Source organism: Jaculus jaculus, chromosome 16 (assembly GCF_020740685.1).
Source record: "Jaculus jaculus isolate mJacJac1 chromosome 16, mJacJac1.mat.Y.cur, whole genome shotgun sequence".
Lineage (NCBI taxonomy): Eukaryota > Metazoa > Chordata > Mammalia > Rodentia > Dipodidae > Jaculus > Jaculus jaculus.
The window spans coordinates 56,680,140-56,968,497 of NC_059117.1; the positions used below are offsets into that span (position 1 = coordinate 56,680,140).

At 43.0% G+C, this 288,358-nt stretch overlaps 1 protein-coding gene across 1 annotated transcript; it reads right to left on the reverse strand.

The window, feature by feature from the left end:
- Positions 1–620: 620 nt before the first annotated feature.
- Positions 621–219,950, reverse strand: Plcl2 (phospholipase C like 2). The gene is made up of 6 exons (XM_004661324.2): positions 219,517–219,950; positions 89,944–92,430; positions 87,049–87,252; positions 35,282–35,357; positions 13,896–14,005; positions 621–1,450 (listed from the first exon to the last, which is right to left on the reverse strand). The coding sequence occupies exons 1-6, from the start codon at positions 219,913–219,915 to the stop codon at positions 1,271–1,273; spliced, it is 3,456 nt and encodes a 1,151-aa protein (XP_004661381.2). The 5' UTR covers positions 219,916–219,950; the 3' UTR covers positions 621–1,270.
- Positions 219,951–288,358: the final 68,408 nt, after the last annotated feature.

Genomic DNA, 288,358 nt, shown 5'->3' on the forward strand with positions numbered 1-288,358 from the left:
GCTCCCAGGTGACCTGGTTCAAAGACACACTTCACAGGATTAATCCAGATCCTCGTGGGGCACTGGGTGGGTAGGGCTTTAGAGACACACTTCACAGGGTTAATCCAGATCCTCATGGGGTACTACGGGAGTGAGGGTTTACAGACGCACTTCACAGGGTAATCCATTTCCTCGAGGGGCACTGTGAGGATGAGGGTTGAGAGACACACTTCATGGGGTAATCCATTTCCTTGAGGGGCACTGTGGGGGTGAGGGTTTAGAGACACACTTCACGGGGTTAATCCAGGTCCTCGTGGGGCACAGTGCAGGTGAGGGTTTAGAGACACACTTCACGGGGTTAATCCAGATCCTTGAGGAGCCCAGTATGGGTGAGGGTTTAGATACACACTTCACAGGGTTAATCCATTTCCTCGAGGGGCACTGTGGGGTGAGGGTGTGCTTCACATTCTGTAACTTGACCTGCTCCCAGACACACAACTTACTTAAAAGCATGGTCAAATTGGACCACAACTGTCAACAAAGCCATTTACCATGTGATCAGTTACTCTGCAAAGTAGAATATGTGGAATGAGAATTCTTAAATACTGTTTCATAAAAAGTATATACTGCTACTAGAGAGGTATCATAAAACAGCTCTTTAATGTGAACACTACTTCATACAATGAAAAACTATTTACAAGGTGTCACTTCCATCCCAGGCCTGGTGCCGACACAGTATGTCTTCAACCAGGTAGCTGAAGTCCAGTTGCACATTCTCCTGGTCCTTGATGGCTCTCCGTGGCCCTGGGATTCAGGGAAGCTGTCAACTTACATTCTCTTAGTGACTACGGCTCAGCAAGCATGCCACTGAAATCCTCTAGACCAGAGATTCTGGCAACCACATGGAAATAACATGTGCAAGTTAGATTTCACCAATAAATACGAATTTAACAATCCAATCCACATCCACCTTGAGAAGCTGCTCACCTAGGACACGCTTCTCAACAGAACCAGAGTGAATCAACTGTTTTTACACTGGAGCTCAGTTAGGATGTTTTTGTTTACAAATATAGCATATTTTGTCCAGGGATATAATGTCTTCTTAAAGAGTTTATTTGCCTTCACACAGAGGATTGCTACATACATTCACAGTTTTGTTAAGACTGCAGTTAGCTATTCCAGTTGTGCTTGAAAACCCACCTATAGTTCTCATTGTTGAGTGGGAAGCAGATGTTTCGTTTGGTGACAGTTGGTCCTAGAGTTATCAACCCCATGGTGACACTGGGTTCCCTTATTCTCCAGTCTCATCACTTGCTTTCTCGGGGATGACTTCCAGGCTCCGACGAGGCTTCTGGGCCTCGGCATTTTCTGTGCCTGGTTTATTTAGTCCACAGGAAACAGCAGCATAATGGATTTGCTTCAAGTTCTCCAAAGTCTCATTCTTAGCATATTTCAGAAGATCTGCTTGTCCCTAGGACAAAATACAAGTCATAGTATTAGATATGACATACCTGGTATGAAAATTTACAATACTTACTGGTCTTCAAGTATTTTGGTTCTGCAAAAGGTGTGTTAGTAGAGAGTGAGACCCTACCTTGGAAAACCAAAACCAAACAAACAAAAAGGTGTGTTAGTGAATTCCAGGTCACCTAGGGCTAGAGCAAGACCCTACCATAAAACAAACAAACAAGTGTATTTTTCACTAGCACCGTGTCTGCGTGTGTCGGTTTTAATAAGAACCAGTTTGTTTCATTTCAGTGCCACACTCCACAGTACGCTGCATTTTCAGTTCTTTCCACTTACAGATGTGATCAGTTCTTCATGTGGGCCACTCACCTCTAGCCTGTTCAGATCAAAGCTTTCGGTGACCAATCAAGCTTGTTTTTTGCTTTTAAGTGTTTTTTTCCCTCTAACCTTGAGATTAGTACCTGTTGCTTAGCTGTTTATTCTGGAGTGGAACATTCCTTCCTGGAGGGAGGAGGAAGGCCCAGCCCACTATGGATGCTTAGGGAACAGAAGACTCAGAGCCCCTCTCTGGGGTTATATAAGCCGCAACCATCTGCTGGGGAGGAGAGTCTGCGCAGTGGTGTAGTGTCTGCAACTTCTGCGGGCTCTAGGGATGCAGCCTCCAGGAGTCACCCACACTCCTGGAACTCAGCATGCTCCTGCAAGTAGCCCCAGTAGAAGTCAGTGAGTCACCAAACTGCATAGGTTGGAATCCTTTCCTTGGTCAGACATCGCCTCTCCATATGGGGCAAGCAGGCACTTCTGTGCATCTTCCCGGGAGATGCCAAGCAACAGTGCCAAATCACAGAGACATAAGCACAGGAGTGACCCTTGCCCAAACTTCCCTGGTAGCTACAACTCACACAACCACAGTGCAGTATCAGAACCAGGCCTCTGATGCTGGGATCATGTGCCCCTGATTCTGCATTACTTTGTCGTATATAAACAACAGTGCGATTAAGAGCCAAGACTGGCCCATGGTCACGATGATCTCCTATGTACTTTGACTTTACAGCCACCCTTTGCTGCCTCAGAGAGATCTGGCAGTCACAGACACACGGCAGAATGTCACTCAGCAACTGCTGAAAGAAGGGGTATGGAGAGGGTACTCCGTATTGGGTAAGTTTTCTCAGCCCCATTTTCATTTCTTTTTTAAAAAATATTTTATTTATTGGCAAGGGGGGAGAGAGAGAGAGGGAGAGAATGAGAATGGGCACAGCAGGGCCTAGGGCCAGTGCAAACAAACTTCACGCGGCACAGGCCTTGAACTGTTGAACAATCTCCCCAGCCCTAATTTTCATTTCTTTTATGAGGTCTGACCACAGACCTTAGATAGATGCTCCAAACACATGAGTATGTGAAGGAAGGTGGAGGGACAGAAGCTCAGTCAGCCACTGGTTCTGGAGCGTGAGCTTACAAAGACCCACACGGTACAGCTTGTCTGTCCTGTCTCACCACCATGGAGTTCTGGGGCCAGGGAATTCTTTGGTAGGGGCTCAGGTGGTCCTGCAAGTGTCCTTAGCTGTGGCATTGATAAGGTCCGTGTGTGTACTTGCATGTTCATATGTGTGAATACACGTAAGACTGATGCGTGTGCATGTGGAGGCTAGAGCGAAGTATGCCATCCATTTCTTTTTGAGTCAGTCTCTCACTGGCTTGGAGCTCACTGATCAGGCTAGACCGGCTGCCTGTGAGCCCCAGGAACCCTCCCGTCTCTGCCTCCCCAGTACAGGGATTATAAGTGTGCACCACTATGGCCAGCCTTTTTACGTGGATATTGGGGATTGAGCTTGGGTCTTCATGTTTGTGAGGTAAGAACGTTACTAACTGAGCTATTTCCTGGACCCTGGCTGAAATCAGCTGGGCAGAACCATGAGTGGCAGTTCCAAGGTCGCCGGGCAGAAGAGACAATGTGGTCCTCTCTGCTGTGGCCTTCAACATGCCTACTACTTTATTTCTGCATCGATTTTTCCTTTCAAATTTAACCTGCTTTTCATTAACAGTTCTTCCTACTTCCTTTTTTTTTTTTATTTATTTGAGAGTGACAGACACAGAGAGAAAGACAGATAGAGGGAGAGAGAGAGAATGGGCGCGCCAGGGCCTCCAGCCACTGCAAACGAACTCCAGACGCATGTGCCCCCTTGTGCATCTGGCTAACGTGGGACCTGGGGAACCGAGCCTCGAACCGGGGTCCTTAGGCTTCACAGGCAAGCGCTTAACCGCTAAGCCATCTCTCCAGCCCCTACTTCCTTTTTTCTTATGAGGATTGTAGTTAGTTTCACATTGATGGGATGAATCTCCAGACGAGACACAGTTTATAGGAGGAAGGGATTACTTTCAGGCTGACAGATCCAGGGTTCCATAATGGCGGAAGGCACTGGTTCCCTCTCACTGATCTATGCAGAGAGAAAAGCCGCCAGCAGCACCACAAGCAAGCACACTCCGGGAACCCCAGGCCAAGCTCAAGCCCTCTGCAGACCTTAGGCTGGCATCCAGATCTGCCCCCAGTGACACCTTAGAGCTGGACCCCCCACAGTGGATCTGCCCACAGTGACACTTCTTTCAGCCAGGCTGCTGGAAATCCAAATTACAGCCTTAATAAAACACCTGAGTCTATCGGGAGACATAGATTCAAACTACCACACTCTCTTTACTATTTTCTCCTTTTCCCCAGACTTGATTTTCTTAATAATTCTTCAGTGGTTGGAGGCTTTCTTTGTCCTGTGTACACCTCGTCACTCCCTTTGACTGTTTTTCTTAACCGCCCTCAGTGTACATCCCTTTCAATGCGCTTCTGAATGAGCAGAGCTTGGCATCCCACGGCGGAGGGCACTGGTAGGGACACTGCAGAGCAGTGCACCACAGTGGGCTGCTTGCTGCTCTGACCTCTCGCTCCAGAGGCCTGGACCAGTGACCGTGTTCCATTGCTTTTGTTAACAGAGAAGGAAGAGCTTCAGTTTTATTCACTCCTCTTTGCCACTGAACTCAGATGATAATCTACTAGCTCTGAGGACTTTGTATGGCCTTTTGAAACCGGAACATAATTTTCTTATTATAGTTCATTTGTCTTCATGAGCAGAACTACCACACACATTCAGTTTTAGTAAATTGTAACTATATAGTCCATTCATTTAAAAATGCTAATTTTAAAAAATTTTTATATATTTGAGAGAGTGAGAATAAATAGACTCTTAGGGCTTGCCACTGCAAATGAACTCCATGTACCATGTTTGGCTTTATGTGGGTACTGGGGAATAGAACTTGGATTATCAGGCTTTGCAAACAAGTGCCTTAAACTGCTGAGGTCATCTCTAGATATTATTTTTAAATTAATCAACTTTATTACTACAGATGCATGTGCCACTTTGTGCATCTAGCTTCACATGGGCACTGGGGAATTGAACTCAGGTCATTAGGTTCTGCAGGCCTTAACTGCTGAGCCATCTTTCCAGCCCAAGAGCAGCTTTGAAGATAGTGTTGGTGTCTTGAGTATTTTCAAAACATGGCTTTAACACCCTTTAAAGAGCAAAGGCTACTTAAAACTCTGCCTTTGGCAGACAGGGTGAATGCTCTGATGATATCTTTTGCAAGCTGGCTTTGCAGCATTTTCAACTGAAAAATTCAAACCTCAGTTTCACATGTTCTACTTTGAACTGTGTAACAACCTTAGCTCAAAATATTTAAGGTCCCGAAAGTCATCTTTAAAGACGCTGCTATGGGCATGGCTGGGCCTAGAAGCTCTTAAAAAAAGTTTGGCTGAGCTTGTTTCCCACCTGGGCCTGGATCAGAGGGGAATCCTACCTGGAGAGGACTAATGGCATATGCAAACCCCGGAGCCAATGTCCAGGCTGTGGTGACCTGGCTAGGCACCACACTTTCTGGATGATCACAAAATAGGTCTCAGTTTTTAATGTATGGAAAATATTTTAAGGCACATGTGTATTATATCATTTTAAATCCAAAATTACCAATCATCATTCACTGCTTTCACTCAGGTCCAGGGTTATGACAAGGATTCTACCTTCTTATTTTTTGAAGCCCCTTTGTCAAGATATCTACTGGGGATAAAGTCTCCTTACTTCAGAAAGGAGTAGTACAGGGTGGCACAGACAGCCCTGGACCCCTGCTCCATGCACGGCTGCAAGGCTGGCAACTGGTGGGAGCAGAGATAGTCACCCGTCATCCCTGTGGCCAGTAGTAAGGAGAAAAGACACTCCGCCCCTGTGTGCTACTGGGGAGCTCGTCTCTTTACATTTCAGTGCACATGGAAGCAGGAGTCTGGTTTGATCTCTGCATGTCTGGGGTCCACACTCAGGCTCTCTCCTGAGAAGGTCACCTGGGAGAGTCTAGATGGAGCTGCCTCCTGATTGGCTTTCTTATCCACTGGGAACACAGATTTGAGCACAGCTCACTTGTACTGTCCTGTCCCCAGAGATGACACTGGCCATGGCCTGGTCAGAGGCCTAGGATACACCTAAGCCCAGCAAACACATCCAGCCCAGCCTGTGTGCTGAGTGGTGCTTGCTAACAAGATTCGCCAGCATCTAACTTTCCCAACAACACCCCTGGGCTTTATCTTTCCTGCAGCTCTCCAAGAGGCCCCGGAGACCCAGTGCATCGCTCTGAGATGAAGATGCACAGGATTAGCCCTCTGCTGTTTCTCCTGAGTATCTTCTGCAACCCAAAGCAGAGAACTAAATCTTTAAGACACAAGTACAAATCATATGACAGGAATTAACAGCCAGGTTGGCAGGAAGTTCCTATTCTTTAAAAAAATATATTTGTTTATTTATGAGAGAGAGAGAGAGAGAGACAGAAGGAGGGAGGGAGGGAGAGAGAGAGAGGATGAATGCAATGGGTGTGCAACGCCTGTAGACATTGCGAATGAATTCCACCTGTGTGCACCACCTTGTGCATCTGGCTTTTTGTGGGTACTGGGGAATCAAACCTGGGTCTTTAGGCTTTGCAAGAGAGTACCTTAACCACTAAGCACTTTCTCCAGCCCCAGGAGTTACCATTTAGGCATCTAACATATTAACAACAGGCAGTCAAAACCACAGTGCCTTTTTAGTAAATATTTTGTGGCTAGTCACTGTTTTGGGAGATGAGAGATACATTTACAAACCCACTACTTTATAATCATTGAGAAGCATAACCAAGTTCTCAGGCTTCCGCAAGAGCCATGGACAAAACCCCGGTGACAGGACACAGCTGAGTGGATGGCAAGGACCAGGATGAGTAGGAAGAACAGAGGGATTTTAGGGCATTGGTAATAATTTGTATGATACTATAAAGATGGACCCGAGCAAAACGTCATGTTGTACATCTTTAAGTAAGTCTAAACCAAAATAAAAATTTAGGGCTAGAGAGATGTCTTAGCAGTAAGGCACTTGCCTAAGGACCCAAGTTCGATTCCCCAGTACCCATGTAAGCCACATGCACAATGTGACACATGCATCTGGAGTTCATTTGCAGTGGCTGGAGGCCCTGGTGCACCCACTTGCTCTCTTTGTCTTTCTCTCTAATAAATAAAATAAAATTAATAAATAAAGTAAAAATAAAAATTTTTAAGTAGTGCGTAGGGGATGTGGCTCAGCAGTGGTACGCTGGTCTAGCACATGTAAAAGGCCCTGAGTTAGAGCTTCAATACAGTAAAGAAAAAAAAATGAAAAAAATGGGTGCACCTTACTATAGATTTGTTCACACCTACTCAATGTACAGCACTAAGCAAATTCTAACATAAGTTAGAGTCTTTGAGCAATAATGATGCACACAGCTCCGGTGGGAGGCTATTGAACATGGAGGGGCCATGCATGTGTGTGGGCCGGATGAGAAACTGCTGCGAAGCCGAAGTTGCTACAGAAAAACAAAAGGCTTTTGAAAATGCTGTGGAAATTATTTAATGTATTTCTCATAGCCACATTTCAAGCGGGCTCAGAAGGGCTGTAAATGTAATTTTAGTACTAAGTTTCACACCACAGAGCCTACAATATGTCAGAGACAAACTATGAAGAAACGTGTGTCAGCAAAGCCTTCTGAGAACAGTGGCTCTATTACTAGTGACGATTTCATGCCAGGTGCCGTATGGAGCTGCTGACAAGACTGTCTTGCAGCAGTCTCTTGTTCTGTGAGGGAGGTGTTCTTACTACCCCTGCTTCTTATTTTTTATTTATTTATTTTAGATTTTTTTTTTAAATGAGAGAGAGGGGCACTCCAGGACCTCTAGCCACTGCTATCAAACTCCAGATGCATGGGCCATCTTGTGCACATATGCAACCTTGCACGTTTCAGTCACCTTATGTGTCTGACTTATGTGGGATCTGGACTCGAACATGGGTCCTTAGGCTTCGCAGGCAATTGCGTTAACCTCTAAGCCATCTCTCCAACCCCTTTAAATTTTTTTTTAAGTGTTATCTATTTCTTTGAGAGGGAGGAAGGGAGGGAGGGAGGGGGAGAGAGAGAGAGAATGGGCACACAAAGGCCTCTAGCCATTGCAAACAAACTCCAGACACATGCACCATGTAGTGCATCCTGCTTTATGTGGGTACTGGGGAATCAAACCTGGGTCTTTGGTTTTGTAGGCAAGTGCCTTAACTGCTGAGCCATCTCTCCAGCCCTACCCATTTTTTTTGGGGGGGGGGGTTCAAGGTAGGGTCTCACTCTGGCTCCGGCTGACCTGGAACTAAGTATATAGTCTCAGGGTGGCTTCAAACTCATGGAGATCCTCCTACCTCTGCCTCATGAGTGCTGGGATTAAAGGCGTGCACCACCACGCCTGGCTCTTAAAGTGGAAGCTAACTTCAGATGAATGAGGGGCTCTTCCCGAAGCAGGTTAAACAGTAACTCACATGGAAAGTAACACAGCTCTCTCTCTGTATGTCTTTTGTATTCCTTTAGACAACTTGTGAAGCCCCATTTGAGAGTTGACCCTCACAACTTGCAGGTGACATTTCAGGGTACACAGAGAGGGTCGTAATGTACTTAGCAGGTCAACAACTGTGCAGCAAACTCTGACTTCCTGGGATCAAATACCAACACAGAAATATAGATGTCCAACTCCTAGCACTGAATGAGAAGAACGAGGGCTGTGGGAGTCTTGGCTGCATACTGTGACTTGGGCCTCCTTATCCTCCAGTGGCTCTTCCGAAGAAGTCTTTCAGGGCCGGGTGAGGCCTACTACAGTAACTAGGATTAAGGAAGACCTCCCAGCTGAGTCAGGCCCCGTTCCTGTGAAGTTTCAATGAGCCCGACACTAGAAGCAGGGCTCCCCATCAACAGAGATGGCTGCAGCGAGAGCCACGGCGCACCCCTGCCCTGTGGCCTCCCTCAGGAGCACTCACGGCTGACAAGGCTGCGTGGGGGTTGCACTCGAACCCAGGCGCTTTCCCGCAGCCCCACCTTCACCTCAGGGTGAAGAGCTACTGGGGCGGTGGCAGTTGTGGGAAAGAGTGGAAAGAATCCTCTATATTCCAGCCCTGAGTTATTTTCCTCAGTCCAAATGGAGGAGATGGCAATCGTGTGCAGCAGTGTCTTTCTTGATTATGGAAGGGCGGTGTGTCCCTCTGAGGACTGTCCTTGCCACCTGGGACACCCCTCCACTGCCAGCCACATCTGACTTCTCATCAAATCCGGCTATTCCTCAACTTACTGAAGATTTGGACATATGTCAATAATTTTAAATTTCTAATAAAAAAATTCAATTTAATTTAAAGGGATGCCATTCTCCCAGGAAGCAACTTCCGGTTTCCTTCACCTAAGAAGTGGTTGGGGCTCAGGCAGCAGGGCAGAGGGGTGGGGTATGAGCTGGGCACCAACAGAAAAGCAGGAAAGGTCCTGCCAGGTCAAGGGACTGCCGAGGACACTGTCTTCCTCTGAGAGGTGTCTGTGGCTCCAGGAAATAAGCCCTCAGAGTCCAGCCATTGTTGAGTAGCATGGTACCTAGGCCACAAAGCTTCCTGTTTCACAATCATCTGCCACAGACCTGTCCAGGGGCAGGCAAGTCTCCCCCGCTGAGGGAAGGGACCTCACCTGGTGCAGCCTTGTCACTTTGGTGGCAGAGGTGGGCAGTAGACAGCAGAAGTGAACCATAAGGTAGGAGGACAGGGCAGGGCTCCAGGCAGAGAGGTCAGGATCAGACAGGAGGAGGAAGGGGACAGGGACAGTGAATGTGACCACCTCTGAAAGCAATGGGAGGGAGGAGCAAGGCCCGTACGGCCCTTCCTTCCCGCTAGTGATCTCTGACACACCCTGTGCACACGCACACACTAGCTGAGGAGCCACACGGTGCACACTGATGGAGTCTCTAAGGTTGAGGTTTTGCTGTGTTTTGGATGGATCAGAAAGAACAGCCTGCCTGATAACAGGCGCTGCTGTAGTTTGATTTTTCTGAGCCACTCTGTGTTTCACACATGATTCAAAGGCTCCTCGTCAAGTAGAGCTTTTCAGGAAAACTGGCAACATATTACATTACCTATAACAAACCGAGTAACTACAACATATGAGCATCAATAGGTCTTCATGATAACTTCTAGAAAATAAATGAATGTCAGCCTTCAGGTTTTCCAGTTAAGTACCATACCTCATGTAAAATGGAGAGAATGTAGATTAATGTTGAAACAAACATCATTTGCTTTATTGACTTATTTCTGGCAGCTCATGTTCCGAGAGAGAACAAGTCTCTAGTGACTTGTAGGGTTTCCTTTTGGTCTTGTGTCTGGAGCAGAGCAGTACAACTGTGGGGAGCCAGCTAAAGACATCTGGGTTGTAATCAACTTGTTTTATGTGATAAAAGTTGGGGATTTGGCTTAGTGGATGGGCACTTGCCTAGTAAGCATAAGGTCCTGGGCTTGGTCCCCAACACCAAAACACAAACGAACAAATACAAACAAGGTGTGATAGAGCGTGAGAGATAGCTTAGCAATTAAGGCTCTTGTCTGTAAAATCTAAGGCTGAGTTGGATTCCCCAGTACCCATGTTAAACCAGATGCACAAAGTGGCACATGCATCTAGAGTTTGTTTGCAATGGCTAGAGTTCCTGGTGCACCCAATACTCTCTATCTGCCTCTTTCTCTATCTGTCCCTTTCTCTCTCTCACTGTCAAATAAATAATAAAACATTAAAATAAACCAACAAGGTGTGATAAACGTCCAATCGCCCCAGCCCCCAGATGTGATGTCAGTCCTGTGAGTGAAGCCTGCCCCTGTTCCAGGCCAGGCCAGCTTCCCCAGTGGCTTAACAATAAATGAACCACTGTCTTGTAAGACATCTTCAAGCCATCTATATTCATGACAGAACTACAGGAGGAGGAGCTAACCAGCTGAGACAATTTCAAATGTATGGAAAAGATAAATCCACATATCCAATAATCTCAACAAGTCCTAAGCAGAAAAGTAATATCATGTCAAGATCTATCACAATAAAACAAACAAAAGGTGCTCATTCTCCAGTATAACCATGGTACAAAGTCAACACTGAGATTGGAAAGAATGTCCAGTGGTTAAAGCACTTACTTGCAAAGCCTAGAAACTTGGGTTTGATTCCCCAGCACCCATGTAAAGCCAGATTCACAAAGTAGTACGTACATCTAGGGTTCATTTGCAGTGGCACGAGGCCCTAGTATGCACATATGCATTCATTTTCTCTCTTTCTCTCTCTCTCTCTTTCTTTCCTTATGAATAAATAAACAACATTAAAACTATAACTTACAAGCCGGGCATGGCGGCGCACACCTTTAATCCCAGCACTTGGGAGGCAGAGGTAGGAGGATTGCCATGAGTTCAAGACCACCCTGAGAATGCACAGTGAAGTCCAGGTCAGCCTGAGCTAGAGTGAGAACCTACCTTGAAAAACAAAAAAAAAAAAAAAAAAAACAAAAAAAAAGAAAGAAAGAAAGAAATATATATATACACACACATACATGTTACCAAAAAAGTGCTGGGGTAGCAGATCAGGGAGATACTTACACCCATCTGACTAGTTTTGATTTTCTAATGCAAAGATACCTGCAATTTCACCCTAAACCAGGGTGCTGTGCTAGGCATGATGACTTTACAATAAAGGTCCTCAGAAAAGAAGATGCTGGAAGAGGCTTTGCTGTGAGTTCCCAAGTCTGTACCCTGTGGCTTGAGTATGAAACGCCTCTTCTCAAGCTCGTGTAGGCCCATGTGTTGAAATACTTGACCCCAGTTGGTGGCACTGTGAGAGAAGGTTGTAGAACCTTGAGGAGGTAGTTCCTTGGTGCAGGAAGTGGGCCATTGGGAAAGCAGCCTTGAGGTTTTATAGTCCGGTCCCACTTCCTGTTTTCTCTCTGGATGAAATGTGACCAGCTGGCCTGCCATGCCTTCCCCAGCATAATTGACCATGTCCACTGGAAACATAAGCAGAATGAAGCCTTTTCTTTCTTTCAGTTGCTTCCTGTGAGGTATTTTGTTTTGGTGACAAGAAAGTCACTAATACCCTGCCTAAAGACAAACTCTCCAGCAGACAATGCAAATACCTCTGGTCCCTTCCCTATACTTCCATGAACTAAATTCTTTAAAAAAAATTTTTTTTTCTTTATTTATTTGAGAGTGACAGACAGAGAGAGAAAGAGGCAGAGGGAGAGAGAGGGAGAATGGGCACACCAGGGCTTCTACACTGCAAACAAACTTCAGATGTGTGTGCCCCCTTGTGCATCTTGCTAACGTGGGTCCTGGGGAATCAAGCCTTGAACTGGGGTCCTTAGGCTTCATAGGCAGGCACTTAACTGCTGAGCCATCTCTCCAGCTTAGTCATGAACTAAACTCTTATCTTAAGGAAGGAAACACAGAGTGTAAGTATGCTAGACATCTTGGGACAAGCTTTTGTCCATTTCCTAGGTCCATTTAGTTTCCCTGGAGAATCTTTTACTTAATATTACACTGGGCACTCATTCACCCCAAATCATTCACAATGATCACTCTCTCCCCTTCTCCTAAGAGGAAGGGCCCATAAGCCTCTGCACCTCATGGGGTCACTGGGACATCACACTCCCGTGATCATCTCCTGTGCACAAGCGACCTGACAGCTGTCCTCCTGCACTGTCAGGTCATTCCAGACCACCTGCAGGGTGGGGGCAGTTGTTCCCCTGTCCCTGCACTAACAAGCTCCCGGGAGAGCTCCTGATGGCTGGCTTCTGGGCCACACTAGAGAAGCAGGGACGGTTGGCTAGCCAAATTGTGCTTCCTAAGGCTCCAGCAGCCTGTAATCAAATAAAAGCAGAGCGAGCATTTGTTCCCCACATGTGGTATACCCCACCTCTGATAGGGAACAAGTCAGCAAGTTGTAAAGCCAAGTCCCTTTTTGTTAGAAATTCTTATGTCTGCTGTTTACTGAACTACCAGCCATCAGTTACATTCTCAGCGGAAGCTCTAGAGACATATTTTTTGAAAAAGGTACATGTGTAGGAAGAAAAATGCTTTAAAAAGAAAATGATTTTATAAAACCGAGTAGGGGTTTAACACGCGAAATGTAAGTTGGCTATCTTTGGAAAGGGGACCTCTTATTAAGTCAACTCAACAAACTGCTGTGTGTGAGCCGCAAGATGGGTCTTGTACCCCGGCCGTCGTCTTTCGGTCTTTTGTATTCAGCTTCAAATCTGGATGCTGAACACCAGGAGAACAATTTAGATTCAGGCGTCCAAGATCTAGCATGAAATAACTGCTCTATTATGACTCACATTCCCAACACTGAGAACAGAGAGAACTATGGAGAAAACTCTAAATAGTCGGAGGTGCAAATACAGTATTATTTTAAGAACTTTGTCATAGTGCACGCAGCATAAAACAATGGAGGGAGATGCAGCAAGAAGTCAACATGAAGTTTCTATGGATGGAACAATGCACACCTTTGCTCACTGCCTTTCTGATAGTCTCTGTAATAAATATGCATTACTTTCAGAATAGAAATAATACAAGCTAATTTTTGCAGCAGTCATCTAAAATATAAATGCAGGAAGTTTCTCCCTTGAGAAAGTCTTTTAAATGATAGTTCCTTCAGATATTTCCCGTGATTATGCATCACATAATTCCTTTTTATTTTTAGGGGGTGATTCTAGGATTAACAACATTATGACTATGATTAAAAACTTTAAATTCCAAGTCATTTCTCTTATAATAAATTCACATATGCCAGCTGGCATTGGTGAACTTCAGAATGCTTCTAGATAAAATGAGAAGGGCATTTGTCTTTCTACCAGACGCCCACTGTGCCCAGCACGGAGTTCCTCGTGCTGCCCGCAAAGCCCGTTTTCGGTAGCTCCGGCCTCTTCCGATCTCCACGGCTTGACGCAGCTGCAGCGGCTGGAGTGTACACCACAAGAAACGCGACTCTGGGAGGAGACAAGCTGGCGGCGGCTGCAACCCTGGCAGCCACAGAAATAAGTCTGCAAGTACCTTTAAGATGGTGATGTTCCAAGTGAAGCTCTCCACGGCTTTCTGCAGTTTTCGTTCCTTCAGGCCCTCCTTGGTGCCTATGCTGTGCAAATGTTCATGGAATTCCATGGCTGCAAGAAACCAGAGAGACAAAGTAGAGAGATTACTTCCCAGTCTCCTCCACAGTAATGAACAGGCAGTACTTTCCAGACACAGCGAACATGATTCCGCACCATAATGCAATGTCATAATCGTACCCATTTCAGAATGGGATGAGGAAGACCACCTTGGTGAGCAAGGCGGACGGCATCTTCAAGGTCAGTGAGTGTCCCTCACAATCCCAAAGGGCTCAGAGAATACTTTCTTCTTCATTATTTACTTCTCATTGATAACTTTGTTTTTTTTTTTTTTCAAGGAAGAGTCTTACTCTATCTAGCCCAGGCTAACCTGGAACTCTCTTCTGTAGTCCCACACTATCCTCAAACTCACAGCCAATCCCTCTTCCTCTGCCCCCTAAGTGCTGGGATTAAAGGTATATGCCTCCACACCCAGCTTTCATTGATAATTTTAGTACATGTATATAATGTGTTTTTAAAACTCTATTTTTTAATTTATTTATTAGAGAGAGAGAGAAAGAGGCAGAGAGAGGGGGAGAGAGAATTGGTACATCAGGGCCTCCAGCCATTGCAAATGAACTCCAGATGCATGTTCCCCCTTGTGCATCTGGCTTACGTGGGTCCTGGAGAACTGAACTGAAGTCCTTTGACTTTGCAGGCAAATGCCTTAACCGCTTAACCTCTCCAGTCCCTATAATGTGTTTCAATTACAATCCCCTATTGCCTTCTTTTGACTCTCCCATATTCCCCTAACATTGAACGCTTTCTTCTTCCTAACTAGCCCCTCTTTATTTTGCTGTCTTTTCCCTCTTGTGAGGGTGTGATCCACTGTGCTTAATTAGGATAGCCTGCATGCATGTGGGGGGATTACTTGAGAGTATGGATGCCAGCAGTGGCTATACCACAGCAGAAAGCGCCCCCCCCAGCCACTATTCAAGAGTGCTCGATGCTAAATGAGACATTTAAATCAGCCCATCCAAGCTTCAGGGAACAACAATGTGAGACACGGGTGCAAAGACTCTTGCAGTACTGTGGAATGCTGACTCTGAAATGCTGTCTTTCAGGCACAGCATGGTTATTGCATGCATGGCCTTCCAGTGACTGTAACAACCTACTCTTATTGTAGAGGAGACACTTAGCAAGTTCTGGAGACAAAGGCTGCTGATGGGGGGGAGAAGGAGCTGAGCTGGGACTATTACTGAGTGCCTAGAGATATATTCCATCTCCACTGAGGACTTAAAACCAGTGGGGGCAGGTGAATAGAGTGCTACGCCATATACCTCCTGTCATAGTTAAGGTCAGTATGAGGTTATATATCAAACCTATTTACTGCAACGGAAGGACAGAAACTCTAACTTTCCATATTTTCTATGACTCAACCTGACATTTACCTAATCAAATGAATACTCCCCGCTGCCCTTCGGAAGACCCTCTCTAGGATGCTCACAGCAACCTTGTCAGGGTGAGATGATGGGCCTCTTGTTCATGGGCACTATAACTCAGTATATATATATATATATATATATATATATATATACACACACACATATATATACACACACATATATATACACATACAGACACACACACACACACACACACACACACACACACACACACACACATATATATATATATATACGTACGTATAAAATCTTTTAAACATATCCCCTATAGTTCATTATTCCATCTCTGGCCTTTAGGAATCCTTTAAACTGGGACCAAACACTTCAGAACCAACCAACTGGTCTTTGAAGTATAGGATCTTGCCAATTCTTCTAACTCAAATTTAATTTAAGGTTTTAACATAACTTTTGAGATCTTAGGACAAGATCTTAATTCCTAACTAATCCTTGTGACTACTAAGTGTACGGCTGCTGGATCAATGGTAAACTCTCCCAGCACATTTTTTCAGCTTGGAGTATGTCTTACTAATAATATACAGTAAGTCTGTTGTAAGAGCATGTGGAATAGCTCTTTTTAAAAATTGTATTAATTAGGGCTGGAGAGATGGCTTAGCAGTTAAGCGCTTGCCTGTGAAGCCTAAGGACCCCGGTTCAAGGCTCGGTTCCCCAGGTCCCACGTTAGCCAGATGCACAAGGGGGCGCACGCGTCTGGAGTTCGTTTGCAGAGGCTGGAAGCCCTGGCGCGCCCATTCTCTCTCTCTCCCTCTATCTGTCTTTCTCTCTGTGTCTGTCGCTCTCAGATAAATAAATTAAAAAAAATTTTTAAAAATTGTATTAATTAATGTATTTATTTGAGAGAGAGAAAAAGAAAAGAAAAAGAGGCAGCTAGAGAGACAGAGAGCATCCTCCTCCACAAGACAGCTGACACAGCCGTGTCCATGTCTCACAGTCTTCCCTTCCTCACAGGACACCAGCACTTGAGGTACTGTCTTCTATGATGGCACAGTGGAGGTTATTCCATCTGGTACAGAGCTTTGCTCGTGCTTTTCTGCATGGTTACAGAGCCTTCAAGGTGTGGACAACCCAGTATGCTGGTAGCCAGCCTCATACTGATGGATTACATGCTGTTTCAAATCATTACATGTTGTTTACTGTTATGATTAAAGTTTACATTTGTTGCTTATCTTTTTGGCAGTGCTGGATCTTGAACCAGGGCTCAGTGTGGAAGCTAGCAAGCACTCTACCACTGAACTACACTGCTAGCTCATTGTTAAGCTTTTATTTTGATATAGGGGTTCAACTAGTTATGGAGGCTGGTCTGTCCTGGAACCTGAGATGCAACCTCAGTCTCTGAATGGCTGAGATTATAGGTATGTGTATTGAACCCAACTTCCTGTGTTATTTCACTCTTTGGTTGGGCACCACAGTTTCTAATTCCCGTTCTAAGCAATGCTACCTCAACACTGCTATACACAGTGGGTGACAAAATTTTATTCATTAGTGTTAAGCAAAGCTGACACACCTATGGTAACATTTAATCATCTTTCCCACCGAATAGAATCCAAAGTCCAACTTCCTGTTATCTAAGAAGACATGAGAACCTCCTAGTTCCAAGCAAAGCCATTAACTGGTAAAGTGCATCTCACTCTCTAGGGGACTAGCCCAGGGAACACTCTGTCACTCCTGTCTCTCTGTTGCTAATGCTCCTCCTGGTGGGATTAACCCGCAGCGGAGCTGGAGACGTCAGACAGCAAGCCGGGTCTCCTGTGCGTGTTCTCTCCTCACCGCAGCACCAGCGCCTGGTTTAACAGACTAAAGAACAACAATGGCTGCAGACAGGTAGCAAGTGGAGCATCAGAACTCTCTCTCCGCAATCTCTTCACGTGTGCAGTGGGCTACAGTGACTGACTCACAAGCAGGAACCCCAAAGAAAAGATACTGACTGCTTGATTTCCTCTGTAAGAGGTGAACATGAACCCTGCACGCATCATGGGCACGTTTCTGTCAGTCAGAAGCACCAAAGTCTTGCAAGAAGCACCATGATATCGCAGAGAAACTGACATGCATACGGGAGGGGGAGGAGAAGGGAGAGGTGGCAGGTAGCAGCATTCTGTAAATGAGGAACACAGGCTTGGACTGCTTGTGCATCTGAAAGGAAACTGGGAAGGAAAGCAGAAGTGATTTTAGCATGGGACTGTCAGAATGAATGTGGACCACTCGTGAGGCTTTCTTTCTCATTACACAGGTCAAAACTGGCACACAGGTGTAACCCAACAGTGGGGGCTTCTCAACCATCTGGGCATCTGCTTGGAGCCTCACTCAGGTGGCTGCTGTTTATGTTGTGGAATGTCTCATCAGCCATGGGGTGATGACAGGAACTGCTACACTGATGAACTCCAATAACAAGAAGGAACCTCAGAAAATGTAGCCATAGGCTGCACATCGGCCTTAGGTATTAAGATAACAGCTTCTAGAAGGTTCAGGAGGCAGTCACAAACCTAGGGCCAGATGCAGTAAAAACATATGCTGCCTTGACAACAGCAGAACTTGAAGAAGCATGATTAAGATGATGAAGGACAAACTATGGCAACTTAAAAAAAAACTATTTGTTTGCAAGCAGACAGAAAAAGAAAGAAAAGGGGTGGGCATGCCAGGGTCTCTAGCCACTGCAAACAAACTCCAGATGCTTATAACACTTTGCACATCTGCCTTTATGTGGATACTAGGGAATGGAACTGGGGCCAGCTGGCTTTGCAAGCACCTTTAACCACCGAACCATCTCTCCAGCTGGCCATGTGGACTTTTTAGAACACTTTCTGTAAATTAGTGGTCAATATCCATAATATTAGGATGTAAAAGATCTCATCACTTTGAATAATGGGAGGGATTCTTGATTATTGAAGTAAAAATACTAACTGGTCAAGACACTAGCAAGTATTGATCACATACCACATGCAGGTCATTTGATTATATACTGTTAGGGTGCACTAGAAGCCATTACTTCAACATGCTACTGTGCAAAAAGAGCTGTGGATTTCTAAAAGCATGCATAGTAGATTGAGCAGAGGAACTTATTTCATCCACACAGAGCTTTGGAATTCTGCTTTGGAATAGGATTTTTGTAGGAAGCATGCTATGTATGGAAGATTATGTGGTATAATTGGGAAACATTTTAGAGAATCAGCTACAAATCATGGTTCATTTAAAATTAGTTTATTTAATCCAATAACATAAGCTGAAAGTATTAATCAGGTAAATTTAAGTTTCTGAAAACCTGAGGAAGTCCACCCTGTTTTTACTTGCATAATCACATAAGCAGGAGACAATAATAAACTCCTCCTATAGTTGAACTGGCTCCCTAACACCTACTTTTAAGGTTTGTTTTGTTTGTTTGTTTGTTTCGAGGTAGGGTCTTATTCTAGCCCAGGCTGGCCTGGAATTCACTATGTAGCCTCAGACTGGTCTCAAACTCACATTGGTCCTCCCACCTCTGCCTCCCAAGTGCTAGGACTAAAGGCGTGCACCACCATGTCCGGCACCTACTATTAAACTCAAGCAAGGGCCCAAGAGATGGTTCAGTGGTCAAGCATACAAGCATGAGGCCTGAAAGGGCCTGAGACCATCACCCAAGTTTGAATCTCCAGAACCCATGTGAACATGTACATCTGTAACCCCAGTCCAGTGGGGAGTAGAGACTGGAGAACTGCTGGGGCTTATGAATACAGAGTTGCAAGGGAAACAGACAGGTGAGTGATGGCGGGGGACACTTGATGTTCTCCTTGGGCCACCATAGGTGAGCCCATACCATGCCAACTGGGTGCTGCAGGCAAGCACACAGGGTGCTGCACTAGCACATACATGTGCATGCACCACACCACACATACCACACACATACACACACACACAAAAGAACATTAAAATGTGAGAGAGTGAGTATTTTATTACTTACTGTGACTGGGGTTCCAAGTGACGTTGTGAGAATGCTCAACTCTGATGAGAGACAACCATCTGCCAGTCAGAGCCCGGGACAGGCAGCAAGCTCAGCAGTGCCCACCATGGCAGGCTGGGCCCCATAAGTGTGTTCAGAAACAAAAGTTGGCCATTCTCCTGGCTATCTCTCTGGTCAGTCAGCATCAGTTAAGTTTCTCCTGCCTTTTTACTAGCCTCACTGGCATGAAATTGTCTCTGTGGATTTATACAAAATAAATATCTTTTTTTTTTTTTAGGCAAGCCCAACAGACTGACCTGTGTTTTTTTTTGTGTGGTTATTTTCATTTTTCAAGGTAGGGTCTCACTCTTGCCCAGGCTGACCTGGAATTCACTATGCAATCTCAGGGTGGCCTTGAATTCTTGGCGATCCTCCTGCCTCTGCCTTCTAAGTGCTGGGATTAACAGCATACACCACCACACCTGACTTTTTTTTTTTTTTTTAATGACAGAGACTGAGATTGGCATGCCAGGACCTCCAGCCATTGTAACTGAACTCCAAACAAATGCACCACCTTGTGCACGTGTGACCTTGTATGCTTGCGTCATCTTGTGTGTCTGGCTTATGTGGGATCTGAAGAGTCAGACATTAGTTCTTGGGCTTTACAGGCAAGTGGCTTAACCACTAAGCCATCTCTCCAGCTCTGACTTGGTTCTTTGAGGTAGGGTCTCACTCTAGCCCAGGCTGACCTGAAACTCACTCTGTAATCCCAGGCTGGTCGTGAACTCATACCTACCTTCCTTTCTCTGCCTACTGAGTGCTGGGCTTAAACACATGCACCATCATACCTTGCCATAAATACACACACACACACACACACACACACACACACACACACTTTGCATGTTTCTTGATTACCACTGGATATCCCCGCACGTGCCTACACTGCAGAGTGGCAGGCCCTCTGCTCTGAGAAGGGGGCTGGTGAGTCATACATGTGACTGTAGCAGCACTCACACACATACCATTCCTGTAACTGCCTTCACACACACATGCAACGTCCATGACAGGCCTCCGCGCCTCTCTCTCTCTCTCAGCCTGTAGAAGCCCTCACGCACAGGTTTTCCACAACTTGCCAAGTGGAGCCTTTCCAGTTTTAAAAGGAAGACAAAGACCTACCTGGAGTGCCTTCTCCTCTTGAGCTCAGAAGCCACAGCACAGCCACCTCCACTCCCTCAGCACACCTGTGAGACTGTCCCCATGGACCACCCCGGAGCCTCCATCTCCTCGGCTACAGCATTTGGGGCTGATACAGAGGGCGTCCCAGGTCCAAAGCACAAGTGTTTCTCATGAGTAAGTTGCAGATGAGAAAAACCCTGACAGTGCTGAAAAGAACTGGGATTTTACTGATCCTGAGATTACTTTTGCAATGATCATTGACAAAATCAGTTTTTAGGAGCTTCCAAGGCATGGGTGTAAGCCAAGAGCCTTAGTGTTACAGCAGAACGCAGCTAGCAGGTATGTGGCTTGCGGATGGCCTCACGGGCTGGCATGTGCCACTCCCAGTGCATCCTGAGCAGCACGAGGCCAAGGCTCTCTCACTCAGGGCTGCTGCTGCGGGTGTCCCATGGCGATGGTGACAAGAATTCCTGCTATGCACAACATCTTCAGGTTCAGAAATAGAAACCATGCCAGTAATAATGGGGGGATAAGACACAGGGTTCTTTTTCTATGAGGAACCAGATCTATTTCCTACAAGTTTTCTAAGTACCTTCCAAACAGCATGCCTCAAGCTGGGCGTAGTTGGCGCACCCCTTTAATCCCAGCATTGGGGAGGCAGAGGTAGGAGGATTGCTGTGAGTTCAAGGCCACTGAGACTACATAGAGAATATCAGGTCAGCCTGGGCTAGAGTGAAACCCTACCTCGAAAAAAAAAAAAAGTGTGCCAGCACATTTTCATGATGAATTTGCTATATTTTAGAGCCTTCTATAGTTGCTGATGCTATCTTGAAGTTAACAAAATAATTATGCTTTTTTCCCTATCAGTCTATGCCCTATATACTAGTGTCACTTAAACTAAGTGACAATATAAATGCCTCAAAGCACATCCCTGTTCAGTGTTCTTTGAAAATGAAAAGTGGGCTGGAAAAATTGTTATGTGGTTGGTGCACATGCCTGCAAAGCCTAACCACCAGAGTTCAATTCCTCAGCACCCATGTAAAGCCAGATGTACACAGTGGTGCGTATATCTGGAGTTTGTCTTCAGCAGCTAGAGCCCCTGGCATGCCCATTCTCTCTGTGTGTGTGTCTCTCTGCTTGCAAATAAATAAATAAATAAAAACCTTAACAGGGCTGGAGAGATAGCTTAGCGGTTAAGTGCTTGCCTGTGAAGCCTAAGGACCCGGTTCAAGGCTCAATTCCCCAGGATTCAGGTTTGCCAGGTGAACAAGGGGGCACATGCGTCTGGAGTTTGTTTGCAGTGGCTGGAAGCCCTGGTGCGCCCATTCTCTCTTTCTCTCTGCCTCTCTTTCTTTCTGTCGTTCTCAAATAAATAAATAATTAAAAAAAATAAACCTTAACAGTGAAAAGTACAACATGCAGCACCTGTTGAAGGCACAGGGGAAGGAAACAGCCCCTTTATCTAGGAGCTGCTCCATAGAAAAAAGGGCTGTTTCTACCTTGGTTGTTCTGGCTCCACAGCCCGTTCCTAGAGAAGAGTAGATAGCCATTTTGTTTCTGGATGTTAACTGAGGAGAAACCCTGCTTAACTTCCTTCATGCAATGAAGGTGAGAACTTAGGAAGTGAGCAGTAGGTTGTCAAACAGCAGAGAAGGGGTACATGGAAAATTAGTAAAGTGGTGTCTCAGGGGGTTTAATTCAATTCTGCTATACAGGGGAAGAAAACATACCACCTGAGAAAGAACAAAGTGAGGTCACCAGTCTATGGTGGGGATGTCACAAATCATTTAAATTTAGATTAATAGCTATTGTGGTAAATTTTAAAATTTCAGGGGGATAGAGAGATGGCTCAGCAGTTAAAGGCAGTTGCTTGCAAAGCCTGACAGCCTAAGTTTGATTCCTACTACCTATGTAAAGCCAGATGCATTCGTAAGCAGTAGCAAGAGGCCCTGGCATGCCTATTCTCTCTCTTTCTCTGCTTGCTAATAAACAAAAAAAAATTGTTAATTTAGTATTTGCACTTGAATTTATATTATTCTTTTCTGTTTTTTTTTTTTTTTTTTTTTTTTTGAGGTAGGGTCTTGCTCTATCCCAGGCTGACCTGGAATTCACTATGTAGTCCCAGGCTGGCCTCAAACTCACAGCAATCCTCCTACCTCTGCCTCCCGAGTGCTGGGATTAAAGGCATAAGTCACCAACACCTGCCATCGATTTTTAAAAATATATATAATTTCAATGTTTTTTATTTTTATTTATTTATTTGAGAGCAAGATACAGAAATAGGCGGGGGGGGGAGAGAGCGAGAGAGAGAGAGAGAGAGAGGAGAGGGAGGGAAAGAGAGAAAGAAAGGGCATGCTAGGGCCTCTAGCCACTGCAAACAAACTCCAGATGCATGCTCCCCTTTGTGCATCTGGCTTACATGGGGTCCTGGGGAGTCCAACCTGGGTCCTTTGGCTTTGCAGGCAAGCACCTTAACTGCTAAGCCAGCTCTCTAGCCCTAAAAATATTTTTATTTATTTATTGGAGAGAGAGAGAGAGAAAGAGGCCCATAGAGAAAGAGAGGATAGGCACGCAAGGGCTTCTAACCACTGCAACCCCCCCCAAAACCCAAAAACTCCAGATGCATGTGCCACCATGTGCATCTGGCTTATGTGGGTACTGGAGAATTGAACCTGGGTCCTTAGGCTTTGTAGGCAAATGCCTTAACCACTAACTCATCCCTCCAGCCCCTGAAGAGAAATTTCTAATTGTACTAAGGTTTCTTCTACTTCCCATCACAGATAAGAAACTTAGATGAAAAATAACCAACCAAAATATAAAAGACATTTTATCTGTTCACGTATGTGCACACGTGTAGTAGAGACATGAAGAGCAACCCTTGCTGTAAAGGGAGGTGGGGCCAATGCACCAGGCTTCATCTCCTCTCCCCACTCAAGCGAGGACCATTTTCCCTCGACAAACACAAAACAGATGGCCTTTCAAACATCCTTGTTAGGGTTTTCTATACCAATATAAATGATATCAATCTAAAATATACCACATAGCACATGGCCAAACTTTTTTAGAAGCAAATATAATTTTTTAAAAATGCTTATTACATATATTAATTTTAGCTGATGTACTTAAAGATTAGTTTTTTAAATATACTGAAAATTTACTTTCCTATCTGAAAAGCTCTTTTATCACAAACATAACCAGTGCAAAAATACTTAGTGTGTGTTGAAAAATAGAAATGGAAAGCAAAGGGTACAAATTTGTAAGTATTGTTAGACTAACTAGATATACATAATTCTAATTTATTTCAAATTTCTAAAAATTAGGTACAGTGGGCTCTTTCCTAGAAGAAGGAATTCTACACATCACAAGCATATTTGGCACTCACTGAAGAGGTGAACTCATCAACGATATTAGACATGACCAATGATGTAGCATCACACTGCCCTGGGAACAATTCACACATAGGACCTGTCTGCGTATACAGACTTGGCTAGCCACAGCTCTGTTTCAGCTGCAAGTGTGTGTATTGTGCACACAGGGGTGTTTCGCCTCATCCTCGTGGAAGTGTGGAAATGTCTAGTTACTTTCCAAACACTTCCAGTTGGTTGGCTCTTCTTGGCCCTTTTCCCAAAAACGTTCTTGGCATCAACAAAAGCCAAATTATTTTCAGATGCATTCTGAACTGTTGAATCACATTCCACATGCGACAGAACAGATAAACCAGGTCTTTTAAATATAGCCCCGCAGCCAGATGGATGGCAGGAACCCTGAGGTGCCAAATCCACAGTGGTACAATTTGTGAATGAATTACACGCACGCAGTTTCTCTCGCCCTGCCATCACAGAAGTCTGGGTAAATCTAGGTGGGATGAACTTGAACAGCTCTTCATCCTTTGTGGAATTTAATTGCTATGCCACCATTCTAGCTGCATAGCCAGATGATTGCCTAGAGAGGGAAAAACTGGGGTCAATTGTGTTAAGCAAGACCCCCATCTCCCTTTCATTTACTAAGAATTACAGAGGCCCTTTCCACTGTAATTACACACACAGTAATGGGGGAGGAGTAGATTGCTTGCCCAGCATGTACAGAACCATGGGTTTGAACCCAAGCACTGGAAAAAAATAACCCTAGCGTGCTTTTGTTTAGCTCATAATTCTTACATAGTTCTAGAGTTTAGCACAATGACTGCGGCACCCAAGCCTGCCTTGCTGTGCTCCGCCCATGATTCTTTTTCTCACACCTCTTATATTACTTTTGACAGATATTACATTCATATGGCTCAGCAAATTGCAAAGCACAGGCCTATCAACTGATATATAGGAACTGTCTTTCCCATCTCCCAGTCTCCCAGTCTCCTTGTTCCCCTATCAGGCTGTTACTACCTCTCAGTAATTCTTCCAGAGAGAAAGAGGTATCCATAGGCACACGGGTCTCTTTCCCCACCTTTTAAAACGAATACTAGAAATAACATACACTATTATGAAATCAATATGCAAACATTTACTGATACATATCTGTAGTGTGTATAAGCATGTGTAAAATACATACACACACATTTGTTATGGTAGCACAATGTTTATTATAAGAATGTACAATATAATGTATCTACCCAGAGCTTTCCTATTGAGCTACTTCAGGGTCCAGAGTCCTCACCACTGTACAAGGGAACCCACTACTAAACAACTTCAACATTACAAGTTGCATCCTTCCTCAAGTACATAATCCTATCCTGAAAAAAACCCTCTGTAAATGGAACTGCTGGCTTAAAGTATACATAATTTGTAATACTGAAATTTTCTGTCATGTGGCCTTCCCAAGCATTGGCCCAGTTTTCAATCCTCCCCAGATGTGTGGAAGTCGCCAGCTTCCTCTACATCCTGAACAAGCCACCATGATCTGAGCGCCACAGGATGCTGAGGTCCCTCCTTCAACTTGGATCTGATGGAGGGGACCCAGCATGTTCTGGACAGGCACCATTCAATCACAGGTCCACTTTCTCAGCTAGCCTTCAGGCCACTGTGCTTATTCAGATTCTCCTGATCAGGAAGGTGCAGGGCCAGGGAACCTTGTTCAACCCAAACGGCTGCCATCTTTGTGTTGATGGTTTTCCAATTCAATATTGCCAGCCTGAACGTCTCTCTTCAGCCCACACTTGAAAGTCAGCTAGGCATATCAAATTTAACTTGCTCCAAGTCAAGCTCTGCTTGTCACCACACTGAGTGGCTCAACTTTCCCACTGTGACAGTTTTGTAGCTCCATTCCTGCCGGATGGAGCAAAAATTTCAAGTCATAGTGGCTCCTCCCCTTCCTTTCCTCTCATCCCATATCATCAACGTCATCAACACATCAACAAATCCTAGTAGCCCAACCTTCACATTGTTGGTTTGGGCCTCACAGAGATCGTTCAGTGCTCAAGATGAAGGGCCTAGTATTCCATGGAAGCTCCTTGCCTGCACCCTCAGCCTGATCTGGTGCACCACTCACGACGCCAACTGCCCTGCACATTGCTCTCCCAGGTTCTGCTCTTGATGTTTGTGACAGATGTGGGTCTCAAGAACCTTATGCTCTTACTGAAAGTTGAGAGATAATAGTATGTGAACAAAACAATGGTAAGACTAGCTAGAAGGTAGTGACTGTAACAGTGGAAGAGCAAATCAGAGTTGGTGGTCAGGTGTGGGGAATGCTATCAAGCTCTGAGGGTGAGGACATGGGTCTGAATCCATCTCAATCGTGTCTCCCAGGATTTTCTATATTTCTGCCCAGCCTTTTCTCAAGCAGCTTTCCCATTTAAAAAAAATATTTCATTGGGCTGGAGGGATGGCTTAGCGGTTAAGGCGTGTGCTTGCAAAGCCAAAGGGGTCTGCCTTGGGCTTCCCTGAAGAGTTCTTAAATCTGGATGTGCTCATTCCTCAAAGGATCCCCACAGCCTCAATCCCTAGATGGTAGTACTATTTAGGAACTTTGTGAAGCTTCTGGGAAGTGGAGGAAGGGTGTCACTAGAGCAGGTATCTGGGCATCTACAGTCCAGTCCTACTTGTACTCAGCTAGCTCGCTTGCTCTTGCTGTTTCCTCCATGCTGATGTGAAGATGTGGTGCCTAGCTGTCTGCTCATGCCAAGCTTTCCCTGCTAAGTGAATTTTTTCCCTCAAAACTATAAGCCAGAAACAAACCCTTTCCTTCCACAAGCTGCCTCTGGTCAAGTGTTTTTTCTTAGCTACAAGAAAGTAACTGCTGGGCTGGAGAGATGGCTTAGCGGTTAAGCGCTTGCCTGTGAAGCCTATGGACCCCGGTTCGAGGCTCGGTTCCCCAGGTCCCACGTTAGCCAGATGCACAAGGGGGCGCACACGTCTGGAGTTTGTTTGCAGAGGCTGGAAGCCCTGGCGTGCCCATTCTCTCTCTCTCCCTCTATCTGTCTTTCTCTCTGTGTCTGTCGCTCTCAAATAAATAAATAAATAATTTAAAAAAAAAAGAAAGAAAGTAACTGCTGTACCATGAGTGTAAAGTTGATGGGGTCTCCCACAGCAGGTCAGGAGTGAGGACAGGAGACAATTATGCTGTGGGGAGGCAAGGGCTTCTAAAATCCAATTGCTCACTAGCAACTTTTTGCTCTGAATGCACTATCACCTTTATAATCATTTGTACCCCCTTACTAGTGACCAGGTCCCAAGAGATGGATGGGTGGTGGGTGGATGGATGGATGGATGGGTGAGTAGATGGGTGGATGGATGGGTGGATGGAAGAATGGATGGGTGAATGGATGGGTGAATGGATGGGTGGGTGGATGGATGGATGGGTGGGTGGATGGATAGGTGGATGGGTGGGTGTGTAGGTGGGTGGGTAGAAGGGTGGATGGATAGGTGGATGGGTGGGTGGGTGGGTGGGTGGATGGGTAGAAGGGTGGATGGATGGGTGGATGGGTGGGTGTGTAGGTGGACAGATAGAAGGGTGGATGGATGGGTGGATGGGTGGGTGGATGGATAGGTGGATGGGTGGGTGGGTGGGTGGATGGGTAGAAGGGTGGATGGATGGGTGGATGGGTGGGTGGGTGGGTGGATGGATAGGTGGGTGGGTAGAAGAGTGGATGGATGGGTGGATGGATGGGTGGATGGATGGATGGGTGGGTGGATGGGTGGATGGATGGGTGGGTGGGTGGATGGATAGGTGGATGGGTGGGTGAGGGGATAACATGTTTCTGATGGCCTTGCTACCACACGGCTTACCAGTGCTTCACTAATTACTAGTTAATAAATGGAATTGGTGTCTAGGAGAAGATCTGAGGAGTCAACATGCTATCCTAAAGAGGAGGGATGGCAAAAGATCACTGAGGCTCATCTGCTTTATGTCAAGGCTGAGGGCATTTCTTAGATTTCCCTAGGGGGTCTGGAGTCTTCCCTTCAGAGGGTTGCTTTCACCCTCAGAATGAAGGGAAGAGTTAGGAAACCTTCCCTTTCCAGTGGAAATTCCTATAAATCAGTTGCAGTTCACATCTGCTGTAACACTGTATGAAATGACCTGCTCAGTCTTTTAACTCTTTTAAATAACTGAACTTAAGCCATTCCAAAATTGTTGTTTATGCAATTGATCTTAGGTCACTCTATCTAAGAGGCCATCAGAGAATTATATGCCATTTCGAAGGCAATTGAGGCAGAGAGGGGTCAAGTGGCTCACATGGAAGTCACACAGCACAGAGGGCATGAAGATATGTCTCTTCAGCCTCCCAGGGGCAAGCTTTTATTTCTATGAAATAAACTAAGAAATCCTTAGCCACCAGGGAAACAAATGCAAAAACCCTGGCTTTCCTTAGCAAGTCTTTCCAAACAGAACAAACGAGAAGCACGTTCGGCAGGGATCTTCCTGGTGATTTACAAGGCTGCTGTGCTGGGCTAGGCAATGACATGGGTGAGTCATGTGGTGATGGTGATGGCTCCTCATCTGGTGACCGCAGCTCTCAGGGGCACTGTAAGGTCAGGGGAACTTGCCAACTAATAAAAAGAAAGGCCTCCAAGTTATTAATCCTGACAGGGAGGTCTGAGTGGCATTCTGTCGGCTCTCCCCACACAGGAGTGTGGCGGCCCTCATCTGCTGTAGGTACGACAAATCTATCCAACTTGGTCTCAGGGGGGAGACAACTGCTGAGCAGCTAGGAGCAAGAGACAGGAAGAGGAACAAAAGAGTGGCATACAAACAGATGGCCAGAAATACAGTGAGAATCAGCAGTTGAAGTGAGAGTTGAATAAAAGGAATGGAATTAAATTATTAATGTCCGCTGATGGGGAAGGAGCCTGAACGCACAGCGAGGGGACCACGGAATGCATAGGTTCAGAGGCCTCCAAGCAAAAGGATCCTGGGAAAATCATTGCTTCTTCACTGATGTGTCTGAGGATGATGACTCAGCCATCAGTTCACAAAAATTCAAGAAATTTTTTAGCAAACCACATACAAGACAGCTGAGACAGACAGGGTCCGTTACAGGAGCAGTTCAATTAGACAAGTAAGAGGAAAGGTATTAAAGCTTTCATCATCTGGAAGGTTACCTTGTGATCCACTTCACTCAGAAATGACGCAACTGTGACCTTAGTGAGAACTCTCAGTGCTTCAGAAAAGCAGCTTGTATTTACAGAGGTCAGAGTGGGCTGGACTCCCTTCACTTAGAGCTAGCTACTCCCTGGTCAGTCATTCTGAGAGCAGAATGGAGTATCCCTGCCCCCATAAAGAGAGAAATGCTCTCAGCAGGACCCACAGGTGTCAGCTCACCTAAGGCCTCTGTACAACACGTGTCGTGTCGCCCAGACTTGAAGGTGTGGCCTCCAAAGACCCCTCAACTCCCAAGGCAGCTTCTGTCCTCTGATTCTTGCTAATGTTTCCTTCAAATTTCATGTTGACTTGGATCAGGATCATGCCTGGACATAGTTTAAGAACTCAAAGAGTTATCAACAATGCCCTCTCACCGGAAGTGGTCATCCAACCTCTTTGGCTGACTTTCTGTTCCGCTGTTGGCAGTCGCATCTATATTTCTAAGCATGCTTACATTGTTATGTTGAAATTGTTTTCAAATTTCCCCTATGAAGGGTGAGATGTGGTTCTTCCTAATGTTGCCACTGCCAGGACACAGGGGCGTAACAGCTTCCTAATCCAACTTTCAGATAGTCATCTTTTTATTAAAAAATATTTATTTATTTGCCAGCCCAGAAAGATAGAGAGAATGGGCATGTCAGGACCTCCAGCAGCTGCAAACGAACTGCATGTGTATGTGCCACTTTGTGCATCTGGCTTTACGTGGGTCCTAGAGAATCGAACCTAACAGGCAAGCACCTTAACCGTTGAGCCATCTCCAGCTCCTGACAGTCATCTTTTATCCCTTGTCTTACCCCAGTTTCCAGGGACCCCTGGTGGTCTGCATTGCAAATGAGATTGCTTGCCAGCCTCCCAGCAGGCACTGGCGCCCCGCGGGCTCCCCTGCAGCTTTCTGGAGTCAGGGAAGGAGTCCATTATCACCTGGTCTGCCCGGCGGCACTTGTTCAGCTGCTGTGCAGCTTCTGAAAACTCACTGTGCCTATTCTCTTTGTCCTTATGGATCTGCGCCCTTAAATAAAAAGTCCTTGCCATCCCTTTAATGAGGCTTCAAGGAGAGAGTGGAAATTAAACAGGTGTGTTAATTCTTTAACAGGAAGTAGGCCATAGATTTCTTTCACTCTCCTCCAGAGAACAATTTTCTGTTAAAAAAAAAAAAATCACCTGATTAAAAACACCCAGTTTGCTGAAGCGAAGTCTGGGTTGTTTTCCTTGCCTTTCTGAAGCAGATCAACTCAGTGATGAGAGAAAAAAGCAATGCAGTCAGAGATAGCCCATGACTTTGATTATTGATAAAGAGATAGATCAACATGAGAAAGTGGGGGAGATTCTCCCTTGGGAGAAACTGGCAAATTTGTCACTGTTTGGTAAAAATGAAACTTCTGCAGGCCTCTTCCTCCCCAGGCCCTTGGTCAGTTCCCACATGTGCTCCTTGCCTGTTACCCACTTGAGAAAAGGTGTGCCAATTCAGCTATTTTCTTGGAGATTCCTGTCACCTTTTATTTCTAGGTCTTGCTCTGGCGGCTCAGATCCCTCCTCCCACATCATCTCCACATAGTCCAATATGTAATTATCTTTGTTGGCTGGCACGGCTGACCTCTGGCCCCATGCCTGCCCCTGTCCCGAATCTCCTCTTTCACCTCTCACCCCACAATGGGCTCTCCTAGAACCCTGCTTCCTGCCCACCTCCCTAGGGAGATATACCCCTCTGGGCTGAGACTTTGTCTAGATATCACAACATTTTTGCTATCTTGAGAGGGCCCTCCCCTCCCTAAGATCCAGTGTTCCGTGTCTCTTCTTCCATTCCTTCCTGTCTGTCTTGTAACCAACCTCTTCCTCCACACTGACTCCTTCACTCCCCTAGGAAGAGTTTCCTTCACATCTCCCTTTAAGCCACCCCCTCAATTCTTCTTGTCAGCATCATGAAGCTGTTGCCACAGATTTCTCTCTCTACCTTCTGGGACATGTTCCTCTGGGGGTCTTCAAGCTGCCCAGCTAGCTGGAGGGCTTCATTTGCCAGCAGCGTTTCTCTCCTGGTCCCCTCCCTTTTCCCTTCAACACCAGTAAACATACTACCACCCTCCCCATCAACTCACAACCTCAATGACAAAGCCAGGAGTCCAAGCCTGCCCAAACTGGGTGTGCCCTTTAACACGTGATTGGGGTCTGACTCCTTACTTTCATTTAATTCTTTAATGAAACTTTATCTGACAAGATTATGAATTTCTGTTTTAAAAGGTAGAAATACTTCTCAATTCTTTTTTGCAGCATTTTGGTGACTTATTTCTCCTTTTGCAAGATTAAAATGGTGTAGAAGAACAATTATCCAAAGTGAAATCTTGTGCAAATGTCTTGGGAGTCCATCACAAATTAGCAATTCTTCTTATGACTAATGACTTTATGTCCTTACACTAAATAAAAATAAGAAACGAAAGGCCAGGGGACTCTGAAATAAGTACTCCTGAGTAAGTAGTGGGAGTAATAGCTAAACCAAAAGTTAACCTTGTCTTGCCTCTGGCCATCTTTATGCCTGGCAAACTGAAACCTAATAGTGTAGTTATTCATTCTCCACACCTATCACCCGAACGTCCTTTGCAGACAACACCTCTCAGCTTTGTACATAGAGCAGGCACTTTCCTTATCAAAATCAAGCTCAATGACAAAAGCTGCATTATATTAGAAATTATCAAATTTCATAAACTAATGATTTGCAAAGAATTGACATACTTGGAGAGTTGAATTAATAAACTGTTCTCTTTAAAAATCCCACAAAGTCCATAATGCTCATACATGTGTCTAATGGAATGCTAAATAAAAGTTAAATCACATTTCATTAGTTAACATTCAAGCCATTGCTCTGCAAAGAATGTTCAAACAGATATCTTGGGTAAGATACAGAGAATAACTTGATATGTAATCTTGGTGCTGTAAGAAGCTAGTATCCTGTTTAGAAGATGGAATACATTAATAAAATACATAAAAACTAATGAAGTTCTATCAACTGGAGCAAAAAAATGATTTCAAGGGCTGAGCAGAATGGTGCAGCACCATAAACCCTAGAATAGTGAAAGGACTTTGGGAAGACTTGACAATTCCAACAGAAGAAAAGACGTAGAGACCTGGCAAAGGATGCATTAAGTCTTCCTGGACGGAAGGCAGGAGGTAGGGAAGAGCCTGGAGTCTGTGGGGCCCACCATCACTTCCTTTCCCTCCTTTTGGCTCTCACAAGGACCTTCTCGAGAATGCCAATGGCTCCGATTTCATTTTTCCTTTTCAAATCTGTGCATATAGCTGTTATGCCCATTACCTTGTGGCTCAGTCCCCGACCTGTTCTGCTCAGAAAAAAATCAATGACGTCCCACTGCCTCAGAAACATAGCAGAAACTATTGACTAAAGTTCACCAAGTACTCAACATGATGGCTGTGCTTTCTTTCATGCCTCTTGAATGATTTGATAGTTCTAGAAGGCAAAACCTAGACTTATTGGGCTGGAGAGATAGCTTAGCAGTTAAGGAGCTTACCTGTGAAGCCTAAGGGACCTGGGTTTGATTCCCCAGTACACACATTAAGCCAGATGCACAAGGTGGCACATGTGTCTGGAGTTTGTTTGTTGTGGCTAGAGGCCCTGGCGTGCCCATTTGCTCTCAAATAAATAAATTAAATTAAACTAAACTTGTTACTTTTTCATATTTTGGTATGCAAGAGCTACCAAATACCTTTATGTATAGAAGTTCAAAACATATTTATTCAGTGAAGGGACAGACAGTGTAGTTAATAGTTTATGTCACATTAGCAACATGGTGACATGATGACAGTCTCATGTCATATTAAGCTAGGAATTTAGATTTGACTGTAAAGACCCTGTTAAGCAATTGAATAACTGTGCACAATGCTGATATGGTAAAAATGGTATGAATGGGCTGGAGAGATGGACTTAGTGGTTAAGGCATATGCCTGTGAAGCCTAAGGACCCAGGTTTGATTCTCCAAGTCCCACATAAGCCAGTGGCACATGCATCTGGAGTTTGTTTGCAGTGGCTAGAGGCCTTGGCATGCCCATTCTCTCTCTCCCACTCTCTGTCTCTGATAAATAAAAAAATAAAAAACCAATCTTAAAAAAATAGTATGAATGAGTTAGAATATAGTATTAAAATGAGAACAATCATTTTGCTGACAAGAAAATCAAGATGAGAAGTTTGTTCATTAGTCAAAATAATTACTCATTCTACAACACCAAACATTATCATAACCCTCATTTTCATATCATCCTTATTTTCAACCTACTTCAAGCTAGTTCATTTTTTGAAATAAGTGACCTTTATTCTCTTCAAAAATATTGTATTTATTTTCAAGGAGAGAGAGAGAGAGAAAATGCACGTGCCTGGGCCTCTAGCCACTATAACCACATTCCAGATGTATGTGCCACTTGGTGCATCTGGCTTTATGTGGGTACTGGGGAATTGAGCCCAGGTCGTCAGGCTTTGTAGGCAAGTGCCTTAGATGCTGAGTCATCTCTCCAGCCCAGAAATGACTTTTTAAAAGCAAAGCAAGAGTTATAGTCTCTTGATTTTCCAAGGCAGTAACCAAAAAAACCTTAGGAGGTAAGATAATCTTGTTTAACACTTACAAATATTCTCCACATTAGAATCTTCCAAAGTGACACTCAAAATTGGAATGTCATATTTAGTGTAGAATACTTGATTTAAAAAATAATACTGCTACAGTTAATTACAAGTTGCCAATTTACAATGGCTCAAACCTTTGGGTTTTGACTTTATTATGGTATGAAAGTGATAAAAATCAATAGTTCAAATTCTGAACTTCAATCTGTTTTTGGGCTCTTAGGGGTGTCCTCCCTCCCTTCCTCTCTCTCTCCCTCTCTCAGCTGGGCAGCAGCAGCAGTAAACCCCAGCACATGGCAGCCCTGTGCTCATGAAAGCCAACAGTGGATGGGCGTCATGCTTAGCTGTGAGGTGGTTTGAATAAGAAATGTCCCTATGGCCTCATGTGACTAAGTCTCATACCTCCAGCCCTACCTAGCAGAGCCTTTGGGTGGGAGGTGAAGACTTTCTGAGGGAAGTATGTCACTGGAGGGTGGACCTTTAGGTTCATTCGCCTAGCTCTGAGCCCAGCACTTAGACTACTTTCACTCAGACTTGTGATAAGATGTGAGCCAGCTTTCTGCTGGGCCACACTTGCCTTGCCATGATAAAGCTTCCTCTTGCGACTATAAGCCAGAGTAAACCCATTCCTCCCATCAGGTGCTGTTTGGTTGGGTCTTTTGTCCCGGCAATGAGAAGGTAACTGCAACAATTGGTAAGGTGCATTTTCAGTATATGATATTTTCAATTTATAATCGGTTTGTTGATACCTGTAGATGTAAATTAATATAAACCAAATTGTAACACAGTACAGAATTTGGATGTGAATTCAATTATTTGTCAGCACTTGAAGATGATAGTGCATTAAAAAGTTGTAAATGTACCTATCTCTCTCTAAGAAACCATGCTTTTTCTGCTTCCGCTTCCCCACCTCATATTAAAAAGTCACTGGTGGGGCTGGAGAGATAGATCAATGGTTTTGGTGCTTCCCTGCAAAGCCTAAATGCCTGGGTTCAATTCCCCAGTACCCACATAAAGCCAGATGCACAGAGTGGCACATATATCTGGAGTTCATGTGCACCTGGCATGCCCCTTCTCTCTCTCCTTTCAAACAAGTACATTAAGAATAATTTTAAAAAGGCATGGATGATGAGCAGAAGGTTGGCAGCAAAAGTAATATGAGGCAGAGATTAATGCTGGGTTTCAATCTTGGCTTCAGGTTATAGATGTTTGCTGTTCAGAACAGGGCCTTTCCGAATAGCCAAGGCTAGCTTCAAACTCACCATTCTCCTGTCTTGGTACCCCAAAGTGATGGAATTAACAGGTATAAGCCAGGATGCTCGGCTCACCTGGGAATGTTTAACAGCTATTAATTCCAAAGCAAGACTCATACCCCTAGACCAACGAGCTGAATTTTCAGTAATCACTCCAGACCAATGTTGATATAGTTTGAAAGATCTCTCCAGGTGTTTGTTATCCACAATTGAAAACCACTGAATTAGTATTTATTGTTACCATGGATAAAATAATTGTTGCATTTCTGTATGACATAATTTTGAATAAAATATATTTTTTAAAGGATAAAAAATATAACCAAATTTTTCACCTACCTGCTTTCTGACAGTGCACAATCTTTTCATACACAGCATCTGCATTTTCAAGCAATGCCTTGAGGGACTGGATCATCTGCAAAGGAAATATCCAGGCATGAAGTTACAGCTCCTCCTGCAATTGGGCCCTGGGTGCAGCAGCAGGGGACAGGATGATGCAAAACATTTTTCTTTTCCTTCCTCCCTTCCTTTTCTTTTTATCTTTCTTTCTTTCTTTTTTCTTTTTTTTTTTTCTTTTAGGTAGGGTCTCACTCTAGCCCAAGATGACCTGGAATTCTCTTCTCTATATAGTCTCAGGCTGGCCTTGAACTCACAGCAATCCTCCTACCTCTGCATCCTGGGTTCTGGGATTACATGTGTGCACCACCATGTCCTGCTGCAAAACACTTTTCTATTTGACCTCCACAGCTTGAGTCCCAGGTGTAGGTGAAAAATGCTAAAACTCATGCACCTCTACACAACAGTTTAAACACGGCTGAATAACATCATGTTTCAGATACAGTTGGGCCAGTACAAAGTGAACTTGAACCCTCAGACAATATTGAATCAAACATGTTTCACTGTGAAAGCTATAAATATGTGTTCTCAGCTCATCTGATCTGAGGGTTTCTTGTTATTGTTTTGAGCCTGGGACTTACTCTGTAGACAAGGCTGACCTAGAATCCATGAGGCAGCCCAGACTAGCCTTGAACTTGTGGTAATCCTCCCAGTCCAGCCTCCCAAATGCTAGAATTACAGATATGAGCTCCATTCCTGGCTCTGATCTGAGTTTTAAATTACATTTTTGGTGATCATTTTAGCAAAAATGTCTTTACCTCCAACACCTGTAAATTACACCTATTGCCATCAAAGTATATTTATTTGCAAATTAGATTAAAACATACAATAAGAATTAAAAGAACAAAAGAGAGGTAGGGAGATAGCTCAGTGGTGGAGCACTCACCTAGCATGCACAAGGCACTGGGTTCAATCCCAAGCACTACACAAACACACACATGGAAAAAACAAAACAGAATGAGCATGGACCCCAGTGCTATGTGTGTGTGTGTGTGTGGGGGGGGGGGCAACACAGGAAGATTGCTAGGGCTCCCTGGTCAGCCAGTCCTGCAGAACTCCAGGTTCAGGACAAAACAGTCTGGGTGAAATAGGGCAGAAGAGCAAGAGAGGAGGACATACTCTGACCTCCTCACAGAGCTTGCAAATCAGCACATGCTCAAATAAACAGTGCTCCAGAGAAGTGGCAATTATGGCAGAGGCTCTCTCAATTAAACTGCAAAAGGTAAAATTAACTCATGAAGTCCAGGTTGGTTTCTTCCTTTGGTGTTTGTGAACATATTCATAGCTTTAAGCTTGGGAGGAAATGCTTAATTTATTGTCTTTGATATTTCCTAGTATAATTTCTTTGGGATTCTGACATCTGTTAATAAAAGTGTTTTCACAGGTTAAAAAAAAAAGAGCAAGGGCTGGAGAGGTGACTTAGCGGTTAAGTGCTTGCCTGTGAAGCTGAAGGACCCCGGTTCAAGGCTCTATTCCCCAGGACGTAGGTTAGCCAGATGCACAAGGGGGCACTTGCATCTGGAGTTCATTTGCAGTAGCTGGAAGCCCTGGTGCTCCCATTCTCTCTCGCTCTCTCTGCCTCTTTCTCTCTGTCTGTTGCTCTCAAATAAATAAATAAAAATAAAACAAACAACAAAAAAAAGAGCAAAAAGAAAAAAAAAGGAGACAACCCTAGCATTTATCTGATAGCAATAATCACAAATGGTACTAAAAATACCTGATATTTAAAAAATGGTTTTTTTAAAAATTATTTATTTATTTATTTGAGAGTGACAGACACAGAGAGAAAGACAGATAGAGGGAGAGAGAGAGAATGGGCGCGCCAGGGCTTCCAGCCTCTGCAAACGAACTCCAGACGCATGCGCCCCCTTGTGCATCTGGCTAATGTGGGACCTGGGGAACCGAGCCTTGAACCGGGGTCCTTAGGCTTCACAGGCAAGCGCTTAACCACTAAGCCATCTCTCCAGCCCTATTTAAAAAATGTTTTAATGAATGGTCTTAAAAATATTTTGCATCTCCTCATTCCTTTTTAATTTCACCTTAATTTTCCTTACAGCATGTCTCACTAGTTGCTAGTAGAATTATTTTATGATAATTATATATGTAGGATTATTAGTTACACTGTGTAAGTTATAATATGCCTCTTCCATGCACTAGACTCTTTTTAGTAATGGATAAGGGCTTATAACAAGAGCATGAGGAACTTACCTAGCTCTGCCACTGAAGAAAATGACTCCTTCACTAGCTGCTTACATACCTTAAGAAAGTAGGGGGCCTTGTGAGACTCTCTCCTCTAACAGCCATTAACTGCCTATAAATCCTGAGAGAGGAATGGGGACTTGTGAGTCACTCCCCTACCCATGAGGGAATGTCGACCAGCCCCATTTTGTACAGACTTTGTGCAGGCAGTCACACCTCCAGAGTGCTCTAGAGAGTAAGAGCTATGTCATGCCCGGAAGACAACATTCCATAACACTTCCTCTGGCTCTTCTGCACTGTTTGCCTCTTCTTCAATGTTCCCTGAGCCAAGAAGGGGCTGGTACAGATGTCTCACGTAGGGCTTAGCATTCACTAGTTACTTACTCTGGGCACATTAATCATTTCTGAGTATCCCAGGTAGTTGCCATCCACTGCAAAAAGAAGCTTCTCTGACCAAAGCTCACCCTGATCTACACACATAAACATAAATACAAGGCAATTTGACAGGCAAAACAATAGCTCAGCTTTTCCACTAGGGCCAGTGTCATCCTTAGCCACCAGCTCTTCAACAGGTTTATAGAACCAGATGTGAAACTTCTTCTGTGGGGCAGGCTTCAAATCCAACCAGAAAGCAGGTGGTTATCCCCACAACAATTAGGCCACTGCTGCACCAGACACATCTTGCTCACAGGTCAGTTGAATAACAAGCAGGGTCCATAGCTGAGTAAGACCCTTGATGACATTTCTTCTCCAGCAGCCTGAATAGCATCTTCAGGCAATATTAAAGCATCCAGCAGGGAGGAAACTTCCAGCTCTGTCCCAGCTTGCTTTCTCTATGTCTGGCTCCAAAGCGTGTGGGGTCTTCAGCAATGTAAGTCTTACCATCCAGTTCTGATGTGCAGTTAACAGCAGTGGCAATAATCTGTATTATTTGGGGGGGGGAGTCCTCAGGGAAGTCCCTGGCCAACAACTTGTAGGGAGGTAGCCCATTCCTAAAGTAGCCCACCCACTAGCTTCTTACAATTCTTAAGATTAACCCAGCAGCACTTATCAACTTCCTGTGCTTTAAAAGACACATAGTAAAAATGAAAACTTTAATACATCTTCATTATTCATGGAGGGTATACCATCAGCAGCCACTGTTGGAATACAGCCACACCATGAAGAAGCCCACAGCCTAAGGGGGAACATGCATTCTGGAATTCTGTATTTTCACATTCATTCTTCAAGCTGTGTCTGAGTCATTCCTTTAAATTAAAATATTTTATTTTGCAGCTTGACATATTGAATAGGCAGTGATAAAATGAATAGGTAAGAATTCTATCATACTGATCTATAATCATCTGTGCCACTATAGATCTGCATACTAAAAAGTCCAAACCATCATCTGTAATTTTTTCCAGCTCTGATGTCAAGCCAAATGAGAGATATACAAGCAAGAGAATGAACCCAGCCACAGAGCAAAACCAGTACAGGAGCAAAGAGTAAGGACAGAGGACACCAAGATGGCAGCATTAACAGAGTCTCACCTCCACAGACATGCCATGAGCCTTGTAGTCACAGCTCACTCGGGGGACAGTGCCCAGGTGCAGGAAAGAGTTCTGGTCCTGGGGTTTCTCTTTATTAGCTTTGTCACTGAGGGTGACACTTAACTTTTTCAGAATCATAATTTCCTACTAGTAAAAAGGAGCTTATTAATGGGCTAGAGAGATTGCTTAGTGGTTAAGGTGCTTACCTATAAATCCAAAGGACTCAGGTTTGATTCCCCAGGACCCACGTAAGCCAGATGCACAAGTCTGGAGTTTGCAGTGGCTGGAGGCCCTGCCCATTCTCCCTATATGTCTCTCTCTCTCTCTCAAATAAAAATAATCTTTAACAAGGGGGCTTACTAAAAGCATTATACCTCATGATGTAAGGATTAAGTAGAAGGGCATGAGTGACTGGCTCAAAGAAGACACATGGTAGATGTCAAGGTTGAGTCTCCATTGACTCGGGAGGCCTAGCGGAACATTTCTGATAGCCCCAAATTAGCTGAATGATATGCCTTCTTTTCATATAGTTCTCCAGCATTGTTTCTGGCACTTATTACCAACTATGGCTTGCTTGTGGAAAGCCTATTATGCAACAGATCACACTGTTATTCTCAGGAGCACCTTCTAGCAGAGTCACCAAAGGTTAAATCACTCTGCACCTTTTGCTTGGACAATCTCAGCATGCACATCTCCAGGGTGTGGGTGAGAAGCTTCCTGCCTCCTGGGCTCTTGACAAGAGGAAAGTATTTTTTTTTTTTGGTAAAGTAATTTTTAATCTCTGAAGTGTGCAGTTTTATGTAAATTGCTGCTACAATGTTGGTTTAGTCAGATGACTCAAAGAGTTCAAATGAGAGAAAGTGTTTACAGAGTAACTGTAAAACTGCTATAGAGCACTTTGAAAGAAAACAAGATTGACCTAGCAGAATTGCAGCCCTTCACATGTGATCATATGTATGGTGAATAATTCCCTGGAATACATGGCAACCATCACATTCTCAATGGGAAAACTTAAGTAGGATTGGGTATCTTGGAAATATTTTTAAAATGCTAAAACTGTAATGCCTACTATTGTCTAGCTAAATGCACATATTGTGCTCACCAAATTTCCCTCCAAGGACTTTTTTATGTTTATGTCCATATATTAATGCTACTCTCACTTTTGGTTAGAGAAGTTTCTCTTTTCAGATGGTGGTGACCACTGGGGTGACTCAATGGTCATCACAGTGCTAAGAAAAAGTGACAGTGGGTAGAGTTCAGCACTGAGACATCTCTATCACACCCTCCAAGGTTCAGGTCCATTGTGGGAGAGGTGGTGAAAAGAACGTAAGAGCCAAAGGAAGGGGAGGAGTGCTTACAACACAATCTTCCGGACACAAAATGGCCTTGATATTCATGACCCCACAGTGGCTGATGCTACCTACATAAGACCTACATAATGAGAGGAGGAAAATGATGATATCAAAATAGAAGATAAAAACCAAAAAAAAAAAAAAAAAAAAAAAAAAAACCCAGAAGAGAAACTAATTGTAAAGAGGAAGGGATTCAATGGAGGTGGACTTGAGAGGGGAAGAGGGGGAGTGGAATGGGACTTGTCACGGTTGACCGTCTATACTTATGGAAGCTGTCAATAAAAAAATAAAAAGTATATTAAAACTGTGTTAGTATTTCACTTTGCTGTTTATGGGGTCTATTTTTTAAAATTTTATTTATCTTATTTTGAGAGAGAAAGAGGTAGATAGAGAATGGGCACGCCAGGACCTCTAGCCACTAAAGATAAACTCCAGATGCACGCACCACCTTGTGCATCTGGCTTACGTGGGTTGGGGACTGGGGAATCAAACCTGGATCCTTAGGTTTTATAGGCAAGCACCTTAATCACTAAGCCATCTCTGCAGCCCTGGGGTCTTTTTTTTATTTCAGACACTGTTCTGAGGTCCTGGAGATCACAAGGCTGACATTTTAGTGGAAGGAGCTAAGAGGCATAAATACCAGTAAATGAGGAACGGCAGGCGACTACTCTGCACAGGGCTGGGCAGTCTCTCTAACATGAGGACACTGAGTGCGGTGAAGGCCTAAATGAGGTGGTGTCTGGATTGAGGCTCTTCTTTGTAAACAGCATCTCTGGTAGAAGAAACAAAAAGTGCAAATGTTCTAAAATTGAACTTTTTTGAGATAGCTGGGGATCAGCAAAGAGAGTAAATCTGGAAGAAAATGTGTGACTGAGGGTCCTCGCTATCCCCGGTGGTCATCGGCCACCAATGTCCCAGGCACAGGAGCTGGGGGAGCAGGGAGAGTGCGACAGACAATGAACTACCTGGGAGGCAGTCTGAGGGGTAGCACTTTGTCTCGTTTATTCAAAAGGGGAGTGGGTTTATAAAACCTTGGGAAAGGTTGAGAAGGCACCTACAGACTATAACGTGATTGGGTACATAGGTTGCTATCTATTTGGCTGGTGTAGGAAGGCAGAAGTTGTGAGGGAGGTGCAAAGAAGACAACAGAAGAGGCAGAAAAGCTACGTGACTTCAGCACATACTGGAGGGCTACAGCAGCAGGGAGACTGTTTACGACCAAATAAGGGTCTCTTGGGCAGCTGGCCACAAGGTTAGGAATGGTGGGCTGGGGCAGAACCTTAGACTATGGAATGCTCAGGTGCTTTGGGATCGGGGGAAGGCCCACTGTTTCCTCTGGGCAAAGATGAGGCGCATTAAGACCTCACGAGAAGGGAGGGCCAGCTCCGCTGCCAGAGTGGGCTCCCAATCAGCCCAAGATCCCCGGCCATGTCCAAGAGCCCAGGCCAGCTTTCTCACAGTCCCAGCCTGTGTTTAGCAATGCCCGACGTGTGATGAGAAGTAGTGAGGTGTGAGGGATGGAGAAAGTAATGTCAGATTCATTTTTAAATATATTTAATTAATTAATTTATTTGAGAGAGAGAGACAGAGAAAGGGGGGGAGAGAATGGGCACACCGGGGCCTTCAGCCACTGCAAACAAACTCCAAATGCATGCACCCCTTGTGCATCTGGCTTGCCTGGGCCCTGGAGAGTTGAACCAGGATCCTTTGGCTTTGCAGGCAAGTGCCTTAACTGCTAAGCCATCTCTCCAGCCCATCAGATTCATTTTTTTTTTAAAAAAATTATTATTTATTTGAGAGAGAAAGGGGGAGAGAGAGAGAGAGAGAGAGAGAGAGAATGGGTGCGCCAGGGCCCCCAGCTGCTGCAAACGAACTCCAGACACATGTGCCCCCTTGTGCATCTGGTTAATGTGGGTCCTGGGGAATTGAGCCTCAAACCAGGGTCCTTAGGCTTCACAAGCAAGCACTTAACTGCTAAGCCATCTTCCAGCCCCAGATTCATTTTTAATAGGTCTATTTCTACTAGAGTACTGCTGGAGATGGCCGCATAAGTGGGTGCAGAAACACTGTAACTCACAGTACCATTTCCTTCTGACAAAACTTTCATAATTATAGACAATAAACCATAATAATCCCCCCACTTTTCCCTTCACTACTCCATTCTCCATCATATCCCGTCCCCCTCTAAACAGTCTTCTTTTATTTTGATGTCATCATCTTTTCCTCCTATTTTACTGGTCTTGTGTAGGGAGTGCCAGGCACTGCAAGGTCATGGATACCTAGGCTATTTTGTGTCTGGAAGAGTGCATTGAAAGGAGTCCTACCCTTCCTTTTTGGCTCTTACATTCTTTCTACCACCTCTTCCGCAATGGACCCTGAGCCCTGGAAGGTGTTATAGAGATGTTTCAGTGTTGAGCACTCCTCTGTCACTTTTTTTCACCACTATGGGGCCTTCTGAGTCACTCCAGAGGTCACTGCCATCTGAAAAGAGAAGCTTCTCTAACCAAAAGTGAGAGTAGCATTAATATATGGGTATGAATATTAAGAGAAGAGAAGTGCTTACTGGGCAGTTTGGTGAGCATAATATATGCATTTAGTCAGACTCCAGCACTTAAATAGACCTATAACAAGTATGGAGATCCAAGCAGTTATAAAAAATCTAACTAAACAAAAAAGTCCAGACCCAGATGGATTCACTGGTGAATTTTACCAGACCATTACAGAAGAACTAAAACCAATGCTTCTCAAGCTTTTCCATAAAATAGAAAAGGAGTTGTACCAAATTCCTTCTACAAAGCCAGTATCACCCTGACCCCAAAACCAGATAAAACCAGAACAAAAAAAGAAAACTACAGACCATTCTCCCTCATGAACATAGAAGCAAAAATTTTCAACAAGAAATTGGCAAGCAGAATATAAGAATATACCAGAAAGATCATTTACTCTGACCAAGTAGGAATTCTTTGGACCCAGAAGACTCTGAGTGCTGGGCCCTGAACATTCCTCAGGGTAGTTAATGGAGAGCTACTTGTGGTGTAAAGACGTCCATGCTGAGCATGCTCAGCTTCCAGTACAAGCATCAAACTGACGACAGCAGTGAATGTGCCCCCCCCCCATGCAGTGTATGCATAGAAAGGTGGCTAGTACTCCAGTGTGCAGGAGAAACCATTCTCCTCAGGGTTGTTTGGAAGTAACCAGCAGCAGGCACTCACAGAGCATGTTAGAGATGAATTCCAGTGGAACCAGCTGAGAGGAGTACACAGTAAACTGGCTGGGAAGCCAGAGGATACTTCCAGACCTCAGCCCATGTGATTCACTCTTCACACCTGTCATTGGAGGCGCGTACCACTTCCCTTGCTGGGAGTAACTGCTGCTCTATATCCTTTTATCATTCTAGGATCAGATTTACATTTAAATCAGTGTTTGGTAAACAGTTACTAGTCCTTGCCCAGAGCACAAATTTACTGATTCACAATCCTGCAGCCTGTGTATGGTTCTCCAAGTGTCAGAGCTTTCAGGGACCTCTTGGAAAGCCTCTGACACAGGTCCTGTGGAGACAGCGGAAAGGGGTGTCAGAAATTGAGAGGACAGAGTTGAGCACAGGTCTTTCTGAGGGACATTGCTGCCTTCCCTACATTCCAGTGGCATTTATGACTCAAGGGTGAGCAGGTGGCTCTAGGATTCAGCATGGACAGCACCTGCTACCTAAACTGCATTCTAACTAGTCAAGCGTTGGCTGGGTGACTCAGGAGAACAGCAACTCAACCCCTTCACACTGAGCATGCACTCTGGCGCGTTTTCTCGCAGAGTGCTCACATTATGCATGTGAGGCATTGAGGAGGTCAGCATCACAGACAACAGCACCCAAGAGCCAACCGAGAGGGCAGCCACTTCCTCAAGGTCACCTGAGATAGTATAGGCACCACTCCGTGGCTCTGGTATTCCATTTGCTCTCGGAGCCACTCCCTTGTCTACACCATGGTCAGTCTTGGAGTCTGAGCAGCACTTCTGCAAGTAAAGGAGGATGGGCATTCCCGCTAGCCCAACAAGAGCAGAGGGAAGTCTGCAGTCTCACCTCTACTGCTGACACTAGCTCTATGCCATTTTTTCTTAATTTTTAAAATTTATTTTGCCATGCTGGGGATCAAAAAAGTCTACATGCTTAGCAACTATTCTATTACTGAGATACTCCTGCACCCCAGACATATTTTTCTTCAAATATCTCAATACAACATTTTAAGAAAATATGTTTTTTAAAAAAAAATAGCAGCCGGGAGTGGTGTTATACACCTATAATCCCAGCACTTGAGAGGCAGAGGTAGGAGTATTGCCATGAGTTCGAGACCACCCTGAGATTACATAGTAAATTCCAGGTCAGGCTGAGCTAGAGTGAAACCCTACCTCAAAAAAAAAAAAAAAAAAAAAAAAAGCACCCAAATTGCCTGGCTCCACTTAACAATTCATTATTATAGAAGAAATAATTTATATTTAATGTGAAACTACTAGAATAAACATCTCTGCCCAGCAACAGCAGATGCGTAGGGATTAATACTGAAAGGTGAACCAAAGGAAGAAGTAGCTTTATGTGGGGGTGTGGCATGTGGGGTGCGTGCTATATGCACGTGTGTGCGCTCCTACAGGGCCCCTGGGCTCACCTGTGGTGGCCTGACTGGATGCAGGGTGTCCTCCATGCCTCTTTGAGCTAGATTTTCTTACTAATCCTGGGGCTTGCTATTTCCTTGTGAGCTCTGGAGACTCTCTGGTCTCTTCTCCCCGTGGGACTGGGGTTACAGCCACATACAGCCACAAAACCAGCTCTTCATGTGGCCTCTTCAGGCCCTCATGCTCTTGCCTGCTGATCCATCACTCCAGCGGAGCTTTAAGGTATTTTATCTGTATATGTTACATTAATACATCAATAGAATTCAAGGCCAAGTAGAGTAGTTGATTTTATAAACATCATTTGCATAACTGCAAATGAATTAACTTCTTCAATCTCTGTTCAGCACTGCAGTGCAAGGTTAGCGCAGCAGTCAGATACCCGGCACCAGGTGGGGTAGCCGGCCATGTAGACATGGCAATATCTATCCACTAATAACTTGTTCGCCAGCACCTCCTAAATTTCTGGAAATTAATGCATTAGAAATGGACCTAATGTAGCCCAAAAACTCATTTCACAAATTTAATCAACTTTAATATAAGGTTTTAATATGGAAGTGAAGTAGTCAGAAAGAAAAGTTTCAACTAAAGAAAAGAAGTTAAAATTTATATTTTATTAAGCTAGAAAGAAACCAGAAATGATTTCCATAACGAGGCTGAAAGTAACATGTCATAAGAAAAGCAATAACTATGTTATATATTACTAGATTTTATAGACCACTCCTTTGTTTTCTGTTTTAAAACTCACTAATCAATGAAAATTCTGCTTCTGGAATGGTTTCATGTAAGGATTTTATATGTGATTTTACACAATTCCTTTCCTCTCAGAAACAAAGGTTTTGTTAATAACTAGAAAAGTAGTTTGCCAACAGTTTTCTTTGGGTAACAGAAATGCAATGACATCTTCTGAGTTCTAGACTTTTTCCCTTTGATCTTGTCTGAACCCACTTTCAGAGGGAAAATGCCCACCTTTATGCCTACCTCTGATCAGCACCATGCTCAAGTAAATAGCTGAGAATTTTCTCAAACTCATATTATTTGAAGATCATAATTTTCAAACGTGCTGGTGGTGATGGAGTGCACCTACCCTCCCCCACTGAACATGCCTAGACTGCTGACGTTGCCTTGGAAATCCATGTTAAGCCAAGTGATGCTATGGTTTCAGACACCACCAGGTCTGGGGAAGACCACACGTGGACTCCACCAGAAGGACTTTCCTTAGCACTCCAGGTATGAAGAACACACAGGCACTAAGGATGAGGTCTTCAGGAGAAAGGAACCAATCCAATCTTAGCTGAGATTTTACTTCCAATCAGAACCACATGAATACTGTCCTCTGCTATGGTATGAACATGTCTCCTCCAAGATCCAGGCATTGCCAATGTTGTATCATTGAGAGGTGGATATGTAAGAGATAACTGGGTTGTGAGGGTTCCTGTAGTAGAGCAACACCCGACCAAACATAGTTTTATAGGAGGAAGGGATTTACTCCAAGCTTACAGATCTAGGGGCAGTTCCATCAATGGCAGAAGATTTTGCCCATTCACGAATCCAAGCACAGAGCAGAAAACGATGGAACACTGCCAGCAGGGACCCACTGGTGCTCACATCTCTCTGCACACCTGCAGGCTGAATTCATATCTGCCCCCAGTGATGTGCCCTCTGTAGCAGGAGTCTGCCTGCTAGAGACTGAAGCTGCAAACTCCATTTTAATAAAACACCGGAGTCTGTGGGGCCATACATTCAAAACCCCCATGGCTCCCTTCCAGAAAGCATCACCCCACACTGTGTGGAGAACTTGACCTCTGACTCCCACCAGGTTCTGGTGCAGCAGCAAGGCCTTCACTGGATGTTGAACACCTTGATCTTGGACTTCTCAGCCCCCAGAACTGTAAGAAGTCTCTCAGTTTTCATGAATAAAATTACTCCATCTCTGGCATCCTGTTACAGCAGCACAAATGGACTGACATGGTAGTCTAAGCTCAATGTTATCAGTGGGTTGTTAGCCTGGTGCTGGCAGCCCTGGGAAGCACGTCAGTTCACTGATGCCATGAATGGACGAAAAATAAAAGTCATATTCTCTCAGAAATTTGTAGGCTTTAATGATTTTTTTTTTTTTGCCTGTGCTCTTGAAAGAAATATCTTGCTGTGTTCACAGCATAATTTTTTTTGTTAACACTGCATACTAATTTATTCCTGTGTGGGTGAAGAACTTTAGAATCAAATCAGGATTCTAAATACTGGGATCTGAGACTTCTAAGCTAAACTTTGGAGGTAAGATTCTTTTACTAATGTTTAAAGTACAACAAAATGTCATACATTCAAACAGAAACAGTACCACTCATAAAGCCACTGTTCGAGAACACAACAGAGAGGTCTGGGGACATGGCCCGGTTGGCAGAGGTCTGGGTGCAGGCATGGGGCCCTGAGTTTGGATCCCAAGTACCCACATAAAGCCAGGCATGGCAGTGCATTCCACTAACCCCAACACTGGGGAGGCAGAGACAGGAGACTCTCTGGAGCATGCTGGCAGGCTAGGCTAGCCAAATTGGTGCACTCTGGGTTGAGGGAGAGACTCTGCCTCACAAAATAAGGTAGAGGGCTAGAGAGATGGCTCAGAGGTTAAGGTGTTTGCCTGCAAAGCTTAGCCACCAGGATTTGATTCCCCAGTACCCACATAAAGCCAGAGGCACAAAGTGGGTCACGTATTTTATTTGCAGCATCTAGAGGCCCTTGTGTGCCCATTTGAATGCATGTGCTCTCTCTCTCTTGGTCTCTCTCTTGTAAATAAAGCATTTAAAAAATAAGGGGAGAGCAACTGGGTAAAATACCTAATGTTGACCTCTGGCCTCCACGTGTATGCATGAACACCTGTGCACATATGTACCCACATGCAAAAACACAAGTACAGTCTTAATAATTGGTCATAACCTAGAAGTCATCCTATTGAACTGGTTGCAAAAGGCTCACTGCTGTGAGGAGCCCTTACATGGAAACTTAACCTCTTTTCAGCCACATTGGTAAGACTTGTGGCCACATCTAGCTATGGGGGAAGGCAGAGAGCTGATGACCTTTGAGGGGCTGATGTCTGCCATGTCCCCAGGAGCTGAGGCTGCCATCTCTTCCAACAGGTTATTATGAAATTACTCTTGAACAAACTGCTTCCAGATAAATCACCCTGGTTAACTCATGAAACTTCATCTCTACTTCTTACAATATTCATTATGAAAATTCTAGGAAATTATAGAGGAAAATCTACATAAAACCATAGAAAGAACTTAAAGATTTGCTTGTCCTGTTACAAACATAGGAGCATATTTGGGTGTTAAAACACATCTGTTGTAGGCATGGCAGGGCAGGGCAGGACTTAAAACAAGGAAAAATAGCTTTCATTTCAGTTCATGTTCGAGGAAAGTTGAGAAATGTCGATGGAGAAAGAATGCAGAGCCAAAGGATGAAATGCGAATCTCTACACTGCGGCGTTTCGACTTTGTCACAAACCTTGACCATTTTAAACAGTGATGTGCTAAAGTTGACTAAGATGGAAGCAAGGAAGGGCAGGAATGTGGAAGTGGGGACAGCAATGCTGTAGCAGACACACTGGGACTGAAAGGACCGAGTGCACAGACTGTAGGGAAGACGGCATAGGACCCTGGGGGCTGATGCTCTATGGGCACTGATGAGCAAAAGACGACGGCCAGCCAACTGCCTGAGCAAAGAGAGATCCTAGCACACCCTCTCTCATTTAGTGTGCGGAATTCCACTCTACTTGAATGGGCTCCAGCAGGGTTTAAGGAAGCCCAGCAACCACCAGACACAGGAAAGCTTGGCTCTGCATTTAGAGCACAGAACCTTGGGACCAGTGGTAGTAGCTGGGGTGAAAGCATGCCTGCATTTCTGAGAAGGAACTTTAAAGATGAACGAGCATCGAGTCGATGCTTCAGAAGCACCGGGTAAACAGACAGAGAGTATAATGGAGCATGAGAGATGCCCAAGGAGCCAGGGGCAAGAGAAAAGGTATTAACCCCCCCCACCCCTAATAAGCCAGGAGAGTCTAGAAAGGGGCCAAGTACACAGCACTGGACGTTCCAGGTCATCATTATTGGCTGATCTTGGGAAACTGAGGAGAATAGACCTGTAGTAGCAATAGTTTTGCACTACTGTTCCATGGACCAACCTAAAGATCACTGCACTCTATGTGGTGCAGTGAGAACCCCAGTGCTGTCTGCAAAGATGAACCCTTGGTGGCTAGCTGGGGAAGAAGAGGTGATATGTTCTAGAAGGAACTACCTGGAGATCATCACAGTTTCTGTAGATGGGAAGAATCATCACTTGGTGAAACACACATGGGGGCTGGAGAGATGGCTCAGTGGTTAAGGTGTTAGCCTGCAAAGCCTAACCACCTGGGTTTGATTCCCCAGTACCTACTTAAATCCTGATGCTCAAAGTGGTGCATGTATTTGGAGTTCATTTCCAGTGGCTAGAGGCCCTGGGGCACCCATTATCTCTCTTCTCTTTTTTTCTCTCTCTGTGTATGTATGCAAATACATAAATAAAATGTTTAAAAAAAGAAATACAGATAGATGTTTAGACCTGTTCCAGATCTTCAATGCCTGAGGCAAGAATGAAGGGCACATATATAGACAGTCCAAGTCTTTGGTGACATCGTGATACAAATATTCAGAACCTTCTAGTTGTTTAAGATGCCATGCAACCATCCTTGTTTCCCAAATAAAGCTGCTCTTAGCCTTCTTCTTCTTCTTCTTCTTCTTCTTCTTTTTTTTTAATAAAAGCAACTACAGGGCTTTATGGAGTTAAATGCACAGCATTGAAAAGTTTTGCAGTGACATTTAAGAAAGGGGCAGGAATCATACACAAAAAATACTACAGTTACCCATGTTAAAGGCTAACAAAGGGAAAAATACTATAAGAAACGTGACACTTTACCCTGACAAAGCCCCGAAATGGATGTGGACATCAAAAGGTTTCAGTGTGCGCTGCGCTGTGGCTTCTGAAAGGGAACTGGAAGTTGTGGCACGACAGGGGGTTGTCAACAGCTCAGGACACATGTGGTAAATCGAGGGAGGTGGTGATCACTGAGGATGTAAAAGTACTTCCAGAATTGTTTCTGACTGATGCTTTTCTTGTCTGTTCTTACAGATTTTATCGTATGCAATTTTATCATGAAGGACAAGTTAAACTATTTCCATTATATTCAACCAATGTTTGGTCTTGGCATCTCATCAGCCTGACTCCATCCTGCACTCTTAACAATCCCATCTTGCCGGAGAATAGATGCCAGATGCTACCTGAATCTGCAGGGAACAAGGAGCTGTGACTAACCCATGTCTCTGCTCACAAAGTCAAGAATTCTCTAACATTTCAGTATGCTCTAATCTTTCATTATAAAGCTTGTATCAGGGGCTAGAGAGATGGCTTAGCGGTTAAGCGCTTGCCTGTGAAGCCTAAGGACCCCGGTTCGAGGCTCGCTTCCCCAGGTCCCACGTTAGCCAGATGCACAAGGGGGCGCATGCATCTGGAGTTCATTTGCAGAGGCTGGAAGCCCTGGCGCGCCCATTCTCTCTCTCTCCCTCTATCTGTCTTTCTCTCTGTGTCTGTCACTCTCAAATAAATAAATAAATAATTTAAAAAAAAAAAGCTTGTATCAGAGCTATGGTTGTTCTCAGGAATCAGAATGTCTCTTCTGTTATATAACTTTTATCTAAACATAATAAAAAGTCAACCTCTTATGTATATACTTTAGACAAAATCCTACATGGGAAAAACATTCCATCATATCTTCACATTATAAAAGTCTCCTCAGCTGGGCATGGTGGTGCACACCTTTAATTCCAGCACTCCAGAGACAGAGGTAGGAGAATCACCGTAAGTCCGAGGCCATCCTGAGATTACATAGTGAATTCCAGGTCCCCTGGGCTAGTGTGAATCCTACTTCCAAAAAAAAAAAAAAAAAAGCTAGCTTACTTAACCACAATCTCTCTCTCTAAGTTGATATACAACTGTGTGTACAAACTTTGAAGAGGCTGCATTGCATTTCACAGGTGAAACCTCAGTGCTGACTCTGAGGTGAATCAAGACAGAAAGGGAAGATGAAGTCAATGCTTATTACATACATTGTAAGGTGGGCTCTTCTTACGGAAATAACCACGTGTGTTCCATAGAAATTTCATGAGAATACATAATATCAAGTGGTCAAAACAACTGATTTATAAGTCTGGGTATCTGTATGCTACCAGGTGCGGTGGCCCCCAGGGACCGTGGTGGACACACTGCTGGCTGCATCTTTCTGTAAGGCATTTCCAGAGTAAGCCGCTAGAAGTCCTTAGCAGTACAGAGTTGATAGGCAAAGGGGAGGAGGAAGGAGCAAAACAAGGGCAAGAGCATGAAGAGAAACTGGAAGAAAAGTGCACTTGTAGAGGAATAAATGAAAACAAAGACACAAGTCACAGAAGTATAGCTTGGCGACTTAAAACTGAATGCAGAGGTCAGTGCAACCTCAGTGTTTAAAATAATAAATTTTTATTTTATGCAATCAATTGAATAATCTATAAAGTCACAACCAAACTTCTGAGTCAGAGGAATTCATTTCTACTTCTAGACGGAAGCCTTTATGTGGTCCCAAACATAGAGAAACAGAACATTTTGCACAGGCTCCTGCAAAATGGCTCAAGAAAAACTGAAATAGGCACTGGAAAAACCAGTGGTTCTAGCTGTACCAAAAGACCAATTGTGAAGTCATGGTATAAATTTGAGATGTTTCTCCTCCTGTAAACTGTTGGATAAATTTTAAAACTCCTGAATTCTGAAGTTTTAACCAAAACTTGAAGTTAAGGAATACTGAGTTATTTAATCTAATTTCAGAAAACAGACAGAACTAAAAAAAAAAAATAATAGAATTCTAGATTTTTCAAAATATTTACTTATTTATTTGTAAGCAGAAAGAGTGGGGGAGGGGGAGGGGAAAAGTGAGGATGGGCGCACCAGGACCTCTAGCCACTACAAACGAACTCCAGATGCATATGCCACTTTGAGTATTTAGCTTTACATGCGTACTGGGGAACTGAACGCAGGCTGTCAGGCTTTGTAGGCAAGTGCCTTAACTACTGACCAATCTCTCCAGCCCAAGAATTCTAGATTTGATCTTCTAACTGCTCCTAATCTTGTACAATCTGACAGTTATAGGGGAAAGTGCTAAAATTTGTGCAGTACAACAGAACTACAGCCATCCTGAAGAGGAACTCCACTGCAATTATACAGCTGCCCAAAAAAGCTACCTAGTTTCACCAGTTCATCATATCATGCTTTTAAATGCAAACTGACACACATTTCAATGGCAATGATTCTTTTATTTCCCTATTTTATGATCCACCTTGTAGGACCAGCTGTCTTGTTACGGAACAGCTGAGTATGTTACCTATCATTTTACCCATGACTACTGTGGAAAGCCTCATGCAATAACCTCACATTAAACAGCTAAACACATGAGGGGCTGTGTTGTAACTTGCTGATCTCAGTGATGAACACACACAAACCTCATCCTCTCCTGGGCCTCTGGTCACCTTAACACAACACAAATGTCTCTGTTCTTCCAAACTATATATAATAGTTGTGTTCTTATGTGACATCCTCATACCATCCCGGGTGGCATGGAATTTAAGCGTACATTGTACTCAAATATCCTTTATGGTAATGAAAGGAGTAAGGGATGTGGGTAAGTGGAGGGACTTAGCAACTTGGAAGGAACTTTCGTCAGGGCCTGCGGACAGCTATGTCAGTCCTGTGAGGCTCTGGTCTCCATTAGCTTCTGCCTCCAGGATGTGCCTGGCAAGAGGGAAAGACGGCAAGGTTGTTCTGAGTCTTCCCCAGTGTCCCAAGACCTGGTGAGAATGACTCACAACCACCTGGCCTGGACTCTTCCCACAAGTGGGAAGGTGAGCTTGAGCTGGTGGAACAACTCACCAGTGAGTGAGCTGCTTTGGAGAGTGCTCAGAAGTCTCTGAATGCCATATGATCTCCTTCAAGTGACTGAGGAACCACTTAGTGTGCGACATGCTCATTTCATAATATCGTCACTAAATTAATTAAATTTCAGAAGAAACTATTTGAATTAAACACAGTACTACTGCTATTCCTGCCTATTTATATCATGCCTTTCCTCTAAGGGGATCAAGGTGATTTAGCAACTCCTAATTAACAGAAGTAATTCAATCATGGTCTTACGGTAAAGTTTCATTAGTTTCTCACAGGTCGGTGGTAACTGAGTATAGCCGTTAGTTAAGACAGAACTGCAATTGGAGACTTGTCCATAACGAAAAGCAACACTGTTAGCACAGCCAGTGTCCACAGAGCTCCAGGCTGACAGAACAGCATGCAGGTGATGGTGGGTAGAGCAGACACCCCTCCTGATGCTTCCACACATCCCACATGCTCCAGGATCCTTTCTTCCCCAAGTGGTGGGAAGAGCTGTCTTCTGCTTTTCACCCTAACCTTAAACTGCCCTTTTGAAATGGTGGCACCTGTTCTCCAAACGCAAAGCACAACATGAAGAATGACTGCCGCTTTGGCTGGGAGTGGTGTTAAAACACGCATGCATGTGGCCTGCAGAGATGGTTCAGCGGTTGAAGTGCTTTCTTGTGAAGCCTAAGGACCCAGCTTCGATTCCCCAGTACTCACGTAAGTCAGATGCACAAGGTGGCACATGCATCTGGAGTTCGTTTGCAGTGGCTAGAGGCCTTGGTGTGCCCATTCTATCTGCCTCTTTCTCTCAGATAAATAAATAATTTATTTAAAAATGCATGCATGGAGGTCTTATAGCTTCAAGGGCTGTATACTGCTAGTCTTTGAAAAATCACAAATTCCAATAATGCAGTTTATGGAAGGCTCTCTCTGTTCTGGGCTGTTGACACAAAGCCACACAGGCCACGAAGGAGGGGACTCCATGCTCATTTTACAGACAGAGAAATGAACTTGTCCACAGTAATAGGAATGAATGGACACTCACTGCCCCATTGTCAGAACTTGTATTTGTTGTGAGCACCTCACCAGCAAATAAAACAGAAGCAAACCACCCACTTGTTCCTCAGGCACAGGGAGGCCATTCCTTTACCCTCTGATGTCTAGTCATGCTTCTTATCTTTATAGAAAACTACCTTGTGGGTGCAACATGTTCACACCCATGTGCACCCTTCTGGGTGGTCTAAGAATTCACAAGTGAGCCTACTATGATATGTCCTTCGCAAGTGATGCCAAGGCAGATCTGCTGAGCTGGGATGCTCACAATGCCAGGTAAGATACGGATGAAGATGAGGTCCTCAGGAGGTGAAGGGAAGGGATGGTCAAGGCCTCCTTTCTAGAAGCCCAGGTGTGAGTATGGCATGCTCATTAGGGCCTGAGGGTGCTGGGGCGAAGGGGTGCTTCTGCTGAGGCTAGGTGGCCCAATAGGAACCCATGTCCTCTCGAGCGTCCCCGCCTCTCCTCTCCTCTCCTCACTCCATGTGCCACACCACACCACCTGCTTATGCGCATGTCGGAAAATCATGACTCAGCATTCCCAGGAAGGAGGGATATTCCCCACCTCAGGGTGATGTCACTAAGTCTGAACACACAGCTCTTCCCTGGTCCCTTCTGCCTCTGACACCACCCTCCTGACAAGCATCTAAACATGCCCAAGCACCTCAGGCGTCCTCCCCAGACCCCACTGCCGGAGTCCACATCCACCACTGAGTACTGAGGCCAGAAAGGCAGCTTCTCACCCTCTGAAGGGCACTTCACAAAGCAAGAGGGGAGTGAAGGACATAAGGCATGGCAGGGGTGGGACCCCAAAGAAAGCCCCCCACCTGCTCTGTTTAGGGGGTTTCCGGGACATGGTTTCTTTCTCTAGCACTGCACAGGCCCCTCTTCTATAAGAACATGACCAGCAAAGCCTGGATTTAATAATTTGCCAGAAGCCCTTCTCTCTGTCTGAAGGGGGGCAAAAAGGAAGCTAGAAGTTTTTAGAGACACTGCAGAGCTGCCTTAACAACTCCATTCAATTTCCCTTTCTCCACCCAAACTCAAGAAATGCTTGATTTGGCTGAAAAAAGGAATGACTTAGTTTCAATTTTTGACTAGCTCATTTTTAATGCCTCATTACCAAGCAGTGCCACTGTGATTATATACATCACTAAATATGTGTCAAGTTAAATTGGTTACACGTTTTATTGGATTATAACATGAAATCCTGCTTGACTGTAACTACTTTTTACTGACATAGCATGCTTGTCTCATGGCACTATTAATAAAAAAATTAAAATCAGGGAACAGTGAACTGAGTGAGCAGACAAGCTACAGAATGGGAGAAAATCTTTGCCAGCTGTACATCTGACAGAGGATTAATTTCTAGAATACACGAAGAACTAAAAAGAACAGATCAACAGCAGCAACACCACTACCAAAAACCACCCAAGCAACCCAATGAAATTTGGGCTAATGAAATAAGCACAGACAGTGCACAAAAGAGAATATACAAACATGAAAAAAATGCCTATCCTCATTAGCCATAAGAGAAAGCAAATCAAAACTCTATTGAGGGGATTAGAGAGATGGCTCAATGGTTAAGGCACTTGCATGCAAAGCCTCCTGGCCTGGATTTAACTCTCTAGCCATTCACGTAAGGTTGGATAGGCATTTGTTTGCAATGGCAAATGATCCTGGCACGTGTGTGAACACACACATACACACACACACACACACACAAATAAATAAACTTTATAAAAACACTACACTGAAATTCAGTCTTGCTCTAGTTATTAAGGAAACAAATAATAACAAATGCAGGCATGGAAGAAGGAATCCTTAGTTTCTGTCAGTGGGAATAGTAATCAGCTTAAACCAGTCCAGGCTCTATAAAAATCATATGGAACCCAAGCAGCCAGCAAAAGTACATCCACCATATGACCCACCTCCAGCACTCCTGAGCATTTACCTGAAGGACTCCAAGTCGACACTGTACAGAACAACTGCATGACAATGCCTACTGCAGCACTGTTCATAACAGCTACACACACAAACGCACACACGCACACACACGGATTCTTTTCTGTCATAAAGAAGAATGAAGTCATGTCTCTTGTAGGAAAAAGGACACAACTGGAAATAATCACATGCAGCAAACTAAGCCAGCATCTCAGAAAGAGAAACACCATATTTTCTCAGTGGTTCCTAGATTGTACACGGTCATGTAAGATCAGGTGCGCATATATTAAGTGAAAGCAGAAGTGAAACAGTCTAGGGGAATGAGGGGATTGACGGGAGGAGAAGTCTATAAATTCGGGGGGGGGGGTGAGAGGGTGTAAGCTCAGCATGCAATATATACCTGTAAAAACCAGAGCAAATGCTAATTTCCATTATCTTTTTTCTTCTCATTCCAACTTCTTGTTTCCTCAGGCTAAGACCATGACAATGAGAGTCCTGCTTTCTGTAAGTGAGGAGGACTCCAGCAATGAGAACACTTTACTTGTACTGGCTCAGTAATGACAATCATGTTCTTGGGAATCAAAATTCTAAATGCAATGAGTATATTAAAAAGAAAAGGTGATAAAAAGCCCTTAAAAATCACAACTAAAGCCAGCACAGAGAAATCTAGGAGCTCACGCATCCAAGTGTCCTAAGAACATTTTTCAAGATCCTCTTTTCAATAGGTTGGCCCTGGAAAGGTAAAAGAGTAAAATACTTAGTCTCATGCTAGGAATGGCTTCTGTTACTGTGGTGAGGAAGCTGTCCTGGGTAATAGTGACTGCATGTGGTTATGTTCTCTGACATGAAAATTTTACAGAATTTTCACATTGTGAACCTCCCTTCATCATTAAAAAAAATACAAAATTATTCTTAGTCTGCAGACTATACAAAGACAGGAATTCCCAACACCTGCTCTAAAATGACATCTGATGCATCAGTGAGTGGGTGATGTTTAACTATAAGTATGCAAGAGAGTATAGTTTAACATGCTACGTGAACACTTGAGAGATCAACATGGAAAATCAAACGCAATTATTACTTTTAAAAGATAAATATCTGGGGGCTGGAGAGATTGCTTAGTGGTTAAGGTACTTGCCTGTGAAGCCTAAGGACCCATGGTCGATTCCTCAGGACCCACATAAGCCAGATGCACAAGTTGGCACATACATCTGGAGTTTGTTTGCAGTGGCTGGAGGCCCTGGCATGCCCATTCTTTCTCTCTCTTTCTCTTTCAAATAAATAAATAAAATAAAATGTTTACAAAAAGGAAAATATCTACCAGGCATGGTAGCACACACCTTTAATCCCAGCACTTGAGGATCACTTTGAGTTTGAGGCCACCCTGAGACTACAAAGTGAATTCCAGGTCAGCCTGTGCTAGAATGAGACCCTACCTCAAAAAACAAACAAACAAAAAAGATAGATATCCATTATGATAGATGAAGGCAAGAGAAAACTTTCGGTTATGGAGAATTATAACATACAACAAAGATAGGTAGATTCAGCTAAAACTTAGTAAATATTATTCAAGGTATATCTAGCTACCAGTCAAATTCCATTTCTACTCACAAAGATATAATTTATATTGTTTTTGGTACAAGATAAGTGACTTAAAAACTAAAATTATTTTGTGGCATAAATGATGGTTCAACACGTGTTGACTTCTTTCGGGTACAGGGGGTGAAATAATTACAAAGAAAGATCCACACTGATCACAAAAAAAATCCTTAATTAAAGATGTCTATAAGTAGAGGAAAGCTCCCCTACACAAAACCTTCAAATAAGAAGACACATATAACATGAAACCCTAATGATTTGATAAAGAAATAAGTGTTTTATCACTAGTCAATATATTATTTTTAAAGCTAATTACCAATGAACCTTGTAGAATTAAACAATTCTTTTAAAAATATTTTTATTTACTTATTTACAAGGAGAGGGGGAGGGAGGGTGGCAGGCAGAATGAGCATGCCAGGCCCTCCTGCCACTGCAAACGAACTCCAGATACACTCACCACTTTAAGCATTTGGCTTTACATGGGTACTGGGGAATCAAACCCAGGCTGTCAGGCTTTGCAAACAAGTGCCTTGAGCCATCTCTCCAGCCCTAAACTTAACTCTTAATATGTCATATTGACTACCCACTGACCTTACGTAACAGCAATGGTCTCATGGCTCAGGATTTAAATTGCCCTAATTGTGTCATAAAAACAAAACTTCAGCACCATTGTTAAGTGCTATTTTTGTTCCTAATAAATCCACTGAGTAGTAAAAGTCAGCTTTCTGGTATTCAATGGTAGTCATTTTAATGGGAGAAAAACTAGTTATTTGATGGTGGACTAGAGAGAGATGTGAGAAGGGCCAGGGATAAAACACAGCCACAGATAACCCATTCCTGAGGCAGAAAGATCACCATGACTCGAGGCCAGTCTTGAGAAAGCAAAGAAAACAAAACAAAACAAGGAATCAAGGAAAAGGAAATCCCAGAGCAAGGGTGAGAGCTGTGGTTCCTGGCATCCTCTCCATGGAGCAGGCAGAGCAGAGTCCCCATCACTGCAGGCCACCTTAAGGGGGCTGGCATGGGTGCGGTGAGTCCTAAAAATAAACTTAAAAAAAAAAAACAACACAAACACGACTCCATGGGGCAATGTTGAATTTTGCTTCTCTTATGAACTGAGGCAAATGTAATATACCAATAAAATAAGGGCTTTGGAACTTTACTAAAGTGTCAGTTGTTACTTATAGGTATACCTCTGCTTGTAAGGCAAAATCAGTTCTGTTAGGTCAGGACAAAATGGAGTCACTGAGGACAGCAGGAGAGGCACAGAGACAGGAAGTGGGTCATCCACACTCCTCAGGGAACCACCCAGCCATCATTCCTTCCTTGCCTAACAATGCCCCAGGTCTAGGTTTCCTGCCTCCTTATCTCCCACCTGGTCTCACACCTTGGCTATTTCCCTTCCTCACCTTCCCCCAACTGAAGAATGCTATATAGCTACTCTCTGTCATCTCAGAGTTGACCGTGCTCTGCTCTTGAGAGTCAGTCCTGAAAGCTTGTGCTTTCTGCCCCCCCCATAAAAGCTTCCATCTTTGTGCCTCAAAGTGGTCTCCATGGTCTTGGTCACTTTCAAACCTTACATTTGGTGCCGGGCCTTGGACAGGGAGGCTTCTGGTTGCCCTCTTGGACTGCCAGACCTCCTTTACCCTGACCAGACCACCGAGCTGCCATTCAACCCTCTGGAGGCTTCGGACCATCTCTGCCTGATACAGGCTCTCACACCCACCATGATTCAGACTTACTGTTTTTTCCTTCTCCATTTCCTCCCTCCTTCTCGGTAAGTGACCCTTTTGGGTTGATCTGCTCTCTGGTTTCATCCCTCCTTGTGGAAGCCGGGCGGGCACACCAGGCTACACCTCTTGGCTGCTAGGCCTCAACCGCAGGTCTCAAGAAAGACACACTCTCGACACCTCAGGCCTTGCTCTCTGGTCTACTGTAACCTAAGGGGTGCCTTTTGGTTCAGTTACACCATCTCGGGACACCCCCTCTCCCTCCCTCCTCGAACTCTCATCTTCCACTGCCAGCCACTTTAATCTTCCACAGCCAGCTGCTTTCACCATCAGGAGCACAGTCTCCCTCCTTGCCCACTAACCAGCTAAAAAGCTAGCAGTTGTGACTTGTATGGCCTCTGCCCACGTGGGAGGTGCAAGCCCCATTCACACTGATGGGCCAGGGGGGGCATATTGGTATTCTGTGTAAACTCAGCTTAAACCCTGGTTTATTTTTTCTCACCCTTGTTTTGCTCTTTCCCTATCTCCTTAAGAACTTAAAGCCTCTACTATTCTTGTATCTTTCTCTGCAACTCTGCCTGGTCACAATATAAGCTGGACCATGGGTACAAATGGCCTGAGAATGGTACTTTTCATTTCCAAATTCTCATTGATTTAAAAAAAAAAAACAACTTCTGCCAATGTACAGGCAAATGGTCTGAAATACCCTATTTTTCACTCTGTGTACACATCCTTCTCTCTGTTCCACCTGCTTTTCACAACAGGTCCTTCTAGCCACCTCATCCCAACAGCTCCTCTGGCTCCTCCAGTCTCTCTTGACACCCTGCCTGGTAACAAAGTTTGATTGTAGTCTCCAGAGTTGAAAATAAAATAGAAATTTAAAATGGGAATGTACAACTTCTGAATAAATGAATGAATACGTGATGAGGAAATAGTTGTCTAGAATCTACATGAAAAGTGCACTTGAAATGAATGTGTGTGTGAGTATGTATGGGGCTCACAGCCCTAAGGCTGCAGAATGATTTCTGTTCTGAGCACTGCCATTTCATTGTGAGGATGTTTTCCACCAAGCCCACTGTACTAGACAGCACAGCCAATTTTTACTGTTGAATGTCCCCCAGAAGGAACACTAAAAGTAATTAAGATCATAGACAAAAAAAAAAAAAAAATTCCAAGATTCTCCTACTCTTAAAGAGTTGTAAAATAGCAGGATTGGAAAGCAGCCTATAGCTCTGAGGAAGTCCAAACCTCTCCCTGGAATTTAGAAAGAAAAAAATGTCTCTTTCTTAGCTTCTCTGCCTTGCAGAGCCAAGAGGCTGAAAGCATAGGGAATCTCACGATCCTGGCCCTAGCATGATGATGAATGAATGCCAAGTCACTATAAACAGTTTGGGACTTTTTATAAGAAATTTGTAACTGTTTTACATTTACTTTATCTTTCTATGCTTCTATGGAACTACTAACAGACAACAGCCTCAAAATTTATATTTAGAAGTACTTGATACTAAATTTGTAAAAACAATTCTAAAATTTCTAATAATGTTTAAATCTGCTTTCATATTTTTTGTTTATTTTTAGTTAGTTATTTGTGAGGGACAGACAGAGAAAGAGGGAGAGAGATAGAGATAGAGATAGAGAGGGAGAGGGAGAGGGAGAGGGAGAGGGAGAGGGAGAGGGAGAGGGAGAGGGAGAGGGAGAGGGAGAGGGAGAGGGAGAGAATGGGCATGCCAGGGCCTCCAGCCACTGCAAATGAATGCCGATGCGTGCACCCCCTTGTACATCTGGCTAATGTGGGGAATCAAGCCTCGAAGCAGGGTCCTTAGGCTTCATAGGCAAGCACTTAATTGCTAAGCCATCTCTCCAGCCTTGCTTTCATATTTTTAAAAATGTGTTTCAGGAAAGTTATAAGAAACAAAGTTCCAAAATCTATATGTTTATTCTGGGTAAACAGTATAAGTCAAATCTGGTCTACTTTTTCAAAAAAGTTATTTCAAAAAGCCTTTTGAGGAAAAAATGGTCGTATTAAAAGTGTTATGGTAAGAACAATAGAAGTTTTTGTTGGTAGTTATGAGATGAACTGACTAAAGAAGATAAACTGGAGAGAAAACTTCATATGTTGGATGTTAAATGTTTAGTGAAAAAGATTACAGAGTGGTTACAAACACTGTAAAGTAAATGTAGAGGAAGGTATGAGTAAAATATGTAGATGAAGATATGAGTAAGCTTAAACTGAAGGTTGAAGACGAAGTATTTAATCTCCATATTACAGACTTCTTGAGATATAAAATGACTATTAGCTTTGGGCTTACAATAGACAAAGTATGGTCCTGGCTGGTAGCAGGTTGCTATGGTATTCAGGTTGTAAACTTAACTGTAACTCACTGATGTTAATCTGGTTATAATAATGGTCATGAATGACTGAATTTAGAGTACCCAACCAAGTTAACTAGGTTCCTCTATTTGTCAACCTTTTAACTAAATCTTAAGGTTAAAATTGACTCATTAATATTCGCTAAAACCCTGCCTCAAAAAAAAACCTCACAGAAAAAATATTTACTTTCTTCCCTATTTTATAAGGTAAATAGACCACATTTGAAACATTAAACAGTATTTATCTGTCATACACTTGAAAACCATTTACTTCACAGTGAAGAGTAAAAGAAAATTCTAAATAAAGTTATGTTGTGATTTAAGATGTAATTCTTCAGTTCCTCCAACAATCAGCCTTAATACTTTAGATTTAACTTATGTCATTACCGAACAAGTTTACCAAAGTACCACAGACGGAATTATAGAGTTGATTAAGGTTTGAATAGTTAAAGACTGTGTCATAAAATTTTGTGTATGTTTGGAATTTAATAAACTTCTATAAAATTGATTTGAAAGACATTAAAAATATGTGCATCTGGCTTTGCAAATAAGCACCTTTAACTGCTGAGTCAAAAAGAAATATTTTAATGCCATCTTGGCCTCAGAATGGTCTCCGTGGTCTTGGTCACTCCCGAACCTTACAACTCCCCTATTACTCAAAAAAGTAGAAAGACATTTAAAAGTTTTTTTTTCCTAGGTCTTAACTAGGGACACAGACAGGAAATTAGTATGTGCTGCTGCCAGGGAAAAATGCCAATAGGTGGAATAGGTGGCTCTAACAGGTGCCAACAATTATGTTTACTTGAAAACAATTCTGAAATATATGACTTGATACATAAATGATTATTTCAAAAGCTTCATCGTATAAACTAGATACCATATAAATTATTCTACTCCTTGGGGAGTTGGCTTCTAAAATGTGATTGCCTATCTACCACAGAGGATTGGTGAGATGAGCAGGAGCGCTGCTTCCACAGTGAGCCTGACAACCAGCACCGGGGAGATGGAGACAGACACTGAGGATGCTCAACGTGCACCAAGGCAGAAATCCAGAAGCTGCTGAGAGCTCAACACTAAAGTAGATTTAATGCACACCCACTAAGGCTCAGGGAATGTTGCAGAAGAGGGATGGAAAGAATGTAAGAGCCATAGGGTGGGAGGGATATCCAGAGGCATTGTTCCCCACCCCCACCCCCACAATGACTGCTTCTCTCACAATTTATAACTCACAACTCCATGATTAATACTAGCAATCCCATTAAGGAGGGCCCTCAGTAAATTGGGGGCAGGGAAGAGGGAAATGATGGTACCAACACATGATGTATCCATACTAAGTTTCTACTTAATTTTTTTTTGGTTTTTCGAGGTAGGGTCTCACACTAGTCCAGGCTGAACTGGAATTCACTCTGTCATCTCAGGGTGGCCTTGAGCTCACAGCAATCCTCCTACCTCTGCCTCTTGAGTGCTGGGATTAAAGGCATGTGCCACCACGCCTGGCTCTATTTAATTTTTTTAAAGGAGGGCTGGAGAAATGGCTTAGCAGTTAAGGCACTTGCCTGCAAAGCCTCAGGACCCAGGTTTGAGTCTCCAGAACCCACGTAAGCCAGATGCACATGGTGGCACATGTGTCAAATAATTTTTTTGTTTTGTTTTTTAAAGTTTTTATTAGCATTTTCCATGATTATTAAAAAAAATCCCATGGTAATTCCCTCCCTCCCCACCCCCCACACTTTCTCAAATAATTTTTAAAATATTTATTTATTTGTTTACTTATTTAAGAGAAAGAAAGAAAGAGAGGAAAAAGCAGATAGAAAGAATGGGCATGCCAGGGCCTCCAGCCCCTGCAAATGAACTCCAGATGCATGCATCCCTTGTGCATCTGGCTTATGTGGGTCCTGCATAATAAAACCTGGGTCATTAGGCTTCACACGCAAGTGCCTTAACTGCTAAGCCATCTCTCCAGCTCTCAATAAATATATTTTTTTTAAGTTTAAAGAAAGGGGAAAAAAGTACACATGCATGAACATAGAGGAACTCATTGTTGCATTTATAAACAAATCCATGTCCTGTCACTAACAGTTTCCATGCAATTTCAATCTTTCAAACAGTGTTGGGTTTCTCAATGGAACAGTGTTTACTGCTCTAAACAACACACACAGGAAAAGGTGGAAACAGAGTAGGTTAGTCCCTGATATGTAGGTCTTGCATTTATTAAACCAAGAAATGATGTGGACAATAGGGATCTACTGAGTAAAAAAATATTATCATGATGTCAACTTATGTGCCCCCCACACTGAAACCTGGTGATGGATAACAGTAGGCCATAGTAACTCGTAAATTAAATGACTGCTCCTTTCAATGACCTTTGATTAAGAAAAATATTTCTTTAATATTTATTTATTTGCAAGCAAAGAGACAGAGAATTGGTGTGCCAGGGCCTCCAGCCACTGCAAATGAACTCCAGATGTATGTGCCACTTTGTGTATCTGGCTTTACATGGATACTGGTGAATTGAACCTGGGTTGTTAGGCTTTGCAGGCAAGAGCCTTAACTGTTGAGCCCTCGTTCTAGCCTAAGAAAAATGTTTCTATAAGCACATTTACAAGTGTAATCATTTCTGGTTAACTGCAGGACACAGTGTGAAGCAGGCACTGTAAAAATATCACTAATAGGTTAGAGAACATTGTGAATCTCACCTGGCCCAATGCCAATGACAGCCTTAAGTGACAAGTGATGAGCCATCATGTCTTCCCAGCTGGTCAGAAACTGCCCTGTTAGGACCACTACCTAAGTTAAACAGTAATGGTACCTTTCCTAGACCCTGCATCAATCAGATGGGGGGGGGGTAATCCAGAAAGTGATGGTGTGGTCAAGTGATGCCCACCCAACAAGCGCCAGGGTTTCTGACACAGACTTCTGCTTGCTCAGAAAAGTGAACTCATCAGTCTCTCTTTCAAAGAAGGCAGCACAAGCTGGCACTGCCACTTTTGTGTCACCGGCATAGGTCAGATGATAAAATTCACAGCTCCCTTCTGGGTCTAGGGAAATCAGTAGCCAAGTAGACCCTAAACAAAGGGAGAAGCAACCTGAATACCTCAGGGAGCTAAGAACTGCATGTTCCAAGTCCTTCCTTTTCCTCCCTTCTTCCTTTCCTTCCTTCCTCCTCTCCTTTCTTCCTCGTTTCCTGTCCTGCCTGTCCCTCCCTCCCTCCCTCCTTCCTTCCTTCTTTCTTCCTTCCTTCCTTCCTCCAGGGGGAGGTCAATCTGAAAGCATTTGAAATTTGCGTACTGCATAAAAATAAATACATTACCATACTTTAAATGGCAATTAGGTCCTTTGTTCCTTTGATTATTGCTCTTCTGTTTGAAAAGAATTCCCACAGAGGACAATGTCCTTTTACAGATACTACTAGAATAATGACAAACCTTACATCACCTAGATGCTGGAGGTGATAAAAATGGTTTGTGAAGGCTGTACATTACTAAGTAAGAGCTGTGTGGTTGTTTCAACATCAAAATCAAAGGTTTTGGTGCTGAAAACATTTGAGTACCAGAAGATATGCCCAAAGCACAGGTCTTTGAAGTTACTCTCACCACCACTTCCTTTCTTTCCTCTTGGTAATTATCAGTATCAATACAAATTATCTATATGCTGTTAAGGCACTACAGAGCAAGCTCAGTCATCACAGAATAATCCCAGCTGTCCTAGAACTTTCACCTTATGCATCTTGCTCTTCCTCTCAGCTCTCCCCTGAAACATTCAGCCTTCTTCTAGGTGGAACTCAGCAGTCTTCAGGGCAACCTGGGAGATGAACTGCAGTGGAGAGGGAAGAGCCACAGGCGCTGGCTTCAGCAACCAGAGCTGTAATGGGGACAGTGTAAGAGAGTTGTTTCTTTTCAAGTATTTTGCCATATTTTAGGCAGCATGGTACCCTGAGGGTTTGCCACCTAGTCAAAGGATGAGTTTCAGAGTTTAGATGAAGAGCAAGGGACTTAAAAACACCAAAGCACTTCTCAATTATAGAGGTTTTATTTTTTTTCCCCTCACTCAGTTCCTACCATAATGATGACCTTGGAAGTCAGAATTCATGCAGAAGAAGCTCTTGTCCAAATTTTCTTAGCATACCAAGAAGGGGCTGTAGTCCTGAAGTTTCAACTACTAGGGTCTGGCAGATTTTTCTTCCGCTCTACAAAGGCAGGGGAAGGGGTTCGTGGCTCACAGATAGGAGCAAGAAGGAAGCAAAGATGGGCTCCCATCTCCTGTGGTAAGGTCAGGGTGAGTCTAGAGACAGCTAAAAGACATACCCCTCCCACCACATGGCTAAACTCAAGGGCATGAGTGCAAGGAGAGTGTGGTGGCTTCTTTGGGAATGACCCAGAAAATAGACTTAATCCCTTTCCAGGCAGCCAGCAGCACTCTGAAAGAGTGGACCAAAGAGAGAAAAGCCATGGCCTAACTGAGCACTGTGCTTCAGAGCAGGGCTGCTCAGTATGAGGCCCCAGGACACCCTCCCTTCCCCCAAGAGAAAAGACAGCTACAGTTTGGATTGTGAATTCAGATTCTGTCACATAGGCAGGGAGTGACAAAGGACTATCCCAGGATGATGACCACAGCAATGAAAGGACAGCATGCTAACTTCTACACTCAGCTTGGTATGTTCAGGATCTAATGGAAAAAAAGTTTTACTAAGTAAACTGGGCGAGGGAGCTGAACACTTCTTCACAGCTTAGAAAAATCATCAGAAAGCCTGCCAGCCAAGGCTGGGTTCCCCAGTGCGCACTTATAGCCAGACGCACAAATGGTGCATGTGTGACCTTGTGCTCATGTGTCACCCTGTGCAACTGGCTTACGTGGGTTCTGGGGAGCCAAACCTGGGTCCTTAGGCTTCATTGGCAAGCACCATAACTGCTAAGCCTTTGCTCCAGTCCTAAATTTATATATATATATTTTAAAAACAGTTATCTTAGAGTAAGTACAGAATTATAAAGATGCATAAACTCCCTCCTAAAAATAAAATTTCCAGGCTGGAGAGATGGCTTAGCAGTAAAGGCACTTGCCTGAGAAGCCTAAGGACTCATATACAACTCTCCAGGACCCACATAAACCAGAACGCACAGTGATGAAAAAGTGCAATGTCACACATGGGCCAAGGGGGCACCCAGATCTGGAGTTCAACTGCAGTGGCTGGAGGTCCTGGTGCACCAATTCTCTCTCTCCCTCTGTTGGGCTGGCCTCAAATAAAAATTCCTATAGGGTCCTTAACACAGAGAAGAATTAGGTAAAGAACTTGGAAGGCATCTTCAAAAACGACAGAAAAATAAACAAAAAACACTTTTTTGAATAGAAAATATCAAAAATTAGCTTTGAAGGAATTAAAAATGAGCAAAGCTAACATTTAGTGTGGGACTTGATGGAAACACTAGGGGTGATTTCTCTGCATTGTGTAAGAAGAAAAAAAGACTATAGCACTTCTTAGTTTTATTAGCAACCTTTATTGTTCCTTTAAATGAAGCATCAGCTGAAAAAGAAGCTCTCTAACTTGAGCTTTAGGGTTCAGATTAAGCTTACATATATGTGCGTTCCCACCAGACTCTGAGAGACAAAATACTTGAAAAATAAGCCATCTTTCTCTGCCCCTATATAAAAAGCAATAATGGTTGTGTACAGAAAAGCAAAACTGTGAGACTATCAAACACATCACCCCGGTCTACTCCCCTAACCTGTCTCCCAATGGCCTGGACACAAAATCTCCCTGGAAGTAGAGCTGTGCCACCAGCAGGCTCCTGAGTCTCATTCGCCAGCACGGTTGGGCAGCACTCCAGCTGCTGGTTCCCAGCTTCCTCAGACAACTTAATCCGGGATCTTATCATATTAGATGATATAGTGTGCTTCACACAGGCTGGCGATCCTTCATCCGAAGTGCCTCAAACCAGAAGTGTTTTGAATTTTAACGTTTCTACAGACAACTGGTTTAACTTCCCTAATTTGAGAACCCCAAATCCTCAATGCTTCAAATCTGAGACTTTTTGAGGACTGACATGATGGATTTTGAAGCACTCTGAATATGGACTATTAGATGATGGGTGCTTAGCATCGATCACATCTCATCTGAGGACATTCTGCTTTACTCCCTCAAGGCTGAGAGAGGCTGAACTTAATAGATAAACACTGCTGCATGATGAAGTCACTTTTAAAGAGAATGCCTGTTCCCAACTGTTTTTTGCTTAGTATCTGGCCTGTGTGTACATGCAGGAATACATTTAACTATATGCTCCTCAGCAGTTTCTGTGAAGACATGTAAAACTAGAAAACTGCATCAGAAATAAAGGTCTTATAATCACCACTGTGGTTGAATCTTGAAGCATGATCTTCTAGAATTTCCCAGTCCCACTACTTCTGGTTGCTTTGTGGTGACTTGTTCCACCTGATCTGAGGACAAAGGTCGTACACTACCCTGTGAACCTTTCTTTTCCACTAGAGACTCGAGTGTTTGGTTATATGACTCTGGAGAAACTGCTTTGGAAATATAACTTGCTCATTCTCCCCAGCCACCAAATTCAACCAGAACCTTCCAGTTTCTGATCCTTCTGCAATTATCCACACTCTTTCTCTCTCTCCTTCCTTCTTTTAATTCCATTTTATTCCAAATCATAATACTTTACCTGCCCCCTTTTCCAGTTGTAAAAGTTGGTACAGTTGACACCTCCAATTAAGAGAAGCTATTAATGTCAAGATCTGAGACAGGAGAATGATAAAAGGAGCCACAGAGGATGTGAGGATCAATAGTAACCTCATTGCTAGACATCTCTGGCTTGGCTCAGAGCAGCAGTCTGCATTAATTACATAGTGTGATTTATTTCCACACTGCTTTTAGCTATGGCAAGAAAAGGAACAAGAAACAATATAAACAACATGAAATAGAAGGTTCATGACACTGAATTCAATTGCCAACAACTCTATATAAGAGAAAAAGTCATTTCACATGTTTTATTTAAATAAACTTGCTTTATTTAAGAAATGTTTAGGGCTGGAGAGATGGCTTAGTGGTTAAGCGCTTGCCTGTGAAGCCTAAGGATACTGGTTCGAGGCTTGATTCCCCAGGACCCATGTTAGCCAGATGCACAAGGGGGCGCACGCATCTGGAGTTCGTTTGCAGTGGCTGGAGGCCCTGGCATGCCCATTCTCTCTCTCTCTCTCTCCCCCTCTTTCTCTGTCTGTCGCACTCAAATAAATAAATAAAAATGATTAAAAAAAGAGAAATGTTTAAAGTTATGTGCTAGAAGAGACTATTCAGCAACTTGTATAAAAACAGAGTGTCAAATTATATCTTCCTAGAAAATGTGGCTTATTTCTCTTTTCAAAAATACTACTCTATTAGATAAATGGATTCCTCAGAGTAAGTTCTTAATTAAATCTGAAGGTAATTAAAATCAAGATTTTTGTGAAGTTGTAAGGAAAAGATCGAAGCTAATTAATTTCAGGTGAAAAGTAGAAATGAAGCAACTGCAGCAATAAGGAAGTCCTGTGAAGTCTCTGAGCAGGTGCGGGGCCCAAGTCTATGACTGTGTGGGATGCGACTACCCACTGCCAGAGACAGTGAGCTGACAGCGGCTTTGTTGTGTCATTCCCTCACCTTTTTTATCCTTTCAGCTTCATCTTCAATTTCATTACAATGACTGAAGCATACGTCATGTGACAGAAAAACTGTAACAAGGTCAAAAATAAATATCTTACCAAATCTTCCCGACAGAACTTCCTTTTTTATGCAATACGCCACATGAGCTTACTTTCCTATGCTTTCTCTTCATAGAAGAAAAATGTTGACTCATTCATCTCTATATGTTAGCATGAATATCATAAAAAAGTTAATAATTAAAAAAGTGAAAAACAGATGGTAAATCTGAATCTGACAAACAGAAATAGCTAGAGAGCTGAAATATCACTCTCATTAACATGGTAAGGTTGGTAAAAGTCACTTTGGATTAGAAAGATGATGAATTAGACTGTGGTTCTGGGTTGGGAGGGGTAAGGTGCTGAGGCACCAGGGGAACCATAATCCATCATTACACAGTGCCGAGATGCTCACTACAAACTTTAAAAACTATTATTTTTTTGTTGATTTTCAAGCAGAGAAAGAAACTTGTACGGCATGGCAGGACCTCCTGCCACTGCAAATGCACCTCAGATTCATGTACCACTTTGTGCATCTGGCTTTATGTGGGTACTGAGGAATGGAACTTGGGCTGTCAGGCTTTGCAAACAAGCTCTTTAACCACTGAGTCATCTCCCCAGCTCTACAAACATTTTTAAAATAGTTTTTCTGTATATACAAGACTGACCTTCAATTTATGATTCCCCTACCTCAGCCCCCCAAGTGTTGGGGTTAGAGGCATTCCTTTGCCTTCTCCTCCTCACCCCCCCCCCACCCCCGTGCTAGAGGATCAACCCCAGGGCTTTGCACATGCAAGCTACTGGGCTACATCTCTGCTCCTTGACATTCTTAGACTTCGGTCCCTCCCTCACTCCCTCCCTCTCTCTCTCTCTTTCTTTCTCCCCCCCCCCTTCCTTCCTTCTTTCTTTTACCAGCTTTTACTTACATGATACAAGGAGCTCAATCTTAATATCACATTGCAACTAGTGAACACATTAAAGGTTATTCATACAAATTTTATGTGAGATATTTAAGTTTCTGGGTTTTTTTGTTTTCCAAGGTAGGGTCTTGCTCCAGTACAGGATGACCTGGAATTTACTATGTACTCTCAGGCTGGTCTTGAACTCATAGCAATCCTCCTATCTCAGTCTCTTGAGAGCTAGGATTAAAGGTGTGTATCACTACACCCACAAGGGATTGAGGGAGAAAGGAAGGGAAGAAGGGAGAGAAAGAGAATATGGATGTACAAGGACCTCTAGCCACTACAAACTCCAGATGTATGTGCCACTGTGCATCTGGCTTTATGAGGGTACTGGGGAATCAAATCCAGGTGATTAGGTTCTGAGGGCAAACACCTTAACTGCGGAACCATCTCTCCAGTCTTAAGTTTCTGCTTCTTGATGTAGTATAAGAAATATTGAATGGCAAAAGAATACATGTGACATGTAAACAGAAAAGGGTCAGGGGAGAGGGGGACTGAGGATAGGAGTTGGGGGGGGGGAATCAACAAAAAGTAAACTACATTTGAAAATGCCCACTACCTACACCTCTGCATGTCAACTATTTTTTTTTAATTAAAAAAAGAGATGTCTTGAGACATTTGTGATCAAGTTTCTTTGAGTGGAATTTCATCTGCTCATTACTGTCTTTCTCACTTTAAGCCTATCAGACCACCTAATAGATGCTAAGATAGGCACAATGTATAATTTTCCATCTTTAGTAAAAAAAAAAAAAAAGAAAATGGCTTCAAGGGCTGGAGAAATGGTTTAGCAATTAAGGCACTTGCCTGCAGAGACAAAGGACCCTGGTTTTATTCCCCAAGACCTAAGTAAGCCAGATTCACAAGGTGGTACATGCATCTGGAGTTTGTTTGCAGTGGCTGTACGTTCTGGTGCACCCATTCTCTCTGTCTGCCTCTTTTCTGAAATAAATTACTTTTTAAAAAAGGGCTGGAGAGCTGGCTTAGCAGTTAAGGCACTTGCCTGTGAAGTTAAGCACCCATGTTCAACTGTCCAGATCCCATTGTAAACCAGACACACAAGTGACGCAAGTGTGCAAGGTTGCACATGAGCACCAAATGGTGCACACATCTGCAGTTCATTTCCAGTGGCTAGAAGCCCTGGCGTGCCCATTCTCTCTCTCTCTGTCTCTAATAAATAAAAATTAAAAAGCAATTAAATATTTATTATAATCCACTTCTGAAAAGCCTAACATGACATTTTAGCTAAGGAAACCAATTATTTAAGCAAAAAGTACTGAACTCTAGTTATAAGGGCAAAATGTCTAATATACTAATACACATTTTATAATATAATAATATAAAATAGGTCATAGGCAAGAGCACACTGACATGGCTTAATAACAGAAGATAGCCTCCATCTGCTAAATAAAGAAAGAAGACTTTTGGCAGGCATGGCACAAAGGAACTCAGGATCAATTCATTAAGAGCATCAAAGAGAGTGAGTGGATGAGAGGAGCTTAGATGACCCAGGAGACCAAGTTGAGGCCTTCGAAGTTAAGACTCCAAGAATGGGGTTGGGGTCTTCAGGACTCTCGGCTCACAGGGACATGGCAGATTCCTTTAGAGGTCCTATCTAGCCAGCAAGCCTCTGCTGGTGTGAGCCCTTCCACCCCACTGCCGTTTCCTCCTCAGGCTGCCACGTGCCACTCTGCCCTGCAGGTTCTGTGAGGAAGCAGTTCTAGAGGTCCTCATCCACCCTCAGCTGCCACGTGCCACTCTGCCCTGCAGGTTCTGTGAGGAAACAGTTCTAGAGGTCCTCATCCACCCTCAGGCTGCCACGAGCCACTCTGCCCTGCAGGTTCTGTGAGGAAGCAGTTCTAGAGATCCTCATCCACCCTCAGGCTGCCACGTGCCACTCTGCCCTGCAGGTTCTGTGAGGAAACAGTTCTAGAGGTCCTCATCCACCCTCAGGCTGCCACGTGCCACTCTGCCCTGCAGGTTCTGTGAGGAAACAGTTCTAGAGGTCCTCATCCTCCCTCAGGCTGCCACGTGCCACTCTGCCCTGCAGGTTCTGTGAGGAAGCAGTTCTAGAGGTCCTCATCCACCCTCAGGCTGCCACGTGCCACTCTGCCCTGCAGGTTCTGTGAGGAAGCAGTTCTAGAGGTCCTCATCCACCCTCAGGCTGCCACGTGCCACTCTGCCCTGCAGGATCTGTGAGGAAACAGTTCTAGAGGTCCTCATCCTCCCTCAGGCTGCCACGTGCCACTCTGCCCTGCAGGATCTGTGAGGAAACAGTTCTAGAGGTCCTCATCCACCCTCAGCTGCCACGTGCCACTCTGCCCTGCAGGTTCTGTGAGGAAGCAGTTCTAGAGGTCCTCATCCACCCTCAGCTGCCGCGTGCCACTCTGCCCTGCAGGTTCTGTGAGGAAACAGTTCTAGAGGTCCTCATCTACCCTCAGGCTGCCACGTGCCACTCTGCCCTGCAGGTTCTGTGAGGAAGCAGTTCTAGAGGTCCTCATCCACCCTCAGGCAGCCACGTGCCACTCTGCCCTGCAGGTTCTGTGAGGAAGCAGTTCTAGAGGTCCTCATCCACCCTCAGGCAGCCACGTGCCACTCTGCCCTGCAGGTTCTGTGAGGAAGCAGTTCTAGAGGTCCTCATCCTCCCTCAGGCAGCCTCGTGCCACTCTGCCCTGCAGGTTCTGTGAGGAAGCAGTTCTAGAGGTCCTCATCCTCCCTCAGGCAGCCACGTGACACTCTGCCCTGCAGGTTCTGTGAGGAAACAGTTCTAGAGGTCCTCATCCACCCTCAGCTGCCACGTGCCACTCTGCCCTGCAGGTTCTGTGAGGAAACAGTTCTAGAGGTCCTCATCCACCCTCAGGCAGCCACGTGCCACTCTGCCCTGCAGGTTCTGTGAGGAAACAGTTCTAGAGGTCCTCATCCACCCTCAGCTGCCACGTGCCACTCTGCCCTGCAGGTTCTGTGAGGAAGCAGTTCTAGAGGTCCTCATCCACCCTCAGGCAGCCACGTGCCACTCTGCCCTGCAGGTTCTGTGAGGAAACAGTTCTAGAGGTCCTCATCCACCCTCAGCTGCCACGTGCCACTCTGCCCTGCAGGTTCTGTGAGGAAATAGTTCTAGAGGTCCTCATCCACCCTCAGCTGCCACGTGCCACTCTGCCCTGCAGGTTCTGTGAGGAAACAGTTCTAGAGGTCCTCATCCACCCTCAGGCTGCCACGTGCCACTCTGCCCTGCAGGTTCTGTGAGGAAGCAGTTCTAGAGGTCCTCATCCACCCTCAGCTGCCACGTGCCACTCTGCCCTGCAGGTTCTGTGAGGAAGCAGTTCCAGAGGTCCTCATCCACCCTCAGGCAGCCTCGTGCCACTCTGCCCTGCAGGTTCTGTGAGGAAGCAGTTCTAGAGGTCCTCATCCACCCTCAGGCAGCCACGTGCCACTCTGCCCTGCAGGTTCTGTGAGGAAGCAGTTCTAGAGGTCCTCATCCACCCTCAGGCTGCCACGTGCCACTCTGCCCTGCAGGTTCTGTGAGGAAACAGTTCTAGAGGTCCTCATCCAGCCTCAGCTGCCACGTGCCACTCTGCCCTGCAGGTTCTGTGAGGAAACAGTTCTAGAGGTCCTCATCCACCCTCAGGCTGCCACGAGCCACTCTGCCCTGCAGGTTCTGTGAGGAAGCAGTTCTAGAGGTCCTCATCCACCCTCAGGCTGCCACGTGCCACTCTGCCCTGCAGGATCTGTGAGGAAACAGTTCTAGAGGTCCTCATCCACCCTCAGGCTGCCACGTGCCACTCTGCCCTGCAGGTTCTGTGAGGAAACAGTTCTAGAGGTCCTCATCCACCCTCAGGCTGCCACGAGCCACTCTGCCCTGCAGGTTCTGTGAGGAAGCAGTTTTAGAGGTCCTCATCCACCCTCAGGCTGCCACGTGCCACTCTGCCCTGCAGGTTCTGTGAGGAAGCAGTTCTAGAGGTCCTCATCCACCCTCAGGCAGCCACGTGCCACTCTGCCCTGCAGGTTCTGTGAGGAAACAGTTCTAGAGGTCCTCATCCACCCTCAGCTGCCACGTGCCACTCTGCCCTGCAGGTTCTGTGAGGAAGCAGTTCTAGAGGTCCTCATCCACCCTCAGCTGCCACGTGCCACTCTGCCCTGCAGGTTCTGTGAGGAAGCAGTTCTAGAGGTCCTCATCCACCCTCAGGCTGCCACGTGCCACTCTGCCCTGCAGGTTCTGTGAGGAAACAGTTCTAGAGGTCCTCATCCTCCCTCAGGCTGCCACGTGCCACTCTGCCCTGCAGGTTCTGTGAGGAAACAGTTCTAGAGGTCCTCATCCACCCTCAGGCTGCCACGTGCCACTCTGCCCTGCAGGTTCTGTGAGGAAACAGTTCTAGAGGTCCTCATCCACCCTCAGGCTGCCACGTGCCACTCTGCCCTGCAGGTTCTGTGAGGAAGCAGTTCTAGAGGTCCTCATCCACCCTCAGCTGCCACGTGCCACTCTGCCCTGCAGGTTCTGTGAGGAAGCAGTTCTAGAGGTCCTCATCCACCCTCAGGCTGCCACGTGCCACTCTGCCCTGCAGGTTCTGTGAGGAAGCAGTTCTAGAGGTCCTCATCCACCCTCAGGCTGCCACGTGCCACTCTGCCCTGCAGGTTCTGTGAGGAAGCAGTTCTAGAGGTCCTCATCCACCCTCAGGCTGCCACGTGCCACTCTGCCCTGCAGGTTCTGTGAGGAAGCAGTTCTAGAGGTCCTCATCCACCCTCAGGCTGCCACGTGCCACTCTGCCCTGCAGGTTCTGTGAGGAAACAGTTCTAGAGGTCCTCATCCACCCTCAGGCTGCCACGTGCCACTCTGCCCTGCAGGTTCTGTGAGGAAACAGTTCTAGAGGTCCTCATCCTCCCTCAGGCTGCCACGTGCCACTCTGCCCTGCAGGTTCTGTGAGGAAGCAGTTCTAGAGGTCCTCATCCACCCTCAGGCAGCCTCGTGCCACTCTGCCCTGAAGGTTCTGTGAGGAAGCAGTTCTAGAGGTCCTCATCCACCCTCAGGCAGCCACGTGCCACTCTGCCCTACAGGTTCTGTGAGGAAGCAGTTCTAGAGGTCCTCATCCTCCCTCAGGCTGCCACGTGCCACTCTGCCCTGCAGGTTCTGTGAGGAAGCAGTTCTAGAGGTCCTCATCCACCCTCAGGCTGCCACGTGCCACTCTGCCCTGCAGGTTCTGTGAGGAAACAGTTCTAGAGGTCCTCATCCACCCTCAGGCTGCCACGTGCCACTCTGCCCTGCAGGTTCTGTGAGGAAACAGTTCTAGAGGTCCTCATCCTCCCTCAGGCTGCCACGTGCCACTCTGCCCTGCAGGTTCTGTGAGGAAGCAGTTCTAGAGGTCCTCATCCACCCTCAGGCTGCCACGTGCCACTCTGCCCTGCAGGTTCTGTGAGGAAACAGTTCTAGAGGTCCTCATCCACCCTCAGGCTGCCACGTGCCACTCTGCCCTGCAGGTTCTGTGAGGAAACAGTTCTAGAGGTCCTCATCCTCCCTCAGGCTGCCACGTGCCACTCTGCCCTGCAGGTTCTGTGAGGAAGCAGTTCTAGAGGTCCTCATCCACCCTCAGGCAGCCTCGTGCCACTCTGCCCTGAAGGTTCTGTGAGGAAGCAGTTCTAGAGGTCCTCATCCACCCTCAGGCTGCCACGTGCCACTCTGCCCTGCAGGTTCTGTGAGGAAGCAGTTCTAGAGGTCCTCATCCACCCTCAGCTGCCGCGTGCCACTCTGCCCTGCAGGTTCTGTGAGGAAACAGTTCTAGAGGTCATCATCCACCCTCAGCTGCCGCGTGCCACTCTGCCCTGCAGGATCTGTGAGGAAACAGTTCTAGAGGTCCTCATCCTCCCTCAGCTGCCGCGTGCCACTCTGCCCTGCAGGTTCTGTAAGGAAGCAGTTCTAGAGGTCCTCATCCACCCTCAGGCAGCCACGTGCCACTCTGCCCTGCAGGTTCTGTGAGGAAGCAGTTCTAGAGGTCCTCATCCACCCTCAGGCAGCCACGTGCCACTCTGCCCTGCAGGTTCTGTGAGGAAGCAGTTCTAGAGGTCCTCATCCACCCTCAGCTGCCACGTGCCACTCTGCCCTGCAGGATCTGTGAGGAAACAGTTCTAGAGGTCCTCATCCACCCTCAGGCAGCCACGTGCCACTCTGCCCTGCAGGATCTGTGAGGAAACAGTTCTAGAGGTCCTCATCCTCCCTCAGGCTGCCACGTGCCACTCTGCCCTGCAGGTTCTGTGAGGAAGCAGTTCTAGAGGTCCTCATCCACCCTCAGGCAGCCACGTGCCACTCTGCCCTGCAGGTTCTGTGAGGAAGCAGTTCTAGAGGTCCTCATCCACCCTCAGCTGCCACGTGCCACTCTGCCCTGCAGGTTCTGTGAGGAAGCAGTTCTAGAGGTCCTCATCCACCCTCAGGCAGCCACGTGCCACTCTGCCCTGCAGGTTCTGTGAGGAAGCAGTTCTAGAGGTCCTCATCCACCCTCAGCTGCCACGTGCCACTCTGCCCTGCAGGTTCTGTGAGGAAGCAGTTCTAGAGGTCCTCATCCTCCCTCAGGCTGCCACGTGCCACTCTGCCCTACAGGATCTGTGAGGAAACAGTTCTAGAGGTCCTCATCCACCCTCAGGCTGCCACGTGCCACTCTGCCCTGCAGGTTCTGTGAGGAAGCAGTTCTAGAGGTCCTCATCCACCCTCAGGCAGCCACGTGCCACTCTGCCCTGCAGGTTCTGTGAGGAAGCAGTTCTAGAGGTCCTCATCCACCCTCAGGCAGCCACGTGCCACTGTGCCCTGCAGGTTCTGTGAGGAAGCAGTTCTAGAGGTCCTCATCCACCCTCAGGCTGCCGCGTGCCACTCTGCCCTGCAGGTTCTGTGAGGAAGCAGTTCTAGAGGTCCTCATCCACCCTCAGGCTGCCACGAGCCACTCTGCCCTGCAGGTTCTGTGAGGAAGCAGTTCTAGAGGTCCTCATCCACCCTCAGGCTGCCACGTGCCACTCTGCCCTGCAGGTTCTGTGAGGAAACAGTTCTAGAGGTCCTCATCCACCCTCAGGCTGCCACGTGCCACTCTGCCCTGCAGGTTCTGTGAGGAAACAGTTCTAGAGGTCCTCATCCTCCCTCAGGCTGCCACGTGCCACTCTGCCATGCAGGTTCTGTGAGGAAGCAGTTCTAGAGGTCCTCATCCACCCTCAGCTGCCACGTGCCACTCTGCCCTGCAGGTTCTGTGAGGAAGCAGTTCTAGAGGTCCTCATCCACCCTCAGGCTGCCACGTGCCACTCTGCCCTGCAGGTTCTGTGAGGAAGCAGTTCTAGAGGTCCTCATCCACCCTCAGGCTGCCACGTGCCACTCTGCCCTGCAGGATCTGTGAGGAAACAGTTCTAGAGGTCCTCATCCTCCCTCAGGCTGCCACGTGCCACTCTGCCCTGCAGGATCTGTGAGGAAGCAGTTCTAGAGGTCCTCATCCACCCTCAGCTGCCACGTGCCACTCTGCCCTGCAGGTTCTGTGAGGAAGCAGTTCTAGAGGTCCTCATCCACCCTCAGGCTGCCACGTGCCACTCTGCCCTGCAGGTTCTGTGAGGAAGCAGTTCTAGAGGTCCTCATCCACCCTCAGGCAGCCACGTGCCACTCTGCCCTGCAGGTTCTGTGAGGAAGCAGTTCTAGAGGTCCTCATCCTCCCTCAGCTGCCACGTGCCACTCTGCCCTGCAGGTTCTGTGAGGAAACAGTTCTAGAGGTCCTCATCCACCCTCAGCTGCCACGTGCCACTCTGCCCTGCAGGTTCTGTGAGGAAACAGTTCTAGAGGTCCTCATCCACCCTCAGGCTGCCACGTGCCACTCTGCCCTGCAGGTTCTGTGAGGAAGCAGTTCTAGAGGTCCTCATCCACCCTCAGCTGCCACGTGCCACTCTGCCCTGCAGGTTCTGTGAGGAAGCAGTTCCAGAGGTCCTCATCCACCCTCAGGCTGCCACGTGCCACTCTGCCCTGCAGGTTCTGTGAGGAAGCAGTTCCAGAGGTCCTCATCCACCCTCAGGCAGCCTCGTGCCACTCTGCCCTGCAGGTTCTGTGAGGAAGCAGTTCTAGAGGTCCTCATCCACCCTCAGGCTGCCACGTGCCACTCTGCCCTGCAGGTTCTGTGAGGAAACAGTTCTAGAGGTCCTCATCCACCCTCAGCTGCCACGTGCCACTCTGCCCTGCAGGTTCTGTGAGGAAACAGTTCTAGAGGTCCTCATCCACCCTCAGGCTGCCACGAGCCACTCTGCCCTGCAGGTTCTGTGAGGAAGCAGTTCTAGAGGTCCTCATCCACCCTCAGGCTGCCACGTGCCACTCTACCCTGCAGGTTCTGTGAGGAAACAGTTCTAGAGGTCCTCATCCACCCTCAGGCTGCCACGTGCCACTCTGCCCTGCAGGTTCTGTGAGGAAACAGTTCTAGAGGTCCTCATCCACCCTCAGGCTGCCACGAGCCACTCTGCCCTGCAGGTTCTGTGAGGAAGCAGTTCTAGAGGTCCTCATCCACCCTCAGGCTGCCACGTGCCACTCTGCCCTGCAGGTTCTGTGAGGAAGCAGTTCTAGAGGTCCTCATCCACCCTCAGGCTGCCACATGCCACTCTGCCCTGCAGGTTCTGTGAGGAAACAGTTCTAGAGGTCCTCATCCACCCTCAGCTGCCACGTGCCACTCTGCCCTGCAGGTTCTGTGAGGAAGCAGTTCTAGAGGTCCTCATCCACCCTCAGGCTGCCACGTGCCACTCTGCCCTGCAGGATCTGTGAGGAAACAGTTCTAGAGGTCCTCATCCACCCTCAGGCAGCCACGTGCCACTCTGCCCTGCAGGTTCTGTGAGGAAGCAGTTCTAGAGGTCCTCATCCACCCTCAGCTGCCACGTGCCACTCTGCCCTGCAGGTTCTGTGAGGAAACAGTTCTAGAGGTCCTCATCCACCCTCAGCTGCCACGTGCCACTCTGCCCTGCAGGATCTGTGAGGAAACAGTTCTAGAGGTCCTCATCCACCCTCAGGCTTCCACGTGCCACTCTGCCCTGCAGGTTCTGTGAGGAAGCAGTTCTAGAGGTCCTCATCCACCCTCAGGCAGCCACGTGCCACTCTGCCCTGCAGGTTCTGTGAGGAAGCAGTTCTAGAGGTCCTCATCCACCCTCAGGCAGCCACGTGCCACTGTGCCCTGCAGGTTCTGTGAGGAAGCAGTTCTAGAGGTCCTCATCCACCCTCAGCTGCCACGTGCCACTCTGCCCTGCAGGTTCTGTGAGGAAGCAGTTCTAGAGGTCCTCATCCTCCCTCAGGCTGCCACGTGCCACTCTGCCCTGCAGGTTCTGTGAGGAAGCAGTTCTAGAGGTCCTCATCCACCCTCAGGCTGCCACGTGCCACTCTGCCCTGCAGGTTCTGTGAGGAAGCAGTTCTAGAGGTCCTCATCCACCCTCAGGCTGCCACGTGCCACTCTGCACTGCAGGTTCTGTGAGGAAGCAGTTCTAGAGGTCCTCATCTACCCTCAGGCTGCCACGTGCCACTCTGCCCTGCAGGTTCTGTGAGGAAGCAGTTCTAGAGGTCCTCATCCTCCCTCAGCTGCCACGTGCCACTCTGCCCTGCAGGTTCTGTGAGGAAGCAGTTCTAGAGGTCCTCATCCACCCTCAGCTGCCACGTGCCACTCTGCCCTGCAGGTTCTGTGAGGAAGCAGTTCTAGAGGTCCTCATCCACCCTCAGGCTGCCACGTGCCACTCTGCCCTGCAGGTTCTGTGAGGAAGCAGTTCTAGAGGTCCTCATCCACCCTCAGGCTGCCACGTGCCACTCTGCCCTGCAGGTTCTGTGAGGAAGCAGTTCTAGAGGTCCTCATCCACCCTCAGGCAGCCACGTGCCACTCTGCCCTGCAGGTTCTGTGAGGAAGCAGTTCTAGAGGTCCTCATCCACCCTCAGGCTGCCACGTGCCACTCTGCCCTGCAGGTTCTGTGAGGAAGCAGTTCTAGAGGTCCTCATCCACCCTCAGGCAGCCACGTGCCACTCTGCCCTGCAGGTTCTGTGAGGAAGCAGTTCTAGAGGTCCTCATCCACCCTCAGCTGCCACGTGCCACTCTGCCCTGCAGGTTCCGTGAGGAAGCAGTTCTAGAGGTCCTCATCCACCCTCAGGCTGCCACGTGCCACTCTGCCCTGCAGGTTCTGTGAGGAAGCAGTTCTAGAGGTCCTCATCCACCCTCAGGCAGCCACGTGCCACTCTGCCCTGCAGGTTCTGTGAGGAAGCAGTTCTAGAGGTCCTCATCCACCCTCAGGCTGCCACGTGCCACTCTGCCCTGCAGGTTCTGTGAGGAAGCAGTTCTAGAGGTCCTCATCCACCCTCAGGCTGCCACGTGCCACTCTGCCCTGCAGGTTCTGTGAGGAAGCAGTTCTAGAGGTCCTCATCCACCCTCAGGCTGCCACGTGCCACTCTGCCCTGCAGGTTCTGTGAGGAAGCAGTTCTAGAGGTCCTCATCCACCCTCAGGCTGCCACGTGCCACTCTGCCCTGCAGGTTCTGTGAGGAAGCAGTTCTAGAGGTCCTCATCCACCCTCAGGCTGCCACGTGCCACTCTGCCCTGCAGGTTCTGTGAGGAAACAGTTCTAGAGGTCCTCATCCACCCTCAGGCAGCCACGTGCCACTCTGCCCTGCAGGTTCTGTGAGGAAACAGTTCTAGAGGTCCTCATCCTCCCTCAGGCAGCCACGTGACACTCTGCCCTGCAGGTTCTGTGAGGAAGCAGTTCTAGAGGTCCTCATCCACCCTCAGGCTGCCACGTGCCACTCTGCCCTGCAGGTTCTGTGAGGAAGCAGTTCCAGAGGTCCTCATCCACCCTCAGGCAGCCTCGTGCCACTCTGCCCTGCAGGTTCTGTGAGGAAGCAGTTCTAGAGGTCCTCATCCACCCTCAGGCTGCCACGTGCCACTCTGCCCTGCAGGATCCAGAGGTCGTCCTCTGCCTACTGTCAGGAAGACCTGTGGTCACTGCCTGCCCTGGGCTTTGAGGGACAATGTCAGCACGTGCCTCCATCCCAAATTCCAGCTCTGCTGACAGCACTCGGCTCAGTCATGACCCCTCCCCATGCATTTTTCAAGGTAGGGCCTTACAGTCCAGGCTGACCTGGAATTCACTATGTAGTCTCAGGGTGGCCTCGAACTCATGGCAATCTTCCTACCTCTGCCTCCCAAGTGCTGGGATTAAAGGCGTGCACCACCAAGCCTGGCTCTGTCCCTATTTTTAAATCTTATCCAGTTGAAGAAGGAATCTGGACTTCTCCCTTTCTGATTGGCTCTGACACCGCCTGTCTAGGCCAGGGCCCCATCTTGCATGCCAACCCTTCTGAGGCCGTTGGTATGGTAAGGCAAAACCACAGTGGGGAAGTTGTGGACGTCAGTCTTTTGGTGACAATAGACTCCTATGATTATAATAACATAGGTGCACGAGTAGGTTAAGCAACCATCTGAACAGGGTGCTTAAACAAACTTTGTCTTCTTTCTTTCCATTTCTTCAGGAAGACTTCAGTAACCAATAACAATTATGCTGGGTCTGCAGGCATATGAAGAGAGCCTCACACAGGGAAACAGGTTTTGTGGCCACTTGGGCCTCATCTGTTCCTCGGGTCTCCATGCTGTCCATGAGAAATCCACACATTTCTGATGTGCTGTTTTACTGGTCAAAGTCTAAATACTAAAAATATTCCCAACTTTGATAGCACATACAGACATGCGCATATCCTTGGGAGGCACGGGAGCACCATCCGCACGGAAGTATGGGCATCAGTAGCGTAAATGGGAGTTCTGGATAGAACCTTCTCAACCTACACGTCCTCCTCATTTGGAGTCCTCACCTTATAAACAGGAAGTCAACAAAACGAAACAAGATCTTATTTCTTAGGTCAACTCTGGGTTAAGTTCAACAACATTATAAAAATCAACAGCTATATTTAAGTTATATAGGCTGTCTAGGATCTTAGTACACGTCTCACCAACACGTAGCCTATTCTTCTGGTTAATTTGTTTTTTGTTGTTATTTTTTGTTTTTTGGTTTGTTTTTTTGAAGTAGGGTCTTGCTCTAGCCCATACTGCCCCAGAACTCACTATGTAGTCTCAGGCTGGCCTTGAACACACAGTGATCCTTCTGCCTCTGCCTCCTGAATGCAGGGATTAAAGGCGTGTGCCCCCACATCTGGATCTTCTAATTGTAACAAATTGTCCTAAGATGAGAAACAATTGAGCCACTAGGACTGCAAGACATTATACTATTGCTGCAGTCATAACATGAATTTTACTTCAAATATTTTATAACTCAGTTACCAGATGGATTAAAAAACAGTACCAGTCAAAAAACCTTAAACTGCCATGCAATACAACTATTTCAACTGCACCTTTGAAAAGAGTAATTACACAATTTAAATATTTTCAAGGAGCTAGTATGTTGTCTTACTGCTTCCAAAACACAGATCTAAAGTCAGACACAACATGAGCTATGTAATACATGTTAGCATCTAGCAGCCCAAGAAGAGCAAGGGGCAGGACACCAAGGTGCACTGAGCAACTGCTGTGCCAAATATAGTCATGGGCCCGGTTGCCTTCAGCAGTGTGAAGACCCCCAGAGCCCAAGCAGGACCCTACTCCCATGAGTTCAGCACTCAGCTCTGCGTTCAGCCTAGTCTCCTAGCCTCAGACAGGCACTACCCCCCAACTCTCAAGAGTCCATCTCAAAAACTTTTTTTTTTTTTTTTTTTTTTTTTGGTTTTTCAAGGTAGGGTGTCACTGTAGCCCAGGCTCACCTGGAACTCACTATGGAGTCTCAGGGTGGCCTCGAACTCACAGCAGTCCTCCTACCTCTACCTCCTGAGTGCTGGGATTAAAGGTGTGCACCACCATACCTGGCTTCAAAAACTTTTAGTATGGTCAAAACAGCAGAAATGCCATGCCCAATTTGGCAAGTCAGTACTCAGAAGTTAAAGTGACAGATGTAAACTGCTAAGCATACTAACATTTAACCCCTTCTTAGCTTAAAGGGTGATATGTATCTGTAGATAATTTTATCTTGACATGGCTTTTGTTTTACAGAGCTTCAATATGCCCTTCCAGAATTATATAACTTTCATAAACAGAAATCATAAGTGTGACTTTGTCCTGTGAACAGTTCCCTTTATACTACAAGTTGAGGCCATAGGGAATTTTTAGAAAGATGGCAGGTGGGGAAAAATAAATTCTACGAGAATAATAAGACCTTTATATTTTTAATTTCCTCGTAATCTATACCTGACAAAATATGATAATTACCATGCCTATTTAATAAGTCCGTAATTATTTTTTCACTAAGCTCTTAAAATGACAGCCTTTTTGGGTTTCTTTCTTGTAAATAATAATGTAAATACTCTTAACCACTGATCAGTTTTAAAGGATTGCTATCAGCTACCAACCCTTCATTTCTTGCAGCATAACTTCTAAACCCATAGGTCAAAGCTCTCAAATTCTAATGTGCCATCCAATCATCTGGAGATCTTGCTGAAATGTAGTTTCTAATTTAGTTGGTCTATATTTGTTTTTCTAACAAGTATCCAGAGATATTAAAGCTCATGGTTTGAAGCCTACATATGGAGTGCCAAGGTTCTGTCTTGGTATACTACTGGGACTGCTCTAAAGTACTGGATATATAATGCATCCCGTTAAACCTTCAACTGCACAAGGGATGACAATACTGAATATGGGAAAGCCAACAGATCTTTATAAAGAGTAAGTATATCTAGGTAGATGCTTTAATACCACGGAGCTGATTCCTGGTAGGTTTATGTAAAAAAAGAAAAAAGTTCCCCTCATTGTACTCTTTCTTTCCTCTTCCCCTCTTGCCCTTTAATGTCACGGGAGATTGGACCCCGAGCCCTGTGTATGCTAGGCAAGCACTCGACCACATCCCCAGTGTTGCTGAGTTCAGGCTTTTCAAAGTTATTTGGATTATATCTAGTTTCTAGTTATTTTTTTCCTGTTGTAATGTTTATGAAATTACCCAATTTATTGTGTGATATATGTGTGTGTGTGTGCGTATAACTGTTAATAACAAAATGCCATCTTATGGCTGCCATAGAAACCACTGATAACAAAGGGCAAATCATATCAGGTTTTCTTCATTGAAGTAGATCTGTGATTTTTCTTTGTGGTTTAAGATTAAGAAGTGTGTGTGTGTGTGTGTGTGTGTGTGTGTGTGTATTCTTTTGGGCTTCTTTTTAAAATCTTTCCTTCTTTCTTTCTTTCTTCCTTTCTTTCTTTCTTAGAAAGAGAGAGAGGTAGATAGAAAGAGAATGGGCACACCATGGCCTCTAGCCACTGCAAACGAACTGCAGATGCATGTGCCACCTTGTGCATCTGGCTTTACGTGGGTATTAGGGAATCAAACCTGGGTCCTTAGGCTTCAGAGGCAAGTGCTTTAACTGCTGAGCCATCTCTCTGGCCCTGCTTATTTTATAAAACTTAAAAGAGTCAGGAACTGGGCAGTCTGGCTCACAGCATGGAAAAGTACCTCAAACTTGTCCATGTTTGCCCCATTCTCTTTCTACATCCCTCCAAAGGTGCCCTAGAATGGACTTCCATGTTGGTTTTGGCTTCCTACCCTTACCTTCTACTGGACCAGTTGGCACCCTAAGGGCATGGGTTGCTGTGGGCCTCAGGCACTGGAACAGGATGTCCCCACCAGTTTGCCAAATACACTTGGCCTGATTTCTCCAGGTGAGTCTTACTCTCTGTAGCTTGTCTACAGTGGTCAGCGCCCAGTCTTTGTTCTCTGATGTGTCCATGAACTTTTAGCTGAAATGCCAGGGAAAAATAAGCCCAGCTACATGTAAGAACAAAGGAAATAGTTCAACAATAAATTTTTCTTGGTGAACTGATAAGTTGTTTAAAAGGCTGCATTCTTCTATCTTGCACTTCCAGGCCAAAGACATATTTCTCAAAGTGTAATCTTCAACTTTTTTTTTTTTTTTGGCATGTGTATGGTATATGTGGTGTGGTATGTGTGGTGCATGTACATGCATGTGCTAATGCAGCACACATTGAGCTTGCTTGCAGTGGCCAGACAGAACATCAGACATGTCCTTCTCCACTCCATCACTCACCATCTGTTACGTTTTTTGTTTTTTGTATTTTTCTAATTCCACAGCTTGCCATTCACAAGTCCCAATAATTCTCTAATCTCCACGCCTCATAGGACTGGGGTTACTGTTATGCATGACTACACCCACCTGTTTATAAGGGTTACGTAGATTTGAACTGGATTGGTCTAAGGTCCCCTCAAGCCCTCCTGCTTGGTCAGGAAGTGCAATTAACCGCCAAGACATCTCTTCAGCCCAGGATCTTCAGAACTTTTGTATTTGGAAACAGTTGCTCATTAGTCAAATTACTGTGAGAAACAAGCCACGGTGCCAGCAAATCAAGGTCCCAATGAAATCTTGCAATAATGACATCTATCACTTTTGTTCAGACTAGTATTTCCCAAAATGATTTCATGTGTTATTCACTAATGTCTTAAGAAACCAACATTCCTCAGAACATGGTGTGGGAAATGGTAGCCACACAGTTTTTATATCCCTTGAATTGCCTAAACATCTTTAAACTGCAGCTTTCAGACCAACTTAATAAAACAGTTAAATTGTTTTTTTGTTTGTTTGGTTGGCTTTTGTATTTTGAGGCAGGGTCTCACAGTAGCTCAGGCTGACCTGGAAATCATTTATGTAGTCTCAGGGTGGCCTCAAATTCATGGCGGTCCTCCTACCTCTGCCTTCCAAGTGCTGGGATTAAAGGTGTGCGCCACCATGCTGGCAAAAGGCTTTTGATGTAATATATGATGGGGTTCTGGTTCTCCCTTAAGCATGGCAGTATGTATCAGAGGAAGCCTTGTGCACTGTGGGCTTAGCCTGTGCTTTCAGAGGGGAGGAGGTGGGAGGGAGCACTATCAGTGGTAAAGGATGACCACTGACCTGCCTAGAGGCCAGTGTTAAGCCCAGCCCTTGGTCCTGTCAGGCTGGGGAGGCAAGCAATGGCACACACAGAGAGTTATGACAGTCTCACCTACATCAGGGGCTAGAAATGAGCACCGTAAATTCTCTCTGACAGTGATGATAAATCACATGAGCACAGTAAGAGCAGGATGTGGTTAAGAAAATGCAAGATAAATCTTAAGTGCAAAAATGTAATATTCTAGGTGTCCTGAGGATAGCTTCTTAATGCTAAGCTGATTACAAATGCAGGTGTCTCAGAATCACTGCCTTAAGGCACAGCAAGTCTTGTGATGGAAGGACCCACCCCTGATGGTATTTCTAACCCTTAAAACAAAATTAGATATCTCATCTTTACTGGTTTGAGACATGGAAACAAAATACAGCAATGGCTAGTTCCAAGAAGGGATAAACAATTCTTTATTGCCCATGACCCTGTAGAAACCAACTCAGATACAGTTCTAAGGAAGCCAACTGATGTCTAATCCCACGGAAGCAAGCTTCTCTGATTCTGCTTTCTGAAATGGTGATAAGACACCAAACTCTCAAAGACAGCCAGGCCAGGAGAGCCTCTTTTCCAACATAAGTAAATGAAGAGAGACAGGAAAGCACATGTCAGCAAAAGCTTCTCAGCATGTCTGGTATGGTATCCTGAGACACTTCTCTCCCCAGGCTACATGATGGGACAGGCAGGACTCACCGTGTCGTATGTCGTTACAATCTTCTTCAGGACCTCAGGCACGATGGCCTGCAGCTCCATGGTGGGATAGGGCTCGCTGAGATTCAGGACCACCAGCGGTGTGTTGTCAGGCCCCAGGAAGCGGGGGGACACTGCCAGCATGCACTGCATGAGATTGGCCACTGAGGAGAGACCACATAGCTCCTTGAACGACACCACTGCATTCTGACAAAAGGAGAGAAAGGAGAAAGGAGGCGCGTGGTCACTAGCAGCCACAGCAAAGGTACTCTGCCTGATACACCTGGCTGTACCATAACCAGCTGCTGCAAAATTTGTGATGAAAGAATTAGATTATCTTTTTTTATTTTCCGAGATAGGGTTTCACTCTAGTCCAGGCTGATCTAGAATTTACTATGTAGGCTCAGAGTAGCCTCAAACTCACAGTGATCCTCCTACCTCTGCCTCCCAAATGCTGCGATTAAAGGCGTATGCCACCATGCCTGGATTTTTTTTTTTTTTTTTCTTTTTCAAGATAGGGTCTCACTCTAGCCCAGGCTGACCAGGAATTCACTATGGAGTCTCAGGGTGGCCTAGAACTCACAGCAATCCTCCTACCTCTGCCTCCCGAGTGCTGGGATTAAAGGCATGTGCCACCACTCCTGGCTGTTTGGCTATTTTTTTTAATTAAAAAAAATTTTTTTTGGTTTTTCAAGTAGGGTCTCATTCTAGCCAAGACTGACCTGGAGTTCACTATGTAGTCTCAGGGTGACCTTGAACTCACAGTGATCCTCCTACCTTAAAGGGGTACATCACCAAACCCAGCCAAGCTTATCATGATTTTATTCGTGGGGTGATATGACTGTTTTCCAAAGCAAATATAGATACAGCCTTTCCTAACACCAGTTTATAAAAGCTAGGGAAAATGGTAAGTCAAATTCCTTGGAAAGGAAAAGCCTCTTTTTAGGTCAAAGGTCACAGCAGGATATAAACAGAAAGCACGGCTGGCTTCATTCAAGGAAGAAAAATAAAGGACCAAAAGAAATGGGTTTAAAATTAAGTATCAAAGACACCAGTCATCCAAAAAGGAAGGACTTTTGAGGATACTGCCATTCACTGGTGAGGGTCCCCAAGCCTTGATTCTCCCTGGCTTTCCTGTCCGTATTTCCACTAAGCTCAATCCTTCTTTCCCCACACTCTCACTCCTCCCCTCTTTTTAGAGGAATGCCCTTGGGATATCTGCTAAAGGAACTGGTCAACACCATAAAACACCATGAGTTGGCACTTCTTGAGTACTCAGAGCCAAGCTACCCTATCATATTTATTGCACACTACCTCACTTAATTCTCCCAGAAAGCCAGGAGCAAACTTCATCTATCTAATAATAGGTTCACAAGTCAAGGTTTTACCTGGAATCAGGTTTTGAGGCCCAGACTTTCAATCACTATGCCACAGTAATGGATCATTTCTCACCACAGCAGGAGGCAGGTGTGTGTCCTATGTGGACAGCACGTGTGTCTAAGCCCTGGAGACCTTGTACCTTCTGTTCCCTTAGTTTAAATTTTAACATTTTATTCTTACTAATACTGAGTTAAGCATAGCCATCAAACTTTCTGTCACTTCTTTCAAAATAACTTTAATGCTATGTACAGAAGTAGGTCATTAATTTCTATTATATCTGATGTTTAGTCCCCCAAGCAGTATATACACTTCCCTGTTTTTCTTCACAGCATACCCCTGCACCTGCAGTGGTTTCTCCTTCCCATCACCCACCCTGAACTGTAGCGTAGGTCCCTCCAGGGCAGGCAGCTTCCACTGGCCCCACCACATCCTTACAGCCAGCCTGCCTATGCACCCAGCACCACTGAACACCATCACCCACAGCTCTGTGGGACTCAGCGCATGGGCTCTGAAGGCATGATGTGAAAGCTCCGGCAGGTCCCCATGGGACTCCTGTGCCAAATGCACACCAGTAGCCACCAAGCAGGAGACGATGTGGCTTGCTTGGAGCTGAGGGCTTACCAAAGCACTTTTACTCTCAGCAATGGGGAAACCAATTTGGGGCATGTTTTGACCCTGAAAGGATGAAAATAAATGTCCCTACTGTGGCTAGGCGGTTTTATTCATGAGGTACCTTTCTGCATTGGTAGGAGGACACATGTGGAAGTGTTTTCTGAGTTAGAATTTACTGATGATGTCATTTTCTGTGGTTTACCTCACAGAGTGCCTACCGCACTCAGCACCTCTCACACAGTGATGGGCCTTCTGGGAGGCAGGCCCTTGCTGCCTAGTTCTGAATCTCCCACAAGCCCTTGTACCTGTCAGATGTGTAGCCCATCCAGCCTTAATTAAGTATACAACTGCCAACTGATGGCTCTAAGTCACCATACAGTTCAGAACTGATTCGCCTTAAGAATTTCATAAAACAGATATACCACATGTATTTTATTTATGTAATTAGCTATCCTCTGAAATAAAGATGGGAGTCAATATGCAAGCATCTGGGCTCATTTGAGAGCATCCCAGCACTATAGCAACATAAGAAAGATCCAGAATATGTCTCTCTTACATTAGCCTATCTCCCTTTTAAAATGTCATTCACTTGTGCTCCATCTAAGGAAAAGAATATTTAAAAACAACAGAGATCCTCAACCTGCCATGAGAAAAATAAAAAAAGGGAAGACTGGATTAATTGTTAAGTAAGTGAGCAACATAGCCAGTCTATGCTAGCATACAATCAACGTTTCAACAACTACAGTTTGAGATATCTGAATGATATGAAATGAGACTAGCAATAAATATCCCAATAGCCATTTGCAATTTACAAATTATTTGGAATTAAATATACGGTTGTAAAAACAGTATATCTTCACAAACCTTAGACAAGTACCTAGAGCCCCAGCACAAGCGCGCACGCACCTGCATGTTCTCTCTCAGGTCTGTGGCATCTCGTATCGGGGGCTGGGCATTCTTGAACACTTCATCTACTGTTTTAATCCATAGTGTTCGGAGAGATGCGTATTCCCTGGACTTTTTCCCTTTTCTCACAGAAAGACCCCTTTTATGGGGCTTCCCTCCTCCTCTACGGTTAGTGATGGCCACGTGGACAAACAAGGAAGCATGCGCGAGGACCTCTCCAGTCAGGGACTGCAGGGGCACGTGGCGGTAGCCCGTCTGTAAGCATTCAAAAGGGATCGTGTACTGGCCGATGAACTCGTCCCCGATGTAGTCGTCATCCAGCACGACGAAGCGCACCATTGCCAGTTCAGGGAGGTTAATTTGAAATTCAAAGCTTTCATCAAAAATCGGGGCATCTCCATTCTGGTTCACAGTTTTTGTCCTTTGCTCTGCGCAGTCAGCGGGGATTCCATGGATTTCCACATAGACATAGGGATCCACCACATCACCTTTGGCACCTGACCCTTTGGGCTTGGGAAAGTTCTGGCCACTAATAATTTTGATATGAAGCAGCTGAGGTGAGACACCAGGCACAGAGTCCTTCGTGTTGGCACTGAAGAAGGAGACCTCTTCCCTCATGATGGCTGGCCGAAGGACGTAGCCACAGTTTCCGTTCTGCCGAAACCAGCCAATGTTCAGGTCCATCATCAGCCCTGGCGTCTGAAAGTTCATGGCGACAATTTGACACCCACATTTCCAGAAATCTTGGGGATTCATGTTACTAGAGTCAATTCTCATTGGACTAGGAAAGACCCGGGCAAGAAAACGCTTGTTGTAATTTACAAAATCCCCAGGGTTTTCATTGGCATACCTGCTGGCAAGCACTTCATTAAATGAACATACTTCCCAGTATTTCTGAACCTGAAATGACACCTGAAATTCTTTGAACTGGACTGACTTACAGATGCTGACCAGCTCAGACAGTTCTTTGCACAGCTGAAATCGCTTCACAGGCACATGGTTGGGTTGCTCCACATTCTCTTTCCCCATCCGCTGGGACATTTCTGCGCCCTCATCTTCATCAGTAACATCTCCCTCCACTCCAGAGCAATTTGAAGACAGCTTCTTTGCTTTGATCAGTATTTTGCCTTTCAGAACATCTGGGGATGGGAGATAGGATTCTTCCACATTGGGTAATGTTGTATACAGCTTGTCTCCTAAAATTTTCTTCATGTGTTGAACCATTACCTTCTGTTGTTTGATAGAACAGTGGTTTTCTAAACACAAGATAAGGGGATATTCGGAAGCAAAGAATGCATACTTGTTAATGATATCAATGACACTACGGAACACTATCTGAGAGGTCATAGTGTGGCCTGTGTAAATCACAGGTTCATTATCTGGCCCATCCCATACATCTAACTCAACACTCCGGCAACCCATTTTAAGAGCTCGAATATATCCTGTGATGTCGGAGGGACCCCGGAACTGATCCTCTATTAAGTATGTATTATGAGATGAGTTTATAAAGTAATGAGATAGAGGTTGTTTCATATCCTGACAGACCTTCTTGTGTTCCGGATCAAATATATAACAGTCAGGTGACATCAGGTAATTGGTAAACCCATCAATTGAGAGCCAGCCCTTCTCCTGTCCTTCTTTGGATGGCTCATAGTTGTGAATAATTTCAAGGCTTATTTCTTCATTTATATGTGCCACACCCTGTTCTGCCTCAAGAAACATCATAAGGTCCTTGGTATCTAGGAATTCTTTATTGCTTGAAAACTGAACTAAAAGGAAATAAATTTCAGGTCTAGTACAAAGCTCATGGAAGACTTCGATAAATTCTTCCTTTGTGACTTCAGTACCCGCTTTGTCCTTTGACTTATGCAATTCCTTGAACTTCAGCTCAATTTTGCTTGTTTTTAAACCAGGATTGAGGTTTCTGATGCACTGCACAGCATTACACAGAGTTATATGCCCAAGATTGTCTACATCCACTTCACTAAACATCTGAGAAATCCAAGAAGTCCTCATGTTGTCTTGGCTACTTTCTAACATATCAAGCGTATGTTTCCCATAAGAAATTAGGTATCTGAGTCCCGTCACCCATATGTTAGCAACATCCGCAGAGTTAGCCACCAGATCAAGTGACTCATAATTCTCTCCATAGATGACTGAAAATGCACAATCTTCAGATATCTGGTCAGAGATGCCATTGCTGCGAAAGATGTCTGTGTTTTTCCCTGTTCTCACTTCCTTGATAGATTTGATATCAATCTTGGCTTTCTCAGAATCCTTCTTAGATGGCTCCCACCTCAGGCTTTGCATGTCGGCGTCCAGCAGGAAATAGCGATGGTAAATTCTGGAGTTGGAGCGGACCTTTTTGAGTTCTGAGCCCTCCACCATGGAGTTGATGCAGTCACTGGCGCTGCTGATCTTCTTCTCTGTCGGCATGCTGCTGAACGACACTGTCTTCTTTCGTTCTCTTTTCTGTTTGGTGCCATCCTGGGGGGATAAAAGTATGTTAGAATAACATATCCACAGGAATTAATACTCAGGACTAGTAATTACAATTTAATTTCCCTGAAAAAAAATATGCGATGAGCATTGCCTATGCCAGGTCCTGTGATGAATGGTAGTTACTTATCTCTAAAGTGCAGAAGAGGCCTTGGAGAGCACAATCTAATACCAACAGTGAGAAATTATTGCTGAATAAAAGCAGTTCCTGTTTCTCAAGGAACATGGAGAAAAAACTGGCATACAGAGGTGACAACAAATTTTAGGGCCTGGGAAAATTTAAAACGCTAAATAGGTTAGAGAAGGCATGAGACAAGCATGAACCAAGCAGAGGGCCTTTCTGAGTATGGGGCTGTGAACTTGCACAGGGCACACACCTATGAAGCAGGTGCTGTGTGTATATAGTTCTCCCCCACACACATATTCAAAAGGCATAGGAGGATGGAGAGATAGCTCGGGGCTTAAGGTGCTTGCCTACAAAGCTAAATGACCCCTAATGTTTCCTCAGTACTCATGTAAAGCCAGATGCACAAAGTGGCGCATGCATCTGGAATTCACTTGCAATTGCTAGAGATCCTGGCTGATCTATTCTCTCTCTCTCTCTCTCTCTCTCTCTCTCTCTCTCTCTCTGCCTGTCTCTTTCTGTCTGCCTCTCTCTATATATCTGTATGCTCACAAGTAAATAAATCAATATGTTTTAAAAAGGCACAGGGCCATGTGTCTCTGAATTACCTAGATTGCCTGGATAAGCATGCCTATTTCAAAGCCTGTGGACTCAGATCTCTAGAGATGATGGTTGAGACTTGCATTCAGGTAGCACCCTACATGAGACAGACATAGACTATAGCCTGGCCACTTTCAACATGTTTTTTGTATTTTTATTTATGGACTATGTAAATGACTAGAAGTAAATGTGTTAAATAGGTAGACAATGGAGTTCCAGCAGAAGTTTTTGGCTCTTCAGAGTCCCACAACATATTGTTCATGGTCCTACATACTTTAAATTGACACAATTTTAGTACTGCAGTTGTATTAGGCCTGAGAGAAAGGCCTACATTATAACTGAGATGCTTAAAACATTCTAGGAATGGAGTTATTGAAAGTTACTACTGTACTGATGCTGACAACAATGTTACCTAGTCTAATATAACTACAGAATATGGTACTACCCAAGTGGAAAGCCAGGAAGCACCTATCTTGCTTTAACAGCTAAGCCATCTCTCTAGTCCGAAGAAGCACCTATTTTCAGGAGTTTGTGCCCTCAGCTTCCTTGTAAAATGTAGTACTATTCAACCTTATGAGTTGACATTCACATCTACATGTGTATTCTCCCCTGTAGAGATATCTTAATTTAAAAATAAAAAGTTCACATGACCACAAACATCTTTCACTATCTTAACTTAAAACATAACATTGCATTTTGCAAAATATATGAGATCTGTGATAAACTTTCAGTATGTAACTGTCTTCATAAATAAGGAATATGAAGGGACACTGGGACTGTATAACTTTCATGACAATAAGGAAAAATCATGTAGAATATTATATAAAAGCTATTTTGATTTTTCTCTTTTGTACAGAATCTATTTTGAATAAAATTTTCTCTATAGTTTAAAAAGCTATTATGCTATTCTATGTCTAAAATTTAATACCACTTTTACTTTTTGATTACCTGTATTTCCAAAAGCAATTTGCAGAAAGTAATTAAACTTAAACTTTAAATCATGTGGGTATCATTTTCCTCAAACTTTCAAAATGAACCATAGAGGCTTTTGTGATCTGAGAGCCAAGATAAAAGCATTAAAGCCATCAGGCAGAGTATTTCTTTATAACTGTGTCCTTGGAACTACAAAGTGCAGAAGGGGTAAAAATTGTGGTAATTGTATCTGTAAGATGCATTGTATCATAGTCATTCTGAATCCACCAAGCATAGACTGTATTCTATCTTTTCAAGTGACCTGGCATGAAATTAAAGTTGTAATCAGTCATGCATACGAGCATGAAACAAATGTATAAATTTCCTATTTTTCAGAACTAAGGATATCTTTGCTTCTGAAAAGACACATTTACCTTTAATAAAGGCAGCACAGGAAATCAGCGAGGGAATTTTATCATCTTTATGAATTGCACCTCAAAGTGCCACTAGTAAAAAGAACTCACAAAGATAAATGAGAACGTTTGTCCACTGATCCACTAAAGACAGAAATGGTATTTTCTCAGCATGGTCATCATTCCTTCTGTTGTTTTTACACACTGATTAATAATCTACTACTACTTCTAATTTGTTACAAATGATACATTTCAAGTTCATGGTTTTCTTTGTTATCAAGAGGACAAAGACTGAATAGCAAGGTTGGTTCCTAGCACACACACAACATAACACATATGCTTCTGTGCTGATATTTGTGGCACAGGTGGCAGCATAAACATCACTCTGGGAGATGGGAAAGTAATGCCTTCCTATGATATCTGGCCTCACTGCAGGCCCAGAAACAAGCGAGTCAAGTGACCATGGACTCCTAGCCAATTAATCAGATAAGCCTTTTCTCCTTTTAAGTTGCTTTTCTCAGCTATGTGGTCATAATGACAGGTTTGTCAACAAGGAAGGGAATAGGTGTGGGCTTGATTGACATCATCAGGTGGACTAGAAGCAGGTGGTTGGCTATCCATGACCAAGACCAAAGGAAAGAAAGGATAAAAGGGCTTGAGTAGGGGGAGATGAATTGAGGTTTAACAGTGGATATTGGACCCCAAGCTCCCCATATACTGTTCATTTCAACCTCTCTTTCATTCTGCAGCCCAACCAAGATTAGACCTTGCCCAACCAAGCTAAGCTGCTGGTGCGTAGCAGAGTGACAGCCTACTTTCTATGTTGATCCTGATACAATGGACTCAACTAAATACTGGGCAGGGTGTGGTGGCACATGCCTTTAATCCCAGCACTCAGTAAGCCAAGGCAGGAGGACCACCGTGAGTTCAAGGCCAGCCTGAGACTACATACTGAATTCCAGGTCAGCCTGGGCTAGACAGACTCCATACCTAAAAATAACAAAACAAAACAAAGAAAAAAAAAAAACTGGACAGAACTCAAACCCTATGCGCCACATGTACATATTTTACCCAAAGAGTAAATAAACCACATGGATCTAACAGACATGCATTGGTCACTTAAAACTGGAGGAAAGTAACTGAGTTTCTGCTGAAGAGGTGTCTTAAATAATTTCAGAAATAGTAACACTGGACTGGGGAGAGGGCTCAGTGAATAAAGTGCTTGCTATGCAAGCATGAGTACCTGAGTTTGGATCCCCAGAATCCACGTAAAGCTGGATATAGTGGCTTGAGCATCTGTAGCCCCAGTGCAGGGAGGGTGAGATGGAAAGCAGAGATAAGACAATCTCCCAGAAGCTTGTAGGCCAACTGGTCTGGCAAACACAATGGTGAACTATGGGAGACTGCCTCAAACAAAGAAGAAGGTGAGGAAAACACTCAAAAGTTGACATCTGACCTCCACATATGTGCCGTGGATGCGTCCCTACACACACACACACACACGCACACACCAATATAGTAAAGCATGAGTGGAGAAAATGACATGAGAACTTAGTCAGTAGTATATTTCTGCTATCCCAGGACACTTACTAACACTAAGAGAAAAACACACAAAAAGCTCTGAACTGAGAAATACAAGTTTCATAAAAAAATCTATCCCAAACCAACCCTAAACTTTTTAGTATTTCATCATAAAACTTAGAACTGTAAAGCTCAAAGATATTAACTAAAACTTATTTGCAGAATAGCAATTTTGTGTCAAAAATGATTTTCTGTAAAGCAATGAACTAGAAAGAGGAAATTCTTCTACGACCCAGAAAATACAGGAAGAATGAAAATGCTTATAAGACTCACACTCAGCATTAAAAGTAGAAACAGTCACATTGTGTACAGAGGAAGACAAATGTATTTCTAGAAAAGCTACCTACTTTATTTAATAGAAGGTTGCCACTAAAAATAGAAGGCCATCTGGGATGTTTAAGTAGTAGCAACTTCATAAATGGGCATGGGCAGTTTCATAAATTCTCACTCTGAAATAAAGTAACAAATAGGTGGGCCTCATTCCTTCCCTGGCAGCAAAGTGGCTGGCAAGGATGCACTGGATGCTGGAGGAGCTTGGCCTGGGGCAGAGGCTGGTCTACGAGCACTGGGTCTGCTACGCCTTGTTGGAAGAGCTAGATCTGGAGGTAGAGGCCTGTCCAAGGGTACATGGGTAGCTATGCCATGATGGAAGGAGAGCTCAATCTGTTTCCTACTGTGCTCCTCCTATATTTCACAAATGTTTTGTTTCTATGAATTTAAAGAAGGTTGATAACTCAATACCTAGATGAATACCCTGGTAAAAGAGCGAAGGAGTACATGCAGTGGCATGGTTTGCCAGCAGAGATGTCAGAATGGGAAGAAGGGTGCAGCTCCATATGCCTCTGGTTTGTGTCCCATTGTTTTATTAGAATTATAGATAAAAGAAGGGGTCTATACAGTTATCAAAAGGAGGATGTTGAGAATTAAAGAGTTGAGAAACACTGGATTAACGAAATTTGTGCTGGGCGTGGTGGTGCATGTCTTTTAGTCCCAGCACTCGGGAGGCAGAGGTAGAAGGATTGCTGTGAGTTCAAGGCCACCCTGAGACTACATAGTGAATTCCAGGTCATCCTGGGCTACAACGAAACCCTACCTTCAACCCCCCCCAAAAAAAAGAATGAAAAGAAGACATTTGTGTCTTTTATAAAACAAGAGAAAAGGCCTAAGGAAAGAGATTGGGGTCCATTCAACAAGCACAAGGCCTGACCTTTCTTCTGCTGGTTAACAATCACTCTGAACTGAAGGAATTAGTCATGCTGGGCTCGTCAGGGTTACCCAGCAGCTTCCATATATCTTTACAGCTCCATGGTGTGTGCTCCCAGATGGGGGGGGGGGGGGGGGAGCGGGGAGCAGCACCAGGGCAAAGCAGTTACTTTGAAGGTCGGTTCACAAATGAGATGAACTGAGACAACTAGAGGCAGGTGAGGGCAAATGTGGCTCCAGTTCACAGGGGAGGACCTTCAGTTACAAGTAACAGAAGTCATGTGGCCCAGGGATGCCTCCCCTCCACTGGCCTCCCCCTGTGCTATGCTGGTTACTGCATTCCCAGTGCTCCCGGTACCCAGGTGTGAAGAGACAAAAGAACAGATATGCTAATAGCTTGGGTAGCGTAAAAGTCACGGAAGCTGGGACCAGTACAGCTCAGATAGTGACAAGTTACAGAAAGCCAAGAGAAAATAAACTCTATCCTAAACAAATGATAACTTTTCTTATTCCTATCAGAGAGCTGTGATCATAAGGCAACTAAGGGAACTGGATTCCAGAGAATGATAAACCCGTCCAAGCACAAATGGGACACAGAAACTCATGTTTGGTAGACCATGAGACAAAGTGGTTCCCATGGAAGCTCACACCCCAAACCCAAGGGAACAGTGCTCACTGGGGGAGCAATCTGAGGCCAGAGGTACATAATGATAACTTGCAACACGAAGCCATAAAATCAGTTAAAACCCTAAGGAATTCCCAAGGCCATGCACAGGCCAGTATGTAATTTCGCTGTAACTGGGTGCTCAGACTTGAAGGATCTACACTCACGTGCACAGCTTCTCTGGTAGTGCCACAGCAGGAGAGAGAGAGAATGAGGGAGGGAGGGAGGGAGGGAGGGAGGGAGGGAGGGAGGGAGGGAGGGAGGGAGGGAGGGGGGAGAAAGAGAGAGGGAGGGAGCGCGCCCCTCCTGGCACAGCAGGAGCTGAGGCCGGCTCAGGGACAGCAGGAAACTGCCTACTACTCCAACTCTCCTGTCATATGAAGCAAAAGCCTAAGTCACAAAAAGGACATTAAGGCCTTTCTCCCAGGCCATATACCTTTACAACTAGTCAAAGCTCACTGCCCCAAGAGGTAACAGAACCTCTTGGATGCAGGAACCTGCCCTAATGATAAAAGAGCAGAGTTCTGCTATGACCAGGGTAGGGGCAGAAAACCATCTCCTGCCCAAACTCACCTGTGATTCAGACAGAAACTGGTTGCTGCATGGAGCACAGCGGGAAGGTGGCGAGGCCCTCCCCCGAGCCCAGTGTTGAACAAGGACTCAGAGTCCCACAATCCCACCACAGCCTGTCATGGAACAAGCTGTGTACCACGGCAAAAGAAAAAGCATGGAAAGAGGGCCTTTCTGACAGGCTCTCAGCTGAACAGTAAGGGCGTCCCTTTACACTCCCAACAAGCACATCTGGCCCCACCTGAAGGCTCCCTGGTGGAGGGATCAGTTCAGTGGTGTAGTGGGGAGCAGCAGTCATTCAGCTCCAAAGCTGGCTCAAGTGCTAATCAGACTGACTCAAACCCCTTAATGTTCATGAGCTAACATGTCCGTTCCTCAACATGGACATTGTCTCTATCAGTGTCTATGCAGCATGACATCTGACAGTCAATAAAAAGTACAGGACACACAAAGAAAGTAAGAAAACAACAAAGAGGCATGGTTAGAAACAAAGCAATCAATCAAGCCAGACTCAGAGGTGACTCAATGTCAGAACTAATAGATGGGGACTTAAAAACAGCTACTACTAATAAGTTTTAAAAAATGGACAGTGAAAGCCTGGTATGGCAGTGCAAGCCTTTAATCCCAGCACTCAGGAGGCAGAAGTAGGAGGACTGCTTGCTGTGAGTTCAAGGCCACCCTGGGACTACAGAGCAAGTTCTACGTCAACCTGGATGGTATAGTGCCAAAGAAAGATGCAAGTCAGAAGAAATGGTTTGAAGGAAATGTTACTTCAAAACAATAATATCTGAGATGATGAATCCTTTGACAGCATGAAAAGCAGACTAACCACAGACAAGGAAAGAATCAGTGAACTTGAAGACAAATCAACATAAAATGAGAAAAGACATCCCCCCCTCCCCGCAAACCAGAGCACACCAGAGATGCCATCTAGCATGGAAAAGTGGATTCTCAAGAAAATAGTGTCCTACAATTTTCCTACAAATTGCCAAGTAGGATCGAACCTACACACAGCTATACATATCATAGTCAAATAATTGAAAAACCAAGTAGAAGGAGAAAAGAGGGGAAAGGAAGCTACAGACAGAGAAGCATAGTGATGGACAGTTCATATGGACTACAGGGGATCTGCTACAATGGAGCACAGGTTGTCACTTAGTGAGCAGCTTGCAGGTGTACTGAGAACAAGTTTCATAGTTCCATGGGAACACCTCCGGGGAACAAGTAAGAAAAGTACTTCTCAGAGAGTGTGCCACTTTCATCTGTTTAATTAAAATCACAATTGAATTCATCTGTAAATGTCCACATATTTAAAAGTAAAAATTTGAAGCAAATATCTTCATAACCCTCAAATTTTGTCTAAAAGAGCTTCAAATGAGCTCAAACATTTATGGTCAGTTTATTATTCAGATGGATACTTCTACATCACACTCTAAGTCAATTCTGGTGTAGAGTAACCAACAGTGTTCTCAACAGCTACTGGAAAAGAACATACCTTTCTAATTTCTGTGAAATGAGGCATTCAAGGTCAATTTAAATGTTTCAAATCATTTGATGTGATGGGTTACACTTGCCTTTAAAAAAAATGAGGTCGGGCTGGAAAGATGGCTTAGTAGTTAAGACACTTGCCTACAAAGCCCAATGACCCGGGTTTGACTTCCCAGTACTCGTGTAAAGCCAGATGCATGAAGTGACGCATATGTCTGGAGTTCATTTGCAGCAGCTAGAGGCCCTGGCATGCCCACTCTCTCTGTCTGTTTCTCTTCTCTCTCAGCTTGCAAATAAATAAATAATTAAAATATTAAAAGAACGAGGTTTGGATGAGGTATGAAGTCAGAGGATTATATAATAAAATATCTCTGTAGCCCAGAAACAGTATTTTGGTGAAAGTTTGACTACTACTTAAGTGTTTATTCAAAATAAATTTACATCTGTGTCCTATGCAACCTGTCATTCATTGGTTTCCTCCAGTAATGATAAACTTAAAAGCATTGAGCACCTATGAATCAGACATTCCAGGGAACAAAGAGTGATGCTAATTCATCTTAATTCATGACCTACAATCATGGTATTTAAATGGCCCAAAATATGACATGAAAACTGTCAGTTTTCCTTATCTGTCACAAGGGCAGTTTAAAAACACACTATGGAGCTAGCTTGCTGGTTCCAATGCACGCAGCTATTTGAAGATGTGGCTACATAAAGTTAATTGTTCATAACTTTCTTGTAAATTGCACTGGACTTGAAGATATGCAAGTTGTGTCCCATCCTGTGACTGTTTAAGTCCACATATGATCAGTTCAAAGAACACCAGCTCCATCACTAACTTTTCTCTATCAACTATGCTGGTTCACAATCACTTCAGGATAGCGGAGGAGGAAGAATTTATTTTCTCCTGTGTAAATTGCCTTGCTTGGAAACGGAAGGAAGTGGTATAGAGAAGCAGGAATAGTGGGAGTGAGGCAAGTTAGTGTTGTGGTCAGATTCATCACAGTGAACCAAGAGCAGAAGCACTTTTAGTCCAAGTATTTAACAATTCTACAATGTTTTAAACTTAATTTTAAGGATAACTGCACTAACAACTTAAATTAATAAGTAATAGTACCTACTTGTCCTGTCTTATAGGAGAAACCTCTCTGGGACCTTTTTAAATTCAATGGTTTCTATGCATATGAAATTAGTGTGTATGATGGGGAAAGAACAATTTGATCATAAAAACAAGGGCTGGGGAGATGGCTTAGCAGTTAAGTGCACTTCTTGCATAAGCATGAGGGCCCAAGGGGACCTGAGACTACCTAAATTCAAATCTCCAGATCCCATGTAAGACAGCTGAGCATGACCACATGTACCTGTAACTCCAGTCACCCAGGGGAGCAGACACTGGAGAATCTTTGGAGCTACACAAGCTCTGGAATCAATAAAAGGAGATGCCTATTGAAAACAAGGCTAGGCAAAAGGGTGATGAAGCAGTTCACCCAACTTCACTCAGGCCTGCACAGGTGAGCAACCCCCACCTGCCAGAGGCGAATTTAGGGGGCACGGCAAGGGCACATACACGTGCACACACCACACACACACCAAACACGAACAAGGAAAAAAATTTTAAATGTGAGAAACAAGAAATGAAATAATGAATCATCTAAAAGGGAAACCCAGTTCTCTATAAATATTCCATTACATTCTAAACCATTCATGAATCCATGCTAGTCCTACCCTCAATGTTGCCATGCCTGTAAGCCATAGTTATTTCAAATGTCTACCCTGTAATTTAACATTTAAAGATAGTCTTACACAGTGCACTAATTGTTTGGTGTGGGTTAGTCGTATCTCCTTAAGTAGAAGGCAAACTTTTAAGAGAAGAGGCCTTGTGTTATATATATTCTATAGGCCCCTGGTTGTATCAGTGTGGGCAGAGTTCCTCTTCCCCATGAACTGACCATTTCAATCAAGCCTACGCTTTCCTTCAAATCATCAGAAAGACAAAATAAGTTAAATCTTTACCTTAATAAAATTACTGTTCGCATAAGGTGTTACCTATTTTATCAAAAAGCAGAAATCATTTTGTTTCAATTTAAAGGTGAGAGATTACATAACCTTCATATGGGATAGGAAAAGAAATCTCAGTGTAAGCGGTATCAAAAAGCAGAAATCAGCCGGGTGTGGTGGTGCATGCCTTTAATCCCAGCATTCGGGAGGCAGAGGTAGGAGGATTGCTGTGAGTTCGAGGCCACCCTGAGACTCCATAGTGAATTCCAGGTCAGCCTGGGCTAGAATAAGACCCTACCTAGAAAACCAAGAAAAAAAAAAAGAAGCAGAAATCATTTTGTTTCAATTTAAAGGTGAGAGATTATATAATCTTCATATGGGATAGGAAAAGAAATCTCAGTGTAAGTGGGGCCTTTGGAGGCAAAATAGCTTAAACATCAAGTTGAAAGCAACAGAAGATGAGCTCACCACTAGCTTTTCCTCCAGGGTGAGTTTTGAGCTAGATACTGATGGAAAGTAGGAAGGAAGGCGAGGCTACTCAGAGCATGAAGCAAACACGAAGGTGATGGTGGAAGAAGCCCATGGGACCTGGGGCAGAATAAGGGGAAGAACACAAGAAGTGGCTGGACATGCGCCCAGAGTGAGACTACCCGCCTCTGTGGGAGAGGAGGTGGCACCTCCTTGGAGAAGTCCGAAGACCATGGATATGTGCTCCTGTGCAAACAGCACAAATAAAACTATGCACAAAACTGATATTAAAAAACCCTGCATTTCCTAATGGGTGCAAACACAACTCAGCACCTATTCTAAAAGGTCAACAAATGCAAAGAGCCTCACCTGTTTTACCAGTTTAAGAACCATCTGTCTGCCCATGTGTGTAGACATGGGTCTTGTTTCTGCCTTCACAATCTCATAAAAGTAAACACAAGGACATATGGTGTTTAAACATTCTGGTTTACCAACCTGCTTGAATAACTGGGTGAAGATAAAGACCACCTGAAGCACTGCCACTGTATCAGAGAAATGGGTATACTTTAAAACAAGCTTTAGACAATTAGGGTTATCACAAAATATTAAAATACACATTGCGCCGGGCGTGGTGGCGCACGCCTTTAATCCCAGCACTCGGGAGGCAGAGGTAGGAGGATCGCCGAGAGTTCAAGGCTACCCTGAGACTACATAGTGAATTCCAGGTCAGCCTGAGCCAGAGTGAGACCCTACCTCAAAAAACCAAAAAAAAAAAATAAATAAATAAATAAATACACATTGCTACAATTCAACTTTTTATTAACATATATTCATTGTACATAGTAATGGGTTTTATACGGGCATTTTCATACAGGCACTTTGGCCATTTGACCATATTAACAGCCAATGCCTTCCCTTTTTCATGATGCCCACTGTGCTTATCTTTTTCCTAGACAGCTTCACTTCTACTTTCATGATATCTTGCATAAATGATGGTATGCACCTGCATAAAAGCTCAGATCCACAACTGAGAAAAAAAAAATATTTGTCTTTCTGAATCTGACTTTTTTCATTTACTATGATGGTCTCCAGCTGTATCCATTTTCCTGCAAATGACATGGTTTCATTCTTCTTAATGGTTGAAACTCCATGGTTTTTTGTGAGATGATTGCATTAGTTTCCTTACTCAATGCTGTGACCAAATACCTGACAAGAAACAGCTTAAGGAAGGGTTTATTTCCTTATAGTTCAGGGAGTACAGTCCATCATGGTGCCAAGGGCATGGCAGCAGGAACAAGAAGCTGGCTGATGACATTGCATGCAGAGTCAGGGAGACAGACAGCAAACAGGAAGTGAGCCCAAGCTATAAAACCTCAGGGTCTACTCCCAGTGACCCATTTCCTCCAGCATGGCTCCACCTCCTGAAAGTTCCACAACCTTCCCAAATGACATTACCAGCTGGGGGCCAAGTGTTCAGACATATGAGCCCACTTTACATTCAAATCACAGCAGTGATAAAAACATCTTAACATTGATTATAGGATTTGACTTTGTTAATCTGAGTATATATATAATTAAATCTGAAATGTGTGCTTTAAAGAAATGATGTATGGTGTACTTTATCTTTTTTGGTATAATTTTTTGTTTATTATTAGAATTATTATTACTAACAAGATATTTCATATAGATACATCATGTATTAGTACACTCTTTTCCCTTGTCCCTGCCCCCATTCCATTGGGGACTCAGTGGGGTTTCAGGTATAACCCTTGGAATTACAGTTTATGTGTTGTTGGAGCAGAAGTCAGTTATTGTGGAGGGGGGAGAGGGAATGCCTCTGGGCATGATGTCTCAACCTGTGGCTCTTACAATCTTTCCGCCCCCTCATCCACAAAATTCCCTGAGCCATGGTGGGTGAGTTTTCAGTCTACTTCAGTGATGAGCTCTTAGGAGCCTCTGGATCTCTACTTTGGTAGGCGTTGAGTATCCTCAGGGTCTGTCTGGCAAAGATTATCAGGAACAATATGGAAGCAGCGCTCTTACTCATCTCCCCATTCTTCTGTGGATTCAGCAGTGACGCGGCTGAAGTGCATGGGATGGTTTATCTCCTCTGCTACCTTTGGGAGCAGGAAACTGGGAGGAGCTCAATATTTTTAATGATTGAAAAACTGAAAAATCACAGTCAAGTCTAAAGCTCTGCTTTTGTACTTAGAGATGTCATACAGAACATTTACCTGCTGAAGTGGTAGACATGCCCCACTGTCTTTCTGTCTATATCCATTGTATGTCATATCCATGGCAAGCCCCATGGTTTGTTTTTATTAAAAGCCACACTTAGGTTAAGAAATCAATAAGAATGTCAATGCCTGCATAGCAGAAATCCAGAAGACTTGGATTAATCTGAAGGGCTTGCAAAACAGAACAATGCCAATTTGGATTGCATCAGGCCCAATTCTGCCATATTCTTGAACCATCGGATACCTTTTTAAAACCACAAGTCTCTTCCAAACTAATTAGCCCATCAAACTAAAATGAAAAGCAGCTTTATAAACCAACAGAATCTCATCATTAATGCATTTCCAATGTCATATGCTACCAGTGACTAAAACAGTTTAACTGCCTCAATGAATCTATGTCACCATGTCCAGTCCTTAGTGCTGTAAGTCCCAGTTTCTGAGAAGACACTACTAACAAATGCACAGTTCATTCATGCAGCAGATACAAAAGGCACTCCAAGTATAGCTTCCTGAGCATGGACCGTGTTTTAAGTAACACAAGAACACACATTTTAGATACACTATCAAACCAAGAAGACTAGGCAATCCTACAGAGTAGCTCCTGCTCTGCGAGTTGGAACTAGAAGAGCATTGTATTAATAAATACACTCAGTAAGCTGGTGTGAGATTAAAATACATACATATATATACATGTATGTATATATATACACACATATATATATAAATATATATATCATATATCATGCTTAGCTTTATATGCTATATTATAATATAAGCTTAACATGCCATCTTTAATTATACTGTACTTTATTTCACTTAACTCTCCAGAAGTAAATCCAAGGCCCACTTCTTATTCCCAAAATCAAGCTGACATAGCCAACTTCTAGTTCTAGATGGCACTGGGATCCTTGAGTTTGGAGGCTACCTTTCTATCGGTTATAAACCTTCACTAAAGCCCATGCTTCTTAGCAGAGAGAGATAACCAGCAAGGAAATATGACTCAGCAGAAGGCTCCCATAGGATGAGGGAGCATTTTTAAGGACCCTGGATCTGTGATGATGGTGGACTATATCTTTTAAGGCAGTGACATCTGAAGGGGGCACTTATAAAAGTGAAAGTGGGCATTAATATGTATGTGACAACAGGGGAAACTGAAACATATGGTCACCCTGCAGTGCCAGACATCAGACTGTCAGGTACAGTCAAGTATAATCTCTGCTGCTGGGACATTGTGTGCCTTGACAGGTGAGCAGTTCTGGTCTAGCTGGACAGCCCCACTTGCAGGTCTCTCCCTGTCCAGTCTAAGCGCTCATCCTTTCCCAGCCAGGAGTCCATCTACACCTCCTCATGACATCTGGCTTAGTCTTGCTGCTTGGAACTGTGTGGACTGGTAGCTCTGTGGACCATTAGGGTGAGACCCTTAGGGTGGCTTCAAGTTTGTCTCCTAAAGCTGTTATAGTTCCTCTTTGCTTTCCCTCTTTATGAGCACAAACCTTTAACCAAATCCTAACCTATTTGGCTAGATTGCAGTCTGGGACTCCCCAGTTATTGGCATGGAACTTGTGGGTAGCACAGCCATCTGTTTTGTTATGCAGAGTTCAGCTCCCTTGTGGCTCCTGTGAAAAGTACAGTGCCACCAGCCCTGGTCTGAGCTCGCCACTCACCTTTGTATACTGTGCTTCAGATTACTCCTTCTTGGCTCACAGCTCTTCCACAGGCTGGCTTTCCCAAGAATCTCGGGAAATTCTGCCCATATGGCCAACAGATGGAGGGAGAGATACACAGGTGAGGGCTACGGTCTGCTAGGTGTGATAACCAAGGCATGCGTGAGTGCAGTGAAGGGCAGGCAGGGGTGGAGATGCCCTTCACAAAGGGGGCAGTTGTTAGGAGGGGGATGCCAGAAGTGAAGCACCACACAGGCTGAAGGAATTGGGGGTTGGCTCATACCTCACAGACCACTGATTTCTCTGGTGTCCAAATAATGCTCACAAACAGGTTGCTGTAGTTCTCACTGTCAGTCAAAATACAGATGCATTGCCTATATATGGCATCACTGCTGATGACTAGGACGTTACTAAGACTCTCCTACAGCATGCAGTCACCCCAAAATTAAACTCTCCAAGTTCAGAAATCTTTGGAAGGTTGCTCAGTGCAGTCTGTGGCTAGTGGCATTTACGGAATGGATCTAAAAATTAGATCAGCAAAAGTATTCTTTTTAAATCTAATTCCATGCATCTTCTCCCCTCTCCCAACTCAAATATGATGTAAAATTCATTCAGGTTTACTGGAAATCACAATGCCAAAACAGAAATCACATTTTGCCTCTGGAAAGAGCTGGAGTTTTAGCTGAGTCATGTTTTATTCCAATTCAAATTTGTTTTGTGAAGTAATTTAGTTGTGTTTTTGAAAGCATTACTGTGTAGCCGTTTTTAATTTAATAAGAGTACAACTCAAGACTGGGGGCTTTTAAGAATAAACTAGGCCTGAGAATATAAGAAAACAGCCTTCTGCAAGGCTGGGAATAGTGTCTTGTAGCCCACTATTGCCTGACAATATTAGGAGGTCGTTTGTTTGTTTGTTTGTTTTCTTACAGACTGTCACGGATTTTCTTTATGAATGAATCTTCCTATGTGAATCAAATAACATTCCCAAGAGAATGAACTATGGTGAATAAAGCCCATGATCAAGAATTCATGACTCCTCAAAGTACTGGGACAGCCCAGCAGGGTAAGTCCCACATGTAGGCTCTCCAAGCCATGGGTTAACTGCTGTAGACCCAGCACTAATGGCCTTGGACAGGGGCAGTGGAATAAGCTTCATGAGCTGCATAGGTTCTTTACAAACACTCTCTGAGGAATCCTCAGCTCTTGGAAGGAGGAGCCGACACCCACATTTCAGAGATTCAACATCTGACCCAAGCAGATGCGTTTCTCTCCCTGGCTTCCCTCTCCTGGGTGGTGGAAGTCCTCCCCAGCACCCCCCCCCCCATCTACTGAATGCCCTTTGGGCAATGTCCATAAGGCTCCTGCAGCAGGTGCTGCTGGGCAGGAAGGAGAGCAGAGAGGAGTGGGTTTCCTTCCTCTCCCTGAGTCCTCTCTGGGTTCGCATGGCCCCTGGGCTCTGGTGCCACCTGGAACCAGGGGCCCTAGCATGGGACGAGGTAATTCTCTGCTACTGACAACTCTGGTGCTTCAGCAGTCTCACTTCCTGGTTCTTCCACTACTGTACAATCGCTTGACTGAATCTCTCTGTCTTTCTAGGTGGGCTCCCAGAATGACTCAAGTGCTCAAAGCTGTAGCTCTGAAGTGTACAAGTCCAGTCCTAAAGCAAGCTCAGCCTGGCCCCGCCCACAGCACACTCCTAGCACACTGTGCAAGCCATACCTCAGTGCTCCTGCCAGACCCTCCCTCACTGGCTGTGTGGTCTCAAGAGAATCTTCCCAAAACCTCAACCACTCATTTTATAAATGGGGGAAAGTAATTACTTGCCTTCACTTTATGGGGTTGAAAGCATAGGAGAGGCTGACTTAACTAAGGCACTTACGTTACACAAGTCCTCAAGTTTTATGTACTAGAATGACTAGGCAGTGAAACAGGTTACCTGTTTATTAGCCCTTAAACAATTCTCATGGGTACCAATGGCAAAATGACTGCTGAGAATTCACTAAGAGTCTTACAAATAGATTGCTTTCTTGTAGCAAGAGAGATGTTGGATTACCAATGGTCTTCATCTCCCCTTGCCAAGTATCTGACCCTCACAGCAGAAGTTGTGCTGAGGGAACTCAGAATATCCTTTCTAGAGCCCCTGAGAAAACCCAGGCTCCACCTGACTTCTGCTGTACTATCACCAGCGTCCCCGGTCCTGAATTGGACCAGTGACAGCACTGCTGCCTGAAGTACCGTCCTATACAAGGGAAGGCAGAGGGGTTTACTAAAGATTTTGGTGCCCTGAATATGCTTCTATTACCATCATCATAACCTCTCCTTCCAGAGTTTGATCACAGCTCTCTTGTGTCAACCTCACTCCCAGCAGGGTGAGTCTCAGGTGTGTACATGGTGCAGTCATGACTATAGAGGCATGCCTTACCCTTTCTCTGCCTTGGCATTTCTAGTCTGAGCACCTCAACCCTTAATTTCAACATCACTACTATTGTTTACCTTATTGTAAAAGAAAAAAAAAACTGTGCTATTTAGCTCACAAATAATAAGAAGTCCTATCTTCAGATTTCCTATCCTGTTATGATTCAGTTGTTATTGTTCATTGTGGTAATAACCACATGTACTTCTGGGGAAGCACTGAATTATCTTTGGGTACATGGATGCTTTCCCTTAGAGACAGGACTGGAAGGAAGTAGAAATACCCTGTATATCGACTGCATCCAAAAAAGAAGCCACATTTTATAAAACTATAAAAAGAATCTACAGCATTTACTTGTATGAAAATTTAACAAGATAAATAAGTGAAATAAACTTGAACAATTTGATCTAGCCCAAAATACTATCATGTCACCATGTAACTGATGTAAAAGTGATTGTGACAATCTGCTTTATTTTTATATATTAAACCTTTGAATCATGGCCTGATTTACATTTTCCATATCTCAATTGTCTGAATTTGGACTAAGCTCATGTCCCTGCTCAGAAAGCCCAGGGGAACCCTGGCTCCCATACCAAAAAGTGTAGGTCCAGATGACAGGCTCCTCGTAGGCAGAGCTGTCCTAATTTAATTCCAAAGCTTCCTTTGATATTTCTGGGTGGAACTTTGCACCTTAGGCATGACTGTGTACAAAGAAAGGTTATCATTCCTAAACATAAGCAAGGCCAACCCAGGTTTTGGAATAAGTAACATTTTTGTGAGCCTCACACTTCAAAATGAGAATCACTGCTAAAATTCCCACTCTCACTTCAAATCATCCCCAAAGCCACCATATACCTAAAGAGAAAGGAGAGCCAACCACTGAGATATGTAGATGATTGACAGGTAGGTAGGTAAATAGACAGATGGTAGACAGAGGCTCCACCTCTAAAACTGTCACCAGCTGAGACCAAACATTCAAAACATGTGAGATTATGGGGCATTTGATTCAAATCACCACAGTTCAGCAAATTTCTATGCTGGTGGTAGGACCCTTTTTACTTGTGACAAAAAAATTAAAAATGATTGAAATAAAACTTGGTTTCTTTAACCTAGAAAAATTTCCATCTGATCCTGTAACAATTCCCAGGTCCTATGGTTACTAACAAAACAACATTAAGCTAGTTGTCCTCTGACCCTCTTTTGGACTTTTATCATCAAAATGCTTATGAAATACACAGCTAATAAATTGCTTCATTTATTTGGCCCAGCATAGGCATAGTACAATGCCTTAAAAAATACTATTTATTTATCTGCAAGAAGAGTAGTAGGCCTTCTGCCATTGCAAATAAACTCCAAATGCATGTACTACTTTGTTTCTGGCCTTACATGGGTACTGGGGAATTGAACCCAGGCAAGTCAGGCTTTGCAAGCAAGTGCTTCTTTAACCACTAAGCCATCTCTCTAATAGAAAGCTACACCACAAAGCTTTTTAAGTTATGTGCATCTTAATTTTTAGTTTATAAACATTGCTTGTGCTGTCCTTCCCCCAAAGATAAATAGTGTTTCTCTAATCTTCAGCATGGTATCCACTGAACATTTAGACTTTAGGGGCAGTGAAGTGAAGTATATATGGATCAAAATTTATTATTGTCCAAGTGGAATTTTTTGGCTTAAATTCATTTATTTCTCTACTATGGCAGCATTACCTCTTTAGTCTAATTTAAAAAACATGGACAGATTTTGAGTTTTAACTATAGTAGTCTTTTACATATTGTCCAATTCCAAACAGATCATTAAGCAGGCTATACAGCCACTTCAATGGAGCCTGTTAATAAATGTCATATTGCTCAGTAACGATAAAGATAAATAAATATGACAAATTTCTTCTTACTGATAACCTGCCACTTGCTGAAATAATTAGCTTTGTACTTTCACTTGTGATTTTCAGTCAGTTGGTAAATATTTAGTGACTAGTTTGCTAGGTGCCAGACGCTACAGGACCCTAAGGTAATGGAGCAGAAGTGAGCTCAGCCTTAGGCACTGGCCCAGGGGCCAGGGCAGCTATGGGCACCCAAGTGAAGCTTCGTGACTAGATTTGAGGTTCAGAGGAGACTTCCTAAGGACTCCTGAGCATTAGAATAGCTCAAGTACACAGAGCTCAAGCTACTGCATCCTCTGGTATAGAGAAGCAATAAGGGGAATTCCATGAACAGTCACACATGCAGAAATCAAACAATGAGCCTTCTTGACTTTGTACTTCAAGATGACAACCTCTGCTTTTTTTTTTTTTAATGCAAGAGAGCAAGAGCGAGAATGGGAGCAAGAGCAAGTGAGACAGAACTGAAGCACCAGGGCCTCCAGCCACTGGAATCGAATCCCAGATGTGTGCTCCACCTTGTGCAAATGTACAATCTTGCACGCTTGTGTCACCTTGTGCATCTGGCTTACTTGGAATCTGAAGAGTCAAACATGAATCCTTAGGCTTCGCAAATGGCTTAACCACTAGCCATCTCTCCAGTCCCAGCCTTTGCTTCTTTTAAGTAATCTATCTTGAAAAGCATGAATCTGAATCTTAATAATCCTTAAGCAATAACCCTGTTGATTTCCACTGGTGACATCCTCCATATCAAAGATTAATTGTCACAACTCTTACTTGTTACTTCAAAGATTAGAGGACAAGTAGATGACTTAAAACCAAAGTAAACATATTTCACACAGAAACAAAACCTCTAACACCCCTGCTTGCTATAATGTAAGTCTTACAACTGAAGAACCAGGGAAATGATCTATTATTTAATAAAACTTCCTATCTCCCACATTCCAGAACTTTAGAACTAATTACAAGGCTACTAGGCAGAATCATTATACAGAGTGGACAAGGATGACATAATCAAAATAGTTGGCAGCAAGGTATTTTTACTCTCAGAATTATTAGACCCTTATTTCTTCCTTAAATGCTTTAAAAATCAAATTGTCCCTATTATGTAATTCTTCATTTCTAGTAAAAACAAGCAAAATGCGTGTCTGTGTGTGTGTGTGCACGCACGTGGGGAGGGGTTATTTAAGTTTTGCATCCTAGAAAAGACGCATCCTCCATGTACCAGAAGACATAAGATGGCTCAGGCAGAACAGCATGATTGTGAAGAATGATTTGCCTGAATGGCTGAAAATACATAGCTACTACCTTTGACTCATTGCTGCTGCTGACCTACATTGCGGCACAAAATTTTACATTTGAAAATGTAACTGCAAGATGCAATGGGAGCCTCAGGCATAGGTCACATTAATGCATATTAATTAAAGATTAAAAATCTGCTCAAATGCTCATGACATGTTTCAGGACACTTTTCTAGATTAAACAGAAAGAACCTTGACAATGGTATTTCTCTGCTGCTATTAAAATCCTCTGAGTTTAAGACAACTATTATAGCTCTACTTTGTGGTGGATAGTTCTGAACAACTTATTTGGTTAAAGCACTGGTCCAAAGACACACACTCCCATCCTTCATGGGTCACTTTCTCCCACAGACTGCTCTGCTCTGCTTTGAACCTTGGCCACAAATTATACTTTTCAAGTTAGTCAATTTATACGCCCAAAGGAGTGTGGCTTAGACAAAGACTGGCTGAATCACAACAAGTCAAACCCTACAGAAAACAAAAGCACTCTTTTACGAAAGCTCAGTGAAGTATCTGTTCACCTCGAAGGCGCCACTAACAACACCTGTGTTTCAGGGACGAGACTGGAAGAAGGAAGCCCCCCATTCACAGTGCTCCTCGAACACCTTCAGTAAAGAAAATCTTAAAGGCAAAAAACACTGCTGAAAAAATTTGAAGCCAAGGGTTAACAGTAGATTAATCAATTGGTATATACATTAAATAAACATTGTTGCCAGCCAGGTGTGGTGGCACACACCTTTAATCCCAACACTCCTGAGGCAGAGGTAGGAGGATCGTCATGAGTGTGAGGCCACCCTGAGACTACATAGTGAATTCCAGGTCAGCCTGAGCTAGAGTGAGACCCTACCTCAAAAAAAAAAAAAAGAAAAAGTTATTGCCATTCTTAGAATTATTAGACTCCTGTTTACTCTTTAAACATATCTGTTTAGGTAATTCCTCATTTCTACCAGAAACAAGTATTAACACTTGTCAGTAAAGATTTATTATTTAAGTCTTCCATCTTAGAACAAAATTATCATAAGGAAAATGAGGATGATATAACAGTTATATACAAAGAAAATTATACTCATGAAATAAATCAGAAAGAAATTTTACTTCTAGAAACTTCTAGGAATATAGCACCTTCACTCCCACTCTGGTATTTGTTTTGTTTTGTTTTTGTTTTTGAGACAGAAATTATGCAGACCATCCTGGTTCTCAACTTGCTATGTAGCCAAGGCTAGCCATGTACTACTGATCCTCCTACTTTTTCTTCTTAGATGCTAGGCATGTACCACTTCTAAATAAGGAAACACACAGCAGTAGAACAGGTCCTGTCCTTTGAGAGACAGGAGAGGAGAAAAGGAGAAGGGAGAGAGAGTTTGACAGTGGAGAAGGAGCAGTTACTACTGTTTACATGCCACATCTTAGGCTGGGAATATGGCTCTCTGGTTGAAAGTCTGAAGACCAGAATTCAGATTCCCAGAACCCATAGAAGACTGGTAAAGTAATGCATACACACCTGTAATTCCCAAAGTTCCTATGACAATGCGAGATGGAGTCAGAATGCCAAAGCTCATAATTCAGCTTGTCTGGTGTTCCCAGAGACAAACAAGAGACTGCCTCAAACAAGTGGAAGGCAAGGACTGCCAGCCTAACTTGTTCTCTGACCTCCACACTGCACTGTGAGATACGTGCACATACGCACATGCACGTCACATTCCATTATATCAAGGAGCATCTATGAAAGGAGAAAGAGAGGACACAATGACTGCTACACACTAAAGTAAGCCTGGCAGGCTCAGGCACCAACCACAGCTAGCCTCTATTTCTGACCCTGGCTCCTTAGTGAAGAAAGCCTTCCCCAGAGAAGAGGCTTTCTGCCTGGTTTAAGGAGCACCCCGAGTTGCTGTGCTCATCTTGTGATAAACACCTGCCCCCAAGCACCCAGGCACCCTACCATAGGAAAGGAAGGCAAGAATGGTGAGCCTTGAGACATGGGACCCAGAAGGTCTTGCAGAATTTTCAACAGGGATCAATTACAGTCTCAATGGCTTACAAGAGCCTAAATAAGGCGAAAAATAAAAAAGAAGGAATGTGGGCTGGAGGGATGGTTTAGCAGTTAAGGCGTTTGCCTGCAAAGCCAAAGGGCCCAGGTTCGATTCCCCACGACCCACGTTAGCCAGATGCACAAGGGGTGCACACATCTGGAGTTTGTTTGCAGTGGCTGAAGGCCCTGGCACACCCATCTTCTTTTTCTCTCTCCCCCTTTCTCTGTCAAATAAATAAATATATATATATTTTTAAAAGGAAGCATAGAAGGAATGCATTGAATGAAGCAGTAAGCAGTAGTTAGAGCACTAGCTCTTACTGTTTTAGTCTGGAGGAAGATCTATGTGGTACACTCACAGTGACTGGACAGTATCCCAGTATCCCAGGCACCATGACTTTTTCTAATAACTGGGGTTTTGGACATAAAGCCCATGCATTCTCTGCTTCAGATATCCTTTGTGCACCACTTCCTAAAGATGAAATGATTAACCAGAAAACATCGTTTTAGCAATGTGGACCCTGCCTACTTATGAAGAATATGAAGTGGCTGATGGTTCTGGCTTTAAAGACTGTACTTGAAGAGGAAAAAATCCCTGATAGATAAAGGGAGCTTTGGAAGAAGATGCTGTCGTTCTCTTAGGGTGAACAAGCTGCCGTAGTTAGGTACTGAATATGTGACTTAACAAGTCACAATGACAAAACTCAGAGTGTGCACCCCTTTATTGTCCAGAAAACTTCAGGGAGCAGAAGTCCACACTGGGACTAACTCTCCACAGGGGATTCATCAAGGAGTTCTTGTATCAACAGCACTATGGCAACCTCATAAAAGTTAGTAGTGCAGCTGGGTGTGGTGGCGCACGCCTTTAATCCCAGCACTCGGGAGGCAGAGGTAGGAGGATCACCATGAGTTCGAGGCCACCCTGAGACTACATAGTGAATTCCAGGTCAGCTTGATCTAGAGTGAGACCCTACCTCAAAAAACAAACAAACAAACAAACAAAAAAGTTAGTAGTTCAAGTCTCTCCAGTAGCCTCTGACCACACTGTAACCAAACATAAGCCTTTCAGATACACACATAAAGACAGATAGCAAGTGGATCAAATAACCACGATCACAGAACCCTTCTTTACAGCTTTTAACCACACTCAATGCCTGGCTATAGTAGAATTACTCACTCTTCACAGTGGAAATGGAGATGGAGGGACAATTTTAATCGTGACGTCTGTTGGCTCTCTTTTCCAAACCTTTATTTAACTCTTTAAAGTGTGTTATTTCGAGATTTAAAAATGAAACAAAAAAACCAACTGATGTAAAATTCTCTAGAATTCAAATAGATAGTAAACTGGGGAAAACATTTTTTTTTTTTTTTTGCTTTTGCTATCTGATTAAATATTTCAATATTGTTATATAACATCATTTCAAGTAAATACAAATTATAACAACTGGAATGGAGAGTGATTTCCAAGGTTTTATTTTCTTTTCAAAGTAGTATTCAAATTAAGCCAGATCTCAATGTGTTCACAAAATACCCTGGAAGGGAGAATGAGAAATGTATCCTTGACAATTAAAAGAAACAAAAGTTCATGTCTTAGACTTACTTGAGGCTTCTAATCAGAAAATGAATGTGACCTACGATGCATAAGTCACATCACTGGCTGATTCTGAAGTGTCAGTCAACTTTTTCTTCCTATGCTTATAGTGGCCCAGAGATTCACCATCCCCAGGTTAGTAATGTAACTTGAGCACAAATTGTTGATGCTGTGAATGAGCAAATATTCCATAAATAAACTTCAACATGCCTTAGAATTATTACTACTACTTTTATTTATTTTTGATTTTTATAATTACCCTCTTTTGGCAAATACCCAGGTGTCCATTGAACGTTCTAACAGAACAAGAGGAATGACACATTTGCTTTCCTGTGCTTTGGCAAAGGGCAAGATCCGCTCTATCTACTGCCAGCAGAAGTGCCTAAGGTGGAAAGAGTCATTTTCAGTAAGTCTGTGTCACTTGGATGTGTTGCTGAGATTGCAGGCTTGCTGCATGGACACAGTGTCCTCTGGCATCTGAGCATGCCAGTGTCTCTACGAGCAAGGGAACTAATGGGCTTGAGAGCATGTTGTGTATCATTCCATCCTCAGGAACACTGTGGCCACCAGGATCTTTCCCTGATTCCACTATTCTTCTTGGTTTGGTGGTGATATAGCATCTAGAAAAAAACTCACTGATAGCCGGGCGTGGTGGTGCACGCCTTTAATCCCAGCACTTGGGAGGCAGAGGTAGGAGGATCTCCAAGAGTTCAAGGCCACCCTGAGACTACATAGTGCATTCCAGGTCAGCCTGAGCCAGAGTGAGACCCTACCTCGAAAAACCAAAAAAAAAAAAAAAAAAACCTCACTGAACTGCATAAGGGGGGCAGGCTCTTTTCTAATTCCCCTTGAATCTGTTTGTTTGTTTCTCATCTGGTGGGGACAGGAGTGCTAAAGTGGCCACTCTAGAACTGTTGCAGAAAAAAAATGACATTTCAGATTGCTATCTCAGACCACTATGGCAAAAATCTTTACCCAATTTGTGAGTGTTGATGAAAATGGGGCCCACCAGCAGAGACATCACAAACAACTTTTAATCTATCTTACAGCCATCTGTACTAAGCCTTCAATAAATCTTCCTAAAGTTCAGATGTTGAAAGTGAATCCTTAATATTATATTATTCTGAGTCTGAGGTAGGGCCTTCAGGAGGTGACAAGTGCCCTCCTTCATGGGAGGACAAAGAGTTTGCCTGGTTTATCATTTGAAGACAAAGAGAGAAAGCATTATAATCTCTGAACTATGCAGCAGCCCACACCAAACCCACTGTGCCTTGATGTTGGACTTCCCAGCCTCTAGAGCTCTGAGAAAGAATTCCGTTGCTTAGAAGCCACTCAGTATGGGACTTTGGTATAGAAGCCCACACAGATTAAGGCATGTGTCCGACATAATACAAAGACTGCTGTGGTGTGAGTGAGTTCCAGTTCATTACCACCTGCAAGGTGCTGAGCAGGGGTAGTCTGTAGTGAGGCATGGCCCTCTGATAGCTTACAAGGACTATGTGAGTGGTTAAGTGCTATGTCACAGAAAAAGGATTATAGAGGGCTGAGACATTCTGAATGCACAGAAGCCTTATACAATAATGGACTAGAACGGGGGGAAATGGAAGCAACTGGCAAGGAACTAGTAAAATGTACATCCTGTGTTGAAGAGATGGCTCAGCAATTAAGGCACTTGCCTGCAGAGCCTAATAACCCGAGTTCAATTCCCCAGAACCCACATAAAGCCAGATGCACAAAGTGGTGCATGTGTCTGGAGTGGCTAGAGGTCCTGGTACACCCATTATCTCCCTCTCCCTCTCTCTTCTTAAAAATAAAAATTAAAAAAGAATATCCGAGGGCTGGAGAGATGGCTTAGTGGTTAAGGTGCTTAGCTGTGAAGCCTAAGACCCCATGTTCAACTCTTCAGACCCACTTAAGACAGACAACACAATTGTGAGGTAAGTGAAAGGTCACACATGCCCACTAGGTGGCTCAAGCGTCTGGCGTTTGACTGCAGTGGCTGAGGACCTGGCTCACCAAGTCTTCCTAAAATAAAAAAATAAAATTAAATAAATAATTTAGAAAAAAGAACATCCTGGGCTGGAGAAATGGTTTAGTGGTTAAGGTGCTTGCCTGCAAAGAAGCCCAAGGACCCAGGTTCGATACCCAAGTAACCATATAAGCCAGATGTACATGGTGGCACATGTATCTGGAGTTTGCAGTAGCTGGAGGCACTGGAATGCCCATTCTCTCTTTTTCTAGTGCACGTATGCTTGTTATCTCTCTTTCTCTCATAAAATAAAAATAAAATATTTTTTAAAAAAGAAAAGACTTCTGGGACTTTGGGAAAGTCCTTAAAAAAAAAAAAAAGGAATCCTAAGAGTTGAAATGCAACTGGAGTAGCTTTCTGGCTAGTGTGACCAGAGCGCAGGGTGAGGAATAGTGAGAGCTGAGGTGGAAAAGGTAGGCTGAGGTAAACCACAGATATTCCGAATGCCAGCCAGGGAGGCAATACTTACAGGACTATGTTCAAGGATGGACTAATTTGAAATCGCTCCCTTCTAATCAGCAGGGAAGGATATATAAGTCACACTGTAATGCAGTTATGACGCACTTCAATGGCTGAATAGTCAAACACCATCCCAGTACCTAGCACAGTGCCTCACATGAACTTGGACAGCTTCACTATTCAATAATTCCTTTTGATAGATGACAGCATAGGAGTCACACTACTCCAGCCTAGGGAGGGAATTGCACAAAACCACAGCAAAATACACTCTTCATCTGAAAAGTGAAAGTGTATAGCTTGTTGTTTTTTTTTTCCCCACCACAGCACAGAAGCAGGACACTAAGATCTATCAGAAAGAAGGAAATAGGCCACAATCTCACCAAGGAGCTTGTGGACCAGGGCCATGGGACCTGCACGAATCCATGCCCCTGCTTGGCACTCGGCTGCGGGAGCAGAGACCAAACAAGGGGATTTTCCAACCTCATCAGCCTCCTTGCAAAGTCAAGAAATCTGAAGGGGAGACAGCCGGACACAGGCAAGATGAGGAGCTGAGCAGTTCCAGTTCAACTCCAGGCTTCCTGCACTCTCCCATCCCCCAAATGACAGCGACCCTCCAGAGAATGAATTCAGCCCTGGCGGCAGGGCATCCAGCACAGCTAATCAGAGCACCAGGTCCACAGCACAACACAGAGGGACTGAGGTGGGCACTCAGCATTGATGAGATTTGAAGCTACCCCAAAAGGTACCAAGGCTGACTGACAAAAAAATCAGGTTCATAGGTCTGCACTGCAAGTGCTAATCTCTCTTTCTATGTCAGGGCAGGTTATGGGTTACATATTCTTGGTTGGCTTTACCATTCTCAGTTAAGCTGTATTTGGGGGCTGACTATTGTTGCCTTTAATGCTTTCAGACTCTTAGAGCCTTTGTCTTTTTCTTCTGTCATTATTGCAGGGCAGGTTCTGATTTAGACCCAGGCAGAACTGGAACCCATTTCAGAACAGAAATCTCAACCTCCAAGCTGACAGGATTGAGGGTGCAGAGCAACACACACCCTTAGAGTTTGTGGCTTTATGAGGTTATATGTTTGCTTCAATCCCCACACTTGCATACCCTGTGCTGGTTTTCACTGCTGAGCTGAATTTTAGAAATTGTCAATAAAATGCTCTATCCAGCCCACTAGAACACTTGTGGTGCAGCTTCTAGAGTTCATCTGCAGAGGCTGGAGGCCTTGGAACACCCATTCTCCTCCTCCTCCTCCTCCTTCTCTCTTTCTCTCTCTCTCGCTTCCTCTTCTCTCTTTCTCTCTCTTTTAAAAAGCAGAAGATGGAATGCTGTCTTCAGGTAGTCTACATTATCTGGGACCTATAGTTTGGACATCAGACCCTTCACTGCGGTCTGAAGCTATCACAATGAATACTCCTAATAAGTGGCTACTGTGTTCCATGTGCCACTTGTGTTGTTTGCTTTTTGAAGCAGGGTCTTGTTGGGCCTTGAGAGGCCCGGACATGAGGCCTAGTGGAACTTCCTGAGCCTAGCTAAAGTTTGGCGACCTGTCTGTGGCCAGCTATGACTCAGCAGGATGCCTAATGGCCTCTGGCCTACTACTTCCGTGTAGGAGTTGGAGTTCGCGCATGTGCTTAGAATCGATCATCTCAAAAGTCACGGTATGCTATTGGCCCTTACACCGTATCCCCTCCTGAGACTCCCTGCCTTCATTCTCAACACTATATAAACACCTGCTTATTACAATAAAGCGAGTTTCTGCTTTGAAGAGACTCCGGCTTGGTGGTGTGCTCCTGGCTGTCGACACTCACCCTCCTCCTCAACCCCTTGGGAGGAACCAGCGGACCTGGTCCTTCCTCAGCATTACCTGCCAGGAGGAGCCCCGCAGGGTCTTACAACACAGCCCAAGCTGATCTCAAACTCATGACACTCCTCCTGCCTCAGCCTCTTAAGAATCAGAATCTTTCAAAGCAGGTGAGCCCACTACATAAGAGAGCAAAGGCCTGAATTCTGAGTGGTTCATGAACTGTGCTATCAATGAGAAGCCAACCCACAGCCTTGGTTTTCAGGAAAGGCAGCCATGCTTTCCCTCGGCAGCTGGCCACAGATAAGCCTCGTGATCATCTTGTCATTTATGGAGGAACAGTCTTTTTGTTAGCCTCAGTGAAACCTGAGGCTTGGGGGGAAACATGTTGCATTTTTCCCTTTCCAAAAAAAAGGGCATTAGTAGTTAAGGAGCACCCGCCCACAGAATCTTCTATGCCGCATTGTCCCATGTAGACCAGCCAGACATAGGGCATGCACGCACCCTTTCCTCTACTGAAGTGGACCTCCTCACATTAGAAACCTGGGATTGAGAGAAATGGCCGTGCCAAGAGTGGCCCAGATGGAGCAGGGACCCGTGGAGGAAGAACGAGCCCTTTCCCTGCTGGCTGAGAAGAGTGATCTTTCGCAGCCCTACTCAAGAAGCATCTATCATGCAAAGGGAGATGGGACTGCACTTTTTAAAGGCTTTAAATCCAGTGCTGGTAGGCAAAGATTGGAGGCCAAGGCTTCACTGTGCAACTAACAGAAAGCACAGAAAGACACCTGCTCATGGTGGCAAGAACGGGACACAGCGCTCTGGGATCTCAGGCAGAAGGGATCACATCTCCCGGGAAGGTGACAGTCCAGAGCTCTGCAGAGTGCCTGACCTGTGTGTCCTGATCCCTTCTTGGAAATCTACAGCAGCTCAGTGTCAGGAGTTGGCAAACTGGAAGGAGCTGGTCAACCTTGGTCGCTGGTGCTCCTTAGTTCATCAAGGGTCACCATCCATGCACAGGTGCATGGACACTTTGGACGCACACATCCTTCCTCTGCTCTCCCTCAAACACTGCACTTCTTTCCTCTCTCCCATTGCCAGCAAGTCTCTGAGTTCCTCCATGGCCTCCTAGCATGCTCTGTGACTCATTCTCCACTGCAGCATGGGATCTGATTGTGAAGCCTGCCAAGCCTAAATGTTCCTCCATGTTCTCTCTTCCCTCTCCACAAAGAGATGTGCCTCGAGGTAGCCCACGGGGCCCTATGAGAACTGGCCTTCTTCCCAGCACACGTCCTCACTCTCCCCACCACTGCTCTCTTTAGTCCCTGCTGAGCTCTGCCATCTACTATTTGTCTAACTGCCCGAAACACCCGTCTTTCCTTCCCCTACCACCTTTGAGTTTGTCTAGCTGTTAAGGCTGTGACACAGCCTTCAGATTTCAGAATGGTTGTTACTAACTGGATATCCATGATAAGGTCCAATTCACCTCCCATGTGTTTTCACAATGCCATACATTCATCTTGACAGATATGTATCATTATATATTACATACACTCTTATTTATGATCTATGTTTGTTTCTTCCACTTGGCTACAGAGTAAGACTGTGATAATTTCTACTTGCTACTGTTTGGCATAGAATAAAATACTTGGCAAACTCTAAATAAAAATCTGCTGAATAAATGAATGGATATATGAAAGTTATGGGTCCCAAAGGTCACAGTGGTACTCTGAGTTTTTCCTCTCCTCATTCCTATGGTGATTATCCTGGTCACACTTTAGGATTCTCAAGGTTTTCTAAAGCAAAACTCTATAATACTCATTTTTATCCACTCAACTCTCATAAACATAATTGTGAAGAACTTAAGATATGGATATTTATAATATTTACAACCCATTCATCCCAGTACTCAGGAGGTAGAGGTAGAAGGATTGCAGTGAGTTAGAGGCCACCCTGAGGCTTCATAGTGAATTACAGGTCTGCTTGGGCTAGAGGGAGACCCTACCTCCCCCACAAAAATTTTACATTTTTATAGTCAAAATTACTCACTGATTTGGGTAACTTTAAATATTATAACATTCTTGCCCTTAATTTTCCAACACTTCTATGCACAAACAATGTTTGAACACATTCATTAAGAATATACCATGAGCACTGAAGAGATGGCTCAGTGGTTAAGGCACTTGCCTATAAAGCCTAACAACTGGGATCTGATTACCAAGTAAAGCCAGATGCACAAAGTGGTGCATGCATATAGGGCTTGTTTGCAATGGCTAGGGGTCTTGGCATAGCCATTGATTGATTCATTCTCTCTCACTCTGTCTGTCTTTTTTCTAGCTATCTCTCTCTGCTGACAAATAATTTAAATATATAAATATATATGTTACATAACATGAGGGATGTTCAGTTGATCAATTGCTTGCCATGTAAGCATGAGAACCTGAATTCAACCCCCAGTATATATGTAAAACAAAAGACAGTCAGGCGTGGTGGCACACGCCTTTAATCCCAGTACTTGGGAGGCAGAGGTAGGAGGATCACTGTGAGTTTGAGGCTACCCTGAGACTACAAAGTGAATTACAGGTCAGCCTAGGCTGGAATGAGACCCTACCTCGAAAAAAAACCCCACGACAGACATAGTAGTGACCCCTGTAATCCCAGCAGCAGGGAGGCAGAGAAAGGAGGAGGAACCCTGGGCCAGTGGGAGAGCCAGTCTAGCCTAATTGGTGAATGTGCAGTCAGGTTCACATTGCTGGTAGAAATCACCCAACCAAGAGCAGCTTGTGGAAAAAAAAGAGGTTTATTTGACTTACAGGCTTGAGGGGGAAGCTCCATGATGGCAGGGGGAAACGATGGCATGAGCAGAGGGTGGACACCACCTCCTGGCCAACATCAGGTGGACAAAAGGAACAGGAGAGTGTGCCAAACACTGGCAAGGGGACCTGGCTATAATACCCATAAGCCCACCCCCAACAATATACTGCCTCCAAGAGGCATTAATTCCCAAATCACCTAGCATTCAGAACACCTAAGTTTATGGAATCAAACTATTACATTCCACCCCTAGGCCCCATAAACTGATAACTATCCATGATGTAAAATACAATGCACTCAGTCGTCCATCTTTAAAAGTCCCCATAATTTTTATCAATCCCAATGATGTTCAAACATTTGCATAGTCCAAGGTATTTTAACTGAGCCATAATACCCTCCCCCCAAAAAAAACACCATAATGGCACAGGATAAACACTCACTGCAAAAGATGGCACTGGACATAGCAAAGAAATATTCAACCAGTATAAAATTTAAACAGGGCAAACATCAAACTCTGTAGCTCCAAGTCTAGCCAGTGAAAAGTCTCCAAGTCCACTAATTCTAACCAGCAACAGGTCTCTAGAGTTCCAATTCTGCCCCTCCAGCTAGGCTACTCACAGTCCTGGAAAACTTCATCCTGGGCCAGCAGCTCTCCTTAGCAGCCATCTCAAGGTCTTAGGATCTCCACTGGGTCTCCATTGCAACCCATGCATGATTCATCCCCATGGCTTCATCGGGTTTTCCATGCAGGCAATTCTGCTTCACACTGCCCATGGCAGTTTCCAAAATACAAGACTGTGTTGCACATTCAATGACCCTCTCTTTCCTGCACTTCTTATACTCCACAATACCAGGTAGGGTGCCAGTTTGTTAATCCAGGTGGGGAATAAACAGACTTTGAAGAACAGAACACTCCTTGAACACTCATGCCCCTTCAAAAGAGTCTACATTCTTCCTGTTGCCCCAATGCAGGTCAGCTGGCTCAATCTCAATGGTTGTAATCTCTCATATAACTGTAGATGAACAGGCAGAAGTTTTGGCCTAAGCTTTCTTTCTGTGCCATATTCGTCTGCATACACTAGTCCATTTCTACGTAAAGCAACCCTGCACAAGTTATCAGGACACAGCCATAACATTGAGCCTCTCACATAAACTGCTTCTAGCCCAGTCCAGGCAAAGCTCTTTCTCACCCTCATAAGCCAAACTTCACAGTCCATAGTTCTTATTGTATTCAGGTCTTTCAACTCTGACCACCAGAATAGTCCATCAAGTTGTACTTGCAGCACTGCAAGGTGTGTCTCAGGCCAAGGTTTCAAATCCTTCCACGTTCCTCTTGAAAATCAGCTACAAAAGGCCAAAGCTACACAGTCAGGTGTCTAGCAACAAATGACATGACTCCTTGGTAACAACACTACTGTTATAGTCAGGTTTGCATTGCTGGTAGAAATCATCCAACCAAAAGCAACCCGTGGGACAAAGAGGTTTATTTTGTCGTATAGGCTCAAGAGGGAAGCTCCATGATGGCAAGGGAAAACAATGGCATGAGCAGAGGGTGTACATCACCTCCTGGACAACATCAGGTGGACAACATCAGCAGGAGAGTGTGCCAAACATTGGCAAGGGGACACTGGCTATAATAACCATAAGCCCTTCCCCAATAATACACTGCCTCCGAGAGGCATTAATTCCCAAATCTCCATCAACTGGGAACCTAGCATTTAGAACACCTAAGTTTATAGGGGACAGCTGAATCAAACCACCACAGTGAGCATCAGATCAATAAAAGGCCTATCTCAAAAAAAAAAGAGGTGAACAATGTGCCCGAGGAATGACACCCAAGGTTATCCTCTGTCCTCCACATGCATATACACACATGCAAAGAGCGTAATAATGAGAAACTTATTTCTTGCCCCCTTCAGTAGATACATGCTGCTGCTGGTACTGTTGCTACTGAGGGCTCAAACCATACAATCCTATTAGATAATTTTATGATCTATGTATGAGTTTATAAAAATAAGTCATTAATTACTAATACACAATTTTCTTTCAAGGTAAGCTGTTAGGTATGTCACTAGTTCTTAAGATAAAATGACTTTTTGCATCTTCACAAGTATGTAACCTTTCTTAAAGTTTAATAACATATCTTCTTTAATATAAATATGTTATGCATATCTGCATGTGTGCAGTCATTTCCAAGTCATGCAATTAATCCAAAAGCAAATTAAAATATTTTACTTTTACCCTTGCAGTAGAGCATTATCCACCTCCATGAACCCTGAATAATGCAAACTTAACCATAATCTACTTCTACATTCCAAACTTCCATACTGCTTTTCATGAGTGAAAGATATCTTACACACAATTAACCCAATTTAATCTCTTCAAGATGCCATTTATTACTCATTACAATCATGATGAACTTTTCCTTTTCTTATGTTTCAACAGATGTTGCTTCAATAACTTGTATGTGTTTAGTTCTTACTATACAAGCAGTTATTTCTTTTTAAAATTTATTTTGAGAGAGACAGAAAAAGGTAGAGAGAATGGGCATGCCAGGGCCCTCAGCAGCTGCAAACAAACTCCAGACACATGCACCCCTTGTGGTACATGTGCGACACTGGGTGCTTGTGTTACTGCATCTGGCTACATGGGACCTGGAGATTCGAACATAAGTGGTTAGGCTTCGCAGGCAAGCGCCTTAACTGCTAAGCCATCTCTCCAGCCCACAAGTATTTACTTCTTGCTATGAGTTCTAGTGATCTATAGGAATGAGAGTGAGATTTAATGCTGAATACATTTTTTCCTAAATCTTTTTCTTCACTGAGGTGGGGGGGGGGTTGTTTAGTTTAGAAAGGACCCAATAACTCCTGTACATGCCTGCTGTTACTAGCTTGATTTTTCCAAGTAGTTTTAATTGCTTCTGCTCTGTTCACATTTAAATTTGATTGCATAAAATATCTACCATTTAACAAGTTTTATCAGCCATAGACATAGACACAGTCATAGACAATGCCACAAGGCAAGGAAAGGCTTCTTCACTAATTATTTATAGTTTGATTATTAAACACAATTGACTCTGAATTGTTAGTGCTGGAGAAGTGGAGCAGAAGCAGCAGGAAGAAAAGGTCCATGGGTAAAGGGACGGCGAAGGCTCTGTGTCAGCGCCCCTGGTGCAGTAGGAATCCAAAGGCAGCAGGCAGGGGCATGCCCTCTCAGCTGCCAGGTCTCCCTCTTTCCTGGCATTCCAGCTAGAATGCTATCCTCGCTGGCCTAAAGTTCAGGCCCTAAACATGAGTGAGCTCATTCCCTTCCCACAACCTGCAATGAAACATCACTCTGCCGTCTCCCACTTCTCCCCTGTGACTAGCACTTTCTTTCACCATTAAATTTTTTCCCATCCTTTTAATCTTAAAAGCCAAACAATGTAAAACAAAAAGGTTTTCCTGAATTTCACATTTAATTGCATTCCAGCTTTGTATTCACCTATCTAACTCCACCAACAGACTAACCTCTTTGAAGGCCAAGGACATGTCTCAGCTTTTGATGCATCTCATTGCTGAGCATGGTCTGACCCAGCAAGCACCCGGTTGGTGATGAATGAATCAAGGACGTGGACATGTACAGGGGGAAAAGCTGTGCATGTGATGGAAAAATGCCAGCGCCTAGTCCCTACCTGAATCTGTGCTTGTAGTACAACTGGTCGCTAACTCTGTTGGTGTCAACTGTGAAGAAAGTATGCTCCTTTAGGACTATGCCTAAGGCCCTTCCAGAACTAACATTTACAGACTCCAGTATGTTATAGACAGAAATCATTTTAGGCTATAAGTGTTGGGTCCTAAAAGAAGCAGCTAGTTTGCCACCTCCACTATAATAATAAGACATACATTTCAATGGCAAATATTTTACTTAGGAAAGAGCCTTTTTATTAATTCCAAGAATGTTAGGCTCTGGCATGTTATTAAAAGAAGAAACGTTTTGTGTTTTGTTGAGTATAGATGCTTATACTGTTTGACGACTTATTCACCTTTAAGTTTTCTCAACTGAGTAAGTGTCCAAACTGTAAAGCCTCCAAATTAATCATCATTAAGTACGTATGGAAATTATCCTCTGTATATTGTCCTCGGAGGGCACAGGGAAGGAAATGAGACATATTCTTACCCTCAAGAAGCTTAAGGTGCACTTATAAAAATAAGACTAAAATATGTCTGAAGAAACTAGAACAGAGAAAGGCAAAAGTGAGCTTTATGCTCATGCTGTTTTTACCCATAAGAAGGACATAGATGACCAACATCCACTTAAAGTGCAGGAGTGTCATGGATTTGGAGCTGGGTGTGGATGGGCTGATGGCACCAGCAATCCACATGAGAAGGCTTTTGAGAGGAGGTCAGGAAGACAGGAGAGGTACATTTCTGAGAGTCAAGGGCAGGGACTAGAGTCAGTGGGAAAGCAAAGAAAAAAATGCCCTGGTGAGTGGTGGTTTAGTAGAATGCTACTTACGAAGTATCATGACATAGCAACCCTTGAGGGACCAAGATAGGAGGAGTCAGAAGGTGAGGTGAGACCCAGGGTGGGAGCCCCTTGCCAGGAGGGCCAGAGAGATGGCTTAGTGTTTAACGCACTTGCCTGTAAACCCCAAGGATCCATGTTCGATTACCCAGTACCCACATAAGACAGATGCACAAGGTGGCACATGTGTCTCTAAGTTGTTTGTAGTGGCTAAAGGCCCTGGCATGCCCATTCCATCTACCCCTTTCTCTCTTTCTCTCATAAATAAATAAAAAATTTTAAAAATCCACACATTGGTTACCTGAAGGGTAACAGCTGGGTTGACAGAGGTAGCTGGAATGGGAGCTGAATCACTAGCACATCTGGTACTGTCACAGCAATGAGAATGTGACAGCAGTGACTTACTGAGGGAAGAATCCTAGTCGACAGGATAACTTTCTTTTTACCCAAGGATCGCAGGTCCTCAGCTGGAAAGGACATTTTAAGGGGACATATAACTGTGAAAGTTCTGTTTCCAGGTAGAATGCAGTATTTAAAGTCATGGTGGAAAAGTGGGATTTGTGTCTTAGGAGAATTCTCTAAGCAACAAAGAAGAGCGTGACCAAGATCAGTGATGAATGCTTAGTCGATAACAGATGCTAAGTGCAGCAAGCTGGGACAACAAGCTTTAAAGGAATGGGATGGATAATGTGAGAAAAACATGGAGAAAAAAACATGTCAAGAAGGCCACTGTCAGCAGCAGTAGAGTTGTGGAAAGGCCAAGGCACAACCTGAGATGCCGATTGAGCTAATTCAGAAGTTTTAGGCACTAGCTCAGCTCTGGAGGTGGGAAACAGGGTAAAGGGACCTGGTCCCAGAGTGGGGGCACTAGTGGACAGGTCTGCAGCAGTCAAGAGTATCTATAGAGCTGGTGATGGACATAGCTACCAGAATAATAACCTCATGTGGCACATGTGACAAATTGCCTTCTATCACTCCCAATGCAGGTGTGCATAAAATGAATATATACTGAAAACAAAATGCTGAGCTTCCATCTGAAAGCTATCGAATTAAGACAAATCTAATACAGGGGCTGAAAAGTTATGTGAGACCATCTTGAAGTTGCTCACCATAGCTTTATTTTCATATAGAAGAATTAGTCATAGCTACATTAGGCCATTAGTGTTACTTTCTTCTTTTTCTAATCTTTGTATCATGAATTTAGGTCAATAGCTCAAAATGGTTCTAATTTCAGTTATGTGACAATAATCTCAAGGAAAAAAATTGCTTTAACCTATTTGTTAAGTTTTGGGGAATAAACTATAGATGAAATTGTTTTCATTTTGTACTTTCAATTTGCTTTATTACAGTCTTGTTTTGAATGTTGTGTCCACATTTACTATATGCAAAGTACATTTTTAAATGCCAGAAAAACAATGTAGAAACATTAAAACACTAAGTACATAATCTGAATTAATGTAATCTTTCTATAAACACTGTTTAAAAATCAAGCTTTATAATTATGTATGATTAACAGTTTCTTAGCTTGGCTTTTAATGTTTTATAATAGTTAAGAATCTTAAAGAAGTGACTAAGAAAAATGCTCAAGAAATATAAATAATACTAAGTGAAAACCATAACTTAATACTGTGTAAAATAAGAAGTACTTTAAAGTTCATCAGTGCATTTAATGACAATGAGAAATCAACTTAAAAAATCAACATTTTTACTGAATCTTTTTAATATTTTATGGTACTTGCACTTAGAATAACCTCTTCTAAGTAATACTTTCTTTTATAACTTAATTCTGTGCTCACTATGAAAGATAAAAGTTTAAATTTTACTATGTTCAATAGGTAATTCTATGAATTTCTCCCTAAGTTTACATAAACTTTTGAATCCCTTTGGGAATATTTTTTAATTATTATCAATTTGATGAATCCTACCTTTGGAATAAATTTCAGGGCAATTAGCCTTAGTTCATTGAGGTCAGAAATGACTAAAATCTAACAAATTGTTTACTTTGTTATAACATCATATACTAAAAATATTTAAGGGCTGGAGAGATGGTTCAGCAGTTGTGGAAGCATGGGGTCCTGAAGAGACCTGAGAGACATTTGAGTTGGATTGCCAGGACCTACATAAATACCCGTGTGTGGCCATATTTGTATGTAACCCCAGTCCCCTAGGGAGCAAAAATACGAGACCAGTGAGAGACTCTGAATCAAATAAAAGTGGGTAGAAGAGCAATGGCAGCATTCCACTCCACTGCAGTCAACACAGTCGCATGGGGCGCTGCACGGGCAGGTACATGTGCAAGTACCACATCTCACACCACGCCACACAAACATCAAATAACAGTATGTAGTACCTTATACCTGTGAAAAAGAGAATTTTAGAACACAACCACCCCAAGGGCAGTGTTACATATTACACAGCTAAACATAATGCCACACACAGAAGATAACTAGTGTCTGATTACAGTGATGGAATTTTCTAGCCTTTCATAAAGTAAAATCACTCATATCCAGTCCTTTGCTTATAGGTAGATGCTGTCAACTATTTCTGCAAAAAATTATAATGTATTGTGTATGTAATGTATTTGTATATACATCCTGCTTTCAACACAAATAGGATAATACTATACACAGTGTTTTAAAACTTGCTCTATTTACTTACCTTGGACACTTTTTTATGCCTTTATCTATAAAGCCTTCTCTTTGTTTTAAAAGCTTGTTAGTCCTTTTTATTTATAAATAGTGTAATTGTTTTACCAGTCCCATACCTATGGATATTACAGCAAGTTTTTCAATATTGAATTATTATAAACAAGACTTAGTGAGGTCCTTCCATACATTTGTTGTTGTATTTCAAGGTAGGGTCTCACTCTAGCTCAGGCTAACCTGGAATTCACTCTGTAGTCGCAGGCTGACCTTGAACTTACCATGATCCTCCTATCTCTGCCTCCTCAAGTACTGGGATTAAAGACATTGACACCATGCCCAGTTCCTTCTATAATTTTATAGGGTTAATTCAATGCAGAAAGCTTGTAGGGTCACGGAATACTCACAAATTTAAAAGATAATGCTGAACTGCCCCTTTGTAAGTTGCTTGATAACACTACTGCCAGCCAAGGTATACTTATTCACCCCTCGCAACCTCCAGCCAACAGAAACAAGTCAGAAATGAGTTTCCCTTAATCTGACAAAGGGATTCTATTAAAAACAAAGAGTAAACTTTATTGAACAATTAAATAATAGAAGTTTCTCAATTGAAGAACAAGACTTATATTAACCAAAGCAATATCCCAAGGGGGGAAAGAAATCAACACATCATACATATTTTCCTAAGAAAGACACACACACACACACACACACACACACACAAAACCTGTCAAATTGCAAAGCTGAAAATAGTCTATATTAAAAACTAAGAGAACCAACTGGCAACTTAGTGAATCTAAAAGGATGTCAGCAAGGTCAAACATAAGATCCAAACAAGGGCTAGAGAGATGGATGACTTAGCAATTAAAGCACTTGCTTGCAAAGCCTAAACACCCATAGTTGATTCTCCAGATCCCACGTTAGCCAGACACACAAAGGTGAGGAAAGCATCAAGTTGCACATGACCACTAGGTGGCACAAGCATCTGTGTGATTGTAATGGCTGAGGCCCTGGTTCACCAATTCTCTCTCTCTCTGTCTCTATCTCTTTCTATGTCTCTCTCATTAAAATAAAAAAATGATCTGAATCAGAAATTATTAGACATTAGCAGTAATCAATTAGAAAATGTAAATAGATACAAGCCCCATTCAGAAATAATTTTTAAATGCCTGATATGCAATCCTGTTATGAATGAATGTATATATATATGAAACCTACTTGCCTGGTGCAAAGGCCTAGGATTTAATCCTCAGTATTTCAAAACAAAACAACAAAAAAGAGCTCTTAAAACTTTACTAATGGACATAAGGCAATTAGAGAAGAGACACATCTTTGTATATGATGACTCAATACAATAAAGATGTTATTTCCCCCTCATTTATAAATTCCAAGTAATCCCTAGCAAAATCCCAAATGAAAGTTTCAAGGAATTCGAGAAATTGATACATAAAAGTTATACCAAATGGATGCAAAATAGTTGAGGCAGTCTTAGTAGGAAGGTATGAAGGAGCTGCCAGGTAGAGTAAAACCAATGTGAAGATGATATAGTCATTAAGGCTGCACACAGCTGGATACTCCAGTGATACAGGATCCAGGTCTGGGTGATCAGATGGAGAGAACAAAACACAAACCAGACAGTCCAATGAAGGCAAAGAAATTCAAGACATAGTAAAGGCGCATCCCAAAGATGGAAGGATGATTAACTGCTCAATGAGATAACTGTCCACTTGCAGGAAAAATGAAAAGATAATATTAAATTTCTTCATCAAACACTACAAAATGATCCAGAGTAACCCAAGACCTCAACATAAGGTAACATCAAAGCAGGACTGACCAGGATTTGTGCAGACCAGTGGAAAATGAAAATTCAAGACTCTTACAATAGCAATGGCAGAGGATTAAAGTACGGAGGAGGAAGGTAGAGGTTCTGAGAAGGACCACACCTAAGTTTAAAACCCTGCCTTGCAGAAGGACTCCACAAGCAAAGCTAAGACAAGCCACCATGGAACAAAGCCCTTACAGTTCACATGAAACAGAAGATTTATGGCCCAAATGTTCAGTGAATACCCATTAATCAATTAAAATTTTTTTTGCAGGAAATGGAAGTGGCATCCAACAAGAAAAAAAATCTATCATCTTGATGAACGACTGCACAAAGACAAACAAGAAGGTCCCTGGTTTCTGCTTAGTAGTGCTGAGGGCCCAACAGGGCCGTGTGCATCTGAGGACACATGCCAGCTAGGCTGGCATTTTTCACTTCCTGATAAAGTTAAGGGTAAAGTGCTGGTGGTTACTGGGCAGTGAAACTGCGGTGGACACTGACACCTTTGAGGGTTCCACCTGGCAGAATCAAGCAGATCTTTACTACCAGCCCCTTCTCTGTTTTCTAGTCCACAGAAAAGCGTCCCACATGGATGCCTGCCAGGAGTAGTTTGGGGATTCTATTGCTTCAACCATTTATAGTATCAAAAATTAGGGGGGGGGAGCCCTAAATGACTATCAAGAGGGGAATGCTTAAATTATGACATACACAGATTCTTTTTTTTTTTAAATTTTTTTGTTTATTTATTTGAGAGCAACAGACACTCAGAGAGAAAGAAGCAGATTGAGAGAATGGATGCGCCAGGGCCTCCAGCTACTGCAAATGAACTCGACATGTGCGCCTCCTTGTGCATCTGGTTTACTTGGGTCCTGGAGAATCGAGCCTTGAACCGGGGTCCTTAGACTTCATAGGCAAGCGCTCAACCACTAAGCCATCTCTTCAGCCCTATACACAGATTCTTTGTAACACAAATATATAAAATTCTCTGTAGCCCTTATGAGGGGTGGTATGTCGCATGCCTATTGTGGTGGTTTGATTCAGGCGTCCCCATAAACTTCTGTGTTCTAATTGCTTGGTTCCCAGCCAGTGGCAATTTGGGAATTAGAGCCTCCTGGAAGCGGGGTATTGTTGGAGGTGGGTTTATGGGTTGTTATAGCCAGCTTCCCCCTGCCAGTGTTTGGTACACTCTCCTGTTCCTGCTGTCCATCTGATGTTGGCCAGGAGGTGATGTCCAGTTTCTGCACATGGTACCATTTCCCCCTGCCACAACAGAACTTCTCCTCAAGTCTGTAAGTCAAAATAAACCCTTCTGTCCAACAAGGTGCTATTGGTCAGGTGTATTCTACTAGCATCTTGAAACTGACCAGAAAATCTATAAACATGAAAGTTCTCTATAAAATGTTATTTAAGTATAGGGGAATGTGAGTTATCAAATAATAAATAATACACTATTGTTACTTAAGATTTTTTTCTGAAAGAGGGTCTCACACTAGCCCAGGCTGACCTGGAATTCTCTATGTAATTCCACGCTGGCCTCGAACTCACAGCAATTCTCTTACCTCTGCTTTTTGAGTGCTGGAATTAAAGGCATACACCACCACGCCCAGCTATGATTTTCTTTTTGAGGACCAAAAGATGGCTCAGCAGTTAAGGCACTTGCCTGAAAAGCCTAACAACCCAGGTTTGATTCCCTAGCACCCATGTAAAAAGCCAGATACACAAAGTGGTGCATGCATCTGGAACTTATTTACAGAGGTAAGAGGTCCTGGCACACCCATTCATATTCTCTTACTCCTTGAAAATTAATAAATATTTTTAAAAGAAAAAAAAGGGGGCTAGAGAGATAGCTCAGTGGCTAAGGCATTTGCCTACGATGCCAATGGACCCAGATTCAATTCCTAGGACCCATGTAAGCCAGATACACAAGGTAGAACATGCATCTGAGTTTATTTGCAGTGACTAGAGGTCCTGACATGTACATTCTCTCTCTCTCTTTTTCTATCCCTCTCTCTCAAATAAATCAAATCAGGTAAAAATTTTTAGAAGATTAAAAAAAGAAAATTCAAAAAAAATTAAGAAAAGGGCTGCAGAGATTGCTCAGTGGTTAAGGTACTTGCCTACAAAGCCTAATGACCTAGGTTCAATTCCCCAGTAACCATGTAAAGCCAGATGCACAAGGTGGTACATGCATCTTGTGTTCATTTTGCAGTGGCTAGAGGCCCTGGTATGCCCATTCACAACCACCTAAGGACCCAGGTTCGATTCCCCAGTACCCCGTTAAGCCAGATGCACAAGGTGGCACATGCATCTGGAATTCATTTGCAGTGGTTGAAGGCCCTGGTGCACCCATTCTCTCTATCTGTCTCTCTCTCAAATAAATAAAATATTAAAATGCTTTCTAAAAAAGTGTGCAGGTACAAGCATTGCCTGTGTTGACAGTGGATATTATGCTGATGTCTGGCAGCACTAAGCAGTTCAAGGGTGGTCCTTCCATCTCAGAGAGGAGAAAATGACGCAAGGAGATGTCTTCTGCAGTATGTATGTCTCATTCCCCTCCTACGAGCAGAATTCATTAAGTCACATTTAACACCACAGACCCACCAGGGCCGCACTGCCTGAACTCCCTTTCTAGTTTACGGCACACTGCGGGGGACAGCTGGCCCGAAGACTGCTTAGCAAGATTGTGTCTAAATAACAGCAGAAAGAGTTTATGCACCTTCCTGAAACACAGTGGAAGCTTTCAAATGCTTATTCAGTACATGTACCTCTGAGACTTACTCCATTCTCTCTATTCATTCTAGACTGAAGGGAATTGCAAAGAAGTTGAGACTTCCCCTCAGTTGGTGGTAAACTCATTTACAAACATGACATAATGCTTTTTCTGACCCCCTCAACATGCCATGCACCTCAACAGTCTCTTCTTAGACAACATCTATGAATCAGTACTAACAGGTTTTTTGTTTGTTTTTGTTTGGTTTGGTTTTTTGAGGTAGGGTTTCACTCTAGCTCAGGCTGTCCTGGAATTAACTCTGTAGTCTCAGGGTGGCCTCAAACTCACAGTGATTCTCCTACCTCTGCCTCCTGAGTTCTGGGATTAAAGATGTGTGCCACCACGCCCAGCTCAGTTTCTTTTTTTTCCAATAGGGTTTGTATATATGGGCATGGACATGAGCACTATCCTGTGTGTGGGTACATGTGAGTACAGGTTTGTGTGTCTAAGCCACAAGTTGATGATGCTGGGTACCTTCTTCAATCATTGCCCACTTTATTTTTTTTTAAAAAAATTTTAGAGACTGTGCGCATGAGAAGAGGGGAGGAAGAGAGAGGGAGAACTGGCACACCAGAGCCTCAGCCACCACCATCAAACTCCAGCTGCTTGTGCCACCTAGTGGGTATGTGTGATCTTGTGCTTGCCTCCCCTTTGTGCATCTGGCTAACCCGGGATCTGAAGAGTAAAATATGGGTCCTTAGGCTTCACAGGAAAGCACCCTAACCACTAAGCCATCTCTCCAGCCCACTGCTTTAGTTTTTGAGACAGGGTCTCTCACACACCTAGTGTGCACTGATTCAGCTAGATTAGCTAGCCAGCCAGCCAGCCCCAAGGATATTCCTGACTCTGCCTCCCCAGTGCTGGGATGACAGGCACCTGTCACCATACCTGGCTTATGTGGGTGCCAGGGATCCAAACTCCCAACCTCATGTCTGCACAACAAGCACTTTAGTAATGAGCTCTCTCCCTAGCCAACTAAACTCAGTGCTTTTTTTAAAGCTACAATTCACACACCATACGATTCAACTATTTGAAGTATATAATCCTATAGTGCTTAGTATACTCAGAGTTCTGTAACTGTCACCTTCAATTTTAGAACACTTTTAACACTCCAAAAACAATCCCCTCAGCAATCATTCCCCTTTCTCTCCCTTACCCACCTCAGCCACAAACAATCACAAATCTACTTCCTGTCTCTATCAATCTGTCCTATTTGAGACATCACATACCAATAGGATCATCAATATGGCCTTTTGGGTTTGGCTTCTTTTATTAGGTATAATTTTTTTCCATTCATCCATGGCTTGGCATAGTGCTTAATTTCTTGTTATTGTGAAACAACATTTCATGACATAGACGGACCACAGTTTGCTTAGCCATTCACAGGTGACAGATATTTAGATTGTTTTTACTTTTTGAGGCAATGTGATAAGGCTGCTATAAACATTTACACGGAAGTCAAAATGTGCCTTAAGAAAACTTACATAACTCTACATAAAAGTCTGCTACATGGTTGAGAAAGTAGCTAAATTAAAATACACATCTTTCTTATTCATCCCTAACAAATGAGCATTAATGAACCATGAGCCATTTTATAAAAATAATAAGAGGATATAATTACTAGTATCATATTAGAATTAACCTCTAAATTAAACTTCTCTTAAGAAATTTAAGAATTGAGGTTTTTTTTTCATGAAAATGACTCTCAGTTGACAATTAGGTTTTTGACTAGAATTTCTGGAAATAATGAAAAGGCTTTCTGGGAAGGAGCAGAGAGAAGAGAATTATCTTGCCAATCACTGGGGTAATAATAAACATTTTGGCAAAGACACTTCACACTCTAAATGAGTTTTTATAATTACTGTGAAACAAAACTATTAAAAAGCAGTGGAAATTCTACTTCTAGACACTTCTACCCCATAAGTGTAATGAAATAAATACCTTCCAAAGATGCAAAAATACCAGACAGATAGGATGGAGGAATCCAAACTCTTTGCAGATGGGCCTTTATTTCTTTCTGACGGTCTTAATACAAATCTTTACTCCTTCAGTCCTATTTACTGATGTGGTGCTAAAGATGATGTACATCCCTTCTTCTAGGGAGTCCCAGCCCCATAAAAGTGAGTTTAGGCCCTTCTACACAGTTGGTGGGAATGCAATCTGGTCCAGCCATTGTGGAAATCAGTGTGGAGGTTCCTGATACAACTAAAAATACACCTGTCATATGATCCAGCTATACTATTCCTAGGCATATATCCTAAGGACTCATCTCACTACCTTAGAGATACTTGCTTAACCATGTTTATTGCTGCTCTATTCACAACAGCTAGGAAATGGAATCAGCCTAGATGTCCCTCAATTGATAAGTAGATAATAAGATGTGGTACATTTACACAATGGAGTTCTACTCAGAGGTAAAGAAAAATGAAGTTACGTAATTTGCTGGAAAATGGATAGATCCGGAAAGGATGATGCTTTGTGAAGTAACCCAGGCCCAGAAAACCAAACATCACATGTTCTCTCTCATATGTGTATAATAGCTACAAATGATTGAACTTCTATGTGAGTAGGAATGCAATTCAGTAGCAGAGGCCTGTAAGCTAGAAAGGGGATATAAAGGGAATAGAAAGAGGGGGACTTAATAGGATGGTATTGCATATATGTAAATAGAACAGATTAATGGGGGTGAAAAGGCCAAAGTGAGGTCAGGGAAGAGATTGAGTAAAGGAAAGGTACAGGAAGGACTAATCAAAATCTAAAAGGACATACATAAGTCATATGGAAACCTACTTTTTTTGGACAATGGAACACTCAGGAGCCATAGGTTGTTACTAGAAAATTTTCAGTGCCAGGGATGGGATACCTTCCTGAGCCAGGGAGGTCCCTGATACCCCCAAAACATTACAGGCCATTGCCAAGGCCCTTGGTTTCCCAGCAGGAATAGATAGTAAGAACCTATTGCTGAAAATGCCACATACTTGGGCTGCAATGTCACTGAAAAATCCTGCTGGAACTAAGCTGAAAACCTCCTCCATGTAGACCATCTGACAGAAAGCTGGAAAAAGCTACGCTGCATGCAAATCAATGGGAAAGAGAAAAATCACCAGTGAAGAGACTCAACAGCAGACACTAAAAGCCTTATATTTTTCCAGCCAGGCCAAATGAGCCAATGGGTGCAATAGTGGCACATCTGTTATGGGAGAAACCAACAGCTCTCTAATTGGACTGGAGGCCCGCTCCATGGGAGGGAATACATCCCTGATACTGAAAACCTACAACAGGGGTAGTCATGAGCCTTAGGGGTGTAACATCTGCTGGTGTCTGGCTAAATGTATATACTATGCTCACCAAACTTCCCAGTAAGCACTTCTCCTAATGGTCATACCTATATATTAATGCTACTCTCACTTTTGGTTAGAGAAATTTCTCTTTTCAGATGGCGTTGACCTTGGGATGACTCAGAATGTACCACAGTGCTGAGAAGAAATGACAGGGGAGTGCTCAGAAATATCTCTATCACACCTTCCAAGGTTCAAGGTCCACTGCAGAAGAGGTGGCAGAAAGAATGTAAGAGCCAAAGGAAGGGTAGGACTCCTTACAACATGCTCCTCCAGACACAAAATGACCTGGATATTCATGACCTCACAGTGTCTGACACTACCTATACAAGACCATCATAATAGGAGGAAAAGATAAATGATGACATCAAAATAAAAGAGAGACTGATTGAGAGGGGGAGGGGATATAATGGAGAGTGCAATTTCAAAGAGGGAAGTGGGGGAGGGAGGAATTACCATGGCATATTGTTTATAATTATGGAAGTTGTCAATAAAAAATAAATTTTAAGAAATATGTGAGTATAGGAACATACTGAATTACTGTGATTTTAGCAGTACAGTTTGAGCTCACATACAATAAGAATGAGTCATATACAAACACTTAATTTTATATCATCCATTTATACTCCTCATGTACAAAAATCAATATAAAAAGAAAGGCTGTATGTGATTATAGCACAATTCAAAGGCAGATAAGGAAACATAACAATAATTTTAAGGATAATAAGAAATTTGAAGTAAAATTTTCTATGACCGGATTGACAACTTCTATAAGCTTTCTGGCAAGCATCTTAGAGCATTTATGGAATCAAAGGTAAGAAACCATTTATGTACTACCCAGCAAAATGGAAGACCATATCTATGTACATACTACCCACCAAAATGGAAGATCATGGGCTGGAGAGATGGCTTAGAGGCTAAGGCACTTGCCTGCAAAGCCTAAGGACTCATGTTCGACTCTCCAGTCACACAAGGTGACACAAGCATGCAAGGTCACAGATCATACAAGATGGTGCACGTGTCTAAAGTTCAACTGCAGTGGCCCTGAAAGGCCAATTCTCTCTCTGATAAAATAATAGTAGTAGTAGTAGTAGTAATAATAATAATAAAAAAAAAATGGAAGACCAGATCCATGTATACACAACCCAGCAAAATGGAAGGCCAGCATGCTATGGTGGAGACAAGATGCTTACCTCATAGCTGTAGGGAAACATAGAGGGGAGTAGGCTGAGTCTCAATAGTCCCCTCAGAGGCACATCCCCAGTGACCTCACTTCTTTCTGCCAGCCCCTAGCTCTTAAAGGCTCCACCACCTCCCAGTAGTCAGCAGCTGGAGATGAGGCCTTGCACACAGTAGCCTTTGGGAGACTTGTGTGCTCTAAACCATAACATCGCTGCCTTCAAGTTTCCAGCATCTCCAGTGGACGTTTGACATTTAAGAGCAACACTACTGCTGCTTGTTACCTTCAACTTTTCTCCCACTGCTCTCCAGCCTCATTCTGCTCAGCCACACTGTCTTAGGCACACTGCCCTGTGCTTGCCCACACCAGTGTTCTCAGTGATGCCTTCAAGCCCTGACGCAGAAACCTTCTCACCGAAGCTTTACCTGTCTCCATTTCAAGTTGCATACACACACACACACACACACACACACACACACACACCAGTTCTTGTCTCCCCTTCTGCTTTATTTTTCTCCCTAGTACTTTTACCATTGTACATAGCATGGGCTCCATGTGCATTTTGTTGCTTTTGTAATTAAAGCTTCCATGAAGCGATGAAGTTCTTGTTTATTTTATTTGTTAGATATCCACATCATGTACAGCATTGCCTGGCAAAACACTAGGCCTTCAGTAAATATGTTTTGAGTGTTCCTGTGAGTCTCTCATTCTCTCTGTGCTCCTATGGCACTTCGTCTCTCATGGCTCTTATATTTAGGATTTACTAAGTTCACATGTTGACTCTTCCTCCATAGATTATAAATTCCTTGAGCAGAACTCCTTATATCCTTTGCTCTCTCCAAAGGTGCCCTGTCTATAGTAGGCTCTCATAAATGAATATGTATAGGGTACTAACCAAGTCAACTTTCATACAGCAGCCTATTCTTCTTCTGTTCTACACAAGCTGGTATTAGGCAGAAAAAAAAAAAACATGATCTGACACTTCCGGTTAAGATGGCGGCGTAGGTACCACGCCAAAGCAGCCTAGGGGGGAAAAAGACCAAAAAAACTCAGCAAAATACACACTTTTACTAAAAAGTGAGGTGTATAGGAAATTGAGGCGGCAGCGGAGAAGTAGAAGAGTTCCAGAGCATCCAGAGCCTGCACAGGCGGGAACAGCGGCTCCGGGGTGGCTCGGCCACCCGCCGCAGCCGCGGAGCGGCAGAAAGCCGCCGGACTCTCGGCTCGAGCCGCAGGACAAGCCAGGTGCGGGATTTTCCCCCCACACCGCGCTCTCCGCAACTCGGGAAACGTGAGGGGAGAGCGGCAGCGAGCACCGGAGGGAAGAGCAGACCGTGAGGTAGAAGCACACGTGGAACAGCGATACAACCAGAGCAGCCGCGGCTCCCTCCCCTCCCCCACCACCTGAACCCAGCTCCAGCGAACACAGCAGTGGCCCGGGACCCGGCCACGCCAACTTGGGCTGACAGCAGGACCCAAGCAGGAGCAGAGTTCGGCAGCAAATTCAGCGGCTCCAGCACCGGTACCAGTGGCCCCAACAGCAGCGGACCCAGGAGCGGCAGCGGCGGCAGATCCCGCAGCAGCGGCTTCGGGGCAGCAGCAGCAGCTCAGTTTGCCCCGTAGGAAAAGCAAGTGCCCAGCTCCAGAAATCAGAACAGCAGCCCGACGACCCAGGCAGCAACTTGACTGAGACCACAATCACCCAAGGTAACTTGGATTGCACCAGGGAAGGGTCTCACTTGGTCACAAGCTGACTTGGATACCTCAACAGACCAGAAATCTAAACCTCTTTGTTGATAGAGGATCTGGTCATTATAATAACTACTCTTGCATACATACTCGGGGCTGTTTTTGATTGAATGTGTACAGTGTTTAGTTAAATTTTAGAATCTACCAGTATTTTATTCCACTCAGCCTGCTTGAATACTCCTATAGCAGGGAAACTCAACCCCTAAGAACATCTTTGTAGATACTCTGAGAGTCTTAAGAGCCACACCTTATACCTTAAGGTCCTACCCTGAAAATATATTACATCAAATCAATTGATACAGCTAAGAATACACAGCTAGCTAGAAAATCCAAGCATTAACTTAATCCAAGATGCAAAAATATATACATTATAACACAAGAAACACTAAAAAGCAAGACGATATAAATCCACCTAAAAGTATTAATGCATCAGAAATGTCCTCCAGTGAGAAAGAGTTAGAGGAAATGCCTGAGAAAGAGTTCAAAAGAATAATTATAAATATGTTCAAAGAGGTCAAAGAACACATGAAAACAATCAAAGAAGAAATCAAAGAGGAAATCAAAGAGGAAATCAAAGGAATCAAAGAAGAGGCAGGACACCAATTTAATGAAATAAAGAAGGCAATACAAGACATAAATAGGGAAATAGAAATAATAAAGAAAAACCAGTCAGAATTACTAGCAATGAAGAACACAGTTAATGAAATAAAAAACTCTGTAGAAAATCTCACCAGTAGGATGGATGAGGGAGAGGACAGAATATCTAAGCTAGAAGATCAGGTGGCAGACCTAATGCAGTCCAACAAAGAGAAAGACAAACTTATAGAAAAGTATGAGTGGGAATTTCAAGATATTCGGGACACTATGAAAAGATCCAATATAAGAATTCAGGGCATAGTAGAAGGAGAAGAACTCCACTCCAGAGGCATAGTAGGCATCTTCAACAAAATCATAGAGGAAAATTTTCCCCAAATTGGGAAAGAGGTGCCAATACAGATACAGGAAGCCTTTAGAACCCTAGCCAGACAAAACCCAGAAAGAAACTCTCCTCGCCACATTATACTCAAACTTCCAAACACACAAACCAAAGAAAAAATATTGAAAGCAGTTAGAGAGAAAAATCAAGTTACCTACAAAAGCAAGCCCATCAGGATTACAGCAGATTATTCAACACAAACTTTTAAAGCCAGAAGGGCTTGGAGTGATATATTCCAAGTTCTGAAAGATAACAACTGTCAACCAAGGTTACTTTATCCTGCAAAGTTATCCATCCAAATAGATGGAGAAATAAAGACATTCCATGACAAAAGCAGGTTAAAGGAGTATCTGAAGACAAAACCAGCTCTACAGAAAATACTTGATAGAATCCTCCATGCTGAACAAAAGGAAAAGCACACATATAAGGAACCTAGAAAAAACCAGCTATACTCAAATACCAGTTAACAGAAGAGAGCACAGGTAGAACAAGTAACACACACACACACACACACAAATGGCAAACATAAATACACACCTTTCAATAATATCTCTTAATATCAACGGTCTCAATGCCCCAACGAAAAGACATAGATTTGCAGACTGGGTTAAAAAGCAGGATCCTACAATTTGTTGTCTCCAAGAAACTCACCTTTCTACAAAGGATAGACATTATCTTAGGGTGAAAGGTTGGAAGACGGTGTTTCAAGCAAATGGGCCTAGAAAACAAGCAGGGGTTGCTATCCTAATATCAGACAGGGTAGACTTTAGTCCGGCGTTAGTCAAGAAAGATAAGGAAGGTCACTTTATATTGATTAAGGGCACACTCCAACAGGAGGACATTACAATCCTAAACATATATGCACCTAACATGGGGGCTCCCAAATTCGTCAAACAAACACTATTAGAACTAAGGTCACAGATAACACCAAACACAGTGGTGGTGGGTGACTTTAACACCCCACTCTCATCAATTGACAGGTCATCCAGGGAAAGAATAAACAGAGAGGCATCTGGACTAAATGAGGTCATAGAAGGAATGGACCTAACAGATATATACAGGACATTTCATCCAAAGGCTGCAGAATATACATTCTTTTCAGCAGCACATGGAACATTCTCTAAAATAGACCATATATTAGGACACAAAGCAAATCTTAAAAAATTCAGGAAAATTGAAATAATTCCTTGCATTCTATCTGACCACAATGGAATTAAACTACAAATCAGTAGCAAGAAAGGCTATAGAGCATACACAAAATCATGGAAACTAAACAATACACTACTAAATGATGAGTGGGTCAATGAAGAAATCAAAAAGGAAATCAAAAAATTTATAGAGTCAAATGATAATGAGAACACAACATACCAAAATCTCTGGGACACAATGAAGGCAGTTCTAAGAGGTAAATTTATAGCCTTAAGTGCCTATATTAAGAAATTAGAAAGGTCGTAAGTAAACGACCTAATGCTTCGCCTTAAAGCCTTGGAAAAAGAAGAACAAGGCAAACCAAAAAGTAGTAGACGGGAAGAAATAATAAAGATTAGGGCAGAAATTAATGAAATAGAAACAAAAAGAACAATCCAAAGAATTAATGAAACAAAGAGTTGGTTCTTTGAAAGGATAAACAAGATTGATAAACGCTTAGCAAATCTGACCAAAAGAAAGAGAGAAGAGACACAAATTAATAAAATCAGAGATGAACAAGGTAACATCACAACAGATTCCAGAGAAATTCAAAAAATTATAGGGACATACTATAAAAGCATATACTCCACAAAGTATGAAAATCTGAAAGAAATGGATGATTTCCTTGATCTATATGACCTACCTAAATTAAATCAAAATGAGATTAATCACTTAAATAGACCTATAACAAACATGGAGATCCGAGCAGTTATCAATAATCTCCCAACTAAAAAAAGCCCAGGCCCGGATGGATTCACTGCTGAATTTTACCAGACTTTTAAGGAAGAGCTAACACCATTGCTTCTTAAGCTTTTCCAGGAAATAGAAAAAGAAGGAATTCTACCAAACTCCTTCTATGAGGCCAGCATCACCCTGATACCAAAATCAGACAAAGATAGAACAAAAAAAGAAAATTACAGACCAATCTCCCTCATGAACATAGATGCAAAAAATCTCAACAAAATATTGGCAAACAGAATACAAGAGTATATCAAAAAGATCATTCACCCTGACCAAGTAGGCTTTATCCCAGAGATGCAGGGATGGTTCAACATACGCAAATCTATAAATGTAATACATTACATAAATGGGTTGAAGGACAAAAATCACATGATCATCTCATTAGATGCAGAGAAAGCATTTGACAAAATCCAACATCCCTTCATGATAAAAGTCCTACAGAGACTGGGAATAGAAGGAACATATCTCAATATAATAAAGGCTATTTATGACAAGCCTACAGCCAACATATTACTAAATGAGGAAAAACTGGAAGCTTTTCCACTAAAATCAGGAACAAGACAAGGGTGTCCACTGTCTCCACTTCTATTTAATATAGTTTTGGAAGTCTTAGCCATAGCAATAAGGCAAGAGACACACATAAAAGGGATACAAATTGGAAAGGAAGAAATCAAGTTATCATTATTTGCAGATGACATGATTCTATACATAAAGGACCCTAAAGACTCTACTAGCAAGCTGTTAGAGCTGATCAAAACCTACAGCAATGTAGCAGGATACAAAATAAATACACAGAAATCAGTAGCCTTCGTATATGCTAACAACAAACACACAGAGGATGAAATCAGAGAATCACTCCCATTCACAATTGCATCAAAAAAAATAAAATACCTTGGAATAAACCTAACCAAGGAAGTAAAGAATCTATACAATGAGAACTTTAAAACACTCAAGCAAGAAATTGCAGAAGACACTAGAAAGTGGAGAAACATCCCTTGTTCCTGGCTTGGAAGAATCAATATCGTGAAAATGGCAATCTTACCTAAAGCAATCTACACATTTAATGCAATCCCTATCAAAATTCCAAAGGCTTTCTTCATGGAAATAGAAAAAACAATCCAAAAATTCATTTGGAATCACAAAAAACCTCGAATATCTAAAATAATACTGAGCAACAAAAAAGCGGCTGGTGGTATCACCATACCTGATTTTAACCTATACTACAGAGCCATAGTAACAAAAACAGCATGGTACTGGCACAAAAACAGACATGTAGATCAGTGGAACAGAATAGAGGACCCAGATGTAAGCCCAAGTAGCTATAGCCACCTGATATTCGATAAAAATGCCAAAAATACCCATTGGAGAAGAGACAGCCTCTTCAGCAAATGGTGTTTTGAAAACTGGATAAATATCTGCAGAAGGATGAAAATAGATTCTTCTCTCTCGCCATGCACAAGAATTAAGTCCAAATGGATTAAAGACCTTAACATCAGACCGGAAACTTTGAAACTGCTAGAGGAAAAAGTAGGGGAAACCCTTCAACATATTGGTCTTGGCAATGATTTTCTGAATACAACCCCAATTGCTCAGGCAATAAAACCACAGATTAACCACTGGGACCTAATGAAATTACAAAGATTTTGTACCGCAAAGGACACAGTGAAAAAAGCAAAGAGGCAACCTACAGAATGGGAAAAAATCTTCGCCAGCTACATATCTGATAGAGGATTAATATCTAGGATATACAAAGAACTCAAAAAGTTAAATAATAAGGAATCAAACAAGCCAATCAAAAAATGGGCTAAGGAGCTAAATAGAGAGTTCTCAAAGGAAGAAATACGAATGGCATATAAGCATCTAAAAAAATGTTCTACGTCACTAGTCATCAGGGAAATGCAGATTAAAACTACATTGAGATTCCATCTCACTCCTGTCAGATTGGCCACCATCATGAAAACAAATGATTATAAATGTTGGCGGGGATGTGGAAAAAAAGGAACCCTTCTGCACTGCTGGTGGGAATGCAACCTGGTCCAGCCATTGTGGAAAACAGTGTGGAGGTTCCTAAAGCAGCTAGAGATTGATCTACCATATGACCCAGCTATAGCACTCCTAGGCATATATCCAAAGGACTCATCTCATTTCCTTAGAAGTACATGCTCAACCATGTTTATTGCTGCTCAATTTATAATAGCTGGGAAATGGAACCAGCCTAGATGTCCCTCAACAGATGAGTGGATAATGAAGATGTGGTACATTTATACAATGGAGTTCTACTCAGCGGTAAAGAAAAATGAAGTTATGAAATTTGCAGAAAAATGGATGGACCTGGAAAGTATTATACTAAGTCAGGTAACCCAGGCCCAGAAAGCCAAGCGCCACATGTTCTCTCTCATATGGGGATCCTAGCTACAGATGACTGGGCTTCTGTGTGAGAATGAAAATACTTAGTAGCAGAGGCCAGTAAGTTGAAAAGGAGACATAAAGGGTGGAGAAAGGAAGGGAAGAGGATACTTAATAGGTTGATATTGTATATATGTAATTACAATGATTGTAATGGGGAGGTAATATGATTGAGAATGGAATTTCAAATGGGAAAGTGTGGGGGTGGGGAGGGAGGGAATTACCATGGGATATATTTTATAATCATGGAAAATGTTAATAAAAATTAAAAAAAAAAAACAAAAAAAAAACATGATCTGAATTATGCCACACCATCTGATTCTAGCAATCACACCCTTAACTGACTGTGTGGCTTCTGCCAGAGAAAGCCACAGATAGAATGAAAGCATGAAAGTACAATCAGAATCAAAACTGACCCTGAGGCTGACCTTTGACTATTTTCTCAAAGCTACCTGAACAGACCTTCATTAGAAAGCTCTTTTTTTATACTACTAAAATAATAGAAACTCCTAAATACACATGGTTACAAAATTATAGAAGAACCTTATAATAAAACACTATAAGACCATTAAATCAATGCAGGGCTATAATGACTACATGTACATATCTGTGTTACACTGTTTATAAAAGTACAGAAATAACACTTAAAATAATATATAGTATATGAAAATACAAAGGTCAAGATAAACATACATTAAAGTAGGGCAGCTGAAAGTAATGCTCACAAAAATCTGAAAAATGTTATTGCCAAAATGTTTTTTTAAAGCAATTTCTTTCATTACTTTCTGTTTAAATTCCTCTCAAACTCAGGTTCTTGGGATTGGCTAACATTCAAATCTCAGGTGGCTGGGATTGAGCCCCAAGCCACCCTCATGAGGCGACTATCAACACCAGGGTCTTAGAACTGGTTCAGAGGATAACTTGTCAGTTAACAACTCAGAGACTTGATAATCAACTTTTCTTAAATGAAGTGTCTGATTTCAAGAAGTGCAAGAACATTACGCAGCGGGGGTTTTAATGATACCACTTCTTTCGAGATTGTTATTTGTGTCAAAATACTATGGGTATAGAATAACACACCAATAGCAATATTTGAAAGAATGAGGCAGATAAGAACATGGTATGAAAGCAAAGAAGATGCCTAAGGGCGAGCCAGCAAAAAAGTAGTTGCCATGTCATAGGTTCTTACTGAGTCAGGTGGACAGCAAGCATTCCTCACAGTCCAGCTGTGCATTTAAGGATGCAGGGAAGTAAGGCATGGCCTCTTAAGGACTATGGTAATTTCTAATGTGTTGCTGCAACACTACAAACCAACTATCTTCTCTTGGTTAACCACAGGAAGCCAGAGGAGGTAGAAGTCATTAATAATTTATTCCCCTTTACAGGTATTTACAGTGGTTTATTTGTTTAGTTTGGGGGAAGTGCAGAAGAAGGATGAGATGAAATTTTAAAAAAAGGCAGAGCAAGATTATGATGACTTGAGAGCAAGTTAGTGGGTTAGTGGTCTGGGTAACAGAATTGCATTTGGCTCCCTGCCAAGTCAAAGAAAGAATTAGGAAACTAGAGGGCACCATGGAGGGGCACCCTGATTGCTAACTCTAGGTTTGTTCTAAGAATGCCATCAGGGACCCTGGGAGGGGATTGTCAACAAAGGGGAAGATGATCTGGAACTTTCCCCTAACACCTGTTCCTTCCCTGCTACTTTATAGTTTCATGTGGGTGGAGCTCAGCCTCAGGAAATCATAGAGAGTAGTTTATGTTCTAAATAGTCACAGGACCTACACATACATACTTGGACAAAAGAGAATAAGGTGCCTCATTGGCAGATTCTTGCTCCAGACTTCTTTTTTAGGACTCAGTTGGACCAGGACAGGAAGCAGGTGGCCCACCGTAAGTCCTCAGCTGCAATTTTCGTTAAAAAACTCCATTATTTCCCCTCACCTTTGCTTCTTCAAGAATGGGCAGCCTTTAATCCCAACATATGGGAGGCAGTGGTAGAAGGATCACCATGAGTTCAATGATACCCTGAAACTACACAGTGAATTCCAGGTCAGCCTGGGCTAGAGCAAGACCACAAAAAAAAAAAAAAAAAAAAAAAAAACACTTGTGTGTGGGAAATGACATGCCTCAGTATCTGTATAGGAATGGATGAAACATGACCTCAAGACATTCCTAGGAATGTCTTTACATCAACAAGGTCAAGTGAACCAAGAAAGTTATACAGCTAACTGTAACATTTTTTTAATTGAATAAAAGAAACAGAACTACCATGTTCTAACAGACACTTGTATAAATTCTTCACATTTATGAATTATTGTGCTACAATTTTTGAAGGGACAATAGAGCATAGTAAGCTGAATGGAAATCCTTGATTTAAGGATTGCCTGGATGGGGCACAGTAAAAGGAGAAAATGGCTGTGAAGAAACAAAATCCCAAAGATTCTTTAGTGTTCTAGGAGGCATGTTGCTATGACACACTGTTGCAGTCAGGTTCGCATTGCTGGCAGAAATCACCCAACCAAGAGCAGCTTGTGGGGAAAAAAAGAGGTTCATTTTGGCTTACAGGTTCAAGAGGAAGCTCCATAATGGCAGGGAAAATGGCATGAGCAGATGGTGGACATCACCCCCTGACCAACATCAGGTGGACAACAGGAACAGGAGAATGTGCCAAACACTGGCATGGGGAAACTGGCTATAACACCCATAAGCCCACCCCCAACAACACACTGCCTCCAGGAGGTGTTAATTTCCAAATCTCCATCAGCTGGGAACCTAGCATTCAAGACACCTAAGTTTATGAGGCACACCTGAACCAAACCACCACATTCCACCTCTGGCCCCCATAAACTGATTACCATCCATGATTATGCAGTACATTCATCCAACTTTAAAAGTCCTCATAGTTTTTATCAATTCCAATGATATTCATACTTCCCCACAGATCTTCTAACTGAGCCATAATACCAAAAATAATGACACAGAATATACATTCACACTGCAGAAGATGGCATAGCAAAGAAACATTCAACCAATACAAGAGTTAAACAGGGCAAACATCAGACTCTGTAACTCTAACAACTCTAGCCAGTGACAACTCTCCAAGTCCAATAATGTAAACAGCAACAAAGTCTCTGGCACTCCAATTCCACCCCTCAAGCTAGGCTACTTACTCACAGTCCTGGAAAACTGCATCCATGGCAAGCAGCTCTTCTTGACAGCCATCTTGTGGTCCTGGCATCTCCACTGGGTCTCCAGGGCAACCCACGGTTCATCCTCATGGCCCCATGGGGTCTCCATACAGGCATCCAGCAAACCTGCTTCACACTGTCCATGGCCATTTCCAAAACACAAGACCTTGTTGCAAACTCAATGACCCTCTCTTTCCTGCATTTCCTATACTCCACAATAGCAGGTAGGGTGCCAATTTGTTAATTCAGGGGGGGAATAAAGCAGACTTTGAAGAATAGGAAATTCCTTGAGTACTCAGGCCCCTTCAAAAGAGTCTACATTCTTCCTGTTGACCCAGTGAAGGTCAGCTGGTCCAATCTCAAAGGTTGTAATCTTTCAATTGCAGCTGAACAGGTAGCAGTTCACCCAAAGATTTTTTTTCTATGCCATATCCCTCTGCTCATACCAGTTCATTTCTACACAAAGCAACCCTGCGTAACTTCTCAGGACAGGGGCATAACAGCAAGCTTCTCACACAAACTGCTATCCCAGTCTAAGCAAAGCTCTTTCTCACCCTCATAAACCAAACCTCACAGTCCATAGTTCTTACTGCATTCAGGTCTTTCAATTCTGACCAGAATAGTCCATCAAGCTGCATTTACAGTAATGCAAGGCATCTCTTAGGCCAAAGTTTCAAATCCTTCCACATTGCTCTTGAAATGAAGCTCCAAAAGGTCAAAGCCACACAGTCAGGTGTTTAGCAGCAACCCCACTCCTGGTACCAGTTTACTGTTGCAGTCAGGTTCGCATAGCTCATAGATATCACCCAACCAAGAGCAGCTTGTGGGATAAAATGGGTTTATCTTGGCTTACAGGCTTGAGGGGAAGCACCATGATGGCAGAGGAAAATGACAGCATGAGCACAGGATGAATGAACATCAACCCCTGGCCCACATCAGGTCGACAACAGGAACAGGAGACTGTACCAAACACTGGCATGGGGAACATGACTATAACACCCATAAGTTCACCCCCAACAATACACTGCCTCTAGGAGGCTTTAATCCCAAAATCTCCATCAGCTGGGAACCTAACATTCAGAACACCTAAGTTTATGGGGAACACCTGAATCAAACCACCACACATACCTTGGTGTCTGCCCCATCACAATGTTTCTAAATGCTACCTTTGTACTATAAGTGCAGCAAGCATATATTATTTCTTCCTGGCCTCATGTACAAATGTATTCAAACAAGGGCCAGTGAAAATCTGTTAGAAAAAAAGTGCCAATACATAGTCTTCCCAATGGCTTGCTGTCTCTTGGGTGTGGCTCCTATCTACATGTCAGTCCCCTCCCACTATGGGAGACAGAGGATGGGCATAGTAGAATTCCCTACAGAAGCCTTAAAACACTTTTTATACTTTCTATAATCTTTTCTTCCCTCTGTGAGCAGTGATCTTTGAAATGATCACTATAAGTTGACTGTATTCCAGTTAATACTTTATAGTCCTTTTAAATGCATGAAAATACAGAAATATTTCACCATAATCTAGTTATGCAGGAGCTTTCTAAAATCATCAAAACTTAAAAAAATAGATCCAAATATTATTTATTTTTATTTATTTGTTTGAGAGCAACAGACAGAGAGAGAAAGAGGCAGACAGAGAGAGAGAGTGGGCACAACAGGGCCTCCAGCCACTGCAAACAAACTCCAGACGCGTGTGGCCCCTTGTGCATCTGGCTAACATGGGTCCTGGGGAATTGAGCCTCAACCGAGGTTGCTGGGCTTCACAGGCAAGTACTTAACCGCTAAGCCATCTCTCCAGCCCTCAAACATTATTAATTGCTTGCCCAGTATAGCTAAGGTTCTTTATTTTCAACACAAGAGTTATAATTTACTCCTTCTAAGTAACTAGTAAAAATATACTTAACAATGAATTAGCATGGTTGCATTATGTCATAGTTATTCTTGAAAAGTTACATAAGACTAGTACATTTTAACATGGAACATCAAATTACATATCAACTGCTACTGTTCAAACCACCTTTTTATAAGCCATTTCTATCACAGTCTTAAAAATCCAATTTAAAACTGTGACCTGCTATCCAAAATTAATGCACATACAACATTCACTGCTAGAGACCGAATCTGGGACACAGTTCTTTGTATTTGTTTGATATGTACTGTCACTGTTGATAAAAAGGAAGTGTCTTTAGAATGCTGCAGCCATGAGGAAGAAATTAAGCCACATGTGAAGAAAACACCAGCCACAATTTCTCATCAAGTATGTAACCTGTGGTCATTACAGCATGTAGTCAAATAAGGTGATTTGGTTTGTTTGTTTTTTTACAGCCTTTGGCTAATTTTCCATGGCAGGCATACACTGCATCTCAGTCTACAGAAGGTTACAGTCAGCAAATCTTATGTGATTCTCAGTCCATTAGGGTAGGCAGATATTTCAGGAAAGAAACTTCCTGCTCTTTGGTTTATACCATTGTCACAGAGTACAGCTAACTGTAATAACCGTAACTGACTCGCCAGCCATAAGAGTGTCATATGATTTCGCCCCTTGTCTGGATTCCTTGAGTCTTTCTAGAAAATGACTTTGCAGTCTCTTGAAGAAAACCTGTCTCCAGTCTTAGTTCACTGGTTTCTTTTCTGTTGTTGTTGTTGTTTTGGTTTTTCAAGGTAGGGTCTCACTCTGGTCCAGGCTGACATGAAATTAAGTATGTAGTCTCAGGGTGGCCTTGAACTCATGGCAATCCTCCTACCTCTGCCTCCCAAGTGCTGGGATTAAAGCTGTGTGCCACCATGCCTGGCTGATTTCATTTTCAACATAACAAATTTATTGAGATCCTTTGAGTGTTATGAAATATAAAAATTTTCATGGAACTCTGGTGTCCTGCCAATAGTCTATTCTCACCCTGAGGACAACTTTCTGACTTGTGAGGAGACCATATTAAAGTCAAAAGTAAATTCTGCTGCAACCTGTCTAATACCTTCACATTGGCTATACCACTGGCTCTCACCATGAACTCTGTGCCCCAAAGAAAACATCTAGCAATGTCTGAGAGCATTTGCTGCCACTGCGGGGGTGTGGGGGGGGCTTACTGCATCTGGTGAGTAGAAGTTAGGGATGTCACTAAACACCCTCCCATATAAAGGACAGCACCCATAAAAATTTTAACTAGGGCTGGAGAGAGCTCAATAGTTAAAGGAACTTGCTTGCAAAGGCTGATGGCCCAGGGTCAATTCCCCAATACCCACATAAAGCCAGATGCACAAAGTGGGTGCATGTATCTGTAGTTCGTTTGCAGTGGCTGGAGGCCCTAACATGCCCATATTCACTCTCTTTCTCTCATTCTCTCTTTCTCCCTCCCTTCGTCCCACTTTCTCTCTGTCTCTCAAATAAATAAATATTTTTTTTAATCTTAAACTACTAATAGTGCCACAAATTACAAAAAGAAAAAAAAGTGATTTCTAATTTTATGTTTTCCTGATCTCTGTATGCCAAGAAAAGACAATTACAGCCTTGATTGATGAAAAACAAAAAAGGATAACCACAGAGAGAAATGTATTTACAAAGCTATATATTCATTTTCATGGTTAACTGACTGCCTTAAAATAAAATTTTATATATGTAACCATATATATATATATATATATATCTCCCTAGGGAAATAACTTTTAGTTCTTTCAAGAATTAAGTGGTACTTTCAAAAACTTCATGCAAAAAGATAAATGTTAAACACATCTTGATTTCTTGTTTGCTGTTCTTTTTTATACACACACACAGAGAAACATGAACCACCAAATTTATCAAATAGTTACACATGGCACTTTGGGTGGCCTAACCACCATGAAACCCCACACACTCAGCATTTACTGGGAGCTCAGGCTTTCCTGCAAAGCCACAGGTTCATGCCAGTGTGGAGAATTCAGCCTCAAAACCAGCCTGACACCAGTAGTCCTAGCACTGGACTCCAGTGTCTCAATTCCTCATCAATAGGCAAACTGGAGGAGTGCTGTCCCTAGGAAAAACCCATCAAGCTCTGTAATTTTTTTTTTTTGTAAAAGAAGGAATCCCATTAGGCACTGAAATGATTGCTGAAAGTTCAAGAAATGTTTATCTTGTTGTCAGAATGACAAATGTCGGTGAGAATGCATTTTATTTCCTACAATTCCCTAAGGCTCTTTGAGGCTTTGCTTTAGTGCTATAGGTCAAGACTCTATAATCTTTGGTCTTGTTCTGTCTCTACTGACACAAAAGAAAGTCTTGTCTTGAATGCTCTGCATAGGAAAGAACTTTTGAATAGGGAATGTCCTAGAAAGTCATTTCTATGTTAATCCATGCTTCAAAGAAGGATAAACGAGTTAAGAGAAATGTAGGTTGAAAAGACATAAACCACTGATGATATTTTATAGCCAGGATGTTCTTACACACTTTATATTTCAAGCATTCTATTTTGATCAACTATAACAAAATATGTCTCAGAAATTCAAAAAATGTACATTTAATCTCAGTGACTGTTTCCTCCAAAACAAATGATGGACAGATTCTTTGTTAGATTGTTATCTTGATTCAATGATTTTCTTTTATTTCTTTTAGACTATACAAGAAGTAAAAGAAATTCATTCCTATAACATTTCCTATATAAAAAAGTGCCCATCTTGAATTAAATATTTGAAAGATAGAAAATGGAAATAAATGTGAATGCTTATATAAATGTAAATATTTATACAATTTGGATTAAGAATGAGTTTTCTTGAGTACACTAAAGGCAAAAGCCATGAGCAAAATATGTTATTACATTAGAATATCTTTCTGAACAACAAAAGAACACTAAATAGATAAAAATAGACCTGAGAAAGGCTGTAATAAGTAGGAAAGACAAGGGTTAAGCAACCAAATTTCCAGAATCAGAAAGAAGGATAAGACATTTATGAGAAAAACAAGAAAAATAGCTTGGGCTGTGGCTCAGTGATAAAGTACTTGGCTAATATGCACAAGGCCCTGGGTTCCATCCTGAGCACCACACAAAAATAAGAAAATATACATATACATACACACACACACACGCACACATGGGCTGGGCTGGGGGAGACAGCTCAGTGGTTAAAGGCACTAGCATCCTACCCAAGTTTGATAGCCCCATCCAGGACCCATGTAAATCAGGACACTAAGTGCTCTTGCTGACATTCATTTGCAGCAGCAAGAGGTCCTGTCTCAGGCTGGAGAGATGGCTTAGCAGTTAAGCACTTGCCTGTGAAGCCTAAGGACCCCGGCTCCAGGCTCAATTCCCCAGTACCCATGTAAGCGAGATGCATAAGATGGCACATGCATCTGGAGTTCATTTGCAGTGGCTGGAGGCCCTGGTATGCTCATCTTTCTTTCTTCCCCCCTCTCTCTCTTTCCCTCTCTGTCTCTGTCTCTCTCAGTAAATAAAAATAAACAATTTTTTTTTAAAAGAAAGAGATCCTGTCTCAAAGAAGGTGGAAGAAAAACACAGATGCCTTGAGGTTGTCTTCTAGCCTCCACACGCTCTCCATGGCACGTGTATACACACACAAATAAATATTCTTTTAAGGAAATACAAATAAACTGAGGCTGGAAAATGGTTCAGTGTACTTCTGAGTACTTCAGATCTCCAAACACTAAATATATAGCCAAGGGCTATAGTGGGCTCTTGTGATCCCAGTGTGTCTACAGTGAGAAGGGAAGCTGATACAGGATAATTTCCCAGAAGCTCACGAACAGAGGACTGACTCAAAGGTAGCCCTGTGACCTCACACATCTGCACTCACACACAAACTCACATTACACACATTACATACACACACACACAAATTAATTTTTTAATTATTTTATTTATTTATTTCCAAGGAAAGAAAGAGAGAGAGATAGAGAGAGAGAATAAGCCCACCACAGCTTCAAGCCACTGCAAACAAACTCCAGATGCACGCACCACTTTGTGCATCTGGCTTCACATGGATACTGGGGAATGGAACCTGGGTTGCTAGGCTTTGCAGGCAAGCACTTTAAGTGTTGAACCATTTCTCCATCCCTGAAATTAATTTCAAAAACAAGTAAATATATATATTTTCTGAAAGAGCAGTGTAATTCTTAGCAATAACATTCACTGTACCAAAGCAAGTATCCCAACTGCTAGGTGGCATGGAGTGTGTCAAATTAGCTTTCCTAGAAGCAATCTGACTATATTATTAAAAATGTCAAGAATTATCCCTTTGACTCAACAATCCCTCTTGGAGGTTTCAGTCTAAGAAAATAGCAGGAGAAATTCAGAGATGTGTGAATAATAATACTGTGTGCATTACCTATACCTATTTTTGTTAAAGATGAGGAACCGGAAGGCAGGATGCATCTGCATCCACAATCACTCTGGATGATGTCACTTCTTTGCATCTCACTGCCCTTATCAATTCAGGACCCCCTCATCTCTCCCCTGGATTACCACAGTAGTTCAACAATAGCTTGCTTTGGATTTTTATTTAACTAAGGAGATGCAAATGTCTGACAAAATGCCGCAGATGAGAAGCACAGAAAGTAATTTCTTCTTGCCTACAAAACCCAAAGAGAGCAAACTCTACAGCTTCCAGGGCTCTTGAACAGGCTGCTTAGAGGCCAGAAGGACAACAAAGCTCTGAACAGCACAGCCAGAAGGCACTCTTCTGTAGTGCTCAAATAACTGAAATAAATGGAGGACTAAAATCCTCAAGAAAGAAGAGAAAAACCTTCAAAGGTTTCCACAGGCTTCCTTCTCCTTTCCCTTTGACTAGGTGTGGGCATCATGGTGGGACAAACATGGCGGCCCTGTTTTCTTCTTGGTTAGTCATGGGCTTTAGGCTCCATCTACAACCAGTAGATGAAGTTATAATTTATGCCTGAAATTTGCTTTGCCTACATCTGAAAGGTGCAAGAAGGGCTAGGGAGATGGCTCAGTGGTCAGAAGGGCTTGCTTGCAAACCTACCAGCCTGAATTCAACTATACAGACCATTCACATAGGCACATGTTTCTGTGATCCCAACATGTCAACAGCCAAAGGAAGCAGAGCCAGGAGAACCCAGAAGCTCACAAGCTAGCTAGACACACACACACACACACACACACACACACACACACAGCAGAATGGACAAAACAAAGTAACAAGAGAGACCCTGTCTCAAGCAGGGTGGAGACAGAAGACAAACATACCAAAGTTGTCCTCACAACTCTCTACAAGGGCACCATGGGCACACTCACGCCTGTCCAAAGGACTACATGGGAGACAGATTAAAAAATATATGATGCCTTGGTACTGGGAAGAAGTGACAAAGGAGTGCTCAGCACTACAATATCTCTATCACACCTTCCACGGCTCAGGGTCCATTGGGGAAAAAGTGGCAGAAAGAATGTAAGAGCCAAAGGAAGGGTAAGACTCCTTACATCATGCTCCTCCAGACACAAAATGGCCTGGATATCCATGACCTCACAGTGCCTGACACTATCTACACAAGACCATCATAATAGGAGAAAAAGATCATGACATCAAAATAAAAGAGAGACTGATTGAGAGGGGGAGGGGACATGATGGAGAATGGAATTTCAAAGGGGAAAGTAGGAGGAGGGAAGTCATTACCATGGGATATTGTTTACAATCATGGACGTTGTTAATAAAAAATTAATTAATTAAAAAATATACATATGGTGCCTGTGAAACATCCTGTCTTAGTCCTAAAATGAAAATATCTGCTAATTAACATAAAATAACATATGCCTGCTAAATTTAATTGTCAAGTATCTCTTATATCAAAAGACACCCTAATTCAATATTATTTAAAATATGGGAGATGAATTAAAATATTTTAAAAATGAGAAGGAAAAAGATCAGCTGTCATCTTATGAAACCATTAACTGAAATACTATTCTTAAGCTATTGCCAAAAACAGGAATTATTAACCTGAAATAGATACTGAAAACAGTTTTGAGATATGACATATATTTATAGTTGATACTTCATAAACCACTTAAAAGGGTGATTTTTCAAATCCAAACCTAAGAAACGCATATAAATTCAAATTCAACTGAATGCAAACTGAGAGCTCTCTAGTTCTCATGGCTATCATCATGTGCTGGAGAACCTAAATGACAGAAACTTACTTCTCAGCGTGTAGAATTTGGAATGCTGGGATCAGGGTGCCACACAGTTGGGTTCAAGAAAGGGCCTCGTGGAGCTGCCTTCTTGTACCCTCACATGGCAGAAAGAAAGTGAAGTAGCTATGTGTCCTCTAATCCCACTCATGAGGGTGCCATCTTTATGATCTACTCCAAATCTTCACACTTAGGAACTGGATTTCAGAACTAGATAACTATGTCTTGTCTTATCTCTCTAGGAGATGCTTTCATATCCCATACTGCAGACTTGCCTGGTAATATGTGACAGAAACAGAACTGAAGCCATCTCTTATAGTTCAAGACCAATATCTTTCCTCCAAAACTAGCATTTTTGAGGTTTTCTTTTGTGTTCCTCAATGTGGAAGTTAAACTGCATTTGACAGAACTCTCACAATGCAACCACCTTAATTCTATTTGCTGAAACAAAAAGTATGCATTGAAATTGTTTTTACAGGAACAAATATTCATGTGTTTTTTTTTCTAAAAGAAACAAAGAGAAAATAGGTCAAAAAAGATAAAACAAAAAAGTACAATTTAATAATTTCTCTTCTATATCACATATCTCTTTCTAAATTCAAGTGATTTGAAATCAGCCAACAGATTTCTGTGCTTTTGTATCTGCTAGACCTGGACCTAGGTATCAAATGGGTTTCTAGTCACAAAAACCTCATATAAAAATTATCAAATCATCTCATAATCCTTAGAATGACTAGTGGTGAACAGCAATCCAGAGGAAGGCATGGACGCCCGTTCCTGAGGGCGGGCAGAGGAACAAGAAGGAAGCAAAAGCACCGCAGGTGGGAGGCCTGACCTACTTGACCACGCGCATTCCCAGAGACTCAACACCACACTTCCCTACAATGTCCATCTCAGAAAATGGAGCCACAAGCACACACGAAGATGAAGACAGCTCCAAGGCTTCTTCCAGGGGTCACAAAGAATAACATCAGCTGACACAAGGACTATGGAGGAGGGCAGACCTGAGGAGAAAGTCCGGCATGCTGAGTGTCAGGTGCTTGCGGGAAAGTGTCTCAGGGCCTAGGAGGAGAGCGACTCTGCTCACAGATCTGAGAGACAGCCCCTTGGGCTCTGACAGCACTGTGACCTGTTTACTTTTCCTGGTTCAATTTCTTAGAAAGGAACAGAGGCCAAAGGAGGCTCTATGAAAGGGGAAGAAAGAAAAACATAAATAGTGGACTGTGGTAAAAAGCCCAAGGAGTTTAAGAACATAGTACAGTGCAGCTTTTATTTATGGCAGTTTTGATCCAAACAGGGATATGATCAGAAAAGGCCCTATTCATACACTTGTTGTAGTATAGTGCTGCAACAGAATAAACAACAATTAGGACCCACTCAAACACAGCTGTCCCCAATATTGAGCTCTTCCTTGTAGGAGTCCTGGGAGGCCATTGTTTTCTCTCTGATGCAAGTATCTATGCTTTTGGAACACTCCTACAAATTTGGGTGTTCTTCCATCTACTTAAGACATCTTGCCTGCCTTCAAAATGAGGGAAACAAAAGTAGGAACCAAAGAGGTTCCTTCTTCAAATTCCATCGAAAGAATAATCAAAGGCATATTGGCCCACAGTCAATACTTTTGGGCTGTAAGAAAAGGGAATAAGCTAGGAGTACCTACAGCTGAAGAGCACCATCTAAACTCAGATTTCCAGAAATATCCTGTGACAAAGTCTACACTAAATTCAGAGCCACATTATGACTGTTCTGTGTCCCTGGGCTCACCATGGCTCCTAGGTCTCCATACGGAAGGAGAGGCTCTGCCCTCCTGTGAGGGCCTGGAGGCCTGTAGGAGGCAAATGTATATTTGAACAGGCTAAGGAGATGACTGCCAACCAATCCCAAGGATTCAGGTGGCTTGTCAGGCCACAATGTCACAATGAGCATCAGCTGCCCACTGGATATGAAGGACCCAGTGTCCTTACCCCAAGACAGCACCTATGTCAAAAAGTAAAGGCCATTCTCCTGCCTTCAAGTTCCCGAAAGACTCAGCATCCCCAGACCACCAAGATTTGTGAAAGGGGAGGTTCCTCCTGCAGAGGACGGGAAAAAGGAAAGGTTTGCTATGCCTGCTCAGAATAAAATAACAAGGGTTTGATGACCAGTAGCCAAGGAGAAGACGCTGGCTTGGTGCATCTGCACAGAGAAATCAGGGCAGTACCAATGGCTACCCATGAGTTCAGATGTGAGAGGTTGGTCACTAATAGTATTGTAAATTAAAGTTAAGAATGAATGTAAAGTGAGTCCGCATACTAAGGAAGCTCTGGGGCAACCGATGACTGCACAGGAGCTGATTCTTGCCTGTCTTCAAAGGAGTCTTCTCTTTCCATCTCTCAGGACTGGAAAACATGCTACCTTGGTGGCAGAGTAGCTCCACCGCACCCCCCACAAATCTCAACTCCAATAGTCCCTACACTCTTCAATGCAAGTCCTAACACAGAACAGCTCCTCGTGCTCCTAGCTCCTAGCCTCACCATCTCCATCTCCCTCACTTCTCACCCCACAGCAGCTCTTCCGTGCTTCCCAGCCTCTCCTCTCTCTTCCCTTTAAACCTGCGCTCAAACTCCATCCTCTACTGCAACAACCTTTCCTATCCCGTTCCTTCTGAGCTCCTGGCCTCTGCTCATTACTCTTTAAGCCATCCTTCCACTGACATGGAATTCTGCCAAGCTATCCACAACCTCCATGATGTTATAACTGCAATGGGGGTCTCTGAGTTCTTGTTCTACTTGATAATAATGGCACTCTTACCCCACGCTTGCCGAGCACTTCTCTGCCAAGCATGGTACTGCACTTCACGCACTGTAGCTCAGCTTTACAAGGTGATACGGCAGGCCCCCTAATTATACAGCTCTCTTCCAACTGAGCCTTTGAGAAGGTAATGTGTCTACGCCACAGAAACTAGGAGCCAGACAGACAAAATCAAACACAAGCTCGGCTTAGAAGCCTAACCTTCAAGTGCAGCCTCCTCCTCACTATCAGGCTGCAGTTCCCTGCATGCTCCACTTCCCCGCTCCCCTCCAATGGGCCTGCTTGTTTCCCTGCACCCTGAAACACTGATGTCCCCAGTGGTCCATCTGGCTCCTTGTCCCTGGGTGCTACATCCAGTTCTATGCACTGGAATGCAAAGTCAACCTCTCCAGTCAGACTGCCAAAGAACACCCTACAGATGCCTCATCCAAGGGAGGGCTCCTCCTAGAAGCTCCCTGGGAACCCTGTCTGCCCCGCCCTCCATAACCATGAGCTGTCACCTGCCTCTTCTACAGACGGTCATTGTCATCCTCAGGTCTCACACAGGAGTGAGCTTGCTTCAAGAGTTCACTTTGCCATTATGTACATAAGTAACTCAAGAGCCTTGGGCAGGTTGTGTCACCTCTCGAGGCCTCAGTTTCCACACCTGGAAAATGACAAAGTTGAACAAGGGAATTGTAAGGTTGGGGAGTGACCAAGACCACGCAAACCATTCTGAGGCAAAGACTGAAGCTTTTTTTTGTTTGTTTTGTTTTGGTTTTGGTTTTTTGAGGTAGGGTCTCACTCTAGCCCAGGCTAACCTGGAATTCACTAAGGAGTCTCAGGGTGGCCTTGAACTCACGGCAATCCTCCTACCTCCGAGTGCTGGGATTAAAGGTGTGTGCCACCACACCCAGTTTAAGACTGAAGCTTTTTTTAAAAAAAATTTTTATTTATTTATTTGAGAGCGACAGAGACAGAGAGAAAAACAGATAGAGGGAGAGAGAGAGAATGGGCGCACCAGGGCTTCCAGCCTCTGCAAACGAACTCCAGACGCGTGCGCCCCCTTGTGGATCTGGCTAATGTGAGACCTGGGGAACCAAGCCTCGAACTGGGGTCCTTAGGCTTCACAGGCAAGCACTTAACCGCTAAGCCATCTCTCCAGCCCAAGACTGAAGCTTTTATTCAGGAAAACACAAGCTGCCAGGGCTGGCTCACAAGAGAGGAGCAGTCAGCCTGAGTTTCCAGATAGTGGGCTTCACAGAGATTCTGCAGTTGGGGTAAGGTGAGGAAGGGAAAAGAACTCCTTTTTTTTTTGTTGTTTGTTTAAATTAAAAATACTACTTATTTAAAATTTTTATAAAGTAAAACTTCCAAGTAAAAACAAAAACTTCCATAATTTATCAAATCAGATACACTCACCTTTGGGAAAATGTACAAATGATGTAAAAATAAAGTCTTTTAGGCATCATTTTTGTATTTAGTATTATAATTTGAGCCTTTTTGTGGTGCTAAGGTTTGAACCTAGGCCCTTGTGCATTCTAGGTAATGGATCTATCGCTATGCTATATCTACTTTTTACTTTTTATGTTGAGATAGGGTCTCACTAAGTAGTCCACGCTAGCCTTGAATTCACTGCATAGCTTATAAATCCTCTTGCCTCAGCTTCCTAAGTAGATGAGATTTCAAATCTGTACCACCAGGCCTGGCTTCAGCCTGGAAAAGAACTCCTTTGTTCTTTACATTAGCCATTTCAAATAGCCAGGGGTGAGACCAGAACAGTGAGCAAGCCAGGCTGACTTATGAGATAAGGGGACAGGAAATTATGACCTGGGGGCATTGTTAGGCAAGGAAGGGATAATGGCTGGGCAGTTTCTTGAGGAACGTGGATTAGTCTGTCATCCTGCTGTCCTTGGTGACTCCGTTTTCAGGAGCCTGTCCGACCTAACTAGAATGAAGTGCTGCTCCACCCTACAAGTCACCCTTTGAAAAAGCGACTGTGGCTGAGATGTTCTCCTCCTGATTATTCACACTAGATAGCACATGAAAGGCTCTGACAACCTACTGCTCAGGTAAGGTTTTCCCAAACTTATGGAAACACAGGATTCCCTCTGCCTTGAGCATACAGTCCCCTACCCCTGTGACTATTGCTCCAGGGTGTACACTTTGTGCCAACACCAGACCAGTGGATGTCTCTGTGTGTATGGTGGGGCGGTGGGGAAGAGAGCTACTGACATCTAAGCAGAAGAGGTTAGAGATGCTTTTCAACACCCAACAGTGCACTGCAGTCCTCATAACAAAGAATCCCTGACCCAAATGTCAGTGGGATTGGGGTAAAAACCTTAATGATCAAAATCCTGTGCAGCTCTAAAATTTCAGATGCTATCAAATCCTTAAATGCTTGCTTAAGATGCTCCAGAAGTAGATGCTGAAACATCTTAAGTAGAACAAAGCACAAAGATGTGTTCCTTTTTAACCAATAAGTGTCTGATGTGAAAATTTAGTAACATTTTTATCTTCAATTGCTTATTTCAATATGTTTATGTTTAGTTTTGACATTTGTGGCCAATATTTCATCCGCATACCATTTGGAACATTATTTTATTGGAAAAATGTAACTGGGGAAAAAAATCACTTTATTTGGTCACTAGCTATTTAAAAAAATTAAGGAACATTAATGGGAAATGTGACAGTTGACAGCACAGTGTACAAACAAATGTTCTGCAAACATTTGGTGAAGGGTTTATTGAGTTCTTCAGAAGATAACTTAAGTGCTAAAAGGGATGATTTTTTTTAAATATTTCATCAGTAGCTTAAAAACATCTTTATTCAAATATCAGTTGTTTCAGAGAAGAAGAAAAATTGCTTTGATTGTGAATACACATCAAAGATAAAAGAATAACTATGAAAGAGTAATTGCAAATGGATTTTTTAAACTATCTTTCATCCTTCCCCTTAAAAATCAGTTTTTTTATTTTAAATGACTTTATTTGCTAAAGTAAAAAAAAAATTGAAAGATTTCATCTCTAGTCTTTTTAAAACATTTCCCAAAGAAAATCATTGTAATTAAATAATGACATAGTATGATAACAGCAATAATTAGCATCTACTGAGTCCTTGTGCCAAGCAAGTGTTCTTCATACCCAATCTCATTCTGAAACCTACAGGAACACCTAGATGTGGGCACCATGAATCCCATTCATAAGTGAGGAAATGAAGGCTTTTCTCCAAAGCAACAATGCTAGGGAGGGGCAGAGCCAGGTCTTGTGTACCATCTGGTACTTGGTAGGATTAACAAACCCGTTCTGTTTGAGAGCAGTTTAAAGCCAATTAAACAGAAGTGTCCACTATGTTGAAGAGTCTGCAACAGACTCACTTCTGATGGACATGGAAGGAGCACTCAGAGCCCCGGGGAGAACAGCCAGGAGAAAGTCATTTTAACTGTTCTCCTGCAGACACATTTCCTGACAGTTGTCAGCATCTATGTCTAAAAGTGTGAGCTCCTAAGGCCCACCACTTGGCTGAACCTGAAATAGTCACATCAAGAGCAGGTTAGGCTGTATGGAGAACAATCTTGCTGGTTTTTCAATATTAGAGCTGCCATATAACCTAGTAATAAAATAATTTTTAAAAAAACAAAAATTCTGGAAATTCTGGAGTTGAACTGATGAACTCAACAGCAGATGCAAGCAAGCAGAACAGCAAGCTTGAAGAGAGATCAACTGCAATTATCCAGACTGCGGCACAGATGACAGAATGAAGCAGAAGAAACAATTTACGAGCTCTTGGGGATGCCAACACAAAATCAGACAGGACGGGACTCCTGAGAACACAGCTCCATTGAGAGGTGAGTGGCATAGTGAGACAACAACACTCTGTGCTAAAGACACTCCCAGGTCAATTACAGGTCACACGTGTGCAAGCCTGGCCACCCTGGTGGCCTGCAAGCCTTCTATTATCCTATTCCTTTCACAGCTCTGTGCGAACCCTGGTCTTGCCCACTCCTAACTGCCTGGTCACCTTTATCTCAACCATCCTCCTGACCCAGTCCTGTCTCAAGTCACCTGGGTAGAGGACAGCCACTGTTGTGCACTAAGGACTGCTTTGTCTCTCCAGCAGGAACCTAACCTTAGGTGTTACAGAATTTTATCTGCCCTGTAGATTGGGAAGTCTAACACAAGTAGGATTTCCATCACTGGTTGGCAGGGGATGCAAAAAGATGACCTTATTTTGCCATTTAAAAGACTGTTACAAATAAACAGAAGCATCTGGATTAAATGAGGTCATAGACCAAATGGACCTAACAGATAGCTATAGAACATTTCATCCAGATGCTGTAGAATATACATTCTTTTCAGCAGCACATTGAACATTCTCTAAAATAGACCATATAGTAGGACACAAAACAAACATTAACAAATAGAGGAAATTGAAATATTCCTTGCACTTTATCTGATCACAATGGGATTGAACTACAAATCAACAGCAAGAAAAGCTACACAGCATACACAAAATTATGAAAACTAAACAATACACTACTAAATGATGAATGGGTCAGTGAAGAAATCAAGAAAGAAATCAAAAAATCCATAGAATCAAAAGATAATGAGAACACAACATACCAAAACCTTTGGGACACAATGAAGGCAGTCCTAAGAGGGAAATTAATAGCTTTAAGTGCCTATATTAAGAAATTAAAAAGGTCGCAAGTAAATAACCTAATGCTTCACCTTAAGGCCCTGGACAAAGAAGAACAAGGCAAACTGAAAATGAGTAGATGGGAAGAAATAATAAAGATTAGGGCAGAAATTAATGAAACAGAAACAAAAAAAAAAAATACAAAGAATGAAACAAAGAGTTGGTTCTTTGAAAGGATAAGCAAGATTGATAAACACTTAGCAAATCTGACTAAAAGACTGTTAAGCTTAGTGGTCTTTTAAATTTGTTCACAGAAAGGGGCTGTTATATTTAAAACATTTATTATTTATTATTGAAAGTTTACTGTTTTCTCCAATATATTTTCAATTTTACAATGGATGTCAATCAAGGACACTGAGGTTTCATATGTCACCCTTTGCCTCCAGCAGCCATTTTCTTTGTCCACAGCATGAAGGATTCCTGATGGAGGGGACATGAGGCAAGGGCTGTCTCTTAACGAGCCCTGTCCCTTGGTTACTTCCTTTTGAAATAGCATATTTAGCTGTCTCAAAAAGGACAGGTTTTTTTTCTTAAAGTATATACTATTTTCACTTCTAATTTAATGGTCAGCCAGAAAAGGATTTTATACCCATTTACAGACAGAATATTTCATTAGCCAACTGCCAATCACAATGCTTGATACATTGACAAATGTGTATCTATAGTATACAGGCAGTGGCATCTGTCATGTTTCCTGTGTCCTCTGTTAGGCACAGGAGGCTACAGCTGAAGAGGCCGCCGTGGCAGCTATGCATGGGATGTGACCTAACAAAGAGTCATCGTTCATGAAAGTTAAGTTAAACCATACAATGCATTTAAGTTCCATGCAGTGAGTAAAGCACGAAGAGATTTGTTTTTGAACTGAGCATGTTAGGCCTTTATAATATTTCCGAACAGTTTTTAAGCTTCGAGGGCATTATATACTTAAAATAGAATGACATATTTTCAATCAAGGAGCTGAATTTTGAATACCAAATTCTTTCTGAATCAGTTCAAATGTAACAAAACAACAAAAGCTACCTAGCTAAATGCTTTAGCAAGGAGGATTTTGCTGCACAGGAAATTTGTTTTAAAAGCTCACAACCATTAAAAAGTATAACCCTCCTTCTGCCCTGACATAGACTAAAAATAGCTTTTATTGTAGCTCACTCTTTTTAAGTAGTTGCATGCAACTTATTTGTATTCTGCTAAAAATATGTACAACTCAACCAAACTACTAAAATCAAAGCATCTTCAGCATTTTTCCTCACAGCCTTCAGTGTCTTAGACAAGATTTTTCTACAGCTATCTTTCAATATTTCCTATGTGCTTAATTAGAGAATAATTCTTTTTGGACTCTTCATAATCAAATTCTTTATTTTTAGGAGAGAGAGAGAGAGAATGAGAATGAATTGGTATGCCAGGGCCTCCAGCCACTACAGTCAAACTCCAAATGCATGTGCTACCTTGTGCACATGTGTGACCTTGTGCATCTGGCTTATGTGGGACCTGGAGAGTTGAACATGGGCAATTTACAGTATTCAAAGTAAGTACAGCTAGGCAAGTTGCCATGTTAACAACATATAGTGATAATGATGTTTTATGCACTATACTTAAAAGTTTTCTTATAGAATGAAGGCAGATGATTAAATTTAAAACATAACAATCTAGGCCACGCACAATGGCATACACCTTTAATCCCAGTACTTGGGAGGCAGAGGTAGGAGGACTACCTTGAGTTTGAGGCCACCCTGAGACTACACAGTGAATTCCAGGTCAGCCTGGCCTAGAGTGAGACCCTACCTTGAAAAACAAACAAAAAAACAACAACAACTAAACAAAAACATAGTATGGGGTTGCATGCCTGTAAACTCAGCATTTGGGAGACTAAGATGGAAGACTCAAGGTTGAAAACAGCCTGAAGTACATAGTAAGACCCTTTCTCAAAAATAAAAATAAAAATAAAAATAGACTGGGAGTTGGAGATTTAACTTTATGGGAGAGGTCTTGCTTAGCATGATCAAAGTCCTGGGTTCAATTCCCAGCACCATACACACATAAAAATTCTAAATGATACTCATTATTTCAGAGATATCTCCTCATCAACAACTTGAATAGGTGCAGGGGTGGCAGTGTGTGTGCGTGCGCGCGCGCGCGTACACGCCTATGTTCTAGACAGAGTCTCACTCAGTAGCTGACCTGAACTCATTATATACATCCCTTCAAACTTCAAACTGACTTCAAACTCACACATCTTCCTGCCTCAGCTTCCCAAGTGCTGGGATTATAAGTATGAACCACTATATTTAGTTCAGCATAGCCCATTCTTAAGATATAATTAAAACATCTGAGTACTATCTCCCTCTTCCACCTATACACACACACTGGTGAAGCAGAATCCTGCTCCCCTAAATCTCCAGGCTAGTTCTACAAATAAGACAGAACATACACTGCTTAAAGATGCTCTCAGGGTCAGAGGTAGAAGAGCACTTGTCTAGTATGTGTAAAACATCCTTAGAACTAACAAGGGAGGAGAGCAGGGAGACGGCTCAATGGATTAAGCACTTCCAAGCAAGGATGAGTACCCAAGTTCAGGACCTCGGCGCCCACATAAAAAACCAGACACTGTGGCATGGTATTTATAATCCCAGCCACACCCACAGGTGAGAAGGACGCAGACAGGAGAATCCGCTGGAGTTTGGGAACCAGCTAGCCTGGAGAAAAAGTAATAGTGAACAACATGAAAACCTGCTTCAAAGGATGCAAAGGAAGAAGGCAAGGACCGACACCTAAAGTTGTCCTCTGACCCCCAGGTTAGAGTGTGTGTGTATGTGTGTGTGAAGTGACTCACACATCACATAAAAAGGGGGTGCTCTTACATCAAAATAGTAAGCATCTTTTTAAAATGGCCTTGTTTTATTCATCTGAATACTTTTTCTTAATTCAACTATAATTGTAGGTGGGATATAACTCCAGTATCAGTTACCACATTAAATTCCTTCCAAAGGTAAAGGATAATGGAAATACAGACTTTGTGAAACACATTTGTATTTATGATTTGGTGCTAAAAAATAAACATTCATGATTCTTAATTGTATTCTCATTCAGTAGTGGCTATCATGCAGTGGCTATGAAAATAGGAAACTCCGATTTATTTATTCATAGTAATTTGAGATAGTGGATGGCCTCCTGTTAAGTAGAAATAAGTTCATTTCAAAATTAAATGATATGCCAGTAATACAAGTACTTTGGGATCTGAGAGCAGAAAAATCAGGAGTTCAAAGCCATCCTCAGCTACATAGTAAGTTTAAAGACACCCTGGGCTTGAACATATCTCACAAAACTTAAATAAATTAAATAACTAAATATCATAGAAGCACTTCTTATAATGTATCCATCAGCAAACCCTTCCTAGAGGTTGGTTCCCCCCCCCACACACACATTAATACCCACAACAGCATGCAAGAGCCTCTTGCAGGACTCAAAGCATTTGCTCTCTTGCTCTCACTCTCCAGTTTACATATCTGATTTTTTTTTTTTTTTTAGGTGTGGTGGCACACACCTTTAATTTTTTTTTGTTCATTTTTTATTTATTTATTTGAGAGCGACAGACATAGAGAGAAAGGCAGATAGAGGGAGAGAGAGAGAATGGGCGCGCCAGGGCTTCCAGCCACTGCAAACGAACTCCAGACGCGTGCGCCCCCTTGTGCATCTGGCTAACGTGGGACCTGGGGAACTGAGCCTCGAACCGGGGTCCTTAGGCTTCACAGGCAAGTGCTTAACTGCTAAGCCATCTCTCCAGCCCTACATATCTGATTTTTAATCTTTCATTCATGTCTCCAGGTAGTTTTCAGTTTATATAATCATATAATCAGATTTCTCAATATGTCATATAATCTTATTACACAAAAATCAACAGTTATGTGAAATATATTATTATTCCATCTACTTATAAGATTATCATTATGTTTGACAAATGCAGATTAAAAAGTGAATGCCCTTCTAAAGTCACTCAATGGGGATGAAGCAAGAGCCTCAATGCCTGGCAAAAAATGACAGGCCTCTCCAGAGTTGGATTCTCAGTCCTGTGACTCGTGCACCTATTGTCACATTCACAAGCTAAGGATTGGAAGATGATCTACAGATAAATTAAACCACTAGAAAAACATTATGGACAAATTATTTCACTTTTTTAAAGCAGAATTTTTACCTCACTGATTTTCATTCACTCACAAAGGCAGTGAGGGGAAGACACATTAGTAAGAGCATGTTCTAGTGATGAGATTCTAGACAGATGCTATTTATGTGGTGGGAATATAAGCATCTGTTATTTTATGATTGACCTGAATGAAGTTTTGACGTTGCTAACTCTGACCTCTGGCAAAAGCAACTCCATCCCTAGTCACAGAATCTTTTTGATGAGAGGCTCAGCAAAGCGTCCTAAATCGTAACTGCCAATTGGGATGGCTTTTCCTCACTCTGAGATACCCGCCTCAACCACACATATGGAAGAGCTAAGCAAACATCTAAGAAGTCAGAAAAATAGCAAAAAGAGACCAAAGGAAAAAGCAGGAAAATAACAAGGATAAAGGAAATAATAAACCCAGAAACAGCAAAAGAATATAATAGAGTCATATATATAGGCTCAACAAAGACACAGCAGATTCTTAATAAAAAGACAGGAAACTTAAAGCTCTGGTATACCTGATCAAGAGGAAACAGGACAAGTCAATAGTACTAGAAGTGAAAAAAAAAAAAAGCTGTAAACTTAGGTAAAATGGAGTTAAGCAAAGCCTGTCTAGAATCTTACTAAAAGAAACAATAATAAAGCATGCAGTACAGAGACATCAAACTTGCTACTGGTATACAGTCTCAGAGGGATCCAAAAGAGTAAGAGCAACATTTTCAACTAATATCTTCCTAAATTATCATTTGCAAATGTTCTAAATTTAAGACTTCTGTCTATATCTATTTAAATAATTTACTTAATCCAGAATTTTCCTAAAGTACTTCTGTTTAACTTTTGGGATTAGCCAATACCAGTTTACATATGTCACCAAGTATAATGTGGCTAGGGTTTATAAACCTTCTGAAATGGAACTACGTGACCCTTGTACTCCCATATTTAATATTAACTTTGAGTTGCCATATAACTGAACTGCTCCTCCAGTGTTATGAAAGTACGAAGAGTAATGAGGTCAGAAAAGGATATAGCTGGAAGAGTGTTCAACCCTGGGCTTTGTAGATGAGGAAACAGAGCCAGTGAGGTAAAGTCACCTGTCCAGGTTAGAAAAGTCATCTTAAATCTTTTCCTCCAGCACATAATGTTATGACAGCTCTCTGCCCTGTGGAGCACAGATCTGCTCGTGATCTTCACTACTAAGGGAATGTAGCATGACTGCTCTAATCCCAGCATGCATCTCTGTGGCATATTATCAGAGTCAGCACAGGCATCAATGTGCAGGGGAGTTTCCATGCATTATCTAAAAAAGACTATTTGCCTATTTGGTTCTTAGATCTATCCACCATTGTTTGAAATTAATGGTATTTTCAAATATAAACATCTATCATCCCAGCACTCATTAGGCTGAGGTAGGAGCATCACAATGAGTTCAAGGTCACCCTGAGACTATATAGTAATTCCAGGTCAGCCTGGGCTAGAGGGAGACCCTACCTTGAAAAACCAAAATAAATAAATAAATTTTAAATATAATTTTTAAAACGCTCTATCATAAATAGAAAAGGGGGGATTATCACTGAGACTAAAAGTCAAATTTTGTGATTAATGAAGTTTTTCTGTAAACAATGTATAATTTTTCACAGCAAACTAGTGAAATGATTTTGAACATTTTTTAACATTTCTTTCCTCTTATCTTTCTGGTTTAAATGGCTTGTTGATTATCATGGTGACAATATGGTCTTCCTTATATAACCTGACACAATCTAAAGTCCTGTTTACTCTTTCCAGTCCACGGGTATGCGCCAAGACTGAAGAGACTTCTGTTGACACCTGCATCTACACAGAAGTAATGAGTCAGGTAGTAACACACACAGATAATGAATGAAGGACTATTCAGGTACTAGTCCACATTTTTCCCACCTAGTACTAAATTTGCAAAGAATGACACATTTGAATGACTCACATAAGAAAATAAAAATAAGGTGTCATGGAGTCAAAGCATCAAGATAACTTCAGCTTCGCTTTTGCATATTATTCCTGAGATGGCCACAGCCAGTGACTCCTGCCCCATACTCATGATCTTATTCAATGCAGCTTGCTACTGTGGCCCATCACCCTCTGCTTGCTGCTGGGCTGGCTCATGATTCACGTGATACAAAAAGAACGCAGTGGAAGTGTCTAGGGATGACTTCTAAAACTAGGCCAGAAGAGAACATGCAGCTTCTACTTGGTTTCCTTTGCGGGATGCCTAATGCCTCACACCATCATGGTGGAGAGGCAGTTATATGTAAGTGCTGATGGACAGTCCTAGCTGAACGCAACGTTCCAATTATTCCCACAAAGGCAACCAACATGTGACTGTAGAAGCAATCTTGGAAATGGACCTCCAGCCTCAACACCAAACCATTCGAATCTTGTCAACTTATGCCCCAGTGTGATGGTTAAGGTTTATTGTCAATTTGTCTATTTAGGAATCTATGGACATTCCTCTTGAGTGAGTCTCTGAGGTTGCTTCCAGGAAGAATTAACTGAAGGAGGAAGTCCTTCCCCCAGGGTGAGCCCTTCCTCAGAGTGGACAGCCCCTCTTGGAAAGGGGCTTTATCTAAGGAAGCTCTGGGAGAAAAGAATCCCTTCCTTCCACCTGGCTGGCAGAGTTGCTTGCTGCTTTCCAACACGAACTTAAGACCAGAGGCTCTCCAGGAAGTCTCCAGGCCTTCAGTGCCAGATTGGGACTGCTGAGACATCCAGCCAGGTTCCTTGACTCTTAGGCCTGCAAACTGCTTTTGTTGGACTGCCACTGCTAATTCAATAAATTCCCCTTTTAATAACAATTCATTCTATTAGTTCTGTTCCTCTAGAGAACCCTGAATAACACACCCAGTTACTGGGGAACAGAGACAAGTCATAAGTGGTATACTGTCCAAATTGCCCACCCACAGAATCCATGATCACAATAAAACGGACATTATTTCACGACGCTAAACTTGAGGTAGTTTGTCCTAGTTAGTAAGTAATTGGGAAAGTGTGCTTTGGCTGAAATAAACAACAACAAAACCATGAAGACACTGTATTACTGCTAAGCCCAGGTAAAGGAGTAATTGTTGGGTTGACTGGCTAGGCAGGCAGACAGACAGAAGGCTGAACAGATCCTTCAGCCCTGACTCCAAGGAAAAGAACAGCAACCCACTAGTGTTCAGAAGATATGTGCCCTAAAATGGGACCATGTCCTCTGTATATCACACTGTGAGGGACAGAAGGGGGCTAAGTACAACACAGCTATCTCCTTCTCCAGCTACTGTCAAGCAACCTGCAAAGGAAACTCAAGAGTCTCCATGGGATTCATAAGACAAAGACCACAGGTGGGGGCAGGGGAAGAATACATCAGTTGTTCCCCAACTAATGACATGTGTGTGGATCATGTATGGCCACAGTGGAGAGATAAAAAGCCTATGTGTAATTAACTGGCTGGGGCAGGGTGGATCTAGTATTTCAACTATCTTCACCTTCTGTTCTTCAAAACTATATTGATAACAAAAGCATATTTTAAGTATCTTTAAGCAATTAGTGTCAAAATAATCTAAATATTCACCATCAACTAACAGATTTTTCCTACAATTAAGGAGAGTATCATCCTAGTTAGATGGCACACAATCACCTGATGCTATGATACCATTAACTCATTTTGTGGATACTATTAGCTTATTTCTTTTTGACTGTTCTCTTTTCATACATGCCCCTGGTGATAAGTTATTCCTAGAGTTTTGCCAGTAACAACTTCAACTGACAACTTCCAAAGTACATTTTCTTCCATCAGAAATTATGTAAGGTGAAGCTACTGCCCACCTGGCCACTTCCTCACCCCGTGGGCCATTTTCTAATTTCCTTCCCCCAACACTACAGAAAAGAGGCTCTCAGTAGATGTAAGAACTATCAAGGGATAGTAAATTTTCTGTGACTATTAATTTAAAAGCAAAATAGTTGGTAATGCATCATTTTAAAAGGCTAATTAATCTTATATTCTACAATTGTTATTCTTCCTCAAATTTGTTTTCTTGCATGTTGGCTTTAGTGGGTCAACCATACTTCTCATAATTCTGTCTGGTGCTATTGTACTAAAGTGGACTCTCATCCAGAAAAAAAGCAAAGAAAAACAAAACACCTCACAGTCAGGTCAAAATAACAAATGGGGCTGGAGAGATGGCTTATTGGTTAAGGTGTTTGCCCGCAAAGCCAAAGGATCCTGGTTTAATTCTCCAGGACCCACATAAGCCAGATGCACAAGGGGGTGCATGCATCTGGAGTCTGTTTACAGTGGCTGGAGGCCCTGGCAGGCCCATTCTCTCCCCCTCTCCTTCTCTCTCTTCCTATCTGCCTCTTTCTCTCTCTCAAATAAGTATATTGAAAAAGAAACACCTAATGCTTTGCAAGATTATAGGCCTTTAATAAGTAACTGATTTACTTAACTGCAAATCATGGAAGCCTTCACAGAACCATGTTCTGAGCCGTGAGCAGTGGGGCCTTGGCTTTCTTCATGATGTCAGCTGTGCAGTCTTCAGTGTGAGCTGAAGGGCTATACCTCTTCTCTGACCTTCCTACCTCTCCTCTCGCTAACCTTCTTTCACAGAGCACAGTAGGGACAGTGACCTTTTCCCTACAACAAGCCAGACCTGACCCCAATGAGTATCAAAACAGCCTTTTGGAAATAATCAGTTTCCCAAAGCTCAAATGATAGATTTGGGCAGGGGAGCATACACTGAAAGAATCAGTAAGAAGTAATTTCTCTTTTTTAAATTGCTTCTCACTGAGAGTCAAGTCTTTTTTATTTTTATTATTTATTTATTTATTTGACAGCAAAAGAGAGAGAGAATGGGCACCACAGGGCCTCCAGCCACTGCGAATGAACTCCAGATGCTTGTACCCCCTTGTGCGTCTGGATAACATGAGTCTTGGGGAATCGAACCTGGGTTCTTTGGCTTTGCAGGCAAATACTTTAACCGCTAAGCCATCCCTCCAGCCCAGAAGTAATTTCTTAATGTCAGCTGAAACAGTGTTTGAATGAAGAGGAAAAAAAAAATCATGAAATTAAAAGTAAAAATCTTAGAACTGAAAAGAATCTCACCGACAAGTAACAGAAAGGAAAGTAACTGCTTCTAACTCCAAGAAGACCCATGAAAACTCTCACCAGGAAATACATACTAAAGACTTTCAGAAATTCTAACTGCAAAGCTGCTCCAGCCTACATCAGCTTGCAGCCAAAGCCCATTACACAGTGAATGTGCAGGCGCTGGTACTCTGAGACTCTGACCTTAGAAATGAAAGAAAGGAACAGTGAGAACACGTCTCCAGTGAGATCTGCAGCAACCTCTAGGCCTTGAATCAAAAGAATCAATCTCTGGGGACCTCCTCTGTGGGGTTATGGGATTTACTATGGGGTCATGAAGGCCTCAGTTAGTCCCAGTGGAATAGTGAGGAGACCATACCTCTGGATATTCCCACCCATTCTGAGGGAAACGAGAACAGGGGGGAGGAAATAAAAGGATATATTCTGTTAAAAATTAATTAAAAAATAAAAATAAAAAGAATCAATCTCTAAGAAAGATCTTCACTGATGTTTCTACTTGGTTCATGCTTGTTTTTCGTAAGTAGTGTCCACTAGCCGGGCATGGTGGCACACACCTATAATCCCAGCACTCGGGAGGCAGAGGTAGAAGGACTGCCGTGAGTTCAAGGTCACCCTGAGACTCCATACTGAATTCCAGGTCAGCCTGGGCTGGAGTGAGACCCTACCTCAAAAAACCAAAAGATAAATAAAAATTTAAAAAGTGGTGTCCACTACGACAGCTTGATAACTGGATCAAATCTTCACTCTCACAGACTGATAGTACTGTTTTACAATTTAAAGTAAGATTTCTTTTTTTTTAAATCTTCAAAACACATATGCCCTCTAACTCATGTAACAAGAAAACTGACATTTCCTACTAGAACATATTTTGGGCATGTGTGTTGGGCATGATTGTGTACATAAGTGTTTGTATGTGTGGGCACAGCTATGTATGGGTACATGTGTATGCATGTGCATGTGCATGAGCCAAAGGTTAACATTGGGTGTCTCCTCCAATCACTGTCTACTTTATTTACTGAAGCATGGTCTCTCACTTGAACTCAAGACTCAACAACTTGGCTAGTCTAGCTAGCCAATTTGTCCCAGAGAACTTCTCTCCACCTGCTAGGTGCTGAGGTTACAGGTAGGCTGCTATGGGCCACCTAGTACTTACCTGGGTGCTGACAATCTTAAACAGCAAGTGTTTTATCCACATGGTCACCTCCCCAGCAACGCAAGAATTTATTTTTATTTTTATTTTTTGTTGTTTATTTGACAGCGACAGAGAAAGAGAGTGAGAGAGAGACAGAGAGAGAGAACGGGCACACCAGGGCTTCCAGCCACTGCAAACGAACTCCAGACGCCTGCTCCCCCTTGTGCGTCTGGCTAACGTGGGTCCTGGGGAATCGAGCCTTGAACCGGGGTCCTTAGGCTTCACAGGCAAGCGCTTAACTGCTAAGCCATCTCTTCAACCCTCATGCAAGAATTTTTATCATTCATTTTCACTACAGTATAATTTCCTGAAAACCAAGTTTCATCCAACTTAGTAATAGAGAGAACCACATTTTTTAAAAATCTAATTAAATTGTACCAAGAAAAAAAAAAATCCTTGAAACTCAAATTCAATTTATTATGGAAGCACACTAGTTTTTAATTCATAAACTAAGAGGCCATTTCAAATTACTAATTTTAATGCTGGATGGATTTAAATCATTGTTCTCCTAGATAATATTAAGAAAAGTATATTAAATCAATTGTTCTCTAATTCCTTCCTCTGTTCACTGTTACATGTATATTTCTGATATATAAGATTTACCTTATTGTCCCCATGACATTTATGTTGGAATATATAATTTTCTCTCTGCTTTTACTGTCTCCAACTTGTATTAAAACAATTTTTCATAAGAACATATCCTAAAAGTTCCACATTAAACAAGAAGAAAGAAAAAGATCAACTTTGGCTAAATACAATTGAGGATTATAGACATTAAATTTAAATAAGGTTGCTAAAGACTCCTGCTGTCAGAGGAACCTGGCATATCACAGACCATACAGCATTAAAGAAACCATTCTAAAAAGAAGAACCCAGCCAGGAGTAGCAGTACACATCTTTTTAATCTCAGCACCCAGGAGGCAGAGGTAAGAGGATTGCTGTAAAGAGACTAGCCTGGGATCACAGAGTGAATCCCAGCCCAGCCTGTGTTAGAGTGAAGCCTACCGCAAAAAAAAAAAAAAAAAAAAACAGAAAAGAGTACATATTATTTTAATGCCATAGTTCCTATATTTCAATAATCTGAAATAAGAATTATTTCACTCTTTACAGTAGGAATAAAATATACAAGCAGATTTTTCTACCACAAAGTCATGAATTTCTTAAATCCAGCACCTTAAATATTCTGTTCAAAGTGATTATATGGCATTTTAAAATATCCTGTCATAAAGCAAATTATGTGAAAATTGCTGTTAATATATACAAGCATACACACTCAAGAACAAATACCTGGGCTGGAGAGATAGCTTAGCGGTTAAGCGCTTGCCTGTGAAGCCTAAAAACCCTGGTTCGAGGCTCGATTCCCCAGGACCCACGTTAGCCAGATACAAAAGGGGGCGCATGCATCTGGAGTTCGTTTACAGTGGCTGGAGGCCCTGGCGTGCCCATTCTCTCTCTCTCTGTCTCTTTCTCTCTCCATCGCTGTCAAATAAATAATTAAAAATAAACAAAAAAATTTTTTTTAAAGAACAAATACCTTTATAGTCTTACACTCTACTAGGTAACTGGATTTCGCTTCACTTTCTCAAAATCTAATTGCTCCACATTTCACAAACTCTTTGACTAAATGTACATGTTTTCCTTATAGGCACATTCAAAATATTATTTGAAACAAATATATGGCAGTCAAATACTGTAACACTAATTTACTTGCATACTAAACATAACAGAATTCCTGCGTTAATAATTAGTAATAAATCTGTTAATAGTAAGAAACATTTCACACCACAGCCCGTATGAGGCACTGCTCCTACTTGTACGTGAAGACATGTGGGAGTGCACAGAAGAGCCTTCAAGGTAAAGGACACAAACAGCCCTGATTGGGGTTCACAAGCCAAGACTCACGGGAGCTGCAGAAGTCAAGCCTGTGTGGGCCAGACTCGGTAGGACAGGTGGTGGTTGGCAAGAAACCAAAGAACCGGGAGGATCACCAAGGACCAGCTGGATGCAACCTGGAGACCAGGATGAAGGTCAAGGCTTTGACCTCACAGCAAAGGGAAGAATTTAATAAGATAGTGCTGGAGAAGTCCTAACCTGAAAACCGTGAGAACAAATGACTTAGAGGAAACATGAAAGGAAGTAGTAGTCATAGTGACAGGAGCCTGGAAACAGCATCAGAGACAGTGGGACCCATGTGGGGACAGTGAGAACACAGCCTGCTGGTAGGAAGAAGCCACCGTCCAACACCAACATCTTCAGAATCATTTGCTTACCTGGTGAGTTTAGCCAGATTCAGTCTTGGCTAGTTTGATTAAGAAGCTAATTCTGGGCTGGAGAGATGGCTTAGCTTAGGCACAAGGTGGCGTATGCGTCTGGAGTTCATTTGCAGTGGCTAGAGACCCTGGCCCTCCCATTCCTTCCCCCTCTCCTGCCCTTTTTTATTAAAAATAATAATAATAACAAGAAACTATTTTTTTAAAAGAAGCTAATTCTTTATAAACCTGAGTAAGATTCATTTCATGATTAACAGTTATTAAAAACTGTTTGCTAATATTTTTATTGATTAAAAACATTGTTCTCCTCCCCCCATAATGCATGACCCACACTCCCCATGGGACTGACCTGAATCCCCAACGAAGAAGGCCTCTTCAGAAAAGGGGCAGGAAGGAGGGAAAGATGGTACTAACGTGTGTTGTTTACATACCTAGTAGCTCATATCTAATAAAATAAAAAATAAGATAAAATAAAAGCTCAAAGATATAATTAACCAAAAAATAGTGTTTTTCTTTGTGGGGAGAGGGGGATTGAACCCAAGGCTCTACCTCTATGCTATACTTCTAGATATGTTCAAATAGTTTTAGAAACTTATTTTTTTTTATTTGTGTGCAGAGAGAGATAGTGAGAAGAGAGACAGAGAGAGAATGGGTTATACCCAGACCTCCAGCCACTGTGAACAAACTCCAGATGCACTCACCACCTTGCATATCTGGCTTTATGTGGGTACTGGGGAATCCAACCCAGGTTATTAGGCTTTACAGGCGAGCACCCCAACCGCTGTGCCATCTCTCCTGCCCTGCTTGAACATTTAAAAGCAAAGGAAGCAGAATAACTCAAAGACAAAGCAACCCATGTAGAGAGCACCTAGTCTCACAGTCAGGAGCACATGTATCTATTTTTGGCTTTTTGGACAATGTGGCTCATCATCTTGTACAACTGAATAGGTCTCGGTTCCCTTCAGAGAAAAATGGCAAAGCGAACTGCTAAGTGATACACTGTACAGGAAGAAACAAACTCAAATCAGTGGCATAAAGTGCTTATGAGAAACAGTGCAACACATGTGTTAAGCCACCGGCAAGCAATACTGTCTCAAACTCTAAAGGACACCGGGTGGGTCTTCAATTTTACCCATGTGGACACATTGTTTGTTTGTTTTTAATTTTGATGACGATGCAGGTGTCCAAACACATCAATACCCAAATCCAACCTATTAAATCCTTCCAGATCTGGGTTCATTTTTAACTTCTAAAGTTAATCATAGGTTTGAAACACTATAGCATTATCTTTAAAAATTAACATGCTGGGCTGGAGAGATGGCTTAGTGGTTAAGGCACTTGCTTGTGAAGCCTAAGGACCCAGATTTGATTTTCCAGGTCACAAGTAAGCCACATGCACATGGTGGCACATGCATCTGGAGTTTGTTTGCAGTGGCTGGAAGCCCCAGCGTGCATGCTCTCTCTCCCTCCCTCCCTCTCTCTCTCTCTCTGACTTTAAAATAAATAAAATCTTTAAAAAGTTAACATGCAATGTAAATGAATAAACTTAAATCCTGATAAACTATTTTTTTTATTTTATTTTTTTTAATTTTTTTATTTTTTTTTAATTATTTATTTATTTATTTGAGAGCAACAGACACAGAGAGAAAGACAGATAGAAGGAGAGAGAGAGAATGGGCGTGCCAGGGCTTCCAGCCTCTGCAAACGAGCTCCAGACGCGTGCGCCCCCTTGTGCATCTGGTTAACGTGGGACCTGGGGAACCGAGCCTCGAACCGGGGTCCTTAGGCTTCACAGGCAAGAGCTTAACCGCTAAGCCATCTCTCCAGCCCTTGTTTTATTTTTATTTAGTTATTTGAGAGCGTCAGAGAGAGAAAGAGGCAGATAAAGAAACAGGGAGAGAATGGGCGCGCCAGGGCCTCCAGCCCCTGCTAATGAACTCCAGACGTGTGCGACCCCTTGTGCATCTGGCTAACGTGGGTCCTGGGGAATCGAGCCTCAAACCGGGGTCCTTAGGCTTCACAGGCAAGCGCTTAACCGCTAAGCCATCTCTCCAGCCCCTGATAAACTATTTTAAAACAAAAATAATTTCATTGTTGCATTAAATCCCTGCATGGGTTGCCTAAGAGAAATGGTTTCCATATACTATTCATGAAAACAAAGAAGTCAAAAGAACAATCATTTGCATTCTGCCTGAAGCTGTTCATAGAGAACACCTGGCAAGTACTGGCGCCGGTTCAGGTTTTCTTGAGTCCATGCTGCAACCACATGAACTCTGGCAGCCTAGCTCCCAAATGTCACGGAAGTGAAACTCACAGGTCACTAGATAATTACATGAAGGAGGTCCTAACTCTCCATTTTTTGAAGACTTGGGTTTGCCAAAAGTAAACAATCTCATGCATGAATTAGACTTAATTTTTCCAGAACCAGGAAAACAAACTAATGGAATTCTGAAGCTATTCTGCAATATTATTTTTTTTTTCTTTTTTCAAAGTAGGGTCTCACTCTAGCCCAGGCTGACCTGGAATTTACTATTTAGTCTCAGGGTGGCCTCAAACTCATGGAGATCCTCCTACCTCTGCCTCCCAAATACTGGGATTAAAGGCCTGCACCACAACACCTAGCCACCAGTATTCTTTTTTGATACTTAGTTCTGAATGCTTCCCCTACTTTTTCATTATTATGCCACAACACTAAAGTAAAATTGTTATGCAAATATAAAAATGAAACTGTACTAATATAAAATAATAGTGAAGACCTTGGAGTCTTACAAATATGAATTCTTATCAGACCTGTGATCATAATAAGCTTTTTTTAATTTTTTTGTTCATTTTTATTTATTTACTTGAGAGTGAGAGAAAAAGAGGCAAATAGAGAGAGAGAGAGAATGGGCGCGCCAAGGCTTCCAGCCACTGCAAACGAACTCCAGACGCGTGCGCCCCCTTGTGCATCTAGCTAACGTGGGTCCTGGAGAACCAAGCCTCAAACTGGGGTCCTCAGACTTCACAGGCAAGTGCTTAACCGCTAAACCATCTCTCCAGCCATAAGCTTTTTTTTTTTAAGGTAGGGTCTTTCCCCAGGCTGATCTGGAATTCATTATGTAGTTTCAGGCTGGCCTCAAACTCACAGCAATCATCCTGCCTCTGCCTCCTGAGTGCTGGGATTAAAGGCAAGTGCCACCACACCTGGCCACAATGACCTCCATAAAAGGGGTAATACTTGCATCACACTTTCAGATTCTAGACCCAGCCAAAAGACCACTAATAGATTCCAAAGGTGCGAACAACTGGGACACCATGGCACCAAGACAGGCCAGGCTACAGGGGGAACAGGCTGGGTGGGAAAAACAGGGTTGTGTTTGAGACACAGTAAGTGAAAAGATCTAGTTGGCAGTTGGGTATAGGTGCCTGGGGCATAGAAAAATGGAACAGAGGAGATTGAGAGCAGCTGGCATTCAGATGACACTTAAAGCCATCAAATGGATAAGATCACTAAGGGGTATAAACAGAACAGACAGAAAAAGGACAGAAGGCCAGACTTGCCCTAACATTCTGAGGGCGAGAGACATGGGAGGAGGGGAGAGTCCCAGTGAAGTAAGTATATAGCAACAGGGAGTGAACAGACACATCCAATGCCACCAGTGGGTGAAGTGACTGGTGGGTGTAAGAACTTCGAATCTGGTGGAATGTCTCAGTAGATAAAGCACTTGCCATGCAGGAGTTCAAGTCCCCAGCACCCATGTGAATATGTAGAATATGGCAGCCCAGCTGCAGTCCTAGTATTCATGAGACAGGGCATGCTAGGGCAGGTTGGCTAGCTCAAGTAGCTGAGGCAGAGAGCCCTGCGTTCACATGAAAGACTCCGCCTTAGTAAATAAGGTGGAGAGCAATGGAGGAAGACACTGGATGACACATCCACACACAAGAACATGCATACACACACACACACACACACACACACACACACTCACTCACTCACTCACTAATCTACAGGGTAAAAAAGACCCTGGAGGCTCTTAGCGACCTTAACCACTCTGGTGAATGGTGAGGGTGAGAGAACCTACATAATGTGGGTGTAAGAACAGAACGAGAGCAAGGGATTAAAGACATGAGCACAGACAACTTTTCAGGTTGTTTTTTCATAAAGTGGGGGGATGGAGAGCAAAGAAATTGGGCAAACCATTTCTACTTTTATGCCAAGTGTTAACAAGCAGATAGCATGGGCTATTATACACTACACTTGGGACAAGGTGACAGCCATGTCTTTCTCTCTCTCTCTCTCTCTCTCTCTCTCTCTCTCTCTCTCTCTCTGGGATGTCATCATACACTACTTTAATAATAAAAGAAAAACATATAGGAAGTTGAGTCATAGTTTATTCAGAAATCTAGTTAAATTAACATGCTGCGATGCTTCTCACATGTCGTGGTGGTTTGAATCAGGTGTCCCCCATAACTTAGGTGTTCCGAATGCTCGGTTCCCAGCTGATGGAGATTAGGGAATTAAAGCCTTCTAGAGGCAGTGTATTGTTGGGGGCAGGCTTATGGGCATTAGCCAGTTTCCCTATGCCAGCGTCTGGCACTCCCCTATTGCTGTTGTTCACCTTGTGTTGGCCAAGGGATGCTGTCCACCCTCTGCTCATGCCATTGTTTTCCCCTGCCATCGTGGAGCTTCCCCTGGAGCCTGTAAGCCAAAATAAACCTCTTTTTCCCACAAGCTGCTCTTGGTTGGATGATTTCTACCAGCAATGGAACCTGACTACAACACATGTTAAATAAATTTTCCAAATTCAACATTGTAGAAAATAGATGAAGCTGATATACCACTATGCCTGCTACGATCTCATTTCAGTTAATTTTATACTTACCTGAATGAATAAGCTGTTTTAAACCCTTTATCAAAAATGTGTAATAAACCACAAACTAGAATATAGGCTTAATCTCCAACATCCCCATCAAAGCTTCCCACCTCTAACACAGTCATCAAATACCATTCATATGTTCTCTTATCTGCAAGATCTCCACCTACCTCACCTGAGACAACAGACACAGAGGATACCAAACCCAAATTCCCCTTATGCCCTGAGTGCTGGCTGCTAACAGCTCTCTACTAATCCAGCTACACTAAGGCCTCCTGTCCACAGACAATGACTGGCTGACATGAAAATAGTTTAAAACTCACTGAAGAGAATATCAACCCATCAGTGAAATGTGTGGGACATTATCTGGACTCTGAATTAAGTGAATATAATTTTTTTAACTCATGGATTTTTAAAATAATTAGGTGGTTTAATGTTGATTAGATAATGGATGACACTTAACAGTTATTAAGTCTAATAATATTTCAATTTATATAAATACATTTATGGATAATACTGTCTAGACTTGGCTTTAAGCCAATAAATACTGATAACTGTTAGTGAGGAAATAAGATTAGCCATGAGTTGATGACTACTGCAGTGAGGTATAGGTAATGTTTTATATACTAACCTCCATTAGGAACAGAAAAGAGAAGGAGGTAGACAAATTTACCACAGAAATGTCACCCTGACAGTGTCAAATCTGCCTAAAATAGTAAGCATTGACGTATGTATTTAAACACTATCTGGGATAAAATATTATGATCAATAAGTATCAGAAATAAAAATGTCATGGAGATTCATTAACTGTGAGTTGGATTTCAGTGAAGTGAACTGATGTTTATTTTTTCCTGCAGTGATTATACAGCAAAAATCACATTTTTAACCTCAAGGACATAACTCCTGAAATTAATTTAGGCTTTTGCTGTTCTATAAATTAACTAAAAAAAACCCTCCAGTGCTTACTCAAAATTGTGTTTTGCATGCATGGACTCTCACAAAAAAAAACCAATTATCACATTCTTACACCCATTTTAAAGATTAGGAAAAGCTGGGTAGTAGGTGACCTCTAGGTGAGACTCATGCCCAGCAGCCACTGCACCACATAGCCTAAGCACTAGGAGCCTTCTCTTTCTAAAACAGCACTTGTGGAAATGGGCTTCACTGATGCCTATACCTGGTCAGATGGTTGGGGCAACAGCTAGACTAGCAATAGCAGATGCTTCTAGCTCCTGACACCTAAGTGTGCACATACCCAGCACTGCGTCGCTGGGCCGATGCTCATGGCATGGCTGTAGTGGGTATTTATCTCAGGTTCTCAATATCCATGGTAGACAACAGGCTTAGATTAGCCAAGTTAGCAACCAAACTTGTCATCCAGACTCTGTCTGTGTGTGTAGGGGGGAGGAGGATTGGTGACTGAACCAAGGGACTTGCACATGATAAGGCAAGACTTCTACCCATGAGCAACATCCAGTCCCATAGACTCCCTTTTGGATACAGAGTGAAAAAATAATTTATCTGAGTTGCTAAAGAAAGAAAACAGAAAAGGAATAAAAGATATCTTATTCTAAGACAAAATATATGTTTATAGTAACCAATTATGAAGTAAATTTAAAAGCTGGGGAAAAAAGAAACAGACTCATAAGTTTTAAGAATGAATGATTTCTTCATATCTGCAACTGGGGAAATCCACCTTCCAAGTGCCACTGGCCTTCTCCAAGTAACACCAACCACAAGGCTGGTTTTGACGGGTGGAGCAGAGTAAATAAACACAGCTTCTATTCTTAGCTTGCTTTTCCTGGCCACTCTAAAATTTCCTAGTCACAAATTATGTTATCTTTCAAAATAGATTTTTTATTCAAAGAATTCATAAGAAATGGCTCAGAATCAAAAAGAGCCAATATGTAAGCTCTTATATAAAGCTAATTTGGGGGGGGGGATAATTTTTATGTATAAAAAATTATATATGTTCACAGAATAAACTAGAAAATATACCTAAACTATTTTCCATTGCAAATATACTCAGAAGACATAATCTTCTTTTAACTTGTACAATATTCATTTAAATGTTATACCAGAAAAATTGTATTTTAAAAACCAAAATTTGCCAGGCATAGTGGTGCATACTTTTAACCCCAGCACTCAGGAGGCAGAGGTAGGAGGATCACTATGAGTGCAAGTCCAGCCTGAGACTACATAGTGAATTACCAGTCAGCCTGGGCTAGAGTGAGACCCTACTTCAAAAAAACAAAAATAAAATAAAATAACAATTTAAAAAATGATTGAAATTTTAAAGATGAGTATCTTTAAAATTAAATTAAATTAAATAATTAAAATTAATAATAGAAGAATTAATAATAGAAAAAGTCTAAATTAAAGATACAGTGGGGCTGGAGAGATGGCTTAGCGGTTAAGGCACTTGCCTGCAAAGCCTAAGGACCCAGGTTGAGTTCCGCAATACCTACATAAGCCAGATACACAAGGTGTTACATGCATCTGGAGTTAATTTACAGTGGCTGGAGGCTTTTTTCTTTCTAACTCTCTCAAATAAATAAATAAAATATTTTTTAAAAGATACAAGTTACATCTTAATCAATGTAAACTCCACCTTCAAAATTTGAATTCATAATATGCATAAGGACTTCTCTGTTTGAAAGCTACAGATCAGAAGCAAAACGAATATATTCGTTTGCAGGTACAACATCTTCCTCACACACTTTAGTAAGAAAAGCTGGAGGGTATGTACACAACAGGGCCAGTTATCTACTAGGTACAATAGGCACAATGATAAACTGAGGCTCAGTATTTTTAAGGAACCATGAAAATGTTTGACTTTCTTTTAAAATCAGAGAAGTAAAAATGACATTTAGGTATAAAACAGTTTCAATATGCAATATTAAAAATATATCTTTAGGGCTGGAGAGATGGCTTAGCGGTTAAGCACTTGCCTGTGAAGCCTAAGGACCCCGGTTCAAGGCTCAGTTCCCCAGGTCCCACGTTAGCCAGATGCACAAGGGGGCGCACGCGTCTGGAGTTCAGTTGCAGAGGCTGGAAGCCCTGGTGCGCCCATTCTCTCTCTCTTCCTCTATCTGTCTTTCTCTCTGTGTCTGTTGCTCTCAAATAAATAAATTAAAATATATATATATATATATATATCTTTATCATTTTTATTTTTGTTTTAATGAAAGAGATTTAACAAGAGAAAGTCATTGTGTAGCCCTACTAAATACATGGCCCATTCTATCTCCAAAGCTTCTGTAGAGGCTGGAGAGATGGCTCAGTGCTTAAGGCACTTGCTTGTGAAGCCCAAAGGTTCTGGATCAATTCCCTAGTACCCACACAAACAGGTGCACAGAGAGGCACTTGCACCTGGAGTTGGTTTGCTGCAGCAGGAACCCACCCCCCTGGCAAATAAATAATTCTTTTTTAAAAAAGAAAAGCTTCTCGGTTGTAGGGATGGCTTAGTGGTTAAGGTACTTGTCTGAAAACCAAAGGACCCAGGTTTGATTCCTCAGGACCTACATAAGCCAGATGCACAAGATGGCACATGTGTCTGGAGTTTGTTTGCAGTGGCTGAAGGCCCTGGCATGCCCATTCTCTCTCTCTCTCTCTCTCTCTTCCCTTCTTTCTCTTTCTCCCCAATAAACAAAAATGAAAAGTAAGTAAATAAATAAGGTTTCTCTAGGTGGTTCTGGATTGTCTCACTAAAGCAAAAGATGATGATGGGGGGGGGGCCCATGGCTGAGCCGGGAGAGATCGGAGACTCTCTCACCAGACACTCCTCCACTTCCAGCACCCTTTCCCCATCTCAACTGCCTGCTATCTCTACAAAGATAGAACTGAACATGCTTTCTGCCAGTTGCTGATGCTTCCAGAAAGCTCCATCATGGAGCTAGAGCTTCTAAAAGTGCAAAATTAGGCTCTGACTCAACAGCTTGCTTGTTCAGTTTCAGATCCCTCTGAAAGCCAGATGAAAATTTTCAGAAAGATACACATATACTTAGAAAAAAACGTGATGCAATTTCTTCCAGGCATACAATTTCATGACTGACAACTCATTTCCGTCATATAAACTTGAGAAACAATTATAATTAACCAAGTGCTTCCAAAGAAGAAGAAAAGGAGGAGGAGGAGAAAGGGAGGAAGAGAAGAAGAAGAAGAAGAAGGAGAAGGGGGAGTGGAATTGTACAGATAAGACAGAAATTAGGCTTTAAACAAAAAGCCCATTGTCATTAGTGGCCTGCTACTTTGGTCTGATACAGAAGTTGAACCTGCCAGGCATGGTGCACACCTTTAATCCCAGCACTCAGGATGCAGGGGTAGGATCACCACCACACGGTCAAGGCCACCCTAAGACTATGTAGTGACTTCCAGGTCAACCAGGGCTAGAGCAAGACCCTACCTCAACAACAACAAGAAAAATGGACAGGAACAAAAGTTGAAACTGAGGCCTTGTCTTGGACTGCTAGCTTTTGTTTCAGTGAGAACACAGGGGTGTGCGAGACTACGTGAAGAACCAGGTATGTCAAGTCCAGTGAAAATTCCACACCTCTTCTGGTTTCCTTTACCTGCATGGCTCTGAGTCCACACAAACCTGGGCTCTGTGGGAAGGACAGCCTGTCTCCTGCCACATGCTTCATTCAGGAGAGACTCAGTCCGCATTTCAACAAAAGGCTATCAGAACCAAAATTACCTTCAAAGCCATTCTGTAGTGTTTCCTGGAGTCAATGGACTTTTGCTTGCAAAGAGGCTGCCAATGGTGAACCACTCCTGACCAGGCCTGCAGATGCATTTCCTGATATGCTTGCAGACTGCTAACAGAAGAGCAGCTGGGTTAAAATCAGTGCAGCTATTCAGCCACAGCCATTGTAGTGATGGCAAAGCCTTGAATGAAAAGACCTCATTCAAAGGGTCAGAAAGGCACTAAACAGGCCAACCCATCAGGAAGCCCTTCTTCCTATTGGAACAGACTTGCGATTCTGGAGACTACACATACACATCTGCTCCCCCACACCCACACATGCACACACACACACGCCTGGATCTCTACAAAATCAGTAAACGTCAGTGTTAATAAAATGAATCCACATGCTGTCCTTCTTCTTTTTCAATTAATATTTGTGGTAGTACAGGTGACAGCTGTTCTGTTTTTACCCAGATGTCTTGAAAAGCCTAAGGAAACATTCCTGTCCCCAGTTCTGGCCAACCTGACACTATGCCCATAGTAAAGAACTGTCCCAATGCTCTTCAGGCTTCTGAGGAGCCCACTGGACACAATTGAGCAGGTCAAAAGCTACAACTTCCCAGTTGGGCTTTTTTTTTTTTTTTTAAATTTTGCTGCATTTTAATCAAACCAGCAAAACTAGACTAGCTGGCTTAAGTCCATGAGGTCCCTGTTGCCTGGGACCAGGACTTTCTTACCAACACAGCTCAAAGGCATTCATAGAAAGTACATTTTTCAAAAAGATAATTCTTAGGGGAGCTGGAAAGATGGCTCGGCGGTTAAAGCCTTGCCTGCAAAGCCTAATTACTTAGGTTCAATTCCCCAGTAGCCACACAATGCCAGATGCACAAAGTAGAACATGTATCAAGAGTTTGTTTGCAGTGGCTGAAGGCCCTGGCACGCCCAGTCTCTCTTCTATCACTCTCTGCTTGCATATAAACAAATAAATAAAAATATTTTTTGAAAAGAAAATTCTTGGATGGGTCCCACATGCACCTAACAGATGAACAGCAGCAGGTGGTCATAATGAAGAATGCCAGCAGGTAAAGGCACCTCTCGCTCCCACCAAAGTCTGCTTAAGAACATCAGAAGAATCCCCATCTACTGTGAGCATGCCGTGCTGTTACAGAACTGCTGCAAATCTTTCCTCCTAAGCTCAGCCACAAACCCAGACCAGTTCTCAGAAATGAGGCTTCACAGGATGCCTCCCACTAGGTGTGGCTTCTCCTCCTCCCACTGGGCTGCATGACACACAACCTCACTGAACCATCAGGCTCTATCCTCTCACACTTCTGGATGCTCTGTGGTAGAAACACCAGAACTCCTACCAATCCCACAGTTTCACTAGCAAGAGCCCTGCTATGAAGCCAGACCCCTGCCCGGCCTTGTTTTTCTTCATATTCAGCAGTGAAAATAAAATTGAAGAGAATCTTCATTCTCTTTGATGAATGTTGCTTCCTTAGCAGTCTTCCAATTGGAAACAGCTGGCAATGATCATATGGCATGATATGCTTGCTCTCCTGCTCATCAAAAGAGAGCTAACCTCATCCAGAATATGCAGGTCACCAATGATGACTTCTGAAGTCCCACATAAAGTTACTGTGTCCCCACTTGAAATTCACTTGTAGCAAAACAGCATAGCAATATCTTTGGCATAAATTATAATCTTTCCATGGAAAAGATCATTTTCCATGGAAATATATTTCAAAGCAACAGGAAAACCAATGATGGAGAAAAATTGTAATTCATGGATTCCAGAAGAAAATATATTCCTTTTCAAAAAGCTCAAAATGTGTCCTTTTCTGGCATGCAGATTTATGTCCATTCCTAGCTTCTAATGTTTCCTACAGAAGACAAAGGTTTCTGAGGCAGATTCCAATTAAAAATTACTTTGTGGTTTTAAGTGAACCAACTTATGGCAAATGATAAGAGACTCTCGGAGTAGCACAGGTTGAGGTGGGGATGGATCAGTGTCTACACAGACACTTATGTAATACTATCCAAGACACTTTAGAGTCCAAAGTGGAAAGTTATAAAGAGTTAAACCATTTTAATTCTTGTTGCAGTGGTTGGCAGCAGTGTATTACTAAGCTGGCCATCACCATAACAATATAACAGAGATAATTAAATTAAGGTCTTATTTTGCTCACAATTGTAGACACTGTGAAGAGTTACTGCATCAGACTTCTGGTGGGCAATGGTGAGAGAACAGTTGGTGGAACAAACTGTCCCTTCATGTTGGAAAGCAAATAAAGAAGAGGTTTCAGAGCTGGAGAGATTGCTTAGTGGTTAAGGCACTTGCCTACAAAGCCTAAGAACCCAGGTTCTATTCCCTAGTAGCCACATAAACCAGAAGCACAAGGTGGTACATGCATCTGGAATTCACAGACAGTGGCTACAGGCCCTGGCATGCCTATTATCTCTCTCTTTCCCTCTCTCCCCTCTTTCTTCTCTCTGTCTCCCTCTCTCTCTCTTTCCCCCCTTTCTCTTACTCTCTCTCTCAAGTAAATAAACTAAATATATAAAAATAAAATTCTTTTTTTTTAAAAAAAAAGAAGAGGTTTCAGTCCCATAGTCTCACCAAGGGTATACTCCCAATGACCTAAAGACATCCCACTAGGCCCCACCTTCTAAAAGTTCCATCACTTCCCAGTACTGCTATCCTGGAGACCAAGACTTTAACAAACCTTTGGAGGACAGTCAATATGCAAACTAGAACATAGATCAGAACTGATAGTATCTCTTTAAGAAGATAAATGTATGAATTTTTCTTATGAATGTTTATTATAATTTAAAATTTGTCAATTCTATTAAAAACAATAAATCTGTTCTCTTTCACTCAGACTAATTAAATAATCAAAAAGATAAGAGAATGGGATATGTACCAGCTTGGATCACTTCTGCTATTACTCTGGGAGTAGTACAGAGGCCACAACTGACACCTTGAGCTCCCATTCTACAGATTTAACTTCTAACCTACATGTCTAAGAATACAACTAGTAAACAGAAATGTAAACCAATGAAGTAACCAGGTATGCGAAAATCTCATTGCAGTAATATAAGAAACACAAAAACAATTAAGGCAACTCCTCTAAAAATTACTCTAAGTATATTCAAAGGTATCAGAGAAAACAAATTCCTGAAGGAATCTTAAGAGAATGCAGAGACTAGGAAATAAGCATATGTTGCTGTTCTAATATCTGACAGGATAGACTTCAAAAATATTAGTCAGAGAGATAAAGAATGCCACTTCAGGGCTAGATAGATGGCTCAACCTTTAAAATACCTGCCTACAAACCAGGTTTGATTCCCCAGCACCCATGTAAAGCCAGATGCACAAAGTAGTTCATGCATCTGGAGTTCATTTGCAGTGGCTGGAGGCCCTGGCATGTCCATTCTCTCTGTCTCTCTTCTCTCTTTCTCTACTTGCAAATAAATAAATAGACATATTTTTTTAAAAACATAGTTTTTTTAAAAGTCCACTGGTTACCTCAACAATAAACATTTCTTGTGATCTCAGAGAATTTAATGAATTTTAAAATATTTTTAAAATATTTTATTTATTTGAGAGAGAGGGAAAGAGAGAAAGAGAAATAAAGAGAAAATGAGCATGCCAGGGTCTCTGGCCACTTCAAACAAACTCCAGATGCATGCGGCCCCTTGTGCATCTGGCTTACGTGGGTCCTGGGGAATTGAACCAGGGTCCTTAGGCTTCTCAAGCAAATGCCTTAACCACTAAGCCAATTCCCCGGCCCAATTTAATGAATTTTTTAAAAAAGAATATCACTTTATACTGATTAAGAAAACAATCCCACTGGGTGTGATGGCACACACCTTTAATCCCACCCAGCACTCAGGAGGCAGAGGTAAAAAGATCACTGTGAGTTCAAGGCCACCTTGAGAATACATTGTGAATTCCTGGGCTAGAGAGCAAGACCCTAACCTCAGAGGGAGGGGGGAAGAAAGAGAGAGAGAGAGAAAGTGAGTGAGAGAACAATCCAACAAGAGGACATTACAATTGTTAACATATATGCACTGAATATGGGTATACCCAATTTCATTAAACAAATACTACTAGATGTAAAATCACAGATTAATACCAGCACAAGAAGCATGAGTGAGTTCAATACCCCACTCCCACCAATTTATAGGTCATCCTAGAAAAAATAAATAATCAGAGAAGCACCTGAATTAAATAATATCATAAAACAAATGGCCCTAACAAACACCTAGAGAACACACATCCAAATGGTGACGAATACACTTCTTTTTTTCCAGCAGCACATGGAACTTCTCTAAAATAGATTATCTATTAGGAAAAAACATAAATTTTAACAAATACAGGGAAAGAGAAATAATTCCTTGCATTTTCTCTGATCACAACAGTATAAACTACAAATTAATAGCAAAAAGTAAAGACTATAGAACATTCACAAACTCATGGAAACTAAATAAAACACCACCGAATGATGAATGAGTCATTTAAGAAATCAAAAAGGAAATTTAAAAATCTAGAATCAAGTGAAACACAATATACTCAAACCCATGAGATACAATGAAAGCAGTCCTTCGAGGGAAATCAATAGCTTTAAGTACCTGTATTATGAGCTCAGAGAATTTAATGAAATTTTTTAAGAGTATCACTTTATTCTAAGAAAACAATCCAGCTGGGCACGGTGGTGCATACCTTTAATCTCAGCACTCAGGAGGCACAGGTAGGAGGATCTGTGAGTTTGAGGCCACCCTGAGACCACATAGTGAATTCCAGGTCAACCCTACCTCAAAAGAAAGAAAGAAAGAATGAAAGAAAGAAAGAGAAAGAAAAGAAATTGGATCACAAATAACTTAATAATACCTTAAGGCCTTGGGAAAGAAGAACAAATCAAAAGTCAGTAAATCAAAAGAAATAATGAAAAATCAGAGCAGAAATTATTGAAAAAATAGTATAAATAATCAATAAAACAGACTTGGCTCTTTAAAAGTTTAAACAAGATTGATTAACACTTAGCAAAACTAACCAAAACAAAGAGAAGACTCTAATAAAATTAGAGATGAAAAGGGCACCATTACAACAGATACCAGTGAAACTTAGAAAATCATAAGGAAATGGCATTTGACAAAATCCAACATCCCTTCATGGCTAGAGTGCCAAAGAAATTGGGAATGGAAGAAACATATTTTAGCCTATAACCTACAGTATAATAAATGGTGAAAAACTTGAAGCACCTCCACTAAAATCAGGACTAAGATAAGGATGTCCACCTTTTCTACTCTTACTCAATATAGCACTGGAAGTCTTAGAGCAATAAGACAAGAGGCATAGATAAAAACAAATAGGAAAGGAAGAAGTCAAATTATATTCAGATGATATGACTCTATACGTAAGAGACCTTAAAGACTCTACCAAAAAACTGTGAGAGCTAATAAACACTTGTAGCAAATTAGCAGGATAGAAAATTAACACAGACAAATCAGTAGCCTTCCTATATAGCAATAACAAACATGCTGAGGATGAAATCAGGGAAATAATACCATTCACAAATACCTAAAAACCTAACAAAGAAAATGAAAAACCTCTACAGTAAAAACTTCAAAACACTCAAGAGAAAAACTGAAGACATTATGAAATGGAAACACATTCCATGTCTGCAGATTGGAAGAATCAATATTGTGAAAATGGCTATCTTACCAAAAGCAATCTAGGATTAATGCAGTCTTCATCAAAATTGCAACAGAATTCTCCCATGAAATAGAAAATACAACCTAAAATAATTTGAAAGCACACAAAAATATCTCAAATAGCCAAAGCAATTCTAAGTAACAAGAAATCAAGCTGAAGGTATCATATCTGATTTTAAGGTATATTTACAGAACCATAGTGACAAAATAGCAGGTACTAGCAAAAAATGTCATGTAGATCAACGAAGCAGAATAGAAGACCTATATATAAACCCAGGTAGCTATATCTGTCTGATTTTTGATGATGCCAAAAATATTCACTAGAGAAAAGATAGCCTCTTTAACTAATGGTTCTAATGGTGCTAGGTAAACTGGATATCTATAAACAGAAGAATGCAATTAGATTTCTCTGTGTGCATAAGAAACAACTCCAAATGGATCAAAGATCCTAATGTGAGACCTCAAACTCTGAAATGACTAGAGGAAAAAGTCAGGGAAACACTTCAACATATAGGTGTCGGCAAGGACTTTCTGAATAGAACCAGTCACTCAGAAAATAAGGCCACTAACCAACCAATGGCTCTTCATGAAATTAAAAGGCTTTAATACAGCAAAAGACACTGTTAATCAAACAAATAAGGAGCCTGCAGAATGAGACAAAACTTTTCCAGCTATATATTTCACAGGGGATTAATATCTAAGCAATAACTCAAAAAACTAATAAGAAATCAAAGAACCCAATCAAAAAATGGCTATTGAACTAAACTGAAAGCTCTCAAAAGAAGAAATGATGGCAAATAACATCTTTAAACAACATCTTAAGCCATTAGGGAAATGCAAATTAAACTACTTTGAGATTCTATCTTCCTCTGGTCAGAATGATTAACATCAAGAGATCAAATGGCAATAAATGCTAGCGAGGGTGTGGGGAAAGAGGAACCCCTCTCTACTGCTGGTGGGAATATAAACTGGTACAGACAATGTGGAGATCAGTGTGGAGGTTCCTAAGACAGCTAAAAATGGATCTACCATATGACCCAGCTATACCATTCCTAGGCATATACCCCAAGGACTCTAGCTCTTTACTTGTTCATATATGTGTTGATTGTTGGTCTATTCACAATAGCTAGGAAACAGAACCAGTTAAGATGCCCATCAACTGAGGAATGAATAATGAAGATGTAGTATATTTGCCCAGTGGAATTTTATTCAATTGAAAAGAACAATGAAATTATAAAATTTGCATGAAAATTTATAGATCTGGAAAACATTGCATTAAGTGAAGTAACCAGGGCCCAGGAAGTCAACCTGTGCATGTTCTCTCTCATATGCGGATTCTAGCTTCAAATTTTTAGATATGTATATAAGTTGGAGAGTTAGAGCACAGGCCAGGGAACTAGAAAGGAAACATGAGGGAAGGTAGAGGGGCGTTGCTTAAGGGGAGAGTATAGTAGATATATAAGTAGACAGGCAGAATACTAGGGATGGAATGGTTAAGTGGGATCAGGAGAGGGTGATGGAGGAGAAGAGGGGCTGGAAAGATGGTTAGTCAAAATTAAATATGTTATGAATAAGCCAGATAGAAACCTAATTCTTTACTAGCTAAAAATATATGTTAAAACTAAACAAGACAGGGCTGGAGAGATGGCTTAGCGGTTAAGCGCTTGCCTGTGAAGCCTAAGGACCCCGGTTCAAGGCTCGGTTCCCCAGGTCCCACGTTAGCCAGATGCACAAGGGGGCGCACGCGTCTGGAGTTCGTTTGCAGAGGCTGGAAGCCCTGGCGCGCCCATTCTCTCTCTTTCCCTCTGTCTGTCTTTCTCTCTGTGCCTGTCGCTCTCTAATAAAATAAATAAATAAAAATTAAAAAAAAAAAAAAAAACTAAACAAGACAGAGAATGTGGACAAAAGTACTCTGTGGGAGTAGGTAATGCTATGCCCAGAGCCACAGATTATGACAGAGAAACCTCAATGCTAAGGGTGGGAAACCTCCCAGTGAGTAGTTAGTCAGGGAGACCCCCCTGTCCCCAAAACAATCTAGACCATTGCCAAGGCTCTTGGCTGTCCACCAGAACTAGATGGTTAAGATCCTACTGCCAAAGACTGCACGTGCTTTGGCTGAAGGACACTGAGAAATCAAGCTGGAACCAAGTTGAAGGCCTCCTTCCTGTTGACTAGCTGTTGTAGTGCTTGGAAGAGCTATGCAGCCTGCTGCAGTAGCAGAGCCATCAACAGGCATAACCAGCAGTAGACCCTGCTAGCAACATGGCTGGCCAGCCAGGCAAAATGTGCCAATGAAATGGATACACAATGGTGGTTATGTCTGTTATGGGGAAAAATAAACTGCTCTCTGGTTGGATTTGAGGGCAGCTCCATGTGAGGGAATTCATGTTTGGTACTGAAAATCCAGTCAAAAGCCTATGGCTAGAGATGTCGTAAGTCCTAGTGGGAAAGCTACCCTTTATTTGGCTAAATGGGTGTATTATGCCTACAAATTGCTCTCTAAATATTTGTGTTTATACTCACATATTAATGCTACTCTCATTTTGGTTAGAAAAGCTTCTCTTTTCAATGGTGGTGACCACTAGGGAGACTCATCAAAGCACTGAGAAGTAACAGTGAAGTGATCAGCACTGAGACATCTCTACCATACCCTCCAAGGCTAAGGGTCCATTGTGGAAGGGGTTATGGAAAAGTATGTGACAGCCAAAGGATGGGAAGAAGTACTCTGGATTGCTGTCTCCCAGTCACAGTGTGGGCACTGTATTCATGACCTCACAATGGCTTATGATATCTATATAAGACTGCGTGACATAAGGGCAAAAACAAACAGAAAAAGATGACATTACAATAGAAGAGGGAGTAGTTGGAAAGTAGAAGGGGTTCAGAGAAGGGGGTAAAGGAGAGGGGAAGACAAAGGAGGGTGATGGGATGAGATTGTGATCAGAGTACAGTGCATATATATAATATGGAAGTGGTCAATGAAGAATTAAAACAGGGCTGGAGAGATGGCTTAGCGGTTAAGCCAAAGGACCCAGGTTTGATTCCCCAGGAACCTACGTAAGCCAGATGAACAAGGTGGCACATGCATCTGGAGTTTGTTTGCACTGGCTGGAGGCCCCTGGCATGCACACTCATTCATTCTCTCCCTCTCTCTCTCAAATAAATAAAAATAAAAAATATTTTTAAAAAAGAGTTAAAATAAAAGAAAGGAAATATATGGTGGGGCCACTTGGCATACTAACTGCAGAAAAAGATTCAGAGGAGGTGGCAACAGGGCAAGAAAAGGAAGACTGGGGTAGGGTTTAGTAAATTGCAGTGAGGTGTTTTGGTGATGTGCCAGAGAAGATACTGAACAAATGGTTATGCCTCAGGCTCAGAGGGCAAACCTGACCTGGAGACATCAACTTGCCAGTCATCAGTGCATCCATGGTTAGCTGCAGCCGTGGATGTGGAAAGGTTGTTTAGGATGGGGCACGAAACAGGAGGAGGACGACTAACTGCACAGCACACAGGGCCCTAATGGAGTCAGTGAAGAAGTGAATGAAAGATGGAGAAGGAAGTCACAGGCTTTCTTTCAAGATACACACACAGGGCTGGAGAGATGGCTCAGTGTGTAAGGTGCTTGCCTGCAAAGCTTAACGACCCAGGTTTGATTCCCTAGTACCCATGTAAGCCAGATGCATAAGGTGGCGCATATGTCCAGAGTTCGTTTGCAGTGGCAGGAGGCCCTGGTCACCCATTCTCTCTCTCTCTCTTTCTCTCAAATAAATAAATTAATTATTTTTTTCAAAGATACAGCCACAAATAAAGCAGAGGTTAGGAGGTAACCCAGAGAAGAACTGCAGAAGATGTGAGCAATATTACATCATCCTTGTTTTCCACAATCTATGTCTACTCGCTGATGAAGTCATGAACACTGAAGGGAGAGTTAGGATGCAAAATGGAGGAGGTGGGACCTGGACCACAGGGACAAGGTACACTGTCCACAACAGAGAGGGGCCACCGTATACTGCTCTCCCGGAGACAAGTCTGAAGAGTTTGTCTGAGAGAAGCGAGAGCGAAGGTCACATGCTGGTGAGAGGGTGGTGTCAGAAGGACAGCTTATATGTCCTTGAGCATCAGGGCGCCATCAGTGCAGGCATCGTGCAAGTGAGGGAGGCAGGCCTGAGCTGTGGGTGGAGTCTTCTTCTGAGTGAGGATCTCAGCAGAGAGGAAGGAAGTCTGTATGACTTTGATCTCAGCACCAGCTCCACCCTGGGTTGTGTGGCCGTGTGTAGAGAAGTGCTCCAGCAAGTGGCCCGCGTTCTGGAGGGTCTTTAGTCCTCTAGAAGCAGTGCCCTCCAGGAACTCTCACAGCAGTGCTGGCTTCCAGAATGGTCCAGGAGATATCACTGCAGTCTTGGAAGAAGGTCTAGCTGGCCAAATAAACTTAGTGCAGATAATGGTTTCCAAACTTCAAGGACATGTTTTGCTTGATCAGAATACAAAGTCATGTGATTTTTCTAAGTAGCAAAGCAGGACAAAAGTGTTAAACTTCAGTTCCTTTCAGAGAAGAGAAACAACTCTTGGGGTTTTTTGTTTTGTTTTGTTTTTTTAACCAGTCAAACAGTTCACTACCTCGAATGGGCGCTGCCTCAAGGTTACCTTTTGATGACACTGGGCTTCTATTTTTGTACCTTGTTAATGATGCAGGCAAGGAATAAAGTGTCAGCTACTCAACTGACATGTACAAGATGTGGGAAGGTACCTGCCTGGTATGAAATGTGACAAGCAGGTGACTTGGGTACAGAGCTCAACTCTGCCAGTATCTTGATTGTGTGTAATTATGTACACCAAGGCCTCAACTCTTTCAACATAAAATGGCTGCCATCAATGCTGTCTGCCACACAGGACCATGGTGAAAGTACACCAAGATGATGCCAAAAGTGGTGCCCAGACATGAAACAACTATGCATCCTTAAGTTAGGAAAATGAACTGTCCATCAAACATCCCCATAAGCACTTCTCCTAATGTTCAAACCCATATATTAATGCTACTCTCACTTTTTCATTAGAGAACTTTCTCTTTTCAGATGGCAGTGACCTTGGGATGACTCAGAAGGCATCACAGTGCTGAGAAGAAGTGACAGAGGAGTACTCACTCAGCACTGAAATATCTCTATCACACTTTCCAAGGCTAAGGGTCCACTGTGGAAGAGGTGGCAGAAAGAATGTAAGAGCCAAAGAAAGGGTAGGACTCCTTACAAAATACTCACCCCAGACACAAAATGGCCTGGTTATCCATGACCTCACAGTGCCTGACACTACCTACACAAGACCATCATAACAGGAGGAAAAGATCATGACATCAAAATAAAAGAGACAGTTATTGAGAAGGGGAGGGGATATGAAGGCAAGTGGAGTTTCAAAGGGGAAAGTGGGGGAAGGGAGGGAATTACCATGGAATATTGTTTACAGTCATGGAAGCTGTTAATTATAAAAAGTTAATTAATTTAAAAAAAGAAAATGAACTGTCACAGACTTATTAAAGTATTATCATAATTTTTTACATTTTCATTGCTTCATTACCTAATGAAACAAGGAGGTCATTGGGTGACTTTATTTCACTATTTAAAAAACAGGATGGGATAGAAGAGTTTGGGCTGGAGAATTGCTCAGCTATCTATTAAAAAGCACTTGCAGGCTGGAGGGATTGCTTAGCAATTAAGGTATTTGCCTGCAAAGCCAAAGGACCATGGTTCAATTCTCTAGGAACCACGTTAGCCAGATGCACAAGGGGGTGCGTGCATCTGGAGTTTGTTTGCAGTGGCTGGAGGCCCTGGTGTGCATATTCCCCCCTTCCTCCTTCCCTTCCTCTTTCTCTGTAAAATAAACAAATAAAAATAAAATATTTAAAAGGCACTTGCTTACAAAGCCTGACATCCTGGGTTCAGTTCCCCAGTACCCATGTAAATCCAGATGCACAAAGTTGCATGTTTCTGGCATTTGTTTTCAGTGGCAAGAGGCCCTGGTGAACACATTCTCACTCTGTCTGTCTCTGCCTGCCTGCCTGTCTGTCTGTCTGTCTGTGTGTGTATGTGTGTGTCTCACTCTCTCCTTGCAAATAAATAAAAACATTTTAAGGAGCTTGACTGACTTTCTTATAAGTCAAAATATATTACATGCTGCACATAAAGTTCACATTGCTTTTATTTTTTTTATTTTAAAAAGAGAGGGGGAGGGAGGGAGGGTAGGTATGAGGGAGGAGAGAATTGGCAAACCAGACCTCAGCCATTGCACTCGAACTCCAGACACTTGTGCCACCTCGTGGGCATGTGCAACCTTGCACTTGCCTCACCTTTGTGCTTCTGGAGAGTAGAAAATGAGTCCTTAGGCTTCGTTGTCAAGAGCCTTAATCACTAAGCCATCTCTCCAGCCCTCAGATTATTTTTCTTGAGTCTGATGTACTCTATGAGAAAACATTATGTTTCATTTCATCAGTTACAGTTATATTGACTTTTCAAGTCCACAAAATATACAGAAATAACAATGTTAAAATTATTCCTATTCCTTTAACAGACTTCCTGAATTTTTTGAATCTTGATTTCTGTCAAAAAGAAAATGAAGATTCTTTTCTTTGGTGGCATAGTCACAGTTACCTCAGCAACACAATCTTCCAAGACTCTGAGATGAAGGCCTCGATGTTCTATCCTAGTAGTGACAAAGACAGAAGTTCTAAAATGGCTAATTTATACTTTAAAAAGTGTTCTTCATCCTTATCTATCAGAGAAATGAAAAATAAAACTACCTTGAGGGGCTGGAGAGATGGCTCAGCAGTTAAGGCACTTGCCTGCAAAGCCTAAAAACCCATGTTGTAAGTATCCATGTAAAGCCAGATGCACAGTGGTGTATGCATCTGGAGTTAATTTGCAGCCACTGGAGGTCCTATTGCACACATTTTCTCCCTCTCTCTCTCTCTCTCTTCTCTCTCTTCTCTCTTCTGTCTCTCTCTGCTTGCAAATAAATAAATAAAAATATTCTTTAACGAAACTACCTTCAGGGCTTGAGAGATGGATGGCTTAGTGGTTAAGGTGCTAGCCTACGAACCCTAAGGACCCAGATTTGGCTCCCCAGAACCCATGGTCCAGAGCTCATGTAAGTCAGACGCACAGGGTGACACACGCACGTAAGATCATGCATGTGCACAAGGTGGCACACGTCTGGAGTTCAACTGCAGTGGCAAAAGGCCTTGGCGCACCATTTCTCTCTCTCCCCCTCTCCCTCTCTCTCATTACAAATAAAAAGGTGGAGCTGGAGAGATGGCTTAGTGGTTAAGGTGCATGCCTGTGAGGCCTAAGGACCCATGTTCAATTGTCCAGACGCACATGATGATGCATGTGCAAGGTCACACATGCGCACGAGGCGGCCCACACGTCTCCAATCTGATTGCAGTGGCTGGAGGCCCTGAGGCACCAATTCTCTCATTAAAAAAAATTACAAGAAAACCAGGCATGGTGGCGCACGCCTTTAATCCCAGCAGAGGGTAGAGGTAGGAGGACTGCCATTAGTTCAATACCATCCTAAGACTTCCAGGTCAGCCTGAACTAGAGTGAGACCTTACCTCGAAAAACCAAAAGAAAGAAAGAAAACACAAGTGAAACTGATAACAAAGGCTAGCGAGAATGTGGGCGAGAAGGACCCTTACTCATTGCTGGAGTGTAGACGAGTGCAGCCATTATGGGAATCCGAATGGAAGGTTCTCAAAACGTCAAAAATAGACCTACCAGGTTTGGACATAGAGTCTAAGGACTCTACACTTTACTATATGCCTATTTTCTCAGCTATGTTTACTGCTGCTCTAGTCACAATAACTAAATGCCCATAAGTTACAGATTTTGAAGATGTGGTATATATATATATATAGAATGGCGTTTTATTTAGCCAGAAAAAAAAAAAAAAGAAATTTGCCAAGAAATGCATGAAACAGAAAAACATCATGCTGAGTGTGGTGGTTTGAATCAAATATCCTAACAAGCTCATCTGTTGTGAATTCTTGAGTCTCCAGCTGGTAGCAATTTGGGAGATGCAGTCTTGCTGGAGGAGGTGTGTTGCTTAGGATGGACTTTGGGGTGCTATAGCTCAGCTCCCTGTTGCAAGAGTTCAGCTGCTGTTTCCACTTGCTATGGTAGAGGTGATGACCAGCCTCTGCTCATGCCATGCTTTCCCCTGCCAACATGAAACTTTTTCTCAAGACTATAAGCTAAAATAAAAACTTTTCTTGGGGTTGGAGAGATTGCTTAGTGGTTCAGACACTTGCCTCCAAAGCCTAAGGAGTCGTGTTTGACACCTCCGATCCAACATAAGGCAGATGTTCAAGGTGACACAAGCACAAGGTCACACAGGGGGTGCATGAGTCTGAAGTTCGACTGCAGTGGCTGGAGGCCCTGGCTTGCCAATTCTCCCCCCCACCTCTCTCTCTCGATCTCTTATTTTAAAAAAGTTGTTTTTTGTTTTTTGTTTTTTAATTTTCTCCCACCAGCTGCTTTAGGTTGGTGCTCTGTCCCAGCAATGGGAAGGTAACTACCACACTGAATGAGGTACCAGGTCAGAAACACAAATGGTGCATGTTCTCTCTCATATGTGGATCCTAGCTTCAAATTTTAGATTGATGGCGCTAAGTCAGAATGAGTGTCTGTAAAAGCCATGAAGCTAGAAAAGGGCCATGAGGGAAGGGGTCATGAAGGTTAATAGCAGAATATATGGGACACAAAAGTAGAGGGATTATAATAGTGGGAGGGAAAGGCTCAAGCAGGGATGGGGTGGGAAGGTAAGGAAGGGATGAGGGTGGTAGAAACATGAACGAAAACTAAAGGCATGTGAATAAGCCCTATGGAGCATACTACTTGGTAAGCTAATTAAAGAAAAAACATATATATTGAGCTGGAGAGACAGCTCAGAGGTTAAGATGCTTGCCTACAAAACCTAAGGTCCTGAGTTTGATTCCCCAGTACCCACATAAAGCCAGACGCACAGTGGCACATGCATCTGGAGTCTGTTTGTAGTGTCTAGAGGCCTGTTTTGTGCATTCTCTCTCTGCTTGCAAACCAATAGTTTTTAAAAATATACATATTATATGTACGTGTGTGTGTGTATGTGTGTGTGTAGTTGTTGTTTTTCGAGGTAGGGCCTGTCTCTAGCCAAGACTGACATGGAATTCACTATGTAGTCTCAGGCTGGTCTTGAACTCATGACAATCCTCCTAACTGCCTCACGAGTGCTGATATTAAAGGCATGTACCGCCACGTCTGACATATAATTATTTATTTATTTGAGAGTGAGAGAAAGAAGTTGAGAGAGAAAGAGAGACAGAAAGAGAATGAGCACACCAGGGCCTCCAGCCACTACAAGCAAGCTCCAGACATATGTACCACCTTGTGCATCTTTCTCTACATGGGTACTGGGGAACTGAACTTGGATTCCTGGGCTTTGCAGGCAAGCATCTTAACCACTGAACCATCTTGCCAGCCTATCTACCTATCTATATATAAAACTATATAGAAATATATATATATATAACTATACATGTATATAACTATATATGTACATATATACATATATGTTTGTGTATATAGAGAGAGCTTAAATAAAGGTCCCCTATATAGGTGAATAATGCTATTCCTGGTAGCCATAGGGTATTAATCAAAAATCCTAGTGCCAGGGATGAGATTATCCCAGTGAGTTGTAAAATTATACTGGCTATTTCATGACCCTTGGTTACTCTCCAAAACCACGTGGTAAGTCCCTATGCTGAAGACACCACATGCTTTGATTGCAGGAAACCAAGCTGGAACTGAACTGGAAGCTTCCTCCCTGCTGGCTAGTTTTCTTCATGCCAGAAGGTGTTTTGCAAGTTTCTGAAGAGAAAACTCATCAACAATCCTACCCAGCTGTGGACCCTGTGTACTCCACAGCCAACCTGCAGGGAAAAATGTGTCCATGGGTACAGTAGTGGCATGAGAGTTATGAGAGTAATCAACTGCTCACCAGTTAAATGTGAGGCCAGCTCCACAAGAAGGCAATCAGGTCTGGTACAATAAATCTAGCCAAAAGTCTGTGGCTAGGGACTTGGGCCCTGGGTAGTATGGTTGCCTAATCAGACAGTATGTCAAATTGCCTTCTACCTATCTTCTATGTTTGCTCCCATTGATTGACCCTGTTTGCCACCTCGAACACAGAAAGTTCTTTATGCAAAGGGCAGACATGCAGAGTTGGCAAAGTCACCAAGCATAAGCAACTAGTATGTGCTCAGCCCTAAACTTGACATCTAGACCACACCCTCCAAGGCTCAGAGAACTTAGCAGAAAAGAGTATGGAAAGAATGTAAGAGTGGGAAGACAGGGAGTGGGGCAGAAGGCTTCTTCTGATACAACAAATCAAATCTGATGTAGCCATGAACTCATAGCAGATAGTTTGCATGAACAAGGTTGAGCCTGTGAATATTTCACCATGGATGAGGGAAGGGTTCATGAGACCTCACACCTCCCAGAATAAAAAGTGACAACTGCTGATTGCTGAGAGAGGGACAATCAGGTCCTTTGGTAATGGAGCCACCAGTGGGTTGCCCATTCTCTAGTAAATAACTTTCCCACCATGATAGTGCAAGCAATTCTAACTTCAAATTTACATCAGGACTGGGGAAGATGGCTCAGCGTTTAAAGGCCCTTGCTTACAAAGCCTGACAGCCTGGGCTCCATTCCCCAGGACCCACTTAAAGCCAGAATCATAGACTGTAGTTCATTTGCAGCAGCAAGAGGACCTACTATGCCCATACACTTACTGTCGCTTTCTCTTTCTCCCCTCACAAATAAATGAAAACGAAAATTTTACTCAGAGGGTCAAAAATGCATAAAAGTAGGATGGGGATCTACTGGGAAGAAAAAGGGTCTTCATGGAGGAGGAGGCGGGGAAGAAAAGGGTAATGGGAGGAGTGGGATCAAATTGCACTGTATACATCTATGGAAGTGTCAAAAACAGTTAACTACAGAAAACAAATGTTATAAATTGTTGTACTTTTCATCTAGAAATATGTAAATAGAATGTCTATGGTACTTTTTTTCAAAAGCAGATGGCAATCAAGATTGGCACACTCTAGGACACTTTTGCAACTGCCAACCTGTGGATGCCCATCAACTCTCTAGACAGGAATTTTCCAAAACACCTCTCTCCAATTGGTTCACTTCAATTTCATGGTACCTACACAAGAAAAGTGAGAATATGATCTTGTAAAAGGAAAAAAAAAAAAACTTACTCAAGAGAATAAACAAGAATGAGACAATCTAACTGCACAGTTGAGCTGAGGAGAAAAGGTACAGACAACATAAGAGGCTACTAGCACACAACTGAAAGTTTCATGTCACTGCTTTGCAGCTACTAAGAAAAATTTCATAGGCACTCTAGGAGTTCAGTGTTCATTCTTCCTGACCACAAGAGTCTGTGGGGCAAGAGGAAATATTCCAGCTTCAGAAAATCCACATTAACCCAAAATCATGACAACAGTCCTGCCTGTGAGCTCAGCATCACGAGGGGCACGGGAGCATCACTGGCTGGTCCTGTGAGCTCACCATCATGAATGGTTCTGGAGCATCACTGGCTGGTCCTGTGAGCTCACCATCATGAATGGTTCTAGACCATCACTGGCTGGTCCTATGAGCTCACTACCATGAGGGGTTTTGGAGCATCACTGGCTGGTCCTGTGAGCTCACCATCATGAATGGTTCCGGAACATCACTGGCTTGTCCTGTAAGCTCACCATCATAAGAGGTCCTGGAGCATCTCTGGCTTATCCTGTGAGCTCACCATCATAAGGGGTTCTGGAGCATCTCTGGCTTGTCCTGTGAGCTCACCATCATAAGGGGTCCTGGAACATCTCTGGCTTGTCCTGTGAGCTCACCATCATAAGGAGTTCTGAAGCATCTCTGGCTGGTCCTGTGAGCTCACCATCATGATAGTTACTGGAGCATCACTGGGCTAGTCTGCCCCTCCCAGTATAAATCACCAGCACCAAGTGCCTGTTCTAAAAGTAGTCTATATGTAATCACCTCTGAGTAAACAGTGTTTTACGAAAAGTAGAGTGTATCATTGAACATAAGATGAGGTGGTCAAACCTTTGTTTCAGCAAAGGTTGAAAGATCCAATCACCTCTAAGAACAGTGCTTGGGCCACTGTTAAATCAGTTCCTTGAAACAGTGATTCCTCCTAAACAGAGACTTCCTCCATGCCACAGAATATCACAACTAGACAGCTCTCCTCTCAGGAGAGATGGAAAGCACCCAAGGATGAGCCAGCAAACAGAGGCTACAGAGAGACAATTAACCCTGGCAAAATAAAGTTCCAAATAAGCAAGCAGGTTCCTTTCTGGTATTTGATACAGCATACATTTCTACTTTTTTTCTGTATGAGAAAATACATCCTTGTGGCATGATTAGCACACAAAGCAGGTGAGCATCTTCACATGGAATCCAGCTATGCAAATTTGACTAAGGACTTCTTTGGTATTTCTGAGCCCTCAAGAAAGGGGCAGGTAGGCTCTTTGAAGGAATAACATGAAGAGGATGAAGTTATTTAGCCCTACCTGACTCCCATCTCCAAGCTGTGAGATCATTCTATCATCTGCAGGATTCCTGGGTGCTTGCTCTCTCATATCTAAGAGCTAGGGGGCGCAGGGGACCCTCTGGGACTTGAACATATGAGAAAGGTCTCACCAGCTGTTCTGACCTTTGACTATACCTTGTCCTCTCCCTGGCTGCTTAGAAGAGCCCATGGCATCCTGATATCTGATATGATATCTGATATGAGCTGCTGCATGCTGATGCTTTGGAACCCATGTGATTCCAGAGTACCCTAAAATGACCCGGTTAAAGACGCAATGGTTTCCTTCTCTGCTTCTTTACCTGATGTAATATATAGATGGAGCTGGGCATGGTGGTGAATTCCTTTAATCCCAGCACTCAGGAGGCACAAGTAGGAGAACTGCTGTGACTTGGAGGCTACCCTGAGACTACATAGTAAATCCTGAGTCAGCCAGGCTACAGTGAGACTCTACCTGGAAATAACAAACAAGCCAAAACAGAATATGTAGATGGCACAAAATTAGTATATAATAGAGCTAAAACTCCCACTGGCCACATGATATCCAGGAGCTCTTACTATTCAGTGGTGATCAGACACCTCTCAATTTTGTCGGTAGGCCTGGAGCATTGTCAATACTTCTATAGAAGCAACACCCTTCTGAAACTAAGTGTTCCAGCACACCTGAAGGGCTCAAAATACTCAAAAACACATTCAACAACCACAGAAAAAGCTCTAAGCCATTGTGACCACTGTAGAAGACGACTGCAATGTCCAACAGCCCACTGTCACCTTCCATCCAGAACCCCTTCCCACAAGTCCTTAGAACATTCCAGGAAAAATGTGGTCTCTGAGCTCCTCTAGAAAGCCACATCTTGCTGCACCTCCACCCCCACTCAGCTCAGGCTCTCCATACATCCACTCCCACCTACCCAATTGCAGCACAAGCACCTTTCACAGACTGACCCTCAGACAGCAGGCACTGGAAAAGACGTACCCCAAATAGGCAGGGGATCTGATTGATGTCCACAATTTAATTGTCTAGGTGAGCTTGTTTACCAAAGTACAATATCCCTCCAGAAAAAAAAAAAAAAAACAACACATGTTTGATGGGTTTTCATAACTTAAATGTATATTGTACCCACCACACAAGTCAAGAACCAACTACTGCACCCAGAAATCTCCTTTGGGATCCTTCTCAATCAACTCCAGATGTAATCCATCCTTCACCCCAAATTAATTAGCCTGTTTTTGAACTTCATACAAATAAAATATTTAGAGTTCAGTTTCTTTCCCTCAACAGAATGCTAAATTACTCATTTTGTCTGTCTTTTCTTTTCCCTCGTTCCTCCTTCCTTCCTTCTCTCTCCCTCCCTTTCTTTTCTCTTCCTTTCCATATATAATGTGTAACTTTATTAGCTGGACCATTGGGTTGTTGTTCCTAATTTGGGGCTATCACAATTATAAGTGCTCCTGTCCGCGTCTTTCTGCACATGCACCTGTTGGAACTATACCCAATAGGAAAGAAGCTACATGGATGTGAGGACTGGCAAGCTAAAAAACAGATTCCCAAACAGATCACATAAACAATCACTTAACTTACTTTTTAAAAAATGCAATACAGGGCTGGAGAGATGGCTTAGCAGTTAAGATGCTTGCCTGCAAAGCCTAAAGACCCAGATACAACTTCCCAGAACCCATGTAAGCCAGACGCATATGAATAAGGTGGCACACACATCTGTAGTTTGACTGCAGTGGCTAAGGCCCTGGCTTGCCAATTCTTCCCCTACCCCTCTGCAATACAGAGCTGGGGAGATGGCTCAGTGGTTAAAAGTGCTTGCTTGCAAAGCCTGAAAGAACCAACCACATAAAGACAGATGTATAAAGTGGTGCATGCATCTGGAATTCATTTGCAGTGGCTAGAGGCCCTGGTGCACATGCGCACGCTCTCTCTCTCCATGTGTCTCTATCAAATACATAAATAAAAACATTTTTTTTTACAAAAAGCAATATAGTACAGAAGAAAATGATAGTATTTTCAGATAAATGGTTCTTAATTCAGATATTTATGTGAATAGAAATAACTGACTCCATCTCAAACCCTACTTAAAAATAAAACCCAATGGCTGGGCGTGGTGGCACACGCCTTTAATCCCAGCACTCGGGAGGCAGAAGTAGGAGGATCGCTGTGAGTTCGAGGCCACCCTGAGACTACAGAGTGAATTCCAGGTCAGCCTGGGCTAGAGTGAAACCCTACCTCAAAAAAAAAAAAAAAAATCCAATAGTCTAAAGATCTGCATGTGAAAAGTAAAACAAAAGCTCCAGAACTTAAGTAAACAACGCAAAAAGAACCATAGAGGGCTGAGAAGATGGGCTTTGTGGCTGAAAGCACTTGCCTGGGGGCCTTGGTTCAATTCCCCAGCCACCCACATAAGCCAGAAGCAAAAAGTACCACACGTATCTGGTGTTCATTTGTAGTGGCAAGATAACCTGGCATTTGCACATGTGTGCACATGTGTGCACATCACACACATACACCCTCACATTTTTTAATATCCATAAGTAAAAATGTTGATAAATTTATGAACATTAAAAACTGTTATACATTACAGGACACACTTGCAGACAGTGAAAGGCAAGTCATATGCAGAAGACATTTTCATTTTCAGATTTATATCACACAAAAGACATAACCAGAAAATGTGAGGAGGTCATAGTCAATTTAAAAAATACAATTTCTCAGTGAGCAAAAGACTCAAACAGGCACTTAAAAAAACATCCTAATGGACAAGACACATATGAAAAGGTGTTCATTATCATCAGTCACTAGGGAAATTCAACCTAAAAGCCACAGTAAGGTCCCACTTCTCACCTAACTATCACAATGATGACTATCAAAAAACAAAATATGATACCACTGATGATATCAAATATGTACATACAAGCTCCTTTAACTAGTTGGGAAAATTGATAATATCTATTAAAGTGAATGCAAACATATCCTAACATTTCTAACAGCATTTTTGATGATTAGAAAATCACTTATGAAACTATATAGAGACCAGTGAAAACCTTAAAATAGCATACAGGCTGCCTTAACAAACCATCAAATACCCCAAAGATAAATCCTCAGAACTAATATCTCTCCAGATAGTCTACCAGCTCCAATATAAAAACACCTGAATTATTCTGTTGGCATTTAATATAAGCTGGTAGCATGTCTCAAGTAGAGGGAAAAAAATATAAGCAACTCAATTTATTTTCTTCAAGAGTGAACATTAAATCATAAAACAATTTGAAAAATTACATGTACTATGCCCACAGGATACCACAGTTCAGATGATAGATAAAAGGTAGCGGAGAACCATGTAGGAAGAGTCATACAGCTTGTGATTCTAATGGTAGCTGTAAACGAGGTCATTTATCCCTCTGTGGCCAGACTAATTGGTCAAAGGCAATAGAGGCCTCATCAGCAATGCTCAAACACCACCCGACCTCTTCTGGGTATTGTCAATTTAGAGAGCAGACAGCTGCTACCCATCAGTCTCTCATGAGATGGACAGGGCTCATGTCAACCTAGTACTATGTTATTTAGATAGCCCTCGACCTTTACTATTTATAAACAGAGTATGTGCACACATGAGTAGTGTGTACACATGCAGCTATCTATGGAAAAAAATCCATAAAAATAGCTTCTGAAAGACAGCCTCTTTTTCTATTAATACTCAGAAACTGCAAGATTACACAATATTTCCAATTCTCTTATGCTAATATGCAAATAAATGAATTCAACCAAAGCAGGAACTAAATATGCTAATCAGTAGTTTTTTTCTATCCCTAACTACAAAAAGACCTAAGATGAAAGGTCTCCATTCTGAAAATCCCACGAATCTACATTATTAGCTACTTTTAAACCAGCTGCTTAGTTTCTGGGACATTAATACCTGTAACTTCAGCATCTTCCAGAAAATGCTTGACATCTGATTTCACAGACAGCACCTAGAGCATAGTAGCCAGACGTGGTGGTTTGAATCAGGTGTCCCCATAAACTCACGTGATATGAATGCTGGGTCCCCAGCTGGTGGAACTTTGGGAGGTGCAGCTTTGCAGGAGGAGGTGTGTTGCTGAGGGTGGACCTTGAGGTTTATCTGCCCTAGCGTGCGAGTGTTAGTTTGGCACATTCTCTGGCTGCTATTGTTCACGTGATGATTGCTAGAAAGTAATGTCCAGACTCTGCTCATGTCACATTTTCCCCTGCCATTATGGAACTTCCCTAGAATCTGTAAGCAAAAATAAACTCTTTCCTCCCATCAGCTGCTTTTGGCTGGGTGCTCTGTGCCAGCGGTGAGAAGAGAACTGCAATGCCAATACCATGGCTACTATGTCTTCACATTGTTAGGTGCATGAGACCTCATACCACCATTCAGCTACAAGAAGCCAGATTCTTCTAATCAGAAACCTGCCATCATTTCAAGACTAACAGGAGCTTGTAAGATGAAGGAGTCAGAATGACCTAGGTACATAGGAGAAATAAAAAGAGAGAGAGAAAGCCAAAAACACAAGTCAAGGGCTGCAGAGATGACTTAGCGGTTAAGTGCTTGCCTGTGAAGCCTAAGGACCCCGGTTCGAGGCTCGGTTCCCCAGGTCCCACGTTAGCCAGATGCATAAGGGGGCGCACGCGTCTGGAGTTCGTTTGCAGTGGCTGGAAGCCCTGGCACGCCCATTCTCTCTCTCTCCCTCTATCTGTCTTTCTCTCTGTGTCTGTCGCCCTCAAATAAATAAATAAATAAAAACACAAGTCAAAAGCTAGAGTGAAAAAGGATGGTGACAGTCAAAAACAAGGGCTTTCAAGATGAAACTTGGTCTGAATTTTGGCCTGGTCTGAGAATTCTCAGAACTTATGAATTGATTTCTTTCCTGTAAAGATGATAATGGCTCCTTGCAGGTTCCTGTGTGCAATGACAAAGATGAACCCCAGAGTCTTCCTCACCCAATCCTTACATTGCAACAAAGGACAGAATTTCCAACATTATATTACAAAATATGTTGAGGGGATAGATTTCCATTTCTACAACTCTGTGTATTAGTCCTCTAAATTCTTTAAAAATCTTTTTTATTGTTATTTTAATTCCACAGCCCTCCCAAAGAATAATTTTTGGCATTCCAATATTAATGACAATAAGTTTATGTAATTTAATTACATAAAAAGAAAGAAAAATAGAACAAAAACTATGTTTCCTAAAAAACTAAATATCAGAAAAAGAGTTTGCCTTCAATAATATTTATTGAAAGAAATAGGATTTCTTGTCATGGTCTTTAAACTCTGATAGCAATACATAAATCAAAAGAAAATTTCAAAGATCTATCCTATCCTTAATTCAGGAGCACTAAAAGGACAGATCATTTGAGATCTTTCTTAAAATTTTTATTTATTTACTTGCAAGCATAGTAAGACAGAGACAAAGAGACACAGAGAGAGGGAGAGATTGGGCACACCAGGGCCTCCAGCCACTGCAAATGAATTCCATATGCATGCACCACTTCGTGCATCTGGCTTTACGTGAGTACTGGGGAATCAGACCCAGGTCATTAGGCTTTGCAGGAAGTGCCTTAACCGCTGAGCAATCTCTCTATCCCTCATTGGACATCCTGAAGAACAATTTGGAAGGAACAAAATCCCTGGATCTAAAAGTATGACTTTCCCTTTGTTTCCAAAATTAAACACATGAGATGAGTTTCTTTTTGAAGAGCACAGCCCATATAGTTTATATTTCCATCAGAACCAGTTAGAGTGAAATCTAAATAGCATCCTCAGCAAAGTGGTAAGATGTGTTGTCATCCATCAGAACTTCCTACTTTTCATTTGTTCCACAAATACATGTTTCAATACACTCTCTCATAAACTGGGGATGAGTAAGATCTGAGGCAGACGAAAGCAGGACAGTGTGGACATGCAGCAGAGTGAGGATTGGAGGTGATGAAAGAAAACACTTCATTCCAATTGGAAGGCGATAAACCAAAAAACAAAAAACAAAAAAGGCCTTTGATAGGCATGGGAGGAGAGAAATGCCTTTCAACAGAAAAGACAAAGGAGATGAGTGTAAAGGCAGCAATTCCGCATAGAAGGCAATCCCACGGGGCTACTGGAGAGGTTGTAATGGAGTTTGTAAAATGAAGATTGTAAGTAGGGGACTGTATTATTTATCATCCAAACTGGGACACTTTTGGGAGTGAATGGAGGTGCCATTAATAATGTTGTCATGACGACAAAAGATGTACGTCTAGACCTTCCTGAGTCAATTTTGACAGATGGGTGTGTTGCAAGGCTTCAGCTCCTTATACATGTGCACGTGTACTGAGGAGCCAGGCTCAGAGAGACACGTAGGTAATTCACTCTTGAGACTATCAGTGGCATTGATCTGGGAAGGTGGGCACATTTCCACATAGTTTGAAGGATATATCTTTCAAAATGTGCATGGTGGTGCTTCAATTTCAATGTTACTAAAGGGCAGCACAAACAGGAGGACCTGCAGAAGACAGACATACTGACTAGATGATGCCTAAGGAGTGCCACCTGCTCATCAGCTCAGTGAATCTTGTTTACATAATTTTTGTTTATTTATCTGTGCAAGTAGATATGCATGTATGGGTGCACCACGGTCTCTGGCCGCTTTAAATGAATTTCCATCTGGCTTTACATGGGTGGTTGGGTAATTGAAACAGGGACCTTCAGGCTTTGTGAGCAAGTGCCTTTAACCTGCAATGCTATGAAAGTGAGTTTTGTCCGACCCATCTGATACTAGGGGTACCTAGACACAAACACTTCAGCATCTTGCCCAAGGCTACATAAAGGACACAGCCAGATAGTAAGCTAAGCAGCTAACTGGAGACCCTCTAATTTTCCTTCATTATGCTGCCACCTAAATAATCCAGACTAGCACCACCTGGCTAGGGTGCAACCCTCTACATCCCAGGCAAAAGCCAAGTTGAGACAATCACCTCAAACACATCTTACCCAGGTGACCCTGCCACAGCCAAGTACTGGCGGTCAGAGGACGTGGGAGCCTGAGCTGCTCGGCCGTCGGGAGTGCGCAGGGCTCCAGGGCCTGCCAGCAGCTGGCCAGTCTCATCAGCGTCATGAACCCGAAAGCTCTGGAGTTATCCTGACACGGGGAAATGGCTCAACTACAAGGCCCCCAGTGGGTCTAACTTGAGTTTAGGTCATTCTTTACATTTGTTTACATTTTTTTTTTTTTTTGTTTTGTTTTTCGAGGTAGGGTCACCCTCTATTCTGGGCTGACCTGGAATTCACTATGTGGCCTGAAACCTAAACTCTTTAAAATATATTTGTGTGTGTGTGTGTGTGTGTGTGTGTGTGTGTGTGTGTGTGTATTTTCAAGCAGACAGAGAGGGAGACAAGAGAGAGAATGGCATGCCAGGGCCTTCTGTCACTGCAAATGAACTATAGATACATGTGTCACTTTGTGCATCTGGGCCTCACTTGGGCACTCGGGAAGAGAACTCAAGTGAGCAGGCTTTGGTCCAGGATAGCAGGCTTTGGTAGTGAAGGCCTTTAACCACTGAGCCATCTCCTCAGCTTCCTTGCACTCTTATGCTGAGTAAAACCCTCCTGATTCATTATTGCCAGTAGAAAATAGTTGTCCAGGCAGCTTGCAAACACATTTTAGACCTTGTGGCCACCTGGAGAAAGCATCTAAATTCCACTAATCAAAGACAACAAGCTAGGTAAACTAATCCAGAGAACTGTCATGGATGCTAGTAGGCATAAGAAATTATTTATCTTTGGACATATATGTATGAAGTCAAAAAAGAAGCCATGAATGTTCATACTCATATCTATATTTTAGAACTATAAATCATGAATAACATTGCCCTATTTGTTGAATATTCAGGCATGGATTACTTCAGCATTAAAAGCGAAACAGTGTAGTTTAGACACTTTGCAGAGCACATAGAACTATCTGGAGAGAAAATAAATGAATGCTCTCAACAATTAATAAAACAAATAATCTCTCATCAGCTATCTTTATGAATCTGATGAAAAACAGAGAAGTGAAAAGCTTAAAGGGGGGCAAGCTATGCTCTAAACTTTCAACAGTTATCTGGAGTCTGAAATGCATTTGTACAAAGTAAAGAGCACAGTTGCTGGCTGGCCATTAAGAGTTTTCTGACCTAAATGATCCATTAGGATCTGCCTATCTATGCAGACAAGGCAGTTTGTGATCCAGTGCCCATCTGCTTAATAGTTATAATGTGCCCACATGTCTACTCAGCATACAGTTGCCTTTGTTTCTCTCATTTAAAAAAAAAAAGGGTTGGAGGGATGGCTTATCAGTTAAGGCACTTGCCTGCAAAGCCTAAGGACCGAGGTTTGATTCCCCAGTACCCACATAAAGCCAGATGCACAAGGTGGCACATGCAACTGAAGTTCGTTTGCAGCAGCTTGAGGGCCTAGTGCGCCCATTCTCTCTCAAATAAATAAATAAAATATTAAAATGTTAAAATGTAGATATTTTTAAGGTCCAATTCAAAAAATTGTTACTAAGTACTTAATGTCTATATAGACCAGATGTATCAATATAGACAAGTTATTTGTTTGTTTGCTTGTTTGTTTTCGGGGTAAGGCCTCCTGAGTACTGAGATTAAAGGTCTACACCAGGGCTGAGAGATGGCTTAGTGGTTAATTACTTGCCTGTGAAGCCTAAGGACCCCAGTTCAAGGCCTGATTCCCCAGGACCCACGTTAGCCAGATGCACAGGGTGGCACACGCGTCTGGAGTTCATTTTCAGTGGCTGGAGGCCCTGGTGTGCCCATTCATTCCCCCCGTGTCTCCCTCTCTCTCTCTCTGCCTCTTTTTCTCTCTGTCACTCTCAAATAAATAAATAAAAATAAACAAAACTAAATTTTTTAAAAAAAGGCCTGTACCACCACACCTGGCTTTGACTAGTTTTTGCAGAGACCACATTATATAAGCCATAAGCCAATATAATATTCCTATGTACATTTTTTTTTACTTTGTTTGACTACTGTAACAGATATAAAAATCCTGGAGTTCTCCATGTTGAGGAGCTCAGCATTAAGGCAGAGATATATATGTTGGTATATAGACTGTAGAAATGTCTCTCTTATGCAAAATGATAATAACCATAGTAAAAAAAATAATACGAAGGGTTGCCACCTTGGGAAAAGTCAGAACACTGGTCACGGTGAAGCTAGTAGGCCTGGACAAGCAGCCACAGCAGGTGACGAAACAGCTGCCTGGCTATGTTATATGTCATCTTCGGCCAGTAGAAACAGAGAGTCCCCAAGCCAACATCCTATCCATTTAAAGGAGGAAATCAAATCTAATGTCCCAGACCAGCCAAGTTCACTTAAAGGAATAGTTAAAATGGCTAGTGTAATTCGGAGGGCAGTGGAGGGCGGTGGAGTACAGCTGTATTCAAGTGGTGTGCAGCATGCAACTCCAGCACGTGGGATGCATGGTTAACCTCTATGAACTCTGCCTGCTCATCCTCTCTGGGTTGGTGCAGTACCACGTCACACAGTCATGGTAAGCAAAGCACGTGTTCTGCCTATGGTGAGAGTTTGGTGAGTGGTGGCCGTTACTGCTTCTGAATACCAAATAATGCACTGGCTGCATCTCCCAAGTGTGGAAAAGGTCTCAAAGCAGTTACCATAGTCCAAGGATGTGGAAAGGCAAAGATGACAGAGACTTGGGGGGGGGGTAACTTTTGGAGCTGGTCCCCACCCTGTGGTGGTAAGGATTCGGGGATTCCATGTGTTTGTCACAGCTCACAGACCTGCACATCAAAAGTGAAACTTTTGTACTGTGTGAAATCATAGTACCCTTTAAAAGCATCAACTAACGTATTTAACCAGTGCTGATCTTTAAAAAAAAAAAAAAAACAACACCCAGACTAATATAGACATTCTCACTTCATTTATTTCTAAAGGTAAAAAGGAAATCTAAGGCCCACAATACTACTTAATTTTTAAACCAATAGAATTATTTTCAAAAGAGGGGGCATCTGAACAAATAAACCAAATGATCTCTTTGGAAATGAAGCAGAAATTTTATCAAGTAACATGATGAAATGAATTATGGAAAGAGAAAATGAAAGTGGTATCTCTGTTTACTTAAGATGATAGTATGGGCTTCTGTAAACAATCTCAAGAGGATACTGTTATTTCAGATGAGTTAAAGGGAAGTAGGACAGACTGGTGATGATCTCCATGACTTCCTGTATCACCTTAAGACCTCTGGAAAAGATTTTACCAGGCTCCTTGCTTGACTTCTCATCAAGATTATTACCATAACCAAGGAGTTTAGTGCAGATCTTTACATCTATTCTGGCAGAAAAATAGTTTTACAACAACTTCTTACTCGTCACCATATTTACAAAACAGATGGCGCACCAAAGAAATGATTTTAAATGAGAAATAGAATTCTGGTCAGCCTACAGTGTATTTCAGCGTATATCCCACACATGCAATAACCCTTCTTCTCTATTAACCAGTTATCACATTTAGGGCCTTGATGACTCGGGTTTAGGGTCCCCCACCCGACAGGGACATGAAGATTGAAAGAAGATGGATGACAGAATAAAGTACGCAGGCAGTTCAGCACACGGAATCTATGCATACTTGTTCCAGTTCCTTAACTAGCTGCCTGCCCCCAGCCAGCACCTTGCTCACTCATCCGCTCCTACCTCCACACACAAAGGCACCTAGTCACTCCTGTAGGCCCTTCCCAACAAACACAGGAAAGATGTCATTTTAGCCTTTTCACATGAGCTCTGCTTAGATACTTTTGTTACTTCTTCACAAAAGTGAAATATAACTTCTGCCATTCATGTGACAAAAAATACCTATGCATTATTCATTGCTTTATGAAATTTGACAGCAAAGTAAAAAAATTTCTTTATTCTATGAAGATATTATTATGTCTTTGGAAAATACCACATTAAATTCCTAAAATCTTAGTGTTTCAAGGCAACCTATTCATGGAGAAACATATAAAGCAGTTACCTACATAAACTTATTCTCATACCCCAGGCTCAATCAACTTTCAACACTACTTCCTTAATTTTCAAAAGCAGTTAAGAAGAGAAAAAAATAAGTTAAAAATAAAAGCAAGAGACAGGAGTCTGTCAAGTCCTTTTAATGAGGTACAAGATAACATGATAGGAAGCTGATAAATCTAGATCCACCACCTGTTTTAAAAATTAATAGCTTAGGCCAGGCGTGGTGGCACACACCTTTAATCCCAGCACTCGGGAGGCAGAAGTAGGAGGATCACCCTGCGTTGGAGGCTACCCTGAGACTACATAGTGAATTCCAGGTCAGCCTGGGCTATTGCTGAGCACCTTCCATGTTCCTGGCATGTGTATCTAGGGCATGATGATGAACAAGAAGTCAAATGCCTTCACGAGATGAAGAAACATGGGGGCTGAGAGATGGCTCATTAAGTGAGAGCTCTTGGTGCACAAGCATTACAACCTGAGTTCAACTCCCAGCACCCACACTAAAATTAGCCAGGCATGGGCTGGAGAGATGGCTCAGCGTTAAGGTGCTTGCTTGCCTGTGAAGCCTTGAAAGAGCCCAAGTCCAATTCCCCAGTACCCAGGCAAAGCCAGATGCACAAAATGGCACATGCATTTGAAGTTCATCTGCAGCAGCTGGAGACCCTGGAACACTCTCATTTGCTCTCTGTGTATAATCTCCACTTGCAAATAATAAAATATTTTTTAAAAAATTAGCCAGGCATGGCCACATAAGCCTGTAACTTCAGAGCTAACAAAAGAGGTAGTGGGCAGCAGCAAGAGGTTCACTGGAGCTCCCTGGTCAGACAGGCTAACTGGGGAGCTCCAAGTTCAGCGAGTGACTCCAACTCAGGGAAATAAGGTAGAAGAGCAACAGGAGAGGATGCCCAAGGTCGTTCTCTGCCATCTGCACATATGGGCACAGGACATGTCCATCTGGACACAAATGTGCATACACCATGAAAATGCACACGTTTACACACCAAAAAGTACAAAAGAAAAAATTAATGAAAACATTTTTGATAGAATTCAATATAAGTATCAACACCACTTCCCAAACCAGTGATTTCTGAATAATTCATTTCTCCATATGTTTCCAAGCCTTCAATGAAGAAATGATATCTAATGATGTGCTTTCAATTCTGCATGTCACAGATATTGACAGGCGTCCTTCCTCCTTATCTCCCATGACTGTAAAGAGACTGCTGTCAATCATTAAGTTACATGATGAATCTCACTATGGCTACTGATAAACTCTAGTATTTTTTGGTTCATTTTTATTTATTTACTTGAGAGTGACAGAGAAAGAGGCAGAGAGAGAGAAAGAGAATGGACACGCCAGGGCCTCCAGCCACTGCAAATGAACTCCAGACACATGGGTCCCCTTGTGCATCTGGCTAACATGAGTCCTGGGGAAAGGGGCCTCGAACTGGGGTCCTTAGGCTTTACAGGCAAGTGCTTAACTGCTCAGCCATCTCTCCAGCCCATAAACTAGTATTTTAAAGGCGGGAAAAAAAAAGACCCTTTAGAGAGAAACAGAGGGCTATTAAAATTAGGTAGGCTGGTATAATCTTTAAAATTTTCATCTTAAATTTCATTAACACCACAATGCAAAATCACCACAAATATTTGTCAACCAATAAAAAGAGAAGTGTCATGTAACTCCACATGCAGGACTGTCATGCAGTTGAAAACAACATTCATGGAAATTACACACCAGAAGAAAATACTTGTCATTAAAAGCTGCATAAGTAGCCAAAAGTCACTACTTTCCTTAGCTTAAAGGCTAAAAGGCAGGCTGTCGGTAGGTACTGCACTTGATCTTCAAGCCCTTCAGCTGTCAAACAGTCCAAACATATGACAAGGCAAAATACAGTTTCGCAACTGCCTCTTACATACAGCAGCAAGATGGTATATTTCACTAGGACTGCAGACGTTGATAACACCACAGACATGTTCACCACTACTTGAAGATTTCTTTAGGTGCTATTCAATTTCAAATACTCTGGCACACTGTGACCTCTCTCCTAGGGTTTATCAGCCACAGGAAGGATGGGTGCAGCCCTATCAATGGGTGCCTTCCTTCTGAGCTCTTCATCCTGAAAACCCCTTGATTTTTAAGAAAGTAACATTTTCAAATTTACTCCAAATGGGCTAGGTCTTGCCCAACTCTTCTTAACTCGTCAACTATTTAGTTTTTCTCACTTTATGGCCTCAGAGATATTTCTATACTGCAGACCAAAATGTAATACTAGAAGGAAACCACCACAAACTCCCAATGTTACTTCTTGAATTCAAAGTTCACCTAACAATTGTGAACTTCCTAAAAGATCCCCTTGCACCAAAAAAAAAAAAAAAAAAAAAAGCAAGATACCAAAGCAAAGCAAACATGTCCAAAAGAACTCCCTACAGATCTGGGGGGTGGCCCCTGCCCACTGCAAGGGGGGGGGGAGAATTTATGTTGTGCAGAACTGTAATCTCTCCCAGCTTTTGAAAATCAGAAATGTGCATTTCTGTTCAGAAACCCTTTCTCTCCCCGTAATTGAGTGAGGGGGAGATTTTTACAGTCTCTCCACAGTACCATCCTTTGGGGGAGGGAGAGCAACTCATAATATAGACCAGAAGATATCATGTCTTCTTCATTGCCTGGGATTTTTAAGAAAATGTTTGCACATCATCCCTGTCTTTAAAATACAATAGAAACCTTACAAGGGAGTCTGTCACCACTAAATAAATAAATATATATACATGCAAGCCCTGCTCAGACAGGTACAAGAGGTACAGGGCCCTAACCCTACTAAAATCAATCCTGAGAGATGACAGCCTCTCAAGTTGCACCAGGAGAGGATGTCTGGGCAGAGCTACCCAATGTGCATTCGGGAAGGGAGATCACCTCTCCATTCTTTTCCTAAATGCCACCAGCTTCCAATCAGTGCCTGTTCAACCTCTCCAAACACCCATGTTCCCTCTTCTGTCCGGGGAGGGGTGGGGAGGTGGGAGAAGGAGGGATGAAAACAGATCCCCCCCCCACCAACACACCCCCCCCAAGATGCCCACTTACCTTAATGATGCTGCTCCTTCGGGGCAGGCCTCCGGGTGGTGGGGGTGGTTTGCCTTCCCGGGGGAGGAGGAGGAGGGGACAGGAAGACGCCAGGTTGGGGGTCTGAGCGAGCGTGACAACTCCTCCTCGGGGGGGTTCCCTGATAGGACTGGCCCGGGCTTCGTCGTCGCCTCCTCCGCCGCCGAGGTTGCAATCTCCGTTGGAAACCCCGCCGCTGTCATAGCGCGCCCGCCCGCGGTGGCCGAGGCGACCTCCTCCTCCTCCTCCGCCGCCGCCGCCGCCTTCCCCGGCACCGGACACTCCACCGGCTTTCAGGACGCCCTTGGTGACCAGGGCAGGACCGGGGGACGTGGGCAGGGTCCCACCGGCGGCGCCTCCTCCCCGGTCGTACTCGGCCATGGGAAGCCCCGAGACCCGCCTTTGCACAAAGCCGCGTCCCGTCCCCCCACCCCCGGGCGTCCCCCGCCTCGGGCCGCCGCCGCCGCCGCCGCCGCCGCGCGGCTCCTCCTCCTCCTCCTCCCGCCGCCGCCGCCGCCGCCGCGGCCGCTTCTTCCGCTTTTCTTTTCTGCTTGAATGTGGAGGTGACGTGAGGCCCCGGCGATGGCCACGAGGGGGGATGAGTCCCTGGGAGGAGAGAAGCGACAAGTGAAGGGCAAGGCGACACCTGGTTGGGGCGGGGGCACGGCGGGCGGTGGGAAAGGAAAACACGCCCCCGGCACACGCGCCCCGCCGGGGGCGCCAAAAATAACCCGCGAGCGCGCGCGCGCGCGCAGCCCCGGGGGGCGCTCAGCGCCGAGCGACGCCGCACCGCCGCCCCCCTCACGCACGACGAGGAGGCCCCGGACGGACGGACCCTCACCCCGAGGGAACCGCGGCGTCGCTTCCCCTTCAGGGTCTGTCGTCCCTCAAGCCCCCACCTCGAGAATCCGCGACCCCCCCACACACACACCCGCACACACAGTCACTCACGCGGGTCGGAGCGTCCCCGACGCACACTCCGGGGTCGGCCGCTAGGAGGCGCCTCGCGTCGGGCTCGCGAGCCCCCCTGGCGCGTCGTCCAGCCCAGGGTTGGCGCGCTGGGGCGCCGAGGAAGCACGTGGTGGGGACTCCCCCGTGGGGAGGACCACCTCTAGACCTATCGGCGGATATTACCTTCACCTCCCCGACGCCCCACCCCAGCTTGGCGCTGACCCCTCCAGGCAGCGAGGATATGTCCAGGACCAACCATCGCGGAGGCTGAAGGGTGTCCTCGAGGGCAGCCGGGTCCGTTATCATCATAGTGATGCCCTGGACCTCGCAGATGACCGACCCCACGGGCCTGCATGGGCGGCCCAGGCCCTCATCCCAGCTGTCAATCACCCACCCGCATGCATCCCTTGAGGGCCTGCTCTGCTAGGATGTCCACGAGGGTCGGGGTCCACCTCCAGTCTTTCTCAGTCCTGCACGTGGACGCGTCCCTTCCCCCACAGTTCTTGGAAAGACCACCCTGAGTCAGGCCCTGTCATATACTGAAACCGCTCTTTGGTTCCCTTGGGCTCCTGAACTGAATTCATTCCACTGGTCACCAAGATGCCTGGGGCCCCAGGTGCTGGGGATGGATGGTGGCTGGCATACTTTGAGAGGCAGAAACCACCAAGACATCACACTGGCGGACTTTATTCTGTGTCCTCTAATACCCACGTAAGCCAGATGCACAAGGTGGTGCATGTTTGGAGTTCATTTGCAGTGACTAGAAGCCCTGACACGCCCATATTCATTCTCTCCCTCTCTCATAAATAAACGAAATCAGCATTAATCATGTTGCCTTAGACCTCCACCCCTGGAGCCAGACAAGAGTTTATGAACAACTGCTCAGCATGGAGGGACCACCCATGTCTCCATCCCAGGAACCCCAGCTTCAGCTTCTTGGCCTGCCTAAGTGCCACAGCTTTGTCTCCCACTTGTGTCCTTCCTCTCCCAGGAATGCAACACACACACACACACACACACACACACACACACACACACACAGAGGCACAAGAGAACCCCAGAGTCCTCTGGGACTAATTTTCAAGAGCCAAGACGCCTCAGAGGAAAAGAGCTTTATATTCATATATACACACAGCCCTTGCCCCAGCAGCAACATCAAATACTTGGTTATTCTTGAGGGTGTTTTAATTCTGGATTCGTGTTTGTTTGTAACCGGTGTGACAAACTTTTATATCTTTTATATCTCTTGCCAACCTGGACCTACATATAATTTCATATGGCTAGATGATATTTGAATATATTAACACTATTCCTTTAATTCCCTCTCTATATCTCTCTCAAATTCTTTTTCCTGGTTTTACCTCAAAGTCTGGTTTTTTTGTTGTTGTTGTTTTGTTTTGTTTTGTTTTGTTTTTGTCCTGTGATCATTTTGCAGAAAAAAAACACACACACATTCAAATAATTCAATCTGGTTCTTAATTTTCCTTATCAGGTTTATAGTAACAATCGTCTGTATGTTGTGAAAGAGAGAAAGCAAAATGAAGGGTCTTTATTCTTTTTTTAAAATATTCATTTATTTATTTGCAAGCAGAAAGAGATAGGAGAGAGAGAGAGAATGGGTGCACCAAGGCCTCTAGCTGCTGCAAATGAACTCCAGATGCATATACCACTTTGTGCATCTGGCTCTATGTGAGTACTGGGGAATTAAACCCAGGTCATTAAGCTTTGCAGGCAAACGCCTTACCCATCTCTCTAGCCCTGGGTCTTTATTCTTGATGTTCCCTAATACTGATATTTTGAATAACCACCTGGAGGGTCCCTGTCCTTTCTGTGGTAAGATTTAATCCTCTGTGTTTTCAATTACGGGTAAAAATGACATAATGGCCATATATTCTGAAAGTTACTGAGTGTTCTGGGCTGAGTAGGGACATACTAAGAATTAAACAACAGGGGTGCTTTTTATGAACCCACCATCTCATTGCCCAATACTCTTTAAAATAGGCACCTATTTTTTTTATCTCATTCTAGACTCCCAACAGGTCACACCAGAGAGACTTCATTGAAAAAGAATTGGCATTTAAATTAAAACATTTCCCCAAAGCAACTTGGCAGGGCCATAACAAATGATGCCAGAAGCTCAAGGCCTGTGCCAGGTTGGTTTTTATCCCCTGTGCCAGGTTGCTTTTTATCCCCCTTAAGTGCTTGTCTCCTACAAGTTGCTGGTCACACGCCTCTTGGCATTAGAGCTGTACTTCACCCCATGAAGATAGGTAGCTTTTCTCAGATATGGTGTTAGGAAAGCAGTGTGTTCCTCTGATGTATGCAAGTCTTGGCTCCCAACAGGCTCCTTAATCAGCTAAACTAAGACTTTTTTTTTTCTTCATCACAGTGTAGTAAGCAATTATTTTTCCTCCTTTCCACTTGTGCCTTCAGTTACTAAGTGATTGCTTTCCATCCCTTCTATTTCATGAGTGTGCTATTAAAGAAATTGTAAATATTATGCCAAAATTCTTGCTGAAATGTTTTCATGTATTGTAAAAAAAATTCATAGAAGTTAGAAAAGGAGCCAAAATATCATAGACATTCTTCAACAAACACTCCTTCATGTTTCCTTCAGACTAATTTTTAAGGCAGGGCAAAAAAAAAATTGGCATGCCATGAATAATATGTTCCTTCTGGGTAACTCAGTGTGTTCATGACAGTTCATGGCACTTATGCACTGCAAGTTGAATTCTGATAAACAATTTGTTCATTATGTTTAAAGATAATTTGTTACTGGGCATGGCCTTTAATCCCAGCACTCAGGAGGAAAAGGTAGGAGGATTGCCATGAGGCCACCCTGAGAGTACAGATCAGCCTAGGCTAGAGCAAGCCCCTATCTGGAAAACCAACAACAAAAATAACTTTATAAACTCAGCCAATCACACCAGAAATTCACAGCTTCATTTGTTTTAGGTTTTCTGCACAATTCAGTCCACCTTAGTTTTTAACCATGTTGTCACCCACTGTCTTCCATGTATTTTCATCATTAATTTGATGCCTAGGACTTGAACTCTTCAGGCTCCCTTGTCCATAATAACCTTTCAGCCTCCCAAAATAACCCGGGCGCTGTTTACTGACTTCTTGCTGTCATATATACCCTTGTACATTATGAATTCATATCTGGTTTCTAGTTCACAGGCTCTCAAGTTACGACTCTCCAAATTTTTCTGACTCACTGAGCAGTTGGCTTCTAGATTATTTTCTCCCTCGATGTATTATGACAATTTTCATTTTCCAAATCCCAATCTCATCTTATTTCCTGTATTTCTCTAAAGATGCAGTCCAACTTCTAAGTGTTCGTGTCTGAATGTTCCCCTCAAATGCTTAATGTGAGCTCTAACTATAGAGCAGAAAGAAGATCAAAGCAATTGAAGGAAATAGATTATATTAGTGGTCCACACTGCATACCCATTTGCTTCCCGGGTCAATCATGGTGTTGATTTTTGACCTATTGTGCTCCTATAGCTTGGCTTATGTTTATTTTATCACAATCCACAACAATTAGAAACATATAGTTATTGCCTTTCTTCCTGTAGCAAATTAGACCTGCCAAAAGTTTTCATTTCCACATTTTTACTCTCCTTTGGCATTAAAGATCCTTCACCCATTTTCCTTGGATCTGTCTTTTGCAAGTACATATGGGCTGCCAAGAAATTAGGCACTCAGAGAATTACATAGATGTTTTCCAGCCAGTGAGGAACCACTTTGTGAATTCATTAAATTTTCTCCATGGCTATTAAATTAGATAGCACTTTGAGGGAATCTATTAATTACTGGGAATTCAATAAGATTATTCTACCAGCAAAAGCAGCAATATCATAGACCAATATGGTTCGCTCTAAAAATAAATGTTTATCACACTGTTTTTTTAAAATAAATTCTCTCTCCTATACTTGAATGCTATTCACATTATTATTTTATTACAGGAATCACTAGTCATTGCAAACTCAAATGCCTGTAGGGCCACTGGAGGTTAAGAAGGTAGTGTAATGACTGAATCTTAAAGGACTGGTTTCCTATAACATTACATTTTATAGTTTTCTAACAACTATACTTTGCATACAAAATATAGAGGAGTGGGGCTGGAGAGACTGCTCAGTAGTTAGGGTGTTTGCCTACAAAACCTAATGACTGGGTTCAATTCCCCAGTACCCACATAAAGCCACATGTACCAAGTGGCACATGTGTCTGGAGTTTGTTTGCAATGGCTAGAGGCCCTGGCACACCCATATCATCCTCAATCTCCCCCTCCCTCTTCTCTCTCTGCTTAAAGTGAGCTTTTCTAATATTCACAGGTCCTTAACATGGAATATTTCCATTTCATCTCCAATAAAGACATATAAACATGATGATAAACACAGAAACCATTCAGTGTGAGGCAGCAACATGGAATCTAGCATGTTCCATGACCTGGCTCAGCTGGTGAGGAATCTTACTGCTTCCATGAGGAAATCTAACCACAGAATTACATTTTCTTTCTCCAGAAGATTCATTTATTTTTTCCAGAAAAGCCAGAAATCTAGAATATAAACCTTGCTATTTAGGTAGTTCATTTTCTTAAGAGAAAGACATTCACAAAATGAGAATGATTTGGTGAGTTATTTTATTGTTTTTATTGTTGTTATCATCATCAAAGCAGGGTCTCACTGTAGTCGTCTCCCAGGCTGGCCTCTCACTGCGGTGCTCCTCAACCTTAGCCTCCTGAGCGCTGGGATTACTGCTCCTCAGGCCTTAGCCTCCTGAGCGCTGGGATTATAGGCTTGAGCCACCATACTCAGCTTCACTGTTTAGAAGGCTTACAGAAAAGCCTGAAAACCTTGTGATAAATAAAGCTTGAGAAATTCCTTCTTTTCTTTGTTTTTTTTTTAACCTGTTCTCAAGCAAATTTATTTTCATTAGTTTTAGAAGTCACAATATATTTTTAAAATATTTTATTTATTCATTATTTATTTGAGAGAGAGGCATGTGTATACACACACACACAGAGAGAGAGAGAGAAAAGAGAGAATGAGCCTCTGGCCATTGCAAACAAACTCCAGATGCATGGGCCATCTTGTGCATCTGGTTTATGTGGGTACTAGGGAATTGAGCCTGGGTCCTTCGCAGGCAAGCATCTTAACTACTAAGCCATCTCTCCAGCCCTAAAAATCTAATATCTGATGACCATATTATTTCCCACATCCCAGTGTTATACCCATAGCACTTCTCTTTATCTGCCCATCCTACAATCCCAGCACCAAAACTATTTTGTCTCTAAAATTTGAAGCTAGAAATCCGTTGTCTAACCAAGAACTTTACCATTTCCTCATTCCCTTTCCCTTTTTCTTCAAATTCACCTGCCACTCTTAGCATGGACCCAGGGCTGGAGAGATGGCTCAGCCATTAAGACACTTGCCTGTAAAGCCTAAGGTCCTAGGTTCAATTCCCCAATACCCATGTAAGGTAGATGCACAAGGTGGCACATGTATCTGGAGTTACTGTGCGGTGGCTAGAAGCCCTGGTATGCCCATTCTCTCCTCCCCCTTTTTTCTCTCTCAAATAAATAAAACAGAAGAGTACAAACATCCTATTTCCTTTGTACGTATGTGTTCATGTTTACGTGCATGAGTGTGGAACTGCACACGTGTAGGTCAGAGGACAACTTCCGGTGTTGGCATTCACCTTTCACCTTGTTTGAGGCAAGGTTTTTCTTGTGCCAGGTCAGTGGGTCCACCATATTTGAGGAAATTCTCTTATCTCCACCTCCCATCGCACCATAGCTATGCTGGCATTACAGAAACCCACCACAGCTTGTATGCAGGGTCTTGGGATCCATATTCAGGGATTCATGCTAGCTCAGCAAGCATTTGGTCCACTCAACCATCTCCCCAGCCCCAAGGGCTGCCTTTTGATCTTCATGGAATATTTGATGTTGCATTCTCTTCTTCTATTATTTACGTGTACTCTAGGCCTGCTGGGCTTCTGGGCCCAATTGGGCCACATATTGGCTCATTGAGTTCAATGCCACCCTGGGACTACAAAGTGAATTCCAGGTCAGCCTGAGCTAGAGTGAGACACTACCTCAAAAATAAATAAATAAATTAATTAATTAATTAATTAATAAGAAAGGTCTCCTGAGCCCATTCCCACCAGAATGGCCTGTTACTGCGTCACCTCTCTTAACTTAGTCCTCTACATTTGCCTTCTAGCCTTGCCTGCTTTTCTTCCCTTCCAACCTTGATCTCTGTCACAAATTCCATCAGAATGATCCTGGAAGAATCACTGCTCAAACTCCAAGTCCCCAACAGTTCCTCCTCAAGAAAACTTCATTCTCTTAAGGATACCTACAAAGCCCATCTTCATTTTGACCTCTGCTTCTTTTCCATAATCTCCTGCCTTGATACGCTTAACACAGTCATACTGACCACTTCCCAGAGGCCAGGCATTGCCACCTTCTTGTGCCTCTGGTGCCTGCTAGGTATAGAATTCCTCTTTTCTCTCTCCATCAGGATGATGCATCCTTCAGGAAGCACAGATATTTCCTCCTTCTATATTTTAATGCCAGGAACATAATTAATTACTCCTCTAGGCCCTTCAAGCACTTAGTACATACCTCCACAACAGCCCTCATTAAAATATATTGCAATCATTTATTTATGAACTTTTTTTCCTCATGTGAGCTGGAGCAGAACAGAGTACAACTTATAGCCTTGTCTCCATTCTCAGTGAGTGCTTCAGGCTTTGACACGGTGTAGGATTCATTCTCAAATGACACCAATCCAGGACCCAGTGTAAATAAATTTATAGATTTTAATGAAGATCGCCTTTGTCCCTTTCTTATTGCATAAGGCTTCCTTCCTTGGAATATGTTGAATATCCATATGCTCTATGCCTTGCACAATTCTTCCTATTTTTTCTTATTATCCAATACAATAAGCTCATTCATGTAGCTACCATCTGTACTTTATGAAAGCAAATGTATTTGATGCTGTGGGGAAAGGAAATTTGGAGTAGAAAAGTTAATTTCCCCACTGTGTATGTGTGTGCATTAGAGCTCCAGTTGGGTTTTTTGTTTGTTTGTTTGTTTTTAAATATTTTATTTATTTGAGCATGTGAGAGAGAGAGAGAGAGGGAGGGAGGGAGAGAATGGGCATTCCAGGGCCTCTAGCCACTGCAAATTAACTCCAGGTGCAAGGGCCAACTTGTGCATCTGGCCTACATGGCAATGGCAGAATTGAACCTGGGTTCTTAGGCTTTGTAGCCAAGCACCTTAACCACTAAGCCATCTGTCCGGCCCTCCAGGTTTTAAAAGTTAATAACAGGACTGGAAAGATGGCTCAGCGGTTAAAGTGCTTACCTGCAAAGCTTAACAAGCAGGGTTTGATTCCCCAGTACCCACATAAAGCAGGATGCACATCGTGGTGCATGCATCTGGAGTTCATTTGCAATGGCTGAAGGCCTTGGTGCACTCTCTCTTTCTCTTTCTTTCTTTCTCTCTCTCTCCTTACAAACAAATAAATGTTTGTTTTTTTTTAATTTCTAAAAGATATACTTAAAAACATCAGTGAACAGGACAGTCCCAGCCTCGCTGTGTCATTAGCAATGAATACCTATCTCTGAGAGGCAAGGTGTTCCCAAAACCCTACCAGACCAAATGCATTACCTCTCCAGCTTGGCACACTGCCTAACTTCTTAATTAGTTAGAAATCTCCCACCATTAACAGTGCATAGCACAAGAGAGAACAAAGTCTCCAGAAGGCCGCTGTTAAAATGTACAAATTACCTGGCAAAAGGGAGCTTCCCTAGATAGCTCCCACTTACATTAGCAGAAATGTAGGCAAATGTCACCTTGTCCTTTCTGGCAGAGACATCTGGAGCCCATGTGAGGCACAAAAGACAGGTTAATCATGTCTCCCAGAAGGCAGCAGGAAAAGACTCCAAGACACTACCTTTTAGCCCCCTTGTGGGGCTTTGGAGAGGGGCGACATGGGACTTGGGGCAAATGATGAGAAATGGAACCACATGGTGTGGTTTTTATAGTCTGGCTTGATGTCAACATAGGTACAGAGACATGCCTACATGGGACACAGTGCAATGGTTAGGCTTGTGTGAGCCTGGGCTTAGAGGAAGTGATGGACAGCGGTACAAGGGTCAGAAGGTCATGGCAGAGTCTGAGCCAGAACAGCCAGGATGTATCCAAGTTCCTGTCTTCATCATAGTTTCTGAGCAAATGTTTCTCATAGCATTAAAGCTGGGTTAAGACATCATCGAGAGGGAGCCTCAGATGATCTTTTAAGATCATATGGTTATATAAGCTGAGGATCCTGAGCTAGACCGGGGTGAAAGGAAACCATCCTTGTTCTGCCATCAGGCATCATGCTAGCAGAGCCTTGGAATTTCCTTTTTCTGTTTTTTAAATTAAGTAGAAAGTTGTATGGACACGTCAGGTATTATTAGTACCATCATTTCCAGCCTTCCTACCCCCATTCTGCTGAAGGCCTTCCTCAGTGGGATTGCTGCTGTTCCCCCTAGCTTTGTGGGTTATGAAAGAGATGGAATTTCCTTTTCACAAAAACCTGAACAATAGGGAAGGCAGTTATCTACTGGGATGGCATCAGTAGGCAGTTACAGCCCCAGGGCAAAGTTCATAATGAATGACTCCAGTTGACCTGCTGATGGAGGGAGAGGGGTTTAATCACTGAGTTTTTTGTTTTGTGTTTTAACTTAGGTGAAGCAAAATTAGATGTTACATTTCCCCACCCCCAGCTCTTCTTTACTCTGTTAGTGGAATTACTATTTGGTTTGACACAATGTTTTAGTCCTCTTCCAAATATGTGTATTTCTCAGCCTGGGGATCAGTTGCCTGTCATTTGCTGTGGTGAGATTGAATATCTTTGTTAGTGTCTGAGTTTAAGTGTATTACAGAATTGATCCTTTTTCCCCCTTACCTTACAAAATTAGATTCCCTTTTCCTCTTTATTTCTTACAGAGGTCCCGAGATATTCTCTGTGATGAAAGGAATTTCTTTTCATTTGGCTAACTACAAAATGGTCTTTTCTTTCCCCCAACATGGTAACTTCTTTGATGCTATCCACTTACTGTGCTTATAACAGTTAGGGGTTCTGATAATGGGTGCCTTAGGGTATAGATTCTATGTTGCATCCAAAATAAACTTATTTTTATTGTTCTCTCCACCATATTCTCCAGTGTCCAACTTAGCCTTCTTGCCTCTACAAACACTTTATACAGACTGAGCCATCTCTCTGTGTTCTTCATCCATCTGTCTCTCTATAAACACCTTATTGGTCTATGCTGACATTTCAGACATAAAAATGATCCCAACCATCTCTAATTATGTCTTCTTTTTTTTTTTTTTTTTCCTTTTTCCTTTTAAACACCCAGCTCAGTACTCGGGTCTTTCCAAGCTCTATTCTCCGCAGTGGTGTATAAACACTCAGTCCAAAGCCCACTGTTCCCACTCTTACTTTTAGAGAAATTCAAACCTTCTGTCTAATTTGGGCTACAAGAAAGCAGCCTGGCTAGGTGACTCAGCCCCCCCCCCAACCCATGCTAGAATGCTCTGCCGGGGAGCGCAGATCAGAATCCTGATACTCATTTAACTGCTTGACATAAAACAATGCCGTTAAGCCTTCAGATTTCGTTTTCCTCCTTGGTCACGTGAGGATAGAAATGGTGACTGGCTTCCATACTTGTTTGGCTCCAGGGTGGACGGAGGTTGATGGTAGAGCAACATTTGGAAAGCGTCAAGGGCAGCCTCAGTCCTGATTTAAAAGGTAGCAGTTCAAACATATAAACCATTTCCCCCAGTGAGCCACAAGGTCTCTCTCACACATAGCCAAGTCCCATCCTTGACTGTGTATCATGGACTTCCCTTCTCACTGGTCCCCCTTAAAGGTGAGTGTGGGGTGCCAAGATTATTTTGTGATGAAAATTTCCATGCACTTGAATTCCAAAGCCCCAGTCAGTAGTCCCAGTATTTCCATTCTGAATATAGTAAAAGAAACATTCTATCGTGGAATATAGATGTTTGTTGGAACACACAGACAGCACTTCCTTTGCAGTGCTATTAACAACAGACTCCTGCTCGCTTATATTGGCTTGGGGATTATTTATACACCCACTCAACCATCAGCATGCAACATGTTATAAAACCTTTTTAGGTTTTCTAAATACAAGCTGATGACTCTGAAGAGAAAGAAACAGAGCACTGAGAGTAAAAAACCTAAATTGAGATCTCATTGAGAAAGAGAAAGAGGGGTGTTAGCTCAGCCACCAAATACTGTCTCAGGGAAACACATTCATCCATCCAGAAATGCAGGCAAGAAATGGGGATCATAGGTTGGGAATAGGAAGAATGCATTAGATGTTGGAGAGATGGCTCAACAGTCAGGCACTTGATGGTCCAGGTTTGATTCCCCAGAACCCCACGTATTCCTTGATGCACAAAGTGGCACATGCTTTTGGAGTTTGCATTGGCAAGAGCCCCTGGTGTGCCCATTCTCTCTCTCCCCGCCCCCAACTCCCTCCTTCTCTTTGTCAATCTCTCTCCTCTTGTAAATAAATAAATAATTTTGAATTAAAAGAGAATACATTCAAGCTTAAGTTTTTCCTGTGCAGTTATCTCAAGGGTCCAGCTAGCTCAAAGGTCCTGCTAACTCAAGGGTCTGGCTAGCTCAGGGGTCCAGCTTGCTCAAGCTGAAAGGATGCAAATGCGTATCAGCTGGTTCTTCTGGCAAGTCTATCTAGTTCGGGGCCTAAGAACGAGACGTGTAGGCAACGTGACATGACAGCAGCCTCACATCCTTATTCAGACCTGACACAGGCCCTTCAGGGGAGCACATGTGATCCTGGGTGGGCCCATCTGACTTTTGGGCTTCATGGACTTATGTCATCAAGACTGTTACCAAAATGTAGAGGTGGGACTGGAAAGACAGGCCAGTGGTTAAGACACTTACTTGAAAAGCCTAATGACCTGAATTTGATTTCCCAGTGCCCACGTAAAGCCAAATGCACAAGGTGATACATGCATCTGGCATTCCTTTTGCAGTGGCTGGTGACCCTTGCACACCCATTCTCTCCCCTTCTCTGCTTGCAAATAAATAAATAAAATAATTTTTTTTTAAATGTAGAGGTGGAATGTCTAGATATGAGTGTCATTTTAGCCTTTGACAGATGCTCTGGTAAGAAAAGAGGTAGTCACCCTAAGGGCTAGGCAAAGGGAGTTACAGTCCATAGTGACAAGAAAGGATGCTTACCTCCTTCTGGGCCAACAGCCTGCCCAGTGAGTGACAAGCAAAAAGACTGGCAGAGAACACACGTGTCTCCCCATGTCATACATGAGGCAGTGGGGCACAACTGAAATAATGCAATTCATCTAAGGCCAAGTCGATTCATGTAACTATTATTCTATACATTCTATACATTCACCACCACCACAGTAGTAGTCTTAGGGCTTAACCATGAAGCCGTGTGGAGAACCAGTAAGCACCGTGTGCTCTAGTGTTCCGGGGTCTCTCAGCCCCCTTCTCATTTAGTCTTCACAGAAATGCTCATGAATAGTTCTGGTTTTCTCTACTTTAAAAAAAAAAAAAAAGTTTTATTTATTTATTTGTTAGGGGGGAGAAGGGAGAGAATGGACATGCCAGGGCCTCCAGCACTGCAAACAAACTCTAGATGCACGCACCCCTTTGTGCATCTGGCTTTACCTGGGTGCTGGGGAATTGAGCCCTGGTCATTAGGCTTTGCAAGCAAGCGCCTTAACCACAGAGCCATCTCTCCAGCCCATTTTTCTCTACTTCTCCAAAACATTTTTAAGGACAGGGAGGAGCCAGAGCCTCTTGCTGTTCCAAATGAACTCCAGTCACTGGAGGGGAGGATTAAGGAGGCCTAGAAAGGTGAGATTTGATTTGCCTGTGGTAAAAACAAAAGGCAGAGGTAGGAAGATCACTGTGAGTTAGAGGCCAGTCCCAGGAGTGAGACCCTACCTGGGACTGGGGAAACCACAAGGCAACTCTGAACCCAGGATACACAAAGAAGACAAGACGATTGCCTTCATACCACCCAAAAAGGGCTGTGCATGTGAAGCCTGCACCTCCAGGGTGACGGGAGGGTGTGGCCAAAGCCCAGAGGAGATTAGAAGCAGAGCTTCATTTCCCTCCAGCTGCTGCTCCACACAAAAGCCCTGGTGGGGCCTGAGCTGAGTCCCATCTGTTAAACACCTGACCTCAAACTCCTCTGGAAGTAATAAAGGAACATGTGATATTAAGTGAAGGAGACACAGGAGAGAACTTCTTACAGTGATCTCACCCTAGGGGCGTGGGTGGTGGGGATGAGGGGTGGGTGGAGGGGGGACTTGCTAACCAAAGGACTTTCTCAAAACTGCCTGCTCAAGGGGGTAGATCACAGATGAGCCTAAATAATGGTACCAAACTGCCTGTATTTACTGAAAAGAAAACTAATAAATTAAATTAAAAATAAATAAAATAAAAATAAAAAAGAGACTAAAAAAAAACAAACAAACAAAAAAGTGGATGTGAAAATGCCGTAATGAAACCCATTTCTTTGTATGCTACCTTAACAAATTAATTGTAAATAGATTATATGGTTTAATTTTGCTAATAAAGATGAATATTTTATGGCCAAAAAAAAAAAAAAAACTGCCTGCTCAAAAAGTGGCTTATTTAGACGATGGAATGATTTATCTAGAAAATCCAAACAAAACACTCCCCCACCAGCTTATGATTAAGAAAAAAAGGAGTCTAACAAAATTGCTAAATATAAAGAATAAACAGGAACAGCTACATAATCTGTGGAGGCTCTTTGCAAACTGGAAATGAAGACATGATAAAGAATGGAAAGACAGGGCTAGAAAGATGGCTCAGCAGCTAAGGCACTTGCCTGCAAAGCCTCAGGACCCAGGTTCAAGTTTTCAGAACCCACATAAATCAGATGCACATCGTGGTTTGCAGCAGCTAGAGGCCATGACACACCAATTCTCTCTCTCTCTGTGTGTGTCTCTCTCTCTCCATCTGCCTCTTTCTCTCTCTCGGATAAATAAATTAAAAAATATTTTTAAAAAGAATGGTAAGGGCTGGAGGATGGCTTAGCAGTTAAAGCATTTACCTGCAAAGCCAAAGGAACCCAGTTCAAATCTCCAGGACCCACGTAAGCTAGATGCACAAGGTGGCACTTGCATCTAGAGTTTGTCTGCAGTGGCTAGAGGCCCTGGCACGCCCATTCTCTCTCTCTCTCTCTCTCTCTCTCTCTCTCTCTCTCTCTGCCTCTTTCTCACTCTCAAATAAATAAATAAAATATATATATTTCTAAAAGAATGGTAAGGGCTGGAGAGATGGCTTAGCGGTTAAGCGCTTGCCTGTGAAGCCTAAGGACCCCGGTTCGAGGCGCAGTTCCCCAGGTCCCACGTTAGCCAGATGCACAAGGGGGCGCACGCGTCTGGAGTTCGTTTGCAGAGTCTGGAAGCCCTGGCGCGCCCATTCTCTCTCTCTCCCTCTATCTGTCTTTCTCTCTGTCTCTGTCGCTCTCAAATAAATAAATAAATATTAAAAAAAAAAAAAAGAAAAAAGAATGGTAAGACACTGACAGCCAAGGATCCAATCAAGTTCTATGAACGGGAGCCTGTCATAGCCCTCCAAGAATGCACACACAGGACCTGCAGCATCTCACAGACATATAACTAGATCTCAGGACTACAGGTATGTGGCAAACTCTGTAGTCAAATAAGAAAGAATGAATGGCTGAAAACAATAGAAAGAATAAAGCAGAAAAATATGACATTTGGGAACTATAGAATCACAGAGCAAAAGATTAAAAAGATTCTTTTTAGTTACACAAATTAATCATACTGAGACAGAAAAAAGCATGAACTCTATGAAACCATATTCTCACACTACAACATAACAAAATAATTATACTTAATAAGGAAAACAGAATACTACACAAGTGAACACATGGAAGTGAAAATTTAAAACATAGTAACCAAAAACATTAAGTAGCATGAGATACTGGAAGAAGTCGATTCAGAAGAAAAATTTTCACTGGGTGTGATGGTGCATGCCTTAAATCTCAGCACAAGGGAGACTGAGGTAGGAGGATCACTGTGAGTTCGAGACCAGCCTGAATCTACATAGTGAATTCCAGGTCAACCCTAGGTTAGAGCAAGACCCTACCTCAAAAAAAAAAAAAAAAAAAAAAAAGAAGAAGAAAATTTTTCTATATAATATTCATATTAGAGAGAAATGAGACTAGAGATAGCTTGAATTAATTCTGTGCCTAGAAATCTTGAAAGTATAGGTAATGAGACAGAACACAATAGGGAAATAAAATTACAGCAGCAACTTTAAAAATAAAACCAACAAGCCAGGCATGGTGTCGCACACCTTTAATCACGTGAGTTCGAGGCCACGCGGAGACTACATAGTAAATTCCAGGTCAGCCTGAGCTAGAGTGAGAGCCTACTTCGAAAAACAAAATAAATAAATCCAACATAAAAGTAGTTTGCATTTATACAAAATGGGCAAATTGGGCATACACAAGGCCCTGGGTTTGATCCTTGGACCACACAGGAACCAAAGCCAAACAAACCAAAATATCAGTAAGAACATTGTTCTTAGTTATACATGTAAGACAAATTGATTTAATAATCATGCTTATGTGATTTTTCATAAACATGGAATAGAAAATGTATACTCAAGCTGGGAAGGTGGCTCAGCAGTTAAAGGTGCTTGCTTGCAAAGCCTGCTAGCCCAGGTTCAATTCTCTAGTAATCAAAGATAGAAAACATTAATTCCTGACATACAAGTAGGAAAAGGTAATTGTTACTACCTCAGTGTATGCAGCAGTCACCTTTTTATTGTTAGTACAAGTATCATACCAAAAGAAGCTTACAGGAGGAAAGGGTCTATTTCAGAACCGTCTTACAGATTCCAGGAAAACACCATCAGTGGCGGAAGAAGCTGGCTCACTTTTGTGCATCCATAGCAGAGAGAGAAAACATCCAATACCCACAAGCACCAACAGTCAGAGCTCAGAGTGGCTCTTAACACATGCAGTAGGGTAGACTGGAAACAGCAACAGGCCTGTTCCAGCAGTGCTCTGAAGACCAAGTAGGAAACTTGATCCAAAATATCTGAGACTATGGGGACATATTGTTTGCCTTCGAACCACCATGGCACATTAAGAGAAAACTTTTCTAACTTTCAAACCATAAATAACTCCCATACTACTTAAATCGCTTCCAAAGTACATATTTTTTTGTTTGTTTGTTTTTATTTATCTGAGAGCGACAAAGAGAGGGGGCGGGGGGCAGAGAGCAAGAGAGAGAATGGGCACGCCAGGGCTTCCAGCCACTGCAAACGAACTCCAGATGCACCCCTTATGCATCTGGCTAGCGTGGGTCCTGGGGAATGGAGACTCGAACCGGGGTCCTTAGGCTTCACAGGCAAGCGTTTAACCACTAAGCCATCTCTCCAGCCCCCAAAGTACATATTTTTAAAAAATGGTTTTATTTAGTTTTTGAGAGAGAGAGAGAAAGTGTGTGTGTGTGAGAAGAGAGAGATGGGGGGGGGTGAATGCGTGGGGGGGGGATGCCAGAGCCTCTTGCCACTGCAAACTCCAGACACATGTGCCACTTTGTGCATCTGGCTTTACATGGGCAATGAGGAATAGAACTTAGGCCGGCAGCCTTTGCGAGGAAGTGCCTTTAGCTGCTGAGCCGTCTCTCAAGCCCCCAAAATATACATTTTAAAGTGTGTTATGTTTCTTTTGAAACAACATGAATTTGTGGAACCTGAACTTGTTAGGGCTCAGCAATACCATTTACAAGACAAAGATACATTCTCTAAAGTGTAAGTCTACCAAAAAATATAACAGGCTGGAGAGATGGCTTAGTGGTTAAGGTGTTTGCCTGCAAAGCCAAAGGATCCCAGTTCGATTCTCCAGGACCCACGTAAGCCAGATGCACAAGGGGCACGTGCATCTGGAGTTCGTTTGCAGTGTCTGAAGGCCCTGGCATGCCCATTCTCTCCCTCTCTCTTTCTCTCTCTGCCTCTTTCTCTGTATCAAGTAAATAAATAAAATATATTTTAAAAATAGGTAAAGAAATTGTCCAATATAAATAAAAAAGGAAAATGTCCCATACAGAAAAAAAAAATAGCAGGATTTATTCTAGGAATATAAGGTTAGGATTTTACAATTAGAATTAATTATAAGAAATAACCAATATAAACATATGATATTTTAACAGCAAAATCCACATATAAATCCCAATATAAGATTTTCAAAAAGAAAGCAAAATGACAAGAACACAAAGAAAAATGAAATTTAAAAATCTTGTTTTAGGGCCTGGAGAGATGGCTCAGCAGTTAAAGGCACTTACTTGAAAGTCTAAGGGCCTGGGTTCAATTCCCCAGTATCCATGTAAAGCCAGATGCACAGGGTGGTGCATGCATTTGAAGTTAGTTCACAGCAGCAAGAGGTCCTGGAACACCCATTCAATACCCTCCCTCTATCCTTGCAAATAAATAATAAATAAAATATATATTTAAAAATCTTGTTTGGGGTTGGGGAGATTGCTCGTTGATTTAAAGATGCTTAGTTGCAAAGCCTGCTTGGTTTGATTCCTCACTATCCACATAAAGCCATATGCACAAAATGCTACATGCATCTGGGGATGGTTTGTCGTACACGAGGCCCTGGCATACTGATGTATATCCTCTCTCTCTCTCGTTCTCTCTCTCTCCTTTCTTCCCTCCCTCTCTCTCTCTCTCATTCCTTGCAAATAAATAAATAAAATATTTCTAAGTCATGTTTGTTTGGCAACAGGGTCTCCTGTCCCCAGGCTGGGCTTGAACAGGCTTAGGCCACCATATCTAGTTTATACCATGCTGGGGCTCAAACTCACGGCTTGGTAACATGTTAGGCAAGAACTCTATCCAGAGTCACATTCCCTACCCAGGAAAAGCCTTGTTTTTCTCAAGTTAATGTAGCTATACATAAGAAGCTGGAAGTAAATCACAAAATTATTAAAGATAATTCAGAAGTGGTCAAGGGTGTTTAAGAGAACCACAAAAGGGCTGGAGAGATGGCTTAGTGGCTAAGGCACTTGCCTACAAAGGCTAAGGACCCAGGTTCAATTCCCCAGTACCCACATAAGCCAGATGCACAAGGTGATACATGCATCTGGAGTTCTTTTCTAGTGGCTAGAGGCCCTGGAATGCCCATTCCTTTTCTCTCTATTAAGTAAATAAAAATAATTTTTAAAAAGAGAGAACCACAAAATGTGCTACGCATGGCAGTTCATGTCTGTAATTCCAGTATTTGAGAGGCTGAGGCAAGTTAAATACCTTGACTGTGTATTTACACATGCCACCCTTGTTAATTCAGCCTTGTTATGCTTCATGTGACCAATGTCCCCACACTGAATAGAATGGCATAGGTAAAGGTAATGCTGAAGGGGCTAAAGAGATGGCTTATCAGGTAAGGTGCTTTCCTGAAAAGTCTAAGGACCCAGGTTCTACTTCCCAGGACCTATGTAAGCCAGAGACACAAGGTGGTACATGTTGGAGTTCATTTGCAGTGGCTAGAGGCCCTAGCATGCCATTCTCGCTCTTTGTTTTTCTTTAACTTTTTTAAAAAATTTATTTGTTTGACAGAGAGAGAGGCAGAGAGAGAAAGAGAGAGAATGGATGCACCAGGGCCTCCAGCCACTGCAAAAGAGCTCCAGATGTGTGCACCCCCTTGTGCAGCTGGCTTATGTGAATCCTGGGGAATCGAACTGAGGTCCTTTGACTTTGCAGGCAAAGGCCTTAACCTCTAAGCCATCCCTACAGCCCCATTCTCTTTCTATCTGCCTCTCTCTCTCCTCTCTCAAATAAATAAAAAAATATGAAAATTTAAAAAAGACAATGTTGAACAAACTGTTTATATGCTTATGTGTAACAGAATTATATTCATATAGAATATGTTATAAAAACATTTCTACATGTATTTACATATAAAACATAAATGACTCTAATAAAAATATGAGAGATGGCTCAGTGGCTCAAGACACTTGCTTGCAAAGCACAATAGCCCAAGTTTGATCCCTCAGTATCCATGGAAAGCCAGATGCCCAAAGTGGCATATGCATCTGGAATTCCTTTGCAGAGGCAGGAGGCTGTGGCATGCCCATTCTGATTCTCTCATTTTCTTTCTGTCTCACCCTCTCTAATAAATAAGTAAATAAATACAATGAGTACAAAGTTAGTCATTTTAGTGTTACTTATATCAATACATTAGAAACATCCAAATTACACTAAGTACAGGACAGACTAAAAAAAAATGGAATCAACAAAAGAAAATTTCTGTAACAAGTCTAGAAATATCATCAATACACACACACACACACACACACGACTAAAATTTCGTAAAGTGGGCACAGGTCAAATGAAACAACAGGAAATATTCTTTACAGCTATATTTTTGTACAAGGATAAAGAAAACTCCTGCATTATGAGCACACCAATACTATGAGAACTGTACTAAGACACACAGTACCAAACATTTCAAAGCAGCTTTACATGAGCTGCATTTTAATGGACTTCAGATTTCTCTTCTTACAGACATGTCTGTTTGTGAAGAAAGAAAAGGAAATGCTGTGTTACACTGCAATATGACCACAATGGTTGCCACATTTGGGGGATACACTGCAGTTGCGCCATGCATGTGAGACTTATAGAAATTCAGCTGGACGTATGACTCTTTGATGTAATTTAAGATGCAACCACATGGTTCTACGTCTTTCTCACTTGAGGTTTGGGAGAAATTAAGTCCGAATTCACTAAGGCAGCCATCTGTAGACTGTAATGCATTAACTCCTCTCCTTGGCATGTGGAGTCTGTCAGCTCTGTACCATCTTTGGGGAACATTGAGAAAACAGCCACTCCAATCATTTTCTGTGTTCTGTGGTTCAGGAGAGGAAGTCTGGCAAGCTTGCTAGAAGCCATCCAATTGCATATTTAAAATGGGCGAATTTTAGGGTGTGTAAATTATACCTTAGCAAAGTTGTTTTAGAAACAACAAGCGTTAGGCCATTAAAAAAGCAAGTACTGGGTTGGAGAGCTGGCTCCAAAGTTAAGGTGCTTGCCTATAAAACCTAAGGGCCCTGGTTCGATTCCCCAGTACCCACACATAAAACCAAATGAACAAGGTGGTGCATGCATTTGGAGTTTGTTTGCAGTGGCCGAAGGTCCTGGTATACCTATTCTCTTCCCCCTTGTCTCCTCTCTCTCTCTCTCTCTCTCTCTCTCTCTCTCTCTCTGCTTGCAGATAAATAAAATATTTTTTAAAAAGAAAAGCAAGGATCAATAGTATAGACTATCATTGTCCACTGGAACTTTCTGGATGAAGGAAAATTCCCTATCAGCACTGTTTAATATCACAGACAGTGACTAACTTTTTGCCTCATGGTTTGCCTACTACAACCAAGAAGCTAAATTTTAATTAAATTGAAATAGCTATGTGTGACCAGCAGGGACCTTTTGGACAGTGTGGCCTCAGAGAACAGAAGAATGCAACCACAGAGTCTCAGGGGGAGTGAGCCAACCTACCACAAACAGTCACAAGAAGCTGCTGGCCATGGCAGCATCCTAGGAACAGTGTCTTCCAAACTCTGAACCCTTCACTCAAACCCATTACTTCAAAAGTCACAATTTCGGGCTGGAGAGACGGTTCAGAGGTTAAGGCACTTGCCTGTAAAGCCTAACGATCAGGTTTGATTGCCCGGTACCCACATAAAGCCAGATGCCTAGTGGCACATGCATCTGGAGTTCCTTTGCAGGGGCTGGAGACCCTGGCATTCCCTTATTTTTTTCTTTTCTTTTTGTTCTTTTTTTCTTTTTTTCTCTCTCTCCCTATCTCTGCTTGCAAGTAAAAAATAAAAATAAAAAATCACAATTTCAATTCAACTCATTCCTGCATCCACCCACACCTCACCAACAATCGACGAGGCAAAAAGCTTAAATGCATCTGCTGTTTCAGAGTTCAGTTCGGGAACTACTTCTATCATAGTTGAGGAAACTGAGATCCAAAATCAACTTAACTGGCCTGTGTAATTCCTTAGGCTCCATAGACATTGAGTCTGCTCAGAGTTTAGGAGCTTCTCGTGGGCTGCAGACCTGAAATCAACAAGCAATCAGAATCTTGCCCAAAAATATAGAAAGGGACAAAAAAAAAATGTAGCAAATTTATTTTAAAATAACTACTGGAGTGCTAATAAATATACTGAAACAAGAGACTGAGATGTGAGACTCCATTCATTGCATCTATAGTATTAGTTTTCCTTTTTGAGGTAGGGTCTCACTCTAGCTTACCTGGAACTTAATTCTGCAGTTCCAGGCTGGCCTTGAACTCACAGTGATCCTCCTACCTCAGCCTCTCAAGTGCTGGGATTAAAGGCATGAGCTACCACACCTAGCGTATTTATATCATTTGGAAGACATTAAGGATTTCACACAACAGCCTCTCAGCTCATCATTATTATTTTCAGACCATTTTCCTTTTATTGAGAGAGAGAGTGGCAGATAGAGAGAATGGATGCACCAGGGCCTCCAGCCATTGCAAACAAACTCCAGACACATGCACCACCTTGTGCAGCTGGCTTACATGGGTATTGGGGAATCAAACTTGGGTCCTCAAGCTTCACAGGCAAACACCTTAATCTCTAAGCCATCTCTTTATCTTCAGCCCCATTTTCCATCTTATTTATGCTTTTGTACTAGCTTTATCACAGTTAGGAATGATATTCGCCATTATTTACTACATTTTTACAGCTGAAAATCTTTCACTAGCAACAGAGGAACACACTCATATATACACTACCTTTCTTGGGATTCAATTTTGGACCTATATGCCTATATGTGTGTACGTGTGTGTGTATACACACACACATGGAGAGAGAGAGAGAGAGAGAGAGAGAGAGGGAGGGAGGGAGGGAGGGAGGGAGGGAGGGAGGCACAAGCCCAAAAGACGGGCCTTTTTTTCATGAGAGAAAACTAGCACGCCAGGGCCTCCAGCCACTGTAATCAAACTGCAGACGTGAGTGCCATCTTGTGCACATGTTAAGACCTTGTGCATGCATCACCTTGTGCCTCTGGCTTACGTGGGAACTGGGGAGTCGAACATGGTTGCTTCGGCTTCACAGGCAAGCACCTTAACTGCTAAGCCATCTCTCCAGCCCTACATTTCTATATTTTGTCTCAACCTTTCAGTATTCTGGGTTTTGTTTAAATGGTGCCTTAACAAGGGTAAAAATTTTACCTTTCATAACCCTCCCCCATTTTGTCTGAAAATACAACAGGTATCTATATACCCACCTTATTGAAGGAGAAATAGGAGAAAGCTAGCTTCTTTGAGGCAGTTAGTTAGGGACAAAAGCCCAAAGAGTGTACAAGGAAATGCCCTAAGTCCATCTTGGCAAATGAAACTCGGGTCTGAGGCTGTCTCTCTTAGACCGCCGACAGGGACACGCACGCCACAAACGCCCTGCTTGTTCCCCGCAGTTTCTCTGGATCATCAGATCTTGGCTCCTCCCCCTGAATCCACGAACCAACCAGATCTTGGCTCCTGAGTACACGGACCAATCAGATCGTCGCCCCTCCTGGTTCAGCCCCTTAAGTCTGAACCAATCGGGTCTCTGGTTATACACCTGCGCCCAATGCTGAGGCTCTCCCTGACTGGGTGTCCGAATCTTATGAAGGAGGTGACCTGCACAGCAGCTCTTCTCTCTCCCCGCTCTTCTCTTCCTTATACCTGGGACCTGGCCTGAGCATCCATGGTGATTCCGTCCCTGAAGGGGAGAATACGTACCTTGACTACGGCATTTTTCTTCTTGCTTTCTAAACGTGTCATGCTTTGGGGTTACCCTTTCACTATGATCATAATGTAAGATATCATTTGATCTCTGAGTCATTCACTATTTCTTCATCCTCTCTGGTCTGTTATTTGAAGGGGTTTCTATGTTCTACCTCCCACATGTATGTGGAACTACCCCAGCTTTTCCTAGAAACCAATTTCCCCTAAATAAACATCATGAATTAGGATTCCTCCTTAAAAAAAAAACTTAATAATTCATAATTTAGCCTTCTGGAATCCATTTTATCAATGCTTTGTGAATATTAGGTTAAGGACCCCAAATTTAGATTCACAAGTTTGGAGGACTCCCTCTGAGCCCCCCCCAAATCCTGTATCACTATTCTTTTAAATATTTTGTTTATTTATTTGAAAGAGAGAAAGGAGGAGAGAGAGAGAGAGAGAGAGAGAATGAGAATGGACATGCCAGGGCCTCTAGCCTCTGTAAATGAACTCCAGAAGCATGTGCCACATTGTACAACTGTCTTACAGGGGTTATAGGGAATCAAACTTGGGTCCTTTGGCTTTGCAAGCAAGCATCTTAACTGCTAAGCCATCTGTCCAGCCCCCTGTGTCACTATTCATATAGTTGTTCAGGCTCTCTCTTCCAGGACACTGTTTCCTTTACTTGGTGGGTAAGTGCTTGGCACCAGGTTAATCACACCATTAACTATAGCAAGGGAATGTTGATTTAAGCCACTTTGACAACCACTAAAATTAATTCTTGTATATTAGCTTTTCTGGTAGCCATAAAAATTCATATTTTCTTTGGATGTCATTATATTTCTTAGCTCTTAAAATACAACTTTAATAGTATAGAATTTTGGCCATTTAGCCTATACTGGAAAGCTGCATGTGTCTACCATTCCACTTGAATTGCTCATTTGATTCATATTCCTTTATAAACATAGTCACTACTGGAGCTTTGAATATTCAGGTCCAATACTATTATAAGGCTGTAGATTTTCATGTCAGCTATTGTTAGTGGATACTTCCTCTTTCTTTTCTATTCTTTTTTGTTTTGTTTTGTTTTTATTTTCAAAACCAGGGTCTCACTCGAGCCAAGCTAACCTAGAACTCACTCTGTAGCACATGTTGGCCTTGAACTCATGACAGTCCTCCTACCTCTGCCTCCAGAGTGCTGGGATTAAAGGCATGTGTCACCATGCCCAACTTTGGTTTTCTTGAATAGGGTCCCACTGTGTCGCCTCAAAGTCTGAATCCCCCTGCATTAGCTTTTAGAGTGTGGGGCTGACAGGTCTGTGCCACCACAACCTATTTATTTATTATTGATAGAGGTGTGACTATAGCTCCAACCCCAAGTCAAATGTTCCTCTTGTTACATTATGTTGGCATTCACGCAATTTTTCTTCATCATTCAAAGTATATACTGTGCTTAATATGTGTTCTAAGTACTAGGCTTATATTAATTCACACAATCCCCCTAGCAGCTTTGTGAATTATACACGTTTGTTATCACTGTCATTGTACAAATGAGGAAACACAGAAAGGTTGAGTAACTTGTCCAAGATCACACAGCTAGCCAATGGCAGAGCCAAGATATGAATCTGGCTCTAGAATATGATGTCTTATTCTACCAGACTGCTTTTCACAGTTCCAAGCCATTGGTCTGTTTCATATTCCTAGTGTGACTGTGAGTCTGAAGTCATGTCTGTAGAGAGTCTACAGGAGAAAGCAAAAGCACCTAGAACGTTCTAAGGTCAGTATGCCAACAGAAAGACCCATGGGCTGTGAGGGAATTTCTGGATGAGGAGTTCAAGGCCAGCTTTGGACCATCACAGACAATGAGCCAGAAGCAACCTCCTCATCACCTCTCCAAGAAAGAAGATGTGTTACTGGAAGTCTTTGACCTCCAGGGTTCTTTTCTCCTTCTCCATGCTGTCCCATTTGAGGATTTCACCCTGACAATGACTGTTAGAAGAGAAGATGACACATGACCATCTGAATAATTCCACTAGGACAATACACTGCCAGCGAGCCATCAGCCCATACAGACCTTCCCAGGAAGATTAATCAGCCCCTGAAAACAAGTGGAAACAAACCAAGGCCAGAAGGCAGTAAATCAAGTCTAAAGTCATTGCCTGCTCTGGAAAGAGTTCAGCCTTGGATCTTACATCAGACAGCATTCAGCATTTAGAACAGCATTTAAAAAAAAAACAAGAAGAAGAAGGTACAGAGGTAGGGGAATTGACAGAATCAATTGAAGGAGAAGGATTTCCTTCCTCTCAAGCTCAAAAAAGCAGAAATGCCCATTGCAAAGACATGCCGTTGGTAGCAAGGATCACTCATTCTGGACTCTACAGAATTCTGCCAAAATTTGAGTGAATTCTTATTTTTATGGTCAGTGGCTGGCACTGATACCCTGGGAAATTGACTTTCAGGTGGTGACGGATGGGTAGAAATGTTTCCCAAGTGCTCTGGGTGGAGGGCAAATGACTATAATAAAGGGGAGGAAAGAGCAGGATTGGGGAAAAGAGAGAAGTTAGACACGGATGAAGTCATCAAAGGGCTCAGCCAGTCCCATGGAGAGCTCAGAAGCTGGGCTGGTCCTGAGGACCTGGTCCAAGCTAGCGCAAGCAAGAGAACCCTGCCACAAACTTCTCCACTGGCCAGTTCTTAGAGGCCTGGATAGAGGGTAAGCCCTGGTGAGGTAGGAGAAGGCTGGGAGCCATGTGTGGATGACACCCCAGAAGCTGGGGGTAAGGTCCTTCAGTCCGGACAGCAGGCTGAGATGTGTGACAGCCTCTGCCTCTGTGTGACAGGCCATGTATATAGAAGGAATGGGTTTTGCACATAACTCTATAAAGACATGTCATTTGTTATGTGATCCTTCTCCCCCATAAGAAAAGGCATGAGGTTATAAAATAAACCTTGATCCTACCTTCAATCATTTACTCCAACATTTAAAAACCACACACAACAGGGACCAGTGAGATGATTTAGCATTTAAGGTGCTTGCCTACAAAGCCTAAGGACCCAGGTATGATTCCCAAGTACCCACATAAGCCAGATGCACATGGTGGTGCATGTAGCTGGAGTTTGTTTGCAGTGGTTAGAGGCCCTAGTGCACCCATTCTCTCTGTGTGTCTCTCTCAAATAAAAAGAAATTTTAAAAATAGGGCTGGAGAGATGGCTTAGCGGTTAAGCGCTTGCCTGTGAAGCCTAAGGACCCTGGTTCAAGGCTTGCTTCCCCAGGACCCACATTAGCCAGATGCACGAGGGGGTGCATTCATCTGGAGTTCATTTGCAGTGGCTGGAAGCACTGGCACACCCATTCTCTCTCCCTCTCTGCCTCTTTCTATCTCTGTCTGCCACTCTCAAACACATAAATAAAAATAAACAAAATTTTTTAAAAAAATATTTAAAACAACAACAAAAACACTCTTGTTCTTTTCTAGCAGGAGGCCCCTTAGAAATATTATGACTGTTCGTTCCATTGCTAAGTGCACACCAGGATGGCTGGGCTTAGACCTGGGTTTGTCAGATGGGAAAAGGGGGTAAAATATGATCTCTACTCACAAGTCTAGTGCTGAACCGCAGCTGATGTTCAGTAATAACAGCAAAACTGAGGGATTAAATAAACTTGATCTGGGCTGGAGAGATGGCGCTAGCCTGCAAAGCCTAAGAAACCATGTTTGACTACCTAGGCCCCTCGCAAACCAGATGCACAAGGTGACGCAAGCATCTGGAGTTCTATTGCAGTGGCTGGAGGCCCTGGCACACCAATTCTTTCTCTCTCTTGCTCACTCTCTCTCTCTTTCATGAAAAAAAAATCTTGATCCTACTTGGCTGAAAATTAAACCTCCAAGTGAGCCTTTTGAAAACTAAGACTTTTATTCCCCCCTTTTCCCTTGCAGTGCTGGGAATTGAACTCCGAACTTCACGTGTTAAACAAGTGCTTTTTCACTGAGCTACATCTCTGGCCCTGAAAAACTCATTGGCTCATTCATAATGAGAACCAACAATGTTAGACTCAGGCTGGAGAGTTGGCTCAGTGGTTCAGACACTTGCCTGCAAAGCCTAAGGACCCAGGTTCGAAATTGTGACAAAATTCATCCACCTCAAAGGCCTCAGGAATATTTTCATTGACCTTCTTATCATGATAGAATTTTAAATCCATCTAAAAATGTTGAAATGTCAGCAAACCATGTGGTATATTTTCATGTCTATTCTGACCTATAATGAATTAGTTTAACCTTGTTTTCTACTTGCTGAAGAATGTTGTTGACCTCTTCTAAGGTTATTATAACTCTCAGCCCTTAAATGGTCCTTTCCATCAAGGTTAAAAAAATAAACAAGATTAAAGTAGTATTCACTGAACTATAACAGTTTAGGAAAGCTTAGTGTTAAATTCCAGATAGTGGCAACTAAGTTGTTCAAATTATCTTAAAAAGAAGGCAGTTAGCACTCTGAATATCAAGCTGTAACCTTACTGAGAGAAGAAAAAACTAGCCAGTGTCCCTTCAGTAGTAAAACATTAATGAAGTCCAAAGCACAGTGTGACTCATTCTACATTTCTGACTCATACACATTTTCGGAAATAATCCTTTAAATGTGATTTTACTGGGAAATGGCATAATTTTCTTCTTGCTTTTTTGGGTTAGGAACCATGTTTAGTTTGACACTTGTGAGACTATGAATTTGGGGCAATATATTTGCATACATACTGTCCTTGTATACATTAGAAATAGACCTGCTTTTTCAGCTTCTGTGATTGATTTTAAAAAAAAAAGTCTCTTTATAGTGACACAGAAAATTTTTCCTAACCATCTATTACTTTCCTCTAGGGAAACAGTGCTATCAGAATAAAATAAATTTTATGTAATGTATGCTGTCATCATCTCTATTTGAGAGTCTGCCACTGAAGTTATACATAAGGAAAAGGTGATGAGAGGTAAATGCTACACAGTTTTACTACTGAGGGAAAAAAAAAAAAAACAAAAAACAGTTGCCAGGCATGGTGGTGCACACCTTTAATCCCAGCACTCAGGCGGCAGAGGTAGGAGGACCCATGTGAGTTCAAGGCCACCCTGAGACTACATAGTGAGTTCCAGATTAGCCTGGGCTAGAGTGAAACCCTACCATGAAAAACCAAACACACACACACACACACACACACACACACACACACACACACGAAAATGGATGGGTAAATGTGAGTGATTTTTAGGATTTAAGTTCCCAACATTAGTACTACACAGAAAACTGTCCACCATTAGTCCAGCTCAAAGTGATCTGTTTCTGAGAAACACTTCTAAACTCATGTAGATTCCTCCCTGCTCTGAGGTTCAAAGGCAAGCTCACAATGTTCCACTGACCTTCTCCCTTAACTATATTCAGTCTTGTGACTCGTGGACTTTGGAAGCAGTCAGAGATAGGCTTGAATATCATCCTGGTCTTCATCAGTAACATGAACATCAATTAGATCTTCCTTTAAAAAACAAAAGTAAGGATGAATGAACTAATGTAAGCAAAGTAGTACACTTCTAGGCACATATTACATTGTCTAAGCCAATAGTGGGCTGGGGATGTGGCTTAGAGGTTAAAGGTACTTCATTGCAAAGCCTTTGAGCCTGGATCAACTCCTCGGTACCAATGGAAAGTCAATGCACAAAATGGGCCATGCACCTAGAATTCCTTTGCAGTGGCAAGAGGCCCCAGTGTACCCATATTCATTCATTCATTTCTCTCTCTCTCTCTCTTTGCTTGCTTGCAAATAAATAAATAATATTTAAAAAATTTTAATGATAAAACCAATAGTGGTTACAATTTTGAAATTACGTTATACACGTGATGAAGTGTTTAGGAGTGAAGTGGCATGGTATCTACAGTTTAGCTTTGTTGGTTTTTTGTTTTCTAGTCCTAGGGATCAAACTCGGCTATTTCGAGTGAGTATTCTACTGCTGAAGCAACATCCCTCAGTCTTTGCATCTTACTTTCAAATCCTTCTTAGAAAAACATAAAAGCCCAGTGTGTTAGCAATTGGTGGACTTAGAGGAAGTGTGTATAGAAGTTGATTGCATTTTCTTTCCAATGTTATAGATTTGAATTCTTAAAAATAAAAAGGTAAGGAAGGGGAAATGCTGAATTGAAGCTAATGTGCACATTCACAGTTTTAATTCTACTGTAACCTTTGAAATACAGACACACCCAAACCCATGCTAAACATAACAGCTCACTGTCACAGTTTTATCACAGCTGGTTACTGGTCAGTTTTTCCATTTTATTCATACTTTCCTGCTCTCCAAATTTTGCCTCCCCTCTAGCTCTTAAAATCTGCTTATGACCTGACTTTGTTTGATGATTCATTTACTCTGTCTCTGGCTGGCTGTGATGCTGTTATACGATTGTGGCGATTCTCTCAAACTTCTGGAATTTATTAATTTTTTTCTATTTTATTTATTTATTAGACAGAGAGAGAAAATAGGTGCACCACGGGTCCCATCCACTGAAAATGAACTCCAGATGCATGTGCCACCTTGTGATTCTGGCTTTATGTGAGTACTGGGGAATCAAACCTAGGTCCTTAGGCTATGCAGGGAAGTGCCTTAACTGATGAGCCATCTCTCCAGCCCTAGTTCTAGAATTTAAAATGCTACCAAGTTATGCATATTTATAGTAATAAATAAATAAATAAATAAATAAAGTTAGGTCACACTGGAGTGCAGAAGGAAAACAAGTAAAAGTCAATTTCTTCTTCACTTCATAGTTCCAGTTCCCACAAAAACTATTTATTATATTATTTATTTATTTATTTGCAAGAAAAGGGAGACAGAGAGAGCACACGAGAGTGAGATAGGGAGAAGGAATGGGCATGCCCAGGCTTTACTGCTGTAAATGAATTCCAGGCTCATGCACCACTTGGTGCATCTTGCTTTATGCAGATACTGGGGAATTGAACCCAAGCCATCAGGCTTTGCAAGCAAGTGCCTTACTGCTGAGCCAACACTCTAGCCCAACGGTCACTTTTTTTTTTACATATTTTGTTTATTTTTATTTATTTGAGAGTGACAGACAGAGATAGAAATAGGGGGCGGGGGAGAGAGAGAGAATGGGTATGCCAGGGCCTTCAGCCACTGCAAATGAACTCCAGTTGCATGTGCCTCCTTGTGCATCTGGCTTACATAGGTCCTGGGGAAACGAGTCTCAAACTGGGGCCCTTAGGGTTCACAGGCATGCACTTAACTGCTAAGACAGCTCTCCAGCCCCCCAACAGTCACTTTTGATCACTGGCATGGCAGTTCTCAGACGGATTTCTGCCCATATTCAACAATATAGATACATCTCTACTTTTGTTCATTTTTCTTAAATCACACTTATCTTCTTGGATTAGACCTTGGCAACAATAAATGGTTGCAAATATCCTAAACCTATTCTTGAGTTTCCCCTCTTAAAAATCATACTCTCAGGGCTGGAGAGATGGCTTAGCAGTTAAGGTGTTTGTCTGCCAAGCCAAAGGACCCAGGTTTGATTCCCCAGAACCCATGTAAGCCAGATGCACAAGGGGCATATGCCTCTGGAGTTCGTTTGCAATGGCTAGAGGCCCTGGAGTATCCATTCTCTCTCTATCTGTCTCTCTTCTCTCTCTCTCTCTCTCTCTCTGCTTGCAAATAGATAAATAAAATTTTTAAAAATCATCCAGCCAGTCATGGTAGTGCACTCCTTTAATCCCAGCACTCAGGAGGTAAAGGTAGGAAGGTAGGAGGATTGCCATGAGTTTGAGACCACCCTGAGAATAAAGAGTGAATTCCAGGTCAGCCTGGCTAGAGTGAGACTCTACCTTGAAAAACCAAAAAAAAAAAAAAAAAAAAGAAAGAAAGAAAAAGAAATCATACTCTCAGATTTAAATTATGCATCTTTTGATATCAACAAATATGCTGTCATGGAGGTACCCTAACTTCCTAAAGATAACAGGAACTAACCAGTTACATGTTTAATTCCATAAAGGTAAGAACTGTCTTTTAGACTTTGTGTTTCCTTTAGGACTTAGCCATACATTTCTACTGTTTGCACTTGTTCAGTGAAAGGACCTAGTAAAAATGATCTTTTTTTTTTTTTGCAATAAGTTTAAGGCCACCCTGATACTACATAGTGAATTCCAGGTCAGCCCAGACTAGAGCAAGATACTACCTCAAAACAAAAAAAACAAATAAAAAAATTTACCTTTTTCAAGAAGTGGGATAGTGTTACAATGGGTCAGTTTTAGTGGATGAGAAATGCATTTTGATTATTCTAGAAACATTACTATGGGAGGGTGTAGTAGTTTGAATGAATAACCCCCAATATATTCAGGATTTTAGTATAGTTTGTAATTTAGATTTGTAGCCACTGTGTGGAAGAGGTGTCACTGGGCAGATCTTATGGTCCAGCCAAAAGATGTGGTGGTGGATTTGAAATTCCAGTCTAAAGATAAGCAAAGTGACTGAGTTCCTCCTGGAATTCTTGAAGTGTGCCAGAAGTGGCTTTGGGGTTTTGGCTTGTGGCTTTTTCTCTCTCTGCTTGGTCCTGTGAAAGAGGGCCAGCTTCTTTTGCCATTATGGATCTTCCCCTCTATCTCTAGTAATTATCCCTTCTTCCATTACTATTCCTGGTCTGGAAGTTCATCTCAGCGACATGAAGCTGTCTACTACCCAGGGTGACCACTGAAATTGACCACATTTACAGGCAAACTTATCTCAAGCAGTTTTTCATAACTTTAGGCTTATTGTAATTAACAATTAGGCAACTGTCCTACAGTAAGTGGCCTATGTAAAGGTCCACTTGCTCTGTAAATCATAAACATATTCTCATCACCTAAGAACAGGACTCTAATTTTCTTTTAAGTATTTACTCATTTATTTGAGAAAGAAAGAGATAGAGACCCAGAGACAAGAAAGAAACAGGATGAATACTACAACCAAACTCCAGACACATGAGCCACTGTCACAGGAAAACCTTTTACCTGGGGTGTTTGCCAACACGTGTCTTCTCCCCCAGATACTGCACAGAAAACAGACCAAAGATTGTTACACTAAAACCAGTTTGGGTGAATGTCGCAGTCAGCTCCACACTGCTGGGATGAACCTCCAAACAAGACACAGTTTGTAGGAAGAACAAGATTTCTTTCAGGCTTACAGATCCAGAGGAAGTTCTATAATGGTGGAAGGAGCTGGCCCCCTTTCACAGATCCACGCAGAAAGTGAAGAAACCACCACCATCATCCCCACAAGCAGGAGCAAAACCAGCAGCCCAACAGCAGGGAACCCAGGCAGAGCTCAAGCACCCTGCAGACCTCAGGCTAGAGATCAGATCTGCCCCCAGTGACACCTTAGGGCTAGACCCCAGGATACACACCCAGTGACACCTCCTCCAGCCAGGAGGCTGAAGACAAACTTTAATAAATACACTTGAGTCTATTGGACACACATTCAAACTACCACTGTGAACCAATGAATTTGTTGCAGTTACAGAGCACAGGTGAGGGGTTACTTACAAGCATGTGGTGACTCAAGGACACCTACATCACCACGAAGTCCCACACCATAAGTAAATGGCAAGCTCATGGAAGCTGCATCATGGAGTCCCCTAAGCAGCTGCACCACTGAAAGAGACGTGTCATCATCCCATTCTGTACCATGACCTCACCATAGCTCCTTGGGTGAAGCTCGCTATGTTGAGATTACCCCTGTGGGATGTGCTTCCCTCAGCCTTAGGGTGAGGGATTCCTTACAAAGTGGGAGAGCCCCAGAAGCAGCCACACCATTGAGAAGTCTCATCCCATCCTGGATGAGAACCAGATGGTGTTCCATCATGGAGTACAGCTCCCCTTTACTTCCTATGTTATCTAGCTTTCCCTCAAGACCTCTTGCAGTTGAGTGAAGGGCAAGCAGGAATAATTGTGATAACATCAGGTAAGGATCTTATGACCCTCCCTTCCTTCACCTTCTAGGGAGCTGTTAGTTTCCCCATTACTATAGACATTGTATGTAGTGTTGTTCTGCTCCTAAGTTGCCATAGCTACCTGGCCAAAGCATTGTTTACCTCAAGATGCTTCTTGTTATGCAGAGGAAAAAAGCCATGCAATAGCCATTTTGTGCATCTGGCTTTATGTGTGAACTGGAGGACCTAACCTGGGTCATCAGACTTTGCAAGCAAGTGCCTTTAACTGCTAAGCCATCTAGCCAGCTCTGGACTCTTAATTTTCTATCATCTTAAGTTCTAACCTGGCCTCTAAATCAAGAGTGTATTCAATTATATAGTTGAAGGCCAGAGTTCATATGACCCACTCTACCTTATTTAAAATGTGTTACTGGGGCTGGCAAGATGGCTCAGTAGTTAAGGTGCTTGCCTGCAAAGCCTAACAACCCAGGTCTAATTCCCAGTACCCATAATTACTATACCAGACACTCAGTAACAATGTGGATTTCTTTTTCAAAGTTGGTATGGCCCCAGGATATAATGGATAGGATATAATAAGAGATAGAGGGCTGGAGAGTGGGCTCAGTGGTAAAAGGCACTTGCTTGCAAAGCCCAATACCCACTTTTGCTTCCCCAGTATCCACACAAAATATCCACATAAAATAGCCGGGCCTGGTGGCGCATGCCTTTAATCCTAGCACTCAGGAGGCAGAGGTAGGAAGATCACCGTGAGTTTGAGGCCACCCTGAGACTACATAGTTAATTCCAGGTCAGCCTGGACCAGCATGAGACCCTACCTTGAAAAACCAAAAGAAAACAAAACAATATCCACATAAAAAAGTGACACTCTCATCTGGAGTTCATTTGCAGTGGCAAGAAGTCCTGCTGTATCCAAGCTCACTCTCTGGCTTTCCTCTCTCTCTCTCTCTCTCTCTCTCTCTCTCTCTCTCTCTCTCGTCCTCTCTGCCTCTTTCTGTCTTTCTCAAAAAAACATGCAAATAAAATATTTGGAAAAAATAATAAGAGATAAGTGGTTTTGAATTAAATGGGGTCAACATATGCAAGTTTGTTTGTGAAATTTTCTGTACAGCTCTGTATCAATATTTTCATTTAATATGCATGCTTTGGAATGTAAATTTACCCTTGTAATGTGTAATTAAAAGATGATATTATCCTGTGGACTTAAATAGGAAAGGAAAATTTCCTCTGGCATTATCAAACCCTTCTTTAAATTTTATAAAGAATACATTTCTAGGATGGTGAGATGCCTCGGTGGCTAAAGGTACTTGCTTACAAAGCCTGACAGTTCAATTCCCTAATACCCACCTAAAGCCAGATGCACAAAGTGGTACATGTGTCTAGAATTTGTTTGCAGTTGCAGAAGGCCCTGGCATGCCCATACTCATTCTCTCTGTATTTGCATTTCTATCTGTCTCTCTCTCAAATAAATAAAATATTTTTTTTAAAAATAATGAGGCCAAAGCTAGGTGTGGTGATACACACCTTTAATCCCAGCACTTGAGAGGCAGAGCTAAGAGGATTGCTGGGAGTTCAAGGCCACCCTGACACTGCACAGTGAATTCCAGGTCAACTTGGGTGAAAGCAAGACCCTACCTTGAAAAACAAAACAAAACAAAATAATAATTATGGGGCTGGAGAGATGGTTCAGTAGTTAAGGTGCTTGCCTGCAAAACTTAATGACCCTAGTTCAATTCCCCAGGACCCATGTAAAGCCAGATGCACAAAGTGGCGCACGCATCTGGAGTTGGTTTGCAGCAGCTACAGACCCTGGTGCACCCGTTCTCTCTGTGTGTCTGCTTGCAAATAAATAAAAATAGTTTTAACAAAAGAATACATTTCTATGATTGGGAGATGTCTCAGTGAATAATGTACTTGCTTCACACGCATAATGACCTGAATTAGGATCCTCAGGATCCAAGTAAAAGCCGCAAGCAAGAGTTCATGTCTGTAACCCCAACAGTCTTATTGTGAGATGGAGGAATCCCTGGAACCTGGATGCTCCTGAGCCAGCTAGCCTCACATACACAGCAGAGAACAAGAGCCTGCCTCAAACAAGGAGGAAGACGAAGACAGAAGCTGGAGGATGTCCTCTGACCTTCACACGCATGTGCCACACATACGTGCACACATACACACATACACACATACAAAGATTTTTTTCAGAAAAGGTTATATTCTCATCACCTTTTCCAATTGACTTCATGGTTACTTTGTTCCATAATTGATCCCATGATTCCATGACAGCTTTTAAATTATTTATTTATTTATTTGTTTGTTTGTTTAGAGAGAATGGGCATGCCAAGGCCTCCAGCCATTGCAAACAAACTCCAGATGCATGCATCTCTTATGCATCTGGCTTTACATAGGGAATGGGGAGTCAAGCCTGGGTCCTTAGGCTTCACAGGCAAGTGCCTTAACTGCTGAGCCGACTCTCCAGCCCTGACAGCTATTGTTTTGCAGCTGGCATTAAAGTTAGAATTTTTGGCTTTTGTTTTTATGACTTCCCTATACAAAAGCTTTTGTGATTTTTGTAAACTATAAAAAAATTATTTTATTTATTTTTTTGCAAGCAGAGAGAAAGCTAGGAGAGAAAGAGAGAGAAAGAGAGGGAGAGAGTGGGTACACCAGGTCCTCCAGCCGCTGCAAATGGACTTCAGATGCATGCACCACTTTGTGCATCTGGCTTTACATGGGGACTTGGGAATGTAACTCAGATTGTTAGTCTCTGCAGGCAAGTGCCTTTACTACTGAGTCACCTCTCCAGCCCTTTACATTTTTTTTTTAACTTTTTTGTTCATTATTTATTTATTTATTTGAGAGTGACAGACATAGAGAGAAAGACAGATAGAGGGAGAGAGAGAATGGGCGCGCCAGGGCTTCCAGCCACTGCAAACGAACTTCAGACGTGTGCGCCCCCTTGTGCATCTGGCTAACGTGGAACCTAGGGAACCGAGCCTCGAACCGGGGTCCTTAGGCTTCACAGGCAAGCGCTTAACCGCTAAGCCATCTCTCCAGCCCCCTTTACATATTTTTATTTATTTATTTTCAAGTAGAGACAGAGAAGATGCATGTGCTACTTTGTGCAACTGCTTTACATGGGTCCTGGGGAATAGAACGTGGGTTGTTGGGCATTGCAAGCAAGCAAGCACATTAACCACTGAGCAATCTATCTAGCCCCTTTTGTGATTTTTTTTGTCTATGCCTATGCATATGTACAAAGAGAAAATTAAAACAAAAAAATTATAAAGGCTGACTTACTAGTTCTTACTACTCCAATTGAGACTTTGTGAGAGAAAGAACTTTTTTTTAAACAACACTTGTTATTTATTTATTTATGTGACAAAGAAAGAGGGGGAGAGAGAGAGAGAATGGGCATGCCAGGGCCTCCAGCCACTGCAAGCGAACACCATTCACATGCGCCCTCTTGTGCATCTGGCTAATGTGGGTCCTGGGGAATAAAACCTGGGTCCTTTGGCTTTGCAGGCAAACTCCTTAACCACTAAGCCATCCCTCCAGCCCAAGAAAGAACATTTTCATGGGAACTCAGACCCTAAAATTATATCTCAAGTGCATACTAAAAAGAGAGAGAGAGAGAGCCAGATGTGATGGTAGCACACACCTTTAATCCCAGCACTTGGGAGGCAGAGGCAGGAGGATCACAGTGAGTTTGAGGCTACCCTGAGACTTCATAGTGAATTCCAGGTCAGCCTGGGCTAGAGCGAGACCCTACCTCAAAAAATAAATAAATAAATAAATAAATAAAGAGAGAGAGAGAGAGAGAGAGAGAGAGAAATAAAAATTAGAGAAATTTATGTTTAAAAGCTATTTAATATATGTAAACAAAAGACTTACTGTGGCTCACTAATATATAATATTTTCCTTATTAGATTCAACTTTTCTCTCAAAATATAAGAGACTCATTCATCTCTCTGCAAAATGCTTTACTTGCGGCAGTCTAGTTTCCTCTTTGTTTTCTTGAACAACTTCCTTATATATCTATGAGATATTAATATAATTACACATATCCATATGTAATGAACTAGTCTAGCATATTATTATATAACAGCACACTTGTTATATAGTGGTGTGTGTACACACATGTGCATATGTTTGCATTTATATGCAAAAAGCAAATTCAAGGAACTGGCTCAGCAGACGTGGGGTTAGCAAGTGGGAAATCTGTCAGCTGACCAGATTTGCTCTTGAGATTAGATGAGGACTGCTTATCTAGGATTATCCAGGAAATTCTCCCTTCCTAAAACTCACCTGACTGTACACGTAGGAAGTTCCTCCCGAGCAAGGCCTGGATTCGTATTTACTTTATTGAGTATCTTGTTACTTTAGCCTCACCAAGTTGACACATAAAACTATTGGTTACATCTACCAGTTACTGAGACTTCCACTAACTGTCACCACTCATGTCATAATTGCTAAATCCAGAGCTACTCTACTGGGGCTTATTCTCTGTTAAGCTTCACAGAGCTTACTACTTCCCCTTTGAAAAGCCCTTTTTCTCATTGGTCACAGTCCATTCCTAACCTAACCCTTTTCAATGAAACAGCATGGTACTCCTTCAGAATAATTTGAATGTAATGACATGTTAATCATTTCAAAAGTGCAATATTCCCAGGACTGTATGAACTATTTATTATAGCCATATTAACCAGGTGCCCAGTGACCTTAAGAGTCAATGTTCAAATCTTGCATCTTTAGACTCATGTCTCAAAAAATTCTCACCAGAATACTCTACTTCTCTATGGTTGATAATAATAGAGTCTTCAGTTAGAAAATAATATAACTATGACTTCCAAACATTATTATTATACACATAACTTTATAAATAAGATGAAAAAACATTGAATTAGAAAAGGAAAGAATGTTCCAGAACTTTTTATCTGTTTGTCAACCATGACTGTAACATGTTTCTAATAGAAACCCAAGTCTTTTAGCAAATTTCTGGGACAAGTGAATTTGAAAACAAAAATGCATGAAGCTGAACTTTCCATTATATGCAAAAATTTATCCCAAATTTAACCACAGAATTAAAGGTAAGAGCAGAACTATAAATTTATTAGAACAAATCATAGAGTCATAGAAGACTATATATAATATATATAAGATTATATTTATATATTATATACATTATACTCATGCATACAAGCAGAGAGAACAAAGAGAATGAGATTGAGTACACCAGGGACTCTTGCCACTGCAGACAAACTCCAGCGGCATGGGCCATTTTGTGTATCTGGCTTTATGTGTGTACTGGCGAATTGAATCTGGGCCAGCAGGCTTTGTGAACAAGCATCTAACCACTGAGCCATTTCCCCAGTCAGTACAAGTAAATTTTTATTATCTTGAGTTAGTTAATGTCAATAAGACCAAAGACGTAAGTCCACAACAAAGGAAAAATTATCTGGTCTTCATCAAAATTAAAAATATATATATTTATTTATTAAAGAGAGAAAATAGGCACACTAAGACCTCCAGCTGCTGCAAACGAACTCCAGACACATGTGCCACCTTGTGCATCTGACTTACGTGGGTCCTAGAGAATCAAACCTGGGTTCTTTGGCTTTGCAGGCAAGTGCCTTAACTGCTAAGCTATCCCTCCAGCCCTTCATCACAATTAAAAATGTGCACTCCAAAGGACATCATGAAGAAAGTAGAAATATAGCTGAGAATGAAAGAAAATGAAACTAAATTAAGTATCCAATAAGGAGCTTGTATTCAGAGTATATAAAGAACTCATAAGTCAACAATAAAGAAATAAAAAATTCAAGTTAAAAATAAGAAAAAGGATAGTGCTGGGGAGATGGCTCAGTGGTAAGAGCACTTGTTTCACAAGCATGACAACCTGAATTCAAACCACTGCACCAACCACAGCCAGGCATGGCCACATGTAGATGCAACCCCAGCGCTGAGAGCGGGCGGAGATGGGAGGAAGTTTAGCTCATAGACATTGAGCCCCAGGTTGAGTGAGAGCCCCTGTCTCCAGGAGATTAGGCAGAAGAAGGTCATGCACATCTGCAAACATATGGGTGCACAAACACACACCAAAAATATAAACAGGAAGGATGACTCGAAATATTTTCAAAGACAACATAGAAAATCCTAATCAGCATAGAAAAAGATGATCATCAAAATTAATTGGGAAAATGCAGGTCAAAGCCACGGTGAGGTACCACTTCATCCTTACACAGTGGCTAAAATAACAAAAGACAACAGCAAGGATTGGCAAGGATGCCTAAGGTCTGTGAAAAGGGAACAGTTGCTTTGAAGAAGACTTTGACAGCTTCTCAGAACATTAAGCCTAGAAGTGCAATATGACCTTGTGGTTCACTTCTAGGTCTACAGGCAAAAAACCTGAAAATGTATGTCCACAAAAAAGATTATGCATGCATATATGTGACAGCATTATTCATAACAGTTAAAAAGGAAATAGCCCAAATGTTCAACAGATGAACAAGATAAATAAAATGGTGTACCTACCCAGTGGAATATTAAGAAATAAGAGTGAATCAAGCCCTGGTACAAGCTGCAACAGAGGTGAATCTTGGAAACATTATGCTAAGTAAAAGGTGTCAGTCAGAAAGGGCCACATACCATATAATTCCACTTACATAAGAAGTCCAGAATAGAAAAATCCTTAGAGATAGGAGGTTGATGGTTTCAGGGACTGGGGTAATGAAAACATTTGAAATTAATATATTTTTAAATTTTTTTTATAAAAACATTTATTTAAAACAGAGAGAAAAAATAGAAGACAGATAAACAGACAGAATGGGCATGCAGGGCCTTCAGCTGCTATAAATGAACTCCAGATATATGTGCCACTTTGTGCATCCAGCTTTACTTGGGAACTGGGGAAGCAAATCCAGGTTGTTAGGCACTGCAGGCAAGTGCCTTAACCTCTGAGCTATCTCTCCAGCCCCCTGAAATTAATATTGATGACTGTATGACTGTAAGTAAGCTAAAACTACTGAACTTCAAGTTTTTGTCAGGGTGAATTTTATAGATATGAATTGTATTTCAATAAAGCTGTTATAAAAAATTAACAATGAGGCCAGGTGTGGTGGTGCATGCATTTAATCCCAGCACTCGGGAGGCAGAGGTAGGAGGATTGCCATGAGTTCAAGGCCACCCTGAGACTCCATAGTGAATTCCAGGTCAGCCTGAGCTAGACAGTGAGACCCTACCTCGAAAAACCAAAACAAATTAGCAATGAGCAGAGAAGGTGATTCATTTGGTAAAGTGCTTGCCACAGAAGTGTGAAGACCAAGCTATTAATAAAGGCATACTATTTCCTGCCCTTGGACTTGCTAATTTTCAATACTTCATCAGCAAAACTATTTACCCTTAATGAATGACAAATCAACTGTGACCTGGGCTCCAAGCAGTTGTCATCCTATAGAACTAACTAATGTTAAGGTTACAGAAGAACCATTCAGCAAGCAAAAAATTGCTTTGAAAGAGAGTGAATTCTGTAAGTGACTGAAAGTCATTCTGCACTAGGTTTGCAGCAAAGACTATTTAAGTAACAACTTAGATTTCATTATAGCAATTTTGGGCACCACTGAGAGAAAGTTATTTTACATATAATTTGAGCACAAAGGTACTTTACCATAGTGCTGAGAAGTGACAGAGGAGTGCTCAGCATTGAAACATCTTTATCACACCTTTCAAGGCTCAGGGTCCATTGCAGAAGAGGTGGCGGGAAAAAATATGCGAGCCAAAAGAAGGATAGGACTCCTGTGCTCCTCCAGACACAAAATGGCCTGGATCCATGACCTCACAGTGCATGGCACTACCTACATAAGACCAGTATAATAGGAGAAAAAGATGATGACATCAAAATAAAAGAGAGACTGATTGAGAGGGGGAGGGGATATGATGGAGAGTGTGGAGTCCTGAAGCAGAAAGTGGGGGACAGGGAATTATCTTGGTTGTCTTATGAAAATTGTCAATAAAATTTTTTAAATGTAAAAAACAAAGGTACTTTACATATTACTTGAATACAAAGGTACTTTTTATATCTTTTGAATATGGAGGTACTTTGCATATCATTTGCATACAATGTTTGCAGTGTACTCCTATTTGAAACTTAAAACAAGATTAAACAGATTTCTGTTGTTTACAATGAGTACAAACAAGGCAAATGAAAGCACTGGACTGCAACCCAAGTCTTGGAGCCCCCTCCACACTAGGTGAGGTTCTTTCTTGTCCTTAAACATGAGTCAAACAATGGCAACAATTAATTGGGAAGTACATCCTCACCAAGTGGGGCTTGCTATAAAGAAGGCTTTCAGTCTACCACTACTTTCTCCTGTACTCCTTTGGCTCCGTAGAAATGGTCAGTTGGTGTTTCAGGTGAAAGTCCACAGATCCATTAGACTGTTATCACCAGTGGGTGGGTTCTTCCTGAAAGCAAAGTGGCTCATAGGATTCTCAGACATCATAGGAGAAGCAGAGCGGAGCAAAGGGTGAGAAGATAAGGCCACCCCTGGACTAAGTTCAGGGAGTGTATCTGTTGTGGAATTTCCACATGGGACGTTGAGCATGACGGGATGAGGGGAGCGGAGGGGCCCATTGCCATGTGCATGCTAGCTTCCAGGTAGCTCGCTGCATACAGCAGTCTCGCTGGCCTGCAAGCTTTGGATTCTTGTGGTTCCAACTCCCACTGTCATAGGAGTGTTGGGATCACAGACGCACGCACCACTTTGCATCTAGCTTTACGTGGGTTCTGGGGAATCCAACTTGGATCAGCAGCCTTTGCAATCCGGTACCTTTAACCACTGAACCACCTCTCCAACCTTCTAAATGTATACTTAAAAGAAAAAATAGTTTAAATTTTAAAGTGCATATTCTGGGAGCTGGAGAGATGGATCAACACTTACGGCACTTGACTGCCAAGCCTAACGACCCAGGTTTGATTCCCTAGCACCCATGTAAAGCCAGATGGACAAGGTGGCACACACATTTGAAGTTCGTTTGCAGCAGCTAGAGGCTCTGATGTACCTATTCTCTTTATGTCTCTCTCCTCTCTCTCTCTTTCTCTTTCGCTGTCTGCTTGCAAACTAATAAAAAATAATTTTTAAAGTAAACATTCTGAAAAAGTACATATTCTGTGCTAGTCCAAAAATGTACATACATTATTCAATAGATAAACCAAAATTCATTGGTAAACATAAAAATATATGATAGAAAACAATTAAAACTATAGTCCTAAAAATACTAATGACTCTTCTCATAAATAGTTGTGATTATCCTGTTACAATAAAAATAAAACATGTCTAAGATTTTCATGTCAATTTTCTTTCACTAGTAATTTTTTTGTTGTTGTTTTGAGGTAGGGTCTCACTCTAGCCCAGGCTGACCTGGAACTCACTATGCAGTTCCAGGCTGGCCTCAAACTCATGGCCATCCTCCTACCTCTGCCTCCAGTATACTGGGATTAAAGGCATGTGATATTGCTATAAATTTAAGAAAGTACAAAACTTTGTCAGTGCTTAAATACTTGAGTGACTAACTATACCTACTATGCAGTACATACTCAATTGATTTGGTACAAATTTGCCAACATCATCCAATTTATTTATATGTGTGACACAGAGAGAGAGAGAGAGAGGGAGAGAGAGAGAGAGAGAATGAGTGCTCCAGAGTCTCTTACCACTGCAAACAAACTCCAGATGCATGCACCTCTTTGGGCATCTGGCTTTAGGTGGGTACTGGGCATTTAACCTAGGCAAGCAGGCTTTGCAAATAAGTGTCTTTAACCAGTGAGCCATCTCCCTAGCCCTTCCACCTTAAACCTTTGCATTTTCACTGTAAGTACATTGATTAACAACAAATTATTAAAATATGTGGTTTCTAAAGCAAACCCCTGCGTCATTCTATAACACAAGGGCATTCCTTTTCAAAAAGCAAGGTTAATTGAAGAAAGTTTGCTTGAACACATAATAAGAGGTAGGATTTTACCCAGTTATAATTGTGAGGGTTTAATTCAAACACATCTTATAAGACCAGAAAATCTGTGTGTATGTGTGCACCCACATATGTGTATTTATTAATGAAAGCATAGCCAAACATTAGTCAAAGGCGTTTTATGGACAGCTTGATGTGGATATATGCTACAAATTTGGAACTCTCAATTGACAATTTGAAAACAATTTGATTTTGAAGTCAGTATTTTGTCTGGCTCATAGTAGGCACTCAAGACTGGTGTGGAATAATTGTTTAAGTGAATGAGTAAGCAGATATCCACCCTCTCACACTATAAAATAAACAGTTCATTAGATATGCACCAAAAAAGTACAGCTGGCTATTATATCATTTGTTGCTACCTACTACCATAAGATAAAAATAAAATAAAACATTTGAGAGAGTTCAAATGTAACGTATGGGAGCTGGAGAGATGACTCAGTGGTTAAAGGCACTTGTTTGCAAAGCTTGACAGCCTGGGTTTGATTCCCCAGTCCCCATGTAACATCACAGCATACATTTGGGGCTTGTTTATAGTGGTGAGAGATACTGGTGCTCCCATAATTCTTCTCTCTCTCTCTCTCTCTCACTTGCTCTCGCTCTCTCCTTGCTAATAAATAAATAAATAGTAAAACATATGATTTGAACAAAAAAGATCAAAGGCATCTATAAAAAATACATTCTCTGCTATCAAAGTAATTCTTATTTATTTATGAAAGAGAGAGGCAGATATATAGAGGGAATGGGAGCATCAGGGCCTCTAGCCGCTGCAAAAAAAATTCCAGATGCATGTGCCATCTTGTCCATCAGGCTTATGTGGGTACTGGGGAACTGAACCTGGATTCGTAGGCTTCGCAGGCCAGCGACTTAACCACTAAGCCATCTCTCCAGCCTGAGGTAATTCAAATTTAAATGATCCTGTAAGAGCCACTTTATCACCTGGCTGCTAGAAGTGCGAACCCTGGACCAGTAGCAACAGCAACCCCTGGTAGCATGTTAGACGTGTGAAGTTGTGGGATCTCCAGTCACATTATGCCTGTATTTAACAAGGTCCTGGGCAACTCATGTGCCCATTAAAATATTAGTAACCTTGTCCTATATCTGAAAGGGCACTGCCCAAGTGAGGCATGAGGCTGAGGGCTGTGTGTTATATGGGGTGACGTGGTGGGAAGATGTTTTTAATTTTTTCCTTTATATGTTTGCATTATCTGACTCGGATTCAACAAATATGGATGCCTTCTATAATTTATAAGACAGTAAAGACAAAAATAAAGGATGTGAAATTGGCATGGAGGATGTGTAGTATCAGGGAATTCTAATGTTTAGGGTACTACAAGAGATTAATCAAAGCAAGTGCATAATGGATTTGTGGTCAAGGAGGAGAGCTTCCTGAAGGGAGGGTTAGTTTTTCTATACTTCATCACTTCTAGTCAAGCCAAAGTTTTGTTTCCTGTCATCCAAGAGGGGTTAATGAAACTCACTGACCTTCTCCAAGCCAATACCCCCACTCTCTGAATTAATTTGCATCTTGCATATGGATATTGCTGAATGCTTAACTGTCAGTATCTGTGTAAACTTAATGTTCTGACATATGTTGTAACTAGAAAACACATTTTTCTTTCCAAGTATGCTATTCCAGAAGGTAAAATTCCAGGTAATAAAAGTAATTTTAAAATTCAGGATTGTTTTTATTTGAGACAGACATTGAGAGAGAGAGAAATACTAAAATTTTATCAGTAGGATCCTCTTTAAAGTCCTCATCACTGGGGCTGGAGAGATGGCTTAGTGGTTAAGGCATTTGCCTGAGAAGCCTAAAGACCCAGGTTCAATTCTCCAGTGCCCACATAAGCCAGATGTACAAGGTGGTGTATGCTCCTGGAGTTTGTTTTGCAGTGGATGGAGGCCCTGGCACATTCATTCTCTCATTCTCTCTCTCTTTCTTGCTCTCTCTCCCAAATAAATAAAAAGCCCTCATTACAGTTAATACTAAAGAGACTGCTTCAGTTTTAAATTATATGTGTCCTAGTGGTCTTCAAACTCTTCTTTTTAAAATATTTTTATTTATTTACTTATAAGAAAAGGGAGAGATTGGGGGGGGGGGGGGCTGGACATCACTCTGCCATAGCAGATGGAAAACAGCAGGTGGAAAATAGGAGCAGGAGAGTGAGCTGAGCTCTGGTAAAGGGGAGCTGGCTACAGCTTTCCTAAGCCTACCACCACCAACACCCCTCCCTCAGCAAGGCTCGACCTCCCCAAATGCCATCAGCTGGGGAAACAAGCATTGAAAACACATGAGTTTATGGGGGACATCGGATTCAAACCACCACAGTAGGTTTTGACCATTTAGGGGGAGGTGGTGGTTCCTTTTGGCTAGAGTGGTCAGGATGGGAGCAGGAGATCTGAGAAGAAGGTCACACGGGGAGAGAAATTCGAGCTGGGTCTTGAGGGATGAGTACAGATTCGTCTAGCCAGCAAGGGAAGAAGTGGAGCATTGTTTCAGTCACAGACACCATCAAGTATGACAAGGTAGGTAGAGAAAATGTCATTTGGGCTGGGGAGATGGCTTAGCAGTTAAGGCACTTGCCTGCAAAGCTGAAGGACCTAGGTTCGATTTCCCAGAATCCATGTAAGCCAGATACACAAGGTGGTGCATGCCTCTGGAGTTCATTTGCAGTGGCTGGAGGCGCTAAAGTGCCCATTCTCTCTCTCTATCTCTCTCTGTCTGCCTCTTTCCTTCTCTCGCTCTCTCAAATAAATAAATAAAAATTTTAAAAAAGGAAAATGCCATTTAAGAGAGAGTGGCTGAAAGCAGGGGTGGGAGAGATGGGAAAAATAGCAGGGTTCAAAAACTCACAATGATCAGAGGAGGCACTCTAGCCAGAGGATCCAAGAAATCCAAGAACCCTATGTGACCTTAGCCTTGAGGGACATCTGATTCAAACCACCACATGCTGTTTGGGTCAAGTTTAAAGGGACACTGCCTCTCAGCATTGAAGAGCTTGCAGACCTCGGAGGAAATCTCTGAAAAGTCCACGAGGTGGCCTGGCTTCCATTATAAGACACAGTGACATGACACACTCTGACCAAGAGCAGCTGTTCCCAAAGAACTTGTCGTGTCCAGGCCCAGCATGTCAGGATTTTGGGCATCCCTCCTGTGTGTGGTGGTTGAGACTTACTCTGGGTGAGGGGCTGTGAGCAGGGGTCAGTCATTTGACCCTTTGAAATGACAGTGGGCAGGGATGATGTTTAACAAGAAGAACGAACAATTGGAGAAGATTCTGTAAAGCAACATCATATAGAAGGCGGCTGTAAGGACACCCACCATGGGAGACCTATGGCAGAGTGGAATCTACCTGCAAGAGCAGAAAGGATGAGGGGAGAGAAGAGAAGAGACATTTCTAAAGAAGGACCAGGACTGTACAGGTGGCTTAGTGGTTAAGGCACTTGCCTGCAAAGTCAAAGGACCCAGGTTCGATTCTGAGATTCCCCCATAAAGCCAGACACACAACTGGTGCATATGTCTGGAGCTCTTTTGCAGTGGCTAGAGGCCCGGACATGTCCACTCATTCTCATTCTCTCCCCACCCCCCTCAAAATGGAAAGGAAGGGAGGGAGGGAGGGAAAGTGGAAGGAAGGAAGGAAGGATGGACGACCCTATGTCTCTGTCTTCATATCCTTAGGCAGAAGTCCTGTGAACCCTCTTCTCAAGTCAACCCTGATACCCTCTCCGTCACTGTTGCAAGCTCAGAGCAGGCAGATGAAAGTCAGTGTCCTCACCGTGGGGAAGAGCAGAGGAGAGCTTTTGGTGTTAAGAGCTGGAATATGACTCACAGGCAGCCTAAACAGCTAGCCAGCCTTGGCTGTGATTGTGATTTTTTTTTTTTTTTTTTTTTTTGGTTCATTGCTAAGACAGGAAATGACTTGAGGCTCCAAACGCTCTGACCAAGAGCAGCTGTCCCCCAAGAACTTCCTGTGTCCAGGCCCAGCATGCCATTTGGGCATCGCTAGTGTGTGTGGTGGTTGACACTCTGGGCGAGGTGCTGTGAGCAGGGGTCAGTCAGAGGACACTCTGGGCCCAAGCTGAAGTGAACACTTGGAACCCTTTCCTCTCTGACCCCGTTCCCCAATGCTGCCTGTCACCTGCTTCAGGTCTCTAATTCTCCCGCTCAGACTTCAGAGGACTGCCTTGAGCCCCACCCTGAACCCCGGAAATAAAGTTCTATCCTGACCCCTTATTTTTTTCTTTTACCTTGATCCCAAGTTCACAGGATGCAAATAATGTTTTCTCGACAAAAGAAAGGAAGACACAAGAAAGAAAATGAAATAAAAGACAAAAAGAGCTGGGCGTGGTGGCGCAAGCCTTTGACCCCAGCACGCACTAGGAGGGAAGATCAGGCCAGCCTGGTCTAGAGGGAGACCCGACCTCAAAAAACCAAAACCAAGATCAAAAGAAAAAAAGAAAGAAAGAAAGAAAGGGGGGGGGGAGAAAGAAAGAAAGAAAGAAAGAAAGAAAGAAAGAAAGAAAGAAAGAAAGAAAGAAAGAAAGAAAGAAAGAAAGAATTAGAGCTGCGGATATGGCTCAGTGATAGACTGCCTGGCTAGAAAAGACAAAAGGAAAGGAAAGTGGAGAAGAAATAAGAAAAACAAAGAGAGAAAGAAGAAAAGACACAGAAGTTTAGCTTTCCTCGGTGTGGAAACAGCCGCTGCCCCCTTTTTAATGTTTGGCAAGAGGAACCGTGGTTACAAATGCTACCCGCACTAGACCAGATAAATTTTCCATTGGAGAAGAGAAGTGAGCAGCGAGGGGGGAGGGAGGTAGATTGCATTGCCCCATTATTTTGCACGTTTGAAAGGAAAGGCAAGGCCAGACTGCTACCGAAGTGCCTGGAAGCTTCCCCTACCTTTCTCTGCCGCCCCCCCCCACAGGTTGCCTAGCAACCAAAAATCACATCTTCAAGAGCACACTCCCCAGCAGTAACTGACCCTGAATTTTAATTTTTGTGCTGATGTTGAAGTGGACCAAATAAATAAATTGCAGCCAGCCTGATTTTGACGGCTCAACTGCACCTGGAGAGGACTATGCCATGGCAAATTTTTAAAAAAATTTTTTTTGGTAAAGCCTTTCTCTTTTGAAATATTTTGTTCAAGATAATATGAAAGGGGCTGGAGAGATCACTCAGCAGTTAAGGCACTTGACTGCAAAGCCTAACAATCAGGGTTCCATTCCCCAGGGCCCACATAAAGCCAGATGCACAAAGTGGCCCATACATGGCTCCTCTGTCTCTCTTCTCTCTCTGCTTGCAAATAAATCAAAATACAAAAAAAAAAAAAAAAGGCTAGAGAGATGGCTTAGTGGTTAAGGCACTTTCCTGCAAAGCCAAAAGACCCAGGTTCAATTCCCCAGGACCCATGTTAGCCAGATGCACAAGGTGTGGCCTTTCCATCTGGAGTTCATTTGTAGTGGCTGAAGGCCCTAGTACACCCATTCTCTCTATCTGCTTCTCTTTCTCTCTCCCATAAAATAAATTTAAAAATAAAATAAATTAAAAATACAAAAAATATGAAAAAAATGTGTGTAGCTTTGTTACAGGATAATAAAAGTGTATAAAGAATGGAAGGTGAATGTGATAAAAACCTAAAAATCTATTTATTTATATATATGTGTGTTTTTGTCATTGTTTCATGGGATCACCCAGATGCACAATGTGGCACATGTGTCTGGATTTCATTTGCAACAGTTTAGGGCCCTGGTGTGCCCATTCTGTCTCTCTATCTGCCTCTCCCTCTCTCTCTCTCAAATAAATAAAAAAAGCTAAGAAATAGGGCTGGAGAGATGGCTTAGCTGTTAAAGTACTTGACTACAAAGCTTAAGGACCCAGGCTGGATTCCACAGCACCCATTACGTAAGCCACATTCACACAGTGGTGCATGCATCTAGGGTTCATTTGCAGTGGCTTGAGGCCCTGGCATACAGTACTCACCCTCACTATTTCTCCCTCATAAAATAAATAAGAATAAAAATATGTTTTTTAGCTGGGCGTGGTGGTGCATGCCTTTAATCCCAGCACTTGGGAGGCAGAGGTAGGAGGATCACCGTGAGTTCGAGGCTACCCTGACACTAAATAGTTAATTCCAGGCCAGCCTGGGCCAGAGTAAAACCCTACCTCGAAAAACCAAAAAAAAAAAAAAAAAAAAAAAGGTGTTTTTAAAAACAGGAAATAATACTCAATGCAGTGCATCAACAAGTCCTATAGTATTAGTCAAGCATTGCAGTCCCTTCTGGCAGGTGGCCGAAATAACAATTCCCATGCAGAGTGAAAAGGGCTGGGTCCAGCTTGAGGTTTCATACTGAAGTGCATGGTTGTGTTTTGGATGAAATTGTTTGAACCGAAGATGCTGGAAGGAACCCCTCACAGATGCTTGTCACTCAGGTACAACTTTTTAATTTAATGTAATTTTTTGTTTTTGGTTTTGTTTTTCATGGTAGGATCTCACTCCAGTCCAGGCTGACCTGGAATTCACTATGTAGTCCCAGGTGGCCTCGAACTCACAGTGATCCTCCCACCTCTGCCTCCTGAATGCTGGGATTAAAGTTGTGCAACACCATGCCCAGCAATTGTCAAAATCACATAAAGCGAAGGCTTAGTTCAAATCCTGCCTCCTCCACTGTGGGACCAACGTAGATATCTGGTCTTGTTTCCTCACTGTTAGAGGGGACACTATTAATAATCACCTCATTGGGCGGCTATGGAGACTAACATCTTGACTCTATTGTGTAGCATGGCCGTAGTAGGGCTGTGATGCACTGCCTGGATCCACCTTCTTGAATGAGACAGTTATTTTCCCAGTTGTGGCACTTGGCTGGCTCAAGATTGCCTTCAGTTGAGAGCTCTCTTTGGGGATGACTTTGCCCAAATGTATGCATCCTTCCAGAAGCACCTTAGAATCAATGAGTGGTCTAGTTGGAGGTAGAAAGGTCAAATCTCTTCACTCCCAACCAGGGCACACGAGAGTTGCCAAGGCCTTTTTTGGACTGACATCATAGCTAATCTCTTCCTCTGTGTAACTTACATTTTTTTTTTATGGGTTTTAATGCCAAGGGCATACTCTTAAATACCCTACATGCCAGTCTGCATCTCAAATCTGCTTTCTGGTGATACTGATTTCCTAGTGTGTTTATGAAAGCCAGTAACATCGAAGTCTGATCATTCCCCCATGGAGATGTTTCTATAATGCTTATATATTCTTGCCCTCTGGTACTCCCCTGACAAGAGCCCATCTCTGCCTGCAGCAATGAGAACTAATAGATATAGCTAAGGATTCACTCTGCCTCCTTAGAGCAGTAGGCAGCTAGTCAGTTTCCTATCTCAGGATTTGTAGCAACCATAGAATTGTATATGAAGAGAAAATACCAAACTCAACACACAGCATCTCTCAGTATAGACAAATTAAATTTATGTGAGAATGCATGATTGGAAAACTGATTAACAAGATTCTCTTCTGGGTGGTAAGAGTAATTAATAAAATTAGATTTTTATTATCTCTACATGTTTCTGCATTTACAACTTGATTACAAGGAACAAATTACTTTTTTCTGTGTGGGGGATGACTGTCTCACAAGCTAAGCAAGACTTAAGTTGAGTGGCTTTCAGATGTTCATGAAAGTAAATGGGTCTGTTTAGAATATTTCTCACCACCCAACAAGCTCAATGTCATGTTTCTAATGGCTGAGATCAGTACACCTTGAGCTTTAGCTAAGAAAGCCTTCCTCCAAACACAAGTTTACTCACATGTGTAAGAATCTATAAAATCAGGACTTAGTAGAAGCCAAGACTGGGAATGGGCGAGGTAAGGAGGGGGAAAAGCTTTTGCCCTGTGGTTAAGTCTTTAAGGGTTCCCTTTGAAAACCCTGGGAGTTCGGTTTATCAAATGTCACAGAGCCCTCACTTTCGATTTTGTTGATGTGATTTAAAGGGCAAGACATATACTTTGACTTCAGTCTGTCTGGAAACAGAAGTTAAGAAATGAAACACAATTGGAAAGCAATAAATTTTTGTCATTGTTAACAAGTCCAGGAGTGTGAGAGGAGGTGACATGCTTACAAAATGGAATAGTCACAAGAGCTCCGCCGAAGTGGGCCTTGCCTAGGTGGAAGAGCCAGGGAGACTTAGCCAAGCAGAAGGGAGGAATTGTTGTCTCAAAGCCCAGAACAAAAAGCAGTACGGAGGGCTGAGGAGATGGTTTAGTGGTTAAGATGCTTGCCAGAAAAGCCAAAAGACACAGGTTTGATTCCCCTGTACCCATGTAAAGCCAGATGCACAGGGTGATGCATGCATTTGGAGTTTGTTTGCAGTTGCTGGAGGTCCTAGCATGCCCATTCTTTCTCTCTTACTCTCTCTCTCTCTCTTTCTCTTGATTGAAACTAAATAAATTTTTTTTTTTTTTTTTTTTTTTTTTGGTTTTTCGAGGTAGAGCCTCACTCTAACACAGGCTAACCTGGAATTAACTATGTAGTTGTCAGGGTGGCCTCTAACTCACAGCCATCCTCCTACCTCTGCCTCCCAAGTGCTGGGATTAAAGGTGTGTGTCACCACAACTGGCTAAACTAAATAAAAGTTTTAACAATCAGTATGGAAGTTCTTATTTATTTGCTCACGTGTGTCAGGGGAGGGGGCTCAGCACTTAAAGGCGCTTGCTAACAAAGCCCAGTGTCCTGGGTTTAATTCCCCTGTACCTATGTAAAGTCAGATGCACAAAGTGGTCTATACATCTAGACTTCACCTGTAGTAGCAAGAAGTGTGCACACACATAAACACACACACCACACACACAAATAAATGTTAAGCACAGGAGGGCTAGAGAGATGGCTCAGCAGTTAAGAAAGCTACCCATACAAGCATAAAGACCTAAGACTGCCCTTAGATCAAATCTCCGGATCCCATGTAGAACGGCTGAGTGTGGCCACACAGTCCCATAACCTCAGCCCCTCCACAGGGTCCAGAAACAGTAAAAAGAAGCTCCAGCTCAGTAATAAGACCAGGCAGAGGAGTGATACAGCAGGCATCTCTGGGCATCCTGGCTACTGCAGTGAGTGACTCCTGCTGCAGGTAAACATATAGGGCATCACAAGGGGAGGCACATTTGCATATACTACACACTCACACACACACACACACACACACGCACTGCACACACACCACATACATTATACACACATTGGCATACATCACACACACACACCCACATACACACACACAAGGAAAAATTCTCTTAAAAAAATCAGTATTTGGGGGACCTGAGAGATTTCTTAGCAGTTAAGGCACTTGCCTGCAAAACCTAAGGACCCGGTTCTATTTTCCAGTACCCACATAAGTCAGATGCACAATGTAGTGCATGCATCTGGAGATGGCTTGCAGTGGCTAGAGACCCTGGCATGCCCATTCTCTCTGTATCTGCCCCCCCTCTCAAATAGATAAATAAACAAAAACATTAAAAATTAGCATTTGAGTCTGGAGAGATGGTTTAGTGGTTAAGGTGCTTGCCTATGAAGCCTAAGGACCCAGGTTCTATTCCCCAGTACCCACATAAAGCCAGATGCACAAAGTGATGCATGCATCTGGAGTTTATTTGCAGAGGCTGGAGGCCCTGGTGCGCACCCATTCTCTCTGTCTCTCTTCTCTGTATCTCTCTCGGCTTACAAATAAATAAATAAATAAATAATTTATAAAAAGAAATCAGTATGAAAGATCTGGGTACAGTAGTGTCCTTTCCCTATTGGAACCATGATCGACAGGAGGAAAGCAAGGCTGAATCAGTGTGGTGTTGGAGATGTCAGCAAGAAAACATGATAGTGGGTTTCTGATTTCCTGTTAGGCCAGAGGGTCCCTGTGAACTCTGGACAAGCAGAAGGTAGTCTACCAAATGCATCATCTACCCATAATGCACAAGGTGAGGAACAGAAAAGAAGGCGAGGCTGAGTAACCCAAGGAAGATGCTGTGGCCCTCTACCCTCCGTGTAAGATCCATAAAGCCCAGTTTGGGGTACTTTCTGGCAGTAGCTGAACTGATCAACTTGACTTCAGTGACAATGACTTCCTAAAGCCTGTGAAAACCAGTCACATCACATACAAAGACTATGTCATTCTCCTCTGGAAATTTTCCATAATACTGTTATATTTCTGGCCCTCTGATGACGGTTTGCTAGGGTCCCATGCCTAAAGAATAAAAGAAGCAGGAGTAAATGAATGACAGTCCCCAAAATTGCATGTGCAATTATCTCTGAGGCTCTGTGCCTCCCTGGACTCTGCCTCATGAAGCAAATAAAATGTTTAACAATTCTGCCCAGAGGGACCTGGAATAACCCCAGAACTTCCCCCATTGTGTGACACTCTAGAAATAAGTGAGGAGATGGAGTGGATGCCACAGTATCACATGGTAAGAGGGAGGTTGACAGTCCCTGTGTAGTGCAGTTGACTAGGTTGACATCAACTGAAAGCTATTGGTGGTTCACTCCCTGCTAGGTAGGTTGAAAGCATCTTATTTTACCTTCAGAACTCTATGAAGAAGGTATTTGCACCCTATTTTTCTGAAAACTGCATTGTTTTGTTTTGTGTTTTGGTTTTTCAAGGTAGGGTTTCACTCTAGCTCAGGCTGACCTGGTATTCACTATGTAGCCTCGAACTCATGGCCTTCCTCCTGCCGCTGCCTCCGGAGTGCTGAGATTAAAGGTGTGCGCCACCACACCCGGGCAACTGTATTTTATAAGTGTTTATGTCTCTTCACCAAAATAATGGGACATTTTCTCTAAAAGTTTTATTGTAAAACAAGTTATTTCTTCTCTTGACCTGGGTACGTTGAGAAGGATGGGTTTGGGCAAGTGCCATCTTCTCAGCCTCCACAGCAAAAGTTCTTAAACTCTAAGAAAATGATTTCTTCAGACTTTGAGACTGGGATAGTGAGTGGTAGGTGAGGTAAATGATAAGTGCTTTCCATGATACGGGCATTTGTTATTTTACCAATTAATTATAGAGCAGCTGTTTGATGACTGAGTACTTTGCTGCAACTGGGGGCTCTTGGGAGAAAACAAAACCTCTCTCTCTCTCTCTCTCTCTCTCTCTCTCAAATAAGTAAAAAATTCTAAAACAAGAAAAGAAAAGCCTAGCCAATGCAATTGCTGACTCTTAAGTTGCTTCCTCTGGAGTGACAGATTCCAACACATCAAAGGACGTTAGGCAGCAGAGCAAGGTGTGTAACAGGGCTCCATGAAGTGACAAGGAGCAGCCAATGCCCAAATTCCAAAGCAACAAGTACTTTCTGAGCAGCCCACACATTTCAAGTAGGCAAGCCATCCTTATCTGCATTTCTATCATTTCTCTTAACTGAACAGTCCAAACCTACTGAATGTCTCATTGTGTCTTTTTCATTTCTTCTTCCATTGACCTCATTTTGATCTTTTCACCATGGTGCCTAGATTGCTTCCACAATCTGTGGGGCCGGGTCCCTACACAGATGACTGAGACAGCCAGCCAAGCTCTTGTTAAACATCTTATTGCTTATTTGTTTAGTTATTTCAGAGAGAATGGGCCCTCTAGGGCCTCCAGCCACTGCAAATGCTTTCCTGACACATGTGGAACCTTGTGCATGCGGCTTTGTGTGGGTACTGGGGAATAGAATCTGGGTCCTTTGGCTTTGCGGGCCAGCGCCTTAACCACTAAGCCATCTCTCCAGCCCAGTAAATCCTTTTATTCCTGCCAGGCCCACCTGGGCATAATACTATCTGCATGGTGGTACGTCTGAACTCCAACGCTTCTTGGGTTTCTGTCATCTATAGGGTAAAGTAATCTTCTTAGATTAGCATTTCAGACCTTCCAAAACTTTCATCCTGGGGGCTAGAGAAGTGGCTCATTGGTTAAAGGTGCTTGCTTGCAAAGCCTGATTGTCACATAAAGCCAGGCACACAAAGAATTGTGTGTGTCTGGAGTTCATTTACAGAGACTGGAGGCTCTGGCACACACATACTCTTTCTCCCTCTTTCTCGCTCAAAAGTAAATAAAATGTTTTTCTAAACTCTAATCCTGGTGCTGGAGAGATTGTTTAGCAGTTAAGGCACTTGCCTGTGAAACCTAAGGACCCAGGTTCAATTCCCCAGTACCCACATAAGCCAGATGCACAAGGTGACACATGCAGCTGGAGTTTGTTTGCAAAGGCTAGAGATCCTGGCATCCCTGTTCTCTCCCCACCCCCTCTCTCAAATAAATAAGTAAATAAATAAAATATTTTAAAACTCTAATCCTTGCCCCAGTTCCAGCCTGACTAGAATTCATTATGTAGTCTCAGGCTGGCCTCGAACTCACAGTGACCCTCTTACCTCTGCCTCCCATATTGTTAGTTCGCGAGGAGTTCCCAGCATTCTGTACTCATTCCGGTCTCTTTTTCTCCTTTCTATGGATGCTCCTTATCATGTCAAAGTTAAGCAGAATCTCCTTTGGCAAATGCATGCCCGTCTCGTGGCACTTCGCTGGTTTCCTCCCCGACTCCTTGGACTGCTCTCTTCGCTCTTCTAGGTGCTTAGCATCTCTCCCAGTCACCAGAGAGCTATGCGGGCTCAGGGATTATAGCTGATAGAGTTTGCTTCCTCCTCAGGTTGTGCTTTTTCCAGAGTAATACGTTTAACAAGCGTTGAAGAAAATAACTGTAGGTCAAGCTTTATTGTCTAAAACTACCAGTCTCGTCTGTTTTAGATCCTAATTTCGTGTGTGTGTGTTGGTAGTGTGTGTGGTATATGTGTGTGTATGTGTTCTTGTGGCCCTCCAAGTGCTTACAGACGTCCTACCCCATAGCTCTTCCAGCCATTCTTAAGTGAGCAGGAGTCTCTTACCGATCCCGGAGCTTGCTGTTCTTCACAAGCCTGGGTGATTCCCTCTGCTCTCTCCCCTTTGTGGGACTGGGACTACAGGTGTACCTGGTCACATTCAGCTATTTGTGTGGGGTCTGGAGATTTTGAAACTGGGTGGTTCCAAGAACCCTAGACCCTCATGTTTGTGCAGGAAGCATAGTAAATGGCTGAGCATTCTCTCCAGCTCTTTACTTCCCAATTATTGTTTTCTTGAGGTAGGGCCTCACTCTAGCCAAGGCTGACCTGGAATTTACTATGTAGTTTCAGGATGGCCTCGAACTCACAGCCTTCTCTGCCTCCTGAGTGCTGGGATTAAAAGCATGCACCACCAAGCCTGGCTTATTTCCCAAATTTTGAGTTCCATTCTGTAACATCTTCATTGCATGAGTTCTGGATTTTGTACCACTCAGTATTTTGTTAGAACCAGCACCTGGAAGTCTAATCTCACACTCCAGTTAGTGGAATGCTCCTGCCCCGCACTGCCCTTCACTCTGGTAACACCTGGCCTCATGTTGACCACCAGCAGTTGGAACTATACAGCTGAGCTTTATGAAATATGTTTTTATTTTTATTTATTTTGGGGGAGAGAAAGAGGAAATGGGAGAGAGAGAGAGAGAGAGAGAATGGGCACACCAGAGCCTCCAGCCACTGCAAATGAACTCCAGATGCATGCGCCACTTTGTACATCTGACTTTACATTGGAACTGGGAAACCAAACCTGGATCCTTTGGCTTTGCAGGCAAATGCCTTAACTGCTAAGCCATCTCTCCAGCCCACAACTGGGTTTTTAATTTAATTTGAATAACCACATATGACTAGTGGCCCTTATACAGACTTAAGTATCCCATGATGAAAAGAGAAGAGGTGAAAGATAATATCAGCCCCAGGGCACATCAGTAAAAACTGTAAGATGTAAATCATCCCCCATGATACTGAGGTCCCTGCCCTTCTCACCCACACAACACAGAACCACAAACCTGTACCTACTAGCTGCAGACCAAACATTCCTATTTTAAAATCACTTTTTGATATTTATTTATTTGCAGGCAGAGAGATACAAACAGAGAGAGAGAGTGTGTGAGACAGACAGATACACACACACACACACACACACACACACACACACAGAGAGAGAGAGAGAGAGAGAGAGAGAGAGAGAGAGACATACACATACAGAGAGAGAGAGAGAGTATGGGCATGCCAGGGCCTACAGCCACTGCAAACGAACTCCAGATGCATGTGCTGCTCAGTGCATCTGGCTTATGTGGGTCTTGGGGAATTGAATTTGGGTCGTTAGGCTTGGTAGGGAAGCACCTTAACTGCTGAGCCATCTCTTCATCCCAATAATCCTATTTTAGGTCCTACCTGAAATTCTAGAAGCTCAGCTGGGTGGTCTTACAGGGAGACCGAGTAACCCTGCCCCATCCCCTCCCCCAATACACTTGAGATTGTTTCATAAAACCTGCCCAAATTTCAAGTGTCCCATTGAAGCATCCTGCTGGGACCTCTATTTTTGCCCCCGTTGTATGTGTTTCTCTATGTTGTAGCTTCAAAGAAACATTTCATGGAAAGGAACATCTCCCATTGTGCATGTTAATGGAGGTCAGATATGGCAAAGATAAGCAAGTTCACTCACAAATCCTACCTTCAACAAATATTCCCATCCTTACCAAATGGTACCTAAATTGATGTGGCCAAGTTGGCTAATGGCAAGTTGAGCCCTTTACAAAATACCAAGATGAGATACCCTGAATGTTTACAATCTGGAAATAACTTATATGTATTTTGTTATATAATGCATACAACAGTTAGAGATGGGAATCTCACTTTTATCCCCATTTTACAGATGAGAAAATTGAGGCATAAAGACTTTAGAGGATATGTCCTGCTTAATACAGGTAGAGCCACCTTTCCAACAATGGTTCAACCTTTGGGACCAGAGAGATGGCTCAGCCATTAAAGGTACTTGCTTGCAAAGGCTTCCAGCCCAGAGTCTATTCCTCAGTATCCACCTAAAGCCAGGATGCACAAAACGGCACATGCATTGGGAGTTCATTTGCAGTGACAAGAGGCCCTGGAACACTCATATTCTCTCTCTCAATCACTCTTACAAATAAATAAAAATAGGGTTAGAAGCCATAGACTATTACTAGAAAAATTTCAGTGCCAGAGATGGGATACCTGCCAGTGACTTGTTGACCAGGGAGGTCCCTGATGCCCGCAAAACATTACAGGCTATTACCAAGGCTCCTGGTTTCCCAGTAGGAATATTGCTGAAGACTCAACATGCCTGGACTGCAAGGTCACTGGGAAATCAAATGGGCTGAGCTGAAAACCTCCTCCCTGTAGACCAGCTAACAGAAAGCTAGAAACAGCTGCACTGCAAGCAGCCCTATGGGTGACAGAAACCATGAATGGTGAAAACAGTGGACACTGCAAGTCTCAAGTTTTAACAGCCAGGCCAAATAAGTCAACAGGTGCAATAGTGGCATGTCTGTTATGGGGGAAATCATTGGACTAGAGACCCATTCTATGGGAGGAAATACATGCCTGGTACTGAAAACCTAATCAAAAGCCTATGGTGGGGGAGGTCATGGGCATTAGGAATGTAACACCTGCTCTTGTCTGACTAAATGCATATATTATGCACACCAAACTGCCTTGTAATCACTTTATTTAACATTCATATCCATATATTAATGCTACTCTCACTTTTGGTAACTGAAGCTCCTCTTCCAGATGGCAGTTACCCCTGGGATGATCCAAAAGGCACCATAGTGCTGAGAAGATGTAATGGAGGAAGGTTCAGCACTGAAACATCTCTATCACACCTTCCAAGGCTCAGGGTCCATTGCAGAAGAGGTGGAAGAAAGAATGTAAGAGCCCAAGGAAGGGTAGGTGTGATGGTTTGTTTCAGGTGTCTATAAACTTAGGTGTTCCGAATGCTAGGTTCCCAGCTGATGGAGATTTGGGAATTAATGCCTCCTGGAGGCAGTGTATTTTGGGGGGCAGGCTTATGGATATTATAGCCCAGTTTCCCCTTGCCAGTGTTTGGCACACTCTCCTGTTGCTATTGTCCACTGTATGTTAGCCAGGAGGTGATGTCCACCCTCTGCCCATGCCATCATTTTTCCCTGCCATCATGGAGCTTCCTCTTGAGTCTATAAGCCAAAATATATCCTTTTTCCCCCAAAGCTGCTCTTGGTTGGGTGATTTCTGCCAGCAATGTGAATCTCACTGCAACAGTAAAGTGGGTACTGAGGAGTGGTGTCATTTGCTGCTAGTGGTTTTGGCCTTTTGGAGCTGATTTTCAAGAGCAATGTGGAAGAATTTGAAACCTTGGCCTAAGAAACACCTTGCAGTACTGTAAGTACAGCTTGATGGACTATTCTGGTCAGAGTTGAAAGACCTGACTTCAGTAAGAACTATGGACTCTGAGGTTTGGCTTATGAGGGTGAGGAAGAGCTCTGCTTGGACTGGGCAAGAAGCAGTTTGTGTGAGAGTCTTGCTGTTATGCCTGTGTCCTGAGACCTTGTTCAGGGTTGCAGTATGTAGAAATGGACTGATATGAGCAGAGAGAGGTATATGGCACAGAAATGAAATCTTTGGGCTAAAATTTCTGCCTGTTCAGCTGTAATTATATGCGAGATTACAAGCTTTGAGATTGAGCCAGATAACCTGCACTAGGGCAACAGGAAGCATGCATGCTTTGGAAGGGGCCTGAAAGCTGAAGGAGTAGCGTGTTCTTCAAAGTCTGCTTTATTTCCCCCTGGATTAACAAACAGGTATTATGGAGTATAAGAAATGCAGTAAAGAGAGGGTCATTGAATTTGCAACATGGTCTTGTGTTTTGGAAATAGCTATGGGCAGTGGAGACCCAATGGAATCATGAGAATGGACTGTGGGTTGCAGTGTAGACCCAGTGGAGATGGTGGGACCATGACATGGCTGCTGAGGAGAGCTGCCTGCCCCAGATGAAATTCTCCAGGACTGTGAGTAGCCTAGCTGGAGGGGAGGAATTGAAACTCCAGAGACTTGTTGCTGGTTAGAATTATTCGACTTGGAGATTTGACACTGACTAGAGTTGTTGGACTTGGAGATACAGAGTTTGATGTTTGCCCTGTTTAAATCTTGTATTGGTTGAATATTTATTATGCTATGCCCAATGTCATCATTTGCAGTGTGAATGTTTCTTCTGTGTCGTCATGGGATTTTTGAGGGGGGTGTATTTTTTTGTGTTATGGCTCAGTTTAAAGAACTTGTATTATGGGGATATTTGAACATCATTAGGACTGATAAAACTATAGGAACTTTTAATGATAGATAGAATGCATTGCATTCTACATCATGGATGGTTATCAGTTTATGGGGGCGAGGGGTTGAATGTATTGTTTAGTTTCAAGTGTACCACATAAACTTAGGTGTTCTGAATGCTAGGTTCCCAGGTGATGGAGATTTTGGAATTAAAGCCTCCTGGAGGTAGAGTATTGTTGGACGGGGGTTTATGGGTATTGTAGCCAGTTTCCCCTTATGTTGTCCAGTGGGTGATGTCCACCCTCTGTTCCTGCCATCATTTCCCTGCCACTGTGGAGCATCCCCTCGAGTCTGTAAGCCAAAATAAACCCTTTTTTTCCCAAAAGCTGCTCTTGGTTGGGTAATTTCTGCCAGCAATGAGAACCTGACTGCAACAAATGTGAAGAACAAAAGTTAATTAAAAAATAAATAAATAAAATTATATTATTCTAATATATATATAATTATATTATTCTAATATATATATTGTTTATTTTTGTTTTTTCGAGGTAGGGTCTCACTCTGGCCAAGGCTGACCTGGAATTCACTATGTAGTCTGAGGGTGGCCTCGAACTCACGGGGATCCTCCTACCTCTGCCTCCCAAGTGCTGGGATTACAGGTGTGTGCCACCATGCCCATCTAAAAAAATATTTTTAAAAGAAGAATCAAAGGCCAAGAGAGATGGCTCTGTAGTTAAGGCACTTGCTTGCAAAGCCTAGGGACCTGGGTTTGATTGCCCAGTGCCCACATAAAGCCAGATGCATGCATCCGGAGTTCATTTGCAGCAACTGGAGGCCTTCTCAGCTCCCACGTGGCATAGTGGGGCACGCCCCCTCTTCAAAATCTCCTTTGTCAATTTCTATGCACTAGCCCCACCTCAGACACCACTGAGGACTTTACTGCACACCAGGTGGGCAGCAGACTGGCGGCTTCAGCATATCCAGGGAGCTTGTTAGAAGCTTAACATCCTGGGCCCACCTGGACCTGCTGAATCAAGACCCTCACATTGGAAAGACCCTGAAGAGACTCACTGACCCATACAGTCTGAGAAGTACCACGGGGAGACACAGCTCAGGACCGTCACTGCATCGGGTCCCTGGGCTGGGTGAGACTTCCACAGGGAACACCATCACTCTGGAGTCTATAGACCTCCACTGCTCTCTGTGTTGACTGGTCATCTGCCTTGTCCCTAGGAGCTGAGAGGAAGCCATGGTGTCTCACTTCTCTAGGTTTCTCCAGTGCCTACAGCAGAAGTGGGAAGGAGGGGCTCTGGAGAGCAGAGATAGGACGCTTGCCAAATTAGCATCATGTTGCCATTCTAGCTACTGCTTGGGCCACATCTGGACAGGGAAATGGCTTCTCTAAACACACTAGCTTCTGACTTCCCTCTAAGCCAAGACTGGGGTGTTTGGAGCCCTCTGTACTACCTCAAAAAACAAACAAAAAAACGTAGGAAAGCCCCAGCTGACCAGGGCAGGCCTCTGCTTTCTGCTTTGAGGCATAGAACCTCCGCAGACAGCGGCTGCTTCCTGTGAGGCCCAGCTATGGGCCTGGCATCCCCCCCACCAGGGGTCCCCGCCACTTAGCCCTGTCTGCCTGGGTTGCTGCAAGAGCTCAGAACACACTCCGTACTGGGTAGGGGGGCGGTTAGAGAAGCTCAGAGTTCGTTCATGATAACTTGTTTGGGGGTTCAGTCCCTAAGATCCTTCACACAGCAGAAGCAGGTCCCTACCAGGTTCTTGTTTTTTCTTTGAACTTTTTAAATTTATTTTATTTATTTATCTGAGAGTGACAGAGAGAGAAAGAGGCAGAGAGAGAGAGAGAGAGAGAGAGAGAGAGGGATGGGGGGGGGAAGAAATGGGCACACCAGGGCTTCCAGCCACTGCAAACGAACTCCAGATACGTGCGCCCCTTTGTGCATCTGGCTAACGTGGGTCCTGGGGAATCGAGCCTCGAACCGGGGTCCTTAGGCTTCACAGGCAAGCGCTTAGCCACTAAGCCATCTCTCCAGCTCTCTTGTTTTGTTTTGTATGTGCACCTAAGTGGTGTGCATGTGTGTATGTGCATTCTTCGTGTGGGTGCTTGTGTTGTGTGGGTAGACACACACCCACGTGGCACATGGAGACAGACATCAGGTGTCTTCCTCAGTCACTCTCCACCATCTTAAAAAAATGTCTCTAGGGTTTTTTAAAATTGTATTTCACTAGAAAGAGAAAAAGGGGTGGATAGAGAGGGAATGGGCACACCAGGGCCTCTAGTCACTGCAAATGAACTCCAGCCATATGTGCTTCTTTGCGCATCTGGCTTATGTGGGTACTGTGAAATCGAACCTGGGTTCTTGGGCTTCACAGGCAAGCACCCTAACCACTGATCCATCTCTCCAGCCTGCTTTTAGTTTTTTATTTGAGAAAGAGAGAGTGTGGGCGCGCAAGGCTTCCTGCAACTGCACACGAACTCCAGACGCATACCCCACTTTGTGCACCTGGCTTTCCATGGGCACTGGGGAATTCACCCCAGGCCACTAGGCTTTGCAAAAAAAAAAAAAAAAAAAAGTGCTTTTAACCACTAAGCAATCTCTCCAGCCCCTCCACTCTATTGTTTGAGACAGGGTCTCTCACTGAACCCAGATCTCATCTTTAGCTTGACCAGCTAGCCAGAAAATACAGAGACTCTCTTGTCCCTACCTCTCCAGGTGTGAACCACCATGCCTGGCTTTTACATGGCTGCTGGGGATTCAAACCCAGGTCCTCATGCTTGTTTGACAGGTGCTTTACCTACTTTGTCACCTCCCAGCACGACCCCTCCCCAGCTTCTGGTTTCCTGTCAGAGTTGTCTCCCTGGAGTAGCTGTTCCCTTGCAGAGACCTGGGGAGTAACTCTGTACTCAGAGACATAGAAAGGGGACTAGACCCACTCATGGGGTCCTTCTTTGTGAAAGCATTTGCTTTAACTGCATGAGATCAAGTAACACCCCAGGGTTTACCAACCTCATTGAGACTTTTTTTTCTCACTTGTAACATATGTGACCACAGATGCTGCCACAGGCATCATGGGGATCCCTCACTGTGGTGGGGAGGGAGACATGATTCACACTTCCCTGTGACCACTGGGCTTACCTTTTCCCTTTCCTGGCCAAGTGACTGAGCTGTTAGATCTAGACAGGCTGGGAGGAAGCCAGAGGAAATTGTCCACCTATAAAAAGAATTAGAAGAACACATTTAAAAAATTTTTTACATTTATTTACAAGCAGAGAGAGACAGAGAGACCCAGTGAGAGACAGGCAGAGACAGAGGGAGAATGGTCATGCCAATGCAGATGAATGCACCACTTCGTGCATCTGGCTTTATGTGGGTACTGGGGAATTGAACCCAGGTTGTTGGGCTTTGCAGGAAAGCACCTTAACCGCTGAACCATATCTCTAGTCCTTTTTTATGCAATGCTTCTATGTGCTAAACAAAATTACCCATATTGCCACAATAAATAGACAAGCACTTAACATTTGGTAAACTTATCACTAAACATTATATATCCAAAGTCCTAGAGTGAGTGGGTTTTCTGCACGATTAGATTTGGCTGATGAAATATATTTCATTGTAAGGGCCATAGAAGAATCAATACAAATGGATTTTGTTTTTATGTGTGGAATTCCTCCCATCAAAGTCCATCAGAGGGCTGGAGAGATGGCTTATGGTTAAGGCAATTGCCTGCAAAGCCTAAGGACCCCGGTTTGATCCCCTTGTACCCATGTAAAGCCATATGCACAAAGTAGCACATGCATCTGGAGTTTGTTTGCAGTGGCTAGATGCTCTGATGTACCCACTCTATCTGCCACTGTCTCCAATAAATAAATAAATAAAACTTTAAAGCCCATTAGAGATAGAATCATATATATATATATATATATATATATATATATATATATATATATATATATACATACACAGCTGGAAAGGCTACCAATACCATTATTTGGTGTGTGGTTAGTGAGGTCTTTAAATCTAATCAATAGTAAGCACTGGGCAAAGCCCCACTCTATATGCCCACCCAGTGTTTCTTAACCATGGAATGAGTCCAGGATGAGCAGGAGTGGAAGGGTGAGCTTCAGCAGATGCCAGGCACAGGATGTAACCTGCATCCCACCCTGCGTGTGCCCAGCCCCAAGTGATCTTCTGAGCCCATGCCAGGCAAAGAGAGCTCAGGACCCAAAGGACCAGTCAGCTCTCCCAACAGGCATCCTGCTACAGAGCCAAATGGCGGAGCTCAGACTCATGTTGCTTAGCCACAAATCATACAAATACCACTAAAAAACCAGGGTGCCTGGCCTGGGAAGATGGCTTAGTGGTTAAGGCACTTGCCTGTGAAGCCTTAGGACCCAGGTTGAATCCCCTGATACCCATGTAAGCCAGATACACAAGGTGGTGCATGTGTCTGGAGTTAATTTGCAGTGGTTGGAGGCCCTGATGTGTCCATTCTCTCTCTCTCTCTCAATAAATAAATAAATAAATAAAAACGAGGGTCCCTAAATGTGAAAGACTGTCAAAAGTTGATGATCTGAGAGCTTCAAATAAAGCTTTTAAGAGCAAGCCACCTGTGGTGATTCTAATCTCCGTTGTTTGTTGGACAGAATCTGGAATCGTCTATAAGACACAATTCTGTGTGGGTGCCTGAGAAGGCATTTCCACAGTGGATAAACTGAGGAGGAAAAGCCCACATTGAATGCTTGTGTCAGGACCCTATCGGCTGAGTCCCCTGCTGGATAAAACAGGAACCAGTAGGTAGGCAGGCAGGCATCAGCTCTCTCTGCTTTCTGCTCCTCCAGGCTGCCAGGAGTCCTGCACAGCCTCTACGGCCATGGAGCAGCCTGTGCCACGCCGTACTGTAAGGATGGGTTCCCTTAAACCACCAAGCACAGTGAAACTTTTCCTTCAGTTGCTCCTGTAGGAACTTCCGCAGCAATGAAAGAAGTAACTAATATAGCAACTTACTAGTTCTGTCAACAGCATAGACTCTCTGACTCAAGGAAAAATGCCCCATTTCTTTGTAAGCTTCCTCCCACAAGGGAAAGAGAAAGGGTCCCTAGCACATCTCCTGCCTGCATCTGTTTTTTGTTTAATTTTTAATTTTTATTTATTTATTAGAGAGAGAGAAATAGGCAGATATAGAGAGAGAATGGGCGCACCAGGGCCTCAGGCACTGCAAATGAACTCCAGATGCATGTGCCATCTTGTGCATCTGGCTTATGTGGGTACTAGGGAATGGAACCTGGGTCCTTAAGCTTCACAGGCAAGTGCTCAACCACTAAGCCATGTCTCCAGCCCTGAATCTGTTGTTTTGTTGTTGTTGTTTCTTTGTTTGTTGTTTTTTTTTTAATTTTTATTTATTTATTTATTTATTTATTTATTTATTTATTTATTTATTTATTTATTTGAGAGCGACAGACACAGAGAGAAAGACAGATAGAGGGAGAGAGAGAGAATGGGCGCGCCAGGGCCTCCAGCCTCTGCAAACGAACTCCAGACGCGTGCACCCCCTTGTGCATCTGGCTAACGTGGGACCTGGGGAACCGAGCCTCGAACCGGGGTCCTTAGGCTTCACAGGCAAGCACTTAACCGCTAAGCCATCTCTCCAGCCCTCTTTGTTTGTTTTTTTGAGGTAGGGTCTCACTCTAGCCCAGGCTGACCTGGAATTCACTATGTAGTTTCAGGGTGGCCTTGAACTCAAGGCAATTCTCCTACCGCTGCCTCCCAAGTGCTGGGAATAAAGGCATGCGCCACCACACCCAGCCTGAATCTGTTTTTTTTTTTTTACAGTTACTTTTAAAAAATATTTTATTTATCTGAGAGAGAGAGAGAGAGAGAGAGAGAGAGAGAACACCAGGGCCTCTAGCCACTGCAAACGAACTCCAGATGCATGCACCACCTTGTGCATCTGGCTTAACATGGATATTGGGGAATTGAATCTGGGCCTTTGGCTTTGCAGGCTTTACTGAACTTAACTGCTAAGCCATCTCCCCAGTCCTCCTGCCTGGATCTTTATTCTTTACCTCCAAGATGAAATCTGAGGTCAGGAATTGCCCTGCCTCCCTGGGCGGGGGGTGGGGGGGTGGGGGGGATTTTCTTTTTCTTCCCATGACTCCTAAAAGAAGGAAAAACACTCCAATCTGTGTCAGGAAGATGGGGAAGGTGCTGAGCCGTGCACAAGGAAAACAAAACAACCATGGGACCTTTCCCATCCTAAGGAAAGTTTTGTAGAGGCTGTGACACTTGCCACTCACACAACACCTACTGATTAATGATGATTGAGAGGATTGTGAAAGTAAATTGTAGGCACATGGAAAGATGTGTGTAAATCTTGCCAAGAGTTCTGAAGATGAATCCAGTAACCATCAAAAGAAGCATTTTTCCCAGCAGCCCTCACAGCTATAAGTATCATACCACATACAATGGTGTGTCACTCAAAAAACAACTTGCACTAGACTGTGGAATGTCTATTTAACTTATTTATGGCCTTATTGGGGTTCACTTAATTTCAAGAAGGTATTTATCGTGATGGCACAGTCATTCACAGACTGGTTTAGTAGGTCGCTCTCTTCAGTACTTGGAGAGCTACTAAAATACTCATTTCTCTGAACTACAGAAATTGGCTTTCTTGCTAATGTTCTGTGGAAGTACTCCACGCTCATTGTCGGAACATGCTTTTGTCACTGAATCCTTAAAAGGGGCAGAGAAGCCAAGTGTGCTGGGACAGACGTCGATGACTCAAGATACTGCTGTTTTTAATTTTTAGTTGTGTCTGAACACAGGAATCAAATCGACAGGCTCGGGATGTCTGAAGCAATTTGCTTCTGTGGAGCAGCCCACAGTGGACTCCTCTTGCCAGGGTTAGGCAAATGTTCCCAGTGTTATCGGGACCCGGGCATAGCAGATGGCAGCTGCCACACCTAGTCAGTTACCAATCAGCATTCAACAGTTGGTCCTGAACAAACAGCAACTGTCCTTGACCCTGGCTTCTGGTCATCTGTTGGTTATAAATAGAAACTGGGTGTGCCAGGAGACAGTAAAGTTGATCTGACAGTGCAGGAAATCCAACCCAGAGAAGTATAACATGCTTCATGATGCAGCGAGCTTCAGGATTACTTGAGAATGGAAAAACACTATGTCTAAGAAGGAGAGATGATGCTGACATCGGGCGCAGTGGCCAGAAGCACGGCGTGCTTTGATGAACTGGCTCAGGACTACAGATGATGTCATGTGAAAGCATGAAGTATCAAAATGTAGAGATCCCCCTGGGCTTGACAGATAACAACTGTTTGAGAGTTTGCTTAAGGAAGCAAGAGAGGATGGGGAGGAGGCTCAGTGGTCAAAGGTGCTTGATTGCAAAGCCTCCGGCCCCAAGTTCAATTCCCCCGCCACACCTAGGTAAAGCTAGATGAGCGCAGGTTTGCAGCAGCAAGAGACCCTGGAATGCTTCCTCCCTGCGCGCAGAAATAAATAAATTTTAAAATTAGTTTAAGAAAAAAATGAAAGAAAATAGTGTGTCATGCTTTTCCTGCACTGAAAAATTACTTCAGTACACAATTCTGCCTCATGTCATGTAGCATAATTACTTATTAAGTTTCACCTCCAGGCTAAAAATGGATCTCTGGGTATTTTGTTCATTTGTGTAAGTATGGTCTGAGTAATCCTAAAAGCACGGGGAAGAGAAGCCGCATGTACACTGTGGCTCAATATCCATGTGGTCCAAAGACAAAAGAAACGTGGTGAGAAAGACACAGAAAATGACATTTTTAGAAACAAAACTGGGATAACCTCAACTCTGATGGGAACCAAACATTCTGGAGAAAACACAAGACAACCCAGCAAGAAGGGAAAGATGAAAGAGAAAAAGAAAGAAAGGTGCTGAGAAATTTAAGTTCCAGAAAGATTTAAATGCAATTACCCCTGGCTGTTACAGGGGGCCATACTCTCAACGGTTGAAATGCAAACACAGGAAGGTCCAGGAGCCTCCCGTCTGTGCCCCCTCTCACTAGGGAAGCCGGGGATATCCTCCATTATTGAAAACTAAGACAGGAGAGTGTGGACAGAACCAACAAGACTGTGGACTTGGTGGAACTCCAGGAAGCCATGGGCTGGCCCTGGAAAGCCAGCCGTATTTCTCACCTCCTCAGCAGATCAGTCACTGGGCTCACGTGGTCCTCTTTCTGGCTTGAGAGTCAGTCTTGATGTGAAGTGGTTATGCTCCAAGTGGTCAAGTCTGAAAGCTTTGGGGATTCAGTGAGGCTTTGAAGGATAATTTGTATTTCATTCCTCGTCATCTCATCCATATAGATTTGAACACAAGTCATCTGAAATCTATGAAATGACAGGAACAAGTTATTGCTTTCAGCCTACTGATGGATTAGCGGTCCCCAGCCAGCAGGAAGCACACAAGGACATTTGGTCACCTGCTCTGATGGGAGTATAGCATGCTGTTTAGAAACCGTGTCATGCTGCTTCTCTGGGATGTTAAAGGCAGCAGAGGTTTGCAGCCACTTCCTGTGGTGGCCTTTCCCTTGATTTTAGGAGCACCGAATTCTTTTGTTTGGTGAAGAATTAGTTTATCCATTGTCTTTGTTACTTTTTATTCAACCAAATGAATCTCAGTCTAAATTTAGAAGATTCTATTTTCCTCTCCCATTTTATAGTCTTTTTCTATTTTTTTTTATATTTAAAATTTTTTTTGAAGTAGGGTCTCATTCTAGCCCAGGCTGGCCTTGAACTCACAGTGACCCTCCTACCTCTGCCTACCAAGTGCTAGGATTAAAGGTGTGTGCCAGGCTGGA

Coding starts and splice junctions, on each gene's coding strand:
- Plcl2 (XM_004661324.2), bottom strand. CDS start 219,915: ATGGCCGAGTACGACCGGGGAGGAGGCGCCGCCGGTGGGACCCTGCCC. Junction 92,431..219,516: donor GAAGGAGCAGCATCATTAAG/GTAAGTGGGCAT, acceptor TTATCCCCCCAG/GATGGCACCAAACAGAAAAG. Junction 87,253..89,943: donor ACCTGAGAGAGAACATGCAG/GTGCGTGCGCGC, acceptor TCCTTTTGTCAG/AATGCAGTGGTGTCGTTCAA.